General features: G+C 43.7%; 1 protein-coding gene across 1 annotated transcript; it reads right to left on the bottom strand.

Moving 5' to 3' along the window:
• Nucleotides 1–49,900: 49,900 nt before the first annotated feature.
• GPR158 (G protein-coupled receptor 158) lies at nt 49,901–242,277 on the bottom strand. Its single transcript, XM_054991964.1, has 11 exons — nt 241,412–242,277; nt 214,202–214,307; nt 141,253–141,355; nt 131,174–131,391; nt 107,759–107,827; nt 100,568–100,677; nt 84,965–85,203; nt 60,561–60,699; nt 57,635–57,740; nt 55,613–55,759; nt 49,901–51,370 (listed from the first exon to the last, which is right to left on the bottom strand). The coding sequence occupies exons 1-11, from the start codon at nt 242,275–242,277 to the stop codon at nt 49,901–49,903; spliced, it is 3,573 nt and encodes a 1,190-aa protein (XP_054847939.1).
• Between the last annotated feature and the right edge of the window lie 46,081 nt (nt 242,278–288,358).

Below are 288,358 nucleotides of genomic sequence, written 5' to 3'. Positions count from 1 at the left end.
AGACATTGCTGGTTGCCCTCACAGATGATCTCCGCAGACACCTGGATCGAGGTGGATTGGCGCTGCTGATATTATTGGATTTGTTGGCAATGTTCGATACAGTTGCTATGAACTTCTGACTCACTGCCTTGCTGTCATGGGGATAAGCAGGGTTGCCTTGCAGTGGCTGGTCTCCTTTCTCCACGGTCAGGGACAAAGGGTGGCACTTGGGAAGAGACTGTCATCCCTCCAACCTATGGTGTGCAGTGTCCCACAAGGTGCAATACTCTCCCCATTGCTCTATGTGTGGCTTCCCTCGAGGCTGACCCAGAAACTGCAGCTGCTTCAAAATGCAGCAGTGTGTGATATTGTAGGAGCACCGATTGGAGTGCATATAACACCTTTATTTGCCAGCTGTATTGGCTGCCAGTGGAGTACCAGATCAGGTTCAAGGTTTTGGTATTAACCTACAAAGCCCTTTGCAGACTTGGACCAGCGTATCTGCGAGACTGCCTCTCCCATATGTGCCCCAGAGGATGCTCCAATCAGGAAAGAAATATCTATCGGTGGTCCCTGGCCCCAAGGAGGCCCGCCTGACCTCAACCAGAGCCAGGGCATTCTTGGTCCTGGCTCCAGCCTGGTGGAACTCTCTGTCCACTGAGACCAGGGCCCGGCAGGATGTGTTATCGTTTTGCCAGGCCTGTAAGCAGAGATGGTCCACCAGGCATTTGGTTGAGGTCAGGCTTGGCCTCCACCAGCTGAAAAAATTGAGAAGAATACAATCTGAAACCCTCCCTACTAGGGTTGTCCACCACCTTATCTTGTTGAGCTGTGTCTGCTGCTATTGATTGCCGCCATCTGAGTGTATATTTTTACATGTGAATGCTTTTAAAAAATCTGTTTATGGTTTTAATTGTATAAATTCATTTTAATGTGTTTTCAAAATGTTGTAATCTGCCCTGAGCCCTTCATGGGGAGGGCGGAATAGAAATCCAAAGAAAATAAATAAATAAATAAATCCTGCGATGATCCCTGGGAATTGTAGTTAAAAAAGCCATCCGCTCAATGTAATTCTCAGCTGGTGAAGGAAGGGGGCGTGCACACGTGCATGCACGCATGCACACACTCTCTCTCTTTCAAAAATCCTCTGAGAACTTGGGATGGGGGTGGGGGTATGGATAATGACGTAACTAGAGACAGGGAAAAAGCTGAGATGTTTTGCGAGTGTGAGAGAAATCCAGTCTCTCCCATTCTTATTCTCCTGGCAGGAAATCGCAGCTCGGATTCCTCCCACCTCACCTCCATCTCTGAGCCGAAGGAAAACCAGCGGATTGGATTTTTGAAAGAGAACCAGCCTCTCTTTGAGAGAATCTCTTTGAAACAGACAATCTCTTCATTTGCGTGGCTGTTCTTTGCCAGAAAATCCACTTCGCTCGGAGGGGGCGGGGTTAGGCTACCATCCTCAGCAATGATTGTGGGACCAATCAAGTGCTCTTCATGTGAAGTTGTTCTGACCATCAGTAGGATTGGCTCTCATCAGTTCTTGGATGGGAGACCAACAAAAAGACCAGGGGTTGCTATGCAGAGGAAGGCAATGGCAAACTACCATCTTTTGCCTTGAAAATCCCATGAGGAGCCACTATAAGTTAAATACAACTTATACCACTTCTGATTTTTAAGCAACCTCTGAATCCATTCAGAGTTACACTGCTTTTAAATATGGAAGTTTTATTTCACCGTTATGATCCCTTGTTCTCCTAATTTCATGGCCCTAAAATTTAGACATGTTGCCAGAATAGAGGAAATATCCTGGAAAAAGCAGTAAAATACAGCTCTATAGGGGAGAATACATTTTCATGAAAATAATTCTCTTACGGCACAATCCTATGCTGAATTATTCCAGTCTAATCTCATTGGTTTCAATGGGCTTAGTCTGGAGTATTCTGTATAGTATTGTATTGATAAGGGGAAATTATGCAATCATGCAGGCACCAGACAACAAACCCCAACTCCCAGTACATCTGATACTCCTATTTACGTACAGTTCATTCAAGAATAAGTAAATATTTGTCATCAAATACAGTTTAGTCTCTTGATTAGCAAGGCAAGAGATAATTTTCTTATCATATGAGCACCTAAACCAGATCCACAGGAAAAGCCAATCATCCTAACTAGTTCCAGAAACACCAGATGGATTTACACTGTAGGCTTTTCCAAACAGTTTTGCACTGATGTGTTGAGATTGCAGTAGAAAGAACTTATTCCTTGTGTACGTATCTCTCTTGGCACATATTAATTTAATGCCTGAATCATGATTCAGTTCTCAGATATTACCCAGGTAGTTTGCATAAGAAGTGCTAATGATCTGATCTAGTAGGTCACATCTTATGTCATACTGAACATCTGCAATTGTAGCTACAATGAAACTAAGACAGGAGGGAAGGGAGGTAACAAAAAAGTTAGAATCGGAGAAATAGAAAGTTTAAATAATATGTATCAGCAGCAATTTAGAAGCCTGAGCGTGCACGTAGAAGGCTTAAATACACTGAACTCTATATGTGGAAATGGTGCCTCATTCTCTTCTATGAATTGGGGAGTTCTACCCGTGAGTCCTTCCCCCTAGGTTCTTTGTGCTATGCCTACTCAGCTGGGAAGGAAGGAAATGAAATAATGCAAATTCTGCCAGTATATGATCAGTTATAAAATTTCATGATGCCTCTCTTTGCACATTTAAAATCCTTTAAAGTGTTTGAAGTCTTGCATAACACTGAAAACACTAAATGACAGCAAGAAAAATAAACATCAGATGCAATCTATTTCCAAAAAGAGCAAAGATTCGGAAAAGTCTGAAAAGATTCGGAATCTGAAGCAGAAAGTCAACAATATTGTGCTCCGTATGCAGAATCGGAGTTCTTTCCATGCTACCAATATGATCTACTGAATGGGTATCCACAAATGCATCTTGATGCTCGTCAGAGCCATGGTGAATGTGTGTGTCTTTTAATGTGGATATTGCACAGGACTTGCCATGTGTGGCTGGAGCCAGATGGAGCCATCAGTTCTATGAACATGGCTCTCAGCCTGCATTTCCTATTCTTCTCATGTTATCTGAATTGGTCTCCTTGAATAGGGCCAGGGCACTACTCTTATAGGGCAAAACGTGCCCTAAGGTGGGATAGCCCACCTAGCTGTTAGAACAAAGACTCCTTTCTTTCTTTATTATTATTACAGCACTTAGCCAGTACGTTAACCATAAAATTTAAGGAACAAAGACTCCAATGGTCAGTTCCTGGGAGTAACAAAAGGTTTTATTACATTGCTTGGTAGCTGCCGGGGCATGTGAAAGAGAATGCAAAATTTGTCCTGGCACTGCACAAAGGGGCAGTTTGTTAATGAAGTCCACTGGAGCTAAGTTGATTAATTTAGTTGGGGAATGTACCTTCCCAGGAATGAATTATGAATACTTATGAATGCTAGTTGATGTTCTCCTCAATCATGGACAGGAGATCTCATCACGGAAGGAGGGAAAGGGATGTGTTAAGTGGGAAGACACTGTGAGACCTTTGTTGCACTGGATTCCTTTAGGAGCTGGGGACACTGCAAAACTAATCACCACTAGTCTCTCTACATTTACATGTGGCATTCCATTCATGCCTGGGTCTCCGGGGCGGGGCTTAGCAGCTGGAATTCCCCTGGCTGCAATCCAAACTGCCATTTTAAATCCAGGGGCCTTGTGATTTTATATCACAGGTAGCCATATTAAGTGGCTATTAAAGATGGTGGAGGCCGGGCCGACTGCTTACACTCACAACTGTAGAACTAAGTCTAATTCATATCAAAGAACGAGATCGGTCTATGCGTAAATGATGGGAAGTCATCAGTTTCAAGACTGATAAATATGATAGAAATCCATACTCTCGTTTGATGGACAGGAAAGGCCTTTTGTCAGCAACACCATCGCCAACAAAATGAAAGACTTGTTCTATGTGGATGAACAACCCCTTCTCATTGCTTCACCTTATGTAGGTTCTTGTGCATGATACACCTGCAGTACCACTGGATGTCACTGTTGCACCACTGCTTGCAATCAGTTGTGCAAGTTTGTTGAGGTCCTAATAGGCTTGGGAACAAAAGACCTAATTTCTCACATTCCTATCATCTTGCTATGGCTGTGTGTAGACAATTTTTTTTTTCTGGAGGGTGCAAATGAAGACATATGTGTTCTACTTGTCATATTTACTGTTGTTTTCCCCAGGATTGGAAATTTCTGATCAAACCTGACCTTCTCTCCACGGTCTGGGTTCTCCTCCCTCCCCAAACGTCTATATGAGTGATTGTAATCAGCATGGCTGGCTAGCATCTGTGACATCACTAATGCCAATGGCCCTTGGCATACAAACTTACACGTACCATATCCTTGTTTAAATGTGCATGTCTTTGTTTGTGTTCGCTGCTCACATCTATTGTCTCTCTTCATCCTCCTTCCTCTATCTTCCCTTTATCTTGAGACCTGTCCTTTTTTATGATGATGTAAAAGAGCAAGTATGCGGCAATCATTACTCAGTGAATTAATGACTGAACCAGTGTTCTGGTTCTGTTTCAATCGCTTCAAGTCTTACTTTGAAGAGAAGCAGTATAATAGTTAAATCACTAAATAAATACTGTATTTCTGCTGCAGGGATCACCATCCCTTCGGATGGGGTTCCTCAGCAATTTTGAAAGGCAGTGGTACAGTCTCCTTATCTGTCTTGTAAATGCAACTGAAAACATAGCAAATCTTACAAGTAGCATTCTTTTAATTTTTCTTTAAATTCCTACAGGTATTTCTCTAGAACAAGGTTCTATACAGGTGTACATGGAAAAGAGGCCCAGAGTGCCATTAACACAATTTAAGTTCTGTTTTAAATGTCTGGTGGAATGTAGCACAACATTGTATCAAATACCGGTATATGCCACAGACTCTCGCAAGTTACTGCATTGTAGCCACCTCCTTTCTCTCTTCCGCCAGGTGGCTTCCGCGCGCAGCTCCTGCAGCTGGTTCCCTAGGAAAGGAGCCAGTTGTGCTTCTGCCATGCCAGGCATGTGGCTGTGGGGCACTTTCTTTCCCAGCAGCAAAAGAGTTCGTCAGCAGGGTGCTACTCAGTTGCTCCCTCGTTGTTGCCACGACCTCCAGCTCCTACTGAGAATGACAGCATTTCACAGGTGAGTGCTTAGGAATGGAAGTGGCTAGAGTGTCATCATGAGCCCCAGGTTCAAATTCCCACTCTGTCATGGAAGTTCACTGGGTGATCTTGGGCCAGTCACTGTCTCTGGGCCTTACCTACCACACAGGGTTGGTTGTTGTAAGGATAAAATGGAGGAGGGCAGAACGATGTTGCAAGCTGTTATTATGGGTCCACCCTAGGGACCTAAAACATTTATATAAGCAGACCATTACAAGCAACCAGCTGTGTTATTTAGCTGATCCCAACAGCAGAAGGGGAAGGAGGAAGAGAAGGCAATGACCTGCCAGGGACTGTAGTCAGCTAGTATCTCCTTTGCTGACCTGTATCCTAAAGAGACCTTCAAGCAAGGTGCTCTCAAGCGTCTCTTAATCTTGCTTGTACACAGCCTGTGAATCTCCAGGTTAGCCTCACATTTCACTTTCAGTGAAAGGCCAATTGTAGCCCTGAGCCTCTGGAAAGAACTACACATCATGCAGCATGGAGCGCCTGCTACCTATCGGAAAGCCTCAACTTCCTCTCTTTGTTCCAAGTCCTCTCTTTTGTTATTTCTGAACTGCAAAAATCAGTTCTGTCCCAACACTCAGATGACTAGGCTGCAGTGGCTTTTCCTTTCCCCTCTGTTCTTCAGTTCTATTTCATGTCATTTATTTATTTTCCCGATTGAATTAATTCTTGTCCACCTCCTGCCCCCACCCCCTCATGCTTCGTTTTAGCATCTTGCTTTTACATTTACATGCAATTAATTTTTTGGCTCCCTACGAGATCAACAGGTGCGGGATGATTGACATGGCTCTGATATGCTCCATCTGGTGGCAGCTGATAACGTAATCCTAAAGGCTGCTGGGTATTATCTTCAGATGCTTAAAAGGGAGCATCCTAATTTGTTTGCAAGGAGGGGGCGGGGGGGGGAGAAAAAGCCCTGAAGCAAATATTGTGATTCAGCAGAAACGACTAGGCAGAGATGGTGCTTTTAGGGGAACAGTGGGAAAGCGTTCAGCAAACCTGTTCTCCTTACTGGAAATGATGAGTCACTAGGCATATAATTTTTACCTTCTGGAGAAATACAGAGATGGGAGGGGCAGCACTGTGTACCAAATAAGACTATGTGGTTTGTGTACACTGCAAACTAACAATTGCTCCTCCCCCTCCAATCACTTGGTTTTCTATTGAATTCTTTGTCTCTGCAAAGGAAAAGTCCTAGCATGTAGGGTGATAAGTATAGGTGCTCGATCATGATATTGTTAGAAATAAAGGGAAATCACTGGTCAGGCCAAACCACTGAGTACAAATACAAGGCGCTGGGCTGCTTTCCTTTGCGTAATAAACAGGCGTAGATTCAGAGTCACAGCAGGACCACAAGTGACGCCTGACACAGGTTGGACACTAGTCAGCTTCCCTCAAGTTTTGATGGGAAATGTAGGCTTCCTGGTCTTGCAGCTGTAATGGAAAGCCAAGCTGTAAAACCAGGATGCCTACATTTCCCATCAAAACTTGAGGGAAGCTGGCAAGTGTCCAACCTGTGTCAGGTGTCACTTGTGGTCCCGCTCCCAGTCATCTCCTCTGCACGCATTTCTGTCTCCATTTAACAGTTAGGAAAGTGATGCTATGCATTGCAAGCAATGGAAAGAGGATTCTTGAAAAAAACTACATAAATGTTAACAAAATTTGTGGTAGGGTATGAGCTTTCATGAGTCGCAGCTCACTGCTTCAGAAGAATCTACCACAGAGTTTGTTAATCATAGAGGTGCTACTGAACTCTTGCTCTCTTCTACTGCTACACTAACATGGCTCCCCATCTTGAGCTATATAAATGTTGCAAGAGCAACCCTGTCAGAGGGTTCAAATAACCTTCCAGCCCTGTGGGGAACCTTCCTTCAGTTTTTCAGGGTCAGGCTCCAAAACTGCAGAGCCTCTTGGACTCCCCTCCTAACTGTCAAGATGGCTGGATGGCAAGTCCCTTTAAGAAGTAGTCCTGCTTAGGAGAAGCACCCAGCTTGTCGCTCATGGTCATGCTGCCAAGCAAGCCTCTTGTCCAATAGTTCCTTGCAAATAATTCTTTGCAGTATGTGGCCTCAGAGACGACACATGGGAAAGTAGCACTGATTTCTTCTAAAGCCACCTGTACAAGCCACTGTCCTCCCAGCATAAAGGTGGTGGCAGCAGCATCTTGTTTCTTGTGGAATGGTGCCCAGAAAGGGTCTGGCAGAATCAGCTGGCCTGAGGAACCAATAGGGTCCTGCCTGGCTAGGCACTTCCATCTGACTAACTCATTGGTCAGTGCATGTTAAGCTGTTGCAGGCTGAACTACAGCGCCTGCCTCCTGTTGTTCATTCATGACACCTGGAAAGTTTACCTATTGCTGTCCTTTACAGTTTCCACAACTGTTTCTTCCAGATTTTTAAGGCTCAACAACCAATTTGCCCTGACCTGTATAGCCCAGGCAAGCTCGATCTTGGCAGATCTCGGCTGCTAAGCAGGGTTGGCCTTGGTTAGTAATTGGATGGGAGCCCTCCAGGGAAGACCAGGGTCACAATGCAGAAGCAGGCAATGGCAAACCACCTCTGTTAGTCTCTTGCCTTGAAAATCCCAGCAGGGGTCACCAAAAGTCAGAGATGACTCGACGACGCTCTCCACCTCCAACTGCCAGCTCTGGTATATTGTTGATATTTAGGTGGCATCAGTTTTTGTAATGAGTTGGATTTTTTAGAACGTATGAGTCTGTTGCCCTGAAATTTTTAAGAAAAAGACTGCTAAAACAGGTTTATACATAATTTTGGAAGTAAAAAATAGCTAACCAAATATGCAGGGAAAAACCGGAAAGCATCTGTCAGCAATTTAAGCACCAAGAATAATATGCATTCTTATTTGCAAGTTAGCATTTTCACACGCTCCACTGATTTCAGCTTTCTGTTAAGGTACAGCGCCACCTTCTGGGAAGAGGGACTCACAGTTTCACTGTTCAAGGAAGCATGTCTATAAACTGCATGCCACATTTGCTCATTTGGAAAAGAAAGACTAAATTTAATTGCTTTGAACAGAGATGTCCAAGAAACCTTGCCAGCCATAATGGAATTCTTTAGCTTCCTTCATAATATTCCAAATGTTTTGCCTCAGAAAGAACTCCCAATGAACTATGTTACTCTAAGCCAAATGCTAGTAGCAAAGCTCGCTCTGAAGGATCGCAGCAACAAACTGCTCCTTCAGTGCCGGTGATTAGCATTTTCAGTGCAGGAATAAAGAATAATGCCAAGGTGTGTGTGTGTGTGTGTGTGTGTGTGTTATGTGTCATCGCCTCTGACCTATGGTGACCCTATGAATGAAAGACCTCCAAAACATCCTATCATTAGACTTGCTCAGATCTTGCAAAGTGAAGGACGTGGCTTCTTTTATTGAGTCAAGCCATCTCGTTTTAGGTCTCCCTCTTTTCCTACTGCCTTCTACTTTTCCTAGCATTATTGACTTTTCCAGAGAGTCTTGTCTTCTCATTATGTGACCAAAGTACAATAGCTTCAGTTTTGTCATTTTAGCTTCTAGGGAACATTCTGGCTTGATTTGATCTAGTACTGACTTATTTGTCTTTTTGGCTGTCTGTAGTATCTGCAGAACTCTCCTCCAGCACCACATTTCAAATGAATGAATGCCAAGGAGGGATATGGAAAAGATTCACCTTGGTCATCTCATAACCAGGAATGCACATTTGTTTCATTTTCATTCTTCTAATTTCAAAACTGTTGATTTTTCATCTTTTTTTACTAATATTCACATTTGTTTTTGTTATCTTCTCAACTGGGTTGAAACTATTCAATTTTTCTGCTGGAGCAAATGGGAGACTGTGCTGGGGATTGTAGGACCTGCACATGCAAAAGCCATGCGGGGCAAGGGCCATAGGAAAGAAGGAGAATAGGCCAAGATTGAGTGAAAAATTGGACTGAATCCATTCCATAAGGACTTTTTGGTTCATTTGGCAGGGGGGGGGGAATGAATACACGATCCTGTTCTCTTGCTTGATTGGTTGCTTTGGACAATTGGAAAACACTTTGACGTCAGTTTCATATCTCTTGTCCTAGCCCAACCCTTCTGCTTTCCTTTCTCTTTATAGAATCATAGAATCATGAATCATGAATCATGAAATCATAGAGTTGGAAGGGGCCATACAGACCATCTAGTCCAACCCCCTGCCCAGTGCCAGGAAAATAAATGAAAACAATGGCATGCATTTTTATTCACTAATTAATTCTTCTGTTTAGATGTAGTAAATGGGCATCTGTTTTTGTTTCTTTCTTTTGACAACAAATGCAGATCGCTGATTACTATAGTTAGGAACTGAATGGATTTTATACCAGGGTCAATACATGGCAAAAATTGCAATTGTGTTGTGTCTTATGGTTTTTTAAGAAAATATTATGTAGAACTGGAACCTTGGAAGTTAAGAAATTAGTTAACTGTGAGTTACAAACCCATTTTTGAAACAGAGGTAAGCCAGCTTTCTGACGTAACAGTGGCCCAGCTTTTCCAGTTACTCAGGTTTGTAGCCATTAGTTGTACCTGAAGCCATGACTGAGCCTGGAAACCAAAGAGACTAATGCTGCATGTCTACAAGCACTTTCCTGGGAGTAAGCTCCTTTGAACAAAATGGGACTTACCTCTGAGTAGACCTGCTTAGACTTGATTCCTAGGAATGCCTTCCACCACTGGATGGGAAGGTCGTGATTCTTGTAGATTGATTCGGTGCTAGTGACCTCCATTCAAAGCCTTATAGCCTTACATTTGGATTGCTGCAATGCACTTTACAGGAAACGACACTGGGATCTTGCAAAATCATTAGTTAGAGCACAGAGGATGGGAGCCCTGCTTAGATGCTGCTTCCTCTCTGAGGTTTCAGATTGCAGGGATGAGGTGTGGTCAGGAGTGTACATATTAAAAAAAACATTTTAAAAGTGTTTTTGGCCTTAATTTTAGAGCACCCTCTGTCAGGGAGTTGCCCCTTTGTCCCTCTCCCATCCTGAGCCAGCAACTAGCCCATGCTTTGGAGGTCAGCTCTGAGATGGTTTAATTGAGCCATTGTGTCTTAGTTGCATGTTAGTCCCAGGAATGGATTATTCTCATGGGTAAAAGGGAAGTTGTAACGTGTGAATTGGCTGTCCTGACTCCAGCTAGAAGCTTCCTCTCATTTCCTACAGCATGAACAGAATAAGGAGTACATTTGGACACTGTGTTGCCAAACCATGTTGTCGAGGAGTTGCCCTTTTGTTCCTCTCCTGTCCTGAGCCAACAACCAGCTGCTCAGACTCCTAAGAGACTCTGAAGACACAGGGGAGCCCTGCTTACTAAGGCTTTTCAGCCTGAAAGGGAGTGCGAGTTTGCCCAGGTGACAAAATATACAGTGCTAGAGACAGTGAACCAAAGCAGGCAAAGTAAAGATACTTTATTTTAAGAAATTTAGGAGGGCTAACACAAAAACTGATGTTACCCAGTCAAGCCTTGCAAGCACATATATACATAAAATAAATCCTTACTGAGGCTAAATAGGGATAACTTAAGTAAGTCACTTAGACAGGCTGGCTAATAACTCCTTGGCTAAAGTCCATAAGATGCCAGGCTTGTCTTGCAGTGCCGGAGAAGAGAGGCTCACGCAGCTGGTGGAGCCCGCCAGATAATGGTGTTCAAAATAAAGCAATGATCCAGCAGCAAGGGGAGAGAAAGCCGCCCCCATGGCTGAAAGCAGTTATGTCTTAAAGCAGATTCACCTAATCAGGGCATAATACCAGTTGGCAGCTGCTGCCTTGAAAAACTTAGGAGAAAAGATAAAGCATGCTAATACACAAGCCCTGCCAAGATCACACAGGTGCGGGCAGTTTGCCTGCTGAAACCTTTCTCAAGCCTGTGAGACTACTTTTACTCACGAGAAAGCTCTTAAAGATAGACTGTCATAATAACACGTTTCTCAGAGCTGAACTAAATGTGACGAGTGGTGGTGTGGGGGGGGGGGAGAGGCAGCAATGCTCCGGGTGCCTTTCCCACGCTCTCCTGGAGTATCACTGCATCTCCCCCCCCGCCTGGCCCCTGCAGAGTGATGCCAGGCTATGCAGCTCTGGGACACATGGCTTCAGGTGGGGGGGCAGGCGAGCGGCGGGGGGGGGAGATGCAGCAACGCTCTGGGTGCCTTTCCTATGCTCTCCCGGAGTATCACTGCATCTTCCCCCACCCGCCCGCCCGCCCCCTGCAGAGCGACGCTGGGCTATGCAGCTCTGGGCTATGTCACTTCAGGCGGGGGCCAGGCAAGGGAGGGGGGAAGATGCAGTGATACTCCAGGCGCCCTGTCTGCTGACCTCTTTGCCTGGTCCCATCTGAAGACCTGCTAGCAGCTAGCAGTGGCCAGGCACCCCTGTCTGCTGTGCAGGGAAGAGGGGGAAGAGAGGGGCCCAGAAACGCCCCCCCACCCCACCCAGTGGAGGAGAAGGGGGGCACCTGTCAACAGCCCCATGCCTGCACTTCCCTCCCTGCCACTCTGTAAACCTTAAACTTAAAGCTGCAAAGACCTTCACTTCCTGCACTTCCCATCAAACCTTGAGCTAAGCAAACACGTGCAGAACGCTAGTAACTTGTCATGTTTAGTTCAGCTCTCAGGCTCAGCTACCTGATTCTGACGCCATCACTCTTTCTTGAATAACCCGTCCCAAACAACATCCTTTTATCATATCCATGTTTTTTTCCCCTCTTAAAGAAGCAGGTATGGAGTGGGAGCAAAATCAAGTTAAAAATTGACTCTTTTGTCCGATTGTTGCATACTTTCACCACCAGGTGTGTCATGAGTACATAATGATTTCCAAAGTAACTTCCATGTATTCTTGTTTCTGTTTACACTCAGGGAGATTCAAACGGGGGGGGGGGGAGTGGGGTTGACTCTGGGGCTATGACAAAGTATCCTCTTCTAACTTTGGCTTCCAGCTTTGACAGTTGCATCAGCTTGCTTTGTCAAAATGAGACTAGAAAACAAAAAGGGAAAGTGTCATCTACTCACTGATTGTTCATGAAAAGAAGACCATGTTGAACCAACCACTTTACACTCAGACTTGCCCATTTAAACTTCCCTAATTGTCCTCCTGCTTTTGGCATCTTCTGATCCCGATATGCTATCTTTGGCCTAAGAGGAGGCCCTTTCTTTGTAATTAACCGTTCTGCATAGCAACAAACCATCAATGAGCTGTGAGTCACTCAGCTGGTAAATCAGACTGTGTGCCGCCAACCAGAACTGATCTCCTCCGGACCCCAGATGATGACAATAATGAGCTATTCTTAAATTTTCCCTGTTCCAATCTGCAGGTGCCTTCAGGACCCGTAATTGGGCGCTGTGGTTTTTTAAAAGGAGAAATAAAACTCGTCATTATTATTTTAGTTTTCAAGGCAACCTGCATTTAATGTTAGGGCACACAAACAAAAGGGAGAAAATGTACCAGCTCAGGAGGCAGTCAAGTGGCTGGTGCAGCTGACTGAGTCATCCGGCTCCACTTAAGGTTGATGGCTTTTTTTGTATTGGCCCATTAAAAGCAGGCCAGTCAGCTGAAATTGAGCAGGCGAAGCTTCTCTCGTTGCTTCCCCCCATCCCAGATACACCTGCTTAATTTCTTCATCTTAGCCAACACAAAAGCACAGGCAAGATGATAACCACGGCCTGGGAACGGAGACTTTACTTCTAAATACGCATCCCTTACTTCTCCCTTAATTCAGTAGAAAAATAGTACTATCACAGGTGGCGGTGTGGCTTAGTGGTAGACTATCTGCTTTGCATACAGAAGTCCCCAGGTTCAATCCATGGCATCTCCAACTTAAAAGACCAGCGAATGTGAAAGACCTTAATTTGAGATCTGGGAGAGCTCTACTAGTCAGAGTAGACAATAGACTCCTTGATAGATCAATGGTCTTACTTGTTATAAGGCAGGTTCATATGTTCCTGTACATGTTCAAATGTGGTTCGAAACCATAGACTGTGTTACTTGTTGAGATCACTCACTATTAGGAATACTAAAAAAATTGTGGTACTTTTACATGACCAAGAAATTGGAAAATTGGCACATAATCAATTGAAGACACCGTGTTCACAAACTGAAAAAGGAAACATTGGTACATCTCTCCTTTGAAACTGGGGAAACAATGTCAAAATAGTTACATTACTACTACATTAGCAAGACAATGCAATCTGGTATACATGCAGTTCAGAAAACCATGATTCTAGGTGCCTGGAGAAGGTAATAAGATGAATGAGGGCCAATAAACTGAGGCTCAGTCCAAACAAGACTGAAATGCTGCTGGTCAATGGAGAATTAGCTCAAGGACTGGAGTCAGTCTGCCCGGAGGAGGTTGCACTCCCCTGAAGAAACAAATTCTTACCTTGGGGATGCTACTGGGTCTTTGCCTACAGTTGGAGGCTCAGTCTCCTCCATGGCATGCAGCACCTTTTATCATCTCCGGCGGGCTCACCAGCTACAGCTGTTCCTTGAAAAATATGATCTGGGCACAGTAATCACACTCAAGTTAGATTACTGTAATGCACTGTACATGGGGCTGCCTTTGAAAACAGTGTGGAATTTTCTGTTGCTCCAAAATGCTGTGGCCAGGCTACAAGCAGGGGTTAGTTACAGAGACTGCATCTCTCCTGTGCTGAAAAATATGCGCTGGTGATCCTTCTATTTCCAGGCACAATTCAAAGTGCTGGTTCTTGCTTTTAAGGCCTTAAATGACTTGGAACCAGGGTACCCAAATGGCTGCCTCATACCGTATTATCCAGCCCACAGATCAGCCTCTCAAGCCCTGCTAGCAGTTTAGGACATATACCACCCGTCAAAATCACTATGCCCCACCCCTTTACGGTTGATGAATGCACAGGAAGAATCCGAATGACGTCTGGTTGATTTGTTATAGCAACTGTTGTCACCAGGGCTTTTTTTCTGGAAAAAGAGGTGGTGGAACTCAGGACTGCACAATGATGTCACTTTGGGTCAGCTGGAACAAGGGGGGAGTTTTTTAAAGTTTAAATCACCCTCAGCGAAAATGGTCACATGGCTGGTAGCCCTGCCCCCTGATCTCCAGACAGAGGGGAGTTTAGATCACCCTCCGTGCCAAGTGGCACGGAGGGTGATCTAAACTCCCCTCTGTCTGGAGTTCAGGGGGTGGGGCCATCGGCCATGTGACCATTTTCAAGAGGTGCCGGAACTCCGTCCCACTGCGTTCCAGCTGAAAAAAGCCCTGGTTGTCACAGTAAAACAGCTGTGGCCTCCTCTTTCTAGACATGTTCTCTTGAATAAAGGGCATTGGGTTATACTCATCTTCAGAGCTGTTGGTGAGATACCTGGAGATAGCTGCTGCCATCATCTCTCACAGGTAAGAACTTGTGTCTGCTAGCAGGTAGTGGTCTCTTTCGTATTGGCTAGGGTACAGTGGGGGGTGGAAATGGTGGCTGGCAGCCATCATTTCCACCACATCATTTCCTGCCTCCAGTTATGACACATCTGGGATGGGAGCTGGCGAGTGGTGGGGAGGCCCTCCTGGAGGATAGACTTCTGGCACATCCAGCAACTGTGAAAGGGACAGGGCATAGTGATTTTGACAGCTAGTCCATATTGTAAGCCAGTTTGGTGTAGTGGTTAAGAGCAGCAAGACTCTAATCTGTCATAATCTGGAGAACCGGGTTTGATTCCCTCACTCCTCTGCTTGAAGCCATCTGAGTGACCTTGGGTCAGTCACAGCTTCTTGGAGCTCTCTCAGCCCCACCCACCTCACAGGGTGATTGTTGATAGGACAATAATAGCACGCTTTGTAAACTACTCTGAGTGGGCATTAAGTTGTCCTGAAGGGCAGTATATAAATTGAATGTTACTGATATTATTATTAATGTTGTTATTATTCCTGCTTTCTGGGCACCCGCCTTCAGAGGCGAGGGGAGACTACGGACAGGGAATTTTCTGTGGTGGCACCTTGCCTTTGGAATGCTCTCCCCCATGAATCTTGTATGGTACCTACTTTACCTTCCTTTAGGCCCCAGGCCAAAACCATCTCTTAACCCAGGCTTTTAATTAGGGGTTTTAATTTACCTGCTTTAAAATAGACTACTTCCATTTCATGGATAATTTTTATGCAGCTTATGTCCAGTCACTTGTTTTTGAAAATTAAACTAACCTACTCTTTGGAATTCAAAACACAAAAATGCAGCCTAAAAGGTACTTTCAGACCAACCATAAGTGATCCTTAACATGAACACAAAATATCTAGTAAATAGAAAAGGCTGAAACACAAATCTCTCTATCAATGAGCAATGTAAGTATTTCTAAAGATAGCCAGAAAGGTGAAATTTGGTACACCTACATAGACCGTTCAATTAAAAAAGCAGCATAGCATAAACAATAAGAATCTTAGTCACTGGGGCTTAGATCCTAACAGTGCAATTCTAAGCACTGACCTTGATGGATTTAGAAAGGGTGTCGCTCCCCCCGCCCCACCTCCACCACAGACCCCCACAAAATTTCAGAGGAGAAAGAAGTCTGCAGTCGGAGGGAGCGCACAGAAGCCGCCTTCCTCTAGTGCAACTCTAGAGGAAGCATCCAAGCCAATGCTACATGCTTCAAAAGAATCCTACACAATGGCAATTCTAAATGCGACATCATCTGCTCCTAAGCCATTCATTCCCAGTTTTACACAAAGGAATTTTCTGGTACTCTTTAACCTCAGCATTCAAATGAGTTTTGTCAGATTATGCAAACAAGAAAAGGGGACCGCTCCTCTTTATCAAGTGCAGCCTTTTGCTTTCTTTAAACTCCTATATTTATCAAGGGCACGTGACATTCTAAATATACACACATTTGTCAGAATCCCAATTTCTGTTCCTAATACAAAAAGTCGGACGCAGCAAGGCTGATTCCTGTGAGGAAGGAGGTTTCTTTGTGGGAACTGTCCTCCGGCGCAGCTGCTCGATCATCATGACAGAATAACAAAACTTTCTTCAGGTCTCTTAAAAGGCCTGTCCTCTCTTAAAGTTAAGATTCCTTATTGATCCTGGCTGGATAGCCCAGGTGAGCCTGATCTCATCTGATCTCAGAAGCTAAGCAGGGTTGGCCTTGGTTAGTAATTGGATGGGAGACCTCCAACGAAAACCAGGGTTGGAGAGGTAGGCAATGGCAAACCACCTCTGTTAATCTCTTGCCACGAAAACCCCACTGGGGGGAGGGGTCACTATAAGTCAGCCATGACTTGATGGCACTTTCCACCACTCAACCCAAAAGAATGGACTCAGTCCCAGGAGCTAGGCCCAGCAACAAACATAAACGTCTGTGCTGGTCATGTACCACAAAAATAAATTGATTGATTGATTGAAACGTAAATGGCAACTCTGTCCTCAGCCATAGATCCAGAGGAGTTAGCCGTGTTAGTCTGCAGTAGCAAAATAGAAAAGTGTCCAGTAGCACCTTTAAGACTAACCAACTTTACTGTAGCATAAGCTTTCAAGAACCACAGCATCTGATGAAGAGAGCTGTGGTTCTAGAAAGCTTATGCTACAGTAAAGTTGGTTAAGTCTTAAAGGTGCTACTGGACTCTATTCTGTCCTCAGCATTAATCAAGCCACACTGCTAGTGCATCTATCAATGTGAGAGGCTCATTCATACGTCCTCCATGATATAGGCCATTCACCTGCCAGTAATACCTGCCATTCAGTTTCTCTTTAGGACATCAATTCTTTACACCGCAGAAGAAATGGATGCTAATTTCACACCCCCAGAGGCTTTTTAAGCAAAGGGAGAGGAATTCTTGGGAATCTTTCTGGCTGCTAATAAGATTTAAACCGGGCTTCTGTTTCCCTTCCTGTTAGAAGGTAATTTAAGCTTGGGGATCGCTGGAGGCACAAGCTTTTGGTGCAACCTACAGGGCAGGAAGAGCCAAAGGGCTTGTAGTGGTAGCCCTGGGTGAGCCAATCCAGCATCAGCCCAGGATGTAATTCCTTGCAATGTACTGGTTTTATTATCTTTAGGGTATTTTTTATTCCAGGTTATTTTCTCATTATATGTTTAAATTGTGCATTTTGGAAGTCGTTTTGGGTTCCCAAAGGGAAGAAAAGCAGGGTAAGAAAGGCCTCTATAAATAAATAAAATATATCAATAATGATAACATTCCAAAACCAGCAGGAACATTTCCTGGGGATACCATGTAAGCTGTCTTGAGTGACATGATGGAAGAAAGGAGGAGCTATTTATGTAATAAGGAAACCTTAAAAGTATGTGCCAACAAATGAGATTCTATTCAAAATGGACAATCAAAAAGCAAAGGCAGCTTTTCAGTGTTTGAAATGTTTCTGACGGTACCATCCTAAGCAAAGTGACACTCTTCTAAGACCATTAACTTAAATGGACTTAGAAGGATGTTGACACCACTTAGGATAGCACTGTTGGGTGTTAGTAAAGAAAAAATTGTCTTGTCGTCACTATTGTGAGTGGGTCTACTCTCCCACTTTGTATATATTTGGGTTCTGCATAAAACATCACAGAAGTACTGCAGTGCTTACCTTTGTATTTCATGCCCTTCATACCCCACATTGTTTTTCCTCTGTGCATATGTGTTTGAGAACTGAGAATATATATCATACATCTGATGAAATGAGTTCTAATCAAAGCAATGTTATGCCGCAAGAATCTTTGTTATAGAGGATAGATTAGGCACATCAAAAGGCTTCTCTACATGTAGAACACCATATGTAGTCTATGTGATTAGATGTAGCTGTCCTTCCATTTACGTGGGCAGCACCACACGCCCCCTCAAAATCAGAATTCTAGAACACATTTCGAGAATTAGGAACAGAGTAGGTGAGGCGCCACTGGTACAACATTACATTGCATGTCAGCATAAATTCCATGAATCTAAGATCACGGTAGTGGATATGATCCAGGAACCTCACACTTCAGATAGCCGCAGAAAGCCACTCCAACTAGAAACAAAGTGGATATTCAAATTAAAGAGTCTAGCACCATATGGACTCAATAATGAGATTGATTATACTTGTTTCTTAGGGTAGTAAGTCCTAGTGGTTAGATTAGTGTGTCTTGCCTTTTCTCATTATGGCTATACCATAGAGGATGTTTAGCTATGCAAATTGATTCAATAATGAGATTGATTATTCCTGTTTCTTAGGGTAGTTAATCCTAGTGGTTAGATCAGTGTGTCTTGCCTCTTCTCATTATGGCTATATCATAGAGGATGTTTAGCTATGCAAATTGATTCAATAATAAGATTGTTTATTCTGTTTCTTAAGGTAGTAAGCCCTAGTGGTTAGATCAGTGTGTTTTGCCTTTTCTCTTAATGGCTATAACACAGAGAGTATCTAGCTATGTAAATTGAGCCCTTGTTGTATGTTTGCATATTGATGCTTGTTGGATGATGGATGTAATTGTATCCTTAAAAGATGTCATGTCCTAAATGGAACTAATTAGTTAATTATGTCAGCTTCTGTATATAAATTGGAGTCCTCTCTCATTGTAACAAATGTCCATTGCACTGAAATGGTGGTCCATGCCAGTAATGAAGATATCATGTGGTGACCTGTTCTAATTGAAGACCATTAGGAAGGTGTACAGTGAGTTATATATTTTTTAATATGAGATGCAATTTCTAATCTTCTGCATGTGATAATATACATCTAATACAATTGACTTTACGTCCACAGTCCAATAACTGTGCCCAGGAAGAAGTTGTTTATACGAAACGGGAATGGTATAATATGCAAGCATAATCCCGTCGGCACATCAATATTTTCATTTGATCTGGATTGTGGTCACCCTTCCCTGTGGGACTCTCTGCCTACATTCCTAAGAAGGCTCTACTGCAGCTCTCACCCAGACATTTCTCTATGAACATTACAAAAACACGGACAAACAACTGTTACCTTGTATAACTGTTACCTTGTATTTATTATATATTTATTACTTTGTATGAAATTGTATTTATTGTGGACACTTTGCACTTTTGCACACTTAGCGCTAATATATTGTTACAAAAATCCAAAATTTCTTTGACTGTATATTCCTGGTATTGTTTCTTGTAGTAAGAATCTTTGTAGCTTTTTTTATCATAAACCTGAATTTTAACAGAATTTATTTTTCCCCTTAAAAACTCATAAATAGCTGTTTGTTTCTGGAAATAGGGATATTATGTTCATAGTTGGGATGACTTCTTTATTAACTGTAGCCACTTAATTTTTTTCTAAATTATCCCAAGATTCCAATATTCATTAAGCAATGCATTAAAACTGTTTAACGTTCAAATGAGACATCTGTTACCTCTCATACATTGTTCAAAGCATGCCAATAATTGCCTAATATTTGCATCTCAGAGGGATTGGCATCTATACACACACAAAAGAGTAAAAAAATGTGTTATTATTCAAGTCAATCATATTTGCACAATATTTACTACACAGACCCCTTTCAACAGTTCTCTTATGTCTTCCAACACATCTGATTGAATAGGTGTATCAAAATCAGTGGACAATAGTTTAAGGGGTTATAAGGGAAAGAAACACACCAGGGGAGATTTCAACTTCACTGTAGCCTCTTCTATTTAGTTACAGTGCAATCCTAAAACGGGTTGCACCCAGGGCTTTTTTTCTGGGAAAAGAGGTGGTGGAACTCAGTGGGTTGCCCTCAGAGAAAATGGTCACATGGCTGGTGGCCCCGCCCCCTGATCTCCAAACAGAGGGGAGTTTAGATTGCCCTCCGCGCTGCTCAGCTGCACGGAGGGCAATCTAAACTCCCCTCTGTCTGGAGATTAGGGGGCGGGGCCACCAGCCATGTGACCATTTTCAAGAGGTTCCGGAACTCCGTTCCACTGTATTCCAGCTAAAAAAAGCCCTGGTTACACCATTCTAAATCCTTTTAAATCTCCTAAAAAGAAAGAAAAATGGCATAAGATTAGAGAATGTTTTCAAATCATTGCAGAAGGATATTTTTGGTATATTGATTCAGCACGTTGGAGGGGAATCTGGGAACAAGTCCTCCAGCTGTATAGTATTAAGGATGAACTTTTCTTTGCTCTTCTGGCTGCAGAGGGCATGGCCAGAGGGCACAAACCAAAGGGCAAGCACCAACGGGATCACAGGCCTTGGCTCTCAGTCAAGCTTTTAGCCCATGGCCCCTGAAGGAGCCAGAACGTGCCTAAGATGGGGGTTTGTGCTTTGGGGTTTTTTTGCTCATTTATTTCTATTATACTTCGGTATGCCTGTGAGCCCCTTTGGGTCCCTGACAGAGAGAAAAGCAGGGTAATAAATTGCCCAATTAATTGTTTTAAAGTAATGCACAATTCAGCCCTAAGGGCTTTAAGCAATGCCTGTAACCATTGAAATGGAATTGTGGAAGGGGCTATGCTGAGAAGGGAGGGGATACAGACAGGAGCAGGCTTGATTATCCATGGAGCTCATTAAATTCCCTGAGATGAAATAAATGGGATGCAGTCTGGAACGCAGATGGGACAGGAAGTGCATTTAGTTCCCCAGAGATGTCCTCCAGGGCAACCCTTTTCTTTCTCCAATGGTTACTGTTCAGCACTATGGGAAGATCTAGTGATTCCGCACACGTTGGATAATGCACCTCCTCTTTATAGATCATTTGGAACGGATTTTTTTGTGTGCGGAACAAAAAATCCACCTCAAATGATTGATAAAGTGCATTGAAAGTGCATTATCCAACATGTGCGGAATCAGCCATATGCAACAAAACCAAGAGACAGGTTCTTTATGGTTAAATGGGTTCTACCACTTCAGTGTGCAGATGAGGAGGGCCGATTTTAGACACTGTCCCTGGTGAAAAGTGCAGAAAAATGTAATGAAGTTGAAAGCTGACCTCTCTCCCTTATCTGCAACATAGTCACAGTGAGATGTTCCAGCACCGGAGGCTTGCACTACCATCCTTAGATATTTAAAGGAATTAACTTGTTCTATCCTTTGGCCATTTATTGACCAGATTCTTTGTTTAGAGTGCTTACCAAAGGACATAACCTTAGTTTTGTGATAGTTAATTGCAAGCTTTTGAGAATCACAGGGCAAGACTACGACGAGCTCTTCTTAGCCCAACTGGGGTCTTAGAGAGGATAACAACATTGTCTGCATGGAGTAAAACTGAGATATGTCAATGTGCCAGTTTTGGAGGGTGATGGTCAATGACATTGAAAAGGCTTTCCATTTCATTTATATAAAATATAAGCAGCAAAGGTGCAAGAAGGCAGCCCTGTCTGACTCCCTTCAGACAGGTTCTGCGAGGTGGCCCATTTTATTGCAGTTGACTCTGAGGGAAGTATGGATATGAAGAGAACAAATTAGAAGAGAGAGCTTTTTATCAATGGAAGATGCCTCCAGTTTATCCCATAGTTTGGCTCTAGAAATGGAAAAGAACCAGTACCTTACTGGGCCTAGAGGCTCACTGGTGTTATTGGCACAGGAATGGTTAGAGATGTGCTGCTCGCCAACACTCACTGGCAAACAGACTACAGCATTTAGCACCAGTTCCAACTTCTGAACAGTCTTCAAGAGCAGGTCCTCACAAAGCCCGTTACTCTAGTCAATCCTTGGTCTTACAGATGCATGGGCAATTGTTGCAGAGTTCTCAAGAAAAGTCACAGCCAGCACATCAAATATTAGAAAGCTGTCCACTCTTCCTACCTTCGGATTCAATATTAGCAGTAGACCCAGGAGAATGCTCAGGCTGTGTATGTGTACCTCTAAAGCGATGCCACATAATGCCTGAACAGCAAGCCAATACCTAGAGCACTTCCTGAGCCTCTGCTCCCCTCCCAACCAACATCACATCCAGATCCAGCTCCGGCTTTTCCCGTCCTCCTCCATCTGACCATAACTTTCAGGTTTTGGTTTAGAACTCTGACAACAACTCACAGTTTCTTTTAAAAATACCAGCTCCAGAAAATCTTCCTGAGTAGATTCAAATAGATATTAAATGCAGGGCCAGCTCCAGCGTCGCTGGCACCTGAGGCAGCTTAATGGATGCCTCTGTGCTCACGCAAAAGCGCACGTGCGCGTGCTGGGCTGCGTGATGATGTCACCACATGTGACATCATAACGTGGGGCTGGTGCATGGGGGCGGGGCTTTCCAGCCCCCCCATTCAGTTGCTCTGTGGGCCAGGCACAGCTGGCTGTGCCTGGCCTGCAGAGCAAGTGAATGGGAGGCTGCCCGCTCAGCTGCCCCACGCTGCTGCCGCCAGCACACACTCCTGGCTGGTGGCAGTGGTGGCAGCAGCTCCGTGGCCTGCGCCCCTGCCCCCGGGCTGGCACCCCCTCCTGCACCTTAATGTCCTGAGGTGGCGGCCTCACCAGCCTCAATGGGCGGGCCAGCCCTGATTAAATGTACAAGACAGAATTGACCCTTGTTGGCATTCCCTTTGCCTGACTCCCTTATCCCACCTTGGCTAGGAACCGGAATTTTCAGGGGAGAAGTCTTTCTTGGGTTGTTCATTGTGGCTGTACGCACTGATTGAGTTTATGGGAACAAGAAAATGCTGAGGCTGGATTGAACAAAAAGGGACTCAAGTATAGGAAGGGACTTAATTCCTTGGGAACAAAGGGACTGGCTGTTTTGTTTCCCATGCCTTGTGGCACTCCACAAATAGGCAGTGGCTATGTGATATCAAGGAGCATTGATGACCACATGGCTAGGCAGTGGTTGGCTGAGTCTGAGTCTGCCACTCATGGACACATCCATGGCACACTGTGATTGGCAGATGCTAGCAGAGTTGTTGTATACTCTGGTGTGATCATGGTGCAGAATTGCTATAGGATACTATGACGTTTCCTCCTCCTCAGTCCCTCTTCTTGGTCATTAAACAGCAGAAATGGTACCAGAGGAATTTTTAAAATTCAAAAACAACCAACTATTTTATTTATTTTAGAAGGGAAAGTTCAGGTGAAATCAGGGGCTGAAAATTTCTGAGCTAATTTAACATAGGAATCTCTAAGGTAAAATCATTACATGCTTTAATTCTTATGCTCTTCACTAGGGGTGTGCAAGCCAAAAATTTTCGGCTAAAGCCGAAAGCAGAAAGCCGAAAGAGGATTCTCTTTCGTATAAGCCGAAAGCCGAAACGGCCAGCCGTTTCAGCTTTCGGCTTTCAGCTTTTTCAATGGGAAAATGCCTCCGGCGTCTTCCCGGACGTCTGGGGGAGGCATTTTCCCACCGAATCAGCCCAAAATTGGTGGGGACCTTCCTCTAACCCCTCTCTACAAACCCCCCAAGTTTCAGACCGATTGGACTTTGGGGGGCCATGTTATGGCCCCCCAAAGCAGGTCCCCCTATCCTCCCATAAGAAAGCGAAGGAGCAGCATATTGTTAGCATGCTGCTGCTCATCTTCTTCATTATTTCCTATGGGGAAAAAATGAAGAGGCAGGCTTCCTTTGCCAGGGGTGGCATTTTGCATGCAAAATGCCCCCTCACCCTCAGGGGCCCTTCTCCCACCCCTCCTCCCACCCCCCACCAAGGCTCAGCCTGCTCCCACTTGGGGGGGCCATTTCATGGCCTCCCCAAGTAGGTGCTCTAATCTCATTCTCTACCACTGACAGCTGGGGGAGGCATGTCTTGCCAGGGGTGGCATTTTGCATGCAAAATGCCCCCAACCCTCTGGGGCCCTTCTCCCACCCCCCACCAAGGCTCAGACTGTTCCCACTTGGGGGGGCCATTTCATGGCCTCCCCAAGTAGGTGGTGCTCTTTTCTCTACCACTGACAGCTGGGGGAGGCTTCCTTTGCCAGGGGTGGCATTTTGCAGCCCCTAAAGTCCACCCCTTACAGCCCCACACAAACCCAATTCCCCCCCAGCTGCCACACACAGACCCAAATCCCCACATTAGCCCCTCACAGACCCAAATCCACCCCCACCTGCCCCACACCCATAACCCCAGGAACAGGCTGGCAAAGGCCAGCCCTCTCCCTTTGTTCCCTATGCTGGGAACTTCTAAACTCTCTTTCCCTGGGCAATTCTGCACAGCCCAGGGGTGCCACAATGGTGGGCACACTTCTGAGTGCCAGCTGGTCTCTGTGAAAGAGCACCTGAACCACAGACACCCTCCCTCAAATTCCCCCACCACCTACAGAGATGGCTGGCTAGCCAGCCCCATTGTTCCCTATGATGGGAACCAACTGCACAACAAAGAATAAAACAAGAACAACACAAAATAAAGTTTTTAAATAATTATTTTCTCCCTTCCAAAGTACAAGTAGGCAAAGCATTGTGACACATTACACCAGCAGTCCCCCCACACAGAAAAATAACACAACTCACTTAACATCAGAGAATCACAAAGCACGATTCCTGTCAAAAATACTTTATTTCTTGAACAGCTTTAGGTTACACAGCAGGGGGAAACACCAAAGGGCATGGCAGCACTATCTTACACAAAAATAACACAACTCACTTAACATCAGAGAATCACAAAAACACAATTCCTGGCAAAAACACTTTATTTCTTGAACAGCTTTAGGTTACACAGTAGGAGGGCACAACAGGGCATGATAGCAATGTACTACAAAAAATAATACAACCCACTTCACCGTTTTTGACAGCAATTGTGTTTGTGTGATTCTCTGATGTGAAGTGAGTTGTGTTATTTTTGTGTAGTACACTGCTTTCCTGCTCTGTTGTGCCTTCCTACTGTGTGACATAAAGCAGTTACAGAAATAAAGTGCTTTTGACAGCAATTTTTGGGGTGATTCTTTAATGTGAAGTGAGTTGTGTTATTTTTGTGTAAGATACTGCTTCCATGCCCTTTGGTGTCCCCCCCCCCTGCTGTGTAACCTAAAGCTGTTCAAGAAATAAAGTGTTTTTGACAGGAATTGTGCTTTTGTGATTCTCTGATGTTAAATGAGTTGTGTTATTTTTGTGTAAGATAGTGCTGCCATGCCCTTTGGTGTTCCCCCCTGCTGTGTAACCTAAAGCTGTTCAAGAAATAAAGTGTTTTTGACAGGAATCGTGCTTTGTGATTCTCTGATGTTAAGTGAGTTGTGTTATTTTTCTGTGTGGGGGACTGCTGGTGTAATGTGTCATTATGCTTTGCCTACTTGTACTTTGGAAGGGAGAAAATAATTTTTTAAAAACTTTATTTTGTGTTGTTCTTGTTTTATTCTTTGTTGTGCAGTTGGTTCCCATCATAGGGAACAATGGGGCTGGCTGGCTAGCCATCACTGTAGGTGGTGGGGGAATTTGAGGGAGGGTGTCTGTGGTTCAGGTGCTCTTTCACAGGGACCAGCTGGCACTCAGAAGTGTGCCCACCATTGTGGCACCCCTGGGCTGTGCAGAATTGCCCAGGGAAAGAGAGTTTAGAAGTTCCCAGCATAGGGAACAAAGGGAGAGGGCTGGCCTTTGCCAGCCTGTTCCTGGGGTTATGGGTGTGGGGCAGGTGGGGGTGGATTTGGGTCTGTGAGGGGCTAATGTGGGGATTTGGGTCTGTGTGTGGCAGCTGGGGGGGAATTGGGTTTATGTGGGGCTGTAGGGGGTGGAATTTGGGGGCTGAGAGCACCTACTTGGGGAGGCCATGAAATGCCCCCCCAAGTGGGAGCAGTCTGAGCCTTGGTGGGGGGTGGGAGGAAGGGTGGGAGAAGGGCCCCAGAGGGCTGGGGGGCATTTTGCATGCAAAATGCCACCCCTGGCAAGACAAGCCTCCCCCAGCTGTCAGTGGTAGAGATGAGAGCACCTACTTGGGGAGGCCATGAAATGGCCCCCCCAAGTGGGAACAGTCTGAGCCTTGGTGGGGGGTGGGAGAAGGGCCCCAGAGGGTTGGGGGGCATTTTGCATGCAAAATGCCACCCCTGGCAAGACATGCCTCCCCCAGCTGTCAGTGGTAGAGAATGAGATTAGAGCACCTACTTGGGGAGGCCATGAAATGGCCCCCCCAAGTGGGAGCAGGCTGAGCCTTGGTGGGGGGTGGGAGGAGGGGTGGGAGAAGGGCCCCTGAGGGTGAGGGGGCATTTTGCATGCAAAATGCCACCCCTGGCAAAGGAAGCCTGCTTCTTCATTTTTCCCCATAGGAAATAATGAAGAAGATGAGCAGCAGCATGCTAACAATATGCTGCTCCTTCGCTTTCTTATGGGAGGATAGGGGGACCTGCTTTGGGGGGCCATAACATGGCCCTCCAAAGTCCAATCGGTCTGAAACTTGGGGGGCTTGTAGAGAGGGGTTAGAGGAAGGTCCCCACCAATTTTGGGCTGATTCGGTGGGAAAATGCCTCCCCCAGACGTCCGGGAAGACGCCGGAGGCATTTTCCCATTGAAAAAGCCTAAAGCCGAAACGTTTCGGCTTTTTTTCTTTCGGCTAGCCGAAACGTTTCGGCTTAGCCTGAAACGTTTCGGCTAACCTGAAAGAAGCCGGAACACTTTTGTTTCGGCTTTCTTTCAGCTTTCAGAAAGCCGAAATGCACATCCCTACTCTTCACAGATACTTAAAGGCTTATGTTGAGAGGCTTTTGTTCCCATGTTTTCCCCAAACACTCCAGTACACTTTCATTTAAGGTTCTCTTTAGTTTTGGGGTTTTAAAATGCTGTTACCCACTTTCTAGTGCCCCAAACTCCTTCCCTTCAAACACTAGTGATTTCCTAGAGTTTTTAACTGACCCTTAAAGTCTCCAAAATGCAGTTTCCAATCCCACCTGACCAGGCATCTCTTCACTCTCCAGAGCTACCTCCCTGTTTAACAGCATAGAAGAAGTCTCCTTAGAAGATCTATCTCCTTTCTTTGGCCCAAATGGGAGTCTGCACCTACTTCCCAAACTTCCTTGCTAACTTTCCTCCTATTCTTCTGTCGGTGTTGAATTGCTTTCAGTTAGAACTCTCTCTCCTCAACTGTTCACACTGGATTCCTCTCAGCTAGGGCTGCAAACAGACCCTCCTCTCTCCAGCTCACACTACCCAATCTGATTCCTTGGAGTAGCCTGTCATTCAAAGCTATTTGTGTCTGTGAGGGATTAACCCTTAACTGTCCTTCATCTGTTGGTACAGCACTTCCAGGCTTTTAAAAAGTGCAGTCCATCACAGATACCAATTAGTGCCAGTGCTATCCATGCCAGCATCAGCAGGCTGCCAGAATCAGATGCAGCTCAAAGTCTATATCAAGTTAAATATCATAGCTCTGAATTTTAAAATTAACCTTTATACATTCTCCTAAATCTATTTCCTCATCCACCACCATCCTTAAACCCTTATCCCATATTTTTCTTGAAATGTTCTGACAAAATATAATAATATTTGCTTATTAGCCCCAATGAACAGTTTTCCACTTGAATGGAAATGAAGGAAGGACCAAAAAAAAAACAAAAAAAACCCACAATGGATTTTTAAAATGAATGAATCAGCAGGTCAGAGTGATTTCTTTCTTCTCTGTGATGTGACAAAGGTGGACGTATTTTTCAGAAGAGGAAAACTAACAAGATTAAATTTAGCTTGCTGACAGGATAAAATAATATGCCAAACAAAGGATGGATAATAAGATCAGTCATTCTCTATAGAGCTTTGTAACACCACTAGCTTTAATGCCCATACATCAGACAAGAGGGTGACGGGGAGAAGTAATGAAGATTCCATCTTTTCCACCAGGACAAAACTTTCTATTACCCTGAAACCACATGTAACTTTTGTCCAGTTATACAATCTTTCCAGGGCTTTTTTGGGGGGGAAAGAGGTGATGGAACTTAGGACCACACAATGACGTCACTTTGGGACAGCTGGAACAAGGGGGAAGTTTTTTAAAGTTTAAATCGCCCTTGGCGGAAATGGTCACATGGCCGGTGGCCCTGCCTCCTGGCGCGGAGGGCAATCTAAACTCCCCTCTGTCTGGAGATCAGGGGGCGGGGCCACCGGCCATGTGACCATTTTCAAGAGGTGCCGGAACTCCGTTCCACTGTGTTCCCGCTGAAAAAAAGCCCTGCAGTCTTCCTCACCAGGGTACTCATGAGGAAAAGGACTCTTCTTGCAAATGACTTGAATACCAAACCTTGTCCTGCCCCCCATATTCCGTTTCATCTTTATCTTGCAAACTGAGGTTTGGAACTTCAGAGATGGAGAGCAGCGAGATGGAATCCAGAAACAAAATGGAATGCACATTCTTCCCATGTCCTCATCACTTTTAAGACAAAGCTGCTTGTAAGCTGCTGGACTTTAAAGCTGCAGTCCTAATCAGATGTACTGGGGATTTCCTCAGCGGAACAAAAGTTTGGTTGACACAAACTGCAGAATGGAATAAAGGTGAAGGGTCTTGAGGTGGTAAAACAGATTTACCAAACTGTAGGCAGAAGTTCACATTTTTCAGTGATCACTGTTATGAGTTGCATTTGTTGCCCAGGCTCTGGGACTTCTCATTCCTGGAAACGGGTTTCAGCCTTCAGCCCGGGCCTCCTTTTCCTCCTGGCCTATCTCTGGGAGCCCTTGGTGTCAACTAGGTAACTTGAGCCCAGAGATGTGGGGAATTATATACACCAGCACAGTTCCCTAAGACCCGACTCCCTTTGCCATGGCCACACAAGATCACATCTCGCTGGGCCGCCATTGCCCTGGTCATTGTCCCAACATGTGAAATAGCCACACCCGCTTCTTCTGTGCCCAGGGGGGCCTCCAAGGCTTCTGCTGGCACCAACAAACAGCTGATCAGTGCCAATATGTCATCCAGCAACTTACAGAGACCTTTCATTATTCAACAATATCAAAAATATAATCACAATTTCAGGTTGAAGAATATATTGATTATTCAGATTGAAGAATATATTAATTTATATCAAACTGGATTTTAAGTAGCCCAGCTGCACCATATGAATAACTCTCAAGGGCAGTAGTGATTTTTAAAGGACTCGTACAGTACAGTACAGTACAGTATATGGTAGATCAGAATAATAATAACAGGACTGGATCGAGGAGGGGCAGGGGGGTAGAGAGATCTCTGTCTTTTGGTGCTACACCTCTGAAGATGCCAGTCACAGCTGCTGGCGAAATGTCAGGAACTACAATGCCAAGACCACAGCCATACAGCCTGAAAAATCTACAACAACTAACGTTCTCTGGCCGTCAAAGCCTTTGACAAAAGTCAGAGTTATTATTATACGTACAATACAGCTGGGGAGCTGGGGCTGAGAGGAGTGGCTTAGCTAAGGCCACCTGCTGAGCTCATGGCAGTAGTGGGATTTGAACCAGCAGTGTTGAATTGCAGCCCAGCCACTCAACCACTATGCTACAGCAGCTCTGTGAGCAGGGCTGGGTTGTCACCACTATGTGGATGATGGTCATCTTTATCTTGCACTTAATTGTTGCTTTTTAATTTTTGTATGCATTTTTTTTGGTTTGAATTGTTTTAATGATATGTTGGAGGGGTGGATTGGTTTAAATGGTTTTAAAATGTCATTTTTATTAAGTATGATTTAATTTGTTAGCGACCTTGATGGCCCTTATAAGGGAAGAAACACAGGGTAGAAACTTTGTTAAATAAATGAAATCATGGACTTCTTAAAAGGCTCAATTAGACGGAAAACATTTCAACCATCATTGCAACCTGATCATAAGGGCAAAACAATGGAACAAAGGGATACATCTTGGGGAGTCAGAACGAGAGATGAGCACGATCCAAAAAAAAATTACCGATCAAGCTGATCGTGGATCAGTGCCGGCGATGATCCCGATTTAACGACCTGCACTGAGCTTCTCCCGTTCCCGATCCGTGGATCATGGATCGTGGATCGTGGAGGCAAAAGTGGAGGGGCACCCCGCTCTTCCCAGTGATACAGGAACGGTGGGTGATGCCGGCGGCATCTGTGTTTGTGTTTGGCCGTCTGTGTTTGGCCGTCAGAGCTGCCTATCAGGGTTTGCAGGGATGAGATTGGAGTGCCCATGGCTACAGAACACCCCCTTCCCCCTCCCTCCCCTGGGTGTCTTCTCCCAACTGGTGACTGCTTTGCTGCTCTGTGGGTGGAAGGAAGCCCTGCTGATCAAGGAAAGCTGGGCTTCCATTCGGGTTTCCAGGGCGACAGAAGGAGGGCAAACACAGCTCAGGCATTCCCCTGGCTCCGTTGCCAGGGGAATAGATTGCTGGCGCCTGAGTGTCTGGATCCCCGATCCGAGCCTGATCGCCCTGATCCAGGCCCCTCCCGATCACTGGATCGTTGGCCGTGGACGATAACGATCCGCCAGGTCACGATCGTGTGATCGCCATTATCATGGGGGGTTTTTTTGATCGTAATGCGGATTGTGCCCATCTCTAGTCAGAACCTCATCAACTGCAGTGGTCCCCATGCTTAGTGGATCAGAAATGCTAAGCAAAGCCCTGTATAAACTAAGATGAAGGATCGCCGTCCAGCAAGACTGGATTTCAACAATGCATTGGTGCTATTTCATTCAAGGATGTTCTATTAAAGTTGATCTTTGAAATCTGATTTCATTGTTTTAACTCTTTTTACACTTCATTGTTCTCTCTTATGAGATTCAAGGTGACTTATAGGCTTTCCAGGAGGTCACCTATCCAGGCAATGACTAAGGCCGTTTTCATACGCTTCCTGGGAGATTGCACAAACTCATGGCATGAAGCGTCTTCTTAGCACGATCTCCTGGCACGATCCTCTTTAATGGCCTGATGACATCAGAAAAAGCGCCATTAAACAGGATCATGCTGGGAAATCGCACTAAGAAGATGCTTTTATGCCGTGAGTTTCCGCACAATTTTCCAGGCACATGGTCATGTGAAAACGGCCTTGGTCCAAACTTGCTTAGCTTTAGCAAGATTCCTTATCCTTTCATGTGCTCTCCCTCCATGCCCTGGAGCTGTGTCAGATTAGGTAAAGTGCAACAAGGAATTACAAAAGTAACTCTTCCCAACCCGTTGCACCACAAGCGCTGCCCCTGTTGAATCTGTCTATTTTTGAATACGCCTGGCACCAGCCCCATCACTTTGCCCATGAGAACTGCTACAACCCAAAAGACGCTGTCTCTGATGCTTTGTCAGAAGTGAGCTCTAGTCCATGAAAGATTAGGGGAGGGGCTGTGGTAGAGTATCTGTTTTGCGTGCAAAGGTCTCCCAGGTTCGATCTTGGGCGTCTCCAGTTAAAAAGAACTAGGTGATGTGAAAGACCTCTGCCTGAGATGCTGGACTGCCACTGCCGGTTGGAGTAAACTCAATTGATCTTGATAGACCAATGGTCTGATTCAGGGCTTTTTTTCTGGGAAAAGAGGTGATGGAACTCAGTGGGTTGCCCTCGGAGAAAATGGTCACATGGCTGGTGGCCCCACCCCCTGATCTCCAGACAGAGGGGAGTTGAGATCGCCCTCCGTGCCGCAGCACGGAGGGCAATCTCAACTCCCCTCTGTCTGGAGATCAGGGGGCGGGGCCACCATCCATGTGATCATTTTCAAGAGGTTCCGGAACTCTGTTCCCCCGCGTTCCCCCTGAAAAAAAGCCCTGGTCTGATTCACTATAAAACAACTTCATGTGTTCAAAGATTAGGCTAGAATTTTTTTTAAAAAAATGTTAATCTGGGCTCTAGTCCTCAAAGTTTAAGCTAAAATAAAACAGTGGTAGTCTTTCAGGCCTGGGTCAGCCCCAGGTAGTACTTGGATGGGAGACCACCAAGGAAGTATAGGGTAGCTACGCAGAAGCAATGATGAACCACCTCTGAACATCTCGTGCTTCGGATAACCATATTCCAACTGCAACCTGACTGCAAAAAAAAAGTCTTTAAAAAATTTGTAAAGGGCTTTGTCTCTGATGAAGCATCAGAAAGGGGCTCTATTCCATGATAATTTCTGCAAATAAAAGTGTTAGTCTTTATCATGCAACAGAACTCTTGGTTATTTTTGTTGCCACAGACTTAAGCCCTTTAGAGTCAAAATGAAGCCCTCTTTCTCTTGTGTGCTATTACTTGGAATGTACACCAGGGGCCGCTAAAGTATTGGATTTGAAAAACGTGTTAAAACTAATTTATCAACTCGATGATGTAGTTTTCTCTATTCCATAATTTCCGTTACAAGAATTCTTTCCTTTTTTTTTACATACAGACAACATATAGCTATTTATAAACTAGTGCTCTAAGAAGCAATAATAGCCTATTTTATTCTGATTAGCCACTGGAATGAGCACTAGAAGTAATATGGAAGAAGAAGAAGAAAGAATAAATACAAGATGCCATACATACTGGCTTGCTTATCCTCTATATCTTTTTCTCATTTTAGAAATTCCTATGTATCTTTATTATTCCTAGTTTGGAAACAGTCACATCCAGGGATCAAGGTATTGAAAGACCTAGATACTTCCATAATGGGTTTACCGGTTCGTTGAGATCTGTTTTGAGAAACTCTTCCAAGAAAATGGGTGAATATTTATTTTTATTCAAACACTTATACCCTGCCTTTTTTCTTGGCTCAGGATGTCTTCTTTGGTCATGTACTTTCATCTATAAAGTGAATTGCCTGGCATCAGACTTGTTTCACAGTAGGCACAAGGCAAGAATGTTTATATTTTTCCTTCCTGTTTTTTTAATAAATTCTGTAGATTTTTTCCCTTTTGCATAGAGCAAGATGGTGGTGTCTCAGAAAGGGTTTTGCATTTTGCTTTATGCCTGATGGTTTGAAAGTTGCCTTAGAGGCAATGAAAAGAATGTAAGGTATAAAGTTATGAAAATAAATAAGTAGTTTCCCATGCTGTTCTAATTATTGGTATCTCTTGCATCAATCTTTCAGTCACATGAATCATAAAAATCTCAGTTCATTGTATTTTGTGCTTTCTAGAAGTCCTGACTTTGGGATGGGGTGGTGAATCATGGTAACGAATGCCGTGTATTAATATTCCATGTAAAACAGTTTTATATACATTTTTCATCTGCCACAACAACCGAAAATCGTACCTACCATTGGGGCAGCGTGTGTGTGGGGAGTGGGGGGGAGTGAAGCTGGCAGTGAGGGAAGATGCCTGAGTTGACAGCAAAGGGTGTGTGTGTGGAGCTGAAGCAGCCGCGTGGATTTCTCCTCCCCCACAAGTTGTTGCAGTCTCCCTCTTGTAGGTCTAATTATAGCACACTCAGAGTCCAAAAAAGATCATGAAAAAATTATCACACTTTCCCTCCTAAGCAGCTTTTTCTAGCTTTCCCTTTAACTGCAGTTTTGTCGGCAGCAATTAGTGTTAGAATATTGCTCTGTTTCCTGGAAAACTTTGTGTCCTGATTTCTAAATATCAACGTATTTTTTTTTAAAAAGCACAGATGTTTGACCACCCTACCTTCTTCCCATTTCGATATATCTATTTTAGTAACTGATTTTAATTTCCTTGAGAAAAGTAAAGATTTGGGGAAGGGGAGGGACAGTAGATCTATGATATAATGAACTGGGGAAGGCAATGTTGCTGTTCTCCATCCACTTGCAATATCCACTTCTAATGCACAAGGCGGAGATGGAACTCTTCCCTCCCCTCAAACCGCGTTGCCTGGGTTTCATGGATCTCCTTTACTAGAGTTTTAAGTCTTTTTAATTCCTTTCAAATAATTGGGGAAGAGAGTTAAAATTTTTGATGTCCTTGTAAAAGACCATGTAAGGTTGGGTCACCGAATTCCTGCACAATCTAACCTTTCTGAATGGTTTGCCAAACTGAAATTGTGTGTGTGTGCCTTCATCATGTGCTAGCCTTATTTACCCTGCCTCTCCTCTCTTGACTATCAATTTTAAATTGTAAGTTCAGTGGGAGCAGAGACCCTCCCCCCTTATATATTGGTGATGTTGTATGAATGAGCAAAAAAGGCAATGTATGAATGAGCAAAACCAGATGCTACCAGGCTTATAGGTCCCACTTGAAGGGAAGGGGGGGGATAGTCTGGAGTTAGGAAAACCTCTCAGAAAACTGAGTAGTGCTTTTGGTCAAATGGAGGAATGCAGTCCTGCTCCAAGGCTTACTTCTGCCTCCTCTCTCTTCTCCTCTTCATGAATCCAAACTTTCTGTGACCCTGATCCAAAATCCCTATTTTGCTGAAAACTTAGCTCAGGATTTCATGGTTCTGGTAAAAAAGAGGCAAAGCAAAACCATGCAGCCTTGAAGAGGCCTCATGCTTATAGATACACAAGCCAACAGTCTGAATTCTGCTTCATCATGCCTTTTCCCACATTGCTGATGACAAATAAGTCAACGGAGATATTAATATTACAATGGCAATTAGAAGCCTAAAGTTGGACCCAAGGGTCAGTTCCGCTAGCCGTGGAGCCTTTCTTCAGTGGAAGAGGCAGTGGAGAGCCAATTTGGTGTAGTGGTTAAGAGTGGCAGGACTCTAATCTGGAGAACCGGGTTTGATTCCCTACTCCTCCGCTTGAAGCCAGCCGGGTGACCTTGGCTCAGTCACACAGCTTCTTGGCGCTCTCTCAGCCCCACCCACCTCAAAGATATTTGCTAGATAATTTAAAAACTGATAAATCACCGGGCCCAGATGGCATACATCCAAGAGTTCTGAAAGAACTCAAGTGTGAACTTGTAGATCTCCTCACAAAAATATGTAATCTGTCATTAAACTCTGCATCTGTTCCTGAGGACTGGAAGGTAGCTAATGTTGTCCCCATCTTTAAAAAAGGTTCCAGGGGAGATCCGGGAAATTACAGGCCAGTCAGCCTGACGTCAATACCGGGTAAGTTGGTGGAAACTATTATCAAAAATAAAATTAGTGGGCACATTGATGACCAAAAGCTGATGAGGAAAACTCAGCATGGGTTCTGTAAGGGAAGATCTTGTCTCACCAATCTGTTAGAGTTCTTTGAGGGAGTGAACAAACAAGTGGACAAGGGAGACCCGATAGATATTGTTTATCTTGACTTCCAGAAAGCTTTTGACAAAGTTCCTCATCAAAGGCTCCTAAGTAAGCTCAGTAGCTATGGGATAAAGGGCCAAGTCCTCTTGTGGATCGAAAACTGGCTAATTAATAGGAAACAGAGAGTGAGTATAAACGGGCACTTCTCACAGTGGAGGGTGGTGAGCAGTGGGGTGCCACAGGGGTCGGTATTGGGTCCAATGCTTTTTAACTTGTTTATTAATGATTTGGAATTGGGATTAAGCAGTGAAGTGGCTAAATTTGCAGATGACACGAAATTGTTCAGGGTGGTGAAAGCCAGAGAGGATTGTGAGGCACTCCAAAGGGATCTGTCGAGGCTAGAAGAGTGGGCATCCATGTGGCAAATGAGGTTCAATGTAGCCAAGTGCAAAGTAATGCACATTGGAACCAAAAATCCAAAATATAAATACAAGTTGATGGGGTCTGAACTGGCGGAGACTGACCAAGAGAGAGATCTTGGAGTCATGATAGATAACTCACTAAAAACGTCAGCACAGTGTGCGACTGCCATAAAAAAAGCTAATGCTATGCTAGGGGTTATTAGGAAAGGGATTGAAAACAAATCAGCTGGTATCATAATGCCGCTGTATAAATCGATGGTGAGGCCTCATTTGGAGTACTGTGTACAGTTCTGGTCGCCACACCTTAAAAAAGATATCATAGTACTGGAAAAAGTACAGAGAAGGGCAACTAAAATGATTAAAGGGTTGGAACACTTTCCCTATGAGGAAAGATTGAGGCGCTTGGGGCTCTTTAGCCTGGAGAAAAGACGACTGAGGGGAGACATGATAGAGGTTTACAAGATAATGCACGGGTTAGAGAAGGTAGAGAAAGATGTGTTTTTCTCCCTTTCTCACAATACAAGAACTCGTGGGCACTCTATGAAATTATTGAGCAGTAGGGTTAGAACAGATAGAAGAAAATACTACTTTACACAAAGGGTGATAAACACATGGAATTCGTTGCCACAGGAGGTGGTGGCAGCTACAAGCATTGCCAGCTTCAAGAGGGGACTGGACAAATATATGGAGCAGAGGTCCATCAGTGGCTATTAGCCACAGGAGATAGATGGTATTCTCTTTGTGGGGAGGTGGTGCTCTGTTGTCTTGGTGCTGGAAGGAAGGCAGTGGGAGGGCATCTGGTGTCCTGGCCTCACTGACAGTCCTTTAGATGGCCCTGGATTTCTAGCCACTGTGTGTGACAGAATGTTGGACTGGATGGGCCACTGGCCTGATCCAACATGGCTTTGTTTATGTTCTTATGTTCTTAAAGGGTGATTGTCATGAGGATAATAATAACACACTTTGTGAACCACTCTGAGTGGGTGTTAAGTTGACCTGAAAGGTGGTATGTAAATCAAATGTTAAAAAAAATGTTCCACTGGTGGGATGCCCCTCATTGTGGAGGAATGGAACCTGAATTTGACCCTGAGGTTTTTTAGAATGCCATCTAAATTCAAGCACAGGTGTAATATATTGGGAAACATACCAGCAGCATATGAACAAAAAGGATTTTCATAGATACTTGTAAGAATATATATTTTTTAATTACTTTTTATTTTCATATACTGTCAAGGAGACAATTTTCATTCAATCTATTTCCATTCCTATTTTTGTTCTTCGATTGTTTTATGGTATTTTAACACCCTTTTATGTTATATACTATTTTAATGCTATTTATAAGCAATTGATGCTAAAACACAATATTTATATCAAATTTAATTAATATGGCCATTAAAAGAGAAGGATGCCATTTTATTCTGAGTGTAGAGAAATCACAAAAGACATACGAATTTAACAACAACAACAACAACAACAACATGATTTGCTTCTCTGAGATCCTAGACCATGGCTTTCATGAGCTAGAGTCTGATGTGATGAAATATCTTCTCTTGGCCTCAGACAGGGATGGGGGTCGAACACCACCCTATTCCGCCTCCTCTTTCCTAGTGCTACTCATTTCTGAGATGGGAGTGAGAGCTAGTATCTCCTCCTCATCTTCTCCCCCATGCTTTTCAAAGACCTTAGCTGTGCCTAGGGCATGCCCAGTGAACTGACCTCTACCCAGAAGATCTTCAGGAGCAAGGTCAAGCCTGTGAGGGACCAATAGCAGCCTTGGAGTAGTCTTTCCCCCTACTGCTCCCCTTTTCCGCCAGGAGGGTGGAGCCACAGCCAGCTGGTTGTCAGATTGATTATCAGCTTTCAGACTGATAATCGGCTGTCTGATGGCTCCACCCTCATGGTGGAAAAGGGGAGTGGTAGGGGAAAGATTGCTGTTAAAGAGTCAACCATCATGAACCCAGTGGCTGGCATGTGGTACTTTTAAAGGCTGTGGCTCCACTGGGATTAGTGGATGCCAGATTTGGCCTCAAAGAGTGCCCCTCCAACAGCCAAACAGAGATAGGAGGCAAATCCACACACCCTCAGAGTATCCCGGCGTTGTGCTAAATGTTCGCTAAACACCCAGAAATATAGCATCTTTCTAGCGCGAATTCTGAAATCGCGCTAGAAAGACGCTGTACTTCCGGGTGTTTAGCAAACATTTAGCGCACCGCCGGGACGCGCCAAGGGCGTGTGGATTTGCCCAGGGATGGACTTGGAGAGGGAATCCATGGATATTCTGTGTCATAATTTGGGCAAATATATGTTTCTACGTAGTCTTTCTGCTAGGTTTTCCCCACCCTACCCTAAATCAGAATCAAAACAGGTCTTAATGAGTATGTGGTTGCAGTTAGAACAGCTCAGTTTGCAACCTAAATATAGAAACATTAACCAGTTTTAAGCCTGAATGAAGTTGTGATAGGAAAAGGCCATTGATACATTATAAATGAACAGCTGCTCGGTCTTCAAATGGGAACAACCATAGGCTTAAAAGGAGGAAATTAACAAACCTATCCTATGGCTAGTAACGTTCTTGGTAATTTTGTAGTACAGGAGATGGAAAATATCCCCAGAGGTGGAAAACTGGTTTAATGATACCATAAACATTGTATCTATAAAGAGGAGAATACAAAGTGAACAATCTGTGAGAGCACACCAAAAAAACAAAAACAAAAAACCACTGGGGCTTGTAGAGACCACAACATACCTTCATTTGTTTTGCATCAAATGAAATGCCTACCTTCTGTATGCACAGACACACACATTTATTTGCCTCATCTGGTACTGTCGGCAGCCAGGTCTGATGACAACCACTGGTGTGGATTCAAGAAGTGAAGCCACCATAGTTTAAGAGCAAGCCAAGACTTTGCATCTACCCCCCCCCTCCTCATTCTGCCACTCAAAACAGTTGCTTAGATGATTTGGTCAGAGAACTATCCCTAGTCACATCTGAAGTGTAGCTCATTCTTTTCCTCATTCTTCCTATCAGGTGACAAGTTGTGGTTGCAGTTGTATTACTTCCATTGGTTCACACGAACACACAAGTCAAGACCATTACTCTAGCATGGTGTTTATTACCTATTTTGTCTGGCAATCGCTTTCCACGGCTTCGAGCCGAGGTCTTTCACGCCGCCTAGTACCAGCTCCTGTTAACTGGAGGTGCCAGGAATTGAACCTGATACCTTTTGCATGCCAAGCAAGTGCACTGAGCCACTGTCCTTCCCCTAGAAATCCCAAGATTTTTTTCCATGGGTATTTTATTTATGAACATGCCGCTGGCGTGACTTGCTCTCAGGTCCTATCCACACATTATTTAACATAAGGAACCACCATTAATCATCTATTAAATACTTTTGGTATTAAGTGGTTTAGATAATCCATAGGCACCAAAATATTCCTCACTAATCTGAATTAAAGGTTTTTGAGGGTTTTTTGCAATTTTGTCCTTTTCCTATGACCCTCAAAAAGCTCAGTGCACTGGCAAGTGTCATGAACCATTTTTACACTTCTGGCTTATTTTTAGCGTGAGGAAAAGGAATTTAGCTGTAGTCTTCTGCATAATTAATGATTCAGAGTCTTTTCATGTTCTGGGAACTTGCAGTGGATTCTCTTCTCTTGTCAACTCCCTTGGAAACAGAACCGGCAATCTAGTGTATGGAGTCTGTATCGGAAACAGACTCTCAGACTGGAGAACTGAAAACAATGGCACACTCACAATAATATATTGCAGATGAAATATGGAGAAGAAATCGCTTTATATGATAGGAATAATTTTAGAATTCTCACAGTGGTATGATAAAGAGGTTTTTATTTTTTAGCCAATATTCTTTTCCACAGGTCCGTCCTCTCTTCTTAGGCAACTGTAAAATGATCGGTACACTCACTGGATTTCATCCTATGCAGGGCTTTTTTTTCAGCGGGAATGCGGTGGAATGGAGTTCCAGCACCTCTTAAAAATGGTCACATGGCCGGTGGCCCTGCCCCCTGATCGCCAGACAGAGGAGAGTTTAGATTTCCCTCCGCGCCGCCAAGCAGCGCAGAGGGCAATCTAAACTCCCCTCTGTCTGGAGATCAGGGGGCGGGGCCACCGGCCATGTGACCATTTTCATCGAGGGCAATTTAAACTTTAAATAACTCCCCCCTTGTTCCAGCTGACCCAAAGTGACATCATTGTGCGGTCTTGAGTTCCACCACCTCTTTTCCCAGAAAAAAGCCCTGCTTTTGATACCAAACAGTCTTCCAGCAACCACATGTACTAATAAATGCTGCTATTCAGTGGGATCTCTTGAAACAAAACTGAAAGAATTTTAAAATGCAGATCGTCTTAAAAGCTTTTCTATCCATAGGAAAATGTGAAGCTGATCTTGAAGACCAGGTGGCTTTTCTTTTCAATTACAGATCTGCCTCTACTGCTATATGGCTTGTTTCTTTCGTACTGTTCACTATTTGTCCAGCTCAGTTCTTCATTGGGGATTTGAAGAACAGCATCTGATAATGTCTTGTTTGCATTTGACTTTTCATTTCCCACAGAAATGAAAGATGCCAAAATTAAACAGTCATTAAACTTCCACCGTCAAATGCTGTGAGGTCAAGTCCCTAAAGAGAAACTGATGACATTTGTGTGGTATTTGAAGGATTCTGGCTGGCTCTCGATGTGTACAAATGGAATGGCATTATGTAATCACTGAACCAGAAAATCATACAAAGGAAATCCCAGTGTTTGGGGGGGGGCAACATTTTAAAATGGGCTGGTTTTTATAACTTATCATAGGTCAACAGTGAAAGACACTGTTTGGCAGAGGAACTTCCTCCGTGTTGTAAGGAAAGAATTAAAATAACACATTCAAGAGTTCACCCTTTCTAAAAAGTAAACAATCTTGTTAATAAAAATACAGATGCTTCAGAGGGGCTTTTATATGATATGGAAATATGTGCAAGTGAGTCACACATCATATTCCCATACTGACAGTGCTTGATGTGAAAACTCTACATTTTCTGGTGCATTAAGTGCACCACATCTTCTTCGCATAGAAGATTTGTGAGAGGTGGGAGCATGATGTTGACAGAAGGAGATAGGTGCTATTTTAGGGAAAATACAGTACAAGAATCTTGGAGGATGAGGTCCCGGGAGGCAAAGGAGAGAAGAGCTAGGAGCCTAGAGGTCAATGTAGCTGCAAGGAAAAAGTGTAGGAGCTGAGCTGAGCAAAGCAAGAAAACTGGAGGAGCTAAATATAAAGGTTTTCAGGGGCAAAAACATACCTAGGGTCCGGGGATATGAGCGTGGGTGCATGAAGGGAATTAAAGTAAGAATAGGAATGCAGAATCAGAGCTAGAGGACATGGAGCCAGGCTGGGATGGAAGGTTGCACTTGTGATTTGAAGATGCCATCAGGGCTTAGCATTGATAGTAGGTTACATGTGATGTGTCCACTGTGCTGTTCTAGCCACACTGTGTGTGTTCTAGTTTCCTGCCTCTGTTGTGTAGATATACATGATATTAGAACATACTGTGTGAAAGTGGTGTGCGAGCAGAAAGATGCAGTGAGTTGAAAGCTTAAATGCGGCTTAAGTTAAGTGGTTGATCAAGATCCATATTCAATTTTTAAAAAACCAAAATATTAGTAACTCCACTGAGCACAATATGAAGCCTTGCTCCAGCCTAAGGAATCTTTCTCCCACTTAAGTGACTCTTTAGTGAGCCAAGTGGAAGGCTCCTTAGATTAAAGGAATGCTTCTTGGAAGAAGGTATCCACACCGACATCTACCAATTGGATCTCTTTCTCATCATGACCTGAACATACATTTAGCCAGTCAATGTAAAGGTAGTTCTTTCCACATAACGAAAAAGGTTCACATCACTTTATGGTAACTTTTGCAGCAATGAGGCAAAATTAACATTACAGCAAGGTGTTAAAAATAAAAAAATGTTATTGCTTTTGTACAGAAAGTAATTTACTGGCAACACAGAAAACATATTACAAGCTGTTTTCCTAGAAATGTGTTTTATTGCAGAGAAGTTATATTATTTACATGCTGTGATACATTACAACATAACTCTATCAAATAGTTCATGGTGGATGCTGTTGGTTGCAAGATAATTTTTTTCCCAGAAGAACCACAGAATAAAGTGAACAGACATACAGTTTTATATACTCTACAACTCTTAGTAGCTAAAATGTCCAAAGTCAAAAGGCAGTGTTTTCTCAGGCCTACCTGTCTTCATATGCATGCAACAACCTAAGGCGAGCAGCAAATATAAAATCAGTGTCTTTTTTTTTTCAGATCCATAATGGCACCAAAGCTGACAAATGGGTAAATAATTGTTTTTATGTTTTAAAAGCATGTAATTCTTGCATAAACTATACAGGTCTAGTAAGATTGGTATAAATCTATGTCTTCATATACCATGGCTTCAGAACAAAGGAGAAATGCAGCCTGCTCATGCATTTTGAGAAAGACAACCTAGCAAATGTTTTGTGATCATAGCAAATTATTAATTACCTTTCTTCTACATAGAGATGCTAGAAAATACCATGATTCTAGAGTTGCATTTCGCAGCAGAAGAACATAAATGGAACCACCAGAACAACTGAGCTATCTCGCTAATAGATGCTGTAAGAGCCTGTGGAACAAAAAAAAATCTAACTTGGGTTTGCCATGATATAGCTGTAGTTCCAACAGGTTCATTACAATTTACAGTATTAATAATATCCAGTGATGTTTGGTTTCCTTTGTTTTCTAAGGTGCTGAAGAAACTTTTAAGTACTAACAGCTGCTTCACGAATGTTAGTAACTGCGCGAGCATGGGAAATAGTGTATCATTTTATAAACAGATCTCTGTTTCTAACAGGCTTACATACACACACTGTGAGTGAACCTATGAAACATTATTAGACTATTTTTTAAAAAATGAATTGAAAACATTTAAGGTGTCAAAAATAAATATACATATCAAGGCCCGGTTTTCAGCTGCTGAGAAGGGTCACGTCTAAACTAAGCCAAGATGAAACATCTGAGAAGTTTGTCCTCTTGTTTTGTGTTGAACAAATAATGCATTGTACAGAATTAAATGCTAATTTGTCAACCTTCTTTTCAGGGTCCCAAATTAAGAATTCATGGAAACGGACAAATATTCTGATCCATTTTGCAAATCCAGTGTGGCTCACTGGCTTCAATTCCATGTTCAAGTACTATACTTGTGCTGTGGCAACAAGCCCTTCTGAACATTGCTGCCTTTAAAATACCTTGAATCTGCCTCCAACAATACCTTCGTAAAACTTCATCTCTGGTTGACATAGCCCAGGAGACTGGACTGGTTGGATTAAACAATAAGAAAAAACATGGAAGAAATAAGATTGTAGTGATGTATTTGAGGCCGTATGTGTGTCAATGAATCTTTTAATTATTAATCTATTTTATTGCCAAAACATGAATTTGGATGAGCTTCCTAAACATCATGTCAGTGACAGGTAGTGTGGGAATTGGACCTCAATTCTTATCATGGCTTTTTCAATAGGCGTACAGTAATACTGAGCCAGGAATATTCTAATCTCCTTCCCCAGACCCCAAGCTAACCCTTTCATGGTCCCATTCTAAGCAGAGTCAGACCCTTTAGAAAGTGCATCAATGTCAATAAACTCAGGGAAGTTCTGTTAACACAAAACAGGGAGCTCATCTCACTCTTGCATGAGCAGAAACCTCCAGATCCACCCTATATAGTGCAAATGTAAAGGAATGGGGTTGGATGGATTCAGTAATCTGCCAGCAGAGGGTGCAGGCCAGTGCAGATTATTGCATGTTGCTGCTCCTGCAGCAGTCCTTTCACCCAGGAATAACAGCCACATGGGTCAGGGAAGGAAGATGGCAAATATCTGCACGGCTGCAGCCAACAGATTGTTGGATTCAGCCCAGGCATTCATGTACATGTATGGGCAGGGCTTTTTTTCAGCAGGAACGCAGTGGAACGGAGTTCCGGAACCTCTTGAAAATGGTCACATGGCTGGTGGCCCCGCCTCCTGATCTCCAGACAGAGGGGAGTTTTGATTGCCCTCCATGCCGCTCAGGGCAATCTAAACTCCCTTATGTCTGGAGATCAGGGGGCGGGGCCACTGGCCATGTGACCATTTTCTCCGAGGGCAACCCACTGAGTTCCACCACCTCTTTTCCCAGAAAAAAAGTCCTGTGTATGGGCATATATATGAAGTTCATAGCTTAGATGGAGAGTTGGGCAAAGTCCACCTATAAATTTATTTATTGTCTTCCCAGCTGTGTCCTTCCCCATGCCCATAAAATATGTTCTAGCATTCCTCATTTATTTCTAAGTTTGGGTTTCTTCCACTGAATTACAATTCTATTATTTCTACATTTTAACATTTTATATATATATTCTAATTTAAGAAAAATACATTTTTTCAAGAAAAGGCTTATGATAGACTTAAAAGACAAAATGCATATATTTCTGAAGATAAGTACTATTGAAACCTTCTCCAGGTCATTCTGTTCCTCCCACATCCAATATTCTCCTTGTGCCTTAGATGCCACAATAGGAGACTTTTGTGCATGGAGCCACTTGCTCCATATGTACAAATCTGCAAAGAATTCTTCTAAATTGGGGGGGCAGGGGGAATACAAAAAGAAGATTCAGAAATTTATCTCCTGCAACCATAGAGACACAAGAAACCACTGAAGGCAGGTACATTGATCTACACACAGATCTGTGGTGAGTGACTGCATGCACACTTGGGTGTACAATCAATCCCTATAACCTCTACACAGTACAGAAGAAAACCATGCCAATTCACTTCTTGATGCATATCTCCATCTATTATCTGGGATTATCATATGAGGCTATTCTGTACTTACAAGTGGAGACCCACAAGGACTTACAGGGCATCTCATGTTCCCCTCCCATACCATGCCTTCTTTCCCTTCCCTGCCGTGCATAGCCTCTCCCCTTTTCCTAATTCCTTTTCTCTTCCCCACTCACCTTTGTATGTCCCCTTGTTTTCACCTTTCCCCCTTCCACCCCAGGCAGCCTCGCCCCTATGGCCCAGTTGCCAGCTCTAAGTTGGGAAATTCCTGGCGATCAGGAGGTGGGGGGTGGGTGAAACCTGGAGAAAGTGGGGTTTGGGGAGGGAAAGGACCTTGGCACGACATAATTCCATAGAGTCCACCCCCCCAAAGTAGCCATTTTCTCCAGGTGAACTGATCTCTGTGGCCTGGAGACCAGTTGAAATTCCGGAAAATCTCCAGCCACTACCTGGAGGCTGGCAACCCGACTGAGCCAACCCCAGTTGCATGGTACAGAACCGACAAGGAGTTGTGTGCGGTACTTCACCTTTCCCTTTATCCCCTTCCCCACATTATAACCTCTTTCCTTCCTCCTAGCAGTCCCCATACGCTCACCTTTCCCTACCTCCTCCTTTCCTTCAAACCCATTAAACAACTTACCTTTTATCAACCCCCCTCTTCAGCAGTATTTGCTAATTTACTTAATGTATATACTGCTTTTCTCCACAGTGGGGACCCAAAGCAGCTTACATTATCCTCCATACCTCTATATTAGCCTCACAACAACCCTGAGAGGTAGGTTAGGCCGAGAGTGTGTGACTGGATCAAAGTCACCCAGTGAGCTTCTGCAGCAGAGTAGTGATTTGAACCTTGGTCTTCCACATCTACTCTGAAACTCTAACCACTGCACTATGCAGGCTATAGGTGATGCCGCTGTTGAGTAGTAACAAGCAGCTGGGCCTGGGTAAGTCATGCAAGTCATGTGGTATCAAGTCATGTGGTGGTTGTTTCTAGGCCTGTTCCCAATGAGTCCTCCCTCAAAGGCCAAAACAGCTCTGGAAAGGGACCTGCCCCTCACCCCAGCCTTCTCCTGACTGAAACCAACCCTGGAAAACTGGCCTAACTTGGTTACTTGGTTGCCTAGCAACAGCCCCTGAGGGCATCTGGTTAAAGCTACAGAAGCTCCTTTAATCCCGTATTCGTTTTCAGATTTTTCTGCAAACCTTGGGCATTTTTCAGGTGTGTAGGAAGTTCTGTTTTGTCTGTTCATGGCTCCAGTGACCAGATTTAAGTATCCACAGATCAGGGCCACTTCGCTACTAGTATTTAAGATTAATAGCCACTTGAGATTTCTTGTTATGTGTTACTGTCTCTGGATCAGGTTACATAAATTGGTAAGTACCAAGAAATGTCTTTTGACTAATGATTTACTCTTGTAGGGTATGTGTGCACCTACTGTTCTTAGCTGCTACCGGGGGGAGGGGGGGTGGAATCACAAATACTAAGTTCTTAATTTGCCGTATGTTAAACATGTAGAGTAATTCCCCGAAATTTCTTCCATGGAATTTACAAAGCCTTGATAATGAACTGACAAATAATTGTGTCTTCATGCATCCCTTGTGAAACGTGGTCTCATCTTTCCCATAAACCTGATTCCGTTGCTAGAGGACAAGGGCTCTGATTTCTGTTACGCAGAATGGTGTGTATAGCAGTGAATAACAAAGTTGGCAGTACAGCTCAGGCAGCCAAATTTAACAACCTACTTTAACCGCCAAAGCTACAGTGCATGTATGGAGCTCCAGTGACCAGAAGGCTTCCTCATTCATTTTGATAAAGGGCTCTTTTTCTGTGTGCGCATTCCTTTGCGTATATGATCTGCTTTCTATTATATGAAGCTGAGACCCTTGAGCATGCAAAAGATGTGCTTCATTGAGGATGCATTAGATCTTAGATTGGGAGGCAGGAGTGTAATGACTGGGAAATTTGCCATCTGCCCTAGGGCTTGATATATAAGGAGTTGAAGTACCACCTGATATTTGTATGCAGCCCTTGTGGTATCCAAAACTCCCTCTTGTCCTTGCAAAGATTTATTCCTGTTTAGAATACATCATTGACACTGCTGGTTTATCATTGTCATTGTTCAATACATATACAATAATATATAAGTATATAAATCTTTGCCAGATTGGTGCATAGTTTGTACTTAGGATCAGTCTAAATACATTTTACTATATTAATGTGGCTAGCTGTAGCATGAAAGCATTTCTAGTGGGTCGAGGTAATTTTTTTTTAAAGAGCTGGGTTAAAATCTTTGTTCAGCTATAAATTAGCTAGATTGCTTTGGGCAAATTCTCTCTCTCCCCCCCCCCCCTCTGCCTCACTTCTACATATATAAAAGGGAGATAAGATTTATTTATTACATTTATATCTTCCTTCATATGGTTCCCAGGTTATTTCCCAACCAAGCAGCTTTACAAGCCAGACCTGCTTAGCTTCCGCAGAAGAACTGCATCATATGCTTTCAGACTGATCTCCAAATCTAGCTAAATGCCATCTGCCTTCTATAGTACCATAAGCAGTGGAGTACTGAAAAGCTTTGGTATGTTGTGAGCAGGACAGTCAGCTCTTAGCCCAGAAACTGTGGCTGATACTTTAACAGCTCCAGGTTAGAATTCAAGTCAGCATTACAGAAGGCATGAAGCTGCTTCCCCATGTCTCTCTTCTCCTCTTCCTCATAACAGTTAGGTAAACCTAGTATGATGGAGTCACCACACTATGCTATGCTCAAGCTAACCACTCTCCAGGTTGGATTGGGGGTTCTCTAGAAAAGGCACTGGCCCTGACCAGAGAGATCTGTGACCCTGGGAAAATTGCTATAAAAAATGTAACATCTCTCATTCCCAGTGGAAAATGGGAAAGCCAGTGAAGGGCAACCAATGCAAAGAAATAGGACAGGGAATTACAGAGAGTGATTGGCCCATGCTGCCTTATGTTTCTGCCCAACATATGGTGGCATTCAAATTGGAATCTGATGAGGAAGATCTCATCTAACTCTGTTTTTTTCCTCTATGCATTTTCCTTCCTTGCTAGAATTCAGAGTTCTTGACTTAACCCTTTAGAATATTCACAAAGTTACAGGATTCCTGCCAACATTCCAGTAGGAAAGGGCCTGTAAGAGTAGCATCAGAGGCAGCTATTCAACAAATGAACTTTACCCCTCTAATGGATCACATTATTTGATTCTTTCCCAGTTAGAGCAGGATTGCTGACCTCCCCCTCCCAGGATGGTTTCTATGTTCAATGGGTAGAAGTTCAACTGGTGATGTTTCCGTTCTCCCTGAACTCCACTCTCCCCAGGCACTGCCCCCCAATCTCCAGGAATTTCCCAAGCTACAGTTGGGACTCCTTACCATGCTTTGCTCCATCTCATACAGGGGCTGTCACTTGCATTGCACAACAGGGATGATGTCATGCCACGTATTGTGTGTACTAGACATTACGAGGAAGCGGGTGCAAGAAGACATTACATAACCAGAGTTTAGGAACAAATTCTGAGCTACAGGAGTCCACTCGCCTATCCATTCCATAGGGTATACAACAAAACTGGGCCCCTGCTTTCAACAGGAGAGTGAGAAGAGCGGCCAGACAGCTGTAGGCCTGGGGATGGAAACACATTTCAAGAATAATATCTCAAATCACATGGACACATTCCATTGGCTGAGTGGCTGGGCCAGGAGCTGGCAACCTCATCCTGGGTGCAGAGAGGAGAGGAAGGTGAGATGGACCATAATGTTTTTGCCAGCATCAAGATTGCTATAAAATGATTAGTAATAAAGATTACAAACCATGTTGCAGATTAAGGCTGCAACCTTATGTGCACGTTCCTAGGGATTAAGCCCCATTGAACTCAGCAGGGCCTACTTCTGAGTAAATGTGCATAAGCCTAGCTTGTATAAGTACGCTAATAAGAGATAGCTAAAATATGGGAATTCTCTCTTTCTCTCTTCATTGTTCTGCTGTTCTCTTTCTCCTCACCTTAACTGGTACAGGTAAGAACAGTGGGGATTCTTAAGATCTCCTCAACTGCCTGGCCTTTGAAATTTATTAGTATCAGGGCTTTTTTTCTAGGAAAAGAGGTGTTGGAACTCAGTAGGTTGCCCTCGGAGAAATGGTCACATGGCTGGTGGCCCTGCCCCCTGATCTCCAGACAGAGGGGAGTTTAGATTGCCCTCTGAGCCACATGGCAATCTAAGTTCCCCTCTGTCTGGAGATCACGGGGCGGGGCCACCAGCCATGTGACCATTTTCAAGAGGTTCCGGAACTCCGTTCCACCACGTTCCAGCTGAAAAAAAGCCCTGATCAGTATGATGAAAAAGGCTTATCAGCTATAATCTCTCTCTGGAAAATGAATCCTGAATGTTAGAGAGATTCACATTCAGCAGAATATATTTTCTATCCTTCTACATTTCCCCCAGCTTAGAACAGGCTCAATATTAAATGCTGAGCAAGATAAACATAAGAAATTATTAAAGCAATATTTCTGGAAGGATAAATAATATTTGACAGTTCTCATTTTTTTTTTAAAAAATGGTACATTTCTGAACAGTGCTTAGTTTTTAAGCAGTATAGAAATAATAAATATTATTATTATGATATACCAGGGTGTGCTACTATACAAGGTGACTTGGCTTCCGCTAATAAAGAAGTCTGTGATCACAAATGGACAAGTGCAAACATGAAACTTACCTCGTATAAAACCCCTGAATCATACAGCATCAAATAATAACTAGAAGCAGCAGAGTAAAAGGAACAAGCCCACAAGATAAACCACACACACACACACACACACACAAACCCAGATTTTCTTATGGTTTCAAGAGCCAGTGAAAGCTTGGTGGGGTTTGAAATAGCAGGTACAGAAAACTACAATATTAGATTATCTTCTGATTGCATAAATGTGTTGTGTCACATAATAATATCAAAATTATTTTGCAAACATTAATGCAAACTGGAATGCTTTCATATGAGACACAACAAAGTACACGCACATTAGAAGAAAAATATGGGGAGCGCTGAAAAATATAATTTGGGAGGGCGCCTTAAGTGAGCAGCGCTATCAAGGGTAGATCGGAAGGAAAGTGACAAGTTGTCTTTTTGTGTCTTGCTTTGCAACAGCCAATTTATCTCAACACGTTCAGACATCCATTTGCTTACAGTCCCCAATGGCATGATTCTGCTGATTCAAGGCCTATTAGAACAACTCCATTAGATTTTGCAACACATGACAAATTCATACCCATGTTGAGCCAATGTCGGGCCTTTAGGAATAATTCCATTTGGTTTTATGTCCTAGTTACGTGTCCTATTTACCAATCCCACTCATTTTACAAAAAAGGAAATGAAGTATTTCTAAAATATGTTTTCATTCATTTTGGAATGTAAACTCTTTATGGACAAAGAAGGGCCATAGAGCCTCATGTCCTGGATCCCTCCGATAACACCGTTGGCACTCAACAAAGAAACAAACATAGAAGAGACCACGAACTAGTTCCTATGTACTCAATGTGCTCATCGCCTTGGTTAAGCGATGCTCTTTTGGAGTTTGTAGAACCTTCTGGCTTTCTCCTTTTCTTGGCCCTTAATCCTTCTGCCCTTGTGTCTCTCTAAGCCCTCTTATTTTTGCTGTGTAGCTGTTTTATTTGAACTTAAACTGGTTGTGTTCGATAAAGCTATACTTTCTGCTTTTGGAAATTCTGGCGTCTCGTACTCCCAAGGGCAGACATCTATGCGAGTTGTTAAAGGTGGCTGTGAGTTACTAGTTGCTGATCTACTGGAATCAGAGGGAAGTACATTCCCTGCTGGAGAGGAAGAGGCATTTTTTGCCTGATCTCTCAGTTTATTGATAGAACCTTTTTCAGTAGGTTGTGCTGCTGCTTTGGGAGGCAGTTCCTTGGGCTCTCCAGCACAAACTTTGGCTGCGGAATGCAAATTAGCAATTTCACCTTTCACCCCAAGAGCTCCCTGAGCCTGGGCACTCAAAAGTTTTTTCTCCTCTTCTGCCCCATGTTTTTCTTGGCTCTCCCAAGGACATACTTCATACCTATCTGTGCTCTTTTGATTGGAAGGCTGATGCTCTTCCCCAGTCTTCTGATGAGTTTTGCCCTTTGGCTGGGAAGGATGAGGCTTCTCTGATTCAGAGGAAGCAATGGAGACGTGCTTTTGAACTTTTGAGTCGGAAGGACCAGTTCCTGGGTAATAGTCATACATTTCCCAAGGACAAACTTCTTCTATGTCAATGCCATCCTTAGACAACATCTTAACCACATCCACATCGGAATTTTCAGGCACCTGACTGATCCTTTGTTGCTTCATTATTCCAGATTTATGAGGCTTCCTCGACTCCTCTGTGTGAGAGGAGTTTTTCCGGTGCGAATCTTTATGATCACTTTTATCTGAGCTCGAGTGCTTTTTGCTCACATCCTTGCCCTTTGGTTGAGATTTGTGGGATTTGCTACTTTCTTCATTTTGCATTTTCCCCGTTAGCCCCAACGTTTTTTCCTTGGCACTGGCAATAACACTGAGAGATTTCTGTAGCACAGATGTTCGTGGGTGGAGTGGTTTCTTATCTGCGCTTAAATTGTGAGCACTTACAGATTTGCACACCAAAGGGACATTTTCAGTGGACATGGCTTCCACTTTTTCTGGAGTTTTTTGGGCTGTTTTTTTCCCAGGGAGGGAGTCTAGCAGAGAATTCTCTGTAGCTGTTATGACTTCTACGCTTTCTGTAGTTAAGCTATTAGATTCTTCTGTGGGATCCCGAACATGGTCATAAGTGCTGTGAGACTTTTTTAATGAGAAGACTCTGTTTCTCAAAGATTCCTCCTTTGGTTTGATGTGTCCTGTGGAATCTGGTGGGTTTTTTCTTGCCAGAGCAGTATTTTTGGTAACCCCATGTTCCACAAGGTCCTTTTCTTCCCGTGAGCATTGCCTGCTGACCGTCTCAGGGATTTCAGTAATTCTGCGCATGATTGAGCGACCTAAGCCCTTTTTTGAGCACCTCTTCTTCTGGAGGTGTGGATTGTTGGTAATCATTTTTTTCCTCTTGTAAATTTCCAGTTGTGCATACAACTTCTTCAACTCATCCTGCAAAAGCAAAGAGCAAAACTAGTACAGCTTGTTGTATATATATTGTATATATTAGATCATCGCTGGTGTGTGGCAATTCCTAGTTGGTTGGATTTGCTTATGGAAACCCAAATTTAAATCCCTGCTCATTGAGCAGCTTTAGGCAGGCTACTATTTGTTCAGCATTTCTATGGTTCTTCCCATCTTTTTTTCAGTTTTATCCCTTTCCCTTCCTGCTATTTGCCTGCTTGAAAGCACTCGCTGCCCAGCTACTTTCCTTCCCATGAAGGAAAAGCTATAGGGACTTCCCTTCTCCTGGATTTTGAAATGAAAGAAAAGAAAGTGCTAAGCAGTTCCCCTCTTTCCAGTACCAGAAGGAAACTGTTTTTCATTTTCATTTAAAAAAAAAACTGGGAAGAAAGGCTCATGGAACTGTCCCTCTTTGCTAGTTTATACCTGACTCTACTTATTTGGATTGTTGCAAAGCTAAAATACCATTAAGCTCCCTGGAGGAAAGGCAAGATACAAATGTCTCTGATACATATTCAATAAAACAAAAGAAGGCAGGTTAGGAAAGGCTACCTTAAAATTACTATAGAATTCCCAGTCACAGAATTTAAGGCAATATAAAAAGTCCTTTCACCTTCTCCTAGGGTTGTCAGTTGAGGCCTGGGATATTCCTGGATATTTAGGGGAGGTGCCTGGAGAGGAAGTGGTTTGGGGAGGGAGGGAAGCTCAGCAGGGAAGTGATGCAATGGAGTCCGCCCTCCAAAGCTGGCATTTCCTCCAGAGGGAAAACCAACAAACTATTCCCAGGGGAAACAAAACAGGCAAAAAGCCCTACAACAGCCCTTTTGCCTGTTTTGTTTCCCCTGGGAATAGTTTGTTGGTTTTTCAGTCCGTAATCCCAGGGAGAGCCCTCTCGGTTTCTGATTTCCTCCAGAGGAACAGATCTCTGCAGTCTGGAAATCCACTGCAATTCCAGAAGAATGTCTGGCCCCACCTGGATGTTGGCAACCCTATCTCCTCTATTTTATCATCACAACAACACTAAGATTAGGCTAAGAGAGAAAGATTGACCAAGGTAACCCAATAAGCTTCATAGCAAGCAGGGATCTGAACCTGGTGTTTCCAAGTCATTGTCCGCCACTCTGGCCTCCAGCTACACTGATGTATTTACAGTATTTATTTTTCATTACCAAAGGCCAACTGAGGTCTTAGTCTTTTGCACAATGAATGCAGGCGATGACAAACCCTAAGCCTCTTATCCAATAAAAGAGCAATGTAGGACCAGTGGGGGAGGGGCTAGATATACATTTCCCTGGGCTGAAAGGCTGGTCTAGGAACAGGGTATACAAGCCGTGCAACTGGACTGAGTTAAATAGCGTTAATCTGGGGGACTGGGAGAGATGGAATTTAGTTCTTTTTCTCATCTCACTCCCCCAAACAGATGAACAACAGAACTTAACACAGGGCCAAGCTACAAGTGACGAATGACACTTGCCTGGCAAGTGAACAGACTCAAGCATATTCCTCCCTGTTCACTTGCCCTCCACTTGCGCTCCACTTGATCCGCGTGAGTCTGTTCACTTGCCAGGCAAGTGTCATTCGTCACTTGTAGCTTGGCTCTCAGTAAACAGAAATGTGCAAGTACCTTCCCCTGTCCGTTCACTATTTGCACATCCATTTCCTGTTGGACTGGGGTTCCATGTTAACAACACGTCACAGTAAACAATGGATACTCTTTCAAAATGTGAAATTAATTGGATTTTATAGTTTACTGTTAATACAAAGGCAGCAAACCATCTAATACAACCTCAAGTCATATTTAAGAACAGGACTGCAGTTAGCATGCTTGATCAGACCAATAGTCATAGAATCCTAGAGTTGGAAGGGGCCTTATAGACCATCTAGTCCAATGCAGGAACAGCCTAAGGCATCCCTGACAAGTATTCATCCAGCCGCTCCTTGAAGACTGTCAGTGAGGGCGAAACCACCACATCCCTAGGCAGTCAATTCCACTGCTGAATTACTCTTAACATGAACATAGATGCAGAGGAGTTAGCCGTGTTAGTCTGTAGTAGCAAAATCAAAAAGAGTCCAGTAGCACCTTTAAGACTAAACAATTTTATTGTAGCATAAGCTTTCGAGAATCAAGTTCTCTTAAGAGAACTTGATTCTCGAAAGCTTATGCTACAATAAAATTGGTTAGTCTTAAAGGTGCTACTGGACTCTTTTTGATTTTTCTTAACATGAAGAAGTTTTTCCTAATGTCCAGCCTAATGTCCATTTTCCTAATGTCCACCTTCCCTCCTATAGTTTGAAACCATTGTTTCAAATCCTATTCTCTGTTGCCAACAGGAACAGCTCCCTCTGGTCTATCTTCTTCAGCATCCTGTTTTATACAACAGCCAAATAAGTACTTGAGATGGCCGACAAGCTGAACATGAAGGTCAAAGCCTCCCCCCTGGCATTGCCCCCAGTTATTGCTTCTGAACATGGAAGTTCCATTCAGTCATCGTGACTTAGAGCCACTGGGCAGACTTGTCATCCATGAACATGTCCCATCTCTGTTTAAAGCTAACCAAGCAACTGGCCATCACTACATACTAAAGTAACTGCTTCAAAAGTTGTTGGGAGAATCTATCAGGCCAAGGAGTTAAGTGATCTTTGGATATATTTTATTCTAGCATTAGTAACCTACAGGATAGCCCAAACCCTTTCTGCTTACATCACATTGTTTTTTACGCATCATTGTTTTTATTAGGTCAAAGCTAGTGTTGCCAAGTAGGCCCCCTCTCCTGCTTTAAGGCCTGCCATGAAGTGTGTTAAAGTTTCCTGCGTTGCTGCTTTACTGCTGCACCAAAGATTGCCCTGCACGTGTGTGCTCTAATACACGTGTCAGCTTCCTGCCTGCGTGTTAATTACCTTGCTGCTGCAATAGACTGTGTAGTTCCCTGACTCCATGTTTGGTTAACTGCACAAAGAACTCTTTTCCTGGGCAGCCCTGCCTAGACCTGTATCTGGATTTCCCAGTGTGTGTTTGGACTTTATTACAAGTGTGCCCCATGCCTGCACTGCCATCTGCCACGGACCGTGCCTGTTCCCTGCTTTGGACTGTTTTACGTGCTGTTCCCCCTGCCTCCATGGAAGCCTGCCTCATATGGGCCCAAGCCGCTGCTAGCAGCCGGGCGCCTGCCGGGGAAACCTCCAGCGAGCCTGGCTAGGCGCTCCCTGGTCAGTTCCCACCTGGAGCCTCCCGCGGGCCGGTCCCCGAGCTCGCCCTCGCTACCGGGCAGCCTGCTATCCAGCCCCAGCTATGCCCCGCCGGCAACCATGTTCTCAAGCAGCCAGAAGACCCAGGGAAGAAGACTGCTTTGAGAAGCCATTTCGGCGAAGCGGGCACACCACATCCACAGCAAGAGCACCTCGCCCCGCTCTGCATATCTTAGGAGCCGCCCCGGAGAAGGAACTAAGTGCCAACCATCCCAAGCACTTAGAGAATGCATCTCAAAGAAACCTCCGCATTCCAGAGCTGATGACATCAGGACAAGCCCTGTCCGCTGGAACATCCATTCAGCCCACTCGGATTTCCCCCCTCCCTCTTTTGTCCCCTCTTCCTGAGGTGTCACTTATCGCAATCAGATTACCAAAGTGGCCCATCCAAGCCATTCAGTAGCCCATTAGAGCCTTTGTTTCAAACTGTGAGAACCACCAAGTACAGCACCAGCCCCAGGGTACGTTTTGGGGTATTTAAGCCGGTCTCCCAGACCGCATGGTGCGCGTGCCACCCTATCCAGAACCCCTTGCTGTCCATCCGTGGTCCCAGTGCTGGCATTGGGCCACCTCGCTGTTGTGTCTCTGCTTCGCTTCAGGATTGTGAGTATTCCCCACCAACACTGGGAACCTGCTAATGCGAAAGTCTCTATATTTCTTACTCTGTATTTCCTAGGTCTTGTGTGCTTTCTTGTGTGTATGTGCAAGTTCAGGCTTACGCCACATTATTAGTAAAATACACGTGTTTGGAACCTATTTGTAGTCTGCCTCTTTATCACTAGAGTGTCTGGAATCGGGACCTCCGTAAACATAGGTTAGATCCGCGCTAATTTTAGTTACAGACCGCTAAAGCTAATTTCCCCCTTATAATAAAAAGCAGTTCTGGTAACACTAGCCACCATTTAAATCCTGTTTTTTTAAAAAAGACTGATGATGTTCCAAGCAGCACTAAAACAACAATAAAATGATAATTCTTGCATGTACCCTGATATCTTCTGGGTCCAAGCTATGCTCACTCCAAGCTGAATTGATACTGCTGTTCAAATAGGACCCAGATCTGCCCAAGTCAAGCTCATCTTCATAAGCCTCAGTAGCAATATCATCTCGTGGATTATTGCTTGAATGAGAAAACTGCAAGAGAATGGGAACATAACAAAAAAAAATAACAAAAAACACTGAACTACATTTTGGATCCAGCTTATATTAACTGAAAAAATATTTTGCTATTCTACAAACAAAAATATACATAGATAAACATAGATAACTTTGTCGAAGGCTTTCACGGCCAGAGAACAATGGTTGTTGTGGATTTTCTGGGCTGTATAGCCATGGTCTTGGCATTTTAGTTCTTGACGTTTTGCCAGCACCTGTGACTGGCATCTTCAGAGGTATAGCACCAAAAGACAGAGATCTCTCAGTGTGGAGAAGATGTTGGCAGATATATAGTAGACCGTGCAAGACGGATATGTGAACCACACTTTCTCAACAAGGAAACTAATCATCACTTAGTGATGCTAAGTGCACTTCAAGCAAATGGCTACTCCAGAAATGAACTCAGAAGAGCGATTAAACCGAGGATAAATCAAACAACTAAGGAAAAACAGTCTCCCACAGGAAAAGTGTTTTTGCCATATATCAAAGGAATCACTGATCAGATGGGAAAGCTTATGAAAAAGCACAACTTACAAACAGTATTCAGACCCACCAGAAAAATACAACAGAAGCTACGATCAGCAAAAGACAGTAGAGACCCCCTTACCTCTGCAGGAGTATACCGCATACCCTGCAGCTGTGGACAAGTTTACATCGGGACCACACAGCGTAGCATCCAGACAAGAATAAAAGAACATGAAAGACACTGCAGACTTGGGCATCCAGAAAAATCAGCAGTGGCTGAACATAGCCTAACTCAAACAGGACACAGTATCCTATTCCAGGACACTAAAATACTGGACAACACTTCCAACTACTTTGTCAGATTGCACAGGGAAGCCATTGAAATTCATAAGCATAAGCACAATTTCAACAGGAAAGAAGAGACTTTAGGAATGAATAGAGCATGGTTTCCAGTCCTGAAAAACACCAGGATAACAAAATACTCTACATTCTACAATAGCCCTGCAGAGAAGATTAGCATATCAAGCACCAATTCATATGCAAAAGAACCTCCTCAGGATACAGTGAAGCCTCCCTCCATTAGCATCCCACACCCTGGGAAATTCTTACAGGATGACTCAGCCCAAACCCACCTTCCTAAGTAGATATAAATGACCTGCCAACATCTTCTCCACACTGTGACACTGAGAGATCTCTGTCTTTTGGTGCTACACCTCTGAAGATGCCAGTCACAGTTGCTGGCGAAACGTCAGGAACTAAAATGCCAAGACCACGGCATACAGCCCGGAAAATCCACAACAACCATAGATAACTTTGTTTATCTATATACATAGATAAACATAGATACACAGATAACTTTGTAAACTGCTCTGAGTGGGCATTAAGTTGTCCTGAAGGGCGGTATATAAATCGAATGTTATTATTATAATTCTATGTCCTTCGAGTTTCTTAAAAACATGACACCACTTCCTTCACTGCTTCTTAATTGAACAAAGAACAACTTCTGCACAATTACATTGATGTATCTTAGGGTCAACATGCAAATTATGGGAGATCCGTGATCGGACTTTCTAATTAATTGATTTTTATTTTACTTGGAGGTAGGAGCAGCAATGCAGGGAGGGAGGACGTTTAATGCTTTCCACCTACGACCTTTCCTATTCCCCCTCTGGTGTTACCTCTATTCCCGCTGTGGGGCTCACAACAGCTGCGAGGACATAGGGAGAAGGGTTGGACATCTCCCTTGCCAGCACTGCTTCATAGTGCACCCCCAAGGTGGCTGCACTAAAGTAAAGATAAGAAATGCTGAGAGGACCAATTACATATCCCACGCGTAATGTGAAGTTTGCCACCAAAGTTTGACAGGAGAAAGGTGTAAAGGAATAATACCTTTGGGATCAGAAGTAAGCCAATAGTAACCGTCACAGTCAAATGTGTGTGTGCAAAGAACAGCATCAGTGTCCAATCAGACTGAAGTTTTGAGGCAAGACTAAACCTGAAAATAGAATTCACAAGGTTGGCAAATGCACCTTCCTCCACTTTCCTCCCCCACATTAAATGTCAAATTCTTAATATTCCTGACAACACTTAAAGAACAAAAATCCAAAGATAAAAATTTTGGTTTTGCATTACTTTCCTAATTGTTTCACACCCCCACAACACATATATTTACACACCCACTGGCAAATTGTGTGCATGTGGGAGTGCTAATATATACCTGCACATGCATCTCATTGTGTGTACAAAAGTTAGTCCAACAACTAAATAAATGAGGGACACTTGCTTGGCAGGAGAAGCTCTATGTATGTATCAGAAGATATACAGTTTGGGATCAGGTATTAGAAAGAGCCATGAACACACTTCTGAGATCCTTGGATAAAGATGTAGTTGGATGGATAGATAAAAAGGATACAGGGATGCCGCTGAAAATGGCAGCTCCATGGCGAGTTCTTCCTTTTGCCTCCACACATCTTGCCTACGCCTTGGCATATTAGGATGTGCATCTCTCCATCCCCCTTCCCTCTAGCTTAAAGCCTTTCATGACTTAGGACCCACATAGCTGAAGGACTGCCTCTCCCTGTATAGGTCCCCTTTCCAGCTCAGATTTGCGCATCAGCACCTGCTAGAGGTGCCTTCTTTTGGAGAGGTACATTTAACCTCTTCAAGATTCATGGCTTTCTTGGCAGTTCACCATGCCTTTGCAAAGTAACCTCTCTGGCAAAGTTCAGAAAACCTTGAAAAGTGGTTGTTGTTCAAAAAGCCTTTCGAACCTGACTGATTCTGCTGTTTGTATGGTTGCCCCCTGATTGTATGGTGACTATGAGGCTTTATTGATTCTTCTTGGGGCTGGACCTCTTGATTTTTATGAGGGTGGTTTGCAGAAGCTTGTGCATCTATATCGAAATCGAGTTTCTTTTGAATTGTTCAACTGGAGGAAGAGCCGCTAAAGTTGGAGGAAGGCTTCAAGGAGGATGTCTGGGTCCACTCCAGCATCATTAAATGTAATCACACTCTGGACAAAGTGATGCTGAAACTGCATATTATGTAAGATAAATATTGTTCATCAAAGATCATGTCTAAAAAGTCCGAAAAACAGCACAGAAAACACTACAATACATTGGTGTCAGCTCGATTCTCAGCTAAAATGGAGTGAACTAATCAGACTAAAAAGCTGGGGAAGTAACAATGGGCTAGGCAGCTATTTGGGGTACAAACTGACAGACTTGGTTTGTAAATGGAATAAAGCCAGGGTTGGTTCTGCTAACTTTAAATTGTTCTTCACTTCTGACATAATGACTATGTCAACAGGCCACTGTGAGAAAACCCCAACTGCATAAGTCTCCCATCTCCTATCTAGGTCATAAAGCCAATAGGCTGTTCGACCAGAAAAAGACAGCAATATGTAGAAAGGTAAACAGCAGAAATCCTGAAGAAGGGAGCACTGACTCGAAAGCTTACATCCTGAAAATCTTGTTGGTCTCTAGGTGCCACTGGACTCAAATCCTACTGTTGTACAGCAGACCAACATGGCAACTCACTTAAAACTATCGTCACAGAAGGCACCACATTCAGGCACATGGAGTGGAAACCTCACAAAATAAAAAGGAGTCTGAAGCAGGGAGCTCTGACTCTCAAAAGCTACTCTGGTTGTCTCTAAGGTGCCCCTGGACTGGAATTCGGCAGCACATATCCTTCCACCTTTTCTGGAAATCTTTCAAGAATGTCTTTGTCAGCTTCCGCCATGAGCGCTACTATGCTGGGTGCCAGCACACCTGATCTTGATTCTGGGAAGCCGTCGGGGACAGTGCAGGTTCTTGCTCTGTGGAACGAGGGGGGGTATACATCACCCTCGCTCCCTCTCAATCCACTCGCAGGCCTGCTCAACCTGACAGAGTCCTGGCTGCCTCCCCTTTCTTCCAGCCTTTCAAAGCCTCTACCCTCCTCGCCTCCTCTGGGCTTGCTCTTCCTCCTGTTCTTCATCTCTCTCACTCCTACTTCTTCTAGCATCTCACTCTCTCCAAACTCTACCACGCTCCTACACAACCCACCCTCTACTGTGGGTGAACTTCCCTTTTATCCCTTCATCTCTTCCCTGCTCCACCTGTCAGCAATGCCCCCCTCCTGCACTCTATCCACAGCCCTGGCCGACTCAGGCAATTGCACCTGGGCTTGCTCTGCTGGCTGACTGGGGCAGGTACACCTGTGCCTCCTTGGCTGGTTGCCAAGCTTTTCCTGCAGATTGCCTCAGGCAGCTTCATCTGGGATTGTTTTGCTCCTGGCTTCTCCTGGACCAGGCTACTGCCTTCTAGCTGGCCTGCAGGCTGGGGTGTGGCTCTGTGCTGCTTTGGCTGCCTCTTCTCCCTGTCTGGTAAGGCTGCTGGCTGACTGCCTTAGCTTCCTGCACCTTCTCCCTCAGATTTACTCTCCTCCTGGGGGTCCTCACTCTTCCTGCCTGGCCCCCTGCCTTCCCACCAGAGGGTGGGGCTAGCTGGCTTCAACCTGCCTCGCCTGACTCTCTGAGGCTTGGGGGCTTCTTTGCCCTCCTGTGGCGGGGATGCCTCCTTCCCCCCTTCTGTTGTTGGTCTGCTCTGATCCTGGGTGCCCGTTGGGGTGGCTGGGTGGCCGTCCCCCAACTGCCTCCCATCCCCTTATCCTGGTAAGTACGGGGGCTGAGCCTCAGACCTCGGACAGTCTTACTTTGCAGAATACATACTTTCATTGGGACTGTCCATAGTGCATCTTGGCCCAGTCAATCATTTTAACTGCACCATGAATGCAAGCAGTTAAGTCCTATGTACCACAACAGGCCACTTACCTAAGTGTATGGAATACAGCTGAGATAATTAGCTCATTGTGCACTGCAACAGCCAGATAACGGGGCTCGTGGAATGCTGAAGGAACTGTCCGCACTGCATAGCAGAGATAAACACCCCACAGGAGGAATAAAAACTCAGCTGCAAGAAGAACAAGAAACATTTGGAAATTAGCCTTTAAAAAAAGTAAAAAAGAAGAAGAAATGAAATTATCCATCGTGTCCTGTTTTTTCCAATGCATATACACTAATACAGGCAAATTCAACATTCATTATCAGTTTATGCACATATTCATAAGATCTCAAATACTAGAATCAAACATTGATCACATAGATTTTATTTCATTTCTTATATGAGCATCACAGTCTAGAGTCTTGCATGCATGTGGAATTTCCACTATGCCTTTCAGCATACATAATGGAATACATTTATGTTGCTTTCCTTTTGGGAAGCCCTTATGGTCAAGGGAAATCAGGCCATTTTCACACGTCTTACCGCCTCTGGTACATCGTGCAAAGCTCCCGCAAGGACAGCATCTTCCTGGCACGATTTCTCGGTTCTTGCGTGAAATTGTGCCAGGAAGACGCTGTCCGTGTGGGAACTCTGTGAGACATACCGGAGCAAGTAAGACGTGTGAAAATGGCCTAGGTTGAATATGTTCTTCTCACTATCTGTTAATCATGTGCTTCCCTTTTAAATTAGATTAGTATTAGACTATCATAATTGGCTAAGAGATGTGATACCTTTTATTTAACTCCCCTGTCCAGGTTTTTCAATTGTAAGTGTAATGCTATTACTATATTTGGATCAAGAGCAGGTAAGGTTTTTCACCCACCTGATGCATACATGATAGGCTCACAACATGAAAAGTGGGTTCCTAGAATGGCCTGGTGTCCTTGGGACATTCTGAGTTGCTACACTGCTTGCTGTGATGTTGTCTAATATGGGCAGAGAACATACCACCCACTGGCCACGTTAGAAGCTCAGGATATGTGAAATGGCCTCCTATAGAGGTCCCACTTCATATACTTGGACCTGGGTACTTGCAAAGTCATAAGTGAGACCTTTTTGCACATGCCTGCACAAATTATGGAATCCGTTCTGAATTTTGGAGTTTTGGAAGCGTAAAATAGCTTCCTTTTGCTCTCTACCAAAACTTTGTGGAATGGAAGCACGAGCTCCTCTTTTTCCTAGGCAGGACAAATGCAAAATTATATCATGTGATGCTTCCCATGAGCATTAAGATATAATTATGTAATTCTTCATCTGCAGTTCAACTACCAACCCAATGAGCATTGAGCAAATGAAAACTCTGTGCTCCTTTTCAAGGGCAGGGGAAGCACAACATACAGCTAGGGTTGGTAACCTCCATTGTTCCAGAGGAGTTAGCCATGTTAGTCTGTAGTTGCAAAATAGTAAACAGTCCAGTAGCACCTTTAAGACTAACCAACTTTATTGTAGCATAAGCTTTCGAGAACTACAGTTCTCGCTGTAGTTCTCGAAAGCTTATGCTACAATAAAGTTGGTTAGTCTTAAAGGTGCTACTAGACTCTTTTACTATTTAACCTCCATTGTGGAGGCCAGAGTTCTCCTGGAATTACAACTGATCTCCAAACTACATTGTCCTTCTGGAGTCAATGGCAGCTTCAGAGGGTGGACTCTCAAATTCCTGTGCCTCCCCAAACTCTGCCCTCCCCAGGAATTTCTAAGCCAGGGCTGGCAACCCAGGAATTCAATATCTGAAGGGAGGTCTCTAAAACATGATGTTATCTTGTATAGATATGTTGTAAAACATTGTCCATTTTAGATCAGGTCTCTTTTTAATATAGCTGGTACCAAATGTGTAAAAAAAACGCCAGTCTCGTGAAGGTTTATGGCTTCAACAAGATTACTGTGAAATTTTTAGCTAAAGAGTTAATACAAGAAAGGAAAATCAAAAGTCTGAATTTGCAGCTGCTGTTTTTAATCACATCGTTTCTACATCATTTAATAAATTGTGTCAAATTACTAATGTTTAATTTCAGCAGTGTTTCATCCCTGTATTTGGAATTATGCTTGTTTTCAAATGTCTGTAATCCATAGCCTATTGCATTGTTTATTGAATGTAGCAGCTTATAATCATATGCATTTACACTGTGTAATCCATCTTGAGTTTCAGTGAATAAGACAAACTATAAATAACATTATTATTAATAATAATAATGATAGGATACTATTGTCTCACTCCAAAAGCATCAAGACACTGACCTACGATATGTTTTATGCTATATTAGGAATGTATTCACACTTTCATAAAAGTGTTGGGGTGAGGAGGAGTTTAAAAAAGCAAAAATCTGCACCATTTAGCCGTCAGAACTGGTTCTGTTGAAAGAGCTACAGATGCATCTATTTGTATGAACCAATTTTATTTACCTTCTAAACTAAAATACAAAAAAAATGATGGGAGCATTTTTGTGAATGTGTATAAGCAGACATTGAGCACTGTGGCACAGCAGAAATGAACAACTAGCCCCTCTGCATATCTACTCAGAAGTTTAATTTGAACTTACTTCTTAGCAAACAGGAGCACCGCCTAATGAGGTTATTCTGGTAGGCACTTGGGTAGGCAGGCAACAGCCAGTTTCACTGCACTGATTTCAGAGGTTAGTGTCTAATTTTAAAAATTGATTTTTTCTAGCTATCTTTTGTTATAAATTTGTTGACTTTAAAAGCACAGTTTTTCTAGAACTGGCAAGATACAAGCCCTTGTTAGGTAAGCTAGCTGGTGACCTAAATGTGTAGCATTTGACAGCTTCAATCTGGAAATCCCCAAAGAATTCTTTAACCAGTGGCCCGATCTTCTGAAGCACTGCAACAACAAACAAACATGTAGCACAAGGCCTGCCCTACTGGCCCACCTCCACAGCGTGCACATTGTTAGCTGACCCCAACCAACCCAGGATGCTGAACTAGAACACCATTTATTAATGCCACCGTGAAACGCAAACAGCTGCAGGTGCACAAAATTATTGTGTGCCACAGAAATTGACAGTGAGGATGACTCAGCTAGCAAATGACAAGGTTATGGTCCATCCTGAAACCGTTTTTGCTCAGCTGTGCAGTCAGAAGAACCATGAATGCAAACCTAGTCATTTGATGTAACTTGAATTTATAGCGAGTGGCCAGCCTATGACAAAAGAATAGGAAAGGTTCTTAATGCTTGTAGCTTCAGGAAATGGCTCTGGCTGAGTGTCCACCGCAGCTTGGAGGAAGTGACACCCCTCCCCCTCCCAGCCAGCTGGAGGGATGGAGCCGATGAGAGTTCAGATTCTGCAAGTGACAGAAAGAGAAGAGCTGACTCTGTGGTGCGTTGGCAGAAACACTTTGGGATCTCTTTTTGTAGGCTCTTTCTTAGAGGATCCAATATGGAGTAGTAGATCTGCTGCCTTGGATGAGTGCCTTTTCCCCTCCACCTGTGCTCTATTTGCACACTGGTAAGTACATCAAATACTGCAAAAGCAAGATAAGTCTCCAGTGCTCTTTCCTCCAAAGGAAGTCAACCCAGGTAAATGTTGCCCTGGAACGTCTTACTGTTTGGGGAATTGTGGCACACATAGCAGTATTATAAGGGAATGCAAATGGTAGTCTTTGCTGCCATGTCCTTGTATTCATCAGTTTGGTACAGTATCAAAGAGAATATAGGTGTGCTCTATTGATATTTCCCACTCTTCCATTCTATTAATAGATTCCTGCTTCAATGAGAAAAAAGTACTTCTTCTACTTATGGACTTCTCTTCAAATAATTAGACACTTTGCTGTTTGAAAATCTTACTGCATCATTTCCCCTCATTAAATTGGATCGTTCATACCCCAGCTTACCTCACCTTAAAGTATGCAATCAAATCTGACTTTAAATGTGTTTAGGGGATAGGGAGAATTTAATCAATTTGTTGGAGAATGGAAGAACTGCCTCTTTGGATTTCTTATATAAATGAAATTTCAGTTGCTATTCCTATACAATGCCTTAAGTCTAAAAAAGAAAAAAAACCTGATATGTAGAAACAGAGATAGGATACTGGATGCATCTAAGCTTTAACTTCTGTAATAATTTGCCCAAATTCCACCCAAATTTGCTTCTCTACTACTTCAATCTCTCTCTCTCTCTAGGGCAGGAGTACTCACGCCGCAGCTTGTAGAGAGCTTCATTCAAAGTTGCCATCAACCAAAAAAGCCACATTTACTTCCACCCCTAGGCCTGACCCTCAAGGAGGCTCTCAGTTAAGCTGTTCCTCCAGCAGCAGCTGTTTCAAAAAGGGAAGCACCTACCAACCACAAACCCCTCCAGGCAAGGGCCTGACCTGTTTTCCTGAGATGGCAAGTATCATATTGGGTAACAGTACCCAGAAGCGCTGCAGGTGGCATGTTAAAGAGAGACATGTGGCCAGGGGCACAGACTTTTCCATTTCCTGGGGGGAGGGTTGGGGCTAGACATGGGCACGAACCAGAAAAAAACCAAACCATGTGGTTCGTGGTTCATCAAATTTCACAAACCACAAACTTTCACGAACCTGCCCTGGCTTGCGAACCAGTTCATTTGGTTCATGAAGACATCACATCCAGGGGGCAGAAAACCATCACTTCCAGGCCAGCAGAAGGTCACTTCTGGGTCAGCAGAAGGTCTACAGGAAGTCCATCCCCTGTTGCCTAGGAAACTGATTGATTGGCACCAGGCTGTCTGCAGTGACGAACCAAAAAACAAAACAAACGAGCCAGCCTAAAAGTTTGTGGCGGTTCATCAGAAATGGGATCTGATGAACCGTGGTTCGCGAACCATGAACCGGCCTGGTTCGTGCTTAATTTTGGTTCGTATTTCAGTTTGTGCCCATCTCTAGTTGGGGCTGGGCTGGAGGCATTGCTATGCCAGGTCCTTAAAAAAAACTGGGGCCCAGTGACATCACAGGGAGAAGCCAATGACATCACAGGGAGGGGCTTCAATTGCCACCATCTATGGAGGTGGGACCATGGGGAATTTAGGGAGGGGCTCCCCACAAATTTAGGGGGACCTGAGCACCTATGGGGACTCCCCCTAACAACGCCCCTGCGCTGGGAAAACCTAGGAAAAGGTAGGAATTGGCTAGTGGTTATAGTGCTATCTCAGTGATCTCCTTCTGGATCCTGTTTTTGAAACTCACTTTTAGGATAGTCACTTTAAGATCTACAAATATATATACCATGTATATAGGGCAAACTAATGGTCACAAATTTGACACTAAGAAAGGCAACACTGAAAAGCCTGCAGGCTTCTTGGCCAACTCTTTAGAGTGCAGACATTTTAAAAAGAATGCTTAACAGGTTTGCTAGGGCCATTAGTTATCTTTAAAAAGGATCTGGTTCTGCATCCACTTCAGCAAACAAAGAAAATTACAGGCTTGACGAAGACACACAATATCTATCTACCGAAAGAATCCCCAATCCTATAACAATACATTCCTGTAGTTTGAAAGTGCTATTCAACTGCTTTTTTCCCTTCAGTTTCTTCTCTAAGCATTGGCTAATTTGAAACGGAAACTTTGAAACTGTACCATACCATTTTAGGTACCAGAAAAATGCAGAGCATGAACAAGTACAGAGTGCACATTCCTTGCCCATGTTCTCTCCAGGCAAAAGGAAATTTTAAAAAGGCCTCTGATATGCATCCCCCCCTCCATCTTGTTCATGCAGATGGGGTTTCTCATTGCTTCAGAGAAACAGCTCTCAGTTTTAGTAATTGTCCTTTTCTGCAATAGATACCACCTCTCCATTTAAAAACGGAATGGAAATTGAAAGAGGAGCTTAAGAGTGGCCGAAGCAGCCCCTCACACACACATTACCAGTAAAAAACTAACTGTTCTCCCACAGCCAGCAAAAAAGAAGAAAGAAAATCTTCCTTGCATGTTTCATATCTCTGAAAATCTTTTTTTCAGAAAAAGTTATCTAGCTAATGAGATCTGTACCATTCCTTTTTCAATTGTATTATTTATTTATTTATTTATTACATTACGTTTCTTGACCGCCCTCCCCGTCAGATGGGCTCAGGGCAGTGTAACAACCAACAATTTACAACATACAATTTAAAACAATAAAACATCATGAATAAACAATTAAAACATTTAAAACATTTAAAACATTTAAAACATTTAAAACATTTTTCCGTATACAATAAAATTTCTCAGTGGCAGATATAAATATTAAAATTCACTATTTTAAGTGCAGGGCCTGTGTCTTACAAAATGCCCTGCATCAGACTTTGTGAGCTACTGCATGGGTGGTTGACGTTCTTCAATGGTAGGGTCGACAAGAGGACAGCCTAGCCCCCACCAAATGCCTGGCGGAACGTCTTGCAGGCCTGGCAGAAAGATAACAAATCCCGCTGGGCCCTAGTCTCCTCAGACAGAGAGTTCCACCAGGTCGGAGCCAGGGCTGGAAGGCTGTGGCTCTGGTAGAGGCCGGACAGACCTCCCTGGGGCCAGGGATCATCAGCAGATGCTTATTAGCTGATCGAAGCAACCTCCGGGGAACATACGGGGAGAGGCGGTCCTGAAGGTATGCTGGGCCCAGTCCGCATAGGGAACTGGGCCAAACCAAGACCCCCATCCTTCTTCACAGTTCTGTGTATATCAAAACTGGAATCTGTATTCTCTAAGCTCCTCCCTAGTTTAACGTAAATAAATGTTTAAAAAGTGTAATTTAGTTTATTTTCTTATTTTGCTGTAAGCTCTCCCAAAATCTACCGATTAGCCGAATGAAAGAACGAAAGAACAAATGAAAGAAAGAGAGAAAGAAAGAAAAAGAAAAGAAATAAAATTTTAAAAGGGAGAAAAATCAAAGGATTTGCAAATATGTAAATGAAGGGACAAAGTTCATCCTATGACTAATAAATCTTTAGATTTATGATCATTATAAAAATTTGCAAGCAGCCCTTGATGCTATGATACTGCATGCCTATATGATGGAAAAGGAAAAAAATTCCAAAGTCGACATTTTGAAGATGGTATTTGCAGTAGGAAATAATGAACATTCATCTAAAATCCTGCAAAGCTAAATGCAAGGAAGATTAAAAGTATATATCTTCTAGCTAAGCCTAACATTAAAATTATTTAATTAGTAATAACAAACATATCATTCTACTTGAAAAACAATTTATTATCCAAAATACCAATTACACAGCTTAAATATATCATGTAGAATTATGCCCAGGGGGGAATCAGGTTCATATAATTAACTCCAGACTAACACTGCAATTTGCATAGAAAATCTGCAGATGTTACCAAAATTTGCTACATTTTTAATGTGGGTGTTGGACTGCAATTCTGATTAGAACATGAGAACGTGGGCAGTTTAAGATAATTGTTACCTTGATGAAAATCAAAAGCAGCAGTTACATTTTTAATATCAGTGGAGGGAGGGGGAATCTTTTGCATGTTGTTATAGCTGCAGCATTGAGTAATATATCCCATTTATTTAGCAGTCCTCTCAAAATACATATCGATCAGCTCCCAAAGAGTGTGTGTTTATTAATCCAATGGAATTTTCCTTTCTAGTTCTTTGATCCTGCCTGTTGCCAACAAAATAGTCCAGCTTTCTATGCTATCATGGTTTTTTTCCCCCAGAGGAGTTAGCCGTGTTAGTCTGTAGTAGCAAAATAGTAAAGAGTCCAGTAGCACCTTTAAGACTAACCAACTTTATTGTAGCATAAGCTTTCGAGAGCCACAGCTCTATTCGTAAAATGCATTAGATGAAGAGAGCTGTGGCTCTCAAAAGCTTATGCTACAATAAAGTTGGTTAGTCTTAAAGGTGCTACTGGACTCTTTACTATGTTTTTTTTAAGCCATTATTTCTCCATTTATATCTCCATTTTCCTCCAATGGGAACCCAAACCAGATGGTTTGGTTTTATTGGTTCTATACATATGGCAATAAGTTGTACTATTATACCTGTATATTAGTGATTTTATTTTATTTATATTCAAAGTTTCAGTATACATATGTAGAACCATATGACATTTTTAATCTAATTTATGCATTTCTAATTAAACTTTATACCGGTGTTTTTAATTCACATTTTAAAGTATTTTTAACAATAGTATTTTTTTCTGTTGTTTCAGCCTCCTTGGTTACCCTTGGTTTGCAGGGTTGTCTTTCTCTCCTTTTTGTTGTCCTTCTGAGCCAAACCAGTTTACATCATTCTCCTCTCCACCACTTTATCCTCACCAAAACCCTGGCCGTTTTCACACTGCTCACCTTCCCTTGCAACGACCCGGAACATCGCGCAAAAAATGCGGAAGATCGCGTTTTCTCACGCAAGATTTGTGCGATCTCGTGCAAATCTTGCGCGAGAAAATGCGATCTTCCGCGGTTTTTGCGCGATGTTCCGGGTCGTTGCAAGGGAAGGTGAGCAGTTTGAAAATGGCCCCTGTGAGGTAGGTTAGTCTGAGAGTGTGTAACTGGCCCAAAGTTGCCCAGCAAGCTCCCATGGCAGGGCAGGGATTCAAACCTGGCTCTCCCATATCCTACTCTCATACTCTAACCACTACACCACACAGATTACTTTATCTATAGGATGAAATATCCAATAAACAATGTAATAAGATTAGAATTACAAAAATCTGAAACAAAGCATAACATATTAGACACAATATATTAAAAATGTAGAAAATGGTATTACATTATAGAAAACAATGCAGTAAGAACAACAATACATACAGCAAACAGATAATACATACTGTACACCATAGTATAGTCCACAGTACTGTTCTTTTAGAAAATTCCAGAAATTATTGGTATGATGCCAGAGAGAGGATAGAGTTTGGGGGGAGAGCTCAGTAGGAATGTGATGTCACTCAAGGGCTTCTGTTTTTATTTTATTTTTATTTTATTAGCTTTATATCTTGCCCTTCCCACAAACGGGCTCAGGGCAGCTAACAGCATCAGTAAACAACAATAAATACAAGTTGAAAAACATAAAATTATAAAAGCAAATCCCAAACACTGTAATCCAAAATCCAGTTTCAGGCATCATCAACAGTTATACAGGCCACTATGAAAAAGTATAAGAGCTACAGATTTCAACTGTGGTATAGCGCCCAGGGTAAGACAGAGGGGTGTGGCAATCAGGATAGAATGTCAACCAAAGATCCTGTAACAGGCCCTGCAGAACTGTTACAGATTCTGCAGGGCCCGGATCTTCAATGGGAGTGTATTCCACCAGGCTGAGGCCTGAGCTGAAAAGGCCCTAGCCCTGGTTGAGGCCAGATGAACGTCCCTTGGGCTGGGCACTACCAGTAATTGTTTATCCATAGAGCACAAAGCCCTGTGAGGGACATAATGGGAAAGGTAGTCCTATAGGTATGTTGGCCCCAGTCTGTTAAGGGCTTTGAACACCAAAACCAACACCTTGAACTGGATCTGGAACTCAACCGGGAGCCAATGCAACTGGCACAGCACAGGGTGAATATGTGCCCTGAATGGAATCCCAGTAAGGACCCATGTCACTGTATTCTGGACCAGCCGTAACTTTCTGGTCAAGCCTAAGGGCAGCCCAGTGTAGAGCAAGTTACAGTAGTTTAATCTGGAGGTGACTGTTGCATGGATCACTGAAGCCAAATCCTGGGACGAAAGGTAGGGCACCAGTTGCCTGACATGCCAAAGGTGGAAAAAAGCATATCAAACAACAGCCATGACCTGGGCCTCCAATGAAAGTATGGGATCCAAGTACACACCTAGGCTCTTCACCGTTGACAAAGACTGGAGTTGCATGCCATCAAGTGTTGGGAGCCAGATCCCACGACCCAGATGCAAGACCTCCATCTTCAGGAGTTTCAACTTCAGGCAGCTGTGCCTCAACCATATCACCATGGCCTCCAGGCCTTTGGCCAAGGCATCTAGCACAATGTCTGGCTGGCCATCCATCAACAGATAGAGCCGGGTGTCATCCATATATTAGTGACAACCCAGCCCCAAACTGCAAATCGCCTAGGCAAGGGGGCAAATATAGATGTTAGACAACAATGGGGGAAGAATCGCCCCAAGGGAGACTGCACACCAATAAGTGGTATGCAGACATCTGTTCCCCTCGCGCCACCCTAGACTCTCATAGAGTCTTCCCTCCAAAGCATTTCATCCAGGATACATGATCTTTGTAGCCTGTTGTAATTCCAGAACAACTCAAGGTCCTACCTTGAGGTTGGACTGCCTCTCCCACTATGTCCCTTGCAGGGTGCTGCACTCTGTGGACAAACAATTCCTGGTGGTCCCCAGCCCGACGGACATCTGTCTGGCTTCCACCAGGGCCAGGGCCTTTTCTACCCTGGCCCCAGCTTGGTGGAACACTCTCCCACTGGAGATCCAGGCCCTGTGGGACCTATTACAGTTCTGCAGGGCCTGTAAAATGGAGATGTTCTGCCGGGCCTTTGGTTGAGGACCAGCGGGTGTCCCCCCTTATTCCATCCAAGATCACCACCTCTTCTATGACTCCCCTCGGCTATGCACTCTGCCCACATGCTATGACCCATGCAGGTTTTTATCAATATCTAAAGTAGCCTATGTATAATGGCACCTGGAGTATTTTAGTGAAAGTTTTAAGTGTGGTTTTTAAAGTTGATTATTAACTTATTGTATTTTATTGATGATGTGAGCTGCCCTGAGCCCATTCGTGGGGAGGGCAGGCTATAAGTCAAATAAAATAAATAAATAAACATCTCTTTTTTATCTATTGAATGTAACTTATAAATATAGTGCTAGGCCCTGGGTAGAGATGGGCACGAACCTAATTACGATCCAAAAAAACCCATAAAACAGGCTGGTTCGTGGTTTGTGAACCAGGGTTCATAGAAGCTCTTTTCACGGAACTTCCATGAACTTCATACTGGTTCGTTGGGTCATATCACAGGGGCAGTTTAAATGGCCAAATGGACATTTAAACTGCCTCTTTAAGAGACTTGCAAGGGCAGGTCCCTTAAAACTATCAGCTGGCAGGCGGCAGGGGGGAACCCCCCCCCGGCCACCTGCCAGCTGATAGTTTAAAGGGACCTGCCGCTGCTAAGTGGCCGGAAAGGGGTATTTAAACCCTACGAGCCACGAACTAGGTTGTGACTGTCCCCAGTTCCATGCCAGTTCATGGATTTTGGTTCATTAAAATCCATGAACCACGAATCTCATGGTTCGTTTTTCATGCCCATCTCTAGCCCTGAGTACATGTGCTCCATAACTGGAAAACTTTACTGCCAAAAGTTGCCAACTTCATTGATTTAAAATCCTGTTTTACCCCATTTTTCTACCATATGTAGTCTTCATGCTGCATTACAAAATCTATAAACACAACACAACAGATTAGTAATACTCAAAAACAATGGGAAAGGGGGGCTTTTGCCCAGGATTTAACCCTTAAAAGACTGCAAAGAGAGGACCCTTTTGCTGCCACCCCTGTGGGAATAACCCCCCACCTGTATCTCCACCAATTTCCCCAAATTGAGATTATACTTGGCAGTCATATGCTCTCAGTTTCTGTAGGATGTGTGTTCTTACTCTGCACTGCTGTCATTGTACCACAGAATACAACTGCAATATACAAAGTAATAGATCCAGGGCTTTTTTTCAGCTGGAATGCAGGGGAACAGAGTTCCAGAACCTCTTGAAAATGGTCACATGGCTGGTGGCCCTGTCCTCTGATCTCCAAACAGAGAGGAGTTTCGATTGCCTCGGTGGCGCGGAGCGCAATCGAAACTCCCCTCTGTCTGGAGATCAGGGAGCGGGGCCACCAGCCATGTGACCATTTTCTCCAAGGGCAACCCACTGAGTTCCACCACCTCTTTTCCCAGAAAAAAAGCCCTGAATAGATCCCTAGCTAGACAACAGAGAAGAAGCCAACAATACAGAATTTTAACATCTCTAAAGTAAACTATGCAGAGGGCACACTAAATGTGCCATGATGTAGTTTGCCTGTCTTTCAAAAATTTATTCATCCACACACCCACCTCGCACAGTAACATGCTCAGATCAGTACAGGGTTGTTTATTTGAATGAATTCAGCAAAGCAAAAGGTCATTTGTATTAACTGCCACCAGAAACATATCACACAAATGTCACCATAAGGAGAAGGAAGCATTCATAAGCATCATAAACTGCTTCTAATGCAATGAATCATCTGTGCAACCTTTGATATTTAAAATTGCAATGAAGGAAATGAAGAGTTTCCACTTGTTTCTTACAAAGGATGGCCTTACAAACCAGCATGTATGTGAAAGCACAAGAGGAATCAACTAGGCATGTTACCAGAACTGCTAATAAACACTTTCCAATTGCTACAGAATCACACTCCTACATTCCACAACAAATTTTTCTAGGGTTGCCATGAATTTCTCAGTGAACCTGTTCAGCAGTTAAAAACTTACCTTGTTGGACACTCGCAATCAGGGATATGTTCAGATTGCAAAGAGCAATCAACAGCCGCTGAATGAATCTGCAGCTGCCCGTTGGTCAGAAGCCCACTCCCAAGTGAAGGGGATCAGCTGGGAGCCAGGTTCTTATACATCCTGCCCCAACAGCAAATAGCTTCACAGTGATGTTGCAACAGTGAACCCTTCCCTCAAGGAGGGGAGATCAGAAGAATGCTCCTGATCCCAAGCACCCACCCACCCCCTATAATTTGCTGGGTACAGAGCAAAACTTCCCCAGCAGCAGAGGATGAGACACCCACTCCCAGTTGACCCCTCCTTAGCTGGCAATTGGCTTCTGATGGCTGCAAGTAGCCTGTGTTGCCAAGTAGGCCCCCTCTCCTGCTTTAAGGCCTGACATGAACTGTGTTAAAGTTTCCTGCATTACTGTTTCACTGCTGATACACAAAGACTGCTTTGCACGTGTGTGTTCTGGCACACGTGTCAGTTTCCTGCCTGCTTGTTAATTACCCTGCTGCTGCAATAGACTGTGTAGTTCCCTGACTCCATGCTTGGATAACTGCACAAAGGACTCTTTTTCTGGGCAGCCCTGCCCTGATCTGTATCTGGATTTCCAGTGTGTGTTTGGACTGTGTTACAAGTGTGCCCCGTGCCTGCATTGCCATCTGCCACGGACCGTGCCTGTTCCCTGCTTTGGACTGTGTTTTGTGTGCTGTTTCCCCTGCCTCCATGGAAGCCTGCCTCATATGGGCCCAAGCCGCTGCTAGCAGCCGGGCGCCTGCCGGGGAAACCTCCAGCGAGCCTGGCTAGGCGCTCCCTGGTCAGTTCCCGCCTGGAGCCTCCCGCAAGCCGGTCACCGAGCTTGCCCTCGCTACCGGGCAGCCTGCAAACCAGCCCCAGCTATGCCCAGCCGGCATCCATGTTCTCAGGCAGCCAGAAGACCCAGGGAAGAAGACTGCTTTGAGAAGCCATATCGGCAAAGCGGGCACACCACGTCCGCAGTGAGAGTACCTCGCCCCGCTCTGCATATCTTAGGAGCCGCCCCGGAGAAGGAACTAAGTGCCGACCATCCCAAGCACTTAGAGAATACATCTCAAAGGAACCTCCGCATTCCAGAGCTGATGACATCAGGACAAGCCCTGTCAGCTGGAACATCCTTTCAGCCCACTCGGATTTCCCCCTCCCTCTTTTGTCCCCTCTTCCTGAGGTGTCACTTATCACAATCAGATTACCAAAGTGGCCCATCCAAGCCATTCAGTAACCCATCAGAACCTTTGTTTTAATCTATGAGAACCACCAAGTACAGCACCAGCCCCAGGGTACGTTTTGGGGTATTTAAGCTGGTCTCTCAGACCACACGGTGCTTAGGCCATTCCTATCCAGAACCCCTCACTGTCCGTGGCTTAGGCCATTCCTATCCAGAACCCCTCGCTGTCCGTGGCTTAGGCCATTCCCATCCAGAACCCCTCGCTGTCTGTGGCTTAGGCCATTCCCTATCCAAACCCCCTTGCTGTCTGTCTGTGGATCCATTGCTGGCATTGGACCACCTCGCTGCTGTGTCTCTGCTTCGCTCCAGGATTGTGAGTATTCCCCATCATCGTTGAGAACCCGCTAATGCGAAAGTCTCTGCATTTCCTACTCTGTATTTCCTAGATCTTGTGTGTTCTCTTGTGTGCTTGTGCAAGTTTAGGCTTACGCCACATTGTTAGCAAATACACGTGATTGAACCTATTTGTAGTCTGCCTCTTTTTCACTAGAGTGTCTGGGATCGGGACCTCCGTAAACATAGGTTAAGATCCGCGCTAATTTTAAGTTACAGACTGCTATAGCTAATTCCCCATTATAATAAAGAGCAGTTCTGGTAACACCTGTTCCTGAAAATACAGATGTACAGGTTGTGAGCTGTCAAACAGCCTGTTGATTAATCGGCTGCCTGATCTCCACTGCTGGAGAATGGAAAGTGAGCATCCCTGTATTTTTCGACCAATGCAATTAGTATGTTAGAATTTCTTCATGTTTTGTGAGGTCAGCAGGTAAATTAGAGAAATCTTTGACTCAAATATGTAATTTATTTGATCACAAAAGAGAGAGCATTCTAGCTTCTAATGCTCAGTTGTATTATAAATTGAACACCATTTTCCTGTAAGTTCGTTTGTAGCTTAAAACATAAAATGAGTATCTGTCCATGTGTGGGCAGTCTACAGACTGCTTTGAAGACACTCTAAAAAAAGTGTTTAATGTTAACCCCTTCTTCTCAATAAAACTTTCATTGATTATATAAAATGATAGGAGATCAATGCCTCCTCACAGCAGAGACAGTTATAGCTATATTTAACAAAATAAATAGCAAACTGGATATTCTGGAGGGGCTGTTAAGGGAAAAATTAGTAGGTCCTGGGAATGAGACAGTCACAGCTATTAGATCTGTACTGGAAAAGGTGGCTATCTTTTCTCCAATACAAAAAAGGGGCTCAAAGTCTGTCAATGATTGCCACCCTAATTTGAGAACAAGGACTGCAGGCATGGGTAATACAGAGGGGAGTCTGTGGTGGAAAAATAATCAAGTTGCATTAGAAACAGCACAGACTTTGGTGAATGAAGATTGGTGGCGAAGTAAACAGGAAATTTTATACTCCCTTGATTGTCTTCTTCACCTGGATGCCCAGGAGATTGATCTTGAACTCTATAAAAGACTTCCAAATGCATATCAACAATAGTGGTTCAACAAACCACTATTCCATCGATGCTTCTCAAAATGAAAGGTTTTCTACCTTCTTTTGGAATACGTCCTATCAGAGTCTTTCAGGATGAAAGCAAGAGACCACCTCGGCAGATGAAGCCAGGTCATTTTCCTTTAAATAAAGGTCCCCTAAAGACATCAAAATATCAATGTACAGACAAGGTGAGGACATTTGCCAGGGATGGTGTTGGAAATACTAACTTCAGAACCGCCACCCCTAATGACATGATTCAGGAAATGAGGCATTCTACATGTGTTCTATTAAATAAAGCTGAACCTTTAAGGGATCTGATTAATTTCAATCAGATGGTGATTTCCCCTTTGACCAAGTCAGTTGACCCCCTCCAAACTGGGAAGACCCAGGGAAACCAAAATGCCAGTGACTTTTTCTCTATAGACTGCCGTCCCCATCTGACGATATCTCCTTCTCCTAAATTAACACCTGGAAACACCCGTCATCTGCATCTCTTCTCAAGCTGATTATACAAGAGCAGGAGAGGATCTCTCGACCCTGCTGTAACTAGGAACTCTACCATGGCAGAAAGCCAAACTAACTGCTTGTTAACACCTCCAGTACCAAGCATCACAACTGACCCTCAACTCTCAAGCTCGCCTCTGACCTAGCTCAAAACTGACTATTTTAAGAAATTATCTCTTGGAACATAGCTGGTTGGACCTCCCGAGTTTCTTCTCCTAAGGTTCAAGGGTTCTTTAATGGCTTTGATGTAATTCTGCTCCAAGAAACCTGGAGCGTAGAACACACAAACCTCTCTGGCTTTGTATCTTTTGTTAGCCCAGAAGTTGCAAGTACCAAAGGTGGGCAGACCTCTAGGAGGCCTTGCTTGTCTAATTTCTTCATCTTTCAGATGTGGCAGTTTGAAGTTGATTTTAGTTTCAAATTACTTCTTAGCAGGGTTTTTTTTCTGGGAAAAGAGGTGGCAGAACTCAGTGGGTTGCCCTTGGAGAAAATGGTCACATGGCTGGTGGCCCCGCTCCCTGATCTCCAGACAGAGGGGAGTTTAGATTGCCCTATGTGCCACTGAGTGGCGTGGAGGGCAATCAAAACTCCCCTCTGTCTGGAGATCAGGGGGCGGGGCCACCAGCCATGTGACCATTTTCAAGAGGTTCCGTAACTCCGTTCCACCACGTTCCCCCTGAAAAAAAGCCCTGCTTCTTAGCCACCAAACTCAATTTAGCGGGTCACCTATTAATCTTGTTTACTATTTAGATGTCCCCATGTCTAACTGTCAACGAATGTTTAGCCTTATGGAAGGATATAGAAAATGAAATATCTCTTTTGTTACATGATTACCCAAATGCCCTCCTCCTAATAACTGGTCATATGAATGCCCGTATACGAAATTGTAATGAAGCAATACTCTTCGCCTTGTATAAGGCAGATGTTGAAGCCTTAGGGCTCATGTTGTTGGATAGAAACCTCTAAAATTCTAAGATAAATGCTAGGGGGAGGATCTTTTTCCAAACCACCCTTGAATTGGGACTTAATATCCTCAATGGCAATGCTGCCTGTTGGGAGACCCTGGAGAATTTACAAGAATAAGTGAAAGGGCTGTCAGTGTAGTTGACTATTGTTTGGCTACCCCAAATCTTCTCCCTTATTGCTCAAGGTTCCAACTTGTAGGTGAATTAATGGGGAGTGATCATCTACCCGTATATGTAGAGTTAACATTGCCCTTCGGTGAGAAGTTGGAACACCACCCAGATTTAATCTATGTAGGAAATTTTGTGCGGCAGGCACGTTGGAATGACAATAAGTCTGAGGAGGCCTCCAACATCTTTAACTCAGACAGCTGTCGGGCACTTATGTCCCAGCTCATTAATGAACCTTTATCTGTTGCACAATTTGAGATTTTGGAGAAAATTCTTCATTTATTCAAACACCTGTTGGTAAAAACAGCACCCCAATCAAGGATTGCTTTCCATACTGGCAACAAACCCTGGTTCGATAAGGAATGTCGGCATGCTCTTAAAGAAATTTGTAGAATTTATAGAGCTTTTAGATATACTAATCCTAGGAAGCTACTAAGTGCTTTAATGACCCAGAAAAGACAATATAAAAGCCTAATTCGGCATAAAACACAAGGTCTTCTGAGAGCAGGCTTGGAAAAGCTGCTTACAACCATTAATAATCATGATACTTCCAGTTTCTGGGAACTTTTGAACAAGGGCCTGGCAGTAACTCCCCAAATGTGCTGCCATATCACCCCGATTGTGTGGGGAAATCATTTTGGGAATATGTTTTGTTCACCTATTATGCTCACAAATAACATATTTAGCCCTTCAGATAATATCCCCTCTTGGCCCCCAATAACAGCAGATGAAGTGGCCAATCTTATTACGCTCATTGATTACAGAAAACTACATGACCGGACCTACTGATTTTATGTGCTCATCTTCCTGTTTCATTCATTTATTTTACAGCATTTTATGCCATTTTATGGCATTCACACATGATGTGCCATTTTTAAGCAAAAACAGGTGTTGATTTCAGTCTCATTATATACACTTTTACTATTTTAGTTGGAGAAAAGATGGCTGCAATTTTATCCCAAGTGTCAAGAAGCAATAAAAGAAAATGCAATTTATGAACCAGACTGTAACAGTCAAGAAATTCAATAATATCTGTAGACTAGGAAAAACCCTTGTTTGTTTGATTGTTAGTGCACCAGTCCAGGATTTCAGTGAGGAAAATGAAGCAAGTAAGTAAAATGACGGAAACAAAGCGGCAGAAAGTTAAAGAAAAAATCCTGTTAAGTCTTACAGTGCCATCCTTCTGTGTCCTAGAAGTCAATGGACTTGGAAAGTCAGGATGATACAGTTCTATAAATTCCATGTATACCTATATATTCATAGAAAATCATACGATATACCCAGTTCACTGTTTAATAATAGTAGATAAAATCTAGGTGGCTACCATGTTTGAATGTTCCTCTACAGCAACATCTCCCCACATAAAAAAAACCAGCATGCGAAGAAAAAGCTTTTCTGCTGACACGATAGCTGCTTCCCCCAGGAGTGATGTGTGTCACTTGAACATGAAAAGTATCCCTAAGACAATTTACAAAAAAACAAAACAAAACCTCTAGCAGAACACAAAAGCAAAATGCAAAAGAGATAGCGTCTTCTCGTGCGAGTTTGCGCGGCATTCCGGATGAAGGTGAGTAGTGTGGAAACGGCCCTGGAGAAATTCCTTTATGGGAAGCTCAGGTTTTTAACAGACAGAGATCACACAATACACAATCTTTTTCTTTGAAACCAGAGAAGGAGAGCCAGGATATGTTTGTTTTGTCTTTTACATGTCACAAGTATAGCACTTCAGACTATTTCAGAATAATTTCTTTGTCCATGGAGATACTGAGATTAGAAACTACATCTTCATATAAAGATTTTTTTTAAAAAAATAGATGTCAGGCTAAAAAACCTCTCAACAACTTAATTAGGATTTCTAGTACAAATATTACACCATGCATCTCTTTTCATGATTTGAAACAGTAAATGTAACATCCAATTAGCTCTGCCAACATAAAAAGATACTGACATCTCCAAGGGATTGAGGGATTTCTATCTAATAGCTATGTAAAATGCAAAAGATAAGGTCAGTGTATCTTAGATAGCTAAAATCTGTACAGTGATATTTTAGAACATGGACATAGAAAAGAAATTCTGTACTTGTAAAATTCCTATTTTAAGCATATTTACTCAGGAGTAAATCTCATTGCCGTAGAAGTTGTTCCAGGAAAGTGTGATTAGGAACATATCCAAAATCATCAGGAGTCTCATAGCATCTTAAAGACTAACAAAAACGTATTCCAGCTTTCGTGAATTCTAGCCCACGTCTTCAGAAAAGTGGGCTACAGACCATGAAAGCTTATGCTGAAATAAAATTGTGTAGCATTTAAGGTATCACAAAGTTCTGGTTTATTTTTGATGCAACAGGCTATGCCTTTGGAATTCTTAGCATTGAAGGCAAATTCATGTTTCATATTAATCATCCTATACAGAGTTTCAGTTCAAACTTCTAAGCCCGTTGATTTCTGCGGACACAGAAGGATGGCACTGCAAGACTTACAGGATTCTTTCAGGCGATGTCCAAACTCTTTAAAATTTCATTTCCAGCTGTCTTTTTTGTTGGCAGAATGCATAAAGAAGTGACTATTTTACAACACTGTTCAGTAATGTGCACGTAACAATCTCCCCAAACGGCTTCTGCTTCTTAATCATTTTCTTTCTATAAATCAGAAAGCACCTGTGTATTAAACACCCTATTGATTTTGCCATTTGGAGTGGTTTTTCCACGGAAAGCAATAAGCAGTGTTACAAGCCGGGAACCCTCAAGGACTTGTGAAGGACATCTCATTTATCCCTCCTCCACTTTTTCCTCTTTCCCTTCCCTGAAAGCCTCTATAACCTCTCCCCTCTTCCTGCTCCCTTCTCCACCGGCCAGCCTACTTTTTATCTGCCTCCATTTTCAGCTTTCCCTTCTTCCCTCTCGCTGGCAACCTGTACCTGGGGAAATTATGATCCAGTTGTGTGGTACCAGCAGCCAGGCTAGGCCCGTTTGCACAGTGGGGGAACTTGCATGGACCTTCTGGGGGCACTTCATTTCCCCCTGTATCTCCTTTTCCACGCTATTTCTTTTTTCTTCTTCCTGGCACCCCCTTATCCTCACCTCACCACACCTATCACTGCTTCCTTCTCTCCCCACCCACCCACCCACCAACCTACCTTTTGTCTTCCCCCATCTTTAGCTACATTTATTATTTATATATCTCATTTTTTACCCCACCTTTCTCCCCAATAGGAACTCAATGCAGCTGACATCATTCTCCTGTACTCTATTTTATCCTCACAACAACCCGGTGAAGGAGGTTAGGATGAGAATGTGTGACCGGTCTAAGGTCACCCAGTGATCTTCCACTGCAGACTGGTGATTCAAACCTGCATCACTCAGATCCTAGTCCAACATTCTAACGTCTACATCACACTGATTTTCACATGGTGGCTGCTGTTGAACAATAGCGAGTAGTGGGCCTGCCACTGGTTGCTGCTAGGTATGGTCCTTCCCTCAAAGGTCAAAACAGACCAGGAATGGACTCTGCCTCCTCCGCATGCCTTTCAGTGACAGAAATCAAGGCTTGAAATCTGGCAATACTGCTGTTGCCTAGCAACCCCCAGAATGGCCACTACAGAGGATATTCATTTCTTAAAGATACATGTGCTGCTTCTATTATTTTGAGGTGTTTTAAATCTCTAATGTACTTTTTCAGATTTCACAATTTTCTGCAAACCTAGGGCAGCTTTCAGGTTTGTACAAATCTCTGTCTTGTCTGTCCATGGCTTCAATCTGTGGATTTAAGTATCTACTTAAGTATTTAAGTAGAAGAATTACACCCTTCTAAGCTAATTGACCAACAGAGTTTAGGATGGCACAGTTGGTGACACCATCAAAGTTCATAACTTCTGATTTGAAATATAAATTTGTAGGTTCAAAGGGCACCCCCTGTCACAGAAGTGACATCATTATGCAAGCCGGAAGGGAGGAAGCCAGGGTAAGTACAGCTCCCAATCCCCCACCCCCAGGAGACTACGGGGACTTGGGGATCATCCCCTGTTGAGAGACTCCAGGTCCTTGGCAACTTTACAGGGATCTGAACCTATCCCAGATCCTATTGAACATTCTAACCACTACACCACACTGGCTCTATATCTGGTGATGAAAATAATAGTTCCCAAGGTGAAACAGAATAAAGTGCATGAATGTAGCACCATCATCATGCATACACCAACATTAGGAGCTGGGAGAAAACAACCCCAAAACAGTTTGGTGTAGTGGTTAAGAGTGGCAGGACTGTAATCTGGAGAAACGGGTTTGATTCCCCAATCCTCCACTTGAAGCCAATTGGGTGACCTTAGAACAGTTACAGATCTCTGAGAACTCTCTCAATCCCACCCATCTCAAGAGTGATTGTTGTGGGTCTAATAATAACTTACTTTGTAAATCACTCTGAGTGGGCATTAAGTTGTCCTGAAGGGTGGTATATAAATTGAATGTTGTTGTTGTTGTTGGTGGTAGTGGTGTAAAAGTTCAGAATTATCAAGCTGTTACCAAATTAAGCTGAAGAGAGTTCACCCAGCATTAATGGAAATTTTTCTGCACCTCTGTTCATGAAAAGAAGGCTCTGGTTGGAGTTCTTCCGTTCTTGAAGTCAATGAGATTTATGTTGATGAGGAGGTTTGCAGCTTTTGCCAGCATATTTACATGAAGTATCTTCAGACCCTCAGCAGCATTATAATAAACCATCTTGGTATTTTGGGGAAAGGGTGTCTAATTCAGTAGCAAAGCAAACTGATTAGATTAGCACAGGCCTGGCTCAAGTTCTTCCTGTCTGGCCAGTTCCAAAGTGCAGCAAGAGAAGTTGTTTGGCTTCCTAGACAATGCTGAATAAACTAGTAAATTGTAATTAAACTTGCATAAATAGGTCTTTTGATGCACTATTTCCTGTTGCAATCAGCCCCACTTGTTCTCCTGTAGAAAATCTGGTTATAAGCTTTTATAGCTGGATACCCCTATGTGTTCTAATAATAACCCAGCAGATTCATTTTCTTGGTCCTCCTCAGGGCTTTTTTTCAGCAGGAACACGGTGGAACGGAGTTCTGGCACCTCTTGAAAATGGTCACATGGCCGGTGGCCCCGCCCCCTGATCTCCAGACAGAGGGGAGTTTAGATTGCCCTCCACGCCAGGGGGCGGGGCCACCGGCCATGTGACCATTTCCGCCGAGGGCAATTTAAACTTTAAAAAACTTCCCCCTTGTTCCAGCTGTCCCAAAGTGACATCATGGCACAGTCCTGAGTTCCACCACCTCTTTTTCCAAAAAAAAAGCCCTGGTCCTCCTTATACACAAGGACTTGGCTATGTGGTTTTCTTAAACTGGATTTTATTGATGGTTTTAGATCATATCGCACTGTCAAGTTTTAAACTGAAGTGTTTATAGTACATTTTGTATTGATGGGAGGTAGTTTATGGGTTTTTTTCTCTTCTTCAAATAAAGGCAACAGTGGAAACAAAGCATACCCGTTCTAGTAAGGCTTTCTTGTAACTTCCTCCTCCTTGCTTTCCCATTCCGAGAGACATTCCTCCTGAGACACTTCGGGGGGGCCATAGCTTTTTAGATATGGGTGGTATATAAATTGAATGTTGTTATTGGGGGGCCATAGCTATACACCCCAAAGAACTCTTTCCTCCCCACCAACATGAAACAGTCTTTAGCTAGCCATTAAAGCTGCCTTTCCTTCTAACCTTTCCTCCAGTCACTGGTGCACTCTCTACTCCTCAGTACCAAGCCTGGTGGTCTGTTTTCATTTCTCAATGGACCTCCGCAGCAGCAGGAAGGATAAAGCAGATTGCAAGGCATGTCCCAATTGCAGTAGTGACAGAGCTCAGCTGGATATCTCTCATTAATCAGAAATGTATTTTCAGCTGATTCCTAAGACCAGTAATTGGATAATTGTACCAATTAATTGCTTGATGCTTTCAGCTCTTACTACTAAACTACTGCAGTGTACCATAAATTTACACAGCAATTACAAGACATGTAATGTTTGCAAAATATGCTGGAAAAAAGCTACAACTGCAAGTTAGGTGCAGGTCACCTTTTCCCTAGCCAATTGACCTAAATGACAGGCTACAGTACTAATTAATTGTATTATGGAGCTCAGTGGCATTCATGATGGTTGAACTTTATTTTTTAAATTATTCAAGGTCTGTTGTAGCTATTAACTGAACTACAGACCTGGAAAGTTGGCTGTTCATTCCATTTCACTGCTCAAGTTGACTTCTGGAAGCTAATGCAGCAGATTTTTTAAATTAATATTTTATGATATGGTCCCTTTAAATGTTACAACACCTAAGAACAAACAAATAAAGTGGATAACTAAAGGAGCAAATCTTCAACTAGTGAATTAGAACAAAGTGAAGTCTCCTTAGAAGTCTAGATGCTTTTCCCCCTTCTCAGCACCATCGTTTTCTGCTTTTTTGCACTTCTTCCTGAGTTCAAATCTTGTCTCAGCCATAAAGTCAGTGCTCAGTCCTGAGTTCAAATCTTGTCTCAGCCATTAACTCAATGGTGTTCGTAGGCAAGTGGCTTTATCACTACTTCAACCCCTCACTTGTAATAAGTGGGTAATAATACTGACCTTCCATATAGTGCTATTGCAAAGGCTATAAGAAAACGTATGGGACACGATTGGCTGAACTGACTATTTGTCAGCAAACATATTTGACATACAAAAAGCCTCTTCAGGTCCAAAATGTTTCCCATGCTTGTTTGTTGATGTTCACAACTCCAGCTGGCTGCTGTGCTGGCCCCATTTTATTATTTTTTTCAAATTCATGCTCTTTTCCTGGAAAGAGTGATGTAATCAGGGATTTTTTCCAGCAGGAATACAGTGGAACGGACTTCCGGCACCTCTTGAAAATACTCAGAAATAGTGCATGAAAATAATATTATTTCAAAGAATCCTGTATGTTTCTTCCTCATTTCTCTTCTGAGAGTTCTGCCACCTCTTTTCCCAGAAACAAAACCCTGGATGTAATCATGCAATGGGATGGATAATGTCACTGAGGTCAAACAAAGCTAATACACAATGAACAATCTATAAAAGGTGTATTCATTTTTCACTGTGATAAATTTTCTGTCTTCCCCAATTTGGCCAAGGCCTAGTGAAATGCTATGAACATCTGGAAGTTCCAGGCTTGCTGCCTGCCCTGGCAGGGGTAAAGGCACCAGGAGGGAAGAAGTGCTCACTTGTGCTCCTGCACTCCAATCGTGCTGGGAAATGATGTCATTTTCAAGCACAATGGGGAAGCTGCAGATCATACCAAATCCCAAATCACTAATAATTGACCATTTGGAGGTGATTTTTAATGAACTGGGCTTCTGCACAACCGACAGTCCTTGTTACAGTGGTATATATTTACCTATAAACATTTGTCAGTTTAATTCATCCAGTCAGTTGTCCTTAATTATCCCTGCTTCCTGTGAATGATTCTTCTAAGGCCATAATCTTATGAGTAGCTCCTTCAAAATCACATCCATTGAACTCAGATTTAGTTCTGAGTAGACAAGCTTATGAGCTGGTGGTTAATTATCCATATGAGATATGACAATCCTTTAGCATATTTTTTTAGCCAAAAAAATGAAAAGAATTAAATATCATCCACAAAAAAGCAACTTACCAATAGCCATCATATAATCCCAACGGTCTATCAAACACATATTGAAGATCAGGTGGTCTGATGTTTGGCCTTGACCAACTACTGTAATGTTCCTCTCGAGATTTTGCCAAACTGCAGAAGTCCAGCCCGTTAGGAACCAAGCCACTATCAGAAGAATTACAGCCAGCATCCTCATCACACGTCCGCCTGTCATATATGGGATTCGTTGAGCAGTTCGAGACAAGAATACTTTCAAAACCCTGCACAATAAAAAAAACACAGGGTTATAACTAACCGAGGGCATAAAATTGCTCTTCAAAGTCTAGAATCTAAGGCAGATTTACACTGTCCCATTTTTGAAAATCGGGTCAAAACATCTGAGCATCAATTGCAAGGTGTTTTGTTGGAAAGTACATCCAGGCTTCGAGGAAGGAGGTAAAGGATGAGAAAGCTTAAAGTCAGTTAGATCATGCTCTCATACGTTAACGGTGCCTGAGACGAGGCAAATGAGGTGGCACCTGGTTTGGCTCACCCAAGGCAAGGAAGGCTTGTGAGGCGAGGTGAGGGAGGCAGCAGTGCTTGGCTTCACCCACCCCATGCAAAGCAAGGGAGAAGGTGGTGCCTGACTTGCCCCACCCAAGCTAGGCTTCCCAGTTGCCCACTGGTGACAGGCAATCTCCTGGGGGGTTGCCCCATTTCCCGCCAATCACTGGTGATCAGCAGGAGGTGGAACGCCCCCTGGAGATTGCTCCAACTGGCAAGTAACTTGCGATGGTGGGATGCAATGATGTCACTTCCTGAAGTGATGTCATCGTTCTGGCCCTGGGTGTGCTCCCACACTTCACTGGAACCAATATTGGCCCCAAATGGGCCAGAATTAACCCCACACAAAATGTGGGAACATGCCCACGGCCAGCATGATGACATCATTTCCTGGAAGTTACATCATCGTGCCTCTGTGGAGCACATGCATGAAGCATATGCACAAGGAGGTTGCAACAGATAAGTCCCAGGTTCTCCTGCTCCTGCTGGGAGCATATAGGGACCTGGGAACCCTAACTCAAACCCTATGAGAGGTGAGGCAAGGCTAGGCCTGTCCTAGACTCTCATGAGATTGTGCCCAAGACCTGTGCAAAACAAGTAAAATGGTGCCTGAAACAAGGGAAGTGGGTCCAGCCCGTCCAAAATGAGGGCAGCAGCACCAAACTCACCCAAGACCACACAATTCAAGGAAGGTGGCACCTGGCCCATTGGTTAGGCAGACTGCCTCTTCCTCTCTCCCTCCCTCCTTTAGGGGTGGGCCAGAGGGGCTGGGGGAGGGGCCCTTTTTCACTCCCAGTCTCCTCTGCTTATGGGGTTGTTCTGAGGATTAAATGGAGGAGAGGAGAATGATGTAAGCTGCTTTAAATCCCCATTGTGGAAAAAAGTGGGGTATAAATGAAATAAATAAATAATAAATGTAACTGAAGAAGAGAAGGCAGATAAAAGGTAGGTTTGCTGGGAGATGGGAAGGAGAAAAGAAAGCAGGAAAAAGAGAAAGCGCTACAGAGGCTTTCAGAGAAGGCAAAGATGAAATAATGGGGGGAAAGGAAATGAAATGCCCCCTTCACAAGTTCTTCCAGATTCCTGCCTGTTAGCTTTATTTTTGTTCTTACAGAGTGGGGAGGGGCATGTGAGAAATAACTTACAATAACAAACAAACCCCTGTTTTTGGAAAAAGAAAGGATCCAGTTATAGGGATGTCAACAGCCCTGGAGAAATAGTGTCCTGTCCCTTTAATAAAAGATTAATGGGGTGTTTAGTTACTGGGTGACGTTACTGAAGTCTCCCAAGGTTTTCGATAAATTTCTAAAGAATGGATATATTTCAACTATGCAAGTCATACGTTTAAAAGAAATTTCCCGAGAGGTCAGAAGAAGTAGGGCACCTCAAGGAAGACATAATAAAGCATATTTTTCTTTAAATCACCAGTCTTTACGAATAAATCCAAGAGCTTGCCAGCATGTTTCTCCCACTGATACTTTATAGATGGCACAAGATTTGGGATGACACTTGGGGGAAAAAATCATTATTATTCAGATACAATTTCAGCATCCTGTGCTCCATATTAATATTCCAGAGTATTCATCCCCCCACCCCAGTCCAGTACCATTTAGGAATTCTGATTATAGATTGGGGGGGGGGGATTCCAAAATTTTTCTCTGGTCCATTATCCCCTATGGGGAGACTCTTTCTAGGGTGGCAGGAGTGGCTGTTTTCGAGTCCTAGTCCTTCCTTTCAAGAGCTGCCTCCTTCCTCCTTCACTCCCATTTCCCAGGAAACCTATAAAATAGGGATCCTTAAAATACCAGCCCTGGATATTCCCAGATATTCCTGAATATCTCCAGAAACACTGAGGACCCAGATACCAGTATTCCTGAGTATCTGAAATACCACTCCATTACCTGAACATACCCCCAAAAATACCCAGTACGTTTTTCTCCCCAGGTATATATTTGAACTGGATATATCAAATGCATATCCCTACACTGGATTACTTGTCTGAAGAACAGGGCAGTTCTACATGGTTGACAATATTCCACCATCTTCTCTACTAGTGCTTAGAATTGTTGTTGGATACTTGCATCACATGCAAGCAAATGTAACACTATCCCAGATGCATCTTTAGATGATCTGATATCTGTACAGTGTGTTGCATGTAAAGGAAGGATTAAATATATATCTATTTCACTGTTATTTTAGGTGTCCTGTTTCTTATCATAATATCAACAGAATAGTTCAGTGGAATGGGTCAAAAATCTAGCAAACTACTATATCAGCAGAAAAATCACACCTACTATTATAATTCATTAACTCACACTGATTTTTCAAGACTGTCAACATTCTTTCTCTTCATTAACAACTATATAACATATATAGTGTGCTTAACAATCTATGTTTTCAATTAGTAAGACTGTAAGATAAGACATATTAAAAGGTGGGCTGATTTGGGGCAGTAGTGTACTGCAAAAGTGTCCTATAGAGGTGGGCACGAACCAAAATACGAACCAAAATTCATCACGAACCGAACTGGTTCATGGTTTGTGAACCAGTGGTTTGAACCCATTCTGACGAACCGCCACGAACTTTAAGCAGGTTCGTTTGGTTTTTACTGTATTTATATATACATTTTAAATATTATTTTAATGTTTTAAATGTCCTGATATTTGTTGTTTGTTGCCTTGAGGTGAAGAGGCAGCATATAAATGTAATAATTAAATAAATTGAATTAATAAATGTCAATGGAAGGGAGGATTAATCCATCATGCTATAGATGCATTTAGTACTGTTTTCTCATGTGTGTACCTATGGGAAAATTTGTGCCTTCTGGAAAAGGCACACTTCCCCCTGAAAAATATAGATGAAAATAATTCATAGTCTGGGATAGCTGAAGATCTATGTTCAATATCCAGAGTAACCTTGGACCCGAAATGCTTAAAAATCTAAAACTGGCTGCTGAAACTACTGGATGAGTTAGTGGCTAGCAGCATTTCCCCATCTCCATATATAGTCTTTGTCTGTTATGACTCATGCATCCAGATAAGTGTATGCTGATGCTATTCAGCTGGGTCTGATGGAGACCTTAGAGAAGAAGGGAACATATTGGCTAGCACAACATTCCCCCCTCCCCTTCTCCTTTTCTGCTGTCCCTTGGCTCAGCTACAGATTGTACTTCCACTGCTGTACTTGGGAGCCTCAGCACGTGTTTGTCAAGTGTAGGAAGACGCAATGTTAGCTAGGATGCGTAGTTTAAAAGACAGAGCCAATGGAGTTCGCTCCTCAGAGTGTTTGTTAGTTTCATCTTTGCCTCCCCAAAGGCTCTGTCAGTTTCATCTCTCCAGTTTAAAATGGTGAGAGATTGCAACTAGAGGGCAGTGAGGAATGGAAATGGGCTGGAGCTGCCTTCCAGAGCCGGGCTTAGATTTGGAGAAGTTATAATGGGCTGAAGTTTCCCTTCTGGCATTTCACAGCCCATTCACACAGCTCCAGTGTATAGCAAAGCCTCTGCCCTGCTGCTGGTTCTGTCTTTAAGCTGCTCTTCCTAGTACCATTGCATTTCCTGACATGTGTTTTTCATGTGTCAGATGTCTTGTGTACAGAGACTCTCAGTTTGTGGTCAGAAAAAGACAGACAACCAGGGCTTTTTTTCAGCGGGAACACGGTGGAACGGAGTTCCAGCACCTCTTAATAATGGTCATATGGCCAGTGGCCCCACCTCCTGATCTCCAGGCAGAGGGGAGTTTAGATTGCCCTCCGTACCACCGAGCGGTGCGGAGGGCAATCTAAACTCCCCTCTATCTGGAGATCAGGGGGCGGGGCCATCATCCATGTGACCATTTTCGCAAAGGGCAATTTAAACTTTAAAAAACTCCCCCCTTGTTCCAGCTGACCCAAAGTGACGTCATTGTGTGGTCTTGAGTTCCACCACCTCTTTCCCCAGAAATAAAGCCCTGCAGACAACCATCTCAAACAGAATGAGCCCTGAAGTAGTCAAATAACAACAGAGGAGGGACAGCAGACAGGAAAACATTGCCCAAACCAATCTGCTTCCTTGACCAGACCAAAGTTATTTATAGACCTACCTTCTAGGATAGGATCTACCTATAGAAAAGCCAACTCTGAATTTAATCAACATGTTTCATGCCAATGTGCATAATGAAACCCCAACCACTGTTTCTGTTAAAGAAAAGCATTATGGATTGCACCAAGTTTAGGGTTCAGTGTGGCCCATTAGGCATCCCCAAAAGCCCTGGGCAGCTTCTCACTTTGCCCTACACTGCCTAAGATCACTCACATCTGATCCAGAAAAAAATGTAAATAAGTCACATCCTCTATTTCAGGTGGACTCCCTTTATGGTTCTTGCTTTCATTTTTCTTGGGCCATAATGATAAACTCTTCATAGTGCACCACCATTAGAACAAATTAATTATTTGCTTCTGTAAATTTCTCAAGAGATTATTATCTCGCTATATTGTTCACTCCCCCCACCAGCATCCCTTATCAAAGTTTTTCAGAACAAAGAGTGCAAAAGATCTCAAAGTCAATATTTATCAGGAAGCTTCCACATGAAAACAGATCTGAGTAATGCTGTCTAGTAATCCTCTTCTGAAGCACCGCCAGCTCAAGCAGTGCTTTCAAAATTACTTTATAACCCCAGGTGTAAATTGCAGTTTATGGGTTCAGTTGAACTCACACCTCTTGAGGGAAAACCTTGTTGAATTGAACCTGCTCTTTCTGACAAATGAAACTATTAAATATGGCAGAGTTCACAAACCCCAGTCAATCTGACTCCCCTAGACAACCATTTCAGCACTAATTCTGTTTAAAGTTTCACAACATTTTTTTGTTTCTTAGGCAGAAAATGTATTTTCATATTAGCTGTATGTTAGGTTTGCTTCTCACTTGCCTTGTAAGCCCCTTGTTGGGGTTGCCATAAGTCAGTTGCCACGTAATAGCACGTACATACATATGCAACATTGTTTAAGAAATGCCTCATCGTTTTAATAAATGTCTTTGATCGTTTCTGTTTGACTTTTGCAAACGTCATCTACCCATCGTAGACATCAGACAGGGGTCTCCGAAAGGTAGCCCATGCATCCAGGGAAAAAAATACTTAAAAGATCTGCTCTAGGGTCTTATTTCATAGAATTTTTTCTCTCTACTGCTCAGCTGATAGCTTCATTTTTGATACTCTTCCTGGACTATAGGACAGAACAAAACTTGGTAACCAAGGCTGGAGTGCTGGGGAAAAGCTCACCTATGTTTTTTTATTACTCCAGCTCTCATAAAAAAAAATCACCAGTGACCCCTCCAATGTGTACACACACACACACACACACACACACACACCTTTCTACTGGCTAATTTGCAGTCCACCAAACTAAATGGAGCTTATCAGCTATATAACGTAGTCTGAAAGTGGCAGCACAAAACAGGATTTTTTCCCATGTCTTAGGTTGCCAAATGTGGGTTGCATTTGATTTGGTTACACAGATCAAGCCTGAAATTTGGTCTTTTTAAGAAAGAGGCAGTTGCTGGGGAACTAATGTAATCTGTACTAAAAGGCTTAATTCTTTATATTCTGTCAAACCTCTTTCCATGGAAAACAGTATAAGAATATTAGTTTTGATTTTACACTAAATGTCAAAGTTTGAAAGCAAGAAACAAGGCCTCAAAGCAATGTGTGAACACTATCATGGGATCCCCATATCCTCCATGAAATAAAAGATAAGGATGCAGTTCTGTGCAATTACGTGATGATATGCTGTGTCAGTGCAACTCTAAACAGGGTTACACCCTTCTAAGCCCATCAATTTCAATGGCTTTAAAAGGATGTAACTCTGCTTAGGATAGAAGGATTTGAGTCCAGTTCCACCTCAGAGATCAACAAGATCTTCAGGGTATAAGCTTTTGAGTGTCAAAGCTCCCTTCACCAGATAAGTTTTTTCAGACAGCTTTGACTCTGGGACTCTTAGATCCCGAAAATCTTGTTGATCTCTATGGTGCCATGGGAAATCCTGCTGTTCTACTGCAGACTAACATGGCTATCCAGTATTGACCTAAAAACGATCCACTTAGAATTGCACTGTTCATCTCCCAGCAGGGCTTTTTTTCAGCAGGAACGCGGTGGAACGGAGTTCCAGAACCTCTTGAAAATGGTCACATGACTGGTGGCCCCACCCCCTGATGTCCAGACAGAGGGGAGTTTAGATTGCCCTCCATGCTAGCAGCGCAGAGGGCAATCTAGACTCCCCTCTGCCTGGAGATCAGGGGGCGGGGCCACCAGCCATGTAACCATTTTCGCCGAGGCCAACCCACTGAGTTCCACCACCTCTTTTCCCAGAAAAAAAGCACTGTCTCCCAGGAAAAAAATAGGATTACTGCTTAGGCCAGTCAACATTTTGATGTGACGCTGATTTCACATATAACCCTTGTACTGAAATCATTAAGAGGTAACAGTGCTTAAATCTGATTGACTGTATCTTAAATGAATTATATATTTTCCCCTCATGTTTAAAATTAATTGTTTATGGTTATGAAAGAAATTTCATTGGCAGTGTTCTGAATCCATTGCCATGTGATAAAAGTAAAGAGATTCAAACAATGTAAAAATCCACTCAGCTCTTTATATTTTCCAACCCTTTTTATAAATGGATACTAAATTTAAGGATTAATGTCCCCCATCTTTCTGGTATTCTTTTGGTTTTGAACGTTAATACATTTGCCATATTGCACTATAATTGTTATTATTAATGGTTGTCGATATATGGACTACCTTGCTCTCAAATAAAAGCATTTTCTCCAATAAATGAAGTTTTTTCTTCTACCTGGCCCCGTCTGATTTATTAAGTGTCTTGAGAAATAGTGCTAGACGAATGCTAACAGTGCTATTAACATGACATAATGAGATTTTGCTAGCGGGTTTTCCAGGAGAATACATTAGTTAACAGCCACTTATTATAAAATTCAAGCTTTTTACTAGAAAAAAATTGACAGACTCTCTTGTTTTGATGGCAATTTAGCTCTTAATATCACAAAGAAAGTAACATTATTTAGCCCACTTAGATCCAAACCCTGATACCTAAAAACAAAGTGCTGGTTCCTATTTTACCTCACCCCCTCACTCGAGGATTGCCGACTCTGGCTTTGAAAATTCCTGGTGATTTAGGGACAGTGCCAGGAGAGGATGGAGTTCAGAAGGGATGTGATTCCATGGAGCCCACCCTCTGAAGGTGCCACTTCCTTCACAAGGAATTGATATCTATAGGCACTGGCAGTGGTTATTCAGGCCCTGGGTTGCCAACCTCCAGATAGGACCTGGAATTCTCTCATTACAACTAATCTACAAATTACAAAGATTGTTTCATGTGAAGAAAATGGCAGCTTCAAAGGGTGGAATCTATGGCATCCTATCCCTGCTGACCTCCCTCCTCTCCCAAAATTCAGTCCTATTCAAGCCCTGCCTTGAGGCTGGTAACCCTACCTTACTCTTATGCTGATCGCGTAAAGGGAGACCATGCAAAAGGGGTTACTTTGCACACTTGCATTGTTGTATGGGACACCCCGCACACAACCCAGCCCATCTCCTGAATACTGCTGGGAGCTCTAAGTCTAGATGGCTTCCCATTCAAATTCAATCACCTCCAATCGGTACCCTCTCAGGTACTCCAGTCAGTACCCTCTCAGTACCCTCTCCAACTCATTTTCTGGGTACCTTCAGGTGCTCCTTTCTATAAGGGGGGGACTGAACCATTCCATCTCAGTTTGGGTCCTGGACTAATACCAATGAAGTCCTGGAGCCTCCAAACATGATTTGGAGTAACTGCTACTTTACTTGGATATCTAACTTAAAGGAACACAGCTACACATTAAGATTGTGTAAAGTAACTGGTTATTATTGGTTTTTGTGATATAATTTCTTGTTCTGTTCCTTCTTTTTCACACCATCTACTAATTTTCTACTCTATATCTTGGTTAAGTTATTTGCTGGTTAAGTTCTGGTCCTCACCTATATTTACTTTAATTGCCAAACTGAAAGTTGTGTATACAACAGTCTGAAAGATTCCTTTCTGCCATGGACTTGTGGTTTGGCTGTACATAGTTTGGGGGATGCTTTTGCACAACAGACCTAATACAGGGAGTGATTTGGGTAACAATAAAATGTATTTGCAACCCAATTTAGAATTTCCAATCAACATCTTCAGCTTTTGGAGTCATGCAGGCAAAAATGGGCAAGCCTGGAATACTGGAAAGATAAGCCATACAGCTTCTATACCAGGGGTGGCCAAACTGTGGCTTGGGAGCCACATGTGGCTCTTCTAGACATATTGTGTGGCTCCTGGAGGTCTCTGAGTATTGCCATGGCCATACATTTTATTTTATTTTAGTTTATTTTCCTCCCTTCCGTCACTTTTCTTCTTTCTTTCCATGTCTTTCCCTCCCTCCCTTTCCTTCTTTCTTTCCATGTCTTCCCTTCCCTTTTCCTTTTTTCCTTCCTTCCTTCTTTCCCCCCCATGTATTTCATATTTTCAATAAAAATGTTGGGGTTGCCAGGTCTGACTCACAATTACCTGGGGACTTTGGGGGTAAAGCCTAGCAAGGATGTGACATCACTTTTGTGATGTCACTTCCAAGTCAAAGGTCAGGTCATGGCTCTTCCCAAGCTCCACCACTTCCGGTACTGCACCAAAACCCCATCCCTTCTTGTGATGTCACTTTTGGGACACTCTCCTAAACCCGCCTCTTCATCTGAAGTCACTTCAATGCATCATGTCTTGTGGCTCTCAAACATCTGACGTTTATTCTATGTAGCTCTTACATTAAGCAAGTTTGGCCAGCCCTGTCCTATACACATCATCATCACCACCCAAGCAGGATAGAGACAATCAAAGACATTTTCTCTTTTGCCAGGGTTCCTTTTCCTGTTGGGTGGTTTGAGCTGATGGGGCAGGGAGAGACATCGGAGAACATTGAAACAACATGCATGCTCAGAGTATTTAGAATAATTGTGCTTTACAGGAAAGCTGTGCTACTCTCAGTTTGCAGTCACATTGCAATTCGAGCAGAAGAATGTCCTGCCATCACTATTAACATTTGCAATATTCCTTGTGTAGCTTAGAGCATTTCAGTTATTACTGAATACATATGTAACCCAGCTTTACCCGGAAGCAGATAACAATATTGAGGCTGCCAGCCTCCAAATACATGCCTTTTTGCAACCAATTCCAACTCTTAACTCAAACCAATAGGATTTATTTCTCAAGTTTTTGTCATCACATGAAAAAGTCTTGTAAGACATTTTTCACCATTAATGCAAAGTTGGTGCACTTTGATGCTGTGGGAGGAAAATTACCCTGTAAAAACAGAAAGGTAAAATTAAGAGAAAAATAATATTGTGGGATGCAAATATCTGAAAATCTATGACAGAAGGAAAGATTCTTTCTGCTCTGATTAACCTCAGCTTGGCTAGAATCTCTGCTAACAGAAAGGTACGCAGCTGTAAACTATTTCTGTGACAGTCCAGACTATACATCTCTATATATTATGCATGCTATCGATTATTTTCACTTAAACAGATCAATTATGAGTCCCTTTAATTAAAAGTCTTACGTAGCTTCAAAAATAAAAGACCACATCTAATTAAAGAAAATAAAATTGAATCAAAACCTTTGTCTATGAGTCAATAATGTAATTCACAACTCAGTCCTTGGTGGGGGGACAAAAGTGCTTTGGAGCTGACTAGTCCCCATGACAGTGTATCTGGCCAGTATGCTGTCATAAACCCCACTTAGAATGGCAGATCTCTTTGGCAATGCTCCACCTGGGTTCCTGTCAGCAGGGGGCTACTATGGCTGGGCACTGGTGTGCTGGCAGGCCAGGGGGCAGGAGTTACTCGCAAAACTGCTCCAGCCTTGGAAACATCACCAACTGCAGCGTAAAGTTATGCCACAAAAACAGTGGCATAGCCCATATTATTTTATTTATTTATGTCATTTATAGTCCGCCTTTCTCACTGAGACTCAAGGGGGATTACACAGTATGAGGTTAATACAATCAGTATCAAGTACATTTCAATACAATACCATAATGCAAACAGATAAAAGTTTAAAAGACATCGCATTAGCAAGGATCCAAGACAGAGTAGGGAAAAATACTGGAGCAAAACATAATCAATTCTAGGACTAACATTAGACAACATGGAGTGCTGGTTGTACATAGGAGTACATATTTAAAGCAGCAGATAATATATAAGGCAAAAATAGTGTTGAGGTCTATGATCCCCAACTCGTTAGTGAAGCATCTGAGACCCCTTCCCTACAATGCAGCCCGCCCATTTGAGTAAAAAGCCTTTTTGAATACTTCGGTTTTGCATTGTTTACGGAAAGCCAGGAGAGTGGGGGCTTCTGACTTCCTCAGGCAGGTCATTCCACAGGATAGGGGCCACCACAGAGAAAGCCCTTGTATGGGCTGCTGCTGACTTCACTTGTGCGCAGCCTGGCACCTGAAAAGTCACACACACACACACATGCATGGCCCCACCTAAACAGCCAGGAGGAGCACAGGATGCCGACTCAAGCTGCAACCAATCTACTTGTGCTACATCAGCGACCAAGTCTCCAGTCTCCATTGCCCAGTCTCTGCCCCCAGCACTCTACATAAACTCCAGCCACAGTGCCCATTAACTTGGTAAGTAGAGGCACGGCACAAGACTCTGCTCAAGAGGTCTTTGCTGTGGGGACTCATGGAAGCAGCATGCTCACACACAATCACCACCTTGGATGAGGGGAGTTGGCAACCTGTGTCCAGATATCTTCTTCACATTTGGCAGTTCAATAAAGTCTGTGTTATTCCACAACTCTCTCCCTGTCTGTTTGCTTGCCCATAGATGATAGTAGCGCCATGACCCTTCCTGACCCAACACCACCACACCTATCTGTCCCTTCTTTGTAGAGCTGCCCCTTGTTTTGTTCTGCTGTAAAGAAGAGCAGTGGTCCAGTGACACCTTGGAGGCTGTTGCCACATTTACCCTCTCCCCACTTGCAGGGTCTTTGCACCCACTGTGCCTGCTATTTGCAGGGGAGAGGAGTACACTGGCACCACCAGCAGCAGCAACTGCAGATAGTCTCTGCTTTTGCCTGCCACATTTACAAGCAAAGGAATGTTTTGATTGCCTTCACACTAATTGCATTCTGTCTTCTTGTGATATATGTCCTGTTCTTTCCCCTCCCCTCCTCTTCTGTATTTGACCAGTTCGGATCAGGCATCTGATGAAGAGAACTTGATTCTCGAAAGCTTATGCTACAATAAAATAAAATTGGTTAGTCTTAAAGGTGCTACTGGACTCTTTTTGATTTTGCTACTACAGACTAACACGGCTAACTCCTCTGGACTTATGGAGCTGTCTCTCATGAGACTGGCGGGTGTTACCAGATTTTCCAGGGAAAGCAGGGAGCATACTCTGTTAGGAAGTTTCCCTTTAGGGAACCAATGACACGGGAAACCCCAGCACGGTTCGAATCTCAGAGCTCAAAGAAACTCCTAAGGTGAATCAATTGGCAAAGAAGAAGAGAGTTTATTAGGACGTAAAGTAGCCAGGCTAGAGTGCATACCACGACCACTCAGGTTTCAGCTTATATACAAAATGATAATGAGCATCACCAGATACATCTCGCAATGTCGTAAGTTTGAGGTCATTCAGAACTATCAGTTTAGCAGTGCTGCATCTACCAGTTTTGCAATATATATCAACACTGGTCAAGCTAAAGAACACCGCACATGTAAGTAACTTAGATAATGGGTGGGTAAGTCAAGAAAGGGGATGTCCCTTCTTCAAAAGAACAACCAAGAGAACAGCTGTCATTCTTCATGTTATCATACCCAAGCAAGAGAAGGTTTGGTCAGCTATGCAGCTAACTACAAGGTCAGAACAATAGCAGTGAGTTTCCACTACGTTCATCATTAAGGCATGGTTTTATATTCCTTAACACATACAGCTAAACAAGACGTGCTGATAATCATGGGTGACTGGAATGCAAAAGTAGGGAACAAAGCGGAATCAAATACGGTTGAAAAGTTTGGACTAGGGTTATGAAATAAAGCAAGAGAACAGCTCATAGAATTTTGTGAAGCCAACCATTTGTCCGTTGTGAACACGTTTCACACAACCGGCAAGGTGGACCTCACCGGATGGCCGATACAGAAATCAAATAGGTTACATAATCGGAAGCAGAAGACACAGAGTCTCTCTACACAATACTTTTGACATGTGTTCTTTGTATGCTGGAGGATGCAGTGTTAGCTGGGAAGCGTAGTTTTAAGTCACAGAGCCAGCAGAGATCGCTCCAGACGGGATGGGTTCTCTCACAACCCTCCGCCACCTCTGGTGTCTCCCCCGCCAGAGCCTTTGCCCTGCTGAGGCTCAGTTAATTCAAAGTTTTAAGCAGCAAGGTCAGCAGGGTAAAAACTCCAGAAGGGGAGACAGTCTGGCATACCAGAGGCAGCAGAGGCTGTGAGAGAACCTGTCCCCTCTGGAGTGATCTCCGCCAGCTCTGTCTTTCAAAACTATGCTTCCCAGCTAAGATTGTCTCCCCCAAAACTTGACAGACACGTGCCCTGACGTTTTGTGTAGAGAGACACATAGAATCTCTATTCTGTTTACCGATACAAGACAGGACAGCTTTTCCTGTTTTCAACACCCTCCAAAATGTTCAGCAGCTCGAGGGGCAGCTGAAAACTCGGAACGTGGCCTTTTCTTTACTCCGCTGTCCAAAATGGCCCTCAGCCTTTGAGCTGTTTTAATGTTTTGGGTGATTTGGCCAACTAGCTGATGCTGCAGTCCGGTAGGTCAATGTTCCCAACAAATTGTTAAGCAATATGGGGGGGGGGGAATCAAAAACTCCCATAGAGCAGATGTGGCCCCTGGGCTGTACGTTGCCCACCACTAGCTTGGAAGATAGAGAACCCTAACGCCAGATAGTCAGGAGGTTGAAGGAAACCAGCAGAATAAGCAATGGATGCAGGAATCTGAGGACAGGCAAGTGAGAAAAAGATTGAGAACTTAGAGATAGGAAGTGAAAGGCGCATACAGTTGCCTGTTTGATCTCCTGTGCTCCGAAGAAGACAGGAGTCGCTGCTACCATTACTGCAGCATTACAGCCTGCAATCCTAATGAGTCAGTCAGGGATAAAACATGCAGTGGAAGAGGGTGATTATGTTAATTTCAACTAATCAGTTGGTTCTTTGACTGCGGGCTCCTAGACTCCAACAGACAATTTGGAGAAAGATTTGTCATCTTTTGCCTCTTTGCCAAGCTCAGCCTTCTGCCTTCCCGACCTAGTAACTCATTGCTTTAGACTATTTAATAATATGCTGATCAGGAAATCTCATAAGCCTGATGAGATTATCTCCTCGTGCTATCACATTCTTGACAGCATTAATGTAAAGGTTTGTGCGGGGAGGGGCGGCAAATCCTCTCATTATTACAGCTGTTGGTGTCAAACTTCAAGCTGTTTTTTCTTATGTTTCTAATTATTTTATCTGAATTCTAATTCTTTTATTTGAAATAGCGCCATTGCAAACAAACACCTTAATATTCTTCACAGCTCTGAACTGTGAGTTTCATAAAAAGATATTTGGCTTGGTGGGTGCACGCATGGAAATGCATAAGCAGATGAGTACATCAAGGGACATAGGGGGCTCCAAATCAGGGTGTTAGCCTACATTTTTTTGCTAGAGTTACACCTGGGTAAGAGCTGCTGAAACCCAGGAGGACATGCTTGTACCTAACTGTGAGCATCCAACAGTGCACAGATGGAAAGGTCAAATCAAAAGTCATGGAAAGGAAAACAGTCGCGTCAGTTCTTGTTTATTATTTGTTTCATTTCTAACCCAGGCTTCCACCCGAGCTCACAATGACTTACCCAGGAGGATTCTTCTACTCTTTCCCCACCTGACATGCCCCACAAAAACTGGGATCCCACATTTGGTTTCCATTGCTATGAAACACTGCAGAGTAATGCCAAGAGAGGCAACTCAAGGGAAACGAGCCTTGGCAAAACTACCACTTGAAAAATGCAATCTGCAACATTAACTGTCATGACTCCCTGTATGAGAATTTGCACATGTATAGACACTTCGGGCTACTTATGCATAGGATCACCCCTGCCTGTTGCGTCCAGTGACAGGCTCCAGCCACATTAAGTAACTACACTGTTTTCCAACCTAGCTGAGGTCATGCTGAAATTTATGTAAACATCTACACATTATGAAAACAATTAAGAGGATAATTGAAATATGAATTGAACTCACTCATGCATATTTACATCTCATAAATAATAAAATCAGCAAAGGTCAGTGGTAAAGCTCATATTTTTCATGTGTGAATACCATGTTTGATCCTTGGCACCCCCCAAAATTAAGAACTTCAGGTGGTAGGGCTGTGAACAACTTTTCGTCTGCGGTCACTGCCAATCAGAATAGGCAATGGGCTATATAGACCAACAAACCAATTCCGTACAAGGCAGCTTCACCTGTTCTCAGTTCAACCACATTAGAATTCAGCTGTCACTTCACAGGTTCCAATGTAAAGCTGAAGGATTAAAAACCCTCTGAATCTTTAAGCTACTAATTCTGTAACATAATCAGTGACCCCAAGCTGTGTCATCCCATTAATCATTTACAGGGTCATCCTAAGCAGAGTTTAACACTCTTCTAAGCCCACCAACTACTGTGGACTTAGAAGGCTATAACTCTGCTTAGGATTGCTTCTTCTTGGCAGTTCTCTTTCCAAAGAATGCTAAAAGAGATTAGCAGTAAAGATCATAGCACGGCATGTAAAGGTACCAGAAAAATAAACTTAACTTGTAGGCATGATTGCAAAATTTGATCAGATCAGACTTTGCAATCAAATTAAGGTCCCCTCAATTTGCTCATTTTGAATCTTATTGCAAGAGACTCTTCTGATGAGTAGTTTGATCAGAAGGTAGACGAACATTTTTCCCCACCATTCTTCACTGCAGTTCCCATGAAAACACACACACACACACACTTAACTTACACAGCAACAAAAATAACACATGTAATACCTGTGCAGTTTGAGTATAACTGTTCCATAAACAGTAGTAAATCCCAGAAGACGGACCCATCGTAGGAGAACACAGCGAAATACACTTGGTTCAAAATATAAAATGACAACCTATTTTAAAAAAAGAAAAGTACATTAGGTAGACACAGGGCAACTCCAGCGGAACAAAAGAAGTGTTCTGTGTTTCTTCCGCAGAATAAATGGATAAAATACATGACAATCTGTTCCCCCTCCCCCCACCAGTTATACATGTCTTTAAGCTGTGGAATGAAGATTCCAGAATAATGCTCATATCAGGGCCAAATTAACACATTATCTAAGCACCAAAACTCTGCCTCCGCATTGTTTGGTTTCACATTGCAGGGATCACAGAAATTTTTATTTATTTTAAATATTTATTAGCTACTTTTCCACAAAAAAGGAGCTCAAGGCAGCTTACATTAAAAAATATATAATAAAAGCCAATAGCATGGTTTATCCAGATTGCTGTGATATTTCTCAAGCCAATGCTCAACTTCCACCATGGCTGCTGGCATTGTTTTGGGAAGTGGCCACGTGTCCTGGGAGGAACACATTTCACCAGCCATGTCATGATGAGTGCTACACAATGAAGAGCTCAGTGCTGAGAAAGTAGTCTGGGGGCCAAGCTAGAAGTGATGAATTACACTATGTGATCGAGTGGAGCGCAAGTGGAGTGCAAGTGAACAGGGAGGAATACATGTGAGTCTGTTCACTTGCCATTCAAGTGTAATTCGTCGCTTCTAGCTTGGCCCTGGGGGTGGCCACCACATCACATAGGTATCACTTGGGTATTGAGGCCACTGTGATTTTGCATCCTGTGTTCCTGGCCCAATGTACAACCTTCTGCACAGAATCAATCTCGGGAAGGACCCATTCTTCCTGCTTCCATTGGAACCTGGCTGTGCAGAAAGTTGATTGGCTGGTCCTTGTAAGTACCCACATGAACCACTCCTCACCTCTCACCTGGAGACATGGCTTAATCATTGGGGGGGGGGTGGAATCAGATAAGCCTTTTGAAAAGAAGACACAGATAAATGTTTCAGCAGATAAAAATGCTAAGGCATTTGAATTTCTTAAAAACTGAAACATTGCCTAAAGCAGAAAAGGAGAAAAAGCAGCAAATCTAGAGCTAAGCATTTATGCCGTTTCTGGAATGCAAGAGAAAAAAACCTGCACCCATTTCTGTAGGTAGGTAAGTTTTATGCCCCTGTAACTTCTAGCACGCAATAAGCTTAATGGTGCTTTTAGTGTCGTATTTGAAAGCACACTAAGTACTTTGAGAACGAAGTGGTGGTGGTAAGTAGGAAGCAGCAAGGGACACAGCCACCTCCCAAGAGCCTTTGGCTGCCTTGCACACACATTTCTGCTGCCTATTCTGCTGGAGCATTTGCATTCCATCAAAATTCTGTTGCTTGCTTGTGAATTGCTGAACTCCACAAGTTTGAAGATCCAGTTTTTAAAAGCTGAAGTGTTTCAGGAGTGAGATGCGGGGCAGCAAAGAAGTGTGCCTTTATCATAATGCATTTTAAAGAGCTACAGTGGATCAACAAGCATTTGCATGTCTTCTCCTTCAGAAGAAGGATCAACAAGCATTTACACGTCTTCTCCTTCAGAAGATGGATCAACAAGCATTTGCATGTCTTCTCCTTCAGAAGAAGGATCAACAAGCATTTGCATGTCTTCTCCTTCAGAAAAAGAATCAACAAGCATTCAGAAGAAGGATTAACAAACATTTGCATGTCTTCTCCTTCAGGCTTCCTCTGAGAACAACTCCATAGATACAGCTCTGCCTCCAGCTCCTTCTCCCTCTTATATGTATTTAATTTATTTATTTTAAACAATGGTCCATCTCCAAGCCACACTCATTTCCTGACCTACACCACATCTTCCTATTCATTAGTTGTTGCTCCTGGATGGGCCAGTGCTTTGCACTCCTGTAGCCTTAGGCTTCTTGGCTCTTGGATCAGATGCTGGAGAGTTCCATCTACCCTCCACCATGATAATGATGCTGCCCTTCTTGCACTTCACCCAAGCTGGGCACTATCCTCTTCTCCATGCATGAACCCCCTACTTGCGGCTCATAGTCTTGGGGCAGGGTGGGTAAGCCCCAAGAAAATGAGGGGTGCTTTACAGTTAGCCCCAGCAGCATGGGGTTTGTCTGTCCATGGTGGGATCTCCTGCCACACCAGGTGAGTGTGGGTAAAAAAAATGGATAGGCAGGACCAACAACACAACAGTACTTCCCGCCAAGATTATTTAATCATAAATGTAACATTTATTATTAAATGTATATGCCACCTCTCCCAAGTCCTGCTCAAGATGGCTTACAAGTAAAAATAATACCATAAAATCAGAAAAATGTAATAAATTATCAATATAAAAAGCAAAACAAACCATTGGCATAAAAGCTGCATAAAACAGCCACTGAACACATCCATAAAACAGGCCAAAAGCAGACTACAATACCTCTTAATTAAAAGCCTGGGTAAAAGGCAATGTTTTGGCCTGGCACCAAAAAGGCAGGATAGTATGACCCAGGAGAAACTCATGGGAGAAAGACATTCTAAAGGTGAGGTGCCACTACTGAAAATGCCCTGTCTCTAGTGGCCAGCCACTCAACTCTGAAGGTAGGGACACAGAGAGCAGGGCTTGGGGTCAGATCTTAACAGGCAGGCTGGACAGAGAGTCCTTCAGGGGCAAATGTGCATGAGACAGCATGGTCAGGCTAATTTCTGAGTTACTGCAGCTTTTTTGAGTTGTACCTTTCAGAACTCATTATTGTTCCTTATTCTAACTTCCTAAGACTAAAGTGAAGGTAGGTGAAGCCAGGAGTCAAACCCATTTCACTGTAGCTGGCTATATGCTAACATTTACTGAAGAAAGAAAACCCCGCTATTTATAACATAAAATAAGCCCCCATGCTGATGTGTACATTAAAGCGATAAACAAGCCTACTGCTGGCATGGTTCAATTATGGGCTGCTTGCCCTGCTTAGCGAAAAATGAATGTTTTAATAAACTATCTTGAAAGGAAAGTCAGAGCATCTTTGACTCCTGGACAGCTTCTTAATAAGGGACTTTTCCTTGAGAGTGTTTTTAGAACATCCAGCCACTCTGGTTTGTTTGCCTTGTAAACTGACATTTTTCTGGGCAAAAGCTTGCACATCAAAAGGGCCCAAGGGCAGCCCTTACTTTACCAAACCTGGTGCAGGCAGAGATGGGGTGGTCTTCAAGATTCTGGGGACCAGTGGCCCAGAATCACAGCTAGTCACCCCCCCTGTTTTTCCTTCCTCCGTGGCTAAGCAAGGATGCTGCCCCCAGAAGCCAGCTTCCCAAGCCCCAACAGATGCATGCAGTAGCTAGAGCCTGCCCTTCTTTTCCTTTCAGGGGGTAGGGCTGTGGAAAGATGCCCCCCCCCGCAACCCAACCATAGTGCCCAGATTAGCTGCTCCAGTAGCCCATTGACTAAGACTGCCACTGAGCAGATATGACACCAACTTTTGCAGGTAAGAATTCAAAATTTCCATTAGGCTCTTCTAGCTCTAACTTAAGCTTCCATGGTTTTTTAAAAAATCTTTGAACAAAATCTCCATGCCACAAAGCAGGTTTGGAGGGGAAAGCCACTGGCAACATAATACGAGGGCTACAGTTTGAGGAACACAGGCTCGAAGCCTCCCTGGGCATTCAGAACTAGTTGTGCGGTTCTTTGTAATTTGGCTTGCACATGTGCCCACTCATACATAACACATGAGAGGGAAGCATGCAATAATAGAGCTAGAATACAATGAAAATAACAGCAGGCATTTTCAACTGGATTTTGTAAAATAAGCTGGTTAGGTAACTTAAGACATTTTTAGTCCATTCAAACAATATTAAAGCTTCTGGTTACTTCAGATGAAGAAAGTTAATTACGGCAGAGTAAACTGTGGGAGACAAGGAGGAAATCAAAGTGTGAAACTCTAATTACTTTTCTAGCTGTACTGCAGAGCAGGTATTAAAGGGGGAAACAGTGTCCTTAAATGTCATTCCTCCACTAATAAGTATCGTATTAATTAATGGGTTTCCAAGGAAAGTTGCTTAAGGTCAGTTCTTTTAAATTCTAAATAAAGCCACTGGTTGAGATTTTCAAAAGTATCCTAGTGGTTTTTGGAGCACATGTTCCAACCAGCATTCACTTTAATTGGGACTTAATGCTTATGTCCCTGGCATCTCAATCCTCAAAGAATTCCATGAAAGGGAATCTCGTCGGCTTCAGAGGAACATGTCCCATTCCAGACACACAGTGACTACGAGGCACAGAAGGAATTCCCGTGGAAATGAATGCACGAACCCTATGACATTTGTACATCACTTGGCTCTGTTGAATGGAATGAAGAAAACCTGCATGCTCAGTAAACTCTGTTGCTTATCAGAGATCTGATGTCCAAAAGAAAAGTCTGTTTGGTTTGGGGATCTTAGGCAGTTCTGAGAATACCAGTTAATTAGGGTTGCCAACAGGTCTGGCGTAAAATGTCTTGTCCTTTCAAGAGAGGTTTAATGGGTACAGATGGGCAGCTGAAGCTTTTCTTGGCATGAAGGGAAATAGCATTGCCCGGTAAATAAAACCCCCATTAAGCCTGTATTAAAGGGACAGGATGTTTTTTCTCCAGGCTTTTGGCAACCCAACAGCTAATTCTAAGATGAGGTTCTCTGTTCCTTTAAGCTTGCATACTTACTAGGAGAAGTCATACTAAACTCACTGGGCTTTCTCCCAGTGAACGCCTAGATACTGAAATGGGCAGGATCTAATGTTGCCGCCCCCCCTGCTGGGGGTAGGGGGTGCCCGGACCCAGCTCCTGCCCCCTGTCTCTGCTCACCTGGCCAGCCGGGGAGGCACCTGGGGGGAGGTACATGCACAGAACATGCATATGTTTCCTTGTCGTGCTGGAAAATGATGTTGTTTGGCCCCTGGGGATGTGGCACCCCTATCACTCCAAGTGCGGAAGGTGTCGTTTTCCCCATATCCCTCGCATTGCTGCAACTCTTACTGACCACTGGAAAGATCAGACCCAGGGTCATGGGATCCCTGTAGAGGAATAGGCTGGGATAAGGCTACAATTACTTTTCTTTCCTCTTCCACAAGAGCATCTCTGCTCAGGTGAGGCAACAACCTCTCACTCCAGCTCTCTGTCCAACTCTCATGGTCGTTCTTCTGCAACCTCAACTCATTATATTTTGGGGGGTTGAAAAGAGCAGCAGCAGTGCAGAGGAATATGGGAAAGCTCGCACAGATGGTAGGATAGCGCCCAGTCCGTCTAAGATTCAGCTAGAAGAGCTTCAAAGTTGCATGGAGGCAGCTGCTTCCTTGACAGTGCTACATTCTGTCCCTGTTCAATGTTCTAAATCCATAAAGTCAATGACTTAGAAAGGTCTAATTCTGCTTAGGACTGCAGAGAATGGTCATCTTTTAGGGCCAAATTAGACATTATGTGAGAGATTCATGATTAGAAGCTCTTCGGTTAAAAAAAAAAAACGCTTAGCAGCTCCACATGGCTATTTTAAAAATAGGGAAGGTATACTTAATCCCTTTCTCCCACACATCTTCTACAATTCAAATAATCCCCTCGAAATTGTAAATAGCAAAATGGGAGGAAACTGCCCTGACTTTTTCAACTTTGAACGAGAGTTAACTGCCACAGGCTATACTGTTGCATGAAAGTTGTTTTCTGTTATGTTCATTTGAAATCTCTACCCATTACAACCAACCAACAGGCATCCTAGGATTCAAGAATGATGCAAATACTCACTGCAGTGGACAACTAAATACCCTCACACTAGGAATATACAGGCCTTTCCGCATCTTCTTCTAGCATGCTTCGCATTTTTATTCTTATTTCAAGACTGGAGTACCCATGGCCACCACATCACAGAGGAGAAAGTCATGTTTGCTGCTGTTTTCTTTTGTTGTTAATCAGATATCTGGATTAGTATCAGTCTTATAGCTGGAAAGCACCCTACCAGGCAGCCAGGTTTATAAACAAAGGCTATACAAATATACCGCCCTGGGGATGGGCGGTATATAAATTGAATAAATAAATAAATAAATAAATAACATTTAGCAATGCTAAATTGCTAGTCTAGGGCTCTGCACATGATTAGAACTCAGGGCCAAGCTACAAGTGACGAATGACACTTGGAACGGCAAGTGTATTTCTCCCTGTTCACTTGCCCTCCACTCAATCCACTTGCCGTTCAAGTGTCATTTGTCACTTGTAGCTTGGCCCTCAGTCATGATGTGAAATTTCTGCACTTCCATCTCTATCAAATTCTGCATTTAATCCCCAAGATCCGTTAAAGGAGGGAAAACTGAAGAGCTCATAAATGTACATCTCTTCCTTGTGTTCCCCCGTCTATGACTTGCTGGAAGTTCCTTTTGTTCTTTCTGTTTTTCTGTGTCACTTTCTGGGTTCAGAAGCATATGATGCCAGAAATAAGGTAGCGAGCTTCTTTCCTTTACATGTTCCAAAAAGGCCATCTGTTCTCTAAGGTAGGTGTTCCGACCAAAACAACTCAGCATCTTTCCTTTCTTGCATTGTTCTACCATGTACCCACGTACAATAAAAATAGCTGTTTTTGTTGAAAAAACCAAGTGACTATATAGGTTTTATTTTAGAGGTGAAAAAACATCTATTCATCTTTCCTGATTTATAATAAATACCAGAAGGACAAGAAATTGTTTTGGCTTTGCCTTTTCTGTTTAGGGCTCCTTGATATTCTCTCCATTTCCAAAGAACAGTAGACATTAGACTCTTAATGAAATATTGATAAATCTGTTTTAAGGAGAAAGGTTGCACAAAATATTTTCCATACGTTATCAGTAATAGGCCTATCCACCATTTAAATCCAGGTTTCTCAAGATGGGACCCTGAAAGGCAGGGGACAGTCAAACGCCTGACTGCTATTCGCTTCCAGAGTAATACTCTTCTAAATCTATTACAATCAATGGGCTTAGAAAGGAGAGATCCTAAGCAGGTCAACCCAGAAGTATGCCACCAGAAAAAATGATGCAGGAGGGTGATTTCTTGGCTGGAGAGCTGTGAAATAAAGAGTTTGAAAGCATCTGAGCAATTTCCTTACAAAATCAGTTGTACAATTTAATCACATGTATTTGGGCAAGCATCAATGCAACTCACCGGGAAATAAAGAAGCAGTGATCCAAACAGGATGGTCTCCAAGAGAATGAGACACGATGCCCTGATGCTCTACAACAAAAACAAACAGGGACAAGAAATTAGTGGCTTTGGCCTCACCTTATTGTGATAAATGACAGTCTCCCACACTTCCCATTTCCCCAAGTGTCAGGAAATTCCAGGGGCAGGGATTCCTTGGTTTGGTTCCCTTTAGAGGAGAAATCACGGGAGACTCATAGGGCTTTTGTGGTATTTTCTTTATTTACACATGTATGAGAAAAGCACAGGTGCAGGCGAAGAGGAACTTGCACAGGTGAGCAGATCTGCTGCTCCAGATCTCCTCCACAGAGTGAGAAAGAGATCCTGTACCAGCAATGTGCTTCAGCCAAAACACAACAGTGCCTGCCCAGGGCCCACTTCTCTCTCCATCTCTTCCAGAACCTAAAACTGCTCTTCCTTTGTGTACACACACATGCGCACACATACATGCACACCCGACCCCTCTCCTTTTTGCTGAACCATCATCACCTCTTCCATACCCTGAAGGATGTTCGGAAGCAGCCATCTCCTAATATTTAAGGTCCATTAAGGAGATATCTATAAATTGTTAAGAAATATTCCCATTCTTTATGCCGTTCTGTCTTCTGCCCCAGGCATGTCACTTTAGGCCAAGCCCATAGGACTGACCAGTTCTGAATAAACATTCCCCAAGCTCACAACATCACAATAAATACAAATATGTACTTTATCACCCATCTGACCAGCCACCTGATTTGCAAATCAGTTAATCCAGATACTGACTACTGTAATTTAAACTGTCGCTAGCCTCAGTTCTTAATAGGTTTACTTATACATCAGTCCCTCTGAGGTCATTGGAATAGACTTCTTAAGTAAATCTGCTTAGGATTGTTTCATTAGTCCCACAGAAGTCAGTGTAAACTGAAGTGATCCACTGTAAGTAGGTTCTTAGAGTGCACCTTGAGAAACACCACATTCCCCAAATGCACAAGGCACAGTCCTCCAGCACTGATGATTCCCGCGGCTGACAGAGTTCCTGATGCATGGTGATGTCTCCGTAGCTTGATTTCCAATGATGAGCATATTCTGCTGGCAGGAAATGGTACCTTCTTCCTCTGGAATGCTTTCCGGGCTCCTAATTTGGGTTGACAGTGCTGAGAGGTGAAACAGAAGCCTTCCCTTAAAGCAGGTGGAGGTCACTCCCAGCAGGCAATGTGAATTGTGGCAAGCCAGCCTATTTAGCTTGGCCCAACAGTTCCCTCAATCCACCCCGAAAAGCTGGAGAGTAATCAAGCTGGGGTCACAGAGGAGAGGTGGAAGGGCAGGATGGAAGCCAGCAGGGAACTGATGAGGGGCCCCTTTCTGTAGAGCAGCAATTGTCTGAAATTACAGTTTGGTGTGTGGCAATTCTGCGAAGGAATGCTGGAGTACAACCTCTCCCGCCAAGACCCTGCTCACAAAGTATCGTTTAGGACTAGACATTATGGAAGTATTGTTTTCGTCCACTGCATTTCCTTTCCTATGTATGTGTGCCTCTTAAAAGCAAAACCATCGATGTCTCAGACTGGCAAGTCTAATGCAGACTTATTTACTCCCATGCCAAATATGTCTGTATTCAGCTTATGCAGTCTGTTTGGCTAAACACAGACTTCACACACCTCTCTTTTTGTTTGCTGGTGCCAACCTCTTTACAAATAGATGTTACATGCTTTTCAGCACAGAGGTAAAAAAATATTACCCGCCCCTGCCATAAAGCCTCATCGTTGATTTTGTGAGTTTCAGCTCTCATCTTTTATGCATGTTTGCAAATGTTCCAATTGGTTGAACCTGAAATACTACCAATTCTTCAATATTATTAGCCATTCTGAATTTTTTTGCAAGGTGTAAGTTGCTAGATCACACCAACAAATCTCCTGGCTTTAAGATACAACACTTTTGCTCTTATTATATACACAAATATCATATACAACTTTAACATACAAACACTAAACAGCAAATTAGGGACCATTTCATATTATGTGAATTTTGCTAGATTTCCACCACTCAATAGTTTGACACTCATTGCACGTTAGAGAAGAACAAGTGGTCTGACTTTTCCCCAACATCTCCAAAAAGGTGGGACTCATGTAATTCCAGTCTGACAGTACACCCCATTCCTTAATTTATAACTTTTGGCCCAACAGGTTTGGAGACCTGGGAAGTTCTAAGTATATGTCAGAGTGTCAGTATTCTTGTCAGTCTTTTCTAGACAGAGCCACGCCATATTAACATGCTATAATCTGTAGCTGTTTAGTTTTCCTCCCTCTAGGCCCAGGTGGTACCCAGGCCGCATATATCCATGGGAGCGAAGAGTCCTTATCAGCCCGTTCCGGCCCACAACCTTGATGTCCTTGTCTTCTCATGCCTTCGCAGACAGGACTAAGTGGGGAGGCTGAGAATGGGTGTTTGAAGTGTTGTTACTTTCGTTTCATGTGTCATTCTCAACAAAGCTTTTGTTCAGCCAAGGGCCTTCAGCCTTTGGAGTGTGGACACCTGTATCCTGAGCATAGTCTTTCAATAAACCTTTTGGAATCAAGAAACTTTGTGCTTCTTTCAGAAGGGGGGAGACGAACTCTAGATAACTGGGATTCCATAGTCTGACAGTATACATTAGTTATATAAAGATATACCTCATTAATCATATAATTCAGTATTTCAAACATATACCATCAAAGAATCATTCAAGATAAAGCAGACAGGTGCCAAATGTATCCTCAAAGAATCTTCACACAAACCTATAAACAAGTGGTACATCAAACATTCATACTATCCACATACATTTCTTAAAGTGTACAGTGCTCTGATACAGTATTCATTTCTTAAGGTGCACAATGCTCCACAAAACATTTCCTAATTGCTTTTTTCAAATAGTTATAGTCATTAATAATGGGAAAGTCCATAATAAGTCATGCCAAAGTTGAATTCTTATTGTTGCAGGGCCAACAAATGCCTCTAACTAGAGGCTGGCAACACCAGGGCTCATTTTGAGAGGGAACGTGCAGGAATGCAGTTCCGGCAGTTCCCCAAAGAGGTCACATGACAGGTGGCCCTGCCCACCTGACTCTCGGCCATTTTGGGCCCGTTTTGGCCTGGATTGGGGCTGAAATGGCCCAGATCGGGCCTCTGACGGGTGGTGGATCACTCTCCCGCTCAGCAGCAGCCCAATCCTGACCATTTTGGGCCCCTTTTCGGCCATTTTCAGCCCCTTTTTGCCATTTTGGGCCCAATTTCAGCCCTGATTGGCCAGGATTGGATCCAAAACAGCCAGGATAGGTGATGTCAGGGGGTGTGGCATACGCAAATCAGTTATGCTAATGACACACTTCCAGTGATGTCAAGGGGTGTGGCATATGCTAATGAGTTATGCTAATGAGTTCCTCCAGCTCTTTTTCTACAAAATGACCCCTGGGCAACAGACTGCATAGAAGATGACCAAGAAACTGTGCAAAGTCAAGTAGATGAGAAATACTGTTGGATACAATCTGAAGTACTGCGTGTGGGGAGCTTTGCATGCTCAGGGTTTTCTGTCCTCTTTTCAGTGCGGCCATTTGTTCCCCTAAAAGCCGCCCCCCTCAAATCTCAGATGTTCCCAGAACACTATTGCAGCAAGCAGGAGGCGCTTCTGCCCAAAGTAAATACCAGTCAATCCTGTGTGTACATGGAAGGGCCTTGTACGTGGGCTTTTTTGGATCCCAGCCATAATATTTACTCCCTAGATAGCTCCAGATTTACGTTTCATAAGCAAAATAACTATTATTCCCAGCTTTGGAGCCTGGCTTAAAGAAAAGCAGCTGGTGGGAAGGAGCTGCAGGGGGAAGTGGTGAGCGGGGAAAGGGAATTGATTTCTCTCACCCACCTCTTCTCTTGAATTTGCTCCCAATCAGCTATTTTACTGCTTTCCAGCATTCTAGAGTGGGCACACGCTCCGGCAAGCCCCAGGAAAATGAAACTTTGTGGTAATGTGCCCCCCCACCCATCCTTCATCATCTCTCCCCAGGTTGAATGGATCACAGTAATTTTGAAATGCGTTGAGTTAAATCAGCAATGAATGAAGAGTTATCTGCTCCCTGAGCAAACACATTCAAAGCAGTGAATCATGCGCCCACAGCTGTGGTTCTGAACAATTTAGTACATCTATGGTGCTCCGCTAATGTCTGCATTCCAGTCACAGCTGTTGACCTATTAAGGGCTTTTCAATAACCAATTGCCTTCTTTGAAATCGATATTCGGGACATTTAAATAAAGCTTGAAGTATCTCATTATCAATGGTTTAGAAACACTCGGGCAAATGTCTCTATTCTCCTAAACAGATACAGAAATCATGGGGAATAAAGCACCCTGAAGGAATTAAGAAGGGCTGTTATGTTAGGGGGCGTTTCCAATCAAACATGCAACCCCACCTCCAACAAACTGCCTTTGCATCTAACAAAGAGCGCTCGAGTCTCAAAAGCTTATATCCTGGAAAGTCTTGTTGGTCTTTAAGGTACTACTTTGAAACTTGCAGTTCTACTGCGTATCAACCCAGCCACCCACCTGAAACTGCCAACGGCAACAAACAAACAAAAAAACAGCAAGGAAACTACATTTCCTAAACCTTTGCAGGGAGCTGGGGGGACAACCACGTGCCTGCTGAAAGATGCAGAATGCCCTTGCCATTTCCTTTAATTCATTTTTACTGCTTTGGTTTGCAGCAACCAAGAGAACATGATTACTGGCATTTTGAAATCTACATAGTGCTCAGAAGGCAAATTGGGAGCCTATTAGTTCCCACTACTTCTTTTCCTTAGTTCTTCTCCTTAGTGATATATAATCACCAGAATATTAGCACAACCTCAAACAGTGAGCAAGAAATGGTCAGGGGAAAACAGACCCCAAAGGAATCGGCATTCCCTGCTGAGCAATGCGCTCTTCTTGTCATTCCATTATTCCTGCTGGGACTACTCCAATAGCTTCTTGTACCAGTAAAAAAAAAACTGCAGTTATTCCACCCTGGAGAATCATTAAATATCTCTTTGCTAAGAAGGTACAGCTGTTTGGGGGCCTTGCTTTCCCACAGGCTGAGAAACAAAGCAGCTTCTTTGGTGTAATGAAGCTTTTCATAAATAATGTGAAAATACTTTTAATGTTACCTGCTGTCACCCACTGAACTTGTACTAGAAAACTAGTTCTAATGACCACACCTAATAATAATAATAACAACAACAAAATTTGATTTATATACCGCCCTTCAGGACAACTTAAAACCCACTCAGAGTGGTTTACAAAGTATGTTATTATTATCCACACAACAATCATCCTGTGAGGTGGGTGGGGCTGAGAGAGCTCTGAGAAAGCTGTGACTGACCCAAGGTCACCCAGCTGGCTGCAAGTGGAGGAGTGGGGAATCAAACCCAGTTCTCTAGATTAGAGTCCTTCCACTCTTAACCACTACACCAAACCGGCTCTCCGTGTAGCATACATATGTAGCTAAGACTGGGATTACTTTGGAACAAGTTCTTTTAATGGCCTAAGTGAATACTGGAGTTATCCGTCATCAAGATTAACTCTGCATTAGTTTTAGTAATTTTTTCCAAGAGGACACAACAAGTTACTGTTGGGAAAGTTAGTCTTCTGTGTGAGTGCTGAAATACAGAGCACCCCAAGGCTCAGTATTCTCAACAACGTTGTTCAATATTCATATCAAGCTGCTAAATGGGATTGCACCCGGCTACGTGTGGCTGCCCTCCCTCAACTCTCATCTGATGCCGCCTCAGATTTTAAAAATGCACACAGTAAAAAGAAAAGAAGTTTGAGGTTTTTGAGTTGAGACTTACTACTTAAGTGTGTTAACTTTCCAGTCTTCCCACAACTTCAGCTAATCCTGAGATCATTTCTCAAACAGATCCTACCAACCTCAGGGGCAATAAGCAGGCAAATCAATCTAGCCGGCACTGGTTATTTCAAGGATCATTTTGCCTGTTCAGGTGCAAAGAGAAGATGAACTGCAAGCCATTCAAGTCCATCATTTTAATTTCCCAGACAACCATGCCCTTAGAGGATGCTGCTTCTTCTGTAAATGAGAACGTAGTTCTTAAAATGGATAAAAGAAGCTGCATGCTACAACCACTAAGTAGCTACTGTGAAAATGTAAAGCTGCTCTCAGGGTGCTATGTTCACGATGACAAACGTTGCCAGGAAATATCAAGGTAATCCAATAAGGGGCTTGACTCATGTGTTGTCAGGGGAGTTCAAACAAGGTGAGTTTGCCTGGCAATTGTATGTGTTGGTTATTGCGTTACCTTCTCCAGGAGCTGTCGATGAAGACAACCCTTCTTAATAAGTTTTCTTTCAATTATAAGGAACCCTACAATTTTTCATTCATTTCTTTAAAGCTCCACTGGAAATATGGTAGCTCCACCACATGAGGAACCCTTGCCACCGCCATATTCCCACTCCTGCCTTTTATCCTCAAAACTCTTCTGTGAAGGAGATTGGCCTAAGAAATGGTGACTGGCCCAACGTCAACCACCAAGTGACCTTCATGGGTGAGCAGAGATCTGAGGTTGGGTGGTCCCCCTGGTCTAAGGCCAATACTATATCCACAAGCAGATGTGAGCTTATTTTTTAAATAATAACCTGGGATAATACAAGAAAAAATGTTCTAGCTGAAATAAATGGGGATTGGGCAACAGTATAGGCTGTCAATTTGGTATAACATTACTGCAGCATGTGTGGTTAAGTGTTAATCCACGGAACCACTTCACACCTTCATAAAATGGGGTCAGCTTTGTTTATAGTTCAGATTCCCAATACCTCGCAGGCTCTGAATCCAATAACCACAAACCTAGACATCCTATTAAGTAGCAATGGTTATTCTTTTTCAAAATCACACTACTAAATGTTTTCAAAAAAGCAGAAAGCATTAGGCGCAATCTTCTGGGAACCTTTCCTGAACAGACCCTACTGAAATGAAAGAGGCTTGCCTAAGTACACAGATTTGGATTGTGTCCAGTCTCTCCCTGGGCACTAGCTGCATGATTATAAGTAAGCACTAAACGATTATTTGCCCAAGGGAAATCATAAAAGTTTTTAGCTGGCTGAACTGCATCAGATATAGCTAAACCCAAAAGTTACAAAAGAATACACATGCTTCAAATCTCCATAGCTTCTGGCTCTTTTGGGAAACGACAAGATTTATTAGCACTGAATATTGCTATGTCAATACATAAAATTAAAGAATTTGAGCTTCTGAAATGTGTGCAGTGAGAAAGAAAATGTTAATATGCATGTATAGGAAAAATTATTTAGAGTCTGAGTTGGTATATTCTGTTCCAGTGGAATAGCAATCAAAAGAACATTCAGAGCAGGCTAATAAGATTTCTTGGGTACTGAGATGGGCTCAGAAGTGAAGACTTGCTTATGCAAAGAAACTAGGAAATGGGTGTGGCTTGGAGTTGCCAACCCCCAGGTGGTGGCTGGAGATCTCCAGGAATCACAACTGATCTCCAGACCACAGAGGTCAGTTCCCCTGGAGAAATGGCTGCTTTGGATGATTGATTCTATGGCATTATATCCCACTGAGGTCTCACCTCACCTCAAACCACAGGTCCTACCTCCAATCGTCCAGGAATTTCCGAACCTGGAGCTGGCAACCCTAGGTGGCTTGAGAGATGGAGCAAGGAAAAACAACTCTTTTCTTTGGCCAAGACCACGAGGGCCACAGTTCCCTCTGCCTTTTCCCTTTTTCACAAATCATGATTCCTGCTGTTCATTTCCAAAACTACAAGGGAGCTGACAGAACAGTATCCCCAAGTCCCTCCTACCCCGGAAAAATGTTCTGACTGGCAAAAGGGAACTACCCCTTTCTTCTTCCATCCCTGCATCTGCGAGAAGGACCAAATGGACTCTTAGGACTGCTTCATACATGACATATTCATATGTGTCCTGTCTATATATGGAGGGGGAGGGTACAAAGTAATTAGCAAAAATTATCACAGATACATGTTTGGAAGCCTGTAGCAATTATGTAATGATTTGAAGTTGCCTAGACTTGTGCAAGCCATTTGTACAGTGGATGGCAAACTTTTGCTACTGAAAGATACCATTTAGACACAGAAACTTGGCTACTCTCATCTGGATGGTAGCAGTGCTACCCTGTTGATCTACCTGAACCTGTCATCATTCAGTCCCATTGGCCATGGTGTCCTTCTGGACTGCTTTTCAGCAGAGTGGAGGAGATGAGAATCATGTAAATTACTCTGGGTCCCCACCGGGGAGTGATGCAGGGTATAAATGAAGTAAAATAAAATAAAAATTTAAAAATGAAGGTCTTATTGTTTTGTGCTGCTTTTGCCCGATTGTTGGAGTTTGCTGTCTTGTTGCGTTGAGTCTTGCTTATGTTTTTGAGCATTATCCGCTGGGTTTTTAAAATTTCCTTGGACTAGTTTAGGCATATAATGCTATTTTTCTATTTTAAACAGTCGTCCTTATTTTTTTACTGCTTTATTTTCAAACTGCTGCCGCATTAGTTCTTTCATAATTGTTCATGTATTTTGTGACTGTATTTTACAGCAGTCATTTAATTAGAAAAAATACTGTAAATAATAAATAAATAATTTCCAAGTAACATTAAAAACAACCCTTACAGTCCCAATGTGCCCTCCCAAAACTGCTCTTACAAGAGATCAGGTTTCTTCCTGTTTGTGCTGATTCTGAACACCCAATTCTTTCTTGCAATTTCTTTTTTACTTGAAAAGATAGGAAAGGAACAGACCAAAAGCCATCAATCACAAATGAATCACATTCGGTAGGAAGAAAGTACTAGATACCAGAAGACAGAGAAATCCCCCCCCCACCTCCCAACATTTCTTCTTAAATTTGCCACTCCCTTGATCTTTCCTTTTGCACAAAAAAATGAAAATCTGTCAAGGTTTGTTACAATGAAGATAAGTTACTCTGTGCCTTCCAGCCAAAACTGCATTTTGTGCTACATACATGATTCTTTTAAGATGTCAACTCTAAAACTGAAGACTGAATTGTATCCTACAGCCAAAGAGAACAGAAATATTACTTAAGATAAATCTCTACTGTACAAGTTCAAAAAGATAGTTCATAAAGTAAAAGAATCCTCCTATTTCCCTTAGCAATGAACCTTTTTCTTCACAGAGTGTCAAGACTTGGACAGTAAGAACCCCAGTCCACCACTGATCTCAACTGTTTCCATCCATCCACCAGTGTACTGTTCTAAAAAGTCTATACAAACTGTGTATCCATTTTGTTTCAAATTTGACTTTTTAAAAAATGACTTTTTGAATCCTGTGTAACAAAGTTGTGCATTACTTTGTGGCTTAGATGTTGAGGAACTGCAAATACAGTGGGAGACACAAACACTACTGATCCACGCACATTCGTCTAGGTACCTTCCGCACCCTAAGCTATATTAAGCATAACAGACTCATGCCCTACCACAACATTTCACTACCGTATCCCCCTGCCAACAAAAAAGTCTCTAATTTTGCCTGCAGTTTGCATTCCCTTACAAATTAATGACTATGTACCCAGAAAAATTAGCTAGAATATATAAAAATATTTCAAATAAATGTTGGAAATATGAACAGCATGAAGGGACATTCTAGTATCTTTAGTGGACTGGTAACAAAGCCAAAAAAATTCGACACAAGTTCATTGTTAATACAGAAAATTTTGAAGATTAACGTACAACTTAAACCAAAGGCTTTTTTTGTTGGGATTAATGGACAGACAGTTAGAAAATAGACGTGGTATTTTGTTTTTATATATGACAATGGCAGCGAGACTATTATATGCTAAAAAATGGAAGAGTCTGATACTGCCTACAACAGAGGAGTGAATGCTTTTTTGTCTTTTTTTGTCCTTTTTCTTAATTTTTGTTTTTTTTAATAAATAAAATTTATTGGTCCTGCCCCTCCTCCCGCTCCTGCTCCAGCCAATGCTGCTGTAGTTGGTCGATGTGCCTCCTGAACACTCTGCTGGCGGTATTGGCCACTTCATAGGAGACTCTGATCACTGATGCTGGAAACCAGACTGGCCCGTCCCCATAGTTTTTTGCGTAGACTAAGTCACCTGGTTGGAACTTCCTGGGTGACCCTGAGACTTCCAGCTCTCACCAGGAGTCCAGAGTGAAGTCTGGGTGGAGCCAATCAAGCAGGCTGGTTAGCCGCTGGCCCATCAAGAGTTCTGCTAGGCTCCAACCCATCATGGCATGCGGAGTGATGTGCTGCCATAACAAAAGTTCAGTTAACCTTAGGCTTAGGTCCTCATGACCCAACCTGCATCCTTTGTAGACCTCACCATGTGTTCTGCTTGATCATTCATAGTTGAGTGGAAGGGCGCCAACGTGACATGTCAGATGGCGTTGTCATCTAGGAATCTCCAGAATTCCTGCGAGGTGAACTGTGTACCGTTGTCGGACACAGTAGTGTCTGATATTCCATGGGTCGCAAACAGATGCTGTACGGAGCAGATGACAACTATAGATGTCATAGCTGACACAGGGATCACTTCCAACCATTTGGAAACGAGTTCACTACAATAAGGAAGATGTGCCCCTGAAAAGGCCCCACAAAGTTTATGTGGAGCCGTGACCACGGTGTGCGCGTTGACTCCCAAGGTTGCATTGGGGCTTGTGGCATGGTAGAGTTGACAGGTTCGGACCCATCTCTCGACTGCTAGGTCCATTCCCAGCCACCACACATTGCTTTGGGCCAGAGCCTTCATTTTAACGATCCCTGGGTGCCCCACATGAAGTGCCTTGAGCACCTGCTGGTGCAGCCCGGGCAGAATGACTCTGGTCTCCCAAAGAAGGCATCCCTTGTGCACTGATCATTCATGTTGGTGGGAGCTGTAAGTCTGGAACTCCGAGTTCATCCTGCCGACTGGCCCCACCCTCCATACCCAGTTGAGGACCCGGGAGATCATGGGGTCCTTAGCGGAATGGGCAGCAATGTCCAATGCCAGGAAGGGCGGTTGATGCAGGTCCTCCAGTTGCATGACCCTGTGCGCAGAAAAAGGGTCAGCAGTAGGGCCTGGTATTGGTAGACTACTGATGGCATCAGTATACCCTGTGGCTTTTCCCAGCTGATAAAACAGTTTGTAGTCATAGATTGACAGGAACACCATCCAGCACAGCATCCATGGAGACATGACCTGCAGGGTCTGTTGGTCGGAGGCAAAAAGGCCTAGTAGGGACTTGTGGTTGGTAGTGATCTTGAAGTGACGCCCATATAAGTAGTTATGGAACTTTTTAACCCCTGCTACCAGGGCAAGAGCTTCTTTGTTTATTTGGGCATAGTTCCTCTCTGCCATCAATAAGGTCCTAGAAAAGTAAGCGATAGGGGCCTCCCGCCTGTCCAGCATTCGATGGCTCAGGACCATGCCAATTCTGTAAGGGGAGGCATCGCAGGCAAGGATGAGTGGCTTGAGTTTGTCAAAATGCATGAGTACAGTGTTAGATGACAGGAGCTCTTTGACAGCAGAGAATGCAAGGGTGTGCTTTCGACTCCAGGCTCAGGGAGCATTTTTTCCCAACATTCGATGCAAATGCTCAGCTAGAGATGCCTTGTGTAGCAGGAACGAGTGATAAAAGTTCAGGAGGCCCAGAAATGCTTGAAGTTCCTTTTTTGAACAAGGCGGCAGTGCACTGGTGATAGCTTGCGTCTTGCTGTCTGTAGGGTGGATGCTGTCGGCATCAATTAGGAACCCCATGAATTCCACTCGCGGCCCGCCGAACTGGCATTTTTCTTTTTTCACCTTCAGTCCGGCGAACTTGTCGAAGGTGCCCAATGAGTTCGGTAGAGGACGCCTCAGCAATCAGGACATCGTCAAAATATGGAATGACTCCTAGAATGTCCATCAGCAGAACCTCCATAAGTCCCTGAAGGATTCTGAGGGCCACACTGACCCCAAAATGGAGCTACTTAACTTTGAATACTCTGGGGTGGGTTACGATAGTCTGTACTTCTGCGATGGCATTGTCCACAGGGAGCTGCTGGTAGGCTTGCACTAGGTCAATCTTTGCGAAGGTCTTCCCTCCTGCTAGTGATGCCAGGAGGGAACTGACTACAGGCACTGGGTATGCATGCTGTTGGAGACCTTGTTTATGGTGCATTTGTAGTCCGCACATATGTGTACTGCCCTGTTGGACTTGATGGGCATGATGATCGGAGTCTCCCAACAGGCATGTTATATGGGCTCCAGAACCCCCTGGGTGATCAGTCGGTCTAGTTCCTCATCGATGCATGGTTTGAGGGTGAAGGGGACTTGACATGCCTTCAAACGGGTTGGGGGTACTGCAGGATCAAAGTTGAAGGAGACAGGCGGTCCAGTGTAGTGCCCTAACAAGCCATCAAATATGGTGGGAAACTCGGCACATACTGCCTCGATGTCTGATTGGTTGATTTGTTGGACTCTGGTGATGTAGATACCCAACGCCTCAAACCACTCAAGTCCCAGCAAACTTGTGAGGTGTCCCTTGATAACGACCAAACAGAGGAGGCCATGAAAGTCTTCGTAGCTGACTGAGAACATGCCAACACCTGCCACAGGAACCTGACAACCCTGCAAGTCCGTCAGGATTAAATCACAAAGTTTGAGCTGTTGCATCTTCCCCCAGGGACACACTCAGTGAAGGGTCTCCATGGAGATGATTGAGAGCACTGATCTAGAGTTGATCTCCATCTCGCACAGCGTTCCTTCAATGCACATTGTTAGTCTGATCTTTTCTTTGGTGGCCATTCTGGTGTTCAAGACTATGGTTTGGCTGGAACACTGGGTCATGGAGTGACATTCTTTGGGCTGGGGGTGGGGTGGGGGTGGAATCCTTCTCTGCCGGGCATCATCAGTACGGAGTCTGCAGTGAGGAGCTTCCGTTCTTGGTGGCTCTACAGGCCTGTGTGATGTGCCTCCTCTTCCTGCAAGCCCAGCACTCAGCGTTGCGGAATCAGCAGGTTTTATGATTGTGGTTTCCCCCACAGCTGGCGCAGGGCAACCCACTGTAGATTTGTGGTTTGATAAGCTTGGGCTGCATTGCTTGAGTCCGGTGAACTTTGTCATCATCTTCTGAGTCACTGTTAAGGCTTTCATTATGGACCTGTTCCGCCCACTTTGGTAGAGTTGGACTCTGTGCTTGTTGCACCTCTTTGGTCGACTGATCAGCTGCCTCCGCCGCGATGGCCTCCTCGGATGCCATTTTGAAGTTGAGATTCTTTTTCGTGAAGACCTGTCTCTGTAGTTTTTTGTTCTGGAGGCCGCACACCAAGCAATCACAGAGGGCTTCCTTGGGATTGGGGGATTCACAGGGCCGTGCTGCCTTCTGCAGTGCCATGACAAACATAGCAATTGTTTCTCCCAGAGCTTGGTCATGCTTCTAGAAAGCATGGTGGCATGCGATTCTAGATGGTTGTGGCGTGAAGTGATCTTTCAGCTTCCAGTGCCACTAAAGCGTGGGCAATTTTGAAAGTGGATCTGCCACAGACACTGAGGAATGTGGCTTTCTCATGCTCAACGCCAGTGGTCTCATTAGCCCTGAGGTGGAACTGGAATCAGGAGACGTATGAGTTCCAGTCCTCAGTGGCTGCATCAAATGGCTCGAACTGGCCCTTGGCAGCCATGTTTTTTAGTGGTCTGGAGTGAAGAGGGGACAAGTGCCGGCCTGGCTGAGGTGGCAATTCCTTGCCAGCAAATGATTCAGCACTGAGCATTGCGGGGCTGCCTACCTGCCTTCAGTTCTGAGCGTTGCAGGACTGCCTACCCACCTTTGATCCCATCCTTGTCACCAGTATTAAGTATTGTGATTAGCAGTTCAAACAAGAACTTTATTGAAGACTGGAAGAAGACAGACTGGAACCAGGCTCAACAGGAGCCAACTTATACATAAGAAAACCGCACCCCTTTTTAGCAACAACCAATACCAAGTAAGTAGTTAGAATCCTTCATTTGCATAAACTATATACATAGTAACTTATTTCCAGTATGGTAATTGGTCTTTATTATACAGATCTGATTGGCCACTGCCAGCATGAACAACCAATAGTAACAAAAGCTTCAGGAGCCTTAGCTGAGCCTGAAGCTAAGCCAATACACAACAAGATATCTGCTTAGAATTGCATCGTAAGAGACCTTCATTCCTATCTAGCCCTATACATTTGTTATTTTCTAGAGTAATCGTGTAATATTCAGGTGTAGATATTGCTAGAGTTCAGTCCCTTCCCCCAGATGCACTCATCAAACACATTCCAACATAACCAATCTCAAAAGGAAGAAACATCACTTTCTACGACAATGCTGTAAAAGTGGCTAATAAATGTGAGATAAAAGTCTATTATGATGATAGCCAGTATGTGCATGTGGAGGTAGGCTTTGTTTTTTTTGTTTTTTTTATACAACTTTTATCCTTAATTATCTTATCATATCATTCTCCTCTTTTCCACCTTATCCCCACAGCAACACCCCCATGAGATAGATTAGGCTGAGACATCGTGAAGGGCCCATAGTCAACTGATGGGCTTACAAGGCACAGTGGGGATTCAAACCCAGTTGTCCCATGTCCTAATCTGACACTCTAACCGCTATGCAATGCATTAGGATAGCTGTTACGGGAGGCCAGATTGTCTATCCTACTGGTTGCCCCAGTATAATGTTTTCTGCAAATTTACTGATTGGCCTGATCTCACCTCAGCCATTAAGCAGGAATCCTGCTCACTTCTACATGGCCCCATCTTGGGTTGAACATATATAAACAAATGAAGCTCCTTTCTACCACATCAGGCCATTGGTCCATCTATCTCAGTATAGTAGACTCTGACTGGAAGCAGCTTTCCAGGGTGTCAGGCAGAGAACAGAGATTCCTAAGTGGAAAGTGAACCTAAGAAGTTCGGCACACAAAACACAATTTGTTGGTCATGGAGAGGTCAACAACACCAGTCTTTTCTTTCATGCGAGCTATTTCTGAGTAATAGGGGTGGGCACTTAGAAAGTTTCCATTTCAGTTTTGGTTCTGGGGTTTTGGAATAATTCTGTTCCATTACTAGTTTGTTCCAGGTGGGCTGGTGCCAGTTTGGATCTGATCTGTTTGGTTTTTTTTAAATAGTTTTCATGAGTTTTGGCCCCATTCTTTGCAATACAAACTTCTGGGGCAACTGTTTTTGCATTGAATGGCATCAAAATCACACAGAATGCAGTCCGCCCTTTAAACCATTGACCCACTGAGTTTTTCCTCAGTTATGCTGCACAAACACACAACAAGCGAGTGTCAGTGGTGCACGTGGTGAGAAACTGGTTGGCTAAGGGAAAGTGAATGGGGGAGGCGCTGTCATTAACAATCCTGCTTTATGTTCATTTTTTTTCCTTTTTCTATAGTGCCAGTAATTTGTTACCTTTGGGCCATGTTTCCTTATGCTTACTCACAAGGTAACTTGGAAGGGAAATGTCTTTAGAACTGAAGTGTATGATTGAAATCTTCCAAGGCTTTTATCAAGTTTGATTGACTGAACAGACCATGCCGTCCCCCGGCGGCACTTTTCCTCACAGCAATCCCAAGTGCCCTGATAGGGAGGAGGGGATACCAGTGCCTGGGAAGTGCTGTAAAACAAACCAAGACATACCCCGTGAGGTCTACTCAGATGTAAGTTCTATGTTATTCAGTAGTACTTACTCCCAGGGAAGTATCTTTCAAATTGTAGCCTATGATTGAAGTCTCCCTTCCAAATGTTTCCAAAGCTGCTAGGTGAGCTGAGGAGGGGGGGTCTCTCCTTGCAAGAACATGATTGGCAGAGAGAGAGAGAGAGAGAATGCCATTTTACAGGTAGCAATGGGTGGGGGGTGCACTCATGTGCACTGTGCTCAATCCCCCTTTCCACCAAGAGCATTAACTAATAATGTAAGCACTCCCCCCCCGCCCCTTGGGATCTGATTAGTGCTGTTCAGGAAAACAAGCTGCTGCCTTGCAAGACGAACCCAGTGCCTGCCTGCCTGTTGCTGCTGCTGCAAGGTACACAACCAAACAAAACACACAAACCTTTTGGTACAAGGGACTCATTACACTTTAGTTTCCTGAATTTGGTTCAGCATTCTGGAAACCACTTTAAGAAGTCAAATCAGCAATTTCTGTGTGTATTTTTGCATTTCCCCCCCATTATTACAGTCTACTTTCCTCTACTAGCCTGTAACTAAGTTTTGTTCTGTACTAGAGATGTGCACAAACAGGAAAAAAATCCCAAACACAATGTTCGTTGTTCGTTGCCATCCACGAACAGGGATTCACGAACATCGACGGACATGACATGTTCACAAACATGTTCATAGTTGGAGGTTTGTGGTAGCCAGAATGCCCCCCTTGAGACTTAGCTGAACTTGAGCCGGGGAAAGGAGAGTCCATGGGTCTCCCCCTTCCATGTCATGTTCACAGTGGCAAAAACTGGACTGTCTGCTGGAAGCTACTTTGAGGGGTTACAAACTGACCTTCCCAATGTCCAATACCCACCAAATTTGCATAGTCCTCACTGTCCTCTAAAGATCCCCCAAGTTTCAGAGAGATTGCACCCCGGGAAAGGCATGATCCATGGGTCTCCCCCTTTCATGTCACTTTCTGTTTACAGGGGCAAAGACTGGACTGTCTGCTGGAAGCTAATTTGAGGGGTTACAAACTGACCTTCCCAATGTCCAATACCCACCAAATTTTCAGGGGACACAGTCCTCACTGTCCTCTGAAGACCCCCAAGTTTCAGAGAGATTGGACCCTGCAAAAGCCACGATCCCTGGCTTTCCTGTCATTTTCTTTTCACAGTGAAAAAAACTGGACTGTCTGCTGGAAGCTACTTTGAGGGGTTACAAGCCAGAAGGAAAGCCAGAAGAAGTTCAGACAGAGTTCAGACAGTCCATGCCTATGTTGCCAGGGGAATTGATTGAAAGGTGCCAGACTGTCTGGTTTTACAAATGGCTGATGAATGCCACAAAGAGGGCATGGAACGAAGACATGTTAACCAGGAATGGGGCCTCACAAACAGCTTGCTCGCAAACAGTGAATTGGGCTGTTCGTGCCCATCTCTATTCTGTACTAGAAACAGGGACATAACACAGACTAGGAAGAACACCAAAAAAATGAAGCTACCAGCCAAACAGCACAGAGGAAAACCCCTGAAAAAAAGCCTAGTATAGATCTTTTCCGGGCTCTTCTAGGGGGTACATGAACTACTCTGCAGCAGGTGGTGAGCTACTGGAAGCTAACAAGCTACCTGTTGGAGACTGCTGCAGTAGAGTCTGACAGAATGTTGTTGGACTCAGTAAGAATGTTGGAAGACAGTGCTTATATATTTGGATGTTATATGTGCCGTTTCATCTGCCTGAGCTCTAGTGATATCTGAAAAATGTATAAATGAATGAAGCTGTGAGAGATGCAGAAGAGACACGCTGTGCTAAAGAATTCAGGCACTTCACTGAATACACAATTACATGAGACTGGCAGATCCAAGTTCAGCAAACATGTTTTCTAGATCATGACACCACAATAGTGGCAGGCTTTTTTCATGCAGTATTGGAACACATAAGACTTACAAATAGCTTCTAGAAACTGCAGATCCATCATATATATTGAGATATGTTGCAGGTTACAAACAAAACCAACAATGTTTCAGTCTTGCCAAGCTTTTTATTTCAGAATGTATGCCCATTAGTTTTTAAACACAATATGAGAATTCATTAAAATATTATCTGACACATCTCTCAGCATGCTTCTGCCACATTTACTTGGAAATTATTTCTCTCTCTCTTTGCCCATCATATTATGAGTGGTGTGGAGGGCAATCTAAACTCCCCTCTGCCTGGAGATCAGGGGGTGGGGCCACCAGCCATGTGACCATTTTCAAGAGGTTCCGGAACTCCGTTCCACCACCTTTTTTCTAGAAAAAAAGCCCTGGATGTAATTAACCAGTATCTGGAAACAATGAAGAAATGGATGTGGGTTAATTAATTTAGAGAAGATGGAAGTGCTGTGGGTGGGGAATTTCATGCTAGCAAGCATGAAATCTAATGGCATAACAGAAAAAAAAGTATATTGAGTAAATAACATACTGAATAAAAAGCTATGACTTCTGGCCATAACTATGCCAGAGTGTCCACAAGCAGAGGGAAGGTGTGAAAAAAAGATCTGTTTTGAACTCATGGGATTATGCCCTATTTACTTACTGCATATCTTAACATAATGATTACAGTGCATAACTGTAGGATGGATATTTTATGGACTTCTTACAATCCTTTACAAAGTTATTAAAATATCCCAGTACTTTGGAGTTCTCCCAAAGTTATAACTGATCTCCAGATTACAGGAGTATGTTTTGGAGGGAAGACTCTGGCATCATTTCTCTAATGATTTCCCTCCCCAGTCACCTCCCCCAAATCTCCAGCCAGAGTTGGGAACTCTACTTTGTCTTACTGTATATGTTTATGTAAGGAAAGTACACATGTTCATTGATCAAAAACCGAAGCAAGCAATGCTCACTGAAACTATATATATATATATATATATATATATATATATATATATATATATATATATATATATATATATATATATATATATATATATATATATATAAATTTTCCCACTGAATATTTAGAGTAAAACTTTAATTTAATTCATGTTTCCCTAATGATAGCCGTTATTTAAGACAGTCATTAGAAATCTATAATATTACCATAATGAAGTAAAATGTAGAAAGCTCTTCAGATAAGTTATAATCAGGCTATTAAACAAGATGCCTTTTCTGGAAAGGGATTATGAAACTAATAACACAATTAGATCAGGAACATAAATCACAGTTGTGGCAAACACATGTATCAAGATCTCAACAAACGCAGAGTTTAACACACACAATACCAGAGACAACAAGATTTTTGCAGTCAGTGCTTAGGATTCCTGCGGGGTTTACACTGAAAAAGAAGACAGGGAAATCTGCCAGAATTGCTTTTAAAAAAATCTTTCCATTTATAGGAGGATGTGATTGCAGCTATTAATTTGAACAGTGATACACTGAATAAATTTATTTTCATGAATTTTATCTACACTCAATTCCTCTGGTTACTCATTCTTTGCAGAAATGCTCATCATGTTTAAAGTTTTTATCCACATTACCTGGCCCCACCACACTGGTTGCCTACTCTTCTCAACCATAAAAGGAACATATCAGAGTCCCGGGGAGGCGTTTTGGAAGCCTCTTAGGCTCATTCAATCACAGGACATATATGGAGCAGCTTCCCACCTGCTTCTCAATGCTGCTTTTGAGGGTGCTAAAATTACTAAACAGATCTTGTTGGTTAGACCCTGGTGAGGGCTGGAATAGAATGGATTGTTTGCTTAAGTTAAAGAATTTTGGATGGCACCTTGGGATGCCATTAGCTGAATCCTAATATAGCCCAGCACAGAGAGGAGAGGGTAACAGATGAACTGTAACTCTCATCACACCATTAGGTTGCAAGCTAGGAAAAGCTGGGACAGTAGGAATGCCACTCAGGGCTTGGAAACAGGGTGTGCTAATCTGTTGGCAGCCCAGTAGTTAGGTAAACCAGCACTAAGGGGTGGGAGGGGGAGTTGAGAAGTGTGCAGATCATCTGTTTGTTAATGAAACCCAGTTTGATCCAATTCATTTCAGGGGTGGCTGGGCAATAGATCCAGTGGGTGTTTTTGAGAATACACAATTCTACACAGCAGTATCATAAGCTTTCATTTTTATAAAAACCCATAGTCTAACGTCCCTTTCTGAAGCTTACATGAGACACTGCAAAGAAGGTAGGCAGATGCAGAAAGGACGTTGTTTGGGTGTTCCAAGAAAGGCAGGCAGCAGGATACACAGAGGGCTGAGACTTGCATTTGGAACCCCAAGAAAGGCAGGCAGCAAGGCATTACTGCATTGGCCTGACTGCAGGATGGGGCAAACACTCTGCTTGTTTTCTGGAAGAAGCAGGGGGCAGAGACAGGTTTGGGCTTCATCTAGTTCCTACCCCCCCAAGCTCATTGCCTGCTTGTATTATTTGTAAGATGGCTGTGGCTGCTGTGGCCAAAGGCCAGCGCTTCTGTTCTCTTTTCTCTCTGCTTCACCTACTTTGTAGAGTGAAGGCTAAATGCTTCTATCCTCTATCAGTAAAAGGAGAAAGGAAAAAAGAAAAGAAAAGCAAGCACATGCACAAGGGAAGCAAAGACAAGATCAGGTCACTCTATATTAGAGGATCTGTTTCCTTGTCTTAAAGCGGTCCTGTGGGTATCCAGCTATGTACAAATTTGTCTTTTCACAGCTGATGCAGGGGGTGTTTTTATATATATATATATAGAAATAGAGCACACGAGTGAGGGAAGGCAACCCCTGCCTCCTGCCACCTTACCTCACTGGGCTGAGGGACAAACTAAACGTGACAGCATCCTTGAGGCTGCCTCGAGGACACTTCTGCCATTTGAAAGTGATTCTCCTCTCTCCTACTTTATCCTTACAACAAAGCTCCGACATATATTAGGCTAAATATCTATCAAACCCTGATCCTCATATCTGAAGTTTAATCATATTATGAAGAATCAAAATGTAAAACTTTCCTCAAAAAATACATTTCTCATCCAAATTTGAGTATTAATACTTCTGACTGTGGCCGTTTCCACACGCTATTAAAGAGACAGCCCACTCACTGAACTCTGGCATGGTTTTTTTCACTCACTCCATACATCTCTGATTTCAAAGTGGAAGCAGACAGTTTGGCTTCTGTTTTTTCAGTGTCTTTTAGCCAGCACAGGAAAGTTCTCAGAAAAAGACGCTGAAAAAATGGAAGCCAAACTGTCTGCTTCCACTTTGAAATCAGAGATGTATGGAGTGAGTGAAAAAAAACATGCCAGAGTTCAGTGAGTGGGCCGTCTCTTTAACAGCGTGTGGAAACAGTTTGTATAAAACCCAACAAAATGAAAAGAAAACATCACCTGATATTTAGTAATGGTCACATAAGGACAAAGTGATCTCAACAGCTGGACTGGTTATAATGAGAAGCACCAGTTCCTCCTCAGGGGCAAAAAGTAAGGAACTCTGCAGAGGGATCAGATACACTGCAGGTGCACATTAGTCCATTACGAGTGTAGTTTCCATTCCCATAGGAAAATAGGTCCTAGAACAGTCTTCCAAACTGCATAACGAAGATCTCAACAAATAACAATACTGTAAAAATATGGTATCATTTATATAATATAAAGCCACACTGTCTCTTTCTGTCTCTGGCATCCTGTTTGTCTATACACATTCTCAAAACACAGACTTCATTCTATGTATATTACCTATTAGTTTACATCAGGCAGCTAACTGTCTTACTAGCCATGATCAGAAATGACAGTGGAAACTACTGGAAGGGAAATTAAGATGTGTTCTAGAGTACCACATTGAAGGAATCTGCAGAAATGTCAGAGAGAACTTTATATTCTTGAGGAACAAACACCGTTCAAAAACTGTGTGTAGCATCCGCTTGTTAGCATTTTGGAGAAACTTACGTAAAAAGTAAATATCTCTAAATAATTAGCATGAGCAAAGAAATTAATAAGGCACCTAAATCCACATTCAAGTATCCAGCATTCAGCCAGCACTAGTTTCCATCATTCAGAGGTAACCTTTGAAGCCTACATCATTAGTAATCCAAGGAAAGGGAAGTACCATTTTTCCACAAGAAACATATGTGCACAGTACATGAAGCCGCAATACATTTTGCCATGTGGATAAGTAGAGATTTGTGCAACCTAAAACACTCCAGTCACACACCATTGGACTCTGGCTTGGACAGCAAATATAAGTCTTCTACCACAACCTAATTTATCTGCCTTATGCATCAGAAGTGAGGCAGTGGTAACAACAGGCAGCTGAAAGAGAACATTCTTGTAGTCCCTCCATCTTCCTTTACTCCTCCACTTAGATTCCAGAATACCCAAACGCAAACAACATGTATAATAGGAATTATAATTCCCAGAATGCACTGGAGGAAGGAAATGGAGGGACTCTGCATGGAGGATAGGATCTACTGAACTAGGACAGCCAGTACTCTGGTCTCGCTCTTTCAAAAGTCATTGCTCACATATGGACAGAGAAGGATCGAAATTAAAGGAGCCTCAAATGATAGCCAGCTTAACATGTCCTGATATAACCCTTACTGCCACCAGCTTAATTTGAATATTTAGATAAATCATTTTTTTCTCCCTATTGAAGACCCAAAGCAGCTTACAACATTGTTTCCCCCTCCTCCACTACGTCCTCTCAATAACTTTGTGAGGTGGATTAGGCTAAGAGACACTCTACCCATTACTTCTTTTATGAGTTCCCCACAGAGCCAACCCGTGCTCTGTGTAGACAAGACAGGGATTGGCTTCTATATTTAAAAAAGGACAGTACAAATGGGCTCAGAAAGCTGCCACCAGGAGAGGGAGAGCTCCTGCCTTTCTCTCAAGGTTTTCCCCATGCAAAAACAGTGTGGAGGGGAGAGATTTTCCCATTTCTGCTTCTCCGTATGGAGGTATGGTGTGCACGTGCAGCAGCAGAAAGGGGAAAATGTTCCCCTTCCTCCCTCCCCCCCCCCACCATGCACTGTTTCTGTATGGAGAAAAAAAGCTTGGGGAAAAGGCAGGAGCTCTCCATCCCCCCGTGGCAGCTTTCTGGGCCCATTTGCACTCTTTTTTATAGAAGCCAATCCCAAGAGCTTATGTGTATCTGTCTGGAGCACAGGTTGGCTCCATGGAGAACTTGTGAACCTGACAGAGTGATTGACCCAAGGTGACCAGCAGAGATTCCATGGTAGCTTGGGGATACCAAACCTGGGTTTCTCAGATACAAATCCAACACTCTAAGCACTGCACTACGCTTTAGACGCTTAGATTTTACCAGGGGTCATTTTGTAGAAAAAGAGCTGGAGGAACTCATTAGCATAACTCATTAGCATATGTCACGCCCCTTGACATCACTGGAAGTGTATCATTAGCATAACTGATTTGCATATGCCACACACCCCTGGCATCACCTATCCTGGCTGTTTTGGACCCAAGCTTGGCCATTCAGGGCCAAAATTGAGCCCAAAATGGCAAAAGGGGGCTGAAAATGGCTGAAACGGGCCCAAAACGGCCGAGAGTCAGGTGGGCGGGGCCACCTGTCATGTGACCTCTTTGGGGAACTGCCGGAACTGCGTTCCTGTGCGTTCCCCCTCAAAATGAGCCCTGGATTTTACTGTGGTAGTTGTGAGTTTTCTCCCTTAATGGGAAATTTGGGTCACTTCACCGTAAGGAAATGTGTTCCAGACAAGCTGTGATAGAACAGGCAGGTCAGTTAACAAAAATTTGTCAAAGTTTACCTTTGCTTTGCGGAAACGGTAGACCAGTAGCATGCTTATGAAGTCCAACAGCATACAGAGAGTTTGGAATGAGATGATAGTAAGACGCAAGTACTTGTCTTCTTGTACATAGCAGGGAGTATCATCTGTACAGTAGGAACATCCTTCCTTGCAGGGCAAGCAGGTGTAGACTTCCTCAATCATCTCGCCTCCAGAAAAACGGCTGGCTGCATCTTTCCCTAAAAGTACCAGGGAGGTTAAAAAAATGGTTAATAAAAAGCTACTCTGCTCACCTTCCTGGTGACCTGAAGTCTTCCTTTCTGTTAAACAAACAGCCTGGCTTTGAGACAGAGCTGCCATTAGGATGAGGGTGGCAAAAAAAGGCCTGCTTAACACCTTCGTTTCCTTCTTCATTCGATACTCTTTACTCATGATGAACAGGGAGAAAACCATTCCACTAATGGCCACTTTGAATTCTGAAACTCTTCTTCAGAAGATTCGCTGCTTGTCCAATAGTTTTGTCATGAACATGTGCCCAGAGTGGAGGGGAAAACAATGCCCTTATCACACACAACAATGACCGTATCATGCACACAGGAAGCTGCCTTATATTGAATCAGACTATCGAACTATTGATGTCAGTATTGTTTAATCTGACTAACAGTGGCTCTCTCCAGGGTCTTAAGCAGAGGTCTTCCATATCACCTACTGCCAGGTCCTTTTTTTTTTTTACTGGAAATGCTGGGGATTGAAGCTGGGACCTTCTGTATGTAAAGCCAAGGCTCTTCCACTGAGCCACAGCTACTCCCCAAAAGAGGTACATTGAGGCTGCCTTATGCTGAATCAGACCATTGGTACTTCAATGTCAGTATTGTTTACTTAGACTGGCAGCAGCTCTCCAGGGTTCTCAGGCACAGATGATTCACATCACCTACTTTTTGGTTGTTTTATTAAAATTGGAGATGCTGGGAATTGTACCTGGAACCTACTGTGTGCAAAGCAGGGGCTCTTCCACTGAGCCCCAGACTCTCCCACTAACCCTAACCCTTAACTTATTTGTCCCAGATGCTTCTTGGTTTCTCCAAACAAAAAACACTAGTTCACACATGCATATATTAGACTTTTGAGCCCTTTTCAAACAACCAACTGAGAGTGAGTGAATGCATGTCTATAGAAGGGGGATCTGGGACTGAGATGGCAGGTCCCATCTCTGACCTATGCGCAATCAGTAGCCTGCACAGCACTTTTCAAACAAATTTATTCCAGCAAATAAATGCATTGGGAGGGATGTCAGGAATGTGGTGGCAGGTCCCATCCTTGCTGCATGCATTCATGGCCCCTGATCATGCAGACAGGCCTACGTGTCTACAACTTGTTTGTGGACAGAATCTATTCACACTGTGATCTTGCTCACCCGCAAATGCGTTGACTAGCCGTTTGAAGACTGGCAGATGAATAGAGATGGGCATGAACCGGAAAAAAACGGAACCATGTGGTTCGTGGTTCATCACGAACTTTCACGAACCTGCCCCTGGTTCACAAACTGGTTCATTTGGTTCGTAAAAATGTCACATCCAGGTCAGAAAATCATCACTTCCAGGTCAGCAGAAGGTCACTTCTGTGCCAGCAGAAGTTCACTTCCAGGTCAGCAGAAGGTCTGCAGGAAGTCCATCCCCTGTTGCCTAGGAAACTGATTGATTGGCACCAGGCTGTCTGCAGTGATGAACCAAAAAATGAACCAAACGAACCAGCCTAAAAGTTTGTGGCAGTTTGTCAGAAATGGGATCTGGCGAACCATGGTTCACGAACCACAAACTGGCCTGGTTTGTACTTAATTTTGGTTCGTATTTCGGTTCATGCCCATCTCTACAGATGAATATGGTAGACATCAAAGTTACAGCCAAAAAGCATTGCATTTGCAGTAATGTGAGGTTCTATGGAAGTTCTGTCCACCGTTTTATCTTTGATGGCCAATTCAGAAACAGAATTCATGATGTTGCAATCATCCAGTGATGCACATGCACATTGCTCCTCTCTCCGCTGAGAACAAAGAACGAGAAGGCCACTGTTTAGGCCAGTTGAGACATTTGTCCTAACAGTAAGTTCTAAAATTATAATGCCTAGAGCTTTATGGATCCGGTTTATTCAATGCTTCTTCATCACTTTCATTTTTCATAAATTAGCCTACTAGAGCCAACCTCTCTGCTTATTGATTTTTCTGAAGCTGTAAAGCTGTGGCTGGGGCAGAAAGACGGGATGCATATAGAACAGATGTGAGGCCTTCACAGTGGCCGTATGGAGATAAAATACCAAGTTAACCATTGTAATTATTTTGTGCAGAGATCTCAATTACAGCTATTTAGCAGTTTGTTTGCAGCATATGGTTCTTGGGCCATTTCCTAGCACTATTTTAAAAACTACTTTTGGATATCATTTTTTTAACAGTTTTTGGTTGTTTAAAACTTTTTGGAGTTGGAACTTGCATGCAGGGAAATTTCCATGGGTGAAAACTTCAGTCTAATAAGCAAATACTGGGTACGGGTGAGTGAAATTAAGGTTTAAACCGTTTATGGTTATAAAGGATATTGGACAGGCAGCCTTGGATAAATCACTATATTGGATGCTAACTTGTAAGATGGAATGAAGAGTCACCTTTATAGAGCCCTTTGAATAGATCAGGAAAGAATTCTAAAGCACAGGGAATGGTTCAAAGAGTTTTTTGTTATTCTGAGGGAGGATTCTATAAAATGGGATCAAATAATCCTACGAAATAGGATTAAACACCAAAGAGATGAATGTTTCAACATATAAGGCAATATTTTCAGCTCAGGAGGACTGCTATACTAGAAAGAAGAAAATATGCACAATTACCCACTGAATAGATACTGCATCAACATCAAAGCCGCAGGAGAAAACCAACAATTCCTATTATTCACACATGCTGACCAGAGCCTGGCTTTTCGTACTTTGACACTCATAGAACAGATGCCGAATCATATGATTTTTGTTGCTTAATTCTACAATGGCTCCAACCTACTTGGTTCATTTGCTTCAAATGCATCGAGGCCAACCTAATTCACATTTATGCGGCATCGCGCTATAGGATTATGTCACTCCCTGTAAAAAATAAAATCCGTGCTTAAATATCAGAAAATCATCTTCCTTAGAGTACGATGGAATAAAATCTGGCATTGTGGGTATTTTCTTGATTGAGATCTGTGTTTCTCAAAGGATGGGGTAGTCCTCCTTGTAGCTAAGGACATGCTATGGGGGCAGTGGCCAGATAAAGTTATGGCACATATGTGTATTTCATCACAGTTTGTATTTATTTATTTATTTATTTATTTATTTATTTATTTATTTATTTATTTATTTATTTATTTATTTATTTATTGTTCACCTTTCTCACTGAGACTCAAGGCAGATTACATAGTGTGAGATTAGTGCAGTCAGTACCAAGGACATTTCCATACAGTGTCACTGACATTTCCATAAACAATGACATAAGGTAAATAAATACAAGTTTACAAAGACATAGCATTAGCAAGGATCCAATACAGAGTAGACTGTGTTCTTATCTAATCACACAATAAAGAGGACACAGATTAAGTCTGGGGTTCCCACCTATATCAGATGATTAACACAATCAAAAAAGGATTGTGTGTTTGAATCCTCACTCTTTTGCGGAAGTTTGCTGAGCAACCTTGGGCTAATCATAGATTCTCAGACCAACCTACTTCACAGGGCTGTTGTGAGGATAAAATGAAGAAGAAGAGCTGCATTGGGCCCCCATTGGGAAGAAAAGTAGGAAATAAACAAAGTAAATAAAATAAATAATCTTCCTGACCCTTATTGTGCAAAACTCTTTCAAGGTCCAAAACCCTTTCAGGGCTTGGCCCACAACATGACAACTTTTCACTACTTTCAGTGGGAGTTAAAGCAGCTGAGCCACTACCAGAGCTTCAAAAAGAATGAATAGGGCTATTTTCTAGCTTTTGCATCATGAATTGAAATGCTAAGAGAATTCCATCTGTCCTGCTGTCTCAGCAGCCCCCTCTCCTTACCTCTCCATTCTGCCTCGACCTACAACTGTGCAGCCTCACAGAAAGCAGAAGGTTTGCAAAGTTTTAAGAGGAAGGAGCATCTGGCCAGCAAAGACCTTGATTATTAACGATGGTGAGCAAGCAAGAACGCAGCTTGACTTTCGGATTCCTTGCTGGGTTTGCAGAGCTGGCAGTTAGATAAACAATCTTTTTTAAAACTAATGCACTGAGGAAATTTCACAGAGCATCCCAGGCTGCAGAAAATGAAGCTCTGCTACAAATTCCAGCCTGAAAAAATTGTACAATAACGGAAGGAACCTAAAATTCACGTTTCAGATAACAGCACTTTTAACTAAAAAGGGGAATCACCTGAACTATAACATGGAACTGTAATTAAGCAAAACCTGTCCAAGTTGCATAAATAAAACACAACCCATCAAATCCTATTTTCTGATTCCATATGAAAACAGGACCTTTCCCTCTTCTTGTTTTGGTTTAACGTTCCTTGCCTTCCTGTCTCTCTCTTTCTCTCTTTGCATTTGTGTTTTCTTGCTCTAAGAACATTTTATACTCTGATACTCCTGTCCAGATCCATCACTCTGCCTGTCAGGCCTTGCCAACATAGTTATACAAACGGACCTTCAGGTTATGCTGCAGCCGCTACCGCCACCAGCCCCTCGCATTTTTTTCAATGACAGCGTTTTCTTTGATGCCCAAAGTAAGAACCTTTTTGTTCTACTTTACTTTGCAGCAGAGGTGACAGGCCAGACTTATATTTGGAACCACTGGTGGAATTATGCTGCTAGCGCGACCTCATGCTATACTTGTACACAAGGCTTTTTTTCAGCAGGAACGCAGTGGAACGGAGTTCCGGAACCTCTTGAAAATGGTCACATGGCCCGTGGCCCCGCCCCCTGATCTCCAGACAGAGGGGAGTTTAGATTGCCCTCCGCGCTGAGTGGCCCCGCCCCCTGATCTCCGTGCTTGGCAGCGCAGAGGGCAATCTCTTTTTTTTTTTTTTAGAAAAGTTTTTTATTGGGTTAGAACATTATTATTTTTACATTACATTCGATTTTCCCCAAATTTTTCATTTCTAACCCCCTCCCTTTCCCCCCCTTTTGTTGACTTCCAACAGCTTTCCCACCCTCTGTCTCTTTTCCCTTACTTCTATTAAATTCCTCTGTCTAAAACAGATATACATTCTCCATTATATTAAGCAGTACATCTTTAACTCCCTTACTTATTATACACCCAAACTGTACGTCTTTGGATAAACAATTTATCCCATTTTCCAGTTTTGAATATTTCTATATATCATAAACCATAAAAATTTCCCACATTTAAATCAAACAATTTGATTTGTTCTCTATATATTACTCATTTCATCTTTTTACGGTAATTCTATATAACTCATAATCAATCAATTTAACTCTTCTGTACCTTCAGTTTGGTGCGTATAAATCTTATCAAAGAAAGAAAATATTGTTAGTTACTCAATCCTCATGTTTAAACCTTATCCTTAATTATTCTTATCCTTAAGAATAATTTTTATCCTTAAGCGCAGAGGGCAATCTCAACTCCCCTCTGTCTGGAGATCAGGGGGCGGGGCCACCAGCCATGTGACCATTTTCTCCGAGGGCAACCCACTGAGTTCCACCACTTCTTTTCCCAGAAAAAAGCCCTGCTTGTACAAATACCAGCCAAAAAGAAAGGGAAGTCAGGAAACTACAGCTCCAAGTCTGGGCACAAGTGTTCTAAATGCTGACGCTGTCCTAAAATGTTCTCACTAGTAGACTGAGAGGGCAAATAAATGATCAGAATTAGATTCACTACAATGGACTGAATTAAAATAAATGCCAGCATGGTCCTCTCAATAATTCTGAAAACAGAGAAAGAAGAAAAATAAAAAGCACAGCATTGGGTCTAAATGGTGACCAGATCTGTTCTTCATTGGCCTGGGTCTCCAGACATGGCCACCATGCTATTCAGACAAGCATTTCATTGGTGAAGTTGAGGCATACCATTTCTACCTATGTAGTACCTTTTACCCCACCCTTCCTTAAAGGATGGCCGGGCAGCATACATAGTTCTCCCACCCCTCATTTGATCCTTACAACAACCCCGTGAGGGATGGTACATTAGAAAGTAAACAGGTTGCATTCAAGTCCCCCCAGTGCCAGAGTTGTTAGGTTCTCCTTCATTTCAGCACATGCAGTGCCCAGTTAGAATCATGACCATGGTGCACATAGAGAAGGAGCTTCAGCCAGGGGAGGAAGCCTCCAAAGAAAGACAGTGAATGGCCTGGAGAGCTTCCCCCACACTCAACTCCACAACAACACCATGCACAGAGGGCAAGAGCCACTACCGCTGAGAGTTGGTGGCCATAGCAATGGGGGTGGAAGCTACAGCTATTGCAAACCAGCAGCCCCTTCCTTACAAGAGCCACTGCCCCCAGGATCACACAAAGCAGACAGGCACAAAGTGGAGGAGGGTTGCTAGAGCCATGGCTTTCTCCAAATATCCCCTGCCCATATTGTTTGAGGTTGGAAGACAAGGTTGGAGAGGGAAGGATGAAGCCTCTTCTCTACATGCATGTGGCTGTGATCCTAACTGTACACTGTACATGCAGGAATTGAGGGGTACCTGAAGCCCACCAAGTCAACCAGTTGTTGGGACTCCCCCCCTTCCCAGCACACACAGGCTAATCACATACTTCCTGACATCAGGCTCTCCTGAGGTGAAGAACAAGCATGTACTCTGGGGTCCCTGGAAAATGTGAACAACTGCTGGGCACTTCCTAGAGCTGCTGGATCCCCTGCCCCTCCACCCTCCGCCCTCTGACACCACTCAACCAGCCAGCAGAGGGGAAAGTCAGGGAAACAGGCCTCCTGGGTGCAGTCCTGCGGCAGTGTGATGATGTCACTTGTGGGAGTGACGTCATTGTGCCACCTTGGGAGCAGTCCTCTGCTTCACAAAAAACCAATTTGGGCTCAAATCAGGCCCGTTTGAGGTCCAACTCAGCCCACTGCGTGTGGGAGCACACATGGGCTCTGCACAATGATGTCATTTCCTGGAAGTGACATCAAAAAGTTACGTGCCAAGTCCCCTCTCCCACTGGGAGGGTTTGGAGACCTGTCAACCCTAGTACTCCCACATATAAATAGGGAAGTAGCCCCTCCTGCAGAAAAGGGGCACTCAGAAGGCAATCTCATCAGCTGCTTCCCCATTCAGAAGAACTCCAGAGGCATCTCCACAATTGGCAATAATAACAGTTCTAAAGCACAGAAGAATATCTACCCATAAAAGTATTATTTACCCATAAAAGTTGCCTCAGTTCCCTGGTAACTTTGTAGCAGGATCATCCCATCTTACTGCTCCTGTGATGCTGCACAGGACTCTCAATGGAGACTCTGAGCGGGCCATAGTCTCTGAACCACTTTTCTTCCTTCAACCCCTGAATCCCCAATCACAGCCTGGGATCATCGCATGCAGCGTTGTTGTGCGTCCTTCATCTCCCTCCATCGGACCCTTTTGGAATCCTCCTCCCTTTCATTTGATTTCTTGCTCCTTTTTTGCCTCTTTATCAACTTCCTTCTAGAATTCATGGAAGCTTAGGTAATACGCTTTGATTGCATATCAACCGTGTGTGAGAGACAGTGTGTGCTATGAACTGATATTTACTCCAGCTCTTGTTAGTTTTATTCCTGTGGTATATTTTTTCCAAGAAAGGTCAATTGGCTCTCTTTTCCTGCTGGTCTCTTGCTGACTTCCCCATCATCTGAGTAAGAAGCACTGTCCAGATTGGGACCCTGGTATACAGCAGGCAGTGATCCTAAATATAGATGGCCCAGAGGTGCAGGTTTAGCCCAACAGGCAAAGACCTCTGACATTAAGGACAATGCCTTTTGGGCAACAAACCCACAACACACCTATGACTGTATTAACTCTGACACAGGTTGGGTACTAGGGTTACCAGGCCATGCTTGGCAACCAGCGGGAGACTGAGGGGACAGGGGCATGGGGTGGGGGCAGCCATCAGCAATGGCATGACATCACTTTAAGGAAAAACCCAGAAGTGGAGTCACACCACTCTAGGAATCACTGAAAACTCTGTAGTTTTACTCTAGAGTTTCCAGCGATTCCTAGAGAGGCCTGACATCACACCATCAACCCGACAGCCATTTTTTATTTTCTCCTGATGCCCTCCAAGAGGCATCAGGAAACAAGAGGCAGGGGTGGGGCATCATCCATCCCCACAGGGGAAATAACAGCCCTAGTGGGGACCAAGAAGTGAAGATGGGAGGGAGGTGGGAATTACTTTTCCAGGTCACCCATGGTGCAGCTCTATGCAGTTTACTTCATTCAGCCTGAGTCAATTGATTTCAATAACTCTATGCACTGCCAATGAATTCCATGGTGAAAAGTTCACGGTTAACAGGTTTGAACCCAGGTATCCGCAGGCCTAATTCAACATTCTTAAACAGTTTACTATACCGGCTAGCTCAGATTCCTAGCCTTAAGCAAGTTAGGTAGTAACCCTTGTGGATCTAGAGACACGAAGCAAAATATGCCTAGACATTTAAAGAGAAAAACCACAGTTGTTCTACTCATCAAGAAAAGGCAAATCAATGATTGACATGTGGGATAAGCAATGATACACTCAGGGCCGGCGGGTCCATAGAGGCGGGTCCGGCAGCCGCCTAGAGCACTGAGGCGCAGGAGGTGGCGCTGGGGGCAAGGGCGCATGCCATGGAGCTGGTGGCGGCAGCGCTGGCAGCTGAAAAGAAGGGCTGGGGACCCGCCTGCCCACCACCCCGGCCACCTGCTGTGCCTGGCCCACTGCTGCTGTGCCTGGCCAGGAGCGCATGCTGGCGGCAGTAGTGCAGGGCAGTCTGAGCAGGCAGCCTCCCAGCCCTTCCACTCAGTTGCCCTGTGCTGCTGCCGCTGCCTACACATAGCTGTGTGTAGAAGGGCTTGGAGGCCACCTGCGCGCCAACCCAGCTGCCTGCCGCGCTAATGGGGCTGGCTCGCAGCAGCATGTTGCGTGATGACATCACATGCAGTGATGTTATCACGCAGTCCGGGTGTGAGCATGCGCGTGGCAACAGCCCGGAAGCTGCCCCAGCCTCAGGTGCCAGAAACTCTGGCACCGGCCCTGGATACACTGCTCTTGTTTCCATCTTGCCCACACTGTCCAATAGGAAGGCACACTTTCTAAACCACCACCTTCTGCTCTGTCAATCAGAGCTATGCTTTGCTCTTCTGACAACTTCAGCAGAGGGAAAGCTGTAATGTGCAGACTTGTATGCTCTATCTTGATTTTCTGCCTCTTAGACTTTAACTTGCTTCTAAAAATAAACCATTTTAAAGAAGAGTTGCCATGCCCTATTGCAATTTTCTAAGAAAGCCCAGCCATTGCAGTGCCCGAGATAAATCTAAAGATATCAACCCCATACTTTCCCCCTTCCCTAGACCCAAATCCCATCCTTCCATCCATGTTATAACCCCCTCTTTTCCTCCATCCCTCCTCTGAAGTCACTTGCCAAAGGAAACATAACAATGAAAGTGCTTGATTTGCATAGGTAGAAAATAATTTGCAAAATATGCAAACTAGGCTGCCTAGATTTGAGGAATATAGCAACCTTAACTTCTGAAGGTCTGGATGCTGAGAAATCCAGCAGCTATTTTACATAGCATTATTATACAAAAGCAGAATGCAAAGGGGAAAAAATAGCAAAATATTCACTTTCAAACAGGGAACGAGCTTCTAGTCTCATGTAGGTGCCTAGAACCAAAGGGATTTTAAAAAATATTTTAATATTTATTTACAAATCAAATCTGCTTAAAAGTAGGTATGTTTTACAGGATTCTCCAGAGCATCACAGACAACAAACCACAAGGCTAAAATTCCTTAAGTGATTGTATAATCCCAGAATTGCAGGCCATTGGGAATATACTGTATAACCCTGACAAGGATAAAAAGGAATCTTGCATTATTAATGCTCTCTCTCTCTCTCTCTCTCTCTCTCACTTTTCAACTCAAGTAAAGGCACTTACTCTGAAAGCTGTTCACTGAAAATATTTCGGGATGATAGAATCCAGCCTTGCAAATGCATTTGTAGGCTCCCAGCACAAATCCAAGACCTTTAATTGGCATACACTGTAAGAAAGAAAGATAGGCAGACAGATGAAAAAGAGGCCCAATCCTTTATCTTGTATTGTATATCCTCATCTTAAGCCTGGCAATATAAAAAGGGGTTTCTTTTACTGAAGGTAAACCAGGGTTTAAAAGAGTCTGTATGTGTCAACAATCCAAAAATACATAGTTGTTTGCAGACAGGATTTCAGAGTCAGGACTGTTTTTCCATTGATATATATACAGCAGCATATATGAAGGGAGAACAACAGGTTTGGCAAAAATGAAAATAGCCCCTTTAGCTTCTGACTTATTGGATCAACATTGTGGCACCCCTAATTGACACAGCATCCCACATTTGCACTGCAAAAAAAAATCTTTAGAGGGCAAATTAGCCCAGTTCTAAGTTAGGGTTGTGATGTGAACCTCAAGTGATGGGTGGAGGATCTCCTGGAATTACAATTGATTTCCAGCCAACCGAGATTAGTTCCCCTAGAGAAAATGGCTGCTTTAGAGGGTGGACTATGGCATTATACCCAAATGTGGTCTCTCATTTCTCCAAACCCCACCCTCTCCAGGCTCCACCCCCAAACTCTCCAGGAATTTCCCAACCTGGAGCTGGCAACCATGTGTTCTTTACATTTACAACATAAACAGTTCTGCCTACAATATTATAATGAGTATTGCAGTATGCATAACAATATATCTAATTCTCATTACAGCCATATTTGTCAATACTTAGATATGGAGACTGGAGCCATAAACAGACAAGACAGATCTTTCAACAAGCCTGAAAAAAGTCCCAGGTATGCAGAAAATCTCAAAGTCTTTAAAAAAAAATCCCCTGGGGAGCCCTCCCCTATAATAGAAGCAGCCCCTGTAGCTATAAAAAAGAAATGCCCTCTCAGGCTGTTGCTAGGGAAATACATTTTTAGCAGTTGTTGTTTCGGTCAGTAAAAGTCAGGGGGAGGGAGCAGGGCACTTCCCAGGAGGGTTTTGGCCTTTGAGGGAGGACTCACCATGGCCAAATCCAGCAGCAACCACCAGGCAAATAACTACCAAACAGCTTGCATGCTGCTTCTATTGTTGTGAGTAGGGCTGTTTTTGAGCTGGAACGCCCCGGAACTGTGTTCCGGCAGCTTTTTAAAATACCCGCGTGACTAGTATCATGTGGGGATTTTTAAAATGGCCTATTTGGGCCATTTTGAACCTGGATAGGGCCACTGCTGGGAGGGTTCCCCCACCTGGCACCATCCCGATCCTGACCGTTTCGGCCCTGACCCAAACTGTTTTGGGCCCTAAATAGGCCCAAATTGGCCAAAATGGCACCGATCCGGGCCATTTCAGCTACTTTGGGCCCATTTAGGGCAAAAAATGGCCCAGATTGGGGCCAGGATTGGGCTGGTGCAAGGCCAGGGAAAGTTCCCCCGCCCAGCAGCGACCCAATCCAGGCTGTTTTGGCCCTGATCTCGGCTGTTTTGGGCATTTTGGGGCCAAAACAGCCAGGATCTTGCCTGTTCCAGGATGAGGAGAGTTCCCCCACCCGGCAGCGACCCAATACAGGCTGTTTCACCCCGAATATGGGCCGTTTTGGCCATTTTGGCCCATTTAGGGCCCAAAACAGCCTGGAATGGGGCCAAAATGGCCCAGATCAGGGCTGAAATGGCCAGGATTGGGCTGGTGTCTGGTGGGAGAGGGTTCCTCCACCCAGCAGTGGCCCGTTCCATGCCATTTTGGCCCTGATCTAGGCCATTTCTGCCATTTTGGGCCCATTTAGGGTCCAAAATGGCCAGGATTGGGGCCGAAACGGCCCAGATCAGGGTGGGTTCCTCTGCCCATCATCGGCCTGTTCCAGGCCATTTTGGTCCTGATCCAGGCCGTTTCTGGGCCATTCTGGCCATTTTGGGCCCATTTAGGGCCCAAGTCGGCCAGGATGGCACAAAACAGCTAGGATTGGGCCTCTGCCGGGTGGGGGAACACTCCCCCATCTGGCAGCTGCCCATTCCTGGCCATCTTGGGACCCTTTTGGCCATTTTTGGCCCAATCAAGCCCAAAATGCCAGGATCAGGCCCAAGTCAGCTGGGATCAGGCCACTTTTTGGTGTTGGAGTGCTCTTCCGTGTGGCAGCAGCCCATTCCAGGCCGTTTCTGGCCCATTTTGGGCCCAGAACTGCCCAGATCAGGCCCTAAATGGCCAGGTTCAGGCTGCTGCCCTGTGAAGGAGTGCTCTTCCGTGTGGCAGCAGCCCATTCCAGGCCGTTTCTGGCCCATTTTGGGCCCAGAACTGCCCAGATCAGGCCCTAAATGGCCAGGTTCAGGCTGCTGCCCTGTGAAGGAGTGCTCTTCCATATGGAAACAGCCTGTTCCAGGTCAATCTGGGCCGTTTTGGGCCTGTTTTGTTCCATTTTGGGCCTGAAATGGCCCAGATCCGGCCACTGGCAGGTGGGGGAGTGCTCCCCCATGGTGGAGCGGCCTGTTCTGGGCTAAATTGGACCCCTCTATGGAACGCAGGAATGCCACATCTGTGTGGTGACATCACTTCCCAGAAGTGACATCATTATCCAGTCCCAGGAGCGCATGCATACTGTGCGCACGCGCATGTATTTAGAACTGCACCACCTCCACCCAGGAGTTGCCCCAAGTGAGAGTTCCCCCACCTCTTTCCCCAGAAAAAAGGCATGGCTGTGAGGATAAAATGGAGGAGAGAAGAAATACTGTAAATTTTGGATGGCATGGATGAAAACAACAAAAACTGATATACAGTGATCACAATGGGCCCCTTGAAGCAATGCTTGTTCTACCCTTCCTTTCCTTTCCACATACAGCTGTGGTGAATGGTCGAGCTGTCCATTATTTGCCAAGTTAAAAGGTGACAACTAACCAACTCGATATGTAAGTGGACTAGGTCCAATGGAACTCTAAACTGTGGCCTCCTCCTGTAATAGAAACTTGTGACAGATTTGTTGAGGCTTTGGGTAAAACCACACTAGGACTTCTTCAGTCATCTTAATTCCTCACGGGGAACTGTCATTCATTACTTTTGTGAGACTATTAATTGGCCTCACAACCATTTCCCTTCTCCTTTCTTTAAGTCACTCACAAGTAAGGCATGATTACAACAACTGTGCCTAGTTGTTTTTCTACTAGCCTCTGGTACACCAAGGGGAACTGTCTCCAAATAGGAAGGTTCAGTTTTTAGCTACCGTGGTGTACAGCCATTGTTAGACCTATCCTTTGTGAATGTATCTAATATGTTGAGGGGGAGGGGTTACAATAGAGGAGACAGGAGAGAATTAAAGAAGAGCTGAAATCTTGTCCTTGCAGTACAGTTGCTGGAGCAGAACTCATGGGGAATTGCAAACCACACTTTTTCATTAACTTCTGCTTGGATATTGCATATGAACAACAGCTTGCACGGTCCAGTGACACTTCTGAATGGTGGAAGCATGACTGCCTATATTTTAGATCCTCTTTTTTATGCAACGTCTTTCAAAGGAGCTCTGCTGATTTATCCCTCAGTACTAATTATTTTCATATCAGGGAGAATATCTGTAGATACAGCAGATGTAGATAGCTTTTGAAAAAGGCAGAAGCTTTGCAATGCCATTATGATTTCTCAATCAAGATAATATATTAATATTGGAAAAGATTAATATTGCTTAAAATCCATTCTGCTAATGAATAGAAATGATTGTCTCCTCTCTTTTTAAACTGACCCCAGAAAGTTTCAGCTGATCATATTTCAATGTACGTGCATAATGTTTTAAATAAACAAAACATTCATTGCTCATTTTTTCTTCCCAGAGGCTATTGTGGTGTGGGAACAGAAGACATTTCTGTGCTTAACTAGAAAGTACCTAGAGCCAATCTAAGGTAGTGGAAAGTGCCGTCAAGTTGTAGTTGACTTATGGTGACCTCTGCTGGATAGGGTTGCCAGGCGTTTATTTAGTGGAATGTATAGTTATTTAGTGGAATGTATGGGGGAAGTGTGGCTAAAATACAGGACATATGAATGACCAGAATTTTTGTGCATGGAGGAGGAATGGCTGACCACTGGCATGCAGGAACTGGCATCAGTACCAGCAGGCCTTCTTGTGCCACCTCCTCCTCCTCCTCCCTGCTTCTAGGCAACCCAGGGGAGTGGCCAGCCCAGCATCCTGTATCACTGCCTCCTCCCATCCCACCTGCTTCCAGCTTTCTGCCCATTGGGGAAGTGGCTGGCCAGCCCACTCACTCACCCTGCCTCCTGCAAGCAAGGGAAGCAATTAACTGCCTGGTCCACTGAGCCTCCCACATGCCAGGGAAGCAGCCAGCCAGCCAGTCTGCTCATTCACCCACTTGCTCACCCAGACTTCTGCAAGCTGGGGAAGTGCCCAGCCAGCACACCCACTCACACAGCCCCTGTGTGCCAGCAGTGATGTCACAAATGATGCCATCATGCTGGAGTCAGAGGTGCACTTGTGAACAAGAAGGTGAAGGTGAGTGCAGCGTGGGCACATCGGGTTTTTTTTTTTTTTTGCACAGGCCAGGGCTCATTTGGAGGGGTAATGCACTGGAGCACCATTCCAGAACATCTGAAAAGAGATTACGTGAATTTTGGCCCAGCCCACATGATTCCTTTTCCTCCCTGCTGCCTCCCTGCTACCCGTGTCATTAGCAGCAGGTAGCGACGGAGGCAGCAGCACCCCCACCCCCACACCCCCATCACCGCCTCCTGGATTCCCTGGTAGGAACCCAGGGCAGGGACGGCCACATGCAGGGGGAGGGGGCGGCCGTGCAGCCTGTACTCCGGGCCTGCAAGCGGTGAGGGCTCTCCAGAGGAGGGTAAGCTGCTTTCAGTTCATTCTGCTTTATTTTCATTCGTGACTCATGAGTGAGTGAGAGAGAGAGAGAGAGAGAGAGAGAGAGAGAGAGAGAGAGAGAGTGAGTGAGTGAGTGAGTGAGTGAGTGAGTGAGTGAGTGAGTGAGTGAGTGAGTGAGTGCAAGCCGGGCTGCTGGGGCTGGCTCTCCAGAGGAGGGTAAGCTGCTCTCAGTTCATTCTGCTTTATTTTCATTCGTGAGAGAGGGAGAAAGAGAGAGAGAGAGAGTGAATGAGTGCAAGCTGGGCTGCTGGGGCTGGCTCTCCAGAGGGGGGTAAGTTGCTTTCAGTTCATTCTGCTTTATTTTCAGGAAGTACCTGGAGATTTTGGGGGAAAGGGGCCTGAGGGGTGGGTGTTGCCTTCTGACACACTTCCGGTGATGTCAGGGTGTGTGTGGCATATGCAAATGCCAACGACACACTTCCGGTGATGGCAAGGGACGGGGCATATGCTAATGAGATATGCTAATGAGTTATGCTAATGAGTTCCTGCCATTCTTTTTCTATGAAATGACCCCTGGCACAGGCCATCTGGCAACCCTACCCAGAGGTTTCAAGGCAACAGACTAACAGAAGTTTTTGCCCTTGCCTGTATCTGCATAGCGACCTCGGTTGTTTTTACAGGTTTACTATCCAATTACTAATCAAGGGCAGCCCAACGTGCTGTCACTCGTATGGACTGGAGAACTTACAATGAACGCCCTCAGTCGCTCCATTTAGCTCCAGAAAGCTGGGCAGGGGCCTTCCAGCTTCCCTTCTGTCCAATTTGTCCCGTGGAAACTGCCAGAGGGGTCTGGTTGGCCCTCTTCTTCTACATGCCCTTCCAAGGTGAAAACAGAGGGGGAGGGAAACCGAAAGCTGCTTCTCTCCCCTCACATAACTCTGGAGCTGAAGAGAGCAACAGGGCACTTTCATACTAAATTCTCCCATTTATACATGTAACAGTGAGTTGTGTCAGGCACCTGTGTCCTGAACTTTTGTCATACACAACATCTAGTTTGGCTCTTATTTACAAGAACTAGTTGGAAGATCCAGAGGAAGAACTTAGACTGGTGTTATAAAATAGTGACAGTGCAATCAAACAGCGTTATGCCCCTTCTAAGTCTACACCAAAGTCTTGTGTCACAGTCGTGTTTCGTAGTGGTTAGAGTGCCATACCAGGATCTGGGAGACCAGGCTTAAATCCCCATTCAGCCACGGAAGCTCACTGGGTGACGTTGGGCCAATCAACACTCTTGGCCTAACCTACTTTATGGGGTTGTTGTGAAAATAAAATGGAGAATGTGTGAGCCACTGAGTCATCATGGTGGAGAAAAGTGGGGCATAAATTAAGTAAATAAATAAATACTTGGACAAAAATATTTGATGAGGAAAAATAGTAAGTGAAGGGTAGTTGAAATGTAATATTCATACAACTTCAAGGCATTACAATGGAAATTATTTTTACTTTAAAAAAATTAAAGACAACTTAGCATGAACTTTCTTTACATTGAGTGATTCTGCATACGTTGGATAATGCACTTCCAATCCTCTTTATAGATAATTTGGAACGGATTTTTTTGTGTGCGGAACAAAAAATCCACCTCAAAAGATTGATAAAGTGCATTGAAACTGCATTATCCAACGTGTGCAGAATCAGCCATTGTTTAAATTGATGAAAAAACCTAACAGCACAGAAGACTGCTGATACCCTGTTTTTAGCACACCCAAAGAACCCTGCATGATACGCCGTGGACGTAGCTGTCCACTCATCTGTTTCAACAGAACGTAAGTCTTCTAGGGAGGTCAGTGGTATACTTCAGTTTCTCTATCACTCTCACTAGCATAACTTGCATTACTTGTTAGTTCCCATCAGAATGGCAATTACAATATCGATGTATTGTCAAAGGCTTTCACGGCCGGAGAGCAATGGTTGTTGTGGGTTTTCCGGGCTGTATTGCCGTGGTCTTGATCACGTGTCAAGACCACGGCAATACAGCCCGGAAAACCCACAACAACCATCAATTACAATATCCCTTCTATCATGTGACAGAAGACATAATTATAAGAATTTTACCTTTGGCTGAGCAGATCAAATCAAAACTGCCTTAGTGGCCCTGATGAAGGCCGGAAGGCATGGTATACATTTTGTAAATAAATTTAATCTGGATTAGTATATATATTTGTTGTTTTATCCCATCCAGGCTTGGTTTACAAATCAAAAAAGCATACATGTATACTTCCTCACAATTTGTAGGGATGGTCCCCTAAAAGGCATCAACTACAACTTTGAAACTGCCACTCTTGGCTAACATGGCTTTGGAAATGGCTGTTGTTAATTTTATGAAACAATGAGTATTTAGAAATGGAAAAATTTCTGCAGGAAAATAAAGCAGTGGAAAAGTTTCCAGAAAATTAGTTACCCCACAGGTCTGCATAGGAATCAAAATGACCTCCAGGGATATAGCTATGCATCACCTATACCCAGTATATTCACTGGAAAATGAGAAAGCTGTTATGTTGTCTTTGTTATTTAGAAACTGACAGGTGCATACTCATAAACCTTGTTGATGGGATTGAGATTTTTTGACAGAGTTAAAATTAAAAAGAGAACTCACTTCTATTATTAATTACACACATCCGGGGCTGCTTTGATTTGCTAGAGTGCCCACCTGCACATAGAGGGATGTGACAAGCTACATGCATTAAAAAATATTTGAGGCAACACTACAAGAAGCTTTGCAAGGCGGAGGGTGGCACATTCTCACAGTCTAAGATGCTCTGAATGCTCAGCATTCAGTCTCCCAGTCACCCTTATGAAAATGTCCACAAGCAGATAAACATCTAGCTGGGCTACCTTTAAACAGAGCCACATGTTACTAGAGAAAGAAGGAAACGATTGATAAGAGGCCTTTTAAACCACCTTCTTCATAGTGTTAAAATGAAACGTATCCGCATTCAGCCAGTTATTTAAATTTATACACACACAGCCACAAACACATGCTCTTGAGCAAGAAGTGCTCCACTCATCCTACAATCTGAGCCCATTGTTACCTATTAAATTCAGCTACAGGATTCTTCTATAAACATTAAATTAAAGCAACGGTCCAAGCACAGAAAGGCATCTTGCCCAGCAGCCTAATTAGACCACAGCAGAAATGTGGCTTTCCAGCAAACATCACAGTTGCTCACAGAGTAATTTATTTCACTACTCCGAGGAAGGACAACCATTTTTCCTTGAAGTGTTTAACAGTATTAAAATCTACCAGATGACAAATTGTATCAATGTGTCTATGGCCAAATTAATCTCTTATACACACAATAGATCAATCTTAGAATTTTTTTAAAAATGGACTTTTTTTACAATGTAGTTGAAAATTAAGAATAACTATTACTAAAGTAGATCAACCATAAAATTAACATTTTAAAATTTTGAATATAAAATGTTGAATATATGTAAAGTAAGGGGATGGAGAGGAAAAATGATATGTAGTATAATATGCTGTTATATATTTTGTTTCGATCGTCATTGAATACTGTTATATATTTTGCTTATGCTATTTTACGCACTGTTTACTGTCTTTTCTGTTTACTTTCTCCCCTCTTAAATAAAATTTAAAACTAAAAAAAATCTACCAGATGTATTGTGGCATCAGTTTTGTGAACTGCTGGTTGTTTCATTGCTGCCTCCATGAGCCTCCATCTTCGAGACTGGTAACTATCACCTTCCACCAAATTGCTTTCTCCCCTTTCCTCTCTGATTTCTTCTTAGTTAGCCTCTTATGTGTGCAGAGTGTGTATGTATGTTTGCCTTTGTATTTCTCTCTTAACAACAACAACAACAAAACAACAAAACAACAATAAACCTTTCCAGATGAACTGGCTGCTTTATTTCAAGAGTTCTCTTAAGAGAATAATCCCCGTTAACACACATGGAGAATCCCAGTTACCTTCTCTTGTTTGTTTCCTTTAAGCTAATTCTCCAACTAGCCTATTTTTGTAACTATTAGGGGCTTAGTCTCCTAATCATTCTCCAAAATGGCACACAACATTACCTATAAGCAGTGTCCTTCTTCTAATAATATTGGACTATACAAATCTAACATCAAAGATGGCATTGTTCAGAAAACAGTGGTAAAAGACTTCACTCTTCCAGGACATTCTGTTGCTGACCTCAAAATCAACATCCTTTTGAAGTCTTTTTGTTGAAATTCTGAATTTGTTTCCCATGACAGGTGTTAAATTAACAGCATAACTAGAACTCCATATCACAATGACCACCCATTGTGAATAGATCACTCTGTTCTTCTCTTAGGCTTATACGCTGGGCCAAACTAGACACTTCAATACTGCTGCTCTGAAAATCAGTCAAGGATTGATGCAGAAGAGAATCTTTAACCCTTTCTTCTCAAGCTTCTTCCACTATTTAGATCATCTGAGGAAGCTGCAATTAGTAAAACAGCAAAGACAGTAATTTTCATATTTTTTCTTCTCCCACTGAGGTAATTACTGAGGAGGGCAATGTAATATGTTAAAGAAGCAGGGAAGGAAAGGGTTAGACACCTCCTCAGACAGCAACCTCTTTCCCAATCTTCAAAATAACTATATGGGTGTGGGTGCGGGGAGTGCTGATTACTTTTTTAAAACATCGAGAGAGATCCTAGTAACAGGTCACTAGCATCTAGTTCAACTATTAGAATGATCACAGACCTAACTGCAACATCTTTAATTTCATAGCCTTCAGGTCCCATGCAACAGAGAACTCCTCATTAGACATTGGCACAAACAGAAAAAAATGAACATGGTGTTGGTTGTTCATTGCCATCCACAAACAATGAACACTGAACATTGACAAACATGATCCTGTTCACAAACATGTTCATTGTTCATGGGGGCCAGCAGGCTCTCCTCCAACCATCAAGATCCCTACTGCACCACTCCCAGAAACCCTACCTGAGCAGGCAGCAGGAAATATACCAATAATAAATAATAGCTTGGCCCCAGAGCCTGGCAGCAGCCCTGGAACCTGAAGGGGTAGATCCCTATCCCACCACACACAAAGAAAATTCAAGCTCCAATGCACTCACCCTGTCTCTCTAACAGCAGCTGTCTCTCCCTGAAAGCCAGAGCTGGGAGCCCCCCTCCCCGCTGGTCTTTTCCTCTTGTAAGAAATTTGGAACTCCAGTCCACACTTGGAAGGAAGACCTGCCTATCAAGCCAAATTGGAGTTAGATTGGGCTTTCCAGGGCAACAGCAGGAGTTCAGACAGAGTTCAGACAATCCCTGCCTGAGTTGCCATGGGAATTGATTGCAGGTGCCAGACTGTCTGGCTTGACGAACAGCAATGAACAGCAACGAACGAGGCTTGCAACGACCAGTTGTTCGTTTAGAATGGGGCCTCACGAACAGCTTGTTCGCGAACAGCAGATTGGGCTGTTCGTGTTTTTTTTTTAGTTCGTATTGCTGTTCGTGCCCATCTCTACTCCTCATACAGTCTGGCTCACAAAAACCTATACCCTGAAATAAATTTATTAGCCATTCACGTGTCACAAGTCTTTGACATCTAGCAAACTCTTATCATCTATAAGACCTTTTGTGCTTGAAGAAACCTTCAACTTCCAGCATCATGGAAATTTGTCCTGACAGCAAAAAAAGATAGTTCAGATAGTTAAGGTCCCAGGCCCTTAATAGCAATTATCAACATGGCTAAATGTGTGGATACTTAAATCCAGAGATTGGAGCCATGATCAGACAAGATAGATCTTTCTACAAACCTGAAAATGGTGTGGGGCTTAACAGGCAGTTGAATACAGTCAGAATATGCCACCTGTCTAGTCCCTAATTATCAAGCAGAGATCCCTGACCCAAATTCACATAGGGCCCTCTCTCTCTCATCTTTCCAGGGGCTTTATCAGACAGGCAGCCAGCTACCTGTCTTCACTACCCCTCACCCAACTACAACCCAGGGCTATTGGAGAGAGGAATATCAGTGTTTACTTCCTATATATCTATTTTATTACATTTGTATTCTGCTCTCCCTGAAAGCGAGGCTCAGAGTGGATTACAGTAGACTTATAAAACAGTAGATTTGTAAAACAGGCAGCATAGTAATTAAAAGACTTCAATACAAACATTGGGGCATTCTTATTGCACAATCCCTCTATGTATGAAATCCCATGGCCCCGTGGGGGTGGCAAGCTGCTTGATGTTCAGCAGACCAGGGGGATCATATCCCCCTCTGGTAGGAGGATGATTAGGGGAGGGAAATGCTCACCTCAACCACTGTATGCCTGGCAGAACATCTCCATCTTGCAGGCCCGGCAGAAAGATAGTTAATCCTGCCGGGTCCAAGTCTCTACAGACAAAAAGTTCCACCAGGTTGGAACTCAAGGCGAGACAGACCACTGTGAGGCCAGGGATCACTTGTGGATATGCTGGTCCCAGTCCATTATGATGCCATCATTTAGCTAGTTAGGTCCACTGGTCATCATGACCAGAATATTTGAGGTTTGTATGTGTGTATTTCCCCTCAGCCAACAATTTCCAGCCAGCTAGAGTTAAAGAGAAACAAGACTAACTTTTAATAACAAGATGTTTAACACAAGAGTGAAACATTTAAAACACATAGATATATTGTTTTTTAGAGGTGCACATGTAACCCCACACTTTCATAACAGTGGATGGTTATAATATAAATTAAGAGGTGTCAACAGCCAGCTATTATCTACTGTTACTCCTCAGCAGCCACAAAACCTACTCTCCCACTCTCCCCTGCCTTAACAGATTCCAACTGACACCAGCCCCAGCATTCCACCAGCTCTCACTGGCTGTTCCCCAGGAGAGTTGGAGCTGGAACTATTCCTGTCTGTCACCCCTAGGTTTGCAGAAAATTCTGAAAAATAAAAAATGAGGGGTTAAGTCTCCATAATAATAGAAGCAGCTGTACTTTTAAGAAACAAACACCCTCAGTGGCTGTTGCTAGGCAACTACACCATTGCCATCCTTCAAAGGGGGGGTGCCTCTCCAGGGATGTTTTAGTCTTTTACAGAGGGTTCAATGAAGCCAGGCCCAGCAGCAACCAGTGGGTGACTTATATTACTACACAACTTGCATGATTCACCCCAGACTGTTCAACAGCAGCCATCCCACAAAAGCCAGTGTGGTGTAGTGGTTGGAGATTCAGGCTAGGATGTGGAAGACCCAGTTTTGAATCCCCAGTTTCTCACAGAAAGTCATCACATGACCTTGGGCCAGTTATACCTTCTCTAATAGACAAAAAATAAGGAAAGCCCTTTGGTGGCATTGGGGAGAAAAGAAATGGCAGCTGTGAGAGGCTTGGGTTTGGAAAATGGCACCAAATGTGGGTAGGCCCAAGAAAAATCTGCACATTCCTGTCCATGCAACATCTACCAATCTTTGACTGTGGGCTTACCGTTTGTCTACTTATGGTGAGCAAACTCCCGGGGATTTGATCTGTTACCTGCCACTATTCCAAACAGCAGTGGGAGAAAAATAAAGGGGAAAAAATGCTCTAGCCTAGTCACTAGCATGTCACTTCTGGGTACAACCTGGAAGTGACAATGGTAGCTCTAGGAATCCCTGGAAACTGTATGGTAAAACCATAGACTTTTACCATAAAGTTACAGTGATTCCTAGAACTATCATTGTCACTTGTGGGTTGTACCCAGAAGTGATATGGTGACATTTCAGCCCCCTAACCTTCCCACTGACTATAACATTTCCCAAAAAATTGTAGCAAAGTAGGTTTAGGAAAGATTGCAATGAAGCAGGGGGAAATCCAGAGAGCACACAAATATACCACAATACCCTCTAGGAATGCTAAAACACTGCACTTTGATACCTAAGTCAGACTAAATTACCCATGTGGAAGCAGTCTTAGTTGATGACTGAAAACAATGCCAACCTGGAGAATATTTGATGTACAGTTTTTACAATATTTTTCCATTAAGTGGAACTACTGTTGAATATTTATTATGCACCATTAGCTTTCTGATTTTAAATGTTCCTGCCTTCATTCTTTCTGCTATTTTATTTTGTTGTTTCAATTGTAGTTGTGCCTACGAAAATGCTGTCTTGATAGGATAGGCAGGATAGAAATAGTTTAATAACTGAAAGTAAATATTGGGGTGAGAAGTGGAGGCGAAGCTTTCTTTCCAGACCCTTCAGTCAAATCTGACGGTCCTATAGCTCCTTCAGTATAAAAGGCAACAAGGTGATATTTGAATGGAATGGTCTAGGAAATCATTAATCACATCTGAATATTTTTTCTTCACCAAAAACTTCAAATATTTGTCGTGACCTTTGTAGAAAACACCATCATTGTTTTGGAAATTGTAGCTGTCTGTGTAAAGACAAGTTATCAAAGCACTATCAACAGGGCAGGTGGAGGAGAAAATAAAAGAGAAGGCTGAAGCAAAACACTCCCTTTGTACAGCTTTCTATTCCAAGGATACTTTGCTTCCTTCTCCACAATAACCCAGAAACCTACTTTCCCCTATTATAAATGCTGAATACTTTTAGCCCTGCCATATAGCTTCAGGCATTTCAAATGCAGGACTATTTTCAGTGACACCACAGTACAAAACAGCCACAGGGAAGTGCGGGGTGGAAGGCGCTTATCTGTGGTTTCAGGAAATTATTTTCAAGGCCAACAGTATGTTCTCAGCTGTGCCAAATAACGGCAACACAAAAACAACCGTTCCTGCCCCAATGGCCCTTATGACAAGCATATGCAAAACTATTTAAGGAGGAAAAGAAAACCAAGGAAAGAAATCTCACTTGCACAGATCTAATTCTGCCCATATTCAAATGTGGCTGCAGTTTAAGGGATCCATTCAAGGCTGGATGGGGCAGCCTGCCCAGGAAATTGCCATATCTGAGCAGTTACTGCTGCTAGTGGGCTCCTTTCTTGAACTTTTCAAGGTTTTGGAGATCCTGTGCTGCTAGGAGGAGGTGGTCACAGAAGCAGCTTGGGAGTCCACTCCAGGTGCTGAGGACAGAGCTCACTCTGCGGTGCTAAGAGGAGTTCCGCTCTCCTCGGGAAGCTTAAGTCCTGATTAATTGTTATGTACCCTTTACCCACATATCAAGCTGAATCCTAAATGCTTGTGGTTTGGTACTAGTTAAACAGCTTGCTATCCTTGTGAATCCAGTACAGTCCTAAAAGACTTAAAAGGGTGCAACACTGCTTCAGACCGTACTGCATCAGCTTTATCTGCCTTGATGCATACACCCTGTTCACTCTTGCTCCTGCCAAGCTCTTCAGGCCTGCTCTGGCTTTCGTTCCCATAAGGAACCTAGCCTCCTGCCCTGGCACAAGCCCTGACCCTTCAGCACCTCCCAGATTACCTTTTAAAATTTCCTTTCTTTTCAATGATGCCTTTATTCTTAGCCAATGACATCCTGACATGTTGCAGCAGTATATGTGTTCAGTGGCACCTTAAAGATCAACAGGATTTTCAGAGTGTAAGCTTTTGAAAGCCACAGCTTCCTTCTTCAGACATCTGACTCTGAAGAAGTGAGCCATGACTCCTGTTGGTCTCTAAGGTGCCACTGGACTCATATCCTGCCATTCTACTGCAGACCAACATAACTACTCACCTAAACTAAAATGTTGCATTTGCAGTGTTTTTCTTTAAAACATTTTAAAGGAGCCAGAGAAAACTCAAGCATTTGCACACTGAATTTATTATACTACATTGAATTAAAATGGCTTTCTGAATTCTTCAGCCCCTTAATGGTGACAGAAGTGACAACGGGTGACAGTATCCCTAGGCAAGAACAGACTATGCATATGATATATTACTTTATTAGGAGGGAAACTGTGGTGTGCATAATCTGTTCTACAAGCTGAAGATATACCTTGGGCAGCTTCCTCTTAATTCATTTTACTGAATAGCTTAATGCTTACGAGCAGTTACCAAAATGATCTGCGGAACAGACAGCTCATCTGGAATGCTGAGAAGTAGGTTCAGTCCATAGAAGCCACAGAAAGAAGTGACCAAACTGAGGTGGAGGTCAGAAAGGTGGACTTTAGAATGCAGGGGTCTGCATTTTTCCATGTTCCTTTTTCCCCAGACAAAAAACACATTCTGTGTTTAGAAAATGAAATCAAGGACAAGGGTTTAGCAGAGCCCTGTTCCTGATGTGGGACACAGCTTTGACTGTAGCATTGGACTGTATAGCCATATAAGTGGACAGCATGAATGCTCATGGATGGGAGAAGGATTGGGGTAGATGGCTGAGCCACTGACCTATCCATGTTCGCAGGTACGTGCAGATCACACGTGTACAAGCATATGTTCACAGAGGCCTTTCTTATTATCAAGAACCCTGTTTTTTTCAGTGTTCTCAAACATGTGGAAAGAGCAATGCATGTGTATACTGATGCTTCTACAGAATCTCTGTATATCTTCCAATGTGTAAGTAGTGATGCAGCCTGCCCCTAAGATCCCATTCCTCCTTCCCCATGCATTCTCATTCTACCCACATATATTTTATGAAAGGCTCAAACCCTTTACTGCACAATGGGAGGCTGCAGCAACTTAATAACTACATGTTAACTTCCAGCCAACTTTCATACTTCCATGTGCCATCTACATTCTTCAGACAGTTCTCTTTGTAATGCCCTTTCTTAGGAATATGCATATGTCAATGCTTTGTTCATAAGGGTTTTTTTTAAATGTAAGGTAGTTCAGCCCTCTGGAATGGGGAGAAAACAGTGTACCATTAACAGGAAATAAGCACATTGCCGGAAGTGTCTGTAGGGCAAAGAGCAACAAATGACCCAAACAAGAGAACCAAGCCTGAATCCACATGTTATTGGATATTGTACTGTCATTGTGCTACAGAACTTGTTCACAACTGGATTTTCTTGGGTGAACAAGTCCATCCGGGAGGTGAATGCCTACTTTAGTGCAACAATGGTGCAATATCCAATATTGTGTCAATGAGGCAGCTACAGTCACACATTATCTGGAATCACAAAGAATTTGTACAAGTAAATTACAGGTCAATTACCTGTGGCGAGTCCACTGGATTTATGGCCCCTTATCGACCTAGCCCTACTGTTGGCCAATCTTAGTTCACTTCAGTACAAATAATATACTAATGGTGGTTGGAGGATTGCATTCTGAATCTCATGAAGCCAACCTTTGGCTAGACAAGGCTAAAGCCATACAAGACTGCTGGTGGTTGATAATACTGTCATCAAGAGACAGCTGGTTTGGGATGAGCTTGCATTCTCCCTAAAGAATGAGTTTGCAGTCTGGGGTACAGTGACAGCGAAGCTCAGTTCCACTCTTTGGCAATGTGGCTGAACTTTCGATGTATTGTCGAAGGCTTTCACGGCCGGAGAACGATGGTTGTTGGGGGTTTTCCGGGCTGTATTGTGTCACTGAGAGATCTCTGTCTTTTGGTGCTACACCTCTGAAGATGCCAGCCACAGCTGCTGGCGAAACATCAGGAACTACAATGCCAAGACCACGGCAATACAGCCCGGAAAACCCCCAACAACCATGGCTGAACTTTCGTTGCTGTATAAGCTTCAGCCTTCTGTTGTCATGATCCGGGCATGGTTTTGCACGCTCCACTCACATCTACTGTAATTAGTGTTGCAATTTAGACTACATGAGGCTGTCTGAATACCTCATAGTCCTTATACAACCCTCCCATCTTCTGATGGGAATATAAGAGCTCAAGGATCTGCATTTCTACTTGAGTCTCATGAAGGGAGTTTGACTCTCAAAAGCTCATACCTTGGAAATCTAGTTGGACTTTAAGGTGCTACTGGACTCAAATCTTGCTCTTGTACTGCAGAGCAATACAGCTGTCCTCTTGAACCGAGGTTAAAATGATTTGTTCTGGTTTTTGTTAATTTGGTTTTGTTGTTTTTTTCCCTTGCTACTGCTCCATGTGTAACAATTTTATTGTGCACTGAATTTTTCCATTTAATCTTAATGGCTGTTAGTTGGTGTTTTAATAATATGGCAGTTTGTTTTAGTGATGAACTGATCTCATCTCTTTGTTAGCTGCCTCTGGGGCCCTGTGGCTAAGAGGTGGGATACCTTTTTATAACTATTTTAGCCAAGTTAACCACAGCAAATATAAGTTTATCTCTACAAAAGTAGATCCCTTGCCTTGAAGACAAGCTGAAAAGAGACCCAAAGTGACACCTGTGTTTCTGCATTTAAAAATAGATTTGTTGGGCAACCTGCAGGTCTTTAAATTATGCATTCATCTATTTTGCATGGAAAGGAGAAATCTGGTCCATTTACTTAATACAACCATAAGATTGTGCTCTAGAGAGTGAATGAAATAGACTGGAGTTAGAAGAAGGTCTTGCTCCTTGGAAAGTATCACCAGCTTATCTGAATTCTTTACAAAGTACTCTTAGGGCCTGATCAAATATTAATTAAAAAAATATAGTAGTTCAACATTTGACCGAGGGAATGCCATTAGAGAAATTTTGATTTTTCTGCCAAAAGGTAAAAAAAATAACCACAGTAAAATTCAGAAGATGTTAATTCAGAATGAAAAGGTCCAAGGTATATAATTCTTCAATTAAGCTTGTGGACTATGCCCCAACATGCTCAGATAGCAGTCTGCAATACTTATTTATAACGGACAAATATGCATTAGAATTAAAAAACCCATAAATAGTAGAATATGACAGAAGATTGCTGCAACTTAATCAGAGCACTGAGAGTTCACTGCTTAATTATCCTCTTGACTCACATCCAAAGAAAATTCCAAGGCAAAAAATGAACATATGGTTTGGAGTATTCAGAAGAGGGAAGTGATAGAGATGTCCACCATTTACTTACTTTAGAAATGTATGTATTGGGCTTATATTCTAAAGCTAGTTCATACATTTTACTCTTAAGGAGTGACCAGTCAATTTACCACTTAAGAGGTTTTTTTTAGCCTGCTTTTGAACTCGTGAAGCTGCAAAGGGAGACACTCGGTCCATCAAAGTCAGTGCTGTCTGCTCATACTGGCAGCAGCTCTCCGGCAGAGGTCCTCCACATCACCTACTACCCAGTCCTTTAACTGGAGAGGCCAGGCTTTGAGCCTGGGACCTTTAACTTATAAAGCAGAGGTTTAACTGCTGAGCCACACCCCCGTCTCTTTTCTTCCCAAGTGCTCAGGGTAGTTATACAGTTCCCTCCTATCTTGTGAGTTAGCTTTATCTGAGAACATCATCCTTTGCAGAGTCACACCCTTCTACGCCCACTGACCTCAATGGGCTTAGAAGGGTATAACTTTGTTCTAACTGCCTTGAATATCCAGGGAAGTTCAAGGCAGAGTGGGCATTTCAATCTGGATCTTCCCATTCCCAGAGTGATTCTGCACATGTTGGATAATGCACTTCCAATCCTCTTTATAGATCATTTGGAACAAATTTTTTTTGTGTGCGGAACAAAAAATCCACCTCAAACGATTGATAAAATGCATTGAAAGTGCATTATCCAACATGTGCAGAATCAGCAGTCTGACATACTTCTATCCACTACTCCATGTTAGCTGTCAGACCATATGGAAATGGAATATGGATATCCTTACAATGCAAGGCTTACCTTCATGACCATATGAAGCTACCTTATGCCAAGTCAAAACACTGGTCAATCTAACTCAGTAGGGTCCACCCTGATTGGCAGCTCCAGGGTAACAAGCAAGGGAAGATTTTTCCCAAGAGACTTTAACTTTAACCCAGTTAAACCTACAGTCCTCATCTTGGACCTCCAAGGGGGAGAGGATGCATCAACAGCATAGTAACCTTCTGAAGGTGTGGCTCCTTATCAGAAGGAATGAAGTTGCTGAGTCAGCTTTGTTTTCCCTTGCTTGTAACCTCTGAAGAAATTAACATTCTCTAGAATGGCAGGGAAGACTAGCCACCATTTAATAAAGGTTTAATGAGAATAATTTTCACTTACAAGACCACAACAGCTGGCATATCCTACTCAGACAGCCTGTTTGCTGGCATGCACTCTTATTTTTAGGGATGCCAATTTTTTCTGGCCCCGCTTCCGTGCTTGCTAGTGAGCTGATTTACAGAAATCTAGCTGGTGAAATTCTCACAGCTACTTATCACAGCTACAAATGTCTGTGTGCATTTTTCTCAATTTGTCTTGAGACAAAAAAGAAGAGTAGATAGTTTTAGTGGCATCTAAGACCCACACCACTGACATATCTAGCTTGTTTTTGCCATCCATCTGACGTTCTCTGACTAATTATCTCTGTGCACAAAGAAACACGACACTATCCTTCGTGCCTTTCTGAGGTAACTTGGCTTTTTTTGGCAACTAGCAAGGGGATCTCCAAACGAGAGCCTTAGGTTTTGCCTTTTTAAATGAGTGGTTGTTTCTGCAGTTGGACGCAACAAACAGAAATCTTCAGAATTGAAAGAATCTGGGGATAATATTTAACTATTTCTCAATTTGCTTTTGTTTTGTAGTTGGAGCTGAGAAAGAGCTGATGAAGACTCCAGGTGAACTTTACACTATTTTGTGATATTTTGTTCATCCTGACAAAAGGTATTACGTCATTGAACCAAAATGGCTACCTTCACTCTCTGCACCAGTACAGGGAGGACAATCAAAGAGTTTAAATTGTGACTGCAATTCTGCCGTTTAATTGGTAAAGAGCAGGGCTTTTTTTCCGGGAAAAGAGGTGGTGGAACTCAGAGGGTTGCCCTCGGAGAAAATGGTCACATGGCTGGTGGCCCCGCCCCCTGCTCTCCAGACAGAGGGGAGTTTAGATTGCTCTCCGCACTGCTCTGCGGCGCGGAGAACAATCTAAACTTCCCTCTGTCTAGAGATCAGGGGGCGGGGCCACCAGCCATGTGACCATTTTCAAGAGGTCCCAGAACTCCATTCCACCGCGTTCCCACAGAAAAAAAGCCCTGGTAAAGAGACCAGGTAAAGATATACTATACTATACTATACTATACTATACTATACTATACTATACTATACTATACTATACTATACTATACTATACTATACTATACTATACTATACTATACACTCAAGGAAAAACTTAGTAGGCTGAATTTTTTTGCCAGCCAGGAAGGTATTATGAGCTCTTGCGGTCTGTGATCACCAACTCTACTTCAGCGTGATTCATAATGTGAGACAGAGAGAGCAAGGCACATGAGCCATGTCAAGAAGAAAAATTGGCAATCCTACCATGCATCCAGAACATATTTTAATAAGTGCTTTTGCCAGGTGAAAGGCTCAGCTCAAATTAAGAAGCCTTTTAACTCTAATCCTGCTAAATCAATGAACAGGACCCAAGCTGCATCTGCTCAAATCCCATTGATTCCAGTGGGAGAGGTCAAGATTTGTTTAATTCTCTCCCACAGAAATCAATGAGATTCAAAAATGTATGACAGGATTGCTTCAATGTATGTACAAAAAGACACAAAAATGCTTCAAGCAGATTCATGGCTTTCATGTACCAATGTTTTAATATTATGCACAACACACTTTGCAAGGCAAATTAACAAGTGAGATTCTTCCCAATCAGGGAGTTAATCAGGGTGCATTTTGGCTCCATGTTTTTTCCACTTATTTATGAATGACCTGGCATGTGTTTTGAGGGCGGTGGACAGGCATTTTCCTAAACTTGACTTCCATCATATCCCACAATTGTTTTATGCTGAAGATGCCATGATGTTATTGTGATGGACTTCGTGATCTAAAAATCTCAGACATGCTATACGGCTGCAGAACTGTTAAGGGTTAATCCCTCTCAAAATCAGAGAGCTTTGAGTGGCAAGCTACTTGTCAAAGGGATATGATTGGGGAGCATGAGCTGGAAAGTGGGTGGTCTTTTTTCAGTCCTAGTATGGAGGAATCGAGTGTAAAGAGCTGGGAGATGGAGTCTTAATAGACAGCAGTGTTATAACACTGGCAGGAGAACTGGGGAAAGTTGGCAAGGAGGTTTGAGAAGTAGTGCTGACTCCCAACTGGGCCAAAGAAAAGGGATAGATCTTCTAAGGAGAGGAGATTTTCCTTACCCAGTCAAACAGGGAGGTTGCTCTGAAGAGTAAAGAGATCCCTGGTCAAGTGTGGTTGGAAACTGCCTGTGGAGACCTTCAGAGTCAGTTAACGATTGAAGGAAGGGGCTTGGGATACTAGAAAGTGGGCACCAGCATTCCTAACTCCGTAATAGAAAGAGAATACTAAAAGAAAGTATACTAGAGTGCTTGGGGGAAAACAAAGGAGCCAAACCCTCAATACAGAAGCCTTTAAGTATCTTGGAAGAGGATGAGAACTGAAGCCTGTGCATGCTTTGTATATGTTGAATTAGCTCAGAAATTTTCAACTCCTGATTTCACCCGACACTTTCCCTCTAAAGTAAATAAACTAATTAGTTATTTTTGGAATTTTAAAAATGCCTCTGGTGCCATTTCTGTTGTTTATGTATGAGGGAACGTCATATTTATCTCATATGCAACTGGACCTTAAGTGCCTACTAATTTATTGTCTGCTTGATAATCCTTTGCATATTTACTAGGGAACAAGTCCTGTTGAATTCAATGGAGCTTACTTTTGAGAAGACACCAAGCAGATCCTTTGCATATTTGCTGTGCAGCAAGTCTGACTGTGTTCAGTAAGGATGACTCCCAAATCACTGTGCACAGGACTGTAGCCATAACTCCCAGTGCTTATGTTATCTACTTTGGATTGTTGATGACAGAGGAATTGAGAGAAACTGACTACAGATTTCCCTCTTGGAGCCAAGCTACAAGTGACGAATGACACTTGAACGGCAAGTGAACAGACTCACGTGTATTCTTCCCTGTTCACTTGCACTCCACATGATCAAGTGGAGTGCAAGTGAACAGGGAGGAATACACGATGTGAGTCTGTTCACTTGCCGTTCAAGTGTAATTCGTCACTTGTAGCTTGGCTCTTGGTTTGCCTTTTCCTTCTTCCAGAAAGCTTTCTAGTGAAGTCATCAGAAGCGCAAATGGTCAGGACAGCCATGCAGTCAACTCCAGCATAAACAGCAGCGATTTTAAAAAACTGGTGCTGAAAAAAAGAGGTGTTGTGCTTCACTGCTTTTGTCTTCTGCATGCCAGAGATATAAATTCCAAAGTTCCCTTTGGAAATTACCACCCAGCTGCTGCTGCGGCAGAGAGCTCCCGACTTCACCTGGGAAGTAAGGAGAGGAAATCACGCCATCCAGGAAGAGCGAAAAAAATTACAGCCGGCGGATTGTGCAGCATATCATTCTTCCCAGTGAGAAGGACCCAAACCCCAAGTGCAACTGACAACTGGAAATGTTGCTTTGTGTAACACTTTATTATCCATTTGCTCAGGCACAGCAGTTGAAAGTAGTTAAAGGCCACAGAGGAATAAAGAACAAGGTGGGGGGGGGTAGAGTGAAGGGCCTCAGGCAGCCAGGAATCAAGAGGGAGGCAGCTTTATGGGCTGGTTTGTTGCTTTGTCCCTGAAAACTATTTGCATGAAACCGTATTTTTCCTGAAACCCATTTCTCTGCCCTCCACGAGCACGTGTCTGGAATTTTAGGCAGGTTTGTCCCGCTGGATGGGCAGCAAAATGAGAGACATTTGTCTCACAAAGTGCAGGCAAAATAATAGCATGATTGTTATGCACAATGATGCATAAGAAGCCTCTTCTGACACAACGGCCTGGATCCAAAGAGCTGCTGCACAGGTAAAATGTTCAACCTCCTCAGGAGGACAATTTCAGTGATTCTGGGGACCTGGGCAAAAGTCCAGAATGGGGCCCCAAAGTCACTGCCAACCCCCTCAGTGCCAACAAGCAAGGCCTTCACCCCACATGAGGTAGGAGGGAGCCACGCCCGCCATAGGAAGCCAGCTGCCTGAGCCACTGGGGAGGATGCCATCCCAGTTAGAGATACTGGTTCAAATATTGCGTGCCACTTTGGGAAGGTTCCCTGGAGACATAGACATTTTCCTAATAACAATAATATTAATCATATTAAATGACTAGTTAGACAGGTTCCAGGCTGGCCCTGGCCCTTGCCTACCACTTGCACTTTACACACATATCCCAATAGAAACAGCATATGTATAGGGTCTACCTCAATGACTGGAAATGCTAGAAAGTAGCATTCCCAGTCACAGGAAAGGAGATTAACAGTGAAATCCTAAACAGTTATTCCAGTCTAAGCCCATTCATTTCAATGGGTTTAGACGGAAGTAATTCTGCTTAGGATGTCACTTTAAGTAGCATGCTCCTGGGCTATGTATGAGGCAAATGTGCAGATGCAGAAGGTGTGGCCACTGAGCCAGGCAGGCTGGTGGGAAAAGCCTTGTTCTATTCCAGCTCACACCAACTGGCTGGCTGCTGATGGAATCTGAGCGGAAGGGGCCTGGTAAAAGCAATTCAGAGAATTTCTCAACCGCTAACAAATAAAAATGACTACTGTCAAATCTTTATCGACTTTTAAAATCCATCATTATCAATAAAAGAGGCCGTCTCAGGCCATATAACAAATGAGACACCAGGAGGAATCAAACTAGTAATTAAAAGCTCGGGAGATTAAAACTATCTGGACTTGGAACCTAGAAAACTGTAAAGTAGGTGACTAGCAAGTGTTTCAGGTATGGAGGGTTATGTCTCTTGCCCACATTCAGGGGGATTTCCTTGGGCCTCAGCCTGGAAAGGGAGTAGATTTCTTAGAATTCAGCCAACTCCTCTTCTTCCCCCCTGGTTGCTCCTTCCCCCTGTGACATTGAAGCTGACCAGGGAATTGTTGGCCCTGAGCTATGGGAGTGAATATAGCTCACCACAGCACTCTAAGGCTCCCCTTCCCCTCTTCAAAGCCTCACAAGGCTGCCTTGGCTTGCTTGGCCTCTGTTTCCTTGGCAACCATCCTGATATGATGTGGCAGAGTGCTCTTGTTTCTCCTTCTGGGGTTGGGACATGCACCAGCTGATTGGTGCTGGTATTTTTCTTTTTTAAAAAATTTTTTTTTATTGGGTTAGAATCAATTATTTTCACATTTACATTCAATTTTCCCCAATTTTTTCATCTCTAACCCCCTCCCTTTCCCCCCCTTTTTGTTGACTTCCAACAGCTTTCCAACCCTTTGTCCCCTTTCCCTTACTTTTATTAGCTTCCTCTATCTAAAACAAATATATATTCTCCACTATTCTAAGCAGTACATCCTTAACTATTTTTAACATTGTATGCCCAAACTGTAAGTCTTTGTTTCCATCTTAGATAAACAATTTATCCCCTTTTTCAATTTCAAATATTTCTATATATCATAAACCATATAGATCATACATTCGTTTATATCAAACAATTTGACTTATTCTCTATATATTACTCATCCTATCTTTTTATAATAATTCTATATATCTCTCCTCACGTAGTCAATCAATTTGACCCACCTATATCTTCAGACATTCAGTTTGGTACCAGAAAGAAGGAAAATATTGTTAATTAATCAATCCTTATATTTAGTCCTTATAGTTAATTATTTTCTCTATGTTCTGTTTGTTAACCTATATATATCTATATATATATCAATCTATTAATCTGACTGCTTATTAATTCGCATTTATCTCTTCTCCCCCCGGTAAAGTCTCCCCCCTCTACTTCAATGCTTCAGTAGTTCTCAAACTGCCACAGTTTTCCTCCCACCTCCCATTTCTTCTCCAGGTATTGTTTCAGCTTCTCCCAGTCTGTGTTGAACTGCCCTGAGTCCAGATCTCTCAGTTTTCTTGTCATCTTATCCATTTCAGCCATATACAGCAATTTGTAAATCCAATCTTCAATAGTTGGCACTTCTTGTACTTTCCATTTTTGCGCGTACAAAAGTCTAGCTGCTGCTGTCATATAAAATATCAACGTCCTGTATTGGGCTGGAATTCCCTCCATTCCCAAGTTCAGTAGCAGGAGTTCTGGGTTCTTATTAATTTGAAATTGTAAAATTTCACTCATTTCTCTTATTATTTCCCCCCAGTACTGCCTAGCTACCTCACACGACCACCACATATGATAGAGGGAGCCCTCATGCTTCTTACATTTCCAGCATTTATTAGAAGTATTCAAATTCCCTAGCGCAATCTTCTTTGGTGTCATGTACCAACGATAGATCATTTTGTAGATGTTCTCTTTGATATTAGTACATGTCGTTGTCTTCATTGTAGTTTTCCACAAGTATTCCCATGCCTCCATTGTTATTTCTTTATTAAAGTTTATAGCCCATTTCACCATTTGTGTTTTAACTATCTCATCCTCGGTATACCACTTCAACAGTACTTGGTATACCTTGGATATTCTTTTCTTATCTTCTTTAAGAAGGGTCTGCTCTAGTTCCGAATTCTCTATTCGTATACCTCCCTTTACAGAGTCCGAATTATATAAGTCTCTGATCTGTCTATACTGGAACCAGTCGTAGTTAGGTGATAGATCCTCTTGTGTCTTTATTCTGAGTTTGGATGCTTCAGTTTTAGTTATTTCTTTGTACGTTAAACATTGTTGTTCATTATCAACAGCTCTCGGGTCTATCACCTCATATGGAACCACCCACAAAGGAGTTCCTTCTTGTAGATAAATTCTGTACTTCTTCCAGATTATGTATAGACTTCTCCGAACAAAGTGATGCAGGAACATCGAGTTGACCTTTACTTTGTCATGCCATAAATATGCGTGCCATCCAAATATTTTTTTATATCCCTCTAGGGCTAATAGTTTCTTGTTCCTTAATGTCATCCATTCTTTCAACCAAACTAGGCAGATTGCATCATGATAAAGTCTCAGATTGGGCAGTTGCATTCCGCCTCTTTCCTTTGCATCTTGTAAAACTTTCACTTTCACTCGAGGCTTCTTGCCTGCCCAAACAAAATCTGATATTTTCCTCTGCCATTTTTCAAATTGTTTGGAGTCTCTGATGATTGGTATTGTCTGTAGCAAAAACATTACTCTTGGTAACACATTCATCTTAACTGCTGCAATCCTGCCCAACCATGACAAATTCAATCTATTCCATTTAATCAAGTCTCTCTCTATCTGAGTCCATAGTTTTTCATAATTGTTTTTGAATAGGTCTATGTTCTTTGCAGTTAATTCGACTCCCAAATATTTCACTTTACTTGTTACTTCACAATCCGTTGTTTCCATTAACAATTGTTGTTTCTGCTTAGTCATGTTTTTGCATAGTATCTTTGACTTCTTTTTCTTAATGAAGAAACCTGCCAAGTCTCCAAACTCCTTGATCTTATCTATCACTCTTGGCATGTTCTCCAATGGGTCCTCTACAATTAACATTATGTCATCCGCAAATGCTCTGACCTTATATGAATAGTCCTTTATTTTTATTCCACGAATTTCCTCATCTTGACGTATTTGTATCATCAGAATCTCCAATACTAAAATGAACAACAATGGAGATAACGGGCAACCTTGTCTTGTTCCTTTACTTATCGTCAGTTTCTTGGTCAATTCATCATTCACCACGATTGCTGCAGTCTGGTCTCTGTAAATTTCCTTAATTGCTCTGATGAATCTTTCTCCCAATTGTAGCTTTTCCATAGTGGCAAACATAAAGTCCCAGTTTAAATTGTCAAACGCTTTTTCAGCGTCTACAAAGAAGAAACCAACCTCTTTGTCACAACGCTTGTCATAATATTCAATAGCATTGATCACTGTCCTTAAATTGTCTCTTATTTGTCTGTCTGGCAAAAAGCCTGCTTGTTCCTCCTCTATGACTTCCGAGAGCCACCCCTTCAATCTCTCCGCCAATATCTTCGCAAAAATTTTATAGTCATTATTGAGTAGCGATATAGGTCTATAATTTTTCACGTTAGTCAGGTCTTGGCCCTCTTTTGGGATCAATGATATATTCGCTTCACTCCAAGTATCTGGAATCCTTTGATCCCTTAAAACCCCATTCATCACCTCTTTTAGGAATGGTGCCAGTTCATTAGCCATCGTCTTATAGAATTTAGCCGTAAGTCCATCTGGCCCTGGCGCCTTTCCTAGATTTGCAGATTGTATTGCCTTACTTATTTCCTCGTCAGTTACTTCACTGTTCAACTTATTTCTCCAAGCTTCCGAGATTTCTGGAAGTTTGGTTTTCTCCAAATATGACGCTATTGATTCTTTGTTTACTTCTTTTTTATTATACAGCTTAGCGTAGAATTTATAAAAGGCTCTACTAATGGTAGTCTGCTCCAAATACGTTTCGTTATCTTCACAAATTTTATTTATTATTTTCTTTTCCCTTTTCTTCTTCAATTGCCATGCCAGGTACTTCCCAGGTTTATTAGCACCCTCAAACGCTTTTTGATTCAGTCTTTTAAGATTCCACTCCAATTCTTTGTTGCTCATTGCTGTTAGCTGTTCTTGAAGTATTTTAATTTCCTGGTATACCTTCTTTTTCCCTGGTCTCTTTTTTAGCTGTATTTCTTTGGCTTTTATTTTCTCCTCAATCTCTTGTCTTTTCTCCTCTTTCTTCTTTCTTGCTCTGCCATTTAAGTCCATTAGTATGCCCCTTACAACCGCCTTGTAAGCATCCCAGACTTTATTGGTTGGTACTTCTTTATTCACGTTGTATTGTATAAAAAACTTTGTCTCTCTTCTCAATATTTCCATATTCTCTCTTTCCTGTAACAAGTCCTCATTTATTCTCCATGCTTTCCTTTTTCTCCTTTTTCCAAATTTCCACATAATTGGGTTGTGATCTGAGCCTACCATCGGCATTATTTCTACCTCCTTAGTCCATAATGCTAAGTCTTTTGAGGCCCAGATCATATCAATTCTTGATAATGTAAAATGCCTTGCAGAATAGAAAGTAAACTGTCTGCTTTTAGGATATTCTCTCCTCCATACATCTTCAAGAGCCTCTTGTTGAATCAACTCGGAAAAAAGCTTTGGTAATAGTCCTCTTTTCTTTTGTGCCGTTGTAGTCTTTTTGTCTAGTTCCAAGTCTGTCACTCCATTGAAGTCTCCAGCAAGAATTATCTGGTTATATGCAAGATCGTCTAAATGCTTCCTTAAATCCTCAAAGAAGCTTTCTTTTGCACCGTTAGGTGCATAAAGTCCGACTACCAACATTTTCTTTAAATTCCAAATGCATTCCACTGCTACAAATCTATCTTCCACATCTCTCATAACAAATTTTGGCTGTAGCTCCTCTTTTATGTACAACACCACTCCTCTTTTTTTCTTGTTGGAGGCCGCTACAAATTCTTTGCCCAGTTTTCCGGATTTTAAATATTTTACATCCTGTTTTCTAATATGGGTCTCTTGCAAACAAACAATGTCACATTTTTGTTTTAGTAGCCAGTGAAAAATATTTTTCCTCTTATTCGGTGAGTTTAGTCCATTTACATTCCAAGATAATACTTTACACTCCATACTCATGATCTTGTTGGTAAGTCTTTTTCATTGTCCTTAATAAATCGCTCCATCTCTCGCTCAGATCTGATGCGTTTTTTGGCCCCTCCAAACTCAAAGGACACTCCTTCCGGTAACTCCCATCTGTACCTGATTTTCATGTCCTTCAAAATCTGAATTAGCACTTTATATTTTTTCCGGTCCAATAACACTGATCTGGGCAGTTCCTTCATTATAATGATCGTCTTGCCATCAATCTCCAATGGATCTTGAAACTGTTTTGTCACAATCCTCTCTTTCATATTTCGTGTTGTAAACTGCACAATCACATCTCTTGGTAGTTTCCTCTGGGTTGCTATTCTCGAATTCACACGGTATGCCACATCTAGGATAGCCACAACTTCCTCCTCCTCCTTCCCCAGGTATTCAGCCAACACCTCAGTCATCTGTTCTTGCGCTGACTTTCCTTCCACTTCTGGCAAGCCACGAAAACGTAGCTGCTTCTCCATATGTTTAGTTTCTGCAACTGACATTCTCCCCTTCACCAATCTCATCTCTGTTTGTTGCGTGTCTGCTAAATTCTCCATCGCGTCTTCTACTGTTTTAACTCTCTGCTGCGTTCCTTGTAATTCACTTCGTATTGTTTCCATACCTTTTTTCACTTCTGACAGCTCCGATTTTACTGTCTGTGTAACCTCTTTAACCTCTTTTATCAGCTCCAATTTCGTGTCCTTGAGTTCTTTAATCATATCTAAGAGTTTTTTGTCCAAGTTTTTATCCAGGTTTTCTATTGCCGATTGCCACTCTTTTTTTGACATCGTGGGGCTTGCTTTAGCTCGCTCCCACGAATCCGCTCTCTTCCTTAACTCCGTGGCGTAAAATTTAACGTTTTTCTGTTTTAAATGTCCCGGTCCTCTTGTAAAAATTAAATTTTAAAGAGTCCAAAATGTCGGGCGTCTTTTCTCTATGGTTTCTCTATGATTTTGTAATCCAAGATGGCCTACTTCCTCTTCCGCTGTAGCCGCGACCCTTCCCCTTTCAAAAATGGCGATTCCCTACTTCCTGCCCTCCAGCAAGGGCCGCTTCTCTCCAGCCACTCTATTGTTATTACGCACTTCCTGTCTCCCGTCTTCCCACAGCAGATCTCGCGATGGTGTCTTTTTCTCACAGCTCCAAAGCCACAGGTATTCAAAACAATAGTCCAATTTCTTTAATAACTTCTTTAAGCTTAGTCTCTTTTCAAATACAATTCCTGCCGAGTCTTCCCCTCCTTTTCACTAGTCTGTTGCAGTTTAAAGATCTACTTTTTTTCCTCTCTGTTTTTATCAATCTGTCCCGTATCAGAAGATAATGATCTTTACCTTCTCTTCACTTTTCTCGGGTTGTAATCGCTGTTTCGATTTTAAGTTCTCCTCTCAGCTTCTTCCCCCAATCGATGCTTGGGTATGTAGGTCTTATGCCAGCCAAATTGGCCCCAAAACTGCCGCAGAGATTATAGCCGACCCGTCGCAAGGTGGGACCTCAAGGATCGGGAGGGGACCCGTTGTGTAGAGCCCCCCCTCGTCCGAGATCTAGCTCACCCTAGGGTCTTGAGCGTTCTTTGCCTGCTCCCCGCCTGAGAGCAGTCGGCCGCGGGCTATTTTCACCCCACCGGCCGGTTAAAACGGCAGTCCGGTCAGCTCCGCAAGTGGAGCTGCGTTAGACCTCCATGAATCCCAAACCGGAAGTCCCGGTGCTGGTATTTTTCCACTTTCTCCCCCATCAGGTGAGGTGCGGTTGGCATCCTCCCTGGGTACTGTGGCGTCTGTCAGTGGGCTAGCCATTGGGGCAGGACTGTAGTCACCTAAGTCAACACTCTCCAGACAACTGTAGAGAATATTCCACAATCATGGTGCCACCACAAAGCAGACTCTGTCTCCAGTTGTGACCTGCCTAACTTCCAGAAATGTTGGTGGGGAAATGTTAGTGTGGAAAAGAATAATTCACTCAGTCATTCTTTTGAGGCATTCAGATGCTGCTTTTTAATGCAAAACAGCCTACAGAAAAATACCAAAAAACAATTTAACAACCAATTAAAACAAATAATATAATTTAAACAAGCAAAACAAAAACATCCAGGGCTGGTCCTGATCACTGTTCTGCCTAGCACAGGCCACAGGCTGTGAGTAGGTTTGTCAACAGAGCTTAGAGGAAAAGTTCCTGTCCCTTGAATGTGATGTTATTTACCAAGTGTCATGTGCACGGCTGTGGCTGCAGTTGTGGTCAAGACTATTGGGTGCAAGTAATGGGCGAGGCAAGACCATGACACCTGAGCTATCTAGGTCAGAGCTCTTATGAGGCTAATTAAGTTATTATCTTGCTCTAGGTTAGGGTTACCAGTCCCCCAGGGGGATTCCCTGCTCCTAGACTCTGCCCCGCCCCTCACCTGGCCAGTAGGGGGGGAAACGTGAGGAATGGGCCTAGGAGTTCTGGAGTGCACAAGAGCACAATCCAGAACTCTTCCTTGTTGCACCAGAAATGACATCATTCCTGGCATGACAAGGAAGGGAAATCCCCTGGTGCAACAAGGAAAAGCTTCAGAGCATGGGCACGCGAGGTTAGTTCCCCCACACCTACCCCCACCGGTACCGGCTCCAGGAGACCTGGCAACGCTATCCTAAGTTCCAGGGCTTTTTTTCTGGGAAAAGAGGTGGTGGAACTCAGTGGGTTGCCCTTGGAGAAAATGGTCACATGGCTGGTGGCCCCGCCCCCTGATCTCCAGACAGAGGGGAGTTGAGATTGCCCTCCACGTCATGGCACAGAGGTGATCTAAACTCCCGTCTGTCTGGAGATCAGGGGGCGGGGCCACCAGCCATGTGACCATTTTCAAGAGGTTCCAGAACTCCATTCCACCATGTTCCAGCTGAAAAAAGCCCTGCTAAGTTCTGATGCCATTATGTTATGGTGCTTCCCCACCTCAGTGACATATCACCAGCCTCTCCTGGAAGGGAAATACACAGCTGAGTGACATAGTGCCGAGGGTGGAAAACATGACATTGGGTTGCCCTTCTTTGTTGTCTGCCTTATGTGGCTCTTCCTTGAATCTGTCTAAAAGATCCCTAGCTCATCTTATTCTGAGTCATCTTCTCTTTGATCAGCAGAGAAACCTCCCATCCTTGAGTGCCCCTTTTACTCTCTCAGCCTCCTCTCCAAGAATATCAAATTAACTACTTGTCAGTCACTCACGGATTACCTTTTCCTTCCCTCTTATTAGGTATTTCAACTGCCTGCCTCCAACTGTGTGGCTCAGAGCATTTTCTCAATTTATTGCAGATAAAGTAGTAATAGATAGCAGGACAATCTTCGTGCCCCAAAACTTGGAGTGACTCATCTTTTGGAAAGCAAGCTGTGTGAATCACTGCTGGGATGACTCAGAGGCATAGCAAGAAGGTATCTGGTTGGCAACAGAAAAGATAAAATAATGCCCTGTTGAGCCAAAGATGCTGATTTAAAGAGGGGTTTTCCACTTTTTTTAAAAAAAAATTACAATAATAAAAGAGAAAGAGACACGATTTGGTTTTAACAGGACAGACAAAGAAGCAGATTAAACTGTGACTCACTGAATGCCGCCCCTCAGTGCCCAATTTGCTAGATACAACCCAGCTAAGCCTTCCTTTTGTCCTCATATGAGTAAAATCGTGGTTGGTTATTTTTACTTTTAAACCCTGACTGTACAAGGGTAAAGAACAGCCCGTGGCAGTTCATTAACTGGACTCATCAGTAATCGCAAGGAAGTACAAATGCAATTCCAAGTTACTATTTTGGAAAGCAGAGCTGTCCTGCTCATTTCACAAATGGGATACTTGGGATTTTTTAAAAATATCTGTCCCGGAGAAAGAAAATTACTGGTGACAACAGCAGGAGGGTAAAAAAGCAGGGCAGAGAGTGGCTTCATTGCGGTCCCATGTGGATCCCTGGTCCCTCTCAGGACCCAGTCACCATTGCTCTCCATGCATCACGAATGGAACTTCTAACGTTAGGCGTATACCTCAAGTGTAACCCTAAGAACACTTTGCTGGGAGTGAGCACCCCTAAATAAAATGGCACTTCCTTTCGAGCAGAGCTTCCTCACCTAGACCTTTCCTCAAAGCCTCCTCCTCCTCTCCTCGGCCTCCCTGCCTTCACAGAATGCTGTTCCTGCTTCAGCCAGGGCTACTTTGTACACTGGCAACCTGGCAGAGGAGCCTGTTGTTAGTCAGGTGTGGAAGTGCCAATAAGGTGCCAAGAGGATATGTACAGTGCTTTTTTCTGGCGGTCTGTGTCAGTATGCAGTACCAGCACTGTTTTGGCCAGTGGGCTTGGAGCACTAGATATGCTTATATATATATATATATATATATATATATATATATATATATATATATATATCTTTTAAAGGTTCACATTTATTTCATATGTGAATGGGAATTCTGTTGTCTCTCAGCTATCAGCTCAACATAAATCCTTTCATTTAGATTTAATTACTGTATAAAAATGACTCATTTTTCTATTATAATGTATTGATATTCATCATTACATTTTCCTTGTTACAATGATATATTATTACATTCCATGCTCTTGCCCTTTACAATTAACTATAATCTATTTCTATCTTTTGTCTAATATGTATTTTTTCCCTTTCATATCAGTATGACGTTATTAAAAGAATCACATATCATCAAAAGACTGATCACAGAAAACAGATGCAATGTAAGATTTCCTGTCAACTAGCTCCTATGTATAGCAGGCTTCTCATGAGCACAGGCCTCTTGGTTTCTCTGCCTAACAAGCCTCCTGCACACCAGTTTTCAACTGATAGAAAATGTTCAAAGTACATATCCTGCAGCAAGTGTCATTGCTACTTCTATAAAGGAACTTCATTTCAAAATTCTAGTTGATATAATACATACCATTACCTGTCTTTATGTGACTATTTATAGTCTCCATTAAAAGCCCTGTTCACAAGTAACAGTGAAAGCATGCACAATCTGGGTGCAGTGCACACTTGATTTTTCTTTTTAAGTGCATTGAGCAATTCTCATGTTACATTTGGTGCATGCACAGCTGAACTTGTAAGTGAAACCCCACATTCATTTGTTTGTAAAGTCTTTCTTACAAAAAAGTATGCAGATTGTACATGCATTCAATGTAACTTATGAACAGGGCGAAACAGATGAAGTTAAACTGACTGATGATCAAGTGGAAGATAAAGACACCATGGCACAATCAGTAGAGTTGCCTCTACTTTTCTAATCAAACACAATAAATCATTTATATACTGACAACCGAGAAATCAGAAGAAGATTGAGGCTTGAAAGAACAGCTGTGAGGGAACCCGAAAAGATCCTTAAGGATGTCTCTCTGAGGACCAAGATGGTATTTCCCATTACTGTACATGGATGTGAAAGTTGGACAATGAAAAAAGCTGACAGGAAGAAAATTGATTCATTTGAAATGTGGTGCTGAAGGAGAGTTTTGCAGATACCATGGACAGCTAAAAAGACAAATATGTAGGTTCTAGATCAAGCTCAAATTCTCCCTAGAAGTTAAAATGACAAAACTGAGGGTATTGTACTTTGGTCACATCATGAGAAGAAAAGGCTCTCTGGAAAAGTAAATAATACTTGGAAAAGTGGAAGGCAGTAGGAAAAGAGGAAGACCTAAAATGAGATGGCTTGATTCAATAAAAGAAGCTACATCCTGCAGTTTGCAAGGTCTAAGGATGTCTGTTAACAATAGGACATTCTGGAGGTCTTTCATTCATAGGGTCACTATAGGTTGAAGGCAAATTGACGGCACGTAACACACATACATACTGACACAGGAACAAAATACTCTAAAAGACCCTCTACCTCTGTGTTCTATCATGACATCTGTGACTGACCACTTCCAATTAAAGTTGCCAGTGAATTCCCCAAATAACTAAAATCTGGGGAGAAGCAGGGATATTACTGAGTATCATTAACACTCTGGTTTGATTAGAAGTTGGAGTTTCTATTATGGTTTCTCAGAACCTGGAACAAAATTGTGGTCACATTTTCCTGACCAAAATAGCAAAAATTTATAGTAAAATTGACATTGAAATTGTTGCCGGGTTTTGTATAAAATATGTAAATGGCATAAAGATGCCATGAAAGAAACATGAAACAGGAGAGCTAGGAAGGGAGATAGGTGGGATAAAAAAAGAATGATGCACATGGAAACAAAGCCTCTGCTGTCCTTTATGTGAATTCTGAAGCCACTGCAGATTTTCATGAAGACTGCAGGATTTATCTTTCTAGGCCTGAGAAGAACAGCTGGGGGAATTGCACTTTCATAATACAGCCAAGTAGGGCTTTTTTTCAGTGGGAACGCGGTGGAACGGAGTTCCGGAACCTCTTGAAAATGGTCACATGGCTGGTGGCCCCACCCCCTGATCTCCAGACAGAGGGCAATCTCAACTCCCCTCTGTCTGGAGATCAGGGGGCGGGGCCACCAGCCATGTGACCATTTTCTCCAAGGGCAACCCACTGAGTTCCACCACCTGTCTTCCCAGAAAAAAAGTCCTGCAGCCAAGCATTATGTTTTGGACAAATTCAGACAAACTTGGGCAACATCACTAATTGCAATAATAGTTTTAAGTGGGTAACCATGTTGGTCTGTAGTAGAAGAGCAGGATATGAGTCCAGCGGCACCTTAGAGACTCTTGAAAGCTTACACCCTGAAAATCTTGTTGGTCTCTAAGGTGCCATTGAACTCAAATCCTGCTCTTCTCCTGCTGATCACAGCTACCCACCTAAAACTATTTTCATGGAAGGCACTGCATGCAGCCACATGGAGTGGAAATCTATCAACCTCACGAAGAAACTGATCACAATAATAATACAGCAGAATGAGTGACCAATGAATTGCTCTCCCCCATCCACCTCACAAACCATTACTGGACTAAGTGCCTTCCATTGATTGTATATTAACTTCTCCCACATGCTTCCATCTATAAAACTTAATTAGCATAGCAACAGTAATTCAAGCTGGAAATCATTTCCCAGCAGGAAAAACAAAAACTGTTCAGACAGAGAAGAAATAGAACAGAAATTAGAGAGTGTTTAGACAAAAACAGGCTAAAAATAGTAATTATCAAATTCCTAGTATATAATTGAATCATTTTCATGGGAAACATGCCATATTCTTTGGTAGAAATGAGTTTTCCTTGTTCATAGCTATAGCTCATTAAGGGTGATGCGTTGCCATGGATACAGGGAACTATGGTCTGCTGTTCAAGGCAAAAAGTGGATATGATAGGGTAGCAAGGGTTGTTGTACCAATGCAGAATGAGAAGCCACTGTGCAGCCAGCCCGGTGGGACTGCTGCATTGTGGAAGGCCTTGCATGTGAGATGTGGCTGGAGGGAAGAGCAAAAATACAATTGAGGTCAACAGGAATAGAAACCTTTATTGCATTAGTCCACTCTGAGTATCAAGCACAAGAATTTGCCAAACCACATTCGGCAAATCCCATAGTCCCTTTGAAGCAGGAACGTGCGAACAAATTATATCACTTGGTGGATTTCAGGGTGTCCAGGGTGTCCCTGGTCTCAATATACAAGGCTGGATTTTAAGATGGATGCTGTGTTGGACAGAAGTACAACTCCCTGCTTCAAATGTCTCCCTGGTTCAAGTTGTTCAAGAGAGACCATGGCAGAGCCTCTTATCTGACCAAAATCACTTTTCCTAGTCTTAGAATGGCGTTAACTTTTCTGAGGTTTCAAACTATGCCCTCAGCCACTCTAGGTGGTCGTTAATACACAAATACGAATTGACACCCATTTCTGTATTTGTGGAGCTACAGTCCCTGAAGACTTTCCCCATTGTCTTTTGTTCTGCCCTCTATACACAGAGCCCAGAAATAAATTTCTTGGGGAAATATTGTCGAAAATCTACAACAACTAAAATTCCTGGAGAAATCTTTAAAAACATTGATTCTTCCCCAGACTGGAAAAATTAAGCCTCCTTCTTTCTGACCTGGATCTACACATCTCTTATAGAGTACCAGGCTGGGACTGAATAGAGACTATGAATGGTTATCTCATTATCAGAAGTAACTGACTTCCTTTACAGAAGCTAACTGATCTCCATATCAGAAGCTACTGTTTGCATCTACTCCTCCCTCCCCTCTCCCCCTATATATCTGACCAGTTTCTTCTTGCCCTCCATGCATCTGACGAAGAGAACTGTGGTTCTCGAAAGCTTATGCTACAATAAAGTTGGTTAGTCTTAAAGGTGCTACTGGACTCTTTTTGAGAGTAGCACGGTTTGCCCTGGCAGCTATGAAAGTCAGGGCTTGAGGGGTGCTTAATGACTGAGACTCCTCACCTATGTACAATGAAGGTGCTTAGGTGTTTTAAGTAATTTTCTTACTTACTTCAACAACTGACAGCAGAATGAACAATTAGATGACAAATGGAAGAATGAGGCAAAATTAATTCAAGCAATCTTATTGGCTGCCCCATCAATATTCCCTGCTTGTGGTACATCAAACAGAGTGAATATGATAGCGGGATTGAACTGGGTTGGCATTGGCATTACCCAGGCAGACAAAATGACTGCCATCTGAAGACCTAAAAAGTTCACTAAATAATTTTTATTTTATTTTTTAAAATTTATTTTGCTTCATTTATACCCCATCTTTCTCCCTAGTGGGGACCCAAAGTAGCTTACATGATTCTAGTAACAACAACAACATTCGATTTATATACCATCCTTCAGGACAACTTAATGCCCACTCAGAGTGGTTTACAAAGAGTGTTAATATTATCCCCACAACAAAACACCCTGTGAGGAGGATGGGGCTCAGAGAGCTCTGACTGACTCAAGGTCACCCAGCTGGCTTCAAGCAGAGGAGTGGGGAATCAAACTCGGTTCTCCATTTTAGAGTCCCATCACTCTTAACCACTACACCTAACTGGCTCTCCTACTCCTGGTTCTCTTCTACTCCATGTTATCCTTCTAACAACTTTGTGAGATAGGTCAGGCTGAGAGTGTGTGACTTGCCCAAGGTCACCCAGCAAGCTTGCATGGCAGAGTGGGGATTCGAACTGGGGTCTCCCAGAGCCTAGTCTCACTCTAGCCACTATACCACACTGTTTCTAATTGTATGACATTATTACTTATGAATATATGCAGCTGCCTTATGCTAAGTCAGACCATTGGTCTATCTAGCTCCGTTTGAGGACCTCAAGATCTCAGGCAGAGAGATGGCTTTCCTAATACCTGAAATACTGTTGTTGGAGATCTCAAAATTTGAACCTATGATATTCTGCATGCAAAGCAGGTGCTCTCCCTTCTCTGCCCCTCTTCAGCAGGAAAATTGATTTCTCTGATCCAAATCTAAAAAGCATTCTTCCAGATCATTACATTACCATGAACAAAATGAAAAGCATTCCAAGAATGACTCGACGTTTTATGACAATTATCTTCAACTTCCTGTTTATTGGAAAGGGTAATTCGTTTTACTGGAAAGATCCCAGTCATCTCTCAGTAACATTGACCCAGACTTCTTTTAGATCGTAACTCTGCATGACTAGATTTATTAGTAGCCAAATGTTACTCATTGAAAAAAATGTTTGATAAGGTTTGTTTTTGTTAAATTCAAGGCAAATGAGTCTTGATAACAGACTTAAGGACCATAAACTCTTAAATACAATACCATTATCATGTTTTTTATACATAAAGCTCATATATATATATGCCTTAGTACTTGGTACATATTGATGCCAAAATTATGTAAGACCTTTTTATTCAAATTGGCTTCTTGATAGGACAGCCCAAGATGTAATTTACCCAGTAGAACTGAGGGATTATGCTTAACACATCGGGGCCCTAAGGGACACATGATACAGCAACACAGACAGGCAGGTGTAGGTCTGCTAATGACCTTCTGGAAACTTCAGCTGGTCCAAAATACAGCAGCCTGATATATGAACAGGGCAAACTGTTTTGTCCGTATAGCACCTACACTAAAGTCACTGTGTTGGTTACCTATTAGTTTCTGGGTTCAATTCAAAGTACTGTTTTTTATCTGTAAAGCCCTTCATGACCTGGGTCCCTCAAACCCCAAGGAACATCTCTCCCCATATGTACCTATGTAACTCCATCATTTGGTGCAATCGTTTACTTGTTGTCCTCTCCCTAGGGTTGGTTCTGTTTGCCACTGCCTCATCTGGGGTCTTTTTTGGTAACCATCCCATGTCTGTGGAACAGCGAGTTTGGTCAGACAAGCTGCTGTCCTGGCTTTCAGAAAACTCTGTGAAACCACTTTTTAAGAGGCCTTTGAAGGCATGAGGGTCCTAATGTTTATTAACTGAAACCAGTTAGTTGAATAAACTGTGATCTCTGTCATGCACGTATCTAGTGCCATCTATATATTATGTTGTGATTTCATTTTTGGCTTTTTAAAATCAGCCCCTTTGTGTCTCTATTGGGAGGAAGGTGGGAATACGTTTTTAAATAAATAAATATAATATACACAAACAGCCAGGACTAGGGTTGTCATGGATCTATCCAACATCGCACTGCAAAGTCTCATCAAAGTGGGGGGGGGGAACAGTCAGAACAATTGATTCCCCCTACCACCACCACCACTACCACATTTCATCATTTTCCTTCCTAGCCAGAAAAATCCATCCAGCTTTGCTGCATTTAGGCTGTGCTTCTTTTTATTCTCATAATCTGTGCACATTGCTTCTCCTTTCAAAACACTCTGGTTCTGCAACATTAACAGGAAAGTCTGCTGCTACTAAGAAAGACAGATGTGATTCCATTAGACATTGTTGAGAAATGTGACGTTGTTTTTGGCATATGCTCATTCGAAGAGCACAGAGTGGGTTTGAAGGGACACTGTGCTGTCCCAGGCACTGCCTGCATGCCGAATAAGACTAACAAGTATATGGAATTTTTAAAAAGACTTCTTCAGTAAGTTACTATGAATGTCCCAGTAAAGTTTTAAACAAATATGTGAGTCCGTTGCTGTTCATGAGGAATTAGCCCTTTGAAAGGCACCTGCTTTCATCACAGAACTCTGCAGCCAAACCAAAAAAATGAAAAGTCAATGGGAGAAGAGAGATTAACACTATTGTAGTGATCACGGGCGGCCACCCAAGAAAGGGGGACTTAGGTTCAAACTAGGCATTACAGTGTTCATTGGTCTGCCCCTTGAATATTGATGCCATTTTAGTGTTGACTTCAGCCAGTTTGGTGTAGTGGTTAAGACTTAAGAGTGGCTGAACTCTAATCTGGAGAACTGGATTTGATTCCCCCACTCCTCTGCTTGAAACCAGCTGAGTGACCTTGGGTCAGTCACAACTTCTCAGAGCTCTCTCAGCCCCACCCACCTCACAGGGTGATTGTCATAAGGATAATAATAACACACTTTGTGAACCACTCTGAGTGGGCATTAAGTTGTCCTGAAGGGCGGTATATAAATCAAATGTTATTATTAAAAATGCCTCCAGGGCCCTATCCTGATCAGGCCCGCTGTGTGGTGGGACCAGGTGATCCTGTGAGTGTCCCCCTGCACATGCCTTTTCTAGTGCCAAAACAACCTGTTTCAACACTTGAAAAGTCCTGAGGGTGGCAATATCATCTGGTCCCTTCACGGGCCCTTATGGCAATTTTAAACAGCCAAATCATTCTCAGTCTAACCTACCTCTGAGGGACATGAGAATTAAGTCATCCTGAAGGGTGGTATATAAATCAAATGCTGTTATTATTATATTATTTTCAACAGAGGGGTAAGTAACAAAGTCCCTCTTTACCCAGCACCTTTCTCATAAAAGTGCTGGGTAATATATAATGAGTGACCATTATAAAACTGTAGGGTCAGGGAGTTTAGCAGAGATCTTCTGCAATGGGCTCGGGGTTACGGGGACGGGACGGGGAGGGGAGACCAGCTGTCCAACTGACGCAGGGTTGCCTAAAAGAGTGGCTGTGGTGCAGACTGATTCAAAGCCATCAATACTACTAGGATTGTGCTTAAAATAAACAGAGGACTTCATACAAATTAAGGAAGACAGATCCCCGCCTGAAGGCTTGTGATCTAAATATTGATAAGGCACAGGAGGGAAAAAGGATAGGGAGGGCAGGAAAAAGGAGATAAAAATCAGCCAACAATGTCATTTATAAAGCACTGTGAGCTGATTGAACTTTCCCTCGTGCCCCTTTTATTCAGAAGTCGAGCAAAAAGGAACAAGAACAATGGGTAGCTATAAAGAAAGGTAATGTTCTGGCCTCTTTGAAGTGCACTAAAGGGCAATATCAAAAGGTTAAGTGGTCAGGAAGCCCCAGGAGGACAGGCTTGATGCTAAATGGCCAGGGAGAACGTACTCCGAGCAATGTGGAAATCAAATCCCCTGCAGCCCGCTCAGATGGAATGACAGCTGTTAAAAGAGAGACAGGATGGTCTGCTCTCCTGGACCCTTTTGGCTGTGATCAAATCAAGAAGCCACCTGCCGTCTCTATACTCTCTTTATCATACAAAGCTGTGGACGAGATATGCCAGAATGATTAAGAATATTATGAGGTGGAACCGTCATCACATGAAGCCGCCATACCCTGAACCAGACCCTTGGTCCATCCAGGTCCACACTGTCTACTTAGACTGGCAGTGGCTCTCCAGGGTCTCTCTCTCAACACCAACTCCCTGATCCTTTTAACAGGTGATGGCCAGGACTGTGCAAGCCAAGCAGATGCTCTACCACTAAGCCATGCTCTCCCCCCGCCACCCCCACCCCACACACAGCGTGGCTCAAGGGTAAATCAATGCTTTGCATGCAGAAGGTGCTTAGTCCCAGTTAAAGAGGCAGGCAGTGAGTGATGTGAGCTTCCACTTTATAATCTTCGTGTAACAACTGCAGCAGAGATCACCGAATTGCTTGAATGTGCAGAAAGGGCTGACAGTCCATTCACTCCTTCCATGCCCATTCAGTTATAAAGCAACTGTTGGCTTGAAGTGGTAATAACACCATCGTTATGCTGAGAATTATTGTATTTGTATCCAGGACAAATCCAGACACCAACACCCCGAAGGGGTATTTACACAGGGGGCCTTCTAGGAGCAGAACTACAAGTGACAAAAGGCACAGATTGGACACTTGTCAGCTTCCCTCAAGTTTTGATGGGAAATGTAGGCAGCTTGGCGGAATGTTGGACAAGTGACAGTTGAAAAGTCCATTGGACAGCAGTCAGAGAGCCAAGCTGCAAGACCAGGATGCCTACATTTCCCATCAAAACTTGAGGGAAGCTGACAAGTGTCCAATCTGTGCCTTTTGTCACTTGTGGTTCTGCTCTAGGTAGACAGAAAAATATGACTGTAAAATATGGGGAGGGAGTGTTAAAGTGGTCTGATAAGGACTGATCAGTCACCAAAAAGACTAAATGTTGAGAGCAATTAAGTTAATGGGGAAGGGGGGTAGAGCAGGAGGATTAGAATTTGAAATCAACCTTCTCAAACCCCCCCCCCGAGATTGAAGAACCCTGGAGTGAGAGAGTGGGGGGAGTAAAGGATTTCCAAATCCCGCCCCCACACACACACACTGATTCCCCATGGACCCTTAGCTTGTTTTATTTATTTCTTAACTTCATATACTACATCCTAGCTATGATCTCACCACTAAAGGAAACTATCAATAATTAGATGCACACACAGCAGGGAAATGCTAAGAAAGAGCTACTGTGGTGTGGTGTAGTGGTTAGAGTGCTGGTCTCACATCTGGGAAACAAAGGTTTGAATCCCAACTCTGCAGTGGAAGCTCACTGGGCCAGTTACACTCTCTCAGCCTAAGCTACCTCACAGGGTTGTTGGTGTGAAGATTAAATGGAGGAGGGGCAACCATGTAAGCTGCTTTGGGGCCCTATTGGGAAGAAAATCAGGGTGTAAATACCTAAATTAAGTTTTTGCGATGATGAACAAAGTAGAGGATTCAAAGGTACCAGCAACCCAGACTTACACAGAAGGATGAATAAGGGAGATGGCTGGTTCTTAGGACCAGATATGATACTGGGAGATGTGTGAACTGATCTTTCCAGGATAAATGGCACATTCATCTTCTAAATAAATGAATACAATAAATCTGCTAGGGCAGAAGGGTTGGATCAGAGCTGCTGTGCAGGAAGAAAGGGGTTTAACCCTTCCCCCCTTGCATGGTTTTGCTCACTGAAGTCACCACCTATATTCTGATTAGTCTTGATTAGCCCCTAGAGGGGGAAAAGACAGATGAAGAAATGGTAGAGCCAGCCTAGCATAGCAGTGCGAGTGCTGGACCAGGATATGGGAACACCAGGGGTTGGAGCTTCCCTCTGCTACGAAGCTCTCTGCTCAACAGGAGACATCTGACATGTGAAGAACACGTGTAAGGAGATGCAATGGTAGCCAGGAAGGGTAGTTTAAAAAGACAGAGCCGGTGGCAGGGCAAAGGCTTTGCTATACACTGGAGCTGTATGAAGCAGCGGTGAAATGCCAGAAGGGAAACTTCAGCCCACTATAACCTCTCCAGGTCCAAGCCCAGCTCTGGAAGGCAGCTCCAGCCCATTTCCATTCCTTGCTGCCCTATGGTTGTGATCTCACACAGTTTTAGACTGGAGAGGTGAAATTGACAGAGCCTTCAGAGAGGTGAGGATGAAATTAACAAACCCTCTGATGAGTCATCTCCACCAGCTCTGTCTTTTAAAACTATTCTTCCCAGCTAACATTGCATCTTCCTACACTTGCCGAACATGTGTCAAGGTGTCTCGTGTAGAGAGAGGAAACCATGAGTAAGTCAAACTCTTTCAGCTGAACCTACCTTACAGGGCTATTGTGAGAATTAAATGGAGGAAGGAGAGTGGGGAGGATAAAAATGGAGGGGTAAGTTGTGATCAGCAAAACCGTATGGAAGGAGGGGGTAATTTGCCATTTTAAACAGAGTTAAACCCTTCTAAGTCCACTGAAGTCCAAGAGGCTAAGAAGGGTCTAACTCTGTTTAGGATAGCACTGTTAAACAGCTTCTCCTTCATGCCATTGCTCCAATCTGAACTGGGGTCCCCATAGCAGCAAATAATCTTCAGAAAAAAACACTGGGGAAACCCTGTCAAAGAACTTTCAGTGTGTTATCCAGTTAGACCTTCATTATCCACCTTCTTCCTACACCCACCCCAAATCTACCATGCTGCTTCAAAAAGTTGGAATTACATACTTTCCCATAAAGACATTTAGCCTCAACTCTCTGGACTACATCCACAAAGCCACTTTATAAAAATGCCCTGCTTGCACAATACAATAAATTGAACAAAGAGCTCAGGAGGACAGGATCGATGACAGTGATAAAGGAGGATTGATCTGCTGAATGGGATGCCTGTTAGCCATTGTGGAGAAAAGAGGAGTGCACCCCATTTGTCTATTCCTCCCCAATTTAAATTTCTGCATTACAGAGGGGGCATTCTCACAAGAGACTGTGGAAGGCACCCAGGTTCACCACCATGATAGCTAGCAGCTCAGGGGTGGATTGGCCTTTAAGGCCATGAGAAAAGTCCTAGAAGGCCAATGATCTGGGGGGGTTACCCACACCCATTGGAGTCAGCATGAGGAGGGCAGGAGCCACCACCGCAAGACGTTAGCCCTCGTGTTGCATGAGCAACCAGAAGCCACTGCCACAAAAGCCCTGTTTTGTGGGGACTGGCAGCTCCCATCCTCCACAAGTGAGCAGGACCTGCCACCACCACAAGATGGCAGTCTTCACCTCAGGGGAGTTGTTGGCTCATGCCCCATGCAAGGGGGATGGAGCCAGCAGCCCTCACCTCAGTTGAGAGGGATGCAAGCCACTACCACTGCAAGCCAGCACCCCAAACCCACACAAGGCAGGTGAGCAAGAACCAGTAGCCCCCACCCCATGCAAGGTGGGAGGGATCTGCTGGGGCCTGCCCTTTCTTCCCCTCTCCCCTCCACTGGGGGCAGGTGGTGGGGCCTTTTTCCAGGGACATTTTTGCTGGCCTCTGTGGCTACTTGACATCTCGTTTTAGGTCTTCCTCTTTTCCTACCGCCTTCCACTTTTCCTAGCATTATTGACTTTTCCAGAGAATCTTTCTTCTCATGATGTGACCAAAGTACGTTAGCCTTAGTTTTGTTATTTTAGCTTCTAGGGAGAATTCAGGCTTGATTTGATCTAGTACGCACTTATTTGTCTTTTTGACTGTCCATGGTATCCACAAAACTCTTCTCCAGCACCACATTTCAAATGAATCAATTTTCTCCCTGTCAGCCTCCAACTTTCACATCCATACATAGTAATGAGGAATACCATAGTTTGGATTATTTTGATCTTGGTTCCCAGAGAGACATCTTTATCTTTAAGGATCTTATCACAGCTGCTCTTCCAAGTCTCAATCTTCTGATTTCTTCATTGCAGTCTTCCTTTCGGTTGATGATTTAGCCAAGGAATAGAAAATCTTGAACAATTTCAGTTTCTTCATTGTCAGCTTTAAAATTGTGTAATTCCTCATTAGTCATTCATTACTTTTGCCTTCTTGATGTTCAGCTGTAATCCTGCTTTGGTGATTTCTCCTTTAACCTTCATCACTAATTCCAGGTCTTCGCTATTTTCTGCCAGTAACGTGGTATCATCTGCATATCTCAAATTGTTAATGTTCCTTCTACCAATTCCCACTCCACCTTCTTCTAGATCTAATCCAGCTTTCCTTATGATATACTCTGCATAGAGGTTGAACAGGTAGGGAGGTAATATGCATCCTTGTCTGACACCCTTGCCAATTGGAAACCATTCTGTTTCCCCATGTTCTGATCTGACACTAGCCTCTTGCCCAGAGTACAGGTTGTGCATCAAAACAATCAGATGCTGTGGCACCTCCATTTCTTTTAAGACTCTCCATAGCTTTTCATGGTCCACACAGTCAAAAGCTTTGCTCTAATCTAAAATACACATGCTGATTTTCTTCTGAAATTCCCTGGTATGTTCCACTAGCCATCGTAAATTTGCAATGTGATCTCTGGCGCCTCTTCCTTTTCTGAATCCAGCTTGAACATATGGCATTTTTTGTTCCGTATATGGTAAAGGCCGAGGGAACAAAAAGTTGGGTGGCATCATTAAAGCCCAGAGTGGGGAGGGGCTATGGCTCAGTGGCAGAGCATCTGCTTTGTAAGCAAAAAGTCTCAAGTTCAATCCAGGGCATCTCCAGTGAAAAGGACCAGGAAGAAGGTGATGTGAAAGACTTTGACCTGAGACTCTACAGAGTTGCTGCAAGTCAGAGCAGACAATACTGACCTTGATAGACGAATGGTCTGATTCAGTATAAGGCAGCTTCATGTGTTCAAGTCTACCAAGCAACCAATGATACTACGCTTGTGTGTGTGTATGGTGCCCTTAAGTCATAGCTGACTTATGGCGACCCCTGGCAGGGTTTTCATGGCAAGAGACTAACAGGGGTGGTTTGCCATTGCCTGCCTCTGCAACCCTGGCCTTCGCTGGAGATCTCCCATCCAATTACTAACCAAGGCCGACCTGCTTAGCTTCTGCAATCTGACAAGATCAGGCTCACCTGGGCTATCCATGTCAGGGCATGATACTATAATTAATAACCATTATATATAAAAACAACACATGTAGTTATTTGCAGATTACAGAAGTTTTTAAAAAGTATCTAGTGGGTTTCTGGTTAATTACTATGGCATGGTGAAACAGAAGTCAGGCCAGGAAGACCTTTTAGCCTAGGCCATAATCTTGCCAATTTACCCACATTATGGTACATGATCTCCTCTGCTACCTCCTAGCTTCCCCGACTGCTCAAACAAATGGTGGCAAGGGGTGTGTGAGTGTTGTGTATGTTTTGACATCAATTCCAGCTTTTAGCCAGAAGTGACATAACATGCATGCTCCTGTTTTTCCCCATGCCCCACCCCCATGTTATCTTGGGGATTGCAGGCATGTGCCTGGCAACCTTAGTAGGCCACAAGCTCAAAGGCGGCCTAAAATTTAGACATTTATTAATTGTTTTGGCATATCATAACTTGCTTTTATGCACATCCCTATCAGATCCAAATAGGGATGCCATTTCCCCGTTCGGTGTGGGGGATCCCCCGCTCCCTCCTCCCTGCTCCGCCTCTACTCACCTGGCCGGTGGGGAAGGAAAGGTGGCAGAACACTGCCCCAGGCATGCTCCTGGAGTAGCAAGACGACGTCACCTCCAGGAGTGACATCATTGCGCTTCCCCTGAGAGAGCTCTTGCACTTCTCAGTGGGCTGATTTTGGCTTCAAACAGGTCTAATTGGGTTCGTTTGCAGCCCAAATCGGCTCACTGAGAAGCATGGGCACACTCCCAAGTCTGCACGAGGACATCACTTCCCAGAAGAGACATCATTGCAGAGGCTCAGGAATATGCGCATGCATAGTGCGCACACAAAAAACACCCAGGAAAGCAATTAAGGTGAGCACTGGGTCCCCCAACCCCCCACTGGGAAGGTAGAGGGATCTGGCATCCCTAGATCCAATGTACCACATGCTCTCCGCTTATTTTTATTACATCCAGGGGCCTCCAAAGCTGGCAGTGGCCTGGGCCTCTCTGAACCTGTTAAAAGAAGTCTCCTTCCTACACAGTGACCTCCCAAATGAAGCCTCTTGAGTGTGATTTTATAATAGGATACTTTCTGCATAATACAATCCATTTTAGAAGTATTTTGACCATGAAGTTCTGGTCACGAAGATGGCATCACAACAACCTCAGCTATTCAGCAATATTCACTGTCGTGATGTAATCCCTAGCTATTCAGTTTTCAGAAATGATTTCCTAAAATAGCATTCTTGGTGGCGGAAATGCAGGGAATAAAGATGGAGGGCCTATTCAGGAGGAGAAAGAATGTCGACTCCTGCCAAGAACAGTTTTGATGAAGTCTCATGATTACACATCAATGCAGAGGAAACACTTTTTTTACCATGTTATTTCCATTCTCTCTGTTCCTCTTGCTACATCACTGAGCCACTCAGCCACCCACTCTCACTCTGTAGGAAGGAAAAAAACTGGAGTAAACAGCTTCTGACCTGGCTGATTGGTCTAAAAACTACACTTAAGAAATAGTTCTCCCATGGAGCAATACATCAACAGCTCGAGTTTAATCCTGCTGGCCACATTTCATGCGGCTTTCTTTTTCAAGACACAGGAATTTGGCAAATTGTGGCAGCTAGTCCATCCATGTCCAGGCCTCAGACCATGGCACAGTGACTCCACACAATCCTTATTGGGTTACAAACACACCTAGGACTTTGTATGCTCTGTGTGGAGGCTGCTGAGCACACAAACTAGGCCATATTGTTATACAAGTCTTCCTTTTTTAAAGATAAAGGAGGATGTTTAAAGGGCTGTAGCTAAGCAACTCACTTATTCTTTTATGCCGAAAAAATATGCTTTGCAAAGCCTTATACTTCCAAAGTGCCTCTGGGGCAGGACAAAATCAGTTACTATCCTATATTGGCTTTGACTGTAAAGAGCTATTATGCAAATCTGGATGGGGAACAGAAGAGCAAAAATCTTGGAGCCCTTTTATTCATTTGAGAGTCTTTTAGCAGATTATCCAAAACCTATTTCTCAAAGTTGTTGTCTTAAGTTTCAAAGAGAACTACAGCTGCCTTTTCTCAACCTAAATGGAGCCAGCAATACTTCTTCATTGGCAATGCAATCAGCAGCAGAGTTAGATCCTTTTCAGTACGGGGGAGTCAATGGGCTTAGAAGAGGATTGCCAGCCCAGCGCTGGCACACAGGGGGAGATTGCACGGGGGAGAAGGGACCTACCTGACGGACATTCGTGTAAGAAGTAACATCTAATAATATAATAATAACATTTGATTTATATACCACCCTTCAGCACAACTTAACACCCACTTAGAGTGGTTTACAAAGTATGTTATTATTATGCCCACAACAATCACACTATGAGAAAAAGAAGAAAAAGAAAAAGAAGAAAAACCTTAAAACTAAACTACAGATGGAGTTCTGATATTCTCTGCCACAAATATAGATCATTATCAGAGTCTCACTTATTCTAAGTTAAACATAAGAACCCTCTTTTTTCTATTGTTCATGATTCTCAATCCATAAATCCAGATGTCATCAAGTCCTTATTATCCATTTCATGTAAAAAGTCTATAAACGGTTTCCATTCAGTCAAAAGTGTAACTGTCTTTTTCCTAATCAGTGAAGTAAGTTTTGCCATTGACGCAAACTCTGAAACTTTTATCCACCATTCCTCCACTGTAGATGTTGGAGTTTCCCACTTTTGTGCATAGAGTACTCTTGCTGCTGTAATCAAATATAAAAACAAAGTACCAAAGCTGCTTTCCAACTGGCTGTCCATTATTCCCAACAAAAAAAGTCTCTGGTTTCAACCGGATTTTAATCTTCAAAATCTTGTGAATCGATGATTGTATCTACAACCAGAAACTCTTTGCTTTCTTACATGTCCACCACATCTGATAAACTGTCCCTTCTTGTTTAGCACATTTCCAACATACATTTGAAGCATCCTTATACATTCTAGCCAGTTGTTCAGGAGTCATATACCAACGATACATCATCTTGTAGAAATTTTCTTTGATACTAGAGCTTAATGTAAATTTCAACCCCCTTGTCCATATATTTTCCCATTGCTCCATTTATGTATTGTTAGTGTGTCTTCTTTTAGAATGTTTTTTATCTTCTATGTTTGTTGTCTTTAGCTTTTATCTTATTGTTTATAGTCTAAATAAAGAAAAAAACCATGCAAAACAATCACCCTATGAGGTGGGTGGGGCCGAGAGAGCTCCAGAGAGCTGTGAGTGACTCAAGGTCACCCAGCTGGCTTCAAGTGGAGTAGTGGGGTATCAAACTCGGTTCTCCAGATTAGTGTCCTGCAGATCTTAACCACTACACCAAACTGGCTTTCGGCATTGGCATGGTGTCAATTTTCCTTCATTTGACTTCCACTGCTACATGGAGTAGATGTCTGGGTGTGCAAAAGAGGTTGTCTCCCACACCCCTGGCAGAGAAAGGTGCAACTCTTCAGTTCATGGGGGGAATTTAATGAAAGTCTGATACCAAGTATAATCCTAGAGTTAGAAGGGGAGGTGGACACAGAATGAAAAAACCCCACGGACTGTCAGACCATGGTCCATCACGTTTCATGGACCATGGACCACAAACTTTTCATGAACCTACCCCATTCATGGAGCGGTTCATTGGTCTGTGGTCCATCATTTCTGGGGGCCTTGGGACCGCCCCTTTTGCACTTAGAGATGCCAAACTCACAGTGAGGCTTCAGCAGGTTCTCCTCCAGCTACCCTCCAAGTTTGGCCAGGATTGCATTGCGGAGGTCTGAGTTACAGACCCCCAAAGCAGCCACCCACAGGAAAGTTCCAGTAGATAACTAGGAGTTGCAAATGCCAATTGATTTGCATTGGCTTGCAGCACCAAAAAGTTGCAATGAAGCAAAGTCAAACAGAACAGGGTGCAGGAAAAGCCCCCACAGACACCTTCCCAGATGTTGCCTAGGGAATTAATTCTTGCTCCTTTCTTGCATAGAGAAGAATGGGAGCTCTCTGGTTGGCAGCCAGAGCTGCCTGTCCAAGTTTTGATGGCTAGGATTGGTGTGTTCCAAGGGCTACAGGAGGTCTGCTGACATCCCCTCCATTGCCTAGGAAATTGATAGATAGGCACCAGGATGTCTCGACTAGACATGGGCACGAACATAAAAAACCCCAAACATGGTGTTTGTTGTTCGTTGCCATCCACGAACAATGAACATTGACAAATATGATCTGTTCACGAACATATTCGTTTTTCATTGTTCATGGAGGCCAGCAGGCTCTCCTCCAGCCATTAAGATCCCTACCACACCACTCCGAGAAACCCTACCTGAGCAGGCAGCAGGAAATGTACCAATAATAAATAATAGCTTGGCCCCAGAGCCTGGCAGCAGCCCTGGAACCTGAAGGGGTAGATCCCTACCACACCACTCCCAGAAACCTTACCTGAGCAGGCAGCAGGAAAGGTACCAGTAATAAATAATAGCTTGGCCCAGAGCCTGGCAGCAGCCCTAAAACTTGGAGAGGTAGATCCCTATCCCACCACACACAAAGAAAATTCAAGCTCCAATGCACTCTCCCTGTCTCTCTATCAAAATGCCAACAGCAACTGTCTCTCCCTCACTGTCTGCAAAACCAGAGCTGCGAGCCCCCTACCCCTGCTCTTTGCTTCCTTGTAACAAATTTGGAGCTTTACACTTGAAAGGAAGACCTGCCTATCAAGCTAAATTAGGCTTAGATTGGGGTTTCCAGGGCAACAGAAGGAGTTCAGACAATCCCTGCCTAAGTCACCAAAGGAATTGATTGCAGGTGCCAGATTGTCTGGCCTGATGAACAGCAACGAACAAGGCTTGCAACAACCACCTGTTCATTTAGAATGGGGCCTCATGAACAGCTTGTTCACGAACAGCTGATTGGGCTGTTCGTGGCTTTTTAAATTTCGTATTGCTGTTCGTGCCCATTTCTAGTCTCAACTCACAGACCAGCCCAAACAGACCAAATTTGTGAAAAACATGGTCCCCCAAACCGCATGTTTGTGAACCATGAACTAGGCCAGACCATGTCAAATTTAGATCTATTTTTCGGTCCATGCCCACCTCTATTTATAAACCAACTAGTCTAACCTCAACAGATGAAATGCAGCCCTAAAGCTTTCCCAACATGTTCACCAAGTATAGTTCTTGTTTACCAGAGGAGTGTGTCATCTCTGCCCATGAACCTCTCTGGAAGTAACTTTTGGTGCCTTCTCAACACTTGACCCTTTAGATACTTTGATCCTGGCAAACAGGCCTAGCCCTGTCATTTCTCTTCCTTCATTTTTTTCTTCTAAGAGAAGATGCAAAAGCTAGAAAATGCCAAAGCAAAATAGCTATCTTATAAATGAAATGGTTAGCAAAAAAAAAAATCATTGGGATTTGTTAAAGAATTTGTAGACCCCTGACTTGGACTGCCCAAGTGAGCCTATCTCATCAGATCTCAGAAGCTAAGCAGGGTCAGCCTTGGTTAGTAATTGGATGGGAGACCTCCAATGAAGGCCAGGGTTGCAGAGGCAGGCAATGGCAAACCACCTGTTAGTGACTTGCTATGAAAATCCCACTAGGGGTTGCCATAAGTCAACTCTGACTTGAGGGCTTCACCACCACTCCAACATTTGTAGAAAGAAGGCTCCTAAAAAAAATAACATATTTATTAACCTCTTCCCAGCCAGAAGCCAATTTTAAAAACAATTAAACAATTAAAAACAATTGGTTGGACTGTGTTGGTAACACAGTCCAACCAAATTTACACGCCACATTGAACTCAATGGGAAGAATGCAAAGAAGTGTCCTGCTTTCAAAGAATCCATGTTGCTGCAACTCCTACTCCAAATATCTGGTATTGTAGAAAAGCAACATGGATTACCCATTTCAAATACATACAAACTAACATACTAATAAAACCAGATGGAAAGGATGCAATGAGCTGCCAGAACTCTGAACAATCCAAACAATTTCAGGCAAAAATGATTGGGGGGGCATCCAAATACCAAAATAGAAATACTAAATAATTAATATCATGCGGCATCTAATCTTGAAACAATCTACCTTCCAGACCTAATTCTTGGCATCAAACACTGGCCAAAATACCAGCTTATGAATCAACACAGAAAACTACCAGACATAATCATAGGATAGGGCTAAATGGGAATAATATCAAACTGCCCCCGGATTCAGTAAGGCTAACTTCTATAAAATGCCAGCTTTACTTTTGCATTTTTGTCTTCTCTTTAGCTTTCATTCAAACACTTTTTTTCTGGAGAGCACAAACGCCTGGTCAGTCTCAAACACTACCACATCCACACCATAACAGCACTTCTTTGTAACAATTTTAGCAGATGCAATGATGTCACTTTCCTAACCGCTGCCTGAGAGTGGAGGATATGAATGTCCCTGTCCTTATTTATTTCCCCAACGACTCTGTAAACATTCCTCTTTTGCATATCATCAATCAGCATTAAAAGACAGCGGCTCAGACATCAGGCACAAACAGGAATTTATTCCTGACGGGTCGGGGACAAATCTGGCTTATTGCCAGGCGGGCAGTGTCCCTCCACCCTCCCCTTGCATGGCACACCAAGACTAAAGCCAGAAACCTTCAAATAACTCCAAGTTGTGATGTTTGAATGGAAGGCACCCAAATTCAGCAATCACAGCCAATTTTTATCCAGGATTGAACCATGGTTAAGATTAAAATACCAGTTGCTGGAAAAGAAACAATGGTCTGTTTATCAAGACATATACACATTTGGCCATGACTAATTGGAGGTCAACTGAAGATTTCTCTCTTAAGTCTTGGCACACTGTACAACAGGAGAGAAGGAGAAGAGGCAAGCAAGCCTGCCAGTTAACTAGGCCTGCCTCCATCATAAACATGCTTCCCTTTTCTTGTGACATTTGAATTGAGAAAGTGACTTCTATTAGGATCGTAGAGAAACAAAGATCGGAACACAAGGCTCCCTGATCGGACCATCTGTTGTTCAGACAATCCCTCTGGCACTCGTAGCCCTGGCTCTGTCAATCTCAAATCGAAGTGAAAGAAAGAAGGAGAAGTAACAGTGTGAGAGAGTCATTGAGCAGAACCACAAGTGACAAAAGGCACAGATTGGACACTTGTCTGTTTCCCTCAAGTTTTGATGGGAAATGTAGGCAGCTTGGCGGAATGTTGGACAAGTGACAGTTGAAAAGTCCATTGGACAGCAGTCAGAGAGCGAAGCTGCGAGATCAGGATGCCTACATTTCCCATCAAAACTTGAGGGAAGCAGACAAGTGTCCAATCTGTGCCTTTTGTCACTTGTGGTTCTGCTCATTGTTGTTTTCACAATAGAATTCTGCTTATTTTGTCCTGAATACACAGGGCTGCACGTCAACCAGAACTATTTGATGGTGTCTTAGGTACCCCTCACCAAATTCTACAGCCATTAATAACAGTGGAATAGGCATGTGCACACTAATTGTTGTTTGGGGGGTATATTTGTTATCTTTATTATTGTTATAATCAGGGCTTTTGGGGGGGGGAAGAGGTGGTGGAACTCAGTTGGTTGCCCTTGGAGAAAATGGTCACATGGCCAGTGGCCCCCACCCCTGATCTCCAGACAGAGGGGAGTTTAAATTGCCACTGGCGCGGAGGGCACTCTAAACTCCCCTCTGTCTGGAGATCAGGGGGCGGGGCCACTGGCCATGTGACCATTTTCAAGAGGTTCCAGAACTCTGTTCCACCGCATTCCAGCTGAAAAAAAGACCTGATTATAATGCATGTCTGAATTCTTCATTATATGTGGTTGTCATTGTTTCAACAGGAAATGGATTTCTACCTATAACTTTTTTATCTCCCTCTCTCAGCAAACTGAGATGCGTGTCTTAGGGATGGAATCCCCAGCCCAAAGGATTTTCCAAGCCAGATTTCAGAGACAATTCGGTCCTGTTTTGCAGAGCAGACACAAGTAGGAGTTACAACATTAGCATGGGAGAGAGAGCTTTTCCTCCCTTCCTGAGAGCCTTTATTTATTTAATTATTTATTTACTTATTTAACGTCATTTATAGTCCATCTTTCTCACTGAGATTCAAGATGGATTACATAGAGTGAGATTAGCACTGTCAAAATCAAGGGCATTTCAATAAACAATACCATAGGATAAATAAATGCAAGTTTACAAAGACATAACATTAGCAAAAATCCAATACAGAGTTGAAGAAATGCTGAAATAGAGCATAAGCAGTTTGAGGACTGACATTAGACAACACAGAGCTACCCAGTAGGGTCATCCTTAAAGCAACAGGTAGCACATAGGCGCATAAACACCAAGCAACAAATAGTGTGTAAGGCAACATAGTGGTGAAGTCTGTGGTCCTCCTGAACTTGTTGGTGAAGCACCTCTTTGAGATCATCTCTCTGCAATACAGCCCCCCTATCTGTGTAAAAAGCCCCTCTGAATAATTCAGTTTTGCATCGTTAGCCAAAGGCGGGGACTACAGTCTCAAGAGTTACACAGTACCCAACGTGTCCTTTTAATAGCAGGTGCTCCGGAGAGCTAAGCTTACAGCAAGAAATAAAATGACATCCATAAGTCAGCACCACTCTGAGTGAGGGTAAAAGGATTACACCAAAACATACAAACATCAACAGTAACAAAATATGAATTTGGCTAGCTTTTCTATTACTTCTGTTTCCAAAGGGCAGGTGGCATCTCAAGATGGATGTTGTGCTCCTGAGACCTAATTTAGCTGTCAGGCTTCCTAAGAGAGCTCATTTTTCTTCCTATCTTATTACTTGTAGTGACGTAGACATCAGAAGCACGAGTGTTCCAGTCCTGTTGGTACATATCACTAAAAAATACATTTTGTTTATCATCAGCCACAATGGAAAATGTTAATGCCCCAAACACATGGAAAGGAATGGAACAGTTCTGTTTTTCAAATTCAAGAGAGAACATTTCACTCTCAAGAAGCAAAGAACCGGTGGTGCAGTCCAGTGTTTTGAACAGCACAGAAATTTTCCACCTTTCTTCTTGTTCTCAAAAATAATTTAGATGAAAGAAGAAACCCGTATTTCCAGTTGTTTGATAGCACTGTCCTAAGCAGAGTTAGATGCTTGTACATCCATTAAAGTCAAAGGACTTCGAAGGGTCCAATTCTGCTTAGGAGTGCTAGAAAGCAACTGTAGTATTTCTTTACTTCATTTTACAATTTCAGTAAACTTGTCATCTGCAAACCATTAAAATCTCAACAGGGGTTTCTTTCAACATGCTGAAGAAAGTACAAGAAAACTAGTGATTTAATAAACAAAAGTTATCACTCGCTGTTTAAAGAAAAGACTAGGGGTGTGCAAGCCAAAAATTTTCGGCTAAAGCCGAAAGCAGAAAGCCGAAAGAGGATTCTCTTTCGTATAAGCCGAAAGCCGAAATGGCCAGCCGTTTCAGCTTTCGGCTTTCAGCTTTTTCAATGGGAAAATGCCTCCGGCGTCTTCCCGGACGTCTGGGGGAGGCATTTTCCCACCGAATCAGCCCAAAATTGGTGGGGACCTTCCTCTAACCCCTCTCTACAAACCCCCCAAGTTTCAGACCGATTGGACTTTGGGGGGCCATGTTATGGCCCCCCAAAGCAGGTCCCCCTATCCTCCCATAAGAAAGCGAAGGAGCAGCATATTGTTAGCATGCTGCTGCTCATCTTCTTCATTATTTCCTATGGGGAAAAAATGAAGAGGCAGGCTTCCTTTGCCAGGGGTGGCATTTTGCATGCAAAATGCCCCCTCACCCTCAGGGGCCCTTCTCCCACCCCTCCTCCCACCCCCCACCAAGGCTCAGCCTGCTCCCACTTGGGGGGGCCATTTCATGGCCTCCCCAAGTAGGTGCTCTAATCTCATTCTCTACCACTGACAGCTGGGGGAGGCATGTCTTGCCAGGGGTGGCATTTTGCATGCAAAATGCCCCCAACCCTCTGGGGCCCTTCTCCCACCCCCCACCAAGGCTCAGACTGTTCCCACTTGGGGGGGCCATTTCATGGCCTCCCCAAGTAGGTGGTGCTCTTTTCTCTACCACTGACAGCTGGGGGAGGCTTCCTTTGCCAGGGGTGGCATTTTGCAGCCCCTAAAGTCCACCCCTTACAGCCCCACACAAACCCAATTCCCCCCCAGCTGCCACACACAGACCCAAATCCCCACATTAGCCCCTCACAGACCCAAATCCACCCCCACCTGCCCCACACCCATAACCCCAGGAACAGGCTGGCAAAGGCCAGCCCTCTCCCTTTGTTCCCTATGCTGGGAACTTCTAAACTCTCTTTCCCTGGGCAATTCTGCACAGCCCAGGGGTGCCACAATGGTGGGCACACTTCTGAGTGCCAGCTGGTCTCTGTGAAAGAGCACCTGAACCACAGACACCCTCCCTCAAATTCCCCCACCACCTACAGAGATGGCTGGCCAGCCAGCCCCATTGTTCCCTATGATGGGAACCAACTGCACAACAAAGAATAAAACAAGAACAACACAAAATAAAGTTTTTAAATAATTATTTTCTCCCTTCCAAAGTACAAGTAGGCAAAGCATTGTGACACATTACACCAGCAGTCCCCCCACACAGAAAAATAACACAACTCACTTAACATCAGAGAATCACAAAGCACGATTCCTGTCAAAAATACTTTATTTCTTGAACAGCTTTAGGTTACACAGCAGGGGGAAACACCAAAGGGCATGGCAGCACTATGTTACACAAAAATAACACAACTCACTTAACATCAGAGAATCACAAAAACACAATTCCTGGCAAAAACACTTTATTTCTTGAACAGCTTTAGGTTACACAGTAGGAGGGCACAACAGGGCATGATAGCAATGTACTACAAAAAATAATACAACCCACTTCACCGTTTTTGACAGCAATTGTGTTTGTGTGATTCTCTGATGTGAAGTGAGTTGTGTTATTTTTGTGTAGTACACTGCTTTCCTGCTCTGTTGTGCCTTCCTACTGTGTGACATAAAGCAGTTACAGAAATAAAGTGCTTTTGACAGCAATTTTTGGGGTGATTCTTTAATGTGAAGTGAGTTGTGTTATTTTTGTGTAAGATACTGCTTCCATGCCCTTTGGTGTCCCCCCCCCCCCTGCTGTGTAACCTAAAGCTGTTCAAGAAATAAAGTGTTTTTGACAGGAATTGTGCTTTTGTGATTCTCTGATGTTAAATGAGTTGTGTTATTTTTGTGTAAGATAGTGCTGCCATGCCCTTTGGTGTTCCCCCCTGCTGTGTAACCTAAAGCTGTTCAAGAAATAAAGTGTTTTTGACAGGAATCGTGCTTTGTGATTCTCTGATGTTAAGTGAGTTGTGTTATTTTTCTGTGTGGGGGACTGCTGGTGTAATGTGTCATTATGCTTTGCCTACTTGTACTTTGGAAGGGAGAAAATAATTTTTTAAAAACTTTATTTTGTGTTGTTCTTGTTTTATTCTTTGTTGTGCAGTTGGTTCCCATCATAGGGAACAATGGGGCTGGCTGGCTAGCCATCACTGTAGGTGGTGGGGGAATTTGAGGGAGGGTGTCTGTGGTTCAGGTGCTCTTTCACAGGGACCAGCTGGCACTCAGAAGTGTGCCCACCATTGTGGCACCCCTGGGCTGTGCAGAATTGCCCAGGGAAAGAGAGTTTAGAAGTTCCCAGCATAGGGAACAAAGGGAGAGGGCTGGCCTTTGCCAGCCTGTTCCTGGGGTTATGGGTGTGGGGCAGGTGGGGGTGGATTTGGGTCTGTGAGGGGCTAATGTGGGGATTTGGGTCTGTGTGTGGCAGCTGGGGGGGAATTGGGTTTATGTGGGGCTGTAGGGGGTGGAATTTGGGGGCTGAGAGCACCTACTTGGGGAGGCCATGAAATGCCCCCCCAAGTGGGAGCAGTCTGAGCCTTGGTGGGGGGTGGGAGGAAGGTTGGGAGAAGGGCCCCAGAGGGCTGGGGGGCATTTTGCATGCAAAATGCCACCCCTGGCAAGACAAGCCTCCCCCAGCTGTCAGTGGTAGAGAATGAGATTAGAGCACCTACTTGGGGAGGCCATGAAATGGCCCCCCCAAGTGGGAACAGTCTGAGCCTTGGTGGGGGGTGGGAGAAGGGCCCCAGAGGGTTGGGGGGCATTTTGCATGCAAAATGCCACCCCTGGCAAGACATGCCTCCCCCAGCTGTCAGTGGTAGAGAATGAGATTAGAGCACCTACTTGGGGAGGCCATGAAATGGCCCCCCCAAGTGGGAGCAGGCTGAGCCTTGGTGGGGGGTGGGAGGAGGGGTGGGAGAAGGGCCCCTGAGGGTGAGGGGGCATTTTGCATGCAAAATGCCACCCCTGGCAAAGGAAGCCTGCTTCTTCATTTTTCCCCATAGGAAATAATGAAGAAGATGAGCAGCAGCATGCTAACAATATGCTGCTCCTTCGCTTTCTTATGGGAGGATAGGGGGACCTGCTTTGGGGGGGCCATAACATGGCCCTCCAAAGTCCAATCGGTCTGAAACTTGGGGGGCTTGTAGAGAGGGGTTAGAGGAAGGTCCCCACCAATTTTGGGCTGATTCGGTGGGAAAATGCCTCCCCCAGACGTCCGGGAAGACGCCGGAGGCATTTTCCCATTGAAAAAGCCTAAAGCCGAAACGTTTCGGCTTTTTTTCTTTCGGCTAGCCGAAACGTTTCGGCTTAGCCTGAAACGTTTCGGCTAACCTGAAAGAAGCCGGAACACTTTTGTTTCGGCTTTCTTTCAGCTTTCAGAAAGCCGAAATGCACATCCCTAGAAAAGACCATATACATATCTAAAGAAACCAATGCTGCTAAATGAAACTGTTGAAATAAGTAGCCAATATAGGAATGTACACATAGCAACAGTATGTGTACAAATACTGTAAGACCTTTACTAGATAATCCCTTAAAAAGATTTAATGCAAGATTTATAATTGGATTATGAGACATTTGCAGGCAGAGACTTATTACCTAGCTGTTCTTCCTCATTCCGAATCCAGTGGATGGGGCCAGAGAAGAACAAATGTATACAAATATATACATGCCTTTTCTTCAAATTTATGTAACCCAAACCAAATCATAAGTCTCTTTCTAAATGTGTTTTTTTCTTATATGTCTCTTACAAATATGGAAAAGACAAGACTTTTGAGTTGCCATTAAAATGGAACTGCGCACTTAGAATAAACTAACCGCTTTATTAATCAGGCCAGAGATTAACCAGGTCCGGCATTCTCTCTCCAGCAATGGCCAGGAGAGTTCAGAAATTCACGTACAAAATGCCCATCCCCTTTTGCTTCTCAATACTCAGTAAGCAGAGGTACACTGTCTCTGGACACAGAGGTTCTACTTTTTATTATGACCAGAGCTCATTTCAAGGGGGAACGTGCAGGAATGCAGTTCTGGCAGTTCTCCAAAGAGGTCACCTGTCAGGTGGCCCCGCCCACCTGACTCTCAGCCATTTTGGGCATGTTTCATCCTGGACTGGGGCTGAAACAGCCTGGATTGGGCCTCTGACAGGTGGTGGATCACTCTCCTGCTCAGCAGTGGCCCAATCCTGACCATTTTGGGCCCCTTTTTGGCCATTTTCAGCCTCTTTTTGCCATTTTGGGCCCAATTTTGGCCCTGAATGGCCAGGATAGGGTCCAAAACAGCCAGGATAGGTGATGTCAGGGGGTGTGGCATATGCAAATCAGTTGTGCTAATGACACATATCCGGTGATGTCAAGGAGTGTGGCATATGCTAATGAGATATGCTAATGAGTTATGCTAATGAGTTCCTCCAGCTCTTTTTCTACGAAATGACCCCTGGTTATGACAACACAGCTATCAAGAAACCGTATCTTCCATGGACTTGCTTAAATCTTGTTGAAATGTGTTTGTGCTAGCTGCCATCAGAACACCTTGTGGTACTAGAGTCCATAAACCGATTAAGCATGGTCTTTTCTGCCCTGTATTTCAGTGGGTAACTCCTGTCAGGGCTTGTCGCTGCCGCCGCTGGGCAGGGCGCTGGCTGGGCCAGCCCTGATGTCAGAGGGGCGCCAGGGATGCTGCAGGACCCTGCTCTGTGGAAGGAGGGGCAGTATACATCACCCAGACTCCCTCTCAGTCCACTCGCTGGCCTACTCAACCTGGCCTGCTCACCCCCTGCGTCTTCCATCCTCTCCTCCTCCCAGAACTCTCCTCCAAGCCTCCGCTCCCACTCCCACCTCAGAGCTCTTCCTAGCCACCCTTTATAGGGTTTCCTTTCTCTGCCCTGCCCTCCTTCCAGGCTTCTTCCCTCTCCTGGCTTGGCCCAGCTGTGCCTTCCCTCAGGTGTTTCCCTCCCATCACTAATCCCTTCTAGGCTTCCTTGCCTTGCTGGCAGGGTGGGGTTGAATGTGAGCCATCCCCAGCCAAGGTCTCCTTGGCCTTGCTCACAAGGAGCTGCCCCAGTAGGCCTTTGAGCTGCTGAGCTTGCCTGGCATTGTTTGCAAGGAGCTGCCCCAGTTGGCTTCTGTGCTGCTGAGCTTGCCTGGCCTTGCTCGCGAGGAATTGCCCTGGCCAGCTTCTGGGCTGCCTGCTCATTGATGCTGGGCGGGGCTACCCATATCCTCCCCCAGAATGCCTGTGGCAGCTCCACCTGGAGGGGCTTGGCTCCTAGCAACTCCTGAGCCAGGCTACTGTCCTCTAGCCGGGGTGTGGCTCTGGGTTGTAGTGGCTGCTTCTCCTCCTTGGCTGGTAAGGGCTCTGTTTGGGCTGCTCCTGGGTCCCTATTCCCCCTGCCTTGGCCCTTTTCCTCTGTCATGCTTAGCCCCCTCTCTTCCCCCTGGAGGGTGGGACTGGCTGGTGTCTCCCTGCTCCCTCCAGCCCTCTGAGGCTTTGGCCTTTCGCCCCTTCCCCCTGGAGTGGGCAGGTTCTGAACCTGGTTGCTGGCTGGGGTGGCAGGGCCGCTGCCTCCCGGTTGCCTCCCACTGTTCCCTCCTGGCAAGTCTGGGGGCTGGGACTCAGACCCCGGACAACTCCAACTTTATTTTTAATGTTAATTTTATTTTAGTTATTTACTTCATTCATGTCCCATGTTTCTCTCCAGTGGAAACCCCAAACTAGTTTACATTGTTCTCCTCTCATCCATTTTATCCCCACAACAACCTTGTGAGGTAGCCTAGGCCATGAGAGTATAACTGGCCCAAGGTCACCTGTCAAGCTTCCAAGATTTGAACTTGGCTCTCCCAGATCCAAGTCCGACACCCTAACTACCACACCACACTTCCCTTTGTTTGGTCTCTCCACATTCTCATTTTGTAAATCTCCATCACGGCTTCTCTAAAATAGGGCTTATTTACTTCATTAATTCATTGATTAATCTGCATAACTTTGCATATCAATAGTTCTTTGCTTCTTTTTACTCTGTGTATATTACAAAAACATTCCCTTGCATCCGAGAAAGAAAAGCTGCTTCTAAAAAGCTTCCTGACCCATGGATTTGTAAGTTTTTGTGTTAAAATAATTAACCCTGTCTCAACAAAAAAAAATCTACTGCCCAATTAATCAAGGGCACGTGTGACTTTTAATCAATTTATCTGATTTACAGAGCAATCCAAAGAAGAGTTACTAATGGGCTTAGACTGGAGTAACAATTCTTAGGATTGCACTGCATATCAACCTAATGCTGTTGCCATATTTTTGAGAAACCTACTCTTCTAAACGCCCCACAGCCTTGATTTATACAAAATGTGCTCCATTCCTCTTATCGTTTTACTTGCCCTGCTGTGCTCAATGGTACATCCTCCCTACCAGCAGCACACACACACAAAAATCTGTGTTACCATGACCTACTTATTTGTGTTTTGCTCCTTCTGCAAAGAGTGTAAATAGAAACACAGCCTCTTGACACCCTCATTCTAGCTTCCACAAAGACAGTCCAAAATGCGAACAGTACACCTGCCGCACCGCCATTCATTAAGCATATTAAATGTCAAGCTCTTGCCATTTTAGATGTTTTGTGCCGATAGTCCTACTTGCTCAAGCCTCTGTCCCCCACATGGATTTAGGCTTTATTACAGAAACCTAATATTGCATGCCACACTTAACGCAGTACAAGGTTTCTATTAAAAACTCCAAGCATGGTTTGACCGAGAGGGACACCGGCTCAGTGGCAGAGCACCTGCTTAGCATGCATAAGGTTCCAGGCTTAGTCCTCGGCATCTCCAGTTTAAAAATCCAGGTCACTGGTGTTAGGAGAGACATTTCTGTGCCAAGACCCTGGAGAGTCACTGTTTGTCAAGTAGTCAGTACTGAGCTATGTGGACTGTCTGAATTTGTACAAGGCATCTTCATAACTTGAGTTGCAGAGTGCCTCCTAATAAGCCTCATTTTGTCCCACATGATAGAAAACTGTGCCCGCCGGCACCTTCACTACCTACTCAAACATAATCAAAAAGAGTCCAGTAGCACCTTTAAGACTAACCAATTTTATTGTAGCATAAGCTTTCGAGAATCAAGTTCTCTTCATCAGATGCATAGTACAGAAACTGGTCAAATATAGAAGAGGAGGGGAGGAGACAGAAGATGCAGTTAGGGGTGGGGGAGAGGGAGGGTGCAACCAAAACATTCCTTTGCTAGTAAATGTAAACATCTCCTTTTGGAGTCCTTTTGGGGTCAGTTGGCTTGGGTGAGGCTTCAAAGGACTGACCCCAAAAGGACACCAAAAGGAGATGTTTACATTTACTAGCAAAGGAATGTTTTGGTTGCACCCTCCCTCTCCCCCCCTAACTGCATCTTCTCTCTCCTCCCCTCCTCTTCTATATTTGACCAGTTTCTGTACCATGCATCTGATGAAGAGAACTTGATTCTCGAAAGCTTATGCTACAATAAAATTGGTTAGTCTTAAAGGTGCTACTGGACTCTTTTTGATTTTGCTACTACAGACTAACACGGCTAACTCCTCTGGATCTATGCTCAAACATAGGCACAATAAAATCAAATTGAAGCACATTCCAGAGCTGTTGGCTTTCAACAGAAGAGTTGCAGGTCTAGGTGTAAGCATTAGCACAACCTCCCCATTGAAATGCAATGTGGGCCGTCGTCCCACGGGCTTCTATTTAGCGCGAAAATGGCGCAATTTCCTGGCAAACACCCACCTTATTCCAACACTGATGCAATTTTCTGTCTTCTGCTTTGTGCTTGATAGTCGCGATATTTTGCGCCTCAGTGTGAATGCCTCACATCGATGTTTTTCGCCTCGCCACACCATAGGCCCACCCTTTTTTTCTCTCCTCAATCCCAGAATCCATTTCTCCCGTGACTCCCCCCTTTTTTTGTAATAATGTCCTTATATCGCTATAACGACATCACACAATGAAAATTTTCTGCTGAAGAAAACAAGTAAAAATGATTGAATTGCCATTAGAGAAATTTTTATTTTAACCCAAAACCACACCTCGCTAAAAATGGCCGTGTTCAGTCATTTTCCAGGGTTTTTTTTAACATTACGTTAATTACGATGTTATCTAATGTTATTCCATTATAGCGGAATTAAACGCCAAAAAAAAATTTTTTTTAAAGGGGGAGGAGCTGCTTCTGCGCCCATTAGAGATAACGGAACGGAGCGCTTAGGTGTGGACAGCTGGGAGCGCAAAGAAACGTGAGGTGACCCAAAGAAACGTTACTGTGCCGATATCAGCGATGACGCTATATGCTGTAAATTTAACGGAACAGATGCCCGTGTGACGACGGACATGGTTTATCATTCTTTATTGGTCTGGATTGTGCTCCATGTTTACTCAGAATGAAGTCCTATTGACTGCAATGGACCTTGTACTCATGGGTCACAGGGACTAGGTCAGCTGTTGTATCCTTTGCCCAAGGGACCTTGAAGGACCGATGGTCTAACTTGGCACATGGAAGCTTCTTAGATGTACATGTACTTCCCAGTGAATGGTCCTTTCCTATCAAAGCAAAGTAGTTTTCTTCTGGAATTTTATTAGTGTTAGCTTTTTTAACTTACTTACTGGTTCTTACATAGCCTATTATTGTTTTAATATAAAATTTAGCTTAAAATATAATATAAAATTTAATATAAAATTTAATATAAAATTTAATACTGTTGTGATCCATTTTGAGCCTGCTTGTAGGAAGGGCTATAAATGGAATAATAAACAAATAAACAAATAAATAAATCGCTGTTTGCACAGATATCCCTCTAATGGAAGGAAAGAACGGTTATCCTACTGCTTGAGATAACCCTGCAGGGATGGCAGGAAGGCTTTTTGCTTTATCCTCGTAACAACCTTGTGAAATGGGTTTGAGTGAGAAGGTGTGTCTGGCCCAGGGGTCACCCAGCAAACTTCCATGGCCAAACGGGGATCTGAGCCTGGCTCTCCCAGGCTTAGTCCAACACATCAACCCCTCTCCCATTCTGCCACCTGAATCCACACCTGCGATAGAAAAGGAACAAAAAAACGGGGAGGAACAAAAATGATCTGGACTTTTCACTTAAGCAAGATGTCTGTTTTTAAAGAACTCCGGCTCTTCTCATCATGGTCCCGCTAGCGAAAAGAGGAAAGCTCCCTGCATCCTGTTCTTAGGATTCTAAGCCTGTTCTTAGCCTGTTGTATTACCTCCAGGGGAATAATATACTCATCCCATGGTTGACATTCCCCCCCTTTTAAGCAGCTGCCTCCATGGCTCAGTCTGTAGAAATGGCTGGAGCTCAGCCTTGGTTTTAAGGGTGAAACGCACAGTAACTGCAGACGTTCTCATGCATCATTCATTAACTCCTGCTTTTGACATCCTGTCATGCTTTTGCTCATGTTCTCGAGGTCTAAAAACAACCCAAGCAGTGCAATTGCACTGGAATTTATTCAGCATGCAAAACAATTAAAAACCACAGTAGACTCGCTCTTCAGATATTCAAGAAGAGAATGCCAAACCCAAATCTAAATGCCGCCTTAGAGATAAATGTCTGACTTTGGTATCTTACTCTTTCCCCCACCCCCCCTTGACAGAGGCCCCATGCCCAGAACAACTTTGGGAAAACCAGACACTCAAGAGGAATGCCTTTTGGGAAGCTTTGCTCCAAAAAAGACAGGCCCATGGTAGCCTTCCAGTGCTCACCACGTGGTCATTTACAGCTCAGGTTCCACATGGCAGCACCATTTCCTATATCTGGCACCTCCATGAGAACCCTGTCAGGTTGCCAGGCTACTGGTGGTCCTAAACCCAGGACTAGCACCAGGGGTCAACAGGGTGGGTCACCTGCCAAGGCCAACCACAGACTGGAAGAGGACCCGCTGCCAACCGGAAACACTTGGTGCATTTATTCTCATCAGCAATGTGAGGTGGGGATGATCTTCCCATTGCCTGATGTGGGAGGCAATGGAGCATGACTCATGCAAGAACAGTGCTCCACTCCCTCCCAACAGGAAATTAAACACCGTGACAAGGACTTCTGGAAGGCTCTCCCATTTCTTGGCGGGAAAGATGCTAGAGGGAAAGGAGCAGCTTCCTTTAGCTTGGCCTCACCAGCCTTCAGAATGTAGAGTTGTTGGGTACGTGTGAACATGTGCGGGATGGGCCAAGGGTGAGTGTGTCTCAGCATGTGTTTAGTGGGGGGGAGACATCACGTGACGTCTAGGACTCTCAGCCCAGGGTAGAGGGGATGCAGACAGTCTGAACTGGGTGAGGGGTGAATAAGCCTGGCTCCTCCACAATCTCTAGGCATCTCTTACAATTCCCAGTTGCCTTAATGATGAAAAGACATTTTAGAATATTTCCTTCTTCTGGATGTTTGCATTATCTTGCTTGAAGATACATTTATCTGCTAATTGAAGTATTTTTAAATATGTTTAAAAATGCAAGACTCTGAGCCAGTTGTATGATAACGGCGGGGAGTGGATGGGAGGTAAACTTTTGCTGAGAGGAAAAAAATAGCCCCGGGGAATGGAACCGGACGTGCTGCTGCTCCTGCTTCATGCAAATGCAAGACGTTTCTCATTTTATATATCCAGCAACGCAAATCTTTCAACTGCAAGCTGGCAAAGACCAAAGCATACACAGGTTAGCAAAGACAGAGGTGTTAACTTGAATATGCTTGAATAGAAAACATAAGGCACATTGTAAAGAGCTCCAGAAGGATCTCAAAAAAGGGGGGAAGTCAGTGGAGATTTAACAGAAGCAAATGTACATGATGGCCAAAAATGCTAACTTCACATATGGGGGGACGCTAAATCGCCTGTGGTGATCCAGGACAGAGATCTTGGGGTCATAGTGAAAAGTATATAGAAAATATATACTCTGTGTGGGGGTGGGTCCCCACTGGAGACAAAAGTGGGATATAAATATCTAAATATATAATAAACATCTGACTTTAGGAACTATTAGGAAAGGGTATGTAAGCAAATTAGCAAGCTTAATAAATGCCTTTATAAGAAGCTGTAATGCAGCAAAATTTAAAATTCTGTCTAACGTTCTGGTTGCTGTAGTCCCGTGTCTAACATGATACCACAGAACTGGGGAAACTTCAGAAAACAGCAGCAAAAAGCATCAAGACAATCCATTTCCAATCTTTATTCGATCTAATTTCTTATTGACAAACTAAGAGTTTTCCTAGCCATTAACTACTTCACCAGATGACAGTGAGACTGTTAGCCACAGGGCAAGGAAACAAGTTGTTGGAATATTTATGAGAATTCGAGAGGTTGCAACAGCATTGCTACATATAAAAACGAAAGCTTTTCTTGAATTTTCATGAAGAATTGTTTTAAAAATAGGAAGACTTGGCAGAGGTATATAAAGGCATAGCAATCTCCTAGAAGTACAAATAGGGTTGCCAGTCCCCTGTAGGGGGGAGGATCCCCTGCTCCCACCCTTCACCCCTCACCCCCACTTACCTGGCCAGCAGAGGGGGGGACACGTCTCCTGGGATGCACTCCTGGGTTGCGCAGCGTGCTCCTGGGCCCAATTTGTCCCAGGATGCTCCCAGGGTGGGCCGTGTGGCCCATGCAATGACATCACTTCCCAGAAGTGACATCATCGTACAGGCCAGGAGCACGTGCAACCACTGAAGAGAAGGTAAGTGCCAGGCTTCCCACCTCCTCCCTGGAGAGTGGGGTAGAGGGACCTGGCAACCCTAAGTACAAATGATTCCCAGTATACAGAGATCAGTTCCTGCTTTGAAAGCTGGCTCTGTAGCATTGCACCCTGCTGAGGTCCCTCCCCTTCCCAAAGCCCATCTTCACCAGGCTCTCCAGGAATTTCCCAACTCAGAGTTGGCAATTGTACATGGCTGGGGGCAGGCCTCAGTGGAAGAGCATCTGCTTGGCATGAAGCAGAGGACCCCAGGTTCAGTCCCCAGCATCTCCATTTAAAACAATCTAGTGATAGGTGACCTGAGACCCTGGAGTGGTGTTACCAGTAGACATGGGCACGAACAGCATTACAAACAGAAAAAACCCACGAACAGCCCAATCTGCTGTTTGCGAGCAAGCTGTTTGTGAGGCACCATCCTAAACGAACAGGTGGTCATTAAAAGCCTTGTTCGTTGCCTTCGGCAGCCATTCAGCAAGCCAGACAGTCTGGCGCCTGCTGCAATCAATCCCCTTGGCAACCAGAGGGAGGGAGGGACTGAACTCTGTCTGAACTCCTTCTGGCCTTCCTTCTGGCTTTAACCCTTCAAAGTACTTCCAGCAAAGAGTCCTGTTTTTGCCACTGTGAAGAGAAAATGACAGCCAACGGGGAGACCCGTGGATCATGCCTTTCCTGGAGTGCAATCTCTCTGAAACTTGGGGGGTCTTCAGAGGACAGTGAGGACTATGTCCCCTGCAAATTTGGTGGGTATTGGACATTGGGAAGGTCAGTTTGTGGGATGTTTAAAGGGCCCTGCTCCTTGCACGTGGCAGGAAAGGGCCTTTAAACTATCACCTGGCAGGTGGCAGGGGGGAATCCCCCCCTGCCGCCTGCCAGCTGATAGTTTAAAGGGATCTTTAAAGGGCCAGGTAAGTGGGTTTGAGGGGACGGGGGGCTAATTGGGGGGGTTGGGGGGTAGTTCTGGCCCCCATGAACAATGAACAACGAACATGTCCAGGAACAGTCCATGTTCGTCCATGTTCATTGTTCGTTGTTCATGGATAGCACCGAATGACGAACAGGGTGTTCAGGGTTTTTTTTTCCATTCGTGCCCGTGTCTAGTTACCAGTCAGATGGCTTTTCTTCACAGAGCTTTTTTTGTCACTGAGCTCTGCTGCATCATCCCCTCTACTGCATCATCCCCCACCCCCGGACATTATAGGTAGTATCATTTGCCAGTCGGTGCTGTGCCAGTTTCACTCCACCTTTCCCCCATTTCCCCCCTCAGACCTCTTTTGCACTGATGTTTCTGGATGGATCACTCCTGAAGAGAGAGAGAGAGAGAGAGAGAGAGAGAGTGTGTGTGCGTGCGTGCGTGCGTGCATTTTAATGCATTTTCAAAGGCTCTGCTCCCAGCCAGCAACTTTCCTGCCCCACTTTCCAGCCCCCACCGTTTCGGGGGAGCAGCCACCATTTTTCCTTCTTTGTGCCCTCTGTTTTTTAAGCCTTCTGAAGCATTTTGCTAGACTGCTACAACACCACCCACCACTAAGCGTTTATTATGTTGACCTATGACCACAGCATCTACAGACTCAGGAAGTATGGCAAATCTTGCTCTCTTAGACACAAGAGGAGGGAGAAAGACTGGGCTCCACAGTTTTCTGTCTCTTTCACTCACAGACACACAGTTCCTGATTCTCTGGTATACCAGGAACTTCCAGAGTGACTACGAAGGGGCAGGGGTGGGGTGGAACACTGAATTTCAACCCAAGGGCATGGGGGGAAGAACTTTCCTATAGTTGGGGATTAGAAGCTTTGAAGGTCAGACGAGATGGAGGGGGAGTCCATGAAAAAGACGAAGTCCTCTTTCCCCTTTAATGGTCCCAGTAAGATCACATGGGTTTGTTTTTTTTAACGGGGGGGGGGGGTAGGCAGTTTAAAAATGCGGCCTCAAGTCTAGAAAAGGTGAAACTCTGTTGCCCTGTGAACACCACTTTGCACTATCCTGCACTGTCCACATAGCATGTGCAAAAGAATGGGGAGGGGCAGCGTGGCCTCTGAGGGGATGGAAGTGCTGATGTAGCAGAAACGTAACCCTCCACCAGATCCAGCATACAAAGGAAAGCTTGGCTGGACAAGGACGGGAGGGGGGGAGGGGGGGAGAAGAGGTAAGCTAGGAGACTGGAAGCTATTTTTGAAAGCACTTCAGCTGGGAGTGGGGCGGAAACAGAGAAAATAAGAGCAAGACTTTGGTGCAGAAATGGCCAGGGAGAACTAAACTCACCTGGACAAACCAACGGTCTGACTTAGTTTAAGCCGTATACAGGACACCAGGTAGGAAAATCAGTTGATGGATTGTTTATGCAGGAACTCAAGAGGCTGCAGCGTCTTTGCTACATGGAAAGCCTAAAGGTGGACATTTCTTTTATTCTACCTCATTCATAGTTTGTGGACAGCAGCTGAGCAGCATCATACAAGATGCTTTGGGGGGGGGGGGTCCAGAGCATAGGGCCACTCTAACATTTAAAGGCCTGGTGGCACATGCCCTGACTATTAAGCAATGCTTTACAACAGGCAAGTGAAGGCTTGGACTAATTCCATGGGAAAGTGTCATATCATTGAATATAAGGATGATGTGAGAATATTACCTGGTGTGTTAGACTTATGGTGGCTCATTCATGTATGCGAATAATCCCTGGACGTGGAAATCGTATGAATCAGCCCTCCTCATCCCCCTCCCAGGTTACTCTTATCAGTGAATAAGCTGGTCTCTATTGACGGAATAAGGAAGCGCCATCCAAAGAATCGGATAGATGACTGTCAGCTCACACAATGTTGCTGGGATTGTGTGGAAAAGCTAGCAGAGAAGAATGGCAACACTATAAAGGGCCAATGCCAAAGCATGGGGGGGGGGAATTGTAATATTAAAAGAAGCAGCATTTATTTCCTTTTCATTTCCCCAAGAGGCTGTGCCAAGGAAGGGAGTATTGTCAAATACTGTTTTTAAAAACTAGCAGTTGATTTGTTTGTGCTATAATTAACTGTGTTTCTAATGCTCTCCATCAGTCAGACAGAATGCAGAAGGTAATTATAGCTATTTATAGCATTCAAACCTTTCACAAGGAACAGCTTTTTTTTAAGCAAACAGGAGGAACAAATTGGGAGGGGGAAATCTTGAAAAATGCTGATCCTTATACAGAAATTTCTTAAGGCTCATGTACAAAATCCAGCCTAAAGCATACAACATGTAAAGCAAATGGCAAAGCAAATGACTGATCATTTGCAGAAGAGGAAATGTCTTGCTTTTCCTATTCATTTTGCTGTTTCTTTTCTAAAGGAGCAATCCTAGGCAGGCTTACTCAGATGCAATTCTGAGTAACTTAAGTGAGATTTACCTCCAAGTAAACATGCATAGGATTGGGGTGCTTGCCACACAGTCTTGGGTCCAAAGCTGTAATATTTACACACACGGACAAGTCAAAAAGTGGTGTCACTTGAGGCCCCCACCCTCAGCTACTGTCCCCTAGCACCTCTGCCCACCTCAAGCAACTAACATGTTATTCTCTCTTCATTCTCCAGGCATCTTTAAATATAGTGTGACAAAACCCATGCATGCCCCATAGGGCTTCCCAAACTCGTGTGAGATTCCTGTCCTGAGAGTTCAGGAAGCCCTAGAGAGCATGCATGGATCACCACGCTGTGTTTAAAGCTGCTTGAGGAATGCAGAGGGGAAGAGCCTTAGATGCCCCAGCTCCTGCATGGAGGTCTGACATAGCAGCAAGAGGCACGAGCAAAGGAGTTGGAGATGAATGCAGTTCCCCAGCCCCATTCACCATCCAAGGTGACCCCCTCAGAGGCCACGCTGCCCCTCCCCATTCTTTTGCACATGCTATGTGGACAGTGCAGGATAGTGCAAAGTGGTGTTCACAGGGCAACAGAGTTTCACCTTTTCTAGAATTTCACCGTGTCCATATGTGTGCCCATGAGGGCAGTAACCTACTGTGAGGCTTCCCCTGAGGCTGTGAAAGGAGCCTCAGATTTTAGAACGAGCCACAACCCCATACTTGCTAGGCCAAGAAAGGCTCCGGTCAAGTCTGTCAAAAACCCTCCCGTTAGCTAACACTGCCTCTTTATTCTCTCCATGCTTTTGCTATAGGTTAATATCTTGACCCATGACTATTACTATTATTGCCCAGAGGCCTCAGGTTTCCTCAGATGAGCCTGCTAAGTGGAGATCAGAGGGTCAATTCCCCATCAGGAGCCGATTTGCCATCCCCACACTCGAGGTCCCTCTTTCACCACAGGCACATCCCACAGGTCACTACCAGTCCTGTGCCTCCCCATGCAGTATCTCATCTTCCTGGGGGAGCGAGGCTTGCCCTTTACCTAGAAGAGCCTTTTGCCTCCCCTACCAAGGGCATCTGTAGTGCTTTTAAGCTCAGCTCTTCCACTCTGCCAATGCTGCATGGCAGCAGCAGCTCCAAGTTGGGTCAGGACTTAGAGCAGCGGAGTACCTATGTTCAAGGCTTCTCCTGCCTTCTGGAGGGTTGCAAGCACATAAACACTGTGATTATATAAAGTTGCTTTTTCAACATTTCTCTGTATTTTTGGCGGAGTAGAAAAAGCCAAATGTTGACTGTGCATGAATCTAGTGCGACGGTTTTTGGGTCTGCTATACTAAGCCCATCCCCCCCAGATGGAAAGATAATTTATTAAAGCCACAGACCATGGGCTGGATTAACAAGCAGGAGCTATCAACTGTAATATTCAGGAAATAGTTTCATGTTTTATATTAGTTCCAGGCAGGGGTCATTTCGTAGAAAAGGAGCTGGAGGAACTTATTAGCATAACTCATTAGCATATGCCACGCCTCTTGCCATCACCAGAAGTGTGTCATTAGTATAACTGATTTGCATATGCCACACCCCCTGACATCACCTATTCTGGCTGTTTTGGACCCAATCCTGGACATTCAGGGCCGAAAATGGGCCCAAAATGGCAAAAAGGGGCTGAAAATGGCTGAAAAGGGGCCCAAAATGGTCAGGATCAGGCCGCTGATGACCGGGAGAGTGATCCACCACCTGTCAAAGGCCCGATCCAGGCCATTTCGGGCCCAATCCAGGCCGAAACGGGCCCAAAATGGCGGAGACTCATGTGGGCGGGGCCACTTGACATGTGACCTCTTTGGGAAACTGCCGGAACTGCGTTCCTGTGCGTTCCCCCTTGAAATGAGCCCTGGTTCCAGGGCACTAGAATTAGGAGCAGTTCCAGCCCGGGTTTTACTCATGTCTTTGTGTAAGCTGGTTATGCCTTGTGTTCATTCCTTTCTCCTAAACAAAGTCACTCTGTCTTTATTTTAAAAGACCCTCAGCATCTTCCTGGATGCTTGCAGCATCTTACATCAACCAGAATCATATTTTGAACAGCTAATGATTAAAGAGTTGTCTTGGCAATACTTGTAAAAAGCATGTAAATATCGTAAGAGACCAATTCTAGTGCAGGACAGAATAGTGGTGTCACCTGCATAAAGTAACAGAGGGACTGGGTAAGATCCCAGTTTAGGGGGGGTGACCACTGATGGGTTTCAAAAGTCAGGGCTAAATCATTCAAGCATAAATTGAAAAGATAAGGGGCCAGAATACAGCCCTGTTTCACACCTTTTGAAGTTGAAATTTTAGCAGTGAGATGCCCAAGTTCTTAATATTTAACTTGACAAGTGGTGGAAGAGTAAAGATTTTTTATCAGAAATAAAAACCGAGGGTCAATATTTATGACTTCTAACTTACTCCATAATGTTTGTCTAGATACTGAATCGAAAGCTCCTTTCCGGTCAATAAAGCCTGCATACATATTTTTCTCCAATGATCAATGCCACTGGGGCCATGTATAATCCATGATGTTTGGACAGCTTTCTTGTTCAGAGGCATGGAAATCAAAACAAGACCTATCGTGTGCAATTCAAGATGTAACATGATGAAATGCATGAATATTGGTCAAGAATACATTTGGGTTTCCCTACTTGCTTACCTCAGAGTTATTTAGATGGCATTTGTGAGTTCCTGAAAACCACCCTTCACTTGAACATTGGTCAATGTCCACTTTCTGCAGGTTGATGTCCATTTTCACAACACCCCTGCAAGATTTTAAAAAATGACATTACCATATGAACATCACATCATTTTCTTTCTCTGGCAAGTGCAGAGGGAAAAACAGCGTTAATTCTTAATTGCATGCACAAGAAGGTATGATTAGCGAACGGAAGCATCTCATTAAGTTGTTCTGCTTATGAGTGCCAAAACTGTTCTGCTTATGAGCGCCAAGAGTAGGAAGTTAAATTCTACTGGACTAGTGTACATTAGCAAATAAGAACAACATTTTTAACGTTCAGATTGCTCTTCATGTAAAGGACACATAGACTTCCACCCACCCAACAGAGGTCGGTCCGGTCCAAAAGTTGCCCCTTAATCGAACCAGCCTCTCCATTTTTCGATGGAAAACAGCATGACAACAAAGCTCCAAGTGACTCTTAGAATTTCCTGTGTCACTATGAGATCATTTATTGTCAGAGACTCAAAATTAATGTGGAGCAGAGTCACTCTCCTCGTTCCGACACTGGCAGGGGCCAACAATGTCACTGGATGGACTTAACCAGGCAGATTTCACTTACATTGAAATAATATAGACCATATTATTCAGTGGGACATTTCTCATATGGAATGAACTCATTTTTAATAATATGTTTAATTTAGTACTTTGGAAAGTACTTAACTAGCTATAGGATATTCCCTTTTGGCAGAATTGCCTTCCTATGGGCAGGATTCTCCATTATCATTGTACTTAACCATAAACAATTTGTGATTACCTTTAGCATTTTTTAATGTACATAAAACCCTCCAGATTTAAAGCCCTTCTATTTCAAAACTTCTTCAGCAGTAGAGCAATATGTCTGTAGGCTTCCCTTTGCTTCTTACTGTTTGCAATTTCATGCAACTTGGCACATTTCTTGAAGCCTCTACTGAATGCTATTATAATAGCAGTGTCAACTGAAGGCACAATGTTGCCACCAAACTCTTTGGGAGATGTGCAGAGTGTCAAGAAGACTCAGATGCAACCCTGGGAGTTCCACAAATAGAGCTTCCAGCAGTGTTTCATTTCTCAAGCATAGGGCCCCAATCGGGGTCATAACTACAGTGAGAGAAGCTTTAAGCCTTTTCCCCAACACTGTTCCCCTCATCTAAAACAGCCCTTGGGAGCTGCGGTTTGCCTCATTTAGGAAAAATACAGGTACTGAGGCAGATACTTACCCCCAGCTGAACCTACGCACCTACTCTGATCATCTTCAGAGATTTTGCTTCAGGTACCCCTGCCGTATGAGGCTAGACAGATGGCAGCCCAAGAAATGGGCCTTCTTGGTTGTGGTGCCCAAGCACAGGAACTCACTTTCCAGGGAGATCTTTCTGATTCTATCATAGGGCCAAACAACAAGTGACACCTGACACTAGTTGGACACTTGACAGCTTCCCTCAAGTTTTGATGGGAAATGTAGGCATCCTGGTCTTGCAGACTGGCTTTCCGACTGCTGTCCAATGGACTTTTCAACTGTCACTTGTCCAACATTCCACCAAGCTGCCTACATTTCCCATCAAAACTTGAGGGAAGCTGACAAGTGTCTAACTAGTGTCAGGTGTCACTTGTCGTTTGGCCCATAGTCTTCCGCCCGCAGGTGAAGATGTTTTTGTTTGGTTTGATGCTCTCTTACTAACTCTCATTGACCCTCCTTGTTTGTGCGCCTCTGTGTTCATAGGTTCTATTTTAAATATTGCCTATATATATTCATCTGCATTTTAGATACTGTTGTCATGGACGAAAGTCCCAGCTGTCACTTTTAGGGCACCTGGCTCCTGCATATCAGGGGAGAGGGGCAGCCTGGGAAACAGCTTGTTGTCTCAGGACAGAAGTCCACAGCATCCTTGTGTCAAAAAGGAAGCACCCTTTGATCTGCAGTCATCTCAGAATTGGGCAAAGAGGAGTTCCCAGGCTTTGGGGGTCCATAACCTTAAGAGAGAACTGGGTACCTTGTCCGAGAGCCCACCGAGGGTGTCTCTTCAAAGGCTGTTCTTTGTCTAGATGTGCATGTATGGGTGCGTGTATGCGCCCATCCATCAGTCTCAATGGGGCTGATGCTCAGCAACTGTTAAGTTCCTTTATAGCTAGTACTTGTTCTCTCTTATTTTTCTTAGTCTGTAACCTTTAGACTTTGTCTGCACTTTACTCTGAGTTGTGGCTGTAGTAAATAAAGTTATTTAGTAGAGACCTTTCACAGCAATTCTTTCCCACATACCTAACTGAAAAGCCAAGGCTACAGGAATCTTTGGGACAGCTGCTCCTCTGGGCAACTGCTCCAGCAGAAGGAAGGACTCCCAAGGTGCAGGGGAGTGCTAACAACCATGGATGGTGGCGAGCAAGAAGAGGCTCCAGCATCCTACCTTACAAGGTCACTGGGAAAGAGGTTAGAGCACCTTCCCTACCACAGCATGCCAAGCGAAGACGCCATACCCAAGAGAGAGACAGAGAAAGCCTACCTGATCTGCTGTTGGGGGGGGGGGGCAGAGAAGAGAGAGATGCCAACTATTCTTATGTTTTCATTGTTTGACTCCTCGTGGACCCTAAGTTGGGTAGGAAAGTGGCATAGAAATGGTACATGAATGCCTATCACAGTTGCATAAACAGTGACTCCCTGGGGCTGTTTCAAGACTGGGAAAATGACAAGAAGGGTTGCAGGGGTTGGGGGAAAATTAACCTCACATGCTCTCCGAAGCTCTTCCTTATCATGCCAAGAATGACATCATTTATGGTATGAGAAGGAAGGGAAAGCCCCTTGCTAGGCTGATTTGATCAAATCAGTCTCCCAGGGGGACCTTCCCTTCCTTGTCACACCATGAATGACATCATACTTGGCATGACAAGGAAGAGCTCCAGAGTGTGCAGGAGTGTGCTCCAGAGCTCCTGGGCACGTTCCCTGTACTTTACCCCTACCGACCAGGTGAGTGGTGGCAGGCGGAAGACACCTGGAGCGCGGCATCTCCTGCTCCCACTGGGGAACTGGTGACCCTAGGGAGCAAAGAACAAAATTCTGGGATGTCTGGAACTACTGGGACCCCTGATCTGAGCCCTGCAGCATATAACACAGAGATGCACTCCCTGGGCAGTTATCTAACAACATATGCAACACTTGGAAACGTGCGGGAAAAGCTGCACCTGAGCCTTGGAAGGCCTCCCCAACATCCTGATTTAAAACTGCACTGAAAAACCAGTTTCCTAGCTTGGTGATGGTTTCAGAAACTCCTCCCCCCAGCCTGTGCAACTTCATGCCATCAACTCACAAGCAGCAGTCCTACCACAAAACACATTTAGGATGTAGATATATGCATGTGTGCCCTGATCTGGATAAGCTAGATGAGCCTGATCTCATCAGATTTCGGAAGCTAAGCAGGGTCGAGCCTTGGTTAGTAATTTGATGGGAGATCTCCAACAAAGACCAAGGTTGCAGAAGCAGGCAATGGCAAACCACCTCTATTAGTCTCTTGTCATAAAAACCACAACAGGGGCCGCCATAAGTCAGCTATGACTTGAGGGCACTCTCCACCACCAAATGCATGCTGCCTCTCCAGAATCCTCTCAAGTCTCATAGAGTAGCATCTGCACCTGATCTGAGGAAGGAAGCTGTAGCCTAGGAAAGTTCATACACTAATAATTGTGCCCTTGCCTACAGAGGTGGGGTGGGACGAGGCCACAGAAAGGGCCTTTTTAGTGGTGACATCTCACCTTTGGAATATACTCCCCCCGGAGATTCACTTGACATGTTTCTTACCTAGGCTTACCATTTGCCCACTTATGGCAGGCAAACTCCTGGTGATTTGATCCACTGCCAGCCACCACAAAAAAATAAAGGGGGAAAAAGGTTCCAGCCTAGTCACCACAGTGTGTCACTTCCAGCTACATCATGGAAGAATTGCAGAGTAGTACCAAGAAGTGACGTGGTAACATCACACATACACTCATTTCCTTCACTGTCCCCGAACCCTCCCACTGGTTGCCAGGTTTGGCGTGGCAACCTTACCCTTGCCTCCTGGTCCAGGCTCCTCCTGGTCCTTTAGGTGCCAGCCCAGAACACTTTTTACCCAGGGTTTCTAACGGAAGGATTTCAGCATTTTAAACTGTTTATATGGTCTGCTTCTAGCCTGAGGAGTATTTGTGTGTATCGTTTTAGACTTATCAGTGTTTGCTTTGTGCTGTTTTTATGCACTGACTTGTTTTTAAGGACTTGTTTCGTTAGTCTATAATTCCTATGTTACTGGTTTTTGTGATTTTATTGTTTTTTTATTATTTTGAGATCTACCTTGAGCAGGTCTTTGGATAGTGTGTGTGTGTGTGTGTGTGTGTGTGTGTGTGTGTGCACATACATACTTAACATCTGGTTTAGTGATTTGATCATCAGACCAGGGAGGGCTGGGTGCAAATTCCTACTGAGCCACAAAACTAAGTCTGAGATCCTGGACTAGTCATTCTTTCTCAGCCTGATTTGCCTTCTAATATTGCTGAAAGCATACAACAGAAGCAGGAGGGAATCATGTGTGCCATAGGAATAAAAAATAGACAGACACAATGTCATTTTTGCCACAAAGGGTTAACATGGCTACCTCTGTGGATATCTAGCCTGCGCTTCTGGAACCCCACAGCTCTTCCACGGTATCCAACTCCCTTCACAGAGACTTGAAAACAGGGTCTGATATGACACATTACAGAATTGCCAAGTTACAATGTGCTTCTAGTTTTGCAAACAGCATCCAAGTACAGATTAACTCAGATACAAAACTTGTAGAAGCAGCCAATATTGATCTGCAGGAATTAACGGATCCATCTGAGATTTACCCTTCTGCCAAGCTACATTGCAATCTCAGCTTTTGAGGAACCATTTGTCAAAGCAGTAAGGCTTGTTTTAGTCTGAGATTCTACGGAAAATTAACCTCCTGGCCCCTGGAACCAATCAAGCATTAACAAGAAAGCAAGGGAGAAAGGATTTTGTTCTTTAATGCAGAAAGCACTTCTGTTTCCTTGATGTGCCTCTTGAGCTGATACAGTTCATTATTTTTGAGGGGTGATTTCTCCCTTACATCAGCAAGAGCACTAGTCTTGATCCAGCACTGGTAGTTTGGGAACTGTACCTACATAAAAAAGCAGAGGAATCTGGTTCAGTCCATTTTCCTCATTTGTAATTGTAGCAAGATCTCCCAGTCTCCTGTGAATCAACAGTAGAGATGGGCACGAACTGAAATACGAACCAAAATTCAGCACGAACTGGGCCGATTCGTGGTTCGTGAACCAGTGGTTCGTCAGAGCCCATTTCTGACAAACTGCCATGAACTTTAAGCTGGTTCATTTGGTTCGTTTTTTGGTTCATCACTGCAGACAGCCTGTTGCCGATCAATCAGTTTCCTAGGCAACAGGAGATGGACTTCCTGCAGGCCTTCTGCTGACCCGGAAGTGGCCTTCTGCTGGCCCGGAAGTGACACTTCGATGACCTGAATGTGATGTTTTCATGAACCAAATGAACCTGTTTGCGAACCAGGGCAGGTTCGTGAAAGTTCATGGTTCATTTTTTTTCTGGTTCATGCCCATCTCTAATCAACAGTGCCATGAAATTGACTAGGCCAGTTTGGAGCAGCTTGTGATACAGTCAATTTACTGCTTAGGAGAACCACATATTCTTGAATTGTGGGCTATGAGGGGAAAAATGTTTTGCATAATTTTGGTCTTTCTTTTTAAAAGTTCTCACGTGGGTAAACATTCAGGTTTTAACATATTAAGTGACAAGTGGAGTGCCTCAGTGATCGGTCTTGGAATCTGTTTTGTTCAACATTTTTATAAATGATTTGAATGAAGGAATAAAAGTAATGCTTATTAAATTTGCAGATGATACTAAATTTGGAGCAGTAGCAAATACAGTATAAGACGGAGTCAGGATACAGGGTGATCTTGACAGGCTGGAAAACTCAGCTAAAACAAATAAAATGAATTTCAACAGAGATAAATGTAAAGTTCTGCATTTAGGTTGGAAAAATCAAATGCGTAATTATAGGATCGGGGAGACTTATCTTGGCAGTAGTATGTGCGAAAAGGATCTAAGGGTCTAGGAACATGAGCCAGCAGTGTGATGTGGTAGCTAAAAAGGCAAATGCAATTTTGGGCTGTATCAACAGAAGTATAGTGTCCAGATCATGTGAACTGATGGTATCACTTTGCTCTGGTTAGACCTCACCTAGAGTATTGTGTTCAGTTTGGGGCACCACAATTTGAGAAGGGTATAAACAAGCTGGAACATGTCCAGAGGAGGGCAACAAAGACAGTGAGGGGTCTGGAAGCCAAGTCCTATGAGGAAAGGTTGAAGGAGCTCAGTATATTTAGCCTGGAGAGAAGACAACTGAGAGGTAACATGATAATCATCTTCAAGTACTTGAAGGGCTATTATATAGAGGATGGTGCAGAGTTGTTTTCTGATGCTCCAGAAGGTTGGACAAAACCAACGGGTTGAAATTAAATCAAAAGAGTTTTCGGTTAAACATTAGGAAGAACGTCCTGACAGTTAGAGTGGTCCCTCAGTGGAACAGTCTTCCTCGGGAGGTGGTGGGCTCTCCTTCTTTGGAGGTTTTTAAGCAGAAGTAGATAGCCATCTGACAGCCATGCTTATTCCATGAACCTAGGCAGATCAGGAGAGGGAGGGCAGGAAGGGTTACATCAGTGCTTAGTTCTCATGGCTCTTTCTTACATGCCCAGGATAATGCCAATCGTCACTTTGGGGTCAGGGAGCAATTTTCTCCAGGCCAGGTTGGCCAGGGACCCTGGATGTTTTTGCCATTTTCTAGGCATGTAGTAGAGGGTCACTGGGGGTGTGGGGAAGATAGTTGTAAATTTCCTGCATTCTGCAGATGGTTGGACTAGATGACCCTGGAGGTCCCTTCCAACTCTACGATTCTAAGTGAGTTTTTTAGCAGTTCCAAACAACAGCTATGCCCATGGTACGTGTGCATCAAGGGGTGAGTGTGTAATTGTCTTTTCATGACCATTAGTCAATAGGTGTCTGCAACAACCATGTCAAATCTGTATACACATTTATTGCACCAATGCAGTACAATGCTGAAAAAAATATATAAACACAAGTACTAATAATAAACACAGTATTAAGTAAAAATCAGGAATAATTTTTGTTAGGGTAAATAATCAAAAATGTCTGTGGGTGCAATGATCAATGAGGTTATGCTCTTTGTATTTTAATAATAATAACTGATCTTCTATACCACTCCTCTAGACAGATTAGTTCCCCACTCAGAGCAGTGATCAAAGTTAGTGTTGTTATTATCCCCACTATACAGCTGGGGAGCTAGGGCTGAGAGAAGTGGCTTACCCAAGGCCACCTACTGAACTCCTGTCAGTAGTGGGATTCGAACCACAGAGTGTTGATTCACAGTCCAACCACAATTAAAAATACCAGCTTGTTTTCCTTTAAAATGTAAAGTAGAGAGTCCAGAACAAAAAAACTGAGTAGGAATTGAAGGGTTAAACCTCCTCTGTGTTCTCTGCATGGCCTCAAGACAAACTGAGGTTGTGGGAACCTACAATTTGCAAGACTGGGGTCACAGACTGGCCTGCAAGTTGCATTTTATGGCATGAACAAGAGGCACAATTTTTGTTTCATGTTTGAAGCCTTATTTGTTTGTTTCTTTGTTTATTATGTCATTTATGGTCCGACTTTCTCACTGAGACTCAAGACGGATTACACAGATGTGAGATTAACACAGTCAGTATCATGGACAATTTTATAAACAATGCCATAGGGTAAATAAACCCAAATTTACAAAGATATAACATTAGCAAGAATCCAATACAGAGTCGAAGAAATATATATGTTATGATATGCCACACACTCCTACACACACTTGACAGCAAATTCCGATTGACCCAATGGAATTTACTTCCAAGTACACAAAATTGGGCTGTTAATCCCATCCGATAACATTGTTTAGCTATGAAACTGAAGGACAGAACAAATACAAGGAAAGAATGCATGAATGACAATGGAGATCTGTAGAGGAATTATAGAAGGAGACAGCTGTGCACTGAATATTAATTCGGAGCTGTCCTCTCTCTGTCCCTTTGACTTTGGATGTCATGTGTCATATGGATGCCATCCACCTGCATCCATTTTAACTTATACCTGTAATTTAATGCCACTGAACAAACACCACTCAGTTGAAATGCATCCGACAAACATGCACTGGATTATTTTTACAAAGCATGTTTAGGCTTTGCAAATTCCAGTTTGAATCAATGGGAATTGTCTACTGTTGATTTCCCTCTGGATCAATTTGCAATTGACAATGTGTGTTTTATTATTCTTGGGCAAGCAGATTTGTAATTTAGTAGATGTTTCTGGCCAGTTTTATGGATCCTTAAGATGTTGAAGTTTTTATTCTGACATCTGTACTGCCATTCCCTTCTGAGGAACAATTTAAGGTGCTGAGATAACCTTTTCAAGCCCTTAACTGCTTAGACCCAACAGATGGAAAAAACCACCTCCTCCCATCACCTGTTATAATCACTTCACCAAAGACTCTCTCTTAACAATAACAACAATACCATTTCCATTTCCATTTCAAGTTCAGTTAGCATGAAAATTCAGCTCCCTCGCATCTCGCTGCAGAGTCACTGAAGTCCATACTCAAGATCTTTCAGCAGAAGTGTTGGAACACAACCCCCCACCCCCACCCCCAGGCATGGCTTTTAAGTTAATTTCCTTTGTAAAAAGTTTCATTCATTTTCATTACTAAAGTCATTCTTTTTGTTTTATTTGTGAGTTGCCCTGGTGCTGGTGGTGCCAGGTTGTTTGTCGCCTAGTCACCTGAACCTACTAAAGTAGCACAGCTTACGGAAATGTAGCTGTTAAACCTTCATGATCCTTCTGTGCTCTACCTATCTAAGGAAATAAAATACATCTAAATCTACATTACAAACCTTGTATGTAAAGTCTGTTAGCACGGTGTAGTACATTCAGAAAAGCAAGAGGACTGCCAACTGACCAGGAAAAAATCCTTACCTGTTCCTGCACTTTCAGCAGCAAGATAATCTGTAGCAGGTAGAGCTTTTCACAGCATGAAGAAAATGGGGGTGGGTCTTAAGGAACTGGGTATGGAAGCTCTGCTCCCTGAATGGATCTTCTTGATGTTCCCTGTTTTTTTAATATATACATGCACACAGACAGAGTAACTGAACAGGCGCACCTAAGGGTCAGGGAGCTGGTGGGAGCAGTGTGGGATGCAACTAAGGTTGCCCCCTGGCCTAGAGAAAAAAGTCTTCTCCCTTTAAAGGTAAAAGTAGTCCCCTGTGCAAGCACCGAGTCATTACTAACCCATGGGGGGACGTCGCATTGCGACATTTTCTTGGCAGACTTTTGTTACGGGGTGGGTTGCCATGGCCTTCCCCAGCCATCTACACTTTACCCCCAGGAAACTGGGTACTCATTTTACTGACCTTGGAAGGATGGAAGGCTGAGTCAACCTTGAGCTGGTTACCTGAACCTGGCTTCCGCCAGGATCGAACTCAGGTTGTTGTGAGCAGAGTTTGGGCTGCACTACTGCAGCTTACCATTCTGCATCACGGGGCTCTGTCTTCTCCCTGTAACAGAGGCTTAATGGGTGCATATGGGCATGGAGGCAAATAACATCACCTGGTAAATAACATCCCATTCAACATGCATTAAAGGGACCAGACATTTTTCTCTAGGGCAACCCTACATACAGCTTGGGACTGCATCTCAAATGAGGAGTCCACATAACTCATGAGTTTCCCTTGCACAAAGCAGACAGTAGATGTCATTCTGCTCATGCAAAGGTATCTCTGGATCCAATCTAGAGATGGAGTTCAAGCTGCTACTAAAAGCCCAGGAAAAATAGCCACGGATAAGTTGATGACTCTAAGGAATAGGTATACCTCAAAGAAATGCTGGTAGAGAACTTAGCTACAGTTGACTTGCTGAAATGAGTCGAGACACACTCCACAGCAAAACCAAAGATGTTGAACAAGGAAGCATTTCAGAAGTAGAAAGCACAGATAAGTTTGCATGAGGGAATTCAGCAAAGCTGTACTGTAAGAAGATAGTCTCACAAAGAGACCCTTCTCTGTGTGCTACTATCTGTTGTTTGAAGTACGATCCCACTGGGTAGCTCCATGTTGTTTAATATGTCAGGCTTAGAATTGTTTATGCTCTGTTTCAGCATTTCTTCTACTCTGTATTAGATTTTTGCAAATTTGCATTTATATACTCTATGGCATTGTTTATTGAAATGTCCTTGATACTGACTGTGGTAATCTCATACTATGTAGCAGTAGAAAAGAGCAAGAGTCCAGTAGCACCTATAAGACTAACAAAACTTGTGGTAAGGTATGAGACTTCGTGAGTCACAGCCCACTTATTCAGATACAAGATACTTCTTCAGATACTCCAGTCACAGATACTTCTTCAGAGGAAGTATCTGAAGAAGTGAGCTATGATTCACGAAAGCTCATACCCTACCACAAGTTTTGTTAGTCTTATAGGTGCTACTGGACTCTTGCTCTTTTCTACTGCTACAGACAGACTAACATGGCTACCCGTCTTGATCTATCTCATATTATGTAGTCCGCCTTGAGTCTCAGTGAGAAAGGCGGACTACAAATTACATGCATGCATAAATAAATAAATGTAAAAATTCCATATTGAGGGGGGAAAGGTGTGAGGGTCAGCCAATGGGGAAATAATCAATCTACTGCATTTTTATCTTCCATGGTTCTCTCCTCTTTCTCTATATCTGCACAGCAACCCTGTAAGGTAGGTTAAGCTGACAGAAGTGACTGGCCCAAGGTCACCCAGCAAGCATCGCACAACTGAAGAGGTTCCTGCACTTCCAATCCTGTTTATAGATCATTTGGAATGGGGTTTTTTGTGTGCGGAACAAAAAATCCACCTCAAATGACTGATAAAGTGCATTGAAAGTCCATTATTCAACGTGTGCGGAATCAGCCGGTGACTGGTTGTGGCTGGAGTCACGACAATGGGAGGAGAATTCATTAACTGTTCATTTAGGGATTTTTACCCTGCAGTTTTGCAATTCGTGCCTTTACTTGTGGAAGGATTTTCTTTAAACCTGTCGCAGCTCTTCCTGAATCTTTGTGCCAGGAAGGATTCAAAATCCGAAACGACTGCTCTGTTTCCTCAGCTAAGCAGGAGTCCTGCATTAGCTGTGCTCTACTGGCGTTTGATAAGGACACAGAACATTAAGTGCATGATAAGTAAAATTTGGCATGTCAGCAGCAGATCAGCAGGATATTCATCCAGTCTGACAGCGCTGTTTAGCAAGCGCCAACCTCCCTGATATGTCGACAATAATAAATAATAATGGTAATTGTAGACCATCTGACAATCAACGATATTGTGCCTATTGAAAGCTAATCCCCTTATGACTATAAATATTCCACCTTCTGGCCTTGCTTCATGCTGCTAACACAAAGCACCACGTAAAGATTCATATTTAACACTTTGAATGAACTCCCACAGTATAAGATCATCTTTTAGAGTTATGTACATAGAGTAAATATTGCAATGATTTTTTTTTTACTATTAGGATTTTATAGCACATTTCCAAGTACACAGAGCCTACCCTCCAGCCTACCCTACAGGGCTGTTGTCATTATTACAGTCACGAGTCACAATATGTTGCATCAACAGTCCTTTACCTAAGACAACCTTGTGAGGTCATAACTGGGGTAAGATCGGAATGAGGATTTTCTGGGTTTCACTTTTAGCTGGTTTGCTGCACCAGCACTCAGGAATTATTTCACAGACGACGTTCCATCAGGTCAGAACAAAGCCTCTTTTCAGAGGCTTAGCGCCTGCTTTGCGCACTCCATGTGGCAGCCAGATTCCCCCCTCTGCATGGAAATCCCCAGCACAGAAAGATGGCAGGCACTCAAAAGAAGCACAAGATCACAGTGACTGCATGTCATCCTACGGAAATACTTGTTGCAGTTGGATACAGAATGAATAAGTGTCCAGTTCACCTTCAAGATGAACAAAATGCATTTCAGCATGAGCTTTTGTGAGTCACAGTCCACATCCTCAGACGCACCTGAGGTAGGGAGCTCTGACTCATGAAAGCTCATGCTGAAATAAATTTTGTTAGTCTTTAAGGTACTGCTAGATAAATATGTCATTTAGCTAGAACTGATTAATACCGTGGTATACTTATTGTGTGTGTGTATATACACATACACACATATATACACACACACACATATGTATTTATGTATGTGTGTGTATGTGTATATATATATATATTTACACACACATATATACACACACATATATACACACACATATGTATATGTATATGTATATGTGTGTGTGTGTGTGTGTGTGTGTGTGTGTGTGTGTGTGTGTGTGTGTGTGTGTACATACATACATATATATATACAGTTTTCCAGCTTTGCATGCTAGCTAAAGTTGTGAGTTTTTGGAGTTGTCTCCTTGCAAATGTACTGCTGTTGTTTTGAGCCATCTTGTCTCTGCTGAAGGGATCTGAGACCGAGTGCCTGAGAGAGTACTCTAACCTGTGAACCCACAGCTAAAGGGGAACATTACAAACACAGTTACCCCTCCAGAATAGGGACATGTATTTATTTACTTCATTTATTTATTTACTTCCTCTATACCCTGCCTTTCTTTTCAATGAGAACCTAAATGAGAACCATCATTCAATGCGAACGGTTTTCAACGAGAACTGTCATTCTCCTTTCCTCCAATTTATCCTCACAACAAACTGGTAAGATAGTTTCAGATGTGTAGCCATGTTGCTCTGCAACAGAAGAGCAAGATTCGGGTCCAGCAGTGCCTTAAAGACAAACCAGTGCCTTAAAGACCAGCCAGATTTCCAGAGTATGAGCTTTGGAGAGTCAGAGCTCCCTCACAGGACCAAGATCCTAATTGCACGCTCTAACCACTACCCCACACTGGCTCTTTTTAGGCAGCTGAGGTTGTACGCTTAATCCTACTTGCCTGGAAAGTAATGGCAGTGGAAGCAAGGGGACCTACTTCTGAGTAAACAAGTTTAGGATCAGGGCCAGTCCTCTGGCCAAGCCACTGAAGCAACTGCTTGAGAAGCCAGAATCCCAGGGGCACATCATGTGCCCAGCCACCTTCAGCAGAGAATGCAATGGGCAACTGATTATGGGCCTGTCTTGCTGTAACAGGGGAACCTCTAAATTTAAGGTTCAAGAATTCCCACCCCAAAACCAAGTCAAAACTTGACTAAAGAATTAAAAGCTCAGAGGCTACAGCTGAGGACGGGGGGGGGGGGGCGGGGAGAATGGTCTCTAGCTGTAAAGAGGTCTTTGGATCATAAAGGTGACTTGCTAAATTGTGAAGGACTGCATGGAACCAGGTGCTGAAAAACCCTTTATTAAATATCTGGAAGCAAGAGAAGTTTTTTAAAAATGGCAAAGTTATCTCTGAGGGCCTCTTGTTTATAAATGTCTGGGAAATTGGGGGTGGGGTAGCTTATGCAAAGTAATAATTTAGAATAGAAACGGCTGTTGAAGCAACATGCAAAGGGAGTCTGGAGGAAGATGGAACGAGAATGGGTAGGAACAGCTAAAATTTTGCTTAAGCCTTTGTTTCACATGTACACATGAAAGTCTTGGGCAAGAAGTGGTCAGAACCTGTGCAGAAGAGTCAGGTGCAAGGATATGGAATGACTAATCTTTTGACCTCCCACTGAAAACAATAGAAACATTAGAAGTGGATCATCTAGCAAAAGGAAGTGCAAAGCAATCCAGGGAGGGAGAAACCTAAAGATAAAGACACCATGCCAAGAAATCAAGCCTACCTTGACACAGCATCAAAGCTAGGCTCAGCTACAGGTGCCAGCTTCCTCTTGCCCTTCCTGAGAAGACCAACGTACTCTCCATGTCTGAAGTAACTGGCTGACCACCCAGTGGTATCCTTCATTCCCATGGGTGATAATTTGATACGTTTTATATATTTTTCACTTGATTCTTTATTGTTGCTAGTGTAGTGCGCTACTGTGCTTTATTTGTAAATCTAACTTAGGAGGTGTGGTTGATACAGCTCTTGCTAGAATTCTGAAAATGACCTGTTGTCGTCATCATGGCAGCAAGCTTGCTCCAGGATAGTTTCAGCCTGGCAGTGGGTGAAACAGGCTTGAGTTGACAAAACACCTTGAACAACCTTGGTTAAGAGTATGGTGTAAACAGCCCATGCTGCGAGAGCAGGCAGAGCAGCACCCCAAGTTCTTGGACATCCAACATGAGAAATCATCCACCATTCATCTGTGATGGCTTAGTCAACTGCTTTGTTTTCATTTGTGTCTACCTTAGGATTCACCATCCACTTAGATCCTATCCAGTAAAAAGGAAGCAGGAATAAAGAGAATGCATGTGCACTTATCAGAGGAATAAGTGTACACTAGAGGTGGGCATGAACCAAAATACGAACTAAAGTTCGTCATGAACCAGGCCGGTTCGTGGTTCGTGAACCGGCAGTTCATCGGAGCCCATTTCTGATGAACCACCATGAACTTTAGGGCGGTTCGTTTGGTTCATTTTTCAGTTCATCACTGCAGACAGCTTGGCACTGATCAATCAGTTTCCTAGGCAACAGGGGATGGGCTTTCTGCAGATCTTCTGCTGACCCGGAAGTGACCTTCTGCTGACCTGGAAGTGGTGATTTGCTGCCGCAGAAGTGCCATTTTCACGAACCGAATGAACTGATTTGCGAACCAGGGCAGATTCGTGTCAGTTCATGGTTCATGGTTCATGAAACGTGACGAACCACGAACTGCAAGGTTCGTTTTTTTTCTGGTTTGTGCCCATCTCTAGTGTACATGTGTGAATGAACCCGATAAAAACTTGAACTAGAATCTGAAGCTGGTTCATAGAATCATAAGGTTGGAAGGGACCTCCAGGGTTATTTAATCCAACCCCCTGCACAGTGCAGGAAATTCACAACTACCCCCCCCCACACGCACCCCTAGTGACCCCTGCTCCATGCCCAGAAGATGGCAAAACACCTCCATGATCCCTAGCCAAACTGGCCTGGGAAAAATTGCTTCCTGACCCTAAAGTGGTGATTGGCATTAGCCTGGGCGTGTAAGAAGGGGTCACGAGAACTAAGCACTGATGTAACCATTCCTGCTTTTCCTTTCATGATCTGCCTGGGTTCACAAAATCAGCACAACTGACAGATGGCCATCTAGACTGCCTCTGTATTAAGGCCTTGTGGAAAACACTGACCTCTTGTAAACTTCTTTCTCCTTCTTGTTGAGTGGCACGGACAGTCCTTCACTCCTATGACATAGCTTTCCTATCATTTCCATTCTGAAAATGGACTGCAGCTTTCCGTAAAAATGTAATCAGAAAGCAGGGTACAGCAATGTGGGCATATGAATTAGGATCCACCTGCAGAGGGAAATCCCTGTGGGCCATTTTGGAACCGTTTGCAGTAGTCATATCTGAAATCTGTCTTGTCAATGAGATTATGGAAGCTTCTAATGCGTCTTCAGATATATAGCATGGATCGTAGCGTATCTGGGGAGTTCCCAGTAATTTAATCAAAAGAGCTCGTTAAACAGTCTTTTCTTGCTTCAGTTACTTCCTGGCTGAATTCTGCCAGCAGAGGAAACGTAGAACATGATGAGGATTTCTAAGTGCATAAATTTAATGTGTGGGAACCAAGCAGGGATTTGACCCCCCCCCACCGCCGCCCACCAAAATAGCCCTATTTTTTCTGCTTTTCGACAGCTACAGTCCCACACGACTCCCAAGGCCTTTTTATGTAAGCCTGTGATTCCCCTTGAGATTTGCATTTATTTCCTGATCAGAAACTCCATTTCTTTCATGACTACAGAGCACATGGATATTCAACAGGTGCAGGTGGAAAGCTGCACCTATTGAATTGCAGCCATTAAAGGCAAATTTAATGTGTGTGTGTGTGTAAGGGGGGGTAACAATGGCAAAGGTAGCTTTACTTTCCACCCTTTCCTATTGGACTAATAAGACCTTCTTACTCAACTTACTGGTTTTCAACCACGCTGTCAGGCAGTGCTAATGGCACGACTGCCAACTATACCTTTGGACTCGGCTTAAGCAGAGCACCCAGCCTCAGCTCAGTAGCTGAGATCAAGAGGATCAAACATCTCTTAGCAGAAATCACACCTCGAACTCAAGTCATGGAAAGAGGGCAGAAGGTTAGGATGAACCAGTGGAAAAGGAAAACACCAGATCTGAGGACTCTATACAACTCAATGAAATGCAGAGTTAGGCATTCAGTCCTAGAGGGGACCATGCGTCAGGAAAGAATTTTATTTATACTACACCTTTCTCTCTGATGGGCCGCTTACATCATCCTCCCTTCCATTTTATCTTCACAACAACCCTGTGAGGTAGGTTAGGCTTAGAAAGTATGGCTGGCCCAAGGTCTGAGGCAGAGTGGGGATTCAAATTCAGGCCTCCCAGATCCACATCAGATACTCTTAACTACTACACCAGACTGGCTATCATAATAAAACATTATAAGGAATCCAGGGCAGCTGCATAAAACATCGTCCCTGTATTGAGTTTTCTCCGCTCTACTGACTATGAAGTATCTCTTGCCCCATGTTGGCTCAGTAGAAAAACATCTACAGAAGGTCCCAGGTTCAGTCTCTGGCATCGATACTTAAAAGGACTCAGAGTACTTAACACTAACCTTGACAGACTAAAGATCTGACCAGGGATAAGGCAGTTTCATGTCTATGGTATCACAAGGTGGACCCTGTCCTTCCCCCCATGCAGATCAAATCCTGCTGATAGGGATGTGGAAATGCACAACATGATGACATCACAACCCAGGGCAAGGAATAGGACACATTATAGAGGAGAACTCAGCACATAAGCTTTCTTGCCATTGGAAAAAGGGGGAAGGGAACCATTATTAATGTCCACTCTTGTCATTCATACTATTCTAAGTGATATTCCCTATTGGTTTACTGAGCAACTGAAGCTCCAGCCATCTGTTAATGGGGTGGGTCAGAGTACCTTGGCCTGTTTGTTTGTTTGTTAAGCTTACAGCCAGCTCCATGGGTAGTGCTTATGACAGATCCATTCCCTGATTCTAGTTAGGATTCCAGAAAGTCCAGAGTAGCTAGACACTACTCCATACCAGATTTTATATCCCACTAGCAGAGCCAGGGCATTCTGTTGTACATACTCCCCGTCTATGCTGGCCTTTTAAAATCTCACTTCTTAGGAAAGCATAATTGTTTGCACAGCAAACACAAAAAGTGTGGAAGTAATGTATGCATGTATATTTATCCTTAAGTATATACACACATCTGGGAAAATTGGGTCACAGGTGTACATGAGTATTTAAATTATTTCCCCAATTTATGCATTTACTACAGAAAGCAGGAATGCAACACTTGTGTTTCTCACGGCTTACCTTGTTCTGGAAAACAGCGAAATCTCACATGAAATCACACGAGAAGACGCTGTTATCGTGCAAAATCGTGCGAGAATACGCTGTTATCGCGCGAGAAGATGCGATAACAGCGTCTTCTCACGAGATTTCACGCGAGATTTCGCTGTTTTCCAGAACAAGGTAAGCCATGTGGAAATGGCCCAGATTGTAATGCATAGTGCTGTTCCAGAGGTAGGGATCCCAGGTCCCCCAGTGGGGGTGGGAAGCCCCGTGCCCACCCTCTGCCCCCTGCCATCACTCACCTGGCTGGTGGGAGCGGGAGAACAGGCCTTCTGGTCACACTCCCAGGGTGGTGCAACAACATTGTTCCTGGGAGTGATGTCATCGCACCACCCCAGGAGCACACCCACCCTTTGCAGAGGGCTGATTTGGCCCCAAATGGGCTGAATTGGGTCTGTTTGGGGTCCAAATCAGCCTGCTGAGAAGCATAGGAGCATTCCTGGTCTCTGCATAATGACATCATTTCCCAGAAGTGACATCATTATACCACCTTGCACAGGCTGCATACACACACAGAGACATCCAAAAAAAGTGAGTGCTGGGTCCCCCCCTCACCGGGAGGGTAAGGTGACCTGGCAACCTTATGAGGCCTGCTGCACCTTGAGTCACAAACCTGGAATTCTCCTGGCATCACAACTGATTTCCAGAAGCTTCAGAGGGCAGCCTTTATGGGATCTCAAGCCCGCTGAGCTCCCTCTCCTCCCCAAATTCTCTCCTCCCCTAGTACCACCTGCAAATCTCCACGAACCTCCCAAACCAGAGTTAGCAACCTCGTTCTCTCTGATTCCCAGTGCTCAAAGGTGTCCCAACTGCTTTAAAGCAATCAGAAGGGGCAACTAATTAATGTTGCCAACTCCTGGCTGGGAAATTCCTGGAGATTTAGGGGCAGAGCCTGGAGAGTCCAGTGTTTGAGGAGAAGGGAGACCTCATTGGGGCATGCCATAGAGCCCACCCTCCAAAGCAGTCATTTCCTCTAGGGAAACTGATCTCTGTCAGCTGGAGATCAGTTGTGATTCCGGGAGATCTCCAACCCCGTCTGGAGGTTGGCAACTCTACAGCAGACACAGGATAGTCATTTCCACAGCAATAACACTGCCAAGATAACAAATAGGGCTAAATTGTTAGATTTTTTTCCTCCTCCCTCTGCAGGTTAAAATTCCAAAGGTTTGCTGATATTAGTTTTTTTTCCCCCTTCTTTTAAATTTCGGAAAACATAGAGCTACACTGGGCTGAGCTATAAACGTATCTTGAATCAATCTTCCAAACTTCTTGTGGGTTGCAAACAGGATGGGTACATCAAGGCACAGTTTTTGGAGGCCCCAATGTGGTCAGCGTGATTCTTTAAACCAGTTTTGCAAGCCTTTGTCCTGTAATCTGCTGGCAAGAGTAACACAATTTTTTCCCGACTTGGTAAAGTTACTAGACCCTGTTCAGGACTTGTTTCGATAGGACTAAAGCTGCAACCCTGTGCCCACTTGCCTGGGAATAGGGTAGTTGCCGCCAGCCATTGACTGGCAACCAGTGGGAGAGGGAGGGAGCAGAGACGGGTGTGGGGTTGACATTGTGTGGGGTGAATACCCAGAAGTGACATCACTGCTTCAAATGTAAGATTTGCCAATCCACTGAGTTTGGGGTGGATCTCAGAACACACATTCAGCATGGAGATGTCACTTCCAGGTATTTGCCAGAAGTGACATTACACCATCAGTGCAACGCCAGATTTTCAGATATTCTCCGTCACCCAGCTGAATGACAGCAGGCAGAGGGCAGGGAGGCCAGGACTGGGAGGTCTCCCACCAGTAAGTCCCATAGAACTAGTGGAACTTCCTTCAGACTAAATGAGCAGAGGATCAAACTGTAAACCAGGACTATATTTGGGTAGACTGGGTCCACTACTTACACATGAGTAGAGGTGTCTGGGATATTCTGAGTCATTTGCTGTTTCTTGCCCTGTTGGAATTCTCCAGAATTCCCTGCAGTTACTTAGAATTGCATTGATCCCAGTGAGAGACAGAAGGGCCGTTTTCACACTGCTTTCCGGCCACGGAACATCACGCCGAGCTCCCAGAACGCCAGCGTCTTCCTGGCACGATTCTGCGCAAGAACTACCATTCTCGCACGAAATCGTGCCAGGAAGACGCTGGCGTTCTGGGAGCTTGGCGTGATGTTCCGTGGCCGGTAAGCAGTGTGAATATGGCCAAGATGACAGACACACCCCTACCAGGAATGACTTGGGATGTAAATATTACAATCTTTTTTCCTAAGCAGAAAGAAGGCCTTGTCTTTTTAAAAAGGAAAGTCATCTGTTTGGTTTTCTGTATTGAAGCCCCAAGATAAGCTGGAAAGGATATCAAATGTTGGCAGCTTCTTTAGCAAGAAAACACACAGAAAGGTTATTTCTCTCTTTCCAATCCATGAAATGGGAAGGAACGTCTGAACAAGAACATTAATATGTCCCTAGCAGATGGTTCAGAGAGGCATGGTGGGGGGGGGGGGTCAATACTGCACTTTAAGGAGAGAAAGATGAATATTTCATTCTCATACTCTTAAGGGACCAACCAGAGGAGCTTGGAATTTTTAAAAGCATGATTGTTATCACTCAATGACATAAAGAAGGGAAATTAAAAGCCTATTCTGAGAGGCTTGTGTGGTGATTAATCATAATGATATAATGACACAGGTATAATTTTTTTCTACATTGTTTTTATAATTTCAGATTGTGAATGGATTTTTTTTACTCTATAAATGAAAATTACATTTTAGTTCGAGCCATGTGACTTGATATCAGGAAGTTGTAGAAAATGCTCTGAAACAGAGACGTATTCACGGGAGTTGCTCTGTTCTCCAGGCACTCGGCCAGAGACCGGAGCAGATGGTTCAGAACGGACCGTCCCCAGAGATGCTCAGGCTGAATAACAAGTAGTTCTCATTGCTTAGAAGTAAGGGCAGGCGTTTAGGTGGCCTGAAGCCACTGGGGAGGGAATATGCTTCTTGAAAGATTCACACCCCCAGGAGCCAAAGTGGAAGTGGCCCTTGGCATTTTCAAAATGTACATGGTACAATCCTCTGGAAAGGTACATCCTTCTAAGTTCACTGAAGTCAACAGCCTTAGAAGGCTGAGAGCCAGTTTGGTGTAGTGGTTAAGAGCGATGGGACTCTAATCTGGAGAACCGGGTTTGATTCCCCACTCCTCTGCTTGAAGCCAGCTGGGTGACCTTGGGTCAGTCACAGCTTCTAGGAGCTCTCTCAGCCTCACCCACCTCACAGGGTGTTTTGTTGTGGGGATAATAATGACATACTTTGTAAACCACTCTGAGTGGGTGTTAAGTTGTCCTGAAGGGCAGTATATAAATTGAATGTTGTTGTTGTTGTTGTTGTTGTTAGGATATAACTCTGTTTAGGATTGTACTGTCAGAAAACAATGATAAGTAGGTTTACTCAAAATCCTACTCAGGTCCACTTAGTGAGGCTTTTCCCCAGGGAAGTATTCTCCGGATTGCACTGACAGTGATACAAGAGCCAGTGTTGTACAGTGTTTAAAGTGTCTGACAAGAAGCTGGGAGACCCAGGTTTGAATCCCCCCTCAGACATGGAAGCTTGCCGAGTGACTTTGGCTCATCACACACTCTCCACCTAATCTACCTCACAGGGTCGTTGTGAGGATGAAATGGACAAGAGGAGAACAACGTAAGCTGCTTTGAGTCCCCACTGGAGAGATAAGTGAGGTCTAAACTAAAGTAAATAAATGAAATCAAATGCACAGATTTGCAGGGTTTCCCCCTCTCTTAGAAGGGAAACTAACTGCGATTCTAGTTTGCCATGTCTTTGTTAAAACTGGGTAGAGCGACTGGGACCAGAGGAATTTGCTTCCAAGTTTAGCTCCAGCCTAGCTGGTCACCTTTGCTTGAGAAGGCGCTGTGCCATTTTTCAGAATGTGAGCTTTTTTACCATGGACATATAAAAAAACCATGTAGGGAAAACTGAATGCATGAAGCAGACCTTGGGTTTGGTTTTGGGTTTTTTTTTCCTTTAGAGCCTCTGCAAAGGCTCTAAAATTATTTTACATTATTTTGTATACTATTTCCACCCAGTCTTGCCCATCATTCCAAAAAGTTCGACCTGAATGATGAACATCTAAAGAATCTATGCAGCCCAATACCAGACAGGGTGGATCGTGTGAGAAAAGCTCTGAGCACATACAGTTAACGTCTTTGCTAGCAATTATTCATAGGGCCTGACAACTCTTAATGTAGCTCCATATCCATAAAGAGGCAATTCTGGGCCAGAACAGGAGTGACACACTGCCAGGGAACGTCAAAAAAATTATGTACGGGGCAGCAAAAGTGGACAGAGAGACCTTTCCCTCCCTCTCCCATAACACTAGCACACATGGGCCCCTAATGACATTATGGGCTGACAAAAGAAAGTATTTCTTTACTCAAAGAGCAACAGTCTTGTGGAATCCATTGCCACTGGTAACAGTGACAGTCCCTAGCTTGGTTTGCTTCAAAAAGCAATTAGACAAATTCATAGTGGACAAGACCATTAATGGCTTTTTGCTGCTATGACAAAATGGACCCTCCATGTTCAGAGGCAGTGATCCCCCGAATACCAGGGCTGAGGGTCAGGCGCGTGCGGAGGCTTTAGCCTCCGCACCCAGACTGTAAACTTCCCAGAGGCATCTGCTTGGCCCCTGTGCAAAACAAGGTGCTGGACTAAATGGGCCACGGGGTCTGATCCAATATGCCTATTTTTGTCTTGTTTGGCTCTTAAAACCCTTCTCTGAGCCCCTTAGCAGAAAGATAAAGAATTAATTTTTTTTGTTTACAAATATCATACACGTTCTTTAGCTTTTGAAATAGGTGATCTATAGTGAAAGAAGAAGGCCACAGGGGAACACATCTATTAATACTAACCTTTTCAATGTGACAAAGTCCAAATCATAAATAAGCTGATTGTTAAATTCGAGCAGAAGGAAAAGGGGGAAACTGCTGCCTAGCAAGGTACGTCAAGAGCCACAGTGTGTCATAGCAAAACAGTAAAGCAGGAAGGCTGTGCAGGATTTGGGGTGCATAAATTTGCAGTGAGCAGAGTTAACCTTGGATGGTGGGAGGGAAAGAGTCTTGTAACTGTGGCCACGATGACCTCTACTGGACAGTCTGTGTGGTGAGGCTTGCTTCAAACTGAGACTTGAGTTGCATTTTATCTATGCAGGATGGAAAGGAGCACTGCCCTGATGCAGTCCTAGTGACACCGAGAATGCTCCCACTGGAAGACTGCATTAGCTGTATCTGAGAAAGAGGATGCTTTACAGGAAAGAGAGACCTTAACATGATCCAAGTTCATGCAGGGTATCCTCAAGTGAACAGAGATTAAAAGGGCTGCCCATTTATAAGGAGAAAAAATAGTTTCCTTGGCAAGTCTATGCATTTATCCTCAATTTGAGTAACCCAGTTAACTTTTGACCTTCTAAATTGCTCATGCAAAATGAGCTTTGCCAACAGACTGGTTTCTAACCCAAGTGCAGAGACTTCAAAGGGGGGATTCTGGGTGCCCATCCGCTAATTACCTAATCAAGCAATGGCACAAATGGAAGAAAGGTCAAGTTGGGGCATGAATGGAGAGGACACTCAGTAGCCAGGGAGCCTGAACTGGAAGGAAGGAGGCTGGGCCAAGAACGGGTGCAGTGGAGACTGTAGCAGTGAGGGAAGGCAAAGTATTCAGCAGGCTGGAGGTGGGGGTGCTAGAGTCCACAAGCCAGCTTTCCGGCAGGGTCTTTACAGAGAAAACGGTCATGTCCAAAAAGAATCCCACGTAAACACCATGGACCAATGGATAACCAATCAAGGTGGGATCCAAAGATGGCTGCAATACCATTTCATGCCTGCTGGCCCCATCCCAAACCATTCACACAAAAATTACGACATTCATAGCTGTTCACTGTGAAGACAATAAACAATATCACTTGGGTGATATCTGCAAAGACATCAAAAGTGGTGGTGTTTAAACATTATGGTTGCTGCAAGAATTGAACTTGCATGTGAGGGGGAACACAGGGCTCCAAGGAAAGAAGGGTTATTAAAGTAATGGGGTAGGATATCACAATTTTTATTTCTTTTCAAGATACACCCCACTTCTTGGGACAACTGAACTCCAGGCAGTTCACAGCGTTGAAGAATCTACAGTTCTTGTCAATTAAAGCAATACAAAAATATCGACTGTTAAGAAAACACATGATGATAATGTACTTCATAAAATAAACATGAATTCTTGTTATAGAGTTGTCAACTGGGCTAGAGAGAAAAAAGACCTGTCCCTTTAAGAGCAGCTAAATGGGATGTTATTTACTTCCATGTCATGAAAAACTTCAGTTGCCCATTTCCACACAGTCAGCCTCTGTTAAAGAGACAGGACATTTTCCGCCAGGCTAGCTGGCCACCCTAGTGAGGTTGCTGCTGAACATCCTAATGATGGCATCCTAATGCCATTTTCTAGTTTTTTATACAATTAATCATTGAGAGTTCGAGGCTCTGATTTTTTTTGTATGTTGTTTGTATTTGTACATGTTGGTGGGTAAATAAAATACAAGCTTTAAAAAAACACTAAAAATGCATTCCTCCATTGCTATAAATAGATGCCTACAACATTGATTTAAATCTGTGGATAGTTTTACTGAGTATAACAATTTAGAAACAAGTGCAGAAAAACCATAGTTTGTATTGGCTTTGACGTGTGGCTCAGCATTGTCCATAATACCATTTAAGCAACCATAGGAGCACTTTAAGCAGATCTACTCAGAAGTAAGTCTCACTTTACTCGATGGGGCTTACTCTCAGGGAAGGTTTTTTTTAAAAAAAAGGATTGCAGCCTCTGTCTCCCTTGCACTTTGGCCTAACCAGCTCCTTCCCAAAACAGAGGTGTCATGAAAACAAACTGGTCTTCCATATGTTCCAACCGTCCCAATTCATCAGGGATAATCCCTGTTTTCTGCCCTTAATCTTGTCAGTTTGGTATGCTATTTTGCAGCATCATGAGTTGCTCAGTTTGCCACCCCTCCACTTTCAGCCCCTCCTCCCATATAGACATTAACAGTGCAATCCTAAACAGAGTTAAACCATTCTATGTCAATTGGCTTCAAAAGGTGTTACTTCGTTTAGGATTGCAGTGTACATTTTCAGGCTGGCAGGGGTGATGCATTTATCTTGTCTCTACTTCACAGGCATACATAAATGTAAATGCAGATGCGTAAATGTGGGCTTTATATGATCTGCTGCCTGACAGTTCATCTCTGCTGAAACTCATTTTGAGCAGCTGATAACAGAATGTAGGACCACTATGCGTTTGTATCATTTCTTTAACCAAAAGAACAAATACAGATTTTTTTTAAAAAAAAAGAGAGATGGGCTATTGCAGACAGTCTAAATCCTTCAGCGAGGTTCTGCTGGGTGGGAAGACAAGAGCAAGATCCTCGGTATGTAAATAGGGATGCTCCAAGTGTGTCCCAAGTGTTATCTCTGGCACGTTAGAAGGTGAAAGCCAAAGCATATACTTCATTCAGAAACAAACAAACCTAACTAGACACCTTAAAAAGAACGGCTACTTAGATTAATCAGGGAAAGCACAGACGGCATCCCAGCAGAATAGATGCAGAGAAGCACAGTAGGCAAGAGGCTAGGCCTTGGGCTGAACAGGCCTACAGGGAGAATTACAAGGCCTGGACCCCAGATTTTAGCTGAAACATGAATTGGGGCGGGGGGGGGGGTTAGCCCTAATCTCACCATCTGTAAAATGGAAATAGTAATTTGCTCCAGCAGTTTGAAACTTTGGGATTCAGAACTGGAGGGGGAGGAATCTTTCCATGCCACTGCTCTATAGAGAAGGATTTAGAGGTCATGATTACAGCTAAATCATTTGTCTGCAGCTAGGATTCCAATGATATGGTGCTGCTGCCTTAAACGTTTCTGGTCCCTAAAGCTGACAAACTATTAGATTACCCAATACCAAGCTGAACAAAGTAGGGAAAAGTTAGGCTGAAATCCCCAGAACACTTTCCTGAGACTAAACCGCATTGAATAAAATGGGACTCGCTTTCAAGTAGACCTGCTTAAGCACGATCCTTTAGAGCCGAAACAGACGTGACGAATTTCACGTGTTCTCCACGTGATTGCACTTACACGTGTCTCGTAGTCAGAACTACCCCACCACTTGCAGCAGTATTTGGTCATGACTTTAACTTTAGTATGATCGGATCCATGCAGGGTTGCCACCTAGCCTGGAGGAAATGTCACATCTCTTTAATAGAAGCTTTATGGGACGTTATTTACCATGCAGTGTTAGTTACCTCCATGCCACGAAAAGCTTCAAATGCCCATTTCCACACATTATTAAAGGGGCAGGACCATTTTCTCCAGGCCTCCTGGCAATCCTACTGCCAAAGTACTAAGTTTGCCTACTCACTAGAGCTGGAAGTCCTTGTGAGAGACAGCGTGCCTGCTTTCCAGTTCTATTTCTCCTTTCCGCCCCCAGTCAGAAAATTTATTACTTGCCATTTTAGATCTCAAATCAGTTGGCAGAATTTTTTTTACAAATCCATGGAATTTTTCCCTTCTTCTCTCCAGGCAGCCTCTTGTAGCCTTTGAAAGGCAGTTTCGGAGAGAGAGGCAGGTTCCTATGTTGCAGCAAAAACAACACGGAGTCTTGTGGCACTTTAAAGACTGATTGATTGTGGCATGATTTCTTATGGTCTGTAGCCCATTCCCCAAGTTCTCCCTGTGCCTTCAATGGAAGACAGATTTTAGCACACCCACGGCCACAGTGGGGGGAAATTGTAAATGGGAGTGAAGTACAATATGGCACTAGGCGGTTTGGGCTCAGTCATGATTACGGCTTCCTCTAACATTACAAAGACTAAAGTAGTTTAGCAAGCCTAGCAAGATTGTGCTGTCAGCTATTACTGCTGCTCTGAATAGTCCCTGTGTTTATCTCACATGCATTGGAGCTTGGCAGAGAGAAGTCACAATCTGTGCCTCTTGCATTTCATTGTCTTTTGAACCTGTTATTTAAATTGTTTTACTGTATGACTCTCTCTCTCTCTCTGCCAATTTAGGATATACTTCATTGAGCTGATCAAGTGAGCTCTAGTCCAGGAAAGCTTATGAAAAGGACTTGTTCTTCATTTTAAAAGGAGAAGCTTGGTAGCCCCTGCTTTGCCCCTAAATGCACACTCACATCTGATCATCTTTCAGTCATTGCTAATTTTTTTTATTCTCATCATTTGCTTAAGAGATTGGAAAATTGCATTCCAGTTTTACTGGGTCGAAGCAAGAGTGATCCTACGCTTGGGACAAAGCCCCACTGACCTCGGTGGAATTTACTTCTGGGTAAAGTTACTGAAACATGCACTTGCTGGATTTCTTAATGCAACCTGTGAGTGTGTGTCACAGAGACTGAATCCAGGAAGGTGTGGCTCAGCCCTCTCCTATTTGCTGTGTATTGGACTGCTTCTTTTGTCTCCATTCTTAGAGCTTTAGTTTCTAAAACTCCTTAATGGAGCCACCTCTTATTCAGATTTGCTATGCAGCATGAACAACTTAATCAGACTCCCTCTCTCATACCTGAATTCAGGAAGGAGGTTTGGCTGCAACCCATAAAAAGCTGCAGAGACAGTGACCAGCCAGGCAGGTTTGTAGTTTCCATTCTCGCACTCCAAGTACGGAGAAGACCACTTGATGTGGTTCTTCTCTGCCGGGTAACCATTCCTCTTTCTCCAGCTGTTCTCCAGAGGCTTAGAACCAGGAGTCAAGACTTTCCGGTGTAGATGCGGCCTCCACTTGCGCCTCAGGCTGTGGAACCACTCTGTTTCCCCAGAGGCATTGGCCACGTGATGAGCCACAGAGGACAAGTCCTGGAGCAGGATTTGGTTGTCCTGCCGGCTGGCCTGGAGAAAGACCTGAGGGGCAGAGGACAAGGGCTCCAGGTGGAAGGAGATGGCTGCCCTGGAGATATTGGGATCCCCTTCCAGCAGGCTTCGGATCAGCGCTTGGTACCATTCGATGTCTTCCTGCAAGTTCTGCTCCCGGGATTTATTGCTCTGCAGAATCATGTTGAGAAAGTTGGTGGCGTGGATGAGAGCATCCAGAGCACCATGCAAGGACGGGTGGGAAGCCAGGCGAGACTTACCAGCCAAGCTGGCCAGCTCATACCTCCCGGTGCAGTTGGCATGCCTCAGCTCCCGAGAATCGCCCGTGTAGAGGAAAGAAGCGACGTTCTGGGGCACCTCCTGGTTGAGTCTCTGGGCCAAGATGGTACTCTCCATGGATCTGCTCCAGGGAGCGGCAGGGAAAGCCGCATTCTCGTTGTAAACAGACTGCTTCCCTCGAATCGCTTCCTCTTTGTCGGGCACCGTCCGCCCTTGGCTGGCATCAGCCCCCGACTTCAGCTGAGCCAAGAGCAGGATGGGCAGGAGCCGAGGCAAACCCATCGCCTCCCTCAGCCGAGCGCCCGCCAAGTCACTTCTTCTCGCCTCCCCCCGCCTCGTCCGGCCCGCTCGCAACAGGGATGGGCTTAGCAAGCCCCCGGCATCGGCGAGAAACTAGGCGAGGGGGCGGCGAGGAGGGAGCTCGAATCACCTGTGGCAGCGCTTCCCGCGGTCTCTCCCGAGGAGCCGGGCAAGCGCCGGGAATTACGCAGCCCGGCCGGCTAAGCGAGCCACTTCCATCCCTCCCGGCTCCGGGGAGATGCTATAGTTAGCCCGCTTACGTCTTGATCCCCCATCTGCCGCTGACGGCGCTCTCCGAAAGGTATTTTAAAGCCCTGCCCGCCAGCCCTCCTCCTCTTCCTCCTCCGCCGGCTGCCGCCGCTCCAGCCGTCGGTCAAGCGGCACGTTCGCCGCACCCAGAGACGCGAGGCGGCCAGGGCTGCCGCCGACTTCCTCGGGCATCGCGTCCCCGGGAAGGCAGGAGGGCGCTGGCGGTGGGGAGAGGAGGAGGCGGGGCGAGGAGCAGGAGGAGGCGGAGGAAGGCGGCTTCGCCGGGGCAGGTGCCTCTGGCAGGGCGCTCGGGTTTCCCTGCTCGGCGGCAGCCGCGCAGCCCCGCCCTGGGCTGGAGGAGGCTGCCAGCACGGCCAGCCCCCTCTACCGCGGGCGCCTTCCATAGGTGCGCTGCAGACGCCTGCAGTTCTCTATGGCCGGCCCTGCTGTCAATCAGGCGACAGCCATTTAGTGGGCCGAGGAAGGAGCTGTCCAGTGCTGAACTAGGAGGTGAGGAGGGAAGGGCGGAGAGGGCGCTGCCGCCGGCAGGCGAAAGGGAGGCTTCTTTGGCACCTGCAGCCAGGGCCGTGAGGAGGGCGAGACGCGAGAGCGACCTTTCAGGGGCCCTCCATCGCTTCAGATTTGGCCCAGCGAAGAGGGAGAGTCAGCAGAGATCTTGTTCCTTCCGTGGACTGGGTGTTGTTTATTAAAGGGGAGAAAGGACAGAGCCCAGAATTGATTCCTCCGTTTCCTTTGTCCCAGAAAGTAGTTTGGGTGTTTTTTTTAAAGCGATGGTATTAATGAATGAATCAGTTAAGAAACTGGACGTGGATAATCAGAGACCAGGGGAATAGAGACATCTACTGGATAAGCTCTAAAAACTTCGTTTTTGCAAGAGATTGAAGCCGGTGGGTGGGGCAGAAGAGTACCGTTAAATCAAGAATGCTGATCAGTGCCGGGGGAAGTGTTGATGCTTTTCTTTCTTTCTTTTCCCCCTTCCTTTTCCTTTCTTGATGTCTATGTACACCGATAAACATATCGTATATTCTCACAGCATTCCAAAATGCTAATCAGGCCCTTGTAAGAGGGGAAGGTAAACTAAATCAGCAGGCATCCAGTTCATTTTCGAAAGTAACTTGCAATCGTTTGTTAAACCTTACACCTTGTTAGCATAGATGGTGTATGTTTGCAGCCAGTAGCAATGTTTGACAACACATATTCTGCATATCCAGTTATCATTATGGACTTTGGCCCCAATCCAAGGCACAACTATGTACATGTATGTCCCTCTGTTGACAATGGAGATTGTGTATAGAAACACCTATGAAAGCTTTTTTTTAATTTAGAAGGTGGTATATAAATGTTGTCAATAAATAAAGTGTATGTAGTAGTGCTCCTGTTTAACATAAACTGTGTGCTCATTGTTATACCAAATGGGGAAGATCATTGGTGCCAGTACACTGAATTGCCTCATACAGTATTATTCACCCATCAATTTGATCTGAAAATTGTGGACTATGATTTATCTACTTGGCTAGTTAATGTGATGGTATTATAGTAATGTAATTTATACTAGAGGACCACTGTACAGTGTACTTCCCGATCACTTCTGCAATTGCTGCCTTTGTCCATGTTCTTTCTGCTTCAGTAGCTGACCTGATCTGATGGGGGCACCCTGGGGGCAGGGGGATGCTTAGGCCATGCAGATTATTCCTGAGCACTCTGCCTACTGTTGGTTTGTTCTGGGGTCATAAAGAGACTTGCCAGTCAGGACCTGGGGCAGCGTGGTTAGGCAACCTTATCAGACATTAAAATAGGAAATCAAGTGTCCAGGAGCAACTTCAACTTACATTATATACAGTCCCTACAGCCGCTGTCTCTGTCCCATATGGTAATTGACAAAGGTCTTTTCAGAAGCCTTGGGGCCTAAGAGAAGAGAAAGCGAATGTACTTAACAGGATAAGGAATTCCTTTTCTTTTTTATATATATGGAATTGTTCTGCACAGAACAATAACGAAGTCAGGAAGTGGCTTTGCTATTCTATTATGATACTTTCCCTTTTCTCCATTCTGGAATCCAGAACCTTGGAGACCAGAGTTTAAAGCCCCACTTGGCCACAAAGCTCACTGTGTGCGCTTGGGCCTGTCACTCACTCTCAGCCTAACCTACTTCCCAGGGCTGAGGTGAGGCTAAGTGCAGGAGAGGCAAACCATGTATGGGGTTGGGGAAAGGATATATAGAAGACCCCATGTTTTGTTCCCCAGGTTGAATCTGTGTGAAATTCAACCTTCTCAGAATTTCTTGTCCAGAAGGCTTACATTCTGACAGAATGTAGGAAAGGGGAGTCCAATTGGGATGCCTGACTTTAAAATAATTCTTCAAATATGTATCGCAGGTGAAAGCCTTGATCAGGTAGTTCCATTTCCTATTTTTCCTACTTCCTTCATGATTAGCATCTGATCACAGCATCTGATGAACAGGGGGCATCCCTCAAGTCATAGGATGTCCAAACATGGGTACCACAGTGTCTGCTGATGGACATCCTGTGACCCCTTTGCTTTTTCCCCAAAGCATCTCTTCCTGAAAACAAAGAGACAGTCCTGGCATACCCAACTCATTGGAGCAGGAGGTGCTTCAGAAGAATCCAAGAAGCATCATCTTTTTGTATGCAAGGAACACTCATTCAGAACCAGCCTCCATTATAGGAGAATGCTTGGTTTACATTGGCTGCCATAGAGGACTGGGCCAGTTTCTGGTATCACCTACTCTCCCTTCTCAGCACTCCAAAAGTGCCTATGGACTGAACAAGAATATGGATCCACAGGATACGTAATCAGCACAGCTAGAAGATTTGCAAGAGATACAAAGTACTTCTATACTATCTAATTCCTGTCTAGCTCAGCTATAAGCTTTAAGTCTTTTTAGCCACAGTAGTGCCAGCAATATGGGCACAGTATGTCGTCCCCTTTTATAACTGGATTCTGAGGGCATGGCCCAAGAACGATAGTCATCCAGGTACCTCTATGCCTTCAGAATTATCCACATCTTATCTTTAAGATACCTCAATCCTTTTTATTTTATTTTTTTCATCCCAGTAAGATCCTTTTCATCCAAGTCCTAAGAATACTGAAAAAGCAGCTTTAGAAGATATCATTTCAAATGCATTTTCATGTTCATTAAACAGTAAATGTCAAAGAGCTTCTGGGGAAAAGAGAAGCAGCTACTTAAGGGGGAAATATTTTCCCCCAGTATGGAACAGATATCAAATAAGGTTTTCCAAGGTTGCCATGAACATGAACGGATCAAGCCTTACTACTGTACATTAGCTGATGAATGTACTGTACAGCCATCATATCTTATATTTGAAACAAGTGCATACATCTGAAATACCTAAAATATTCTCTCAAAATACTGGAACTTTGGGACATCCAATAAAATTGATAGGCAGTAGATTCAGAATAGACATTTTAATCAGCAAGTGATTAAAATGTGATGGCCAATGGCATAGAGAGCTTTAAGAGAAGATTAGACAGATCCATAGAGGATGGGTCTATCAGTGGCTACTAGCTGCCTTGAGGACCCTATTGGGGCAGAATGTTTCTTGGAACAGAGCTGCTTGCAAGTAAGTGGGTGAATTAGCAGCAAGGAGCAAGGCTATGTGAGAGGGGTAACTATGGGATAACTCCACCAGTGTTTACAGCATCCTTTCCCCAAGGTAGCAGATGAGGCTGCCTAAGAGCTGTAAGTAATGGCAATTGTAATTTTAGGTAAATTTAAAGAAAATCAACACAGAAGTATATTGAAATGTATTTTTATTACAGTGGATGCCATGTTAATTATGAGCCTTTGATAAAGTTTATTACAAAATGGGAAATAAGACACTGGCAAAGCCCGTTAGGCTCTCTCCAGCAGCATCTTGACATCTACAAGATCTTCATACTGAAAAAACAGCACTCTTCAGAAGAAACACCACCTAGAAAAAGAAGAGAAGACTGTGAGGAATCACTTTGTGTGACCATATTACTTACCTTGTGGATTCTTCTATAATATTTCCTCATCAGCTGGATTTTGCATTATTATGCCTATTGTGAAATAATTATTGTGCATATAATTCTGATTTATAAGAGGATAGAAGTTTATTGATTGATAGGAAGTACGGTGGATAGAACTTATTTTTGTACTGATATTTATTATAGAGAGAGAGAGCACTTTAAGCACTTTGCACTCTCTAAATATTATCAAAATAGAAAAATTGTTTCAAATAAGTTTGATGTATGAGTACTTGTGAATGTTCATCCAATTTTGATACCTCCGGTGGGGTTTTCCCTGACAGTTGGTAGCTTTGTGATTTCTTGTTGTTAAGGGCACAGACTGCTAGCAATGACCAGCCAGTGAAAGAAGAGTTCAGTTATATTCGCTGTTCTCCCTAAATACCATAGCTAAAAGGAGACCCATTCAGTCATTCATGTTTGTTTTTACATAAAGAAAAGATAGGACCAAGGTAAGCATATTTAGGTTAAGTATAAAAATATACACACATAAGATTGCATTACGTTTTTAAAAGGGTTTATCTAAAACTCCTGTCTATTAAGCCCGCCTCGCTTCAACCAGGGCCAGGGCCTTTTCAGTCCTGGCCCCAGCCTGGTGGAATGCTCTGTCAATGGAGACCCAGGCCCAGCAGGACATATTATCGTTCTGCCGGGCCTGTAAGACAGAGCTGTTCTGCCAGGCGTTCGGTGGTTGAAGGGGGCGGTGCCATGTCGGCCTCCCACCTTTGGGGTGGGGGAGGGTTCTCCCCACCATTGCACTTGATTAATTTATTTCATTATTGTTTTGTATATTGATTTTAGTATTGTTGTTTTCTTGTTTTTATAGATTTTAAACTGTTCACTGCCCAGAGCCCCTGGGATGGGCGGTATATAAATTGAAATATAAATATATAAAAATAAAATAAAATCCTCATCTACATTCCCTGATCAGTGCTCTCTCGTGCGTGCTCTCTCATTCTCTTGCATGCGTTCTCTCAACATCCTGTTTTTGCTTCATTTATTTTATCTCACTTTCCTCATGTCCACATCAGGCTGCCAACCTCCAGGTGGTAGCTGGAAATTTCCTGGAATTACAAGTGATCTCCAGGCCACAGAGATTATTTCTCCCGGGAAAAAATGGCTGCTTTGGAGAGTGGACTGTATGGCATTATACCCTGCTGAGCTTCCTCTCCTTCCCAAACCTCACCCTCCCCGGGATCCACCCTCCAAATCTCCAGGAATTTTCCAACCCAGAGCTGGAACCCTATTCCATGGCAATCCTGACATTGGCTGAAAAAGCAGAAAAACCACTAGTCATAACAAGCCTATAAGTTGCCCACAACAATAAATACAGAGCATTCCTAAGAACCCTTACCTGGGAGTAAGCCCCAATAAATAAGTTGAGTAGGATTCAGAGTAGACCTGCATAGCACTGCTCTCTTAGCGCATGGTGCAAGATATGGCAATGGCCACAAGCTTAAATGGCTTGAAAAATGTGTTGGAGAAATTTGTGCAGGGTAGGCTTAACAACAGCTATTCACCAAGATAGGTAAATGGAACATCCATCCAGAGGTAGCACATCTGTGAATATATGTTGCCAAGGTTCAAATGTCCAGCTTGTTATTTCCCCAGAACAAAGAGCTGGTCAGTTGGAAACAGTAATCTGGATTTGATGAACCTTTAACCTGATACAGTCAGGCTCTTTTTATGGCTTTTGAACTGTGTGTAGCATTTGAAGATGTATTCCTTAAGTTAGGGTTGACAGAAATCACTGTAGATGGTTTGAAGCCTGTCTCCGCATGTGTGCTTCTGTCATTCTGGTGCGCTCTTGCTCGGTGATCATGCACTTGCACTGAATTCCCATTAATGTCACACAGGAGTCATCTTTCAAATATGTATACTGAGAGCAAAGCTAAAGCAGTGGCTTCCTTCTTTTTTAAATAGACACTATTTCAGAAATAATCGCTTATTTATTTAATATTTATTTATTATTTATTTCAGTTATATCCTGCCTTTCTCCTCAACGGGGACCATCATTCTCTTCATCTCCATTTTATCCTCACAACAAACCTGTGAGATGCGTTAGGCTGAGAGGGTGCAACTAGCGCACGGTGACCCAGTGAGGATCTACAGCAGAGTGGGCACTCAAAACTGGGCCTCTCAGATCTTAGTACAACACTCTAACCGCTACAGCACACCAGTTCTCAAATATTTACATCAAACAGAGATGCAAGAATACATGTACATGAACCTATTGTGGCTCTTGAAGGGCATGCATAATTTGGGTGAGATGTGCATCTTATATGTACCAGAATTTCAACCCACTCTGATCCCTAAATAGAATTAGAGAATCCCACATTTTTATTATAAATAATTCTCAAGGCAGATTAAAAACAGATCATGTACTAAAAAAAAAATCACATAATGAGGAGCAAATATAAAAGATACAGTCTAAAACAACCAGAAGTACAACATTCATAAAGGTAAAGGTAGTCCCTTGGGCAAGCACCGAGTCGTTACTGACCCATGGGGGGATGTCACATCACGACATTTTCTTGGTAGACTTCTGTTATAGGGTGGTTTGCCATTGCCTTCCCCAGTCATCTACACTTTACCCCCAGGAAACTAGGTACTCATTTTATCGACCTTGGAAGGATGGAAGGCTGAGTCAACCTTGAGCCGGCTGCCTGAACCCAGCTTCTACCGACATCAAACTCAGGTTGTGAGCAGTGCTTGGGCTGCAGTACTGCAGCTTACCACTCTGCATGATAGCACATATATAGCTTCACACGCCGCATTTGCACTGAAAGCCTTACAACAACCATCTAAGGTTGATCAATAGAGATTCTCATTTCTACCTTCAAAGGCCTGATAGAATCCTGCTTTCAGGATTGGAATCAACTTTCTCTTCAAGTCCAAAGGGCCCCTTGCTTGATGACTTACAGGGACATCTTAGCATGTTTCCTATAAAGCATCAAGCAAGGGGCCCCATGGAAATCAAGAAGACATTGTTTCCAAAAGCAGAGTGCTACCAGCAAAAAGGCCATGCTCCTAGTACTTGTCCACCTGACTTCTCCTAAATACAGGACTAAAGAAAAAGCCCTGTTTGCCACTTTTAATGTACAAGGTAATTCAGAGTTTGGGAAGGCTTAGACAGGCTTATATAGAGATTAGGGTGTCCGAGTAAGACCTCAGACTTGGCACAGTTCAAGTCTCTGCTCAGCCATTAAGCTCATTTTTTCCCCTGACACCCTTCACTTAGCTGCTAAACTCTCCTGTTAGGAGGTCTTGACTTTGCAGACCTTGCATCCAATGTCCATCAATCAGGTTTTCCGCTCTGCCATAATTTGTTAAAATGTTACTATCCTTTAGTGTTTTGAGAAAAGGCATTCTAACACTGAAATTGTATGTGCCCATGTAACACAAAATCCAGCTGACTGCATACGGAGAATAATCATTGCGAAGGTCTGAAACATCTGTGGAGAGGGGTGGAACCTTAAGAGGGTATCCTGTCCTAGAGTCCACCCTCCAAGGCAGCCATTTTCTCCACAGGAACTGGTCTCTGTACTCTGGAGATGAGCAGTAATTACAGGTGATCTCCAGTCCCCGCCTGGGTGTTAGCAGTCTTACTTTCAAATAGCGTTGCCAACAGACCTGGTGCAAATTTTTCTGTCCCTTTCTCAGAGGCTTAATGTGTGGAAACTAGCAGCTGAAGCTTTTCATGGCATGGAAGTAAATAGTATCTTCTGGTAAATAACATCCAATTAAGCCTCCAGTGAAGTGACAGGACAGTTTTTTTTTCAGGTCTGTTGGCAACTGTAAAAAATAAAGTGGAACACCCAAGAGCACAATTAAATATCACTGTGAACTCAATGACCATTTACAAAATACCTGATATTTTAAAATATTCTTTGTGCTGCTAGAAGGAAAAAGAAACACACCCTTTGGCATAGCACCTCTCCCCCACCCATACTACTCATTTTAAATTACCTGGTAAATAACAGAAACTCATGATTATACACCTTCCAGACAGAGGCAGTGTATGCTGCCAGATGCACAAAATTAAACTGTAAGATGTGGCATTTGGCTCTCTACCCCCAACTCCTATTTGAATTCCTCTCTCTTTTCAACAACAGCTAAATTTGTGAACTACTAATTAAAGAAAGGAGCCTTTTTATACACACAGAGTTTTTTAAAACCGGCTCGGAAAGTCTTTTCTCTGCTCTTCATCAAGGGAAGAGAAAAAATATGGGCGCACTGAAGCTTGAGAGAAGAAAGCAAAGACTGCTGAGGAATTTTGCTTCGCAGCATTTCCCTGAGCAAATGAAAAGAAGAGGCGAAAGAAGCCCATATGTCATCCCGACAACCATCTGGGGAGAGAGGGGAGAGAGACCGCTGCAGAAGCCAGTTTGGCAAAGCACACCCACAGGCAGGTGCAATCAGGGCAGAACTTTGAGAGAAGAAGGTGGGTTTCTTTTGAAGATGCAATCGATTTCCACCTCTCCTTTTCATCAATGTTTCTTCTTAACGTTTCATGCCACTCTAGGAAGCATGTTTAAACATCCCAAATATTTCACTATTCAATCTGCACAGAAATCTTTGGAGGCAGATCAGGTTTCACAGCTGGAGCTCCCAAAGCTTAGCTCCACATATTTATTGATTTAGAAAATGTGTATGCCGCCTCTCCTGAGACTTGCTCAACGAGGCTCACCAAGTAAAAGCAAATGCAGTAAAATAATAAACACAACAACCGTACAGTGAACAATGTTAAAACAGAGTATATCCATGGAGCTCTTGCACAAATAAGGCTTTTCATTCATTCCAGTAGAGGGGACAACTGAGCGGTTCTGAGCATGGCACACATAGGGCTGTCTTCACCATTACTATTGGTGCTCAAGATGGCCATTGGAGCCCCTGCACCTTAAAGGAATTATTGGATCAGTGCTGAGAAAGTGAAGTATGGAAGTAGCTCAAGGCCATCCAGGGAATTCTTGAGTGAAATGAAACATGAACCAGACCCATAACCACCATCTACACAGCATGTGCAATTCTTATGTGCAGTGCTTAGAGTATCAAACTGGGGAGACCTGGGTTCGAATGCTCAGCCAGCCATGAAGTTCACTGGGTGACGCTGGGCCAGCCACTCTCTCTCAGCTTGCTTCCCCTACAGGTTTCTTGTGACTGTGCAAGAGAGGAAGGGGAAACCTGTTGATTTTATGTATTTCTTATTTATGTATATAATATATTCTGCTTTTCTCCGAAATAGAGATCCAAAGCATTTTACAACATCCTGTTTCTCTCTTCTATTTTATATTGGCACACACACACCTGCGAGGTAGGTTAGGCTGGAAGAACATGATTGGTCCAAGTCACCCAGTGAGCTTTGATACTACCTTGAGCTCCTTGGAGGAAGGGACCAACAATGTGAGAGATGATCAGCTACAACTCAGAATGTACTAAGATGCTTAAATGTGCTCTTTTCTATAGAAATAACTTCACAAAACAGATTGTGATCCTGGTCACATTTACCCAAAGCACAGTCTTGCGATGTAGGCTAGGCATAGGAAGTGTGCAGCTTACTCAGGGCTATTCAGTACATTTCCTGACTCAGAGGAAATTCAGACAGTTTAACAGCATTTTCACTGCTGTCCAGAGATTCTGAGCCAAGCTACAAGTGAGGCCTTACACAGGCTGGACACTTGTCAGCTTACCTCAAGTTTTGATGGGAAATGTAGGCATCCTGATTTTACAGCTTGGCTCTCCATTACAGCTGCAAGACCAGGATGCCTACATTTCCCATCAAAACTTGAGGGAAGCTGACAAGTGTCCAACCTGTGTAAGGCCTCCCTTGTAGCTTGGCTCTTTGTCCCTGATGTTTCAACTGCTGGCCAATTATTCCTATGCATAAGCCATCCTATAAACAATGCAAGAACTGGATCGCAAAAACTAGGTAACAATGAAGTTAAAAAGTCCCTGGGGTTGCCTGTGCCATGAGAACAAGTCTTCAAGAAGGCAGTTGTTGCTAGGTCCAGGTCACTAAGAAACACAGGCACCAATGTTTTAATGGCTATCTTGCTCTAATTTATTGTGAAAGGCTTTGTGAGTAGAAGAAGCAGTCTGTGAAACAAATAAACCCAGATATATTCCAGATCAACATTCCAAAGGAATGCACCTTCCATCTTAGCAGGAACAACCCACTGGTTGCTGTTCTTCAAAATATCAGACTCAACCTCTGAATTCACTTTTGCTAGCTGGAGATAAGCTCATGAGACCTGGGCCACTTCTGCAGCAGAGACTAATTCTCTGCTACTTAGTGCAGCGTTGATTCACGTGATAAGTGTGTTATCTTAATGCTGCTGTACACATTAATAATGTGGGAAGGAGCAACGTGGGAATGTAGAACATCTGCCTTCATATGCAAGTTCCCAGGTTCGGCTCCCTGGGACCTCTATCCAAGACCCTGGAGAGCAGCTTCCAGTCTGAGTAGACAGAGCCTGACAATGAGAATTGGGTCACTGCCATGATCAGGGAGGACAGCAGCGGAGGATCTATGCCAGCCAGCCATGCCATTCCAAAAGAGCAAGTTAGCAATTCTGAACAGGGATAACCAAAGCTGGAGTCAAAGAGAACAAGAGCCCAGTTGTCTGTCCAAGGATCAGGTGACGGGAAGGCCTCCTGAGGTAAGAGAATCCAGAAGAGCCAGGGCCAAACTACATGACACATTTTTTAACATCTTGGGTCCGGGTTCCCCAAAACTGACGTGCTTTCCCCGCAGCCACACAGCAGCTATAGTGAATGGCATTTTGACAGTCTGTGGGGGCCTGATTTGACTCAGGACCATGGCATGGGGGGAGGAGGAACTACTTCTTCCCCTCCTACAGTGTTTTCCTGAGCTGGAATGATCTGAGGAGAGTTATTTGCCCAATTTTGGAGTTTCACATGGAGTATTCCATGCATGTGCAAGTCAAAATTGGGGCAAATAATCCCCCAAGGTGATTTCAGCTTGGGAAAACAGCACAGGGGAAGGCAGGAACCCCTCCTCCCCCCTCACCATGGTTGTGAGCTGAATTGTTCCCTTGCAGATTTTAAAAATGATCTACCCACAGTTGCTGGGTAGCTGCAGGGAAAATTAGTTGAGCCTGGAAAAACTGGGCTTGACTCATTAAAAAATGTACAATATGCTTTTGGCCCCGTTTGACCTAGAGGTATGTTGAGCCAGGCAAGGTCAAGAGAAACATGGGCTGCCTGGGAGGTGCTGGGGCATGGGACAGTAAACTGGTCTCGTCTTTTCCTCTCTGCACCCTGAGGCAGCTCACCACAGTGCACACTGATAGTCAGAAGTCCCAGGTTCTGAGCCTCGATGCCCCCTTTTTTGTAAGAAGAAGAAGAAGAAGAAGAAGAAGAAGAAGAAGAAGAAGAAGAAGAAGAAGAAGAAGAAGAAGAAGAAGAAGAAGAAGAAGAAGAAGAAGAAGAAGAATCTCTGCTGAGAATTGTGCACTTACCAGTTCTGTCTTCTTTTCTATTTTTAGTTCTCATATCCTAAGCCAAGGAACTGAAGAATATAAACCAGAGTGTCTCCCTCCTCTATTGAACAAACAGGAAACAGGTGAGTCTGATAGAGCTAAAGCTGGATACTGAGCTACATAGACTGCAGTAGAGTTACCCTCTGCCCACCCCAATCCCCAGATGTTTCTAGCACCAATGAGAACATCCCCCTTGGTGTGCATACCACTTAGAGCAGGTGGGAACCGCAGATGTTTCAGATCAGCATTGAAGACCCAGAATAAGTAACTAGTCCCTTCTGATCCTTAAGAGAAAATTCTACCTAACAAGCAGGATTTGAGTCCAGTGGAACCATAGAGACCAACGAAATTTTCAGAGTGTAAGCTTTCAAGAGTCAGAGCTCCCTTCTTCAGATATCTAACAAGGAGACCAGTGCTTTTGCTCATGGCTAGCTCCATATACCTTTTCCCAAGCAACCAAAGCATGGCTGAAATGGGATGTGCCTGATACCAGCTGAGCAATTGTTAATTTAGAGCAGGTCGCTTGGTAACTCAGTGGCTGCTGCAAAGTAGCTTGTGCATCCTCTAGAAGACCCAGGAAAGACTGCAAAAAGATCTACTCTAGGTTTACCAAAAAGCTGGTGTTCCATAGGATTTTTCTCTGTGCTGCTTAGCTGATAGCTTCATTTCTGGTGCTCTTCCTAGTCCATGTTTTCTTTCCAGGACAAAGCAAAACTTAGTAGTATGCTGAGGTAGGGGGAGTAGCTCCAGTTATCTTTGATTACTCAGAAGTAGCTCTCATAAAAGAAAAGGTTGGTGATGCCTAATCTAAATTTCTAGAAAAATGGAGGCGCCAAAGGAGCAAACGGAGCAAGAAATGGAGGAAGCATCATGTCCAAGCAAACAGCAAATGGGGCGTGGATCCACCCCTACTATTGTCCCCTGAGTGCTGCGCCATTCTTCTCTGCCCTGACACACTGCTATTTGCTTTGCTCTAATGGCAACGTTGCTGGCGAAAGGGATTTCTGTAGCAGCAGCAACTCTTCCTATGGGATCTCCATTCACTGCAATTTTGTTTTCACTGTCACAGAAGAAAACAGATTTATCTCGGGCCATTTTCTCACTTGCTGGCTTGTTATAGTGACAGGTTGGCACAGCCAGGGCCTCCCCCTCATGCCCTGAAGCAACCTGTCAGAGTGATGGGAACTCCATTAGTATTTTATATCAAGGACCAGAAACACCTTCTGCATTCAAACTGGAAAGGACAAGATTAGTAATCTAACCCTCTTATTGTGCCTTGACAAGGAAGGGAAGGATAATTGACAGTGCAATCCTAAACAGAGTAACACCTTTCTAAACTCATTGATTTGAATGGACTCAGAAAGGTGTAACTGCAAGTCTACAAAAATGCTGGATGAGGTTTCATGAACAAATTCCAAGCAGCGCCAATTCCCTGCTAGGAATTAAGAGGGACTTTGGGTTCCTAACTCACTATAGACTGTAATTCCTTGCATATTCCTCCTCTTACAGAAATGAATTACTTCAGCTATATTTGCATAACTACCTGCTGTATCTGCTTATCTCATTTTATCCTGCACTAAGGTTTACATTTTGCCTATCTAACAACAGTTAGGAGTGTCTCACATGTACTCTAAGTGAACTGTTTACTCTTTGGACTGTATTTTTCTTTATATTTCTCTTTGGGTTTTTTTCTCCCTTTATGTCATCTGTAGTTGTATGTAAATGGGTCTGATGGATGTACACCTTATACATCTCATGAAGTAAGCTCTGACTTATGAAGCATTAAGCTGGAATTTTATTAGGCTTTAAAGTGCCACTGGATTCCTGCTTCATTCTGCTCCTGCAGACTAACACAGCTACCCACCTGGAATTATAAAGGATCATGCATATATTCTTCATATATAATCCTTCATACACATACACAGTGCTTTTTTCTGGGAAAAGAGGTGGTGGAACTCAGGACCACACAATGACGTCACTTTGGGTTAGCTGGAACAAGGGGGGAGTTTTTAAAAGTTTAAATCACCCTTGGTGAAAATGATCACATGGCTGGTGGCCCTGCCCCCTGATCTCCAGACAGAGAGGAGTTTAGATTGCCCTCCGCGTCAGCCATGTGACCATTTTCAAGAGGTTCCGGAACTCCGTTCCACTGTGTTTCTGCTGAAAAAAAGCCCTGCACATACATAAAGGTAAAGGTAGTCCCCTGTGCAAGCACCGAGTCATTACTGACCCATGGGGGGACGTTGCATCATGACATTTTCTTGGCAGCCTTTTTACGGGGTGGTTTGCCATTGCCATCCCCAGTCATCTGCACTTTACCCCCAGGAAACTGGGTACTCATTTTACCGACCTCGAAAGGATGGAAGGCTGAGTTAACCTTGAGCCGGTTACCTGAACCCAGCTTCCACCAGGATCTAACTCAGGTCATGAGCAGAACTTGGACTGCAGTACTGCAGCTTACCACTCTGTGCCACGGGACTCTTGCACATACATACAGAGGCTGAAAAAGAGATTGATCCTGTAGTAAGTTCTACATGTTGCGGTATCCTCAGTCATAAGAAAAGCAACTCACTCATACCCTTTCTGAGGAACAAGAAGCTCCCTCTGGGTTATATGAGTAAGGCAAGAGTCCCAGTATTAAACAGAAGAATCTGCTGGTCAAACTCAGGGCTGATTCACAGCCTTCATTACTTTGAGCAGAGTTTCCCATAGAAGAGAATGAGAGAAGCTGTGCAGCAGCAATGTCTGCAGGGTGAAGGCTTTTAGAATGGTCTCTTCCAGCTGCTCTCTCCATGGGAATGCATTATACATTTTCGCTCAATATACTTGACTAGATTCAGACAGCTTTCTGCGGTCACAGTGGATGGCACCGAGAATCCCACACTTAAGAAACAGCTGCAGTGCCTCATTCAAAGCTGGATGCTGCAGACCGCTGTGGTGCTTTTCTGAATCCAAACAGCACCACCGTTAGTCCAGCGATGCCCCACAGGCTCCGAGCAGCATCTCATAATGAGATGCTTCACAGAATCAGGTCAGCCCCCTGAATTCATTCATCAATGCACCTCTAAAAATCCAGGCAAGCATCCTTACAATAAACTCACTACAAACTAGTAGTAGCAGAATGGGTACTCGCATTTCTTTACCATTTTATTTTAAAAGAAACAGGAGCCCAGTGGAACTTTACAGACTAACCAAATTTGATTCCAGTATAAGCTTTTGTGGACAAGAGCCCACTTCAGGAGATATGAGTGGCTGCTCAGTAGGTAGACCTTTTATGTATGGCAAATAGAGGTGGGCACAAACCAAAATATGAACCGAAGATCATCACAAACCGGGCCGGTTTGTGGTTCGGGAACCAGCAGTCCATGGGAGCTCATTTCTCAAGAACTGTGATGAATTTTAGCCTGGTTCATTTGGTTCGTATTTCAGTTTGTCACTGCCTGACACTGATCAATCAGTTTCCTAGGCAATGGGGGGGGGGCTCTCTGCAGACCTTCTGCTGACCCAGAAGTGATGTTTTCATGAACCGGTTCATGAAACCAGGGCAAGTTCATGAAAGTTTGTGGTTTGTGATTCGTGAAACTCAACGCACCATGAACTGCATGGTTCGGGATTTTCCCGGTTCATGCCCATCTCTAATGCCAAACAAAATAAACAGCAGATTCAAGGGGGCATAAATTGCAGGAAACATACAGTGAAATGTAGTCATGTAAAATTCCAGACTAATCAAGGAAAATGTAGAGACTATATATTAGTTGCTAAGCTAATGGGTGGAGAGCTAGACCTGTAACGGATTTTGCTAAGTCCCGAGTTTTGCTAAGAAAAGTCACAACTATAATGAGTAGAAATCCCATGTTCAGGAGATAACGCCAGACAAGGGATTCCAATTCAGCACTTTCATGCTGTCTCCTCCTTTACAAGATCAAACAGAATGGACACTTTCAGACCAGCAACAGAATGTCCCTGAAAAGTGAAAAGTTCCCTACTGCTCCATCCACTTTCCCAGCTCAGTTTGACTGTGACATGCTGTGTACTCTTTTCCCTAAAGCCAAAACTGAATGCATCAGCTGTCTTTGAAACAAATGTTGGTGCTCCTTTGGTGCTGCTGTCTCAGATCAAGACATCTGTTCGAATTTTCTCCAAGTCTGATCTTTGAATGCCTTTCTCTGTTCCCTCCATCTGTCAACACGGCACCTGCATTTTGTGCTTCAATACCTGTTAACACATAATGAGAAGACAAGATTCTCTGGAAAAGTCAATAATGCTACGAAAAGTGGAAGGCAGTAGGGAAAGAGGAAGACTCAAAATGAAATGGCTTGACTCAATAAAAGAAGCCACATCTTCCACTTTGCAGGATCTGAGCAAGTCTGTTAATGATAGGACATTTTTGAGGTCTCTCATTCAAAGGATCGCCATAGGTCAGAGGCGACTTGACGGAACATAACACACACACACCTGTTAACAACTCACTTGTTGTTAAGTACTTCTTGCAATACCAACTGTGCTAGACAGTCTCCCCCTTACTGGCTTGTCCCAAAGCTCAAACATTTTTTGGCTAGGAGATACTGGTAGACTGTATATTTTCAGAGGCAAGGGTCCAATTTCATTTATTTCCTTCCTTCATTTATAGTCCCCCTTTCTTGCTAAGAACGTTCAACAAGATTTGAAAAATTTCAGTCTCTTTTTCCCAGAATGTGTCTTCATCACACTGCTACTATGGCTTGTACCTTCTCATTCTGCTCAGCATAGTTTGCAGCCTTCCTCCAATAGAATAGCCTCTTCCCTCAGAGGAAGGCTCCTTAAGCTAGAATAAGGCTTTTAAACTTGGCTGAGCAGAGGAGCAGGATACATGCCAATGTCTCGTAGAATATAATAATAACATAATAATAACTTTTGATTTATATACCACCCTTCAGGATCACTTAACACCCACTCAGAGCAGTTTACAAAGTGTGTCATTATTATCCTCATGACAATCACCCTGTGAAGTGGGTGGGGCTGAGAGAGCTCCAGAGAGCTGTGACTGACTCAAGGTCACCCAGCTGGCTTCAAGCGGAGGAGTGGGGAATCAAACCCATTCTCCAGATTAGAGTTCCACGTTCTTAACCACTACACCAAACTGGCTCACAGTTTGCCTTGAGTGCTCCTGGACACCCTAATCTTCTTCACTGTTGTTGTTGTTGTTGTTGTTGTTGTTGTTGATGATGATGATGATGATGATGATGATGATATTCTGTAAAATTCTGTGCTGTTGTAATTGTTGTGGAAGGTTGACCATTATTCTGGCTGCTGCTGCTGATGATGATGATGGAAGGTAAACATGATTGTTCTCCCTATGTTGCAGATGAGTCAACTGAGGTTGAGACAATAGTGGCTGCCCTTCAGCCCTTAGAAATTAAGATCTGAGACAGAGACCTTCTGTCTACTGTTCTAAGCTACTGTACTTTCTCAGTTACTTTCATGGTGTGATGCCATTTTTTGTGCACCTCAATTAGTTCAGTTTTCAAAGACCACCCATCATCCTCTCTGGAATTAGTTACCTTTGTACCATGCCTGCCATGGTAAGTGCCATTGCTTAGTGTTTGGCATCTGGGCTTCACTGGCATGGTCTTTTCCTCAGCTGGGTTTCCTCCAGAGCCTTTTCTAAGCTTTGCGTTGTGGGTTTTTCATCTTGTTTGATGGGCTAGTCTCTTCCATTTTCTCTTTCTGAATGCTGCTTCTGCTTTCCTGTCCATCCTGATGATAGAAAAGATCCTGTCGGTGGGCTGGTTTTCCATGTGAAATGTTCTTTGCACATCAAGGAATGCCATATTGCAAGCCTGCCTTTCAAAATGTTCTTATGTATTGCCAACACTGCAGGGGAACTGTGTCACTGACAGACTAACAGAGAGGAATTTCTTTTTCTTACGTTTGATGAGTACTGATCTACTTCAGCCTCTGTATCCATTTGTGAGTCAGAGAAGAGAGAATCCTTACTGTAATATTTTATCTGTCTGTACATAAGGCACTGTCCGATGCAATGGTCTCTTTCCCTGTGAACGTTTTGTCTTGTATATACAGACACTTTTACTAGTCTGTGCTGTTTCTAAATGATTATCATTTTTAGGATGAATGGCCAATTTCTTTACTTGTAGGGGGGGTGCATTCTATACCTCAAGCAATAGTCCCAGGGATAGAAGCCCCAATCTGTCCATTTTGCTTTGCAGATGATTAGATACTGGATAAAACTAACATTAAGGTTATTGGCTGAGGAATGCTTGGCTGGGAAATGAACAAAAAACAGTTTACGGTGCAGTGGTTGGAACAGGATCTGGGAGAACAGGGCTTTTTTTCTGGGAAAAGAGGGGGTGGAACTCAGTGGTGGAACTCAGGACTGCACAATGACATCACTTTGGGTCAGCTGGAACAAGGGGGGAGTTTAAAGTTCAAATCGCCCTCAGTGAAAATGGTCACATGGCCGGGGGCCCCGCCTCCGAGGGCAATCTAAACTCCCCTCTGTCTGGAGATCAGGGGGCGGGGCCACCAGCCATGTGACCATTTTCAAGAGGTGCCGGAACTCCGTTCCACCGCATTCCCGCTGAAAAAAAGCCCTGCCCACGGCTGAATCCCCACTCTGCCATGGAAGCTTCCTGGGTGAACTTGAGCCAGTCACATATTCTCAGCCTAACCTACCTCACAGGGTTGTTGCAATGATAAAATGGAGGAGAGGAGAATTATGTAAGTATACTCCACTTCTCCACTAGAGAGAAACTTGGGAGTATAAATGAAGCAAATAAGTAAGTAAATAGTTAGTGTCTTTCTGAAAACTAACTTGAAGTCATTGCTCCTTAAACTCGTATGTTTGGTGCTGCTGAATTTTAATTGTTGCTTTTCTTATGCTTTAGATTTATTTTGTTGTTTTATACTGATTTTCTGAGATGGATAAATGAAGTAAATACAAATAAGGGGATCTTCAGAAATAAATCAGAAGGAGAGGTCCATTAACTGTAACTGCAGGTCACCTGGCTGTTTGAAGTCTTTACACCAATACATTTAGGATCGGGAGCAAGCACCATTGCCCCCGTGGACACCTATGAGACCATGTGTGTGTTGCAAAGCCATGTTTTGTTTGAAGCACTCAGAGCAGTGTGAGTGCATGTGTGTGTCAGTCACAGCCCAGACCTCTAAAAGATATTCCAGGCCTGCTGCCTATATTATCACCTTTCATTTCAAAATATATTTAGTTAATTTTATTTAATAAGCTATAAGGAAAACACACACTGGAGGTATTCTATGCAATTGCTCCAGAAGAAGGCACCCTGCTCCTGCCTGTTCTACAAAGCACCAGTAGAGCTGACAAGACAGAAGTACTTGTTTTTAAACTGGGGGGCGGGGGGCGGCTCAAGTCATAGCTGACTTATGGCAACCCCTGGTGGGGTTTTCATGGCAAGAGACTATCAAAGGTGGTTTGCCATTGCCTGCCCCTGCAACCCTGGTCTTCGTTGGAGATCTCCCATCCAATTACTAACCAAGGCCGACTCTGCTTAGCTTCTGAGACCTGATGAGATCAGGCTCATCTGGCTATAATTTTATAAATATTTAATTCAGTCAAATAGCTTTAAACAGCTTACCTGTATTTCAATTCTGGCTCTTCTGCAATGATTCATCCTCCCACTTGCAGTTTACTCACCCTTAGGTCTCCTCACCCCAAAAAATCTTGGCTAGAGACCTAGAACCAACTCAGATCTGTATGAAGGGGGAAACTGGGTGAGGAAATCCTCTACATGGTTATAACAGCGGGAATACCACTAGAGGGAGGGCTGTTGCTTATCCCAATCCCTTAACAAAATAGACACTTTTTTCCTTCTTGGACAGACCTCAAATATCCAATTGCTGCTACTGCTCTTTATTCTTTATCATCATCACCATCTGTTATAAATACACAATACAAAACCCGCATCTCAGAAGCCTTTATATTTCTTATTTCTAACTTCTTAAATACACCGGTTCATCTTTAATTACTCCAAAACTCTAAATGAAATTCTAGTATCCAATTAAAATTAATGGAGATCACAGATTTATATACACCAATTAGGGCATGTCATTAAGCAGTCTCTTCTTTACTAGACAATAACAAAGACTTCACATCGTGATCCTAGAAAATGACAATGTACTGAAACAGAGGGGGCCGTTAAAACTTTCCAAACGTTTCTCTGAAGGACGTTGACATTCAAATCCTAAAGTTTCCGCTTGATGGCCCCAGGCATTTACATGACTGGCCTCACTTTGTGACATGACAGAGCAAACTATAAGCAGCCAGAGAGGCTGTCTGAGTTCTGCCTGCAAGTCCCCTACAGTGACATTAGAACAGATCAGCCAAAGGCATCGGGGAGGCAGGAAAGAGTTGAGGAGACCTCAAGGGTAAGAAGGTCAGAGGATAAAGGATGAAGAGACGGACCATCAGGAATGAAATCTGGCAATACTTATAAGGCCAGGAAGCTCAGAAACCTTTTCTATATTTACAGCAAATTACCATCTAAATTTTTGTCACTTTTTCCACTTGCAAATCTGAGATCTGTTGCTTCTCAACCATAATGCAGTTTCCCACCAGAATAAATTTCCACTTCAGAGGAAAATTATTACCTCATAAAGGAGCCTGCCAAGTTTAATATTCATAATCATCACATTAGCTGCTAAGAGAATTATTAGCTCTTCATAGGAAACTAAAGGGATACTTAAATATTTCCTTTTTCAGCATATATCTTAAGATATTGCCATAAGTTAACAAAAATTAGTCTATCCAGGTAGCACCTTTTACAAATTAGTTTCCATTATATCTCAGCTTTCGGTTAACACTCCAGAATGCTTACAAAGTTACAGTAAAAATTTTTTAAAACATTTTAAAAAACCCAAAGAATAAATACTCATAAAAGCAGTAAGAGGTATAACATTTTTTTAAAGCAGCAATCAAAACAGCTCATAGAAACAGCATCAGCTGGAATCCATTAAAAGTAACTAAAATAGCAAATGGGACACCCACACAGAACAAGCTGCCTTCTACTGAGCCAGTCCATAGATCTATCAAGGTAAGCACTGTCTATTCTTATCTGCCACTTGACAATTTACACAGTATAGAGAACAACAAGCAAGAAAATGGGAAGCAAGTAGTCAAAAAAGAATGCAATGATGTGGAATGACAAGTTAAAATGATCCAGGAGCAAGCCAAGCTGAGCAGCCATAGCAGAGCTACAAACCAAATCAACAGGTCTTCCTTGGTTCAGATGTGGCTAGCGGCAATAATTAAGGGGTGAGTTCTGGATCCTCTTGCAAAAAGAAGCAATGGGTGAGCTTCTACTACCAGCATCACCTGTAAGGTCTGAGCTAAACAGCCACCAGCACTGATGGATTCCCACCAAGGGCAAGGAATCCCCGGCTCCCATTGTTCATCAGCACTCCAATGGCTGGAGGAAGGAATGTTGTGCATTTTTGTGCCTTCCGGCTCTACTGCAGCATCCTTTTTCATACCTTAGGTGACCAATTGCCTGGACGATCAACCAACAGGGCATATAGAGATCAAGAAGACCTTGTCCTAATGCCTCTTCCTGGCACTGAGTTATATGTTTGCTGCCTGTGAATGTGGAGGTTCCTTCTAGTCACCATGGCTAGTAGCCACTGATGGACCATGAAGCTGACTAATCCACTGAGCTAGACCATTCTGAGATTCATAGGCAAGAGGTCTGACTTGGTTTCTGGGGGATTTTATGCATCAGGTCAACCTGCGGTTTGGTTTAAGACACTGGAACAACGCTGCAATCTGTACGTCTGAAAATCACCAAGAAACAAAACCTATTATTAAGAAGCTGTTTGAAAACATGAAACTTTAATGCTCCAGCTCCGGCGTGGTGGAACACACTCTCGATGGAGATCTGGGCCCTGTGGGATTTGTTGCAGTTCCCACAGGGCCTGTAAGACGGAGATGTTCCGCCAGGCCTTTAGTTGAGTGCCAGCGATCTGCCCTGCCTTCTTGCCGCCACACCCCATCACATAATGCCGTGAGCCCTGCATTGTAGCTTTTTACAGCAGTCTTTGTATCTGTTAACAGCAGCTGAATTTTGGATTGTTGCGATTGCTCTTTTGTAACAACTGCATAGAACAGCAGAAATTCAATAGGCAATGCTTTGTCAATCACTGCATATATTAATAGTGGGAAAGGTTCAGCCAGTGAAATTCCTCCAATCATACTCTTTAATCTAAAGGAGTTCAGTAGAAGAATTAGCCACCCTTCTGCAACTGATACAAGGTTATATAAACAACTCAGAACAGCATTACAAGGCCTAAATTTATTGCACAGCATCCCACATCATTCAGATTCAGATTCATTAGGTCCTGTCATTAATTACACTGCCATAATCAAAGTAATATCTGTCAGCCAATTGGAAGAACAAGTAGATGAGTGAAATTTCATAGTCTGGGCCCTCATGCTCTTTCCTTCATTCATCTTCATTAGCAGCATCTCGCTGGACTTCCCAGAAATAAAAAAAGGATATTAATTAAAGGGTTTTTAAAAAATCTGTCAAGGAAGAACAGAAAGAAACCAAAGGTCCTTAAAAAGCAGCCATTTTAAAACAAAGTATGAGATTATTTAAAATAAATAATACCAGGGCTTTTTTCTGGGGAAAGAGGTGGTGGAACTCAGGGGGGTTGCCCTCAGAGAAAATGGTCACATGGCTGGTGGCCCCGCCCCCTGATCTCCAGACAGAGGGGAGTTTAGATTGCCCTCCACACCTGTGGTGCGGAGGGCAATCTAAACTCCCCTCTGTCTGGAGATCAGGGGGCGGGGCCACCAGCCATGTGACCAATTTCAAGAGGTTCCGGAACTCCGTTCCACCGCGTTCCTGCTGAAAAAGATCCCTGAATAATACATAGAAATGTAGAGCTGGAAGGTACCCCAAAGGACATCTAATCCAACCCCCTGCACAATACAGGAAATTCACAGCTATCCCGCCTCCCCTCCCTCAACGACCCCTGCTGTATGCTCAGAGGAAGGAAAAAACCTCCAGGATCCCTGGCCAATCTGGCTTGGAGGAAAATTCCTTCCTTACCCCAAAGCTCTGATTGACACCCTGAGCATGTAAGAAAGGGCCACGAGAGCAAGCATAAGCTCATCCCTTCATGCCCTCCCTCTCCTGATCAGTGTATGTTAATATTAAGTCAGAGAATCCTCATAGCTGTCAGGTGACCATCTAGCCTCTTCTTAAATACCTCCAAGGAAGGAGAGCCCGCCACCTCCCGAGGAAGCCTGTTCCACTGAGGAACCGTTCTGTCAGAAGTTTTTCCTAATGTTTAGCCAAAAACTTTTGCTTTAATTTTAACCTACTGCTTCTGGTCCAACCTGCTGAGGCAACAGAAAACAACTCCATCCTCTCTGGGACAGCCCTTCAAATACCGGACGATGCCTATCGTATCACCTCTCAGTCACCTCCTCTCCAGGCTAAGCATACCCAGCGCGTCACCTTTTCCTCATAAGACTTGGTCTCCAGTAATAGTAATAACTGTAATACCCATACTGGTGCCACATTCTTTTTGTTTAATATACTGTAAGAGCTCACTCTCACTTCATAAGGTAGGGTATTATTATCCCCATTTTACAGATGGGGAAAGAGAGATGAAGGAGCTAGCCCAGGCAACACGACTCCTCAGGAGAGACAGGAGTGAAATTCAGGGCTCCGTCCTAGTTCAAAATCCAGCTCTCCGTCCATCGGACATCCTAGGCTCCTAAATGGATTATGTTGCGCTGCTTATTTTCATAATAATAACAACTGCATTTATATATTGCTCTTCTAGCTAGACATATTAGTGCCCCACTCAGAGCAGTGAACAAAGTCAGTGTTATTATCATCCCTACAATACAGCTGGGGACATGGGGCTGAGAGGAGTAGCTCACCCAAGGCCACCTGGTACTGCTCACGGCAGCAGAGGGATTGAACCAGCAGAGTGCTAATTCACATCCCAACCAATTTGCATGTATTGTGGGGAGCTCATGTTCGTAGCTTATTTCCCCCTGAAGAACGGCACCATTTTAAGGAACTGACCTATTTTAGATGGCAGAGAGTGATATATGGCAGCTAGCAGCCTTTTCCGTTGCATGCTACAATGCAGGAAGAAATGCTACCAGGCATTTCCATACCGTGCAGCTGTTAAAGCCTGACTTTATAGAAGTAGGCTGCCATTCATCACTTCTGAAATATTAGAATGCTCTGCTTTGTGCAGCTTATCTGTGATCAAGACAGATGCTTATTAACAGACTTGGGTTTTGTGATGGGGAAGGTTAAATCTGTTCTTTTAACTATGTGTACAAGGCCTAGACAAGGAAGCTTAGCAGAGTCCACTAAGTGAAACTTGTGTCCATAACCCCAGCCTTTAAAACCCAGTCTAGACAGTGGAAATGCTGGCGCCCACAGCTGCTTTATGAAGGTCATGAAGCAATGGCAAGCAAATGCACCTGTGACTCAAACTTGCTATTCTGTTTCCAGGGTAATATGCAAATGGAGAATTCATGCATCTTTCCCCCTAGGAGAAATGTATGACCTTGGGGGTCTGCAATTCTCCACATTCCCTGTAGCACATTACCTTGAAAGTGGGACAAACAAATGCACCTATGCATATATATATTTGGTGCCTCTGGTAGTATGTGCTTCAAGGGGGAGAGAAGTATGGGGACAACTGCTAAGAAGATCTCTCTTCCTGCCCAGTTTATTGTTCAAATGTGGTGCATTAATATTAAAGATGCTCTTGCAATCTCTATTCAATTGGAACATAAGAGAAGAAGTAGGTAGGTTCTCTTGTCTCCATGTGAGTTGAAAATCTATTTTCCCACCAAAACATATAAAGAAAAATAAATCTCAGATAAAAATGGGCCTTTTTCTATGTGATGCAACAATAAACTACTCTAAGCCATTTTGGTGCCTATTTATAGTACATAGTTTTTGTAGGAAGCAAAACTGCCAGTATATTCCTATGTGGAAATCTAAAAAATTTTAGTTGTACAGAGCAGAACACACACACACACTCTAAATTTGTACAAATGGAAAGAAAGAAGAGAGTGATTTGACAGTTGGTGTGATTTATAGGAAATAATGACTGCTCACTCAGTCCTGTTTTCACTCCTGCCAGTAACTTCTATGAGCTTGAGCAATATATTCATGGAGTGTTTTTAAAGGTATTTAATGCTTATCAGAGATCCCACAATCTCACAAATAAAAGGGCAGTTTATCAGAATAGCCACACTCTGGATTTCACCTGTGTTTCTGAGCATGCACCTCTCCCCCCCCCACTTCTAAGTCTTAACGAAAAGTGCTCTATTTCTAGACTGTAGGGCTTTATAGGTCAATTGCAGCACTTTGAACAGAGCTTGGAGGCAGACTGAGAGCCTGTGTGAAGCTTTCAAAAATTCCTTATAAATCATATCTGTTGTGTTGCCACCTCAGTGTTAAAGAATGCCACCACCAGACCAGTCTGAAAATGATAAACCTTGACATATGTGAGCGGTGCAATTCAGAGTCGGAAAGAAAAGGAAAAATAAAGGTCAGTTAAATGAAGGAAACAGATAGGTCAACATCAGGGATTGGACTAATTCTCATTTCTTGTAATTCATGAAAGGTGTTAGGTTGGAAGCGTCATTCTTTTAGTGCAGTGCAAAGCATACCTACATTAAGCATGTATCATCATGTTCGACCCCTTTAACTGTTATGGCTTCCCCCCAAGCATCCTGGGGAACTACAGCTTAGGGCAGCATGCATCATTTTCTTTTAGAAATGTGTGGCATATCCCATTCCTGCCAACATGCATCACATGGTCAGATGACGTTCATATTCCTGATCTGATCGGTGAGGCAGAAGACTGGTCTGTCACGGCAATGATCCCCAAAAGAGCCCTAAAAAGAGCCCGCACTTTCCTGTGGTCCCAGAAAAGGCAATGAAAAAACAGAAGCCAAACAGCCTGCAACCGTTTTGAAAACAGAGACGTCTGGACTCAAGGGGGAAAGCCACCAGCATTCAGTGAGTGGACCATTCCTTTAAGGACATGTGGAAACGGCCTAGGTGCCATGATGGCTGAAACAGCAAGGCAGCCATTTGGCTACAGCTAAAACACAAACCAAGACTTCTGGTAAAAGAGAGAGGTTGCTTCAGCAATACCGAATCTGCTCAGAGTTAGATTAAGACATCCTGATGCCCTTAAACATGGAAACTTTAAGAGGCTACCATACCATTACCAAAAATTTAGTAACTGTGTATTTAGAGGTCCCTCATAATCTGAAGCCATAAATTATAGCTCACTTAGCTTGCGTGTGTATCCACTCGGCATCTATTGGAGGAGTTTTAGCTGCTCTGAAGCCTCACCCTTGCTGGTGTAGATAGACACAACACCTTCTAGCACTGGCTTCCATTTGGGATTGTTGCCATCTTTGTTGCTAAGGAGCAAAGAGGGGGTCCCTGGGCATCTGTGCAGGTGATGAATCAAAGCATCAGGCAATGGTTGCTTAGCTGGGTGCACTAGGTAGGTAATACTAAATAATAACAACAACATTTGATTTATATACCATCCTTCAGGACAACTTAATGCCACACTCAGAGTGGTTTACAAAGGGTGTTGTTATTATTCTCACAACAATCACTCTGTGAGGTGGGTGGGACTGAGAGAGCTCTGAGAGAACTGTGACTTACCCAAGGTCGCCCAGCTTCACCACTACACCAAACTCACATTCTTCTATGGTTAATATCCTGAAGTCTTCAGTAGTGTGTTGACTCCTCCTGACCCTGCTTAAACCAGGCCCTGCAGTGGTCCACACTTGGGTGACAGGGTCCTGAAGGGCTGCCCTCTCCCTCCAAGGATGTCCCTTCCACTTCAAGCCCTGGGTTGACATAGTCCTACCTGCACAGAACTACCTTGCAGGGTTTGGTGAGGAGAAATGACTACGAAGCCTGGGTAGCATAGACGTGTCCTCTTCCTCAGCCTAAGCTAAACTCGTGCAGTAGAAGAAGCCCTGAACTTTTAATAGTAAAGCAAGATCCAAAAGTGGCGAGCAAAAACAAAACTCCTTGTCCGTTCCATAAATGGTCAGTGAATTTCCTTCAGACAGAGATTGTTTGGCACATATTTTATCATCAGCAGTGGAACCTAATTGGATTCATTATAGCAGCACTTCCCTACATTAGCATTGTCATTGGTACCGAGCACACATTTCTCCATCCTCACTTCCAAAAAGCTGTCAGTCATCCACCTACAAGCTTGGCACAGACGGCTCTACTGGCAGATCCCATCCCACTGTGCTACTATCATGTGTCTGACAAACGTTATTGTATCAGGCTGGTGGGTGATCTTTCCATCGAGCAGCTGCTTGTCATTAGAACAGGAAACCTCCCTCTTAAGGCATTTGGAGACTTCCTTTGGCGTAGAACTTCAGAGTTTGCTGTAGTTGAGGAAATGGGACTGGAGCGATCCTTTGGCAGAAACGGGGCTTTCCACCCAAAGCACACATACTTCAGGATGCCTCTGTGCTCAGTTGTCTAAATCCTTCCACTGGTGGCATGTAGCCCTGTTTTGTCTTTCCGTTTGCTGAACCCTTGTCTCGCGTACTGAGAAAATAAGCTAAGTGTGATTGCATCAACGTGCACAGTTGCAATGTTGTGTGAATGGAGCAACATGTGTCTTTTCCGTGTGCAAGGTACATTTGTTGAAGGTATGCATTCAAACATACCAAAATGTAACAATATGTGCATAGCCACATTCACACAAAATGGCCACCACACGTACTAGAAGGATTGCATGTAGCACCCTCTCCTGGCACATGGAGAAGGAGCACCACAAATGCAACAACTGAAAAGGGCTTACGAGAAAATTCTCTTTAAGACACATGAATGATGCAAAAAGGCTGGAAGACATTAAGACCCCCCCCCCAACTCGCAAGTACTAATAAGACAAGGACTACCTCCGTGCTTTTACTTTGCATGGCCTGCTTCTCTGATCAACACCAGTCCTGATGGTTTTTAATTAAGATAAATATGATACGTGTTATAAATAAGGGACGGGGGAAACCAAACATTCCTGATATACTGCTCTTGTTACACAGCATGGTTACAAACCAGGTCTTCTAAACAGTATAAAGTTTAGCCCCAGATGATGTCTTTCTAGCTTGCCTGAAATATGGTCACTTTTGAACAAAAGGGGAGCATTAATAAAATAACAGTGCAAACCTACGCATAGTTACGCCCTCCTAAGCCCTTCTTTGGTTAAAACTTTACTGTAAGTCATTAAGAAGGGGCTTGAGCAAGCATCACTGGCCACATTTCTCGAATGCCGCTGCGAAGCGGTTTACCTGCAAGGCCTGCGATTGTGATGCAGTAGTCTCTGATTCACTGTGTGGAGAACCCGGACCTCAGTACAGAAGCTTAGACCGGGTGATCTCCAGCCAAACCTAGTTCTACCACACTATTCTACTCCTGTAGATTACCTAGGACAGATCAGAGCTATTCTATCACATTTTCCTTTCTCTCTTTCCCCAGGGAGCCTCAGGGCGCCTTCCTCCCATAAGACAAAGATCACTTCTCTGTCTCATTCAGTACAAAACACAAAGATTGCAGGCTCACTTAGCTTGTGGCCTAACCCTTCAAGATCTGCTAGGTTTTTGCTATTGGCTCCCCACGTTGCTATAAAATTTTTAAAGACGAAAACACTTTCCCCCTTTAGAATGCTCACAACAAAGCAAACAGCTTGGTTTCAAGGAGCGAAACCCAGTGGAGGCTGAAGGGTCTTTAAACCACTCCCTTTCCTGCATGAACCCCATGCCTGACTGACTGAGTCTGCACGTGCTTACCATTTGCATTTCATGGAGAGAACAAGAGGTGTGACCTGTGTTGTATTCATGATGGACCTTAGGCAGCTTGTGAACTGCACGGCAGATTGGGGCTTTGAAGCTGCTTTTCCCCAGTTCTAGGCCACACTGCAGGTGAGGACTAATTCTAGCCCCATCAAAGAGGGACAAGCCATTTGGTTGTGCCTTTCTTCCCTAGAAAATTCCATTCCCTACTTGATGGTAATTCTTTGTGCTGGCCATGGGCCACTGCAGATGATTTGGACCAAAGATGCCCACAGGGTAATGCATAAACAAACAAAGGAGAACTTGACCTCTTCCTGTTCTTGGCTGAGCACCAATTCCATGTTGGCTAACGTTCCATGAGTACAATGGGTCAAGAAGAGTCTACCAAAGTGGGGGATTATTGGGACACTTCGTTCTTCTAGTCTAGTCAAAAGGCTGGAGCCCAAGTAACTGCAGCGACTAGGGTTACCATGCCTACAGAGCAGGTCTTTGAGGCTTTTGCCTCATCGGCACAGCCTATTGTAAGAAAAGCCACCTGTTCTTAGACTCTGTATAAAGATCCATTGCTGTGTAGTGGTTAGAGCACCAAAGCAGAAGCTTGCTTCAAATCTCCACTCTGCTTTGAAGCTTCTAGGGGTGGCACTTTCGCTCAGCTTAACCTACCTCACAGGGTTGAAATGGGGAAGAAGAACCACATATATAACCTTGAAGTCCTCTGAGGAAGGGCAGGGTAAACATGTGATGGATTAATAATATTGTTGCCTTTGTATTTCATGACTACGTGAAAGCCCAGAGTGATGCCCAAGATAGACTTGGAGACCTCAATTTCACTTTCTGCTCAGTCATAAAACTCACTCACTGTCTTTGGGCCACAGACTTTCTCTCAACCTAGCCTACCCCAGAGCTGTTGTGAAGATGAAGTGAGGTAGCTCCACATGGTAAATAGTCCCAGACTCTGGGACGAAAGACAGAAATCACATGTGATAAAGATAATAATTAAATAGAACTCTGGCATTGAAGGGAATATGTGAAAGGAAGCAGAAGCAGTGAGGGCGGGAAACAAACGGAGGCAGTGAGTTATCGACTGAGTAATCTCTGTTCTTTGCAGACAAACAACTTCCCTCTTGCAAGTTGGAGACTTCATTGATCATGAAGCCCGGAAGCTCTCTGGAGACCGCAACTGACGTCCGCACAAACGATCGGGCTGATGAGCTTGGAGTTGCTTTCCAAGGCACTGTGGATAACTGTGTTTGTGACAACCTCTGTAATAACAGCCAGCCAGGCTCTGTTTTCAGTCTCCTAATGGAGAAAAATTTGTGATGGGGAAAGATGGGGGGGAAATGGTAGAGAGAGATCCTGTCAAATAACTGTCAAAGCAAGAGCCAAATGTCGTTTCCCAAACAATGTTGCTGTATTAGTTGGACACCCTCAGATGATTCATTTGGCAAAAAGGGGCACAAGATGGGCAGCCTGGCAGAAATTCAGTTACCTACAGCAGGCAAAATGTTGCCAGCTGAACCACAGAGCAACTCTGTTTGCTAATTGGACGTGGAGGGGGGAACAAATGGGATGAAATACACAGGGCTTTTTTTCAGATGGAACGTGGTGGAACAGAGTTCTGGAACCTCTTGAAAATGGTCACATGGCTGGTGGCTCCGCCCCCTGATCTCCAGACAGAGGGAAGTTGAGATTGCCCTCCGCGCTGCCAAGTGGTGCGGAGGGCAATCTCAACTCCCCTCTGTCTGGAGATCAGGGGGCGGGGCCACCAGCCATGTGACCATTTTCTCCAAGGGCAACCCACTGAGTTCTGCCACCTCTTTTCCCAGAAAAAAAGCCCTGGAAATACACATTCCATGGGGCAAATACGAAAATACCAACCAGTGCTATTGTACTGCAGGACAGCTGTGGGATGTGTTGCGGGGGGCACAGACAGCATAATAGACCGGAACCCCAGAAATCTAGGTCAAATGTGAGTGAGATCCCACACTTCACTCTGGGATCTGTTCACTGCCACCACAGCAGAGGCGTCCACCGAGTGGCATCTCCACACACCAGGGGTAGACTACCCATATAACTTACAAGGAAAGTTCCTGATGGGCCCCTACCCTGGAGACCCCCTGGCAGCCATGAAAAAATCGAGGCAGTCCCCCATTAGCTCTGCCAGTGCTGCAGGAGCCACTCGGCTCAGACCTCGCCGAGTGCAGCCGCGCACTGCAGTCATCTAATCTAGATGTTACCAGGGCATCCACTACAGTGGCTAGATATTTTCTGCCCAGAAGAGGCCATAGCTGGTTAATCAGTCAATGCGAGAAAGAGAACCCCTGGCCACAGCTGCCACCTGCTCATCCAGCAGTATTCCCAAGCTGCTCCTTCAGGGGGAATGCAACTTGATGCAGATGTGTGAAGAAACAGCCCTTTTGATTCTGAAGGAGACAGAACCAAACCAAAAACACTGTGATTTGGTTGAAACATCTTAGGGAGCAATGGACAGGCTCTCTCGGTCTCTCTCTGGGATTTGTTGCAGGGTAGCAGAGGTGCTCCCCTATAGGAGTGCCTCTGTGTTTCCACCTGTTCTCTATTTGCACGTTTATAAACAAAGCAAATATTACCAAAAATGCCATTTATCTAGCATGCCTTCTCCTCCAGACACAAGTAAGCACTGCCCCTGGAATTTCCCCCCACTTATATAAGGGCAGAAGGGTTGTAGCAACAGTTTTACACTTTTAGTAACTGTACACCACCTTGATTACTATTAGTAGAGAGGTGGGCTATAAATATTTTAAAGAAGTTACGAGCAGTCTTGTGGAAATGTATTCTAAGTAACATAAAGATTTATTCAGGAAAGCATAAACATTTCAGGTACACTCAAAAAACCTGAAGTCACAGTCTAGCCATTTCTTTGATGTCTTCCTAGATGACACATGGGCATAAGGATCCTAAAAACTACAGAATCGTGTTTATCTGGATCAGAGAGCAAAAAAGCTATTTTCCCAGCATGACAGAGACTGCCAACTAGAGAGTATGCAGTGCAGCTGGTCTGTCAACAGTGACACAATACCATCAAACACCCCGAGCCAGATAGACTCTTTCCTTGCCAAGGGAACAGCCAAAACCCCTGCGAGGTAAAACTCCAGACAACTGGTTGTTTATATAGGTCTGGTATGCTTTTGTGTTCTCAAGCAGGAGAAACCGCCTGTTAGAATTTTGTTCATCAAACTGAACCGTTTGCCACAATTGACAGCTCAAATGATTCAAAGGGAAAGTGCAGTATGAGTCCAAATGGAAGACCCAGAAAATATGGGTAATTTGCAAAAGCGATCAGAAATAGCAAAGTGTGGAAGACATATCTTTTGGCCTGATGAGCATTTTATGGTCAAGATGGTTGCAAAAATCAGTATGACCAGAGATCTACTGGCCCTTCAGCTTACTGGGAAAGTTCCCAATGGGCTGTCCAGCCAGAAGCAAGCAGGGCCAAGGGGGCACCTAGAGTGCTTGTGGTTCTGCTTAGTTGAGACTCGCGTTGCGGCAACAATGACAACAGGATAGGTTTGTCCACTGGCAAGTCTGCACCCAGTTATCATCACTGTGGTCCCACTTGCCAACTCGAGACTGGGGGATTCCTGGAGATTTTGGAGTAGAACCTCAGGAGAGTGAGGTTTGGTGAGAGGAGGGGTCTCAATGAGGTATCTCTACATAGGTCTCCCCTCAAAGTCAACTCAGAGACTCCAGCTGATACAAAAGGATGCATCTTGTTTATTTGCAGGGGCTAGATGGAGCATGCACATCACTGCCATTCTGTAGTCACTCTCTTGACTACCCATCAGTTACTGGGGTCAATTCAAGGTCATGACTATCACATTCAAAGCCCTTCATGGCCTTGGGCCCTCCTATCTGTGCAGCTGCCTCTTCCCCTATGTTCTGCCACAGCCACTTCACTCATCTGGACACGGCCTTCTGCAGATACGGCCTTGCAGTTGGGCTACCATATAGAATGGCCTGCTGACTTCCCACAAAGTATGCAACACCAAATTATTCAGAAGGACTTTCTACTCAGATTGTTGTGTCATAAGAAATAGCTTAGAGAGATGCCTTGGTAAGGGACAGGGGTTGTAGACTTTGCTATTGGGTACTGTCTGATGTAGATATGCTCCTACTGGGTCATTCCACATTGTGAGAGGTGTCAAATTAATTAATTGTGGTTTATTTCAGAGAGGGTTCATCTCTTTATGGTACTTTTAAAATTTTCTGCTACCACACCCTATTGCATCTGTTTTTCATTGAATGTCCTAACTGTTGATACTATTGTATTTTGCTTAGTGAATGTCCTTATTCACTTTCAGTGTGTAATCTGCTTTCAATCTCAAGGAGAAAGTCAGAGAAAGCAACCATTTTCTCCATGGAAACTGATCTTTGTAGTCTGGAGATCAGTTCTTATTCCCACCTGGAGTGTGGCAACATTAGTCCCATATGAGTGCCCCTCACTGCCACCCCTACCAGTACTTCACTTGGCTCAACTTGTTCCAGGACTGTTATTAACATTCCCTATTTCTCCTTGAGCCCTCTGAAACAAGCTTGTGGCATTTACCTTTTCCAATTATTTTACACAATTATCTCTAAGTCCTGCAGACTGGCATGTATCCTGATTTTACCTTTATGGATTGTGATGTCTTTCTGTCCTAAAGGACTACTAATGAAGTTCAGACAAGCTGGCTGGGAGAGATTTCACTTATTAGTAAGATATTCCTGAAAGCAAAAAGCAGTCTTTGCCAAGTTACCTTTATTCCTGGTTGTTTTTTTTAAAGCCTGGCCGATCAGAACACAGCAAAAATATGGCTAGAACAGCAAAGAGATAATCTCCCTAGGCCTTACAGTTCAGAGACACCAAACAGAGATGGTGAGGTTTTTAGACAGGTCTCATCCAACGCTTTTCAAATGTACGGTGTGTACACGAAAATGTCAAAGGCGTTCCCCTACAGTGCCAATGGTTACGTTCAAATGCCAGAGATAGAGCAAGCCCAGCTGTCCTGAGAAACGTCAGCTGCCAGGATCAAGTGTGTATCCTGAATTGGTTTGTTAAGAGAAATGTGCTCCTTTTTCATATCGCTGCTGAGCGCTTCAGCCACAGGCCATCTTTGTATTCCATGAAGGTATTGCAGGAAAATAAAGACACACTGGAAAAGAGGACTGTGGAGAAGGGTGAATCAGCTGTGCAGACTCGCAAACAGAAAACAACATATGATGTTTCTTTCTATGTGCAGCCTCCCTTTTCCCCTGGAAGACTACCAGACAATGCTAAGCTCTGCACAAAGGAGTCCAAAGAAAATGTGTCAACAAAAAAGCACAGGGCTTGCACCAGAGTTTTTCTTTAGAATTGCTGTCATTTGTTGATTCAAGGATTTAGCAGAAAATAAAATGGTCATCAGTACTGTTGTGTTGATTTTGACCAGCTGAAGCTGGAATTATTCATATCCATTACAATAATAGAAAGAATTCCCTCTACACAGGGCTTTTTTTCAGGGGGAATGCGGGGGAACGGAGTTCCGGCACCTCTTGAAAATGGTCACATGGCTGGTGGCCCCACCCCCTGATCTCCAGTCAGAGGGGAGTTTAGCAATCTCAACTCCCCTCTGTCTGGAGATCAGGGGGCAGGGCCACAAGTCATGTGACCATTTTCTCTGAGGGCAACCCACTGAGTTCCACCACCTCTTTTCCCAGAAAAAAGGCCCTGCCTCTACATATATATACCAGGCTACAGACCTCAAAACCTGGAAGTGGCCTGGGCTTGTCTGGACGTCTGAGGACCTATGTACATATGCCAGGAGTTTCATGCTTCCCAGGTGCATACAAGCCTGATTCTTATTGTGACTGTAATACAGGGATCCCCAACATGGTGCCCATGGGCACCGTGAATCCCATATCTTTTGCCACAGTAAGTCTCTAGCCCCTTGCTTTGTGGGGATATAAGGGAAAAGGTATATCTCTGCAAAGGAAGGGGCTAGAGACTTACTTTTTTTAAAAAAAAAATGAAGGCTGGGAATTCAGAGAACCTGCTGCACCTGTCATTAAAACAGTAGGTCAATATGAAATTTATGGTTTTTAAAAGGATCAAAAACAAAAGCAGAAGGGGAGAAATGAAGGTGGGGGGAGGAGTGGTTCAACAATGAACAACATCCAGTCATTGAAAAGTGGGTTGGAGGTAGGTGGAAATGGGCAGAACAAACAAAATTGAAAGAAACATTACACAAAGAAAAAATAACTCAATATTGGCTTCCCCAAAAAGATCGAGGTAAAAGTGGTCTTAAAGGAACGATACCGGGAAGGGGGGGGGGAGGCAAACAAACAGAGCAAAAACTAAAGGCAAATAAAGGCAAAAAAATGCATGCAGAAATCAGAGGGTACATCGAAGGAGTATGGGGCCAAAATCGTCTGAACAAACCATGCAAAAAACCCTTGTCTCTCTGTGTGTTATAAAATGGAGAAGGAAAAGAGAGAAAGAAATATGGCAGACAGGCCTGGCCACGCAGTTCAGGTGACTCCAGGGGCACCTCTACTTTCCCAGTGCGCACAAGAGAAGCATCTAGCTTCTGAAACTCCAAGGGTTAAACCTCCTTTTTGTTCCTGTGCAGTGGGTCCCTCGATCACTCAAGGGCATTCTTTAAATTCTTTCCTGTGGCAGATTGTTTGAAAGCCCATAAATAGCTGCTCTTCAAACACAATACTGAAAGATAAAACTAATAAAAACAAAAAAAGAAACCTAACCATTTCAAGACTAAAGCACTAACTGTATTTTTAAGGCCAAATGCTTGTACTGAGAGTTTCATAAAGAAAGAAAGGAAATGGTGATGAAATGCCGTCATTTCTCTTTCATTACAATTCCCAGTTCTTGAACCGTTTTCTAGATTAACAGGGACATCCTAAGCAGAGTTGCACCTTCTCGATCCACTGAAGTCAATAGTCTTAGAAGGCTGTTCAAGATTGCCCACCTGTAAGAATTGAACTAGATATGATAGGAGGGTGGCATTTCTAACCAATGGGAAATGATACATTTATGAAAATTGGTTTGTAATGAGTTCATAATTATGTTTTCCCCTTTCCCCAGATAGCACAAATTCTCAGTTTGGACAATGGTCTTAGGCTCCATTTTGGAAGAAAGTTGTTGTTGGTGGAGAGTGCCCTCAAGTTGAGGTTTACATAAATTACTTATCTGAACTAGCATAATGACCACTAGAGGGAGTGATGGTTCCTCCCATGGATTTCCTCTTCTGGACAGATCAGGGAACTCAATTTACTCAAACTACTCCTAGTCTTCTCTGCTTAGTCATAGGAGAGATGGACAAAGCTGTCCATTTACTCATCTTTGGTACAAAACTGGACATTCTAATCCATTGTACATTATGGGCAACTGCATTACCCGGTGAGGTGCAGTGCAGTCTATGAGGACCAGCACAGTAAAATAGTAGTTAAGAAGAGAATCAGACTACGATCTAGGGGATTCAGGTTTAAATCCCCGCTCTGCCATTGGAGCTTTCTAGATGACCTTTGGTCAGTCACTCTCTTTCAGCCTAACCTACCTTACAGGGTCATTTTTGTCAGAATAAAATGGACCAAAGAATGGTTGTTGTAAGATGCTTTGGGTCTCTAAAGAGAAGAAAGAAATGTACTTATCTGAGCAATTTTAATGAGATTATTATGCACTCTGAGCCCACTTAGATTAGTAAATAGAAATTCTTTGTTGATTTGTAAATGCAAACTAAACCAACCATTTTTTAAAATTCTTTTGCCCTAATGAACAGCGAAATTCTTTGGCTTGCTTTCCCGCAAGAAGGTCCAGAATTCATTATGTGTGTTAAGTGCTGTCAAGTCACAACCAACTTATGGCCCCTCAGCAAGGGGCTTTCAAGGCAAGCGAGGAGCAGACATGGTTTGCCATTATCTTCTTCGGCAAAGTCTTCCTTGGCAGTCACCCATCCAAGTTCCGACCCTGCTTAACTTCCGAGATCTGACGAGATTGGGCTATACCACACTGCCTTCCCTCCCACAGAATTAATTACAAGCTGTCTAAACCAACACCTGAAGTGTCCTATTTGCATGGAGGATGGCAAGACCACAGCCAGTGTGAGTGGTTTGCAAATTGAACAAACAGATGTTACTATAATGTAGTTGAAAACATGTCAGAAGCCATCTCTCCACTGTGGATGGCTTCTGACAAGGCGTAATCATTCTGCCGCCAGAACTTCAGGAGAGACGTGATCGATTCCCCTATGCAAGCAGAACAGGCCATGGGACCCTGTCAGTGTTGTTGCTCTCCGTGGGAATGCAGAGATAAGGATGGATGTCATTCTTCAAGAGAAAACGGAGGCTGGGTAAAGAGAGACAACATGCTCACAAATGGGTCTTCACCATAGATATTAATAGTCCGTTTTCTGGGCTACCCCACCCCCTCAAATCTGCACTGCACACTTTGAAGGCTCAGCTTGAGGTCCCAGAGACAGCTGCTTTTCAACCAAGCATCAATCAGCCAAATATAATGAAGATTAAGGAACCAACCAAGGAAAGGAAAGTAGATTTTCAAAAGAAGCCCAATCTCTAGATATATTTCCAACTCAAAAATGTTTGGGAAAGGCTTACACCTGGGAAGCAGCACAGCAAGTTAAGTTAAGCAGAGCTTATCAGTGAGTGCAGCTTAGAGTTTGTGTGCATGCATGCTGATGATGAACTCACACAAAGTCCCCTTCTTTAGTAAAGAAAATAAGATTTGTTTTATTTAGCAAGACCATTCAGGCTAGGATAGAGAAGAGAGAGGATCTAGACCTATGTAAGTTGGGATGTTGGTGGATACAGAGAGCAAGCCCTGCCCTCCATGGTGGCAAGATGAAGAGAGTGTGTGAGTGCAAGCAAAGGAGATGAAGAAGATGACCAAAGGAAGTTCCCTGAGAGCATCTAAACGTCAAAGGGATAGCATCAGATAAAGCAGTATAGTGTGTCTTTCTCTGTCAGGGCTGTATTATTCATAAGACTGACTAGGCTGAAGCCTAGGGACCGTGCAGAGTCCAGGGGGCCTGTCAATTTTTTTTGCTGAGGCACACCCCCTCATAAATTACAATTAATTGATTCTCTTATATAACCTCTATTAATAAGATAATTTACTGCTTCCTTAATGAAGTGAAACAAATTGTCTCCTATATTAAAACAATTATCGATAAATTATATATTTTAAATAAATAACAACAATTTTATTCCCTTCAAAATATGACAGTATTGAACAATTATACCCGTTTTCCTGAAGAGTTCTCATGCAATAAAAATATTTTTTTAAATTGTGAATAGAATTCTTCAGGAGACCCTCAAAATGGATATAGGGCTATGAACTACGGGCTAGTACCTACTGTACCAGGGTCAGACTGTCAGCTGTAGTGGGGTGAAAGGTTGAAGCGCTGGAGAGGGCCCAAAATACCTGAAAGTCTAGGGGCCTGCCTATGGGTTAATATGGCCCTGATCTCTATAGTAAGCCGCCTCTGTAACCTGAGACAGAGTTTTGACTGAATGCCACAGCATCGTTGGCAATATGATGATGTCACTTCCGGTTGTGCCAGCTGTGATGGCAGCATGTTGGGATCCTGGTAATCATCCCACATTTTTAACCCCCATCATTGGATTGTTAGTGAGCCCCCTCCCCAATAGTGAGTCTTCCACCTGTCGCAGTCTCAGGCTGGCAACCCTATGCGAAACACGACACAGAGATCAACAAAAAACTTGCAAAAGTAAATGCGTCCTCACTTGGTTTGGTGCCGGGTGTGCAGATAAAAGAAGGGTGTTCTAAAAACAATATGCAAAAACCTAGAAAGATGGATGGCTATTGTTTGGCACAGATCAGCCACTCCCAGTCTCTATGGGGAAATAAGAATTGTCACCTGGCAACCAGACAAGAAAGCTTGCATAGACTGAAAGAGGGGGTTGCTGGATTTTTTTTTCTTTTAGACCATCGATGTATTACCAACGTATCTCTTCTCAGCCTTTTTGCTAAGATCAAGTGACTTATTTACAATGCAGTTGTAAAATATCTCATAGCTAGTAAAATAATCGTAGCAACTTGTGAAAATCCTCCCAGTGGTGCAAAGGCTATGTAGGCCAATATTTTAAGCTGATATTGCCGCTGGGAAAGAATATGATCTCTCCTCTGAAAGAAAATATTATCGCCGTCCATTAGTTTAAAACAGAGTTGAAGCCATATAATACTCTAAGGGACTTGGGACACGGGGTGGGATGGGGGTCACGTAGCCATGAGACAGTAAAATCAGGATACGTAGAACAAAGCCACCATTAGGAAGCAAGGCGCATCAGAGAGCTCAGTCACCTTTAAAAAAATATTTGTGATATGATATCATTTCAGAGAAAGCAGCTCAGACGCTTCCTCCTGGGAACCATTATACACTCAACAGAAGAGCCATGGGAGGCCGACAGATGGCTACAGGGGATGTCATATTGCTTAGAAAACGTCCGCTAGAACAGACACGCAAAGGGAAGCAGCTGAAAGGATTGTAATGTGTCCATCTGAAATCGTAGCTGGCTGATGAGAGCCCTTTGGGGGCGGGTGGGGGTTGGACTCCTCTAACTATCCCTCACTTTGCAGTGGATCAGAAGGTATATCCATTGCACAGTGTGAGTAAACCAATACAGTTAGCGTCAAGGAGGCAAAAGGGATATTACCTGCATTTGGAACACTCTGATGTTGCACATCCACACCCTATTCCTGCACAGCCCATTATGCACTTGCCATGTCTCCAGGCCCTGCTGCTACCTCCCAACTAGTGTCCTGTCGAGGAGGAAGCTGAAGATTCCGCACCAGCGCTTTGCAGCAGCTTGCCTAGTTCCCACTTCTAGGCAACAGGTGAAAATATTTCTCATTTGCCAGGCTTTAAGCCAATTTTCTAGCCTCTGGGAATTTAATGGCCTGCCTGCTCTTTGTAAGTTGTTTTTATGCTGCTGATTTTACTGATTACTGTTTTTACTACTGACCTTTTTTGTTGTCTCGAATTGTTTTCAGCTAACTGGGTTACATATTGTTTAACCTTTGCTGTCACCTTCATCAGGCAAGACTTTGGAGAGCAGGGATAGAAACATTCCAAGTACAATACAACAGAAGAAATAAGAAGCACCAAGCCTGCCTCCCCTTGCATAATGATATCACTTCCAGGAAGTGATGCCATCGTGCAGGCCTCGTGCTGCCCATGGGACCGCTTCCACACTCCACAGCAGGCTGATTTCAGCCAGTTTGGGGCTGAAATTGGCCCGCTACTGAGCATGAGAGTGCTGCTGGGGCAGAACGTCAGTCCCTGGAGTGCTCCTGTGCTCCACGGTCCCAAATGGACCTGATTTGGTTTGCTGTGGAACAGGGGAGTGCTGCCGGTAGAACCACGGTGAGCTCCTGTGCTTCCCAGAGGGCCAATTTAGGTCCCAAAAATGCCAATTCGGCCTGTTTGGGTCCAAATTGGCCCACTGTAGTGCATGGGAGCATACTGCACTGCCCGGGAGCGTGGCCTAGGAGGTGTGTTCCCCTACCTTTTCCCCTACCACCTAGTAAGCAGGGGTGGGGGTTGAGGGTGGGAGCAGGGGATCCCCCGCCACCAGCAGGGGACTGGCAACCCTATGACATACAGTTCACCGTCCAAAGCAGCCCTTTCCTCCAAAGGAATTTATATCTGCAGTCTAGATATCTATTGTAATTCCAGGAGAATTCCAGGCAACCACTGGAGATTCATGGAAGAACTGGGAGGAGTCTGTCTCCTTAGTAACTGGCATTTCCTTCTCTACTGAGGAAGGAAAATGAGCTGGAATTGATTCTGAGGAGGCAGGAATGAGCAGTGATCTCCTCCAGCTGAGAAGCAATGTCCCTTCTCACCAGCCCCAGCACCAATGAGGAGTGTGTGAGAGAGAATTACTCCATTATAAGCCATTCCCCACTCATCCCCACTGGCTGCCTTTTATGTCTTTCTGTTCTTGAATGCCACAATATCTGGAACTCTGTTCCATATTGTGGGAAATACACATGGAGACAGTGTGTGCAGTGGTTAGAGTGTCAGACTAGGAGCCTGGATGCCCAGGTTAGAATCTCTACTCTACCATGGAAGCTTATTGGGTGACTTTGGGCCAGCCACACACTCAGCCTCACAGGGTTGTTTTGAGGATAAAATAGAAGAGCAGAGAACCTGTTCTGGAAGAAAGGCAGGATATAAATTAAGTAACTACTTCATCCTTATTGTTTACCAGAATCTGGAGCAATTTGGGAAGGGAAGGGAGGAACCTCAATGGGGTATATTGCTCTAGAATTCACCCTGCAAGGCAGCCATTTTCTCCAGGGGAACTGATCTCTGTTCCCTGGAGATCAGTTGTAATTCCAGGAGATCTCCAGCCACCACCTGGAGGCTGGCAACCCTACCTTCCACACATTAATAATAAAAATAATAATAAAGGCTTAATGTGTGGAAATGGGCAGCTGAAACTTTTCCTGGCATGGAGATAAATAACATCTCCTGGTAAATAACATCCCATTAAACCTCTACTAAATGGTCAGGACATTTCTTCTCCAGTCAGCTGGCAACCCTACTTGTGCTCTCCTCTTTGTTTTATACTTGTTATTATGAATAAAGTTATACTCTGTTTCAGGGCTTTTTTTCTGGGAAAAGAGGTGGTGGAACTCAGTGGGTTGCCCTCAGAGAAAATGGTCACATGGCTGGTGGCCCCACCCCCTGATCTCCAGACAGAGGGGAGTTGAGATTGCCCTCCGCGCCGCAGGGCAATCGAAGCTCCCCTCTGTCTGGAGATCAGGGGGCGGGGCCACCAGCCATGTGACCATTTTCAAGAGGTTCCGGAACTCCGTTCCACCGCGTTCCAGCTGAAAAAAAGCCCTGCTCTGTTCACTTCAGAAGACTCTCAGCATACTCTTGAGTGACAACATGGTTTATATACCCTCCTGAAAGAGCAGGAATCCTGCTCATATACAGACATAGCAAACATTTCCGTTACCCACCTTCTGACATGTGCCCTGCTGATCCAGGCACACTTCACAGAGCAGCAACACAAGTGATCCCTCCACAGCTCCTCCTACCCTTCTCATCATGAATCAAGTCACAGCCCGTTCTGCCACAAAAGCAATGCTGCCCCTCAGGAAACATGGCATTTAAGCTACAGGAGAACAATTGTAATGACACATCATTGAAGATTCAGGCACACTTGAAAGATTAATTTCATTATCAAGCTGTTGAACGTCATTTCACTTTCCCTGTTATTGCCTCCGTTTGTTCCAAAGGTCCGTATCTCTCACTTGCCTTGCAGGTTGATGGCTTTCCATTATATTTTAACCACCTTTTTATACCTCTCATTCTTTTTCGAAGAAACCTCAACAAATTTATCATAAGGCAGGGCCTTGTGCACCATATGGTGCACCTTCCGAGATAATGAAATACCTGCTAAAGCGCATAATAGCTGTCTTTTGTCAGCGAACGCAAAGCCTTTTTGTTATTCATGGGTCTGTTTTTCCAATATTTCCCAGGCCAATGCACAGAAGATGGCTGCTCACAGGGCATTTGGCAGAAGAGCCCAGAGTCTACCCTCAGACAAGAGAAATCATCCACCAATTTGTACTTTTTGCAAAACCTTCCCCCAAGTGGTAATCTTCAGAAATGCTTTGTTTTCTGTCAAACAAACCTGAACAATTTAGCCTTTCAGCTAAAGTTTCCATCAGCATATATTAGATCAGTGCCTATAAAATTAGGTCTGGTTTATCTAGACCTTTACAAGACTTTTCTCCTGCCTTTCACACAGCAGGGGTTTCCCCTTGATTTTCTTTTTCCACTTTCAAAATAGCAAACTACCTAATCTGTTCTCTCTAGGTCAGTGTCATGCTATTATCACTTCAGACATCTTGAATTAAACTGGAACATCCACCAGAAAGGTGGTGATGATTATATTTCTCATTGATTAGAATAGCTATCCTCCCAGATAGGAACACTTTCGAAGTACTACCAGTGCAAGTCTTAGAATACTTTCTTTGGAATAAGTCTCATTGAATAAACCTAAGCAGATTTCTGAGTAACCCTGCTTAAGATTGCTCTCTCATTGTACTTACAGATGCACCCGCACTGATCATGGTGTATTTCTGGGCCATCTTTCAGGATGAGCCTGTGAGGTGCTGTTTTACAGTGGTTTCGGTCCTATCTCAAAGGTTTAGGTTTCAGAGTGTGGGGGGCTGGAAAACTGCTGCTCCACCTCTCAGAGCTAAGCTACAAGAGACGAATTACACGAGGAGGAGCACGGGAAGGGAGTTGCAAATGTTAGCCGGGAAGCTGAGTTAAAGAGATCGGAAGGCTTTGTTAATTTCCCCTCTCTACAGAACCAGGGAGATGCTGCTCAGAGGGTTTGTTAATTTCCTCTTAGCAGCTTAGAAGGGGAGGTGAAACTGACAAAGCCTTGGGAGGCAGAGAGGAAATTAACAAACCCTCTGAGCAGCCATCTACCAGGCTCTGTAGAGACCAGAGAGAGGAAACTGAAAAAGCCTTCCAGTCTCTTTTAAAACTCAGCTTCCCAGCTAACATTGCAACCCCCTTCATGTGCTCCTCCTCCTGTAATTTGTCTCTTGTAGCTTGGCTCTGAGTCTCTAGGCTACGGCGTCCTGCAAAGATCTATCTTGTGCTCCATGCTTTTCAACATCTATATAAAGCTGCTGAGGGCAATTGTCCAGAGATTTGGACTGGGTTGCCACCAATAAGCAGATGGCATTCACTTCTATCTCGCACTCCCAATATATCCCAAGGAAACCACAAACAGAAGCCTGGTGGCAGTTTTGGAATGAATGAGGCTAACAAACAGAATCCAAATAAAAATAGAGGTGCTACTTGTTGTGGGGAAGGTTTGACACAGGAAATGGGATTCTCTCTCTGTATTGGATGGGGTTGTACACCCCCTGAAAGGAGCAGCACGTAGCACATGGATGCTGCTGGACCCAGGTCTTCTCTTGGATAAGCAGGTGGCAGCAGCAGGTAGGAGGTGTCGGTATTGACCTTTAAAGCCCTGTATGGCTTGGGGCCTGCATACTCAAAGGACCACCTTCTTCCACATGAATCTACCAGTCCACCCAGATCATCTCCAGAGTCCCTGCTTTGGGTCCCCCCCCCCAATCTAAGGCTAGACAGGTGGCAACCTGAGGAAGGGCCTTCTTAGTTGTAGTGCCAAAACTTAGGAACTCCCTCCCTAGGGAAAGTCTGTCTCCTCTGTCATCCTCTTTTTTTTGTTTCACTTGACATACCCCTCATAACTGGTATTGGACCTCCTGCCTGATTGCAGGGTGCGTATGTGTTTTTTATTGATGTTCAAATGAACAAAGTAATGTGTTGATGTTTGTTGCCTCAGGGACCCTCTTTGGATGAAAAGGTAACTTAAGAAATGTTTTAAATTAATTCCTTCAATTTATTTTTAAAAAGGAGTATGGCTTGATCAGAACTGATAAAATGTTGACAGTTATTATGAGGTACCAAGTTACCACAGAATATTGCGTGTTAATATGAGATAGAAAGTAACCATAGAACTAATAATGTTGTTGCCTATTATGAGGTATAAAGGAACCAGGGTGGGTTGGACGCAACAACTCTCCACTGAGCAGCTTTTCTTGGTTGAAGAGAAGCTCAGCTCTTCACTTAGCAGAAGGTAATATCTGGGTCTAACCCATAAATTTTAAAATGCTCCCATTTTTTCCCAATTGAATGTTTATACATTCAAGAGCGGACCTTCATATTTGCAGTTACATCCCCTCCCTAGCCCATTAAAATCAGAAATGACATCCATGATTCCAGAAGCAGATAGGAGCAGTTGTGTAGTTACCAGTCATCCTACTGTGTGCCCCCAGTCTTGCTTATTTTTATGTGCTAATTAGCACCAAAGGGGTGGTGTTGGTGGCAGCGGAAACAGCCTGTCTCTCCACCATTCATGCACTTTGTACATTGTTCTTATTGTGCCTTTTTTCTTGTCAAGCCCCATGCTCTTCGGCAAAAGACCGCCAGTTTGTTCAGTTCTCTTGAGAAGCCTCTGCGACTCAGCTGTTATGCTGCAGAGTTCTGGTCTCCAGGGTACGATAGATGGTCGCTGCAACCTTGAGCGGTTTCACATTCAGCATAGATGAGATCTGACAACCAGATAAGGGGCATTCCTCTGACAATGGCATACTGTAAACTGTAAACAGAACTGAAAGAGAAATCTAGTGGAACCACAGAATTCTTGCAGAGATTCTTTATACTCTCACACGAGCAGAATCAGCCAAAAGTGAATGGCTGGCCAACATCAACATTCATAATAAATGAGTAGAAAAGTATTTTTTTCATTTTGTTTCTGCATTAGAACTAGCAATTGATTTCTTTATACCTGTCTGAAGTATAGATTTTAAATATTTAAATAGCAAATACTCAGCCATTATTAATATGAATATCAGATATGAGGGGAAGAGACTCAGCGGCTCGAACCAAAATTGTATGCTTATAATAGCTGGGAAAAACCTAGGATGCTTACATCTGAGAGGGTGAATAGCAAAAATTTCATCACACTATACTTACCATACAAAAGTTTTTCTTTAAAACAAACCACTCCCCCCTCTAAATCAATAGTCTTAGAAGGATGTAATTCTGCTTAGGACTGTTACGGGAATGATTTAATTCTTAATTCTTTCAAGTGCTCAGGTCTAAATCTGCACTCTCTTCCAAACATAACATTTTTCTGCTTTAGTGTGATGGGTTTTTTTAGCCACTCCCCTTTAAAATTATATCACACATGTAGCCAACTGCTGTATCACACATGTAGCCAACTGCTGTATTCACTACTCCCAATGGTCACACAGACTGTACCTCTTGGTGGCCATCAGAACAGGAAAGACATTCGGGCCTGCCCACCAAAATATGTGCATCTCATATGACACCAAAGCTGAGTCAACAGAACTCCCAAATTCCAGTTCAGGCAATCAACCTGAAGGGAATTTAATATATTCACCTCAAAGCTCCTATAAAATCTCTTTTCTTTAAGTTCATGATTCTAACTCTGAGTTTAATATAGCATTAAATTTACTCTACAAAGAATGGTTGTGAATTCTTTTGTAAGAACAGACTTGAGAGAATTAAAAACTGTTCTGCTAAGAAGACTTTATGATAATATGTGACAGTGAAAGATTTGAATGTGTTATCCAGGCAGCTGCTCAGCAAACAAAAAAATTGCCAAGGTTGCTTCAATGATGGTCCACACATTTATCAGTTACCGGGATGCTTCCTTTACTGGCAGTAAAAAAGAACATTTATATACGAAGTCTACTTTGACTAAACATATTCATGTTTCCAAGAACTCGGAGGGGGTGAGCAACCTTGAAATGGCAGTG

The sequence above is a fragment of the Eublepharis macularius genome, chromosome 11, assembly GCF_028583425.1.
Source record: "Eublepharis macularius isolate TG4126 chromosome 11, MPM_Emac_v1.0, whole genome shotgun sequence".
Lineage (NCBI taxonomy): Eukaryota > Metazoa > Chordata > Lepidosauria > Squamata > Eublepharidae > Eublepharis > Eublepharis macularius.
The sequence above is the reverse complement of the archived record's forward strand: the minus strand, read 5'-3'. Positions and strand labels throughout refer to the sequence as shown.

Bases quoted from the DNA above. Each gene is read 5' to 3' on its own strand.
- GPR158 (XM_054991964.1), bottom strand. From the start codon at position 242,277: ATGGGTTTGCCTCGGCTCCTGCCCATCCTGCTCTTGGCTCAGCTGAAG. The intron at 131,392-141,252 runs GTAAGTGCCTTT...TGGTACTTTTAG, and splicing joins TTCAGTGAACAGCTTTCAGA to GGAAAGATGCAGCCAGCCGT. The intron at 51,371-55,612 runs GTACATGCAAGA...TTGCTTTTGCAG, and splicing joins TGGACCCAGAAGATATCAGG to GATGAGTTGAAGAAGTTGTA.